The sequence below is a fragment of the Marmota monax genome, unplaced genomic scaffold (assembly GCF_021218885.2).
Source record: "Marmota monax isolate L192 unplaced genomic scaffold, Marmota_monax_Labrador192_F-V1.1 WCK01_AAM20220418_F8-fsc00076, whole genome shotgun sequence".
In the NCBI taxonomy this organism is placed as follows: Eukaryota; Metazoa; Chordata; class Mammalia; order Rodentia; family Sciuridae; genus Marmota; species Marmota monax.
This window is the reverse complement of record NW_026692843.1, coordinates 193,431-471,939: the sequence shown is the minus strand read 5'-3', so window position 1 is coordinate 471,939 and position 278,509 is coordinate 193,431. Positions and strand designations below refer to the sequence as shown.

Here is a 278,509-nt window from a genome sequence, read left to right as displayed (position 1 = left end):
GGCCTGGGCATTTTTTCCCTTTTCAATGAGATCTTTACAAAAATGGAGAGCAAGCATTTAGGGACACTCGTTGCTTTTGTGTGTGTGTGTGTGGGGGGGGCTGGGGATTGAACCCAGGGCCTTGTGCATGGGAGGCAAGCGCTCTATCTACAACATTTTGATGTTGCCATGGGTAAATGCATGATCAGTGAGTCTGTATTTTGGAAGCCTGTTTTTCTGCTCATATTTCATAGAAGTGTCAGTCTGAGATGGATTATGGAGTGAGGATTGGTTACTACCGTGCCCAAGCATTGCTTCTAAAGGCTGCGAGAGGCTCAGAGATCGAGAACCTTGGGGACTCGAAGGACAGGAGGGACAACCTTGTGTAAGGAAGACGGTCTCTGTCTCTCTGCCTCTCCTCCCCACCCTCAGGACTACCAGTTTGGAAGTTCTTGAGTGACTCAGGACACACCATTCTAAGAAAGGTGTTTAGAGGAAAACTTACAGACATGCTAAGATCCTTTGGGGAGATTTTCCCAAGCACTGGGCAACCAGGAGGCTTCACCTGTGTTTAGCATTCCCAGGGCAGAGCGAGGGTGGAGAAGTGCCATCTGTGCAGATGTCACAAGGCAAGGCCAAGTGTGGGAAGGTAGGAAGAGGCCGAAGGGGAGCTCAGCACCCTGGGAGCAGAAGGCTGTCCTCTGGCAGGTGAGCCGGGTGGGTCTCCCACGGCTTCCCAGTGACCCCCTCAGACCACCACAATGAAAAATCCTTTTACAAACTTCCTATGCCGCTTCTTTCCTGTGCCTCTTGGCCAGTTTGGGAGATTTTCCAGCCCCGTGAGCCGTGGACATAGAGATCATCTGCATGTGTCTTTCGAGTCCTGACCCTCCGTCCTCCACCCCCAGTCATCAGGCTGTGGGCAGTGCTGACTATTCGGCGGTCATCGGAGTGCTGGTGCGAGGTCCCCAGGGCAGACTTTCTGCAGGCAAGCAGGAGAGCCCGCTGTGCACGGGAGCCACAGGGGACAAGTCAGCTAGGAGAAAGTCCAATCCAGAGAGTGGCAAGCAGCAGGAGAAAATCGGAGAGGGCAGAGACAGAGTGTAATGGGCAGGCTGGTGGCACCTAGCCCCCCAGCACGGCTCCTCGTGTGACGGCTCTTCAGATGCACACGAAAAATGTGATACAGAGGAAGAGTGTTTAGAACCGGAAAGCGTTCTTCCCAGAGAACCAAACATCGGTGCTTGAGAAAAAGCCATGCTTTGCAAAAGTGTGAGGCATGGTCACATCTGGCCATGACCCCAGGTCATCTGCTAGGAACAGTGTCCTGGAGAAAAACTGGTGGACGCCCAAGGGCAGGCCCAGCCCGAGCCTGAGGGTGCCGAGGCCTCACCAGTGGGCGGGCACCCACGCGTGTTCGTCTGACCGTGTTTACTCTGCTGTGGGAACCCCGTTAGTTCCGGGGCTTCAGGGGAACTTTGTGTCTTTGGCTCAAACCTCTTGGTGATGCCTGCTGCCTGCAGGGTGGCGTTTCTCCATGGCCACTGGGCAGTGACTGAGGGTGAGGTCTGCCAGAGGCCTTGAGATGTAGCCCTCAGGGTGCCAAAATAAGCAGGCAGGGTCTACCAGGCTGTAGCCATGTGATGTTGTGTTCAGGAAGAGGACAAATGCCCCTGCCCACTTCCATGTCCCACCATGTCACCTAGACCCCAAAGCAGCACAGCTTGTACTCCTGAGGTTATCAGAATCCCTTGGAAAACAGTTCCCTCAGCTCCATGGAGCTGCCTCACTGGACTGGGGCTCCAATCTGGTGACAAGGCAGGGTTAGATAGCCAACACCATCCTGTCACACAGCCACTCACAGCCCTTCTTGCGGATGTGTGCATGCAAATCAACACCTGCAGGCTGACACCTCTCTGGCTCAACAGGTACACCCACCCCTTTGTCCTCTCTGTATTACTGGCTCTGGCTATGTGACAGCAAAACCTTCCATTTCACATCAGTTTACAAATCAGCCTGTATTAGTTATCTGCAACTGCTATAACAAATTACCACAAACTTGGTGGCTTAAAACAATACACATGTATCCTCTTACAATTCACAATTTTGGAAGTCAGAAGTGCAAAATCAATTACTTTTTTCTTTTCTTTCTTCTTCTTCTTTTTTTTGTACTGGGGATTAAACCCAGGGCCTCACACATGCTAGGCAAGTGCTCACCACTGAGCTATACCCGAGTCCCCAAATCAGTTTCACTAAGCTAAACTTAAGGTGTCAGAAGGGCTGGTTCCTGCTGAAGACTCTAGGGGAGAATATGTTCCTTGGCTCTTGTACTCCCCAGCTGGTGACCCCATCACTGCAATATGATTCTGCCTCCTCCTGCCTCCCTCTTATAAAGATCTCTGTGTGTACATCAGGCCTGTCTGGTGACCCAAAATAATCTTCCTTTCCCAAGACTCTTGACTTAATCACATCTGCAGTGTCCTGTTGATTGTATGTCACAGGTTCTGGGAATTAGGATTCAGCTACTTTGGGGGCCATTATTCTGCTGACCACATGTCCCCACTCATCCCCTCATTCCATGGCTCCCTGAGGATGAGAAGCTGAGACTCAGAAAGGTTAGGCTATTTGCCAAAAGTCACCTAGCTAGAAAGTGTGTGTGTGTGGGGGGGAGCAGGGTGGGATGCAGAGCTGGGTGGTCCTAACAGAGCAAGAGGAGCCCCAGGTGCCCCTCCCTGCCCTTGCTACCGGCCACTGTGGGAGGCCTTTGTTCCTGCTGCATTCTCCAGGGGTTGGCTCTGAGTGTGTCAGCACAAAAGGAACACCTGCAGGCTGTCCTAGTTCAAGAAGTGACCCACATTAGAAGAAAAGAGCCAGGCAGGCCACAGCTGGGTCCCCTTTTCCCTCCCTGTGCCAGCCTTTATGGCAGGCAGTCCAAGGGTTGCCAACAGCAAGCTCACGTGTGGTTTCGTCAATGATTTTCTCAATTAACCCACAAGTTAATGACCTTCTTGCTACTTCAGGAGGTGTCCCAGATCCCTGGAACCCTCCACCTTGACCCAACAGCCTGAAAAGGGGGAAACAATGGGGACTTATCTCTCTGGCACCAACACCCCCTCCCCCCAAAAACGATCACTATTCCCTAGTTTTAATAAGGCACTGCTGATCCACCTTCAGCCGGCTTTGGAAGGTGCGCAGGGCCTCATGCACTTCCTGGGTGCCTCAAAGGACCCAGGACCAACAGTGCACCTGCCGGGAATAAACCGCTCCTGCCACAGTAAGATCCAAGTGAGTCAGGCAGAGCTTGGGCAGCAGAGCATGAATTAAAGAAAAGGTACTCATGGTGCCCCAGCCTCCCTGCGGCCTTTCTGGAGCACTAAGGACGGCCCCCTGCTCCCAGCTGCCACCCTCTCCAGCACCCTAGGCCTGGCTTCCTGACTGTTCATGACGCTGTACCAGAAGTTTCCCTCTCCCTAAGGAAGCCCAGGAGCAGATCAGGCCCCTCTCGATGGGTGAGAAATGGGTCAGTGGATGGTGTCACCGGCGGCTGAGAAACCAGGAAACCCTGTTGGAATGAAGGTTGAAGCCATTTTGCTTGAACTCAACCCAGAGCTGAGATTGACTTGATTGTCTCAAATGTGGCGGGTGAAGGGCCTTGATCAGTGGAAGGCACCTCACTCCTCACTCTGCAGGTGGGGAGATAAACTGCCCATTTTAGACCCATCGTTTCATATTAAATATATATAAATTTTTTTTTAAGAGAGAGAGAATTTCTTGATATTTATTTTTTAGTTTTTGGTGGACAAAACACCTTTATTTTTTATGTGGTGCTGAGGATCAAACCCAGCGCCCCGCGCATGCCAGGCGAGCGCGCTACCGCTTGAGCCACATCCCCAGCCCCCATATTAAATATATTTTAAACACATATATTTAATGGGATCATTTTATGTACTGTAAAAATTGTTTTCTTCTTCCAATTATTCTAGTGTGGTATACTCTGGAGATAACACCAAGGGTTAACTAGAAATGATTCAACAATAGCTTTTTAATAATTGCCTAGTGAACAGACATACCCCATTCTGTCTAATTCCTGCTGTTAAGCATCTGGATCATTCTGATGTTTTATATTATAAACAACACTACAAGGATATCTTTGTAGCCAAATGGTTGACTTTCTTTGTTTTTATATAAAAACACCCCTAAAGTGAATTTGTTTGATCAAAAGGACGTGAACTTCAGTCATCTCTTGGATCATAAATCACCCCAAAATCCAGTGAGTTAGAATGATGATGAGTTCTCTCTTATGATTCTGGGCATTGGCTTGAGAATCCACTCCAGGGTTTCTCGGGGAATCACTAGGAGGCTTTGTTCCGTGGAGGGGGCTGGCGTGGAAGGTTCCAGATGGCCCTACTCACAGGTGTGGCAGTTGGTGCTGGCAGTCAGTGAGGCCCTTGGTTCTCCTCCATGTGACCTTTCAGCCTCCAGCAGGCACGGTGTTGTCACGGGGCACCCCGAGGACAGGCCCTGAATGCCTGAACGCATGTGCTGATACTTCTGCCCTGTTCTTCTGGCCAAAACAAGCCCCAGGGCCACCCCAGGTTCAAGAAGTAGACTCCATCTGTTTACACGGTGTGGTTCACCTGAGGCCATTACCACCATGATCCACCTCAGAAGTCACCATCCTAAGCCCTTTTCTAAGGTGCTGCCACCCACAATGGCCCCAGAATGGCAGTATTATCTCAGATGCCACCAGCCAGCGTCCTTTGGGCATTTTTACTCTAAAGCAGCTGGTGCAACTACTTCTGGAATCCGTGAGAGCAGAGAGGCTTTCTGTCCCCTGAGTGGTCACAGTCACACCCCTGGGATGAAAGGGTCATTCAGGGAAGTGGAGGGGCAGAGCAGGGGCAGAGCTCCACACCTCTCCTAGACTGACCGTTTCACAGCAGCCCCGCGGCCGCCCCTCCTGCCCGAAGGCCCACCCGTGTCTGGATCCTCACAAAAACCTCCCAGCTGCCTGCTCCCCTCTGCCCTTTCCACTCTTCTTTCCCACATGTCACTTGGAATGACTTCTAAAATGCAAGTTACTTCAGGGCAGATGCAGGCTTAAAGCTCCTGAAGATTCCTCACGGTTCTCAAGAAGGAGGTCAAATCCCTCCTGTAGATAATACCCCCAGCGCCACCTGCACTGCCAGCTGGGCTCCCTGCTCCTGGGCTCTGACCACACAGGCCTCCTTCCACGTGTTCTGTCTCCCCTGAGTAAGCTGTCACCCAGGCTGGCTTCCATGCCTGGGCGCCCAGTTCCCCGCCCTTCCTCTCTCTCCCTTTCTCTCTCTCTCTCTCTCTCTCTTTCTCTCCCTCCCTCTCTCCCTCCCCCCTCTCTCCCTCTCTCCCTCCCTCTCCCTCCCTCTCTCTCTCCCTCTTTCCCTCCCTCCCTCTCTCTCTCCCTCCCTCCCTTCCTCTCTCTCCCCCTCCCTCCCTCTCTCTCTCCCTCCCTCCCTCCCTCCCTCTCTCTCTCCCTCCCTCCCTTCCTCTCTCTCCCCCTCCCTCCCTCTCTCTCTCCCTCTTTCTCTACCTCCCTCCCTCTCTCTCCCTCTCTCCCTCCCTCTCTCCCTCTCTCCCTCCCTCCCTCTCTCTCCCTCTCTCCCTCCCTCCCTCCCTCCCTCCCTCTCTCTCCCTCCCTCCCTCCCTCTCCCTCCCTTTCTCTCCCTCTCTCCCTCCCTCCCTCTCTCTCCCTCTCTCCCTCCCTCCCTCTCTCTCCCTCTCTCCCTCCCTCCCTCTCTCTCCCTCCCTCCCTCCCTCTCCCTCTCTCCCTCCCTCCCTTCCTCTCTCTCTCCCCTCTCCCTCCCTCTCTCTCTCCCTCCCTCTCTCTCTCCCTCCCTCTCTCCCTCTCTCCCCCCTCCCTCCCTCCCTCTCTCTCTTTTTTCAAACAGCTTTACTGAGGCAGAATTCACACATAACGCACCTTGCTCATTCAGGTGGACCCTGCATGGTCATCAGCGCGTTCAGAGCTGGGCCACCGTCACCTGGGTCAGGTTTAGAATGCTTTCATCTCCTCAAACAGAAACCCTGGGCCCTTTAGCTCTGGCCTCCGCTCCCTCTCCTCCCTTCCCCAGCCCAAATCTGCTTTCTGTCTGTAGATTTTCTCCTCTGGGCATTTCCCAGGAATGGAACCACATAATATGTGGTTTGGGGGACTGGCTTCTTTCACGGAGCATATTTTCAGGGTCCATCTATGTAGCATGGGACAATCCTTCTTTTTTTTTTTTTTCCTTTTGGTGCAGGGATCAAACCCAGGGCTTTGCATGAGCTACATTCCCGTCCCGTTCTCTTCCTTTTTAAGGCTGAGTCGTATTCCATCGTGTGGACCGACCACATTCTGTTTATCCATTCATCCACTGAGGAACACTTGGGTTGCTTCCACCTTTTGGCTCTTATAAATAATGCTGCTGTCAACATTTTGTGTACCAGTCTCTGTGTGGACGTATTTTTATTTGTCTTAGATACATATCTAGGTGGGAATTGCTAGGTCACAAGGTACCTCTATGTTTAATTGAGGAACCATTAAATTTCCAAAGCTCTGCACCATTTCCCATTCCTACTAGCTATGCGGACGGATTCTGATTTCTCCATGTCCTCACCTCAGCCTGTTCCAAGACCCGCTCCTACTTTCCTACTTCAGATCTCAGCTTAAGCATCTCCCCCCTCCCCCAGAGGGTCCTTCTTGTGCCTTAAACCCCCTACGGGGGTCTAGGTCCACCTTCTTTGCTTTATGCTCTCAGAGCCACCCTAGCAGGGCACTCGACATCCCTCAGCACAATTACTGTACCACGACTGTCTTTTCCTCACTCTTTGGCTCACCTTTGCAACCTGACTCAAAGCCTGGCCTGCATCAGCAGCTCCCACAGATCTGTGGAATGGAGGCCCAGAAGGGCAGCGCAAAGATTGCATGACTCATGCAAAGTCACGGGGAGGAGCGCCTCTTGTCCCATATCTGCCCTGCCCCTGCGGCCACGTATGGCCACCACCAAGCACTTGAAATGTGCTAGTGTGACTGAAATAAAACTTTAAATTGTATTTCATTTCAGCATGTTTAAATTTAAGTAGTGCAGGTAGGAGCAGGGTAGCAACGGTGTCCCCAGCACAGGTCTGAGTTCCGCTTCCGGGGCCTTGGAATCTTCTTTACCCAGCAGAGTTCCTCCCTAACCCTGGGAGGTGACCTTCACCCTGCAGTCCACCCAGTTTGGGGTGACGACTGGCTGAGTCTCAGGCATGGCTGGCCACAGATGCTCTTCTTGTCCAGACCTGGGGGAGACCAAGAGGCTCTGACCATGGAGAGTCTGCAGAATCAGGAAGCTCTCTTTCCAAGGTGGCCACTGTAGTGACCTGACCCTCAGCTTGCACTATCTATGTGGGTATGGGAAAATGAACCACAACTTAAAACCCTGTTCCTCAGTTGCACTAGCCACCATCTCAAGCCCTGGGTGGCCACACACGGCTAGTGGCTACCATAGGAGCACGGCAGATACAGGTCGTACAAAGTTCTGTTGACCCACCCCCAACTCCCAAGGCTGCAGGACCAGGCACCAACCTCCACCACACCCTGCGCCCCACCCCCTGTGCAAATGGGGCCAGCCTGGGACTCCCCACAGCCTCTGGGAGACCATCCTGCTCCCCAAAGCTCCCAAGTCCTTGCACTTCCCTTCCCTTCCTGGGCTCTCAGGGGTAAGAGTACCCTCCCTTGCATCTGGAGTGTTCTCCAGATGCAAGCCTCAAAGAGGGGGAGAAAAGAGGAGGGCCTCTCTTTCCCTTTCTCAGGCACCTCCTGGTTCACTGGCTCAGCCTCTCACCATCCACTCTTTCACCTACAGATCAGGATCCAGGTTGCAGCTGGAGGCCTGCAGAGAACACCTGATCCAACCTTCTCAATTGCATAAGGGGAAGCAGGCCCAAGGAGGAGGACTGCCCAGTGCAACCTCCATCGAATACCAAATTACTCCAAACAATGAGCAAGGAACAGGAATAAACTGTGTGGAGCACTTACTAGGTGCTTTATAAATGACCTCAACCTATATGATATCACTGGTTTTGTTGCCAGTTTCATATTGGTCTCTCAGGCTCAGAGAGGTTAGCTCACTTGCTGAAGGCCACACAGCTGGTAAGAGCTAGGACTCAAACTCAGGTCAGCCTGAATCTAAAAGCCAAGTATTGCTGCATGGAGAGTGAATCCTGGGCCAACTCAGCTGGAGGGGAGGGCATGGGAGGTGGGCCAGGTGGCATGTGGGGGAGAAGTGAGCAGAGAGAGGTTCTGGATGTGGCACACAATGTTATATTGTCCAGTGCTCTTGTGGATTGCTTGGGCATTGTGACTGTGGCTTTAAAATTCGAGTCTAAGAAGCTCTCACTTGTAAGAAGAGCTTGTAAGATTTTCTTAGGAAATTTTTGTCCCAGGACGCACTCCCTAAGTTCAGAGATTTTTGAGCCGTGCATGCTAGATATGCTCCCTTGCCCAGGTGTACCAATCTCACTTTGAACCTTGAGCTAGGGGGACCCTACTCTGCAACGCAGAGTTGTCAGTTTTCAGGCTGCAAATTTCAGTCACTGTGATTCCCACTTTGGGGATGAACCACGCCCTCTAGTGGAAAGGGGTGGACTCTCAGAATTACACCCCATCCCAAGGTTGTAACAGGAGGGGCCGGGTGGTTGAGGTTCTGCCTATTCCGAATTCTAGGAGATGTGGTTGTTGGCTTCTTTCCTTCTTTTTCAACCATCCAGTGTGATGAAGTGGATCCACAGGTCTGTGTTGCGGTTTGGACTTTTTGGCACTGGGTAGGAAGACGGCCGGGTACAAAACCCCACCTTGGAGTTGATGCCTTCAGATTGGAGTCCTTCCTGTGATCCCCAGACCTCCTGCATTAGGATCCCCCAGAGCGTCTGTGAAGGTGCAGGTTCCTGGGCGTCTCAGAGGGCAGGATCAGTCTCCTGAGGCCTGGTCGGGCTCCACACTTGCCTGGGCTCTCAGGTGGCTCTGACAGGTTCAGTCCAAGAGCCCTGGGGCTGGTGACAGCAGCTCTTGACTGTGTGAATACCACCTGTGTGTCCCTCCCCCATCCCTGTCTGGAAGGACCCAGCCCACCATTCCAGGCCCATTTATGTGCCACTTCCATGGTGAGACCACACCCGTGGTCCATCCAGATCTGACGAGATCCCCACACACAGCATCTGGTCCTGGCCTGGGCAGGTGCTCAGAGCAGACAGCAGGTGTTCACTAAGCACTTGCAGTACACTCCCAGAACTGCTTTACTTCTTCTCAGTGGACCACGCAGGGAATGGGAACAGATGGGCCTGTGGCCAGGCTACTCCAGGTGCCTTGGACAGTGAATGCCCACCCCGCCCTGGGCTCAGCTTCCTTCTTTAGCAGCCCTGAAAACCGCACCTGCCTCCAGGGGAGGGAACTCAGGGAGATGTGCAGGGTTATGTGCCTGGCCAGAATGGCCACCCCAGCTGGCTGTCTTCAGTTTCCCCTCTGTACGATGAGGAGGCAGAATGATGTCAAGAAATGATGCCAAGCTCGAGAATGAGAAGCCTGGTGCCTGGCAGTGATGGACACCTACACAGCCCTGAGGGCTGGAGGGACGCGGGACAAGGGCTGGTATCAGGACAGGAGCAGACCCTTTGCTGGGCCCTGGAACTGTGGCAGGAGGCTGCTTGGGAAGAGCTGGGGTGGCACTGGAGGCGTCAGAGCCAGCTGGAGCCGCAGAGGACACAGCCACTCCAGGAATGGCCTCCACACAGGGTGACAGCTGCCCTGGCCTCCTGGCCTCTCCTCTCCCCTGGCCTCTCCTCTCCCCAGCTCCCACCACCACTTCCCACAGGTGAGGGAGGCTGAGAAGCAGGTTTGCATGAGGGAGGGGACCTGCCAGCCGTTCCCAGCACCCAGTTCCTCAGCTCCCATTCTCCCACCAGGCCAGCTCCCCACCAGCTCATCTCCTTCCCACGCCACCCTGCTTGGGTTCCTGCTGGGAAGAAGCCTCCTTCACTTGGGCCTGACTCTAAGTGATCTTTAGGTTGATTTCAGCCACCTCACTCTCTACAGTGCATTCTTAACTCGCCATCACTGTCCAGAGACAATAGGTGACACACTGGTGTGGACACCCCTTAAGGTGACCTTTGTAGAATCCTCTCTCCTTGGATGTGGTGGAACATGCAGCTTCATTCTAGCCCAGAGACCAGGACAAAGGCAGGGGTGGGTGTTACACCCACAATTAGGGTACATCGTGTAAGACTGTTCTAGAGGGCCAGAGTGAGGGGTTCTCCTGCTGGCCTTCAAGAAGCCAACAGGGTGCCTTGAAATTTCTGTAAATTCCCTCCAGGACCTGGGCGACCTCTCCCAACAGCCAGTAACTACTGGGGCCGTGATCCCACACCTGCAAGAAGATGCATCTGCTGACAACCTGAATGAGCTTGGCACAGGTTGTGTCCTTGCTGGGCACGTTTTTGGATGAGAACACTGCCCGACTGCCACTAAACCATAGTCTTGTAGAGGCCCTGAGCACAGGACCCAGGAAGCTCATCTGGATTCCTCAGCCGTGAAAACCATGGAAGACGTGTGGTTTAGGTGGGGACACTTGGGGTGCTTGGTTACACTACCATAGAAAACTCACCCACAAGGGGGAGAAAGGCTCTTACCCCACTGCCCCAAACCATGCAGTCCCATCTGAAAAGGTGGATGACAGTCAGTCGGCTCCTTCCCTCCTTATTTCTGTCTCTGGCTGAGCCACGGCGTCAGGGACAAGGGTCAGGTGTGTCCTTCCGGGTACAGGTGGAGCTACAGCCAGCAGAAGGGAGATTCTGAGGCCTGTGGATGCAGGTGCTCCCACCACACCCCCGGGAAGTGGAATTTGGGGTGCTCTGGGGCCAAGGATGGCAAGTGGCCTTGTGGCACTTTCTATCCTCAAGTGAGGACAAAAGTTCTAAGGAAACACTGCTAACTAGGACAGTCAGCTGCACACTGGAGTCCCCTTTAATGTCATTTTATTTCCTTTTATGCAGACCCACATGGGGGGGGAATCCCATAGAATCTTCTGGAAACTGTCAAGATAGTGGGAAGATGAATGCAAAACTTGCATAGATCGGGATGCCCACAGTTTGGATTTTCAGGGCCTAAAATATGAAACAGAACAAAGCAAATGGGAATTTTAGGATAAGAACACAACTCATATCCTCCAGGATGGGGACAGGGAGGTCCCTCCACTGTAACAGTGGGCAGTTCCCAGCCCTGCTGCACCTCGTGATCACCTTGGGGGGGGGGGCGGTTAAAGACTCTTAAAATTCTAGGCATACTTTAAATACAGCAAAGTCAACAAGTCTTGAGTGCACTTGGGAGTTTTCGCAAAGCCAGAATGTCTGTGCAGCTCCCGCGTCCCCAAGGTAGGGGATGTCTGCAGGGGCTGGAGACCTGGCTCACAGGTAGTGCCCTTGCCTGGCAGATGCAAGGCCCTGGGTTCCATCCCTAGTGTACACACACACACACACCTGCAGCCCTCAGACGTCTCCTTCATGTTCTCACCCATTAATATCCCACTGCCCAACTTAGTCCACAAAGAAAGTTGCTATCCTGATTTCTAACAGCACAGGAAGTAATCTGGGAAGCATTTATAAAAAACCCCAGGCCTCAGCCAGCCGTGGTGGTGCACACCTGTAAACCCAGTGGCTTGGGAGGCTGAGGCAGGAGGATCGAGAGTTCAAAGCCAGCCTCAGCAGCTTAGTGAGGCCCTGTCTCTAAATAAAATACAAAAAAGGGCTGGGGATGTGGCTCAGTGGTTAAGCGCCCCTGGATTCACTCCCTAATAAATAAAAAAAAACAGGCCTCATTCATGCAGCATGTGGTCTCCTGCTCTGGGGAGGCTTGAGTGTTTCTAGGCCCAGGTGATTCTGACGGGCTGTGGGACTGAGAAGTCTTCTCTGGCTTCTGGGCAGTCCCAGCTGCCCTCCTGTGGATGACTGGAAGCCAGGGGCCCCCAAAATGGGATGGGAGAGAGAAGGAGCAAAAGGAAATCCAAGAGAAATGAGACTAAAAGGAACGCTCACGTGGCTTTTGCAGCAAGGCTGGACGAAGCCGAACTTCTGTGTGATCTGGTTAGTGCTGAACTCCTGCCACCTGCCTTCCACCAGGGTCTGGGCTCGGATCTCATACTTCACCAGACGCTCTGACTTCAGGCTGACAGCACTGTGCTCGCAGATGGTAGAGGGGGAATCCAAGTCTGTGTGCCTTATTCTCTGCAAAGAGAGTGACCCATCCCAGGTGGACCTGTGACTGGGGTGACCAGAGTTGGTGGAACCCCGTTCTGGGCACATAGACCCTTCCCGTGTGCAGACAGCAGGGGGCACTTCCCAAATGGCATCAGCTCCTGAAGGCCACTACTGAGTCTGCCGGCATCTGAGCCCTCACCATGCACAGACCACTGTCAGATGGACCGGGATTCGGCCAACCCAGAAAAACACCCAGTCGAGCTCTGTTGTTGCTTCTGCATGTTCCTGAGAGAGGAGAAACCCTGACCCAGGATTCCTACGGCCTTTAGACTGGTGGTACTCCATGACTCATCTTTTCTATCCAATAAAACCCCTTGTGTAGGGAGATGCCTGAGTGACTGGGGACCAGAATGGAGGCCCAAGGAAGAGACTTGCCCTTCCAGAAGGTGAGAGCACTGGGAATAAAACTCAGAGTCATCATTTGTTCGTTTATCCACCCATTCAGCCAGTCATTCAAAGCTCCCCCTTTTCCAGGTTCAGAGACTGGCAGTGGTGATGGGAAGATTAAGTCAGGAAGCTTGCAAATGGTACAGAAGAGAGACTGCTACGTAGATCCTACGCGGACCACAGCAGCCCTTCATCACAGAGGTCAGTCATAACCATCGTCAGTGCTGACACTCACAGTGTTGGACAGGGATTAGCTCAGAGGGAGAGCACAGGCTTACCATGCAGGAAGCCCCCAGCGCCAAGCAAAACAAAAACACAGAGCGCCTTCCGCGACAGACCCCGTTCCAAGCCCTTTGCACAAATCAGTGCATCAATGCCCATAGCCATCCTGGTGAGGCGGGTCTTGTGACCTTTCCCATCTTAAAGGTGAGGGGTTCAGGGAAATTTCCCAGCTCATCCAGCGCACCAGGCAGTCTGACTACCTCTCTGCTCATTAATGGCTGTCCCCTGCCTCTCGTCAGGGTCCAGCAGGAGCACCGACTCCTCAGCATCCCGCCCACTGCCATGCTGTGGCTCTAAACGGCTGCCCCCTCCCACTGGTAGGCACTCTGCATTGCCTCCATGGAAGAAGGACATCACCCATTGAGTACAAATCAAAGATGAATCAAATCCTAAATGGAAAGGAGGAAGACCGAAATTCAACCCTGGCTTTTCTGCAGAGGACGTACAAACGTGGAGTCACCCAATCTTGAGATCCTCCTCGGCTCACAATACCTATCTCCTGAGGTGGTAGTAAAAATCAAATGATATCAGGTGTATGAGCACTTACAATACAGTCCATGTGAATCACTAATCAATCAACCATTACTGATCAATACAAATTGACAGACTGTAGATTCTTGTATCAGAGACGTAACTGTTCGGTGCTGTCCTTACCTGCATGTAAAAACTGTAAGAGGTGGTGTCATGTTTGATTCCCTTTATCTCAAAGAAGAATCCATATATAGAAATCATCTTTGAATGAGTGGTGTTCTCCTACAGAGGGAGAGAGAAGCAACCAAGTAAAGGAGGGCGATCTTCAGTATTCCAAGGCAAGGGGACGGCAAACTCGAGTGACACCAAAAGCAACTCATTGACAAGGGACCTGAAAGTGGAAATGCAATAGCAATTTCAGCCCCCGAAGCATGGGGAAGCCAAGTGATGACTTTGTTATGACGTAGAGGTGAGGCGTCCTCCAAATGCTCACGTGTGAAACAACACAGGTAAGTTCAAAGGTAAAATGATTTGGTTATTTTGTGAGCGCCTTAACCCAATCAGTGGATTAATCCACTTGAATGGATTAACTGGGTGGTAGCTGTAGGTAGGTAGGGTATGGCTGGAGGACATGGGTCACTGGGGGTGTGCCTTTGGGGTTCATATTTTGCCCTGGGTAAGTGGAGTTCTCTCTGCTTCCTGGTGCCATGTCCCCAGCTGCTTTCTTCCTCCACACTCTTCCGCCGTGATGTTCTGTCTCACCTTAGGTCCAGAGAAATGGAGTCAGCTATCTATGGACTTAGATCTTTGAACCCCAAGCCGCAAATAAACTTTTCGTTCTCTAAAATTTTTTATCAGGTTCTTTGGTCACAGCAATGAAAAAGCTGACTTAGACAGACGTCATCAATTTTTTGGCAGGTTAATATTGATTATTATTACTACTAACAGTACAGTTAGTAGGAGTTAGTAGTTGATACTGAGTAGGGACAATATGTCTACTCTGCATGTTCCTTAATGAGGAAAGGCATGAGTTAGGTATGTTCCTAGGTGACCTGTGCTTTGCAGACCTTTGAGACAAAGTGTTTTGTTCCAATTTGATGGATCTAAGAGGCACTCCCTGCTCAAGGTACTTGCTCCTGCAATCTACACCCACTTAGGTGGGTCTCTGCAATCAGAGGGCTGATCCAGGGGATTCTCTCAGATGAAAGATTTGGGATCCCCAGTCCTTGAAACATTGAATTCTTTGGTGATCCCTCCTGGAATGCCTTTAGCCCATTTTGTGCCATCATCCCAGATGTGGAACACCTATAAAAACTTAAATATAGAATTTAATATGTATAATAATTACCTAATAGAATTATAAAAATAATATAATTATAGTATGATATAATAATTATAATAGTAATTAATATAATGCTAGATATGAGCTCGAGATTATGGTTTCCAACCCATTTCCATGCTCCTGTATCAATTGTGTTGAAATATTTTGCAGAACTGAAAACTTGGGCTTAATAGGTTAGGGAGGAGGAAGGAGAGCGGCAGCCTGTGCCCATCACCGGAAGCACAAGACAACAGACACTGGCTGTAGATGCTCCCCATGCCTGAACGCCAGGATGCCTTCACCCCAGCTCCTTGGCTCCCGATGGGGTTTGTCAAAGTAGCTGCTGGGAATAAGTACACCCTTGCAAGCTTCAACACAGACTTGGAGTGGAGGCTTGTTCAGCCTGTTGGGAGGCGTCCATGTTTGTGAGAAATTGGGAGAATCAACTCCTCATCCGTTTCCCAGGACTTTCCTGGTTTTAGAATGGAAAGACTTGGATCCCAGGAAGACTCTTCTATCCTGGGGAAACCAGGACAGTCTATCCTGGGAAAATCTGGGGTACACAGGTTGGATTCCTGGATGTCCTGTCACAGGCTCCTGTTCTGGGGGCCCCTGACTCTCCTATCAGAGGAGAAAAGATCATGGCCCGCCCTACAGAGGTCCTTGATCAAGTGCAGGGCACGGTTCTTCCCCTTGCTTGAGTCCAGTTCTCAGCACCTGGTCAAAAAGCAGCCCAAATCTCACAGCCTGGGTGGTCAGATCTTTTAGGTGGGCCATGTCACCTCCGCTCTCCACCTGAAAGGGAAACGCACGCGGCTTACCAGCAGTGGAAAGGAGACTGTCGCCCCACCCCCATCTTCCTGGGTCTCCCCACCACCACCACCAGGGTACTGGGAAGAGTTCCATCTCCAGACCCTCTGTCCAGCCATTCATCTGGTCCACAAGAATTTATGGAAAACCTACTATGTGTTGGGCCCTGTGCTCAATATTTTCAGAGAATATAGAGAGAAGAAAAAGATCTCGGTTATGAGGCTGAGAATGGCCACGGTCAGAAAGTCCAGAACAAGTAAGAGCCCCATGACCAACTCCATGGACAGGGCAGCGGGGATGGGGTGGGGTGTCCCCAGCAGGATGACACTGGCAGCTACCAGCAAAGGGAAGGAGGTGGCAGGTCAGAGGGGAGAAGAGAGAGTCTGTGGGGACTTCCTGAGGTGTCAGCCCCAGAGACTGTCCCTGGGGTACTCTGTTACAGCCTCCTTCTGAGTTGTCCCAGAGAAGCACCATCCATGAAGTAATTTCTAATGTGCAAGGAGGGTGGAGCCCGGAGGCTGGTTTGCCATCACAAAAGGCATTTGTAGAGCTGGTTGCATTTTAACTAGTGACTCATGCATCTTCAGACCTTGAACAATGCCCAGCTTCATCTCTACAGATGCTTGATTGGAAACCCATGAGAAATATGGCAGTTTGCATAGATGATTCACAAAGAGGGACATGCTGGCCTGGAAAAATATTCATATTTACTAGTAATAAAGGAAATGCATACTCAAAACTGAGATGCCATTGTCCCCTTCACGGTCAACAAAAGTCATTTGAAATTAAAATGCTCTATATTGTTGAGGATGTACAAAGCCAGGCATATTCATTTATTTCTGAAGAAAGAGTGATTTTTGTCCCAACATTTGTTAATATCTATCAAGAACAAATATGCACATTCCTTTTAGAGCCAGTATTTCTGCTGTTGAAAATCTCCTCTGAGGAAACAATTCAAAGCACAGAAAAATAAATGGTGATGTAAAAATATGTTCCCCATATGATCATTTATAACATTAAACAATTAGAAACACTATACATTTTCTATAATAAGGGAAAGTCCAATAACAGCAGCTCTGGCACATTCTGTGGGTGAAAGGGTTGGCAGCCATTAAGAAAGGTGTTAGGAAGTACATATACTTGAGTACATTATATATTTTAAAAAGGCTTAAAGATAATAAATATCATAAGATGTCAACAGCAGTTGTCTTTGGGTGATGGGTCTAAGGGTATTTATTTTCTATTTCTCTGCATGTTGAAAAATTTTACTTATAAGCACATGACACGTTCATGGCTAGTGGGGGCTCTGGAGGCTGGGGTGACTGGAGCCCCCATGCTGCAGACCATCAGAGCACAGGCCTTGAACACCAGGATTCCCAGGCTGGGCCTCCTCCCTCCTCTCCTTCCCAGGTCCAGCTCTCCCTGATTCCCCTGGAGGAGGATCCAGGCCTCAAAGACCCAGAGGTGGCAAACATGAAACACATCTTCAGAAAAGGCAAAGTCAAAGAGGCAATCAATTCGGGTGATTTTTTTTCCCTTGATGAGCAGACTCACTGCGTGGTAATGGTTGGCTGTAACCCGGATCAGCCAGGACTCGGGAAAGAAGTTAATGTGCCTTAACTCCTCCAGATCCCTGCCTTGAGAGAAGCACAAAGAGAACATGTTTACGGTTTCATTCATAACAGAACCTCCAAAATCTCACAGAAAGAAAAAAGAAGATGTCAGGAGCCAAGGGAAGAAAGGGGCAGGTCTCCTTCAAATTTGGATTGATAAAATGGGAAGAAGACAACTCAGAATCACTGTGGTAGTGTACAGAGTCTGGTTCTTTTATATTCCAAATGAACTTTCTTTTAAAAAATTTATAACAATAAGCAGGGCATAGTGGTGCACACCTGTAATCCCAGAGGCTTAGGAGGCTGAGGCAGGAGGATCACAAGCTCAAAGCTAGCCTCAGCAACTTAGAAAGGCCCCAAGCAACTTACTGAGATCCTGTCCTAAAATAAAAAATAAAAAGGGCTAGGATGTGGCTGGGTGGTTAAAGTGCCCCTGGGCTCAATCCTGGTACCAAAAAGAAAAACAAAATACCAATGAACTTTCAAAGGAATGAATGAATTCACTCCAAATCAGAGAGCAATTTCAACTTCAGCAGGAAATTCTCATTGCTACATATTAATGCTTTAAAAAGCAACTTATGATCTTTTAATAGAAATATATTCCCAACAATCCTACAAAAAGACATCAGTGCCCTGTGATCCTGGAGGGTTCTTGGGGAACTATGTGAAAGGAGAGGCCATCAATGGTCCTCAAAGTGCAGCTTCACCCACATGATGCAAAGAGATTTCTATCCTCACAATGTTACCAAAATATTAAAAGAAGTGGTGAAGAAGATTTTAGGCTGAGTACTGCTGATTCAAATTTGCTTCTGTTTTTATTTTTCTTCCCATATTTTCCCTAGGTCTCCATGGGCATCCATGAGGTGTGCTTCAGTTACAGAATACCCACCCCCACCCCAGCGTTCACAGTGCCCTGGCTGCAATCCTGCCTGGCAAGGGAGGCTTGGAATGAGATTCTCAGTGTTGTTGGAGCATCTAGAAGCAATCTGGACAAGACAACCCGACTCCCTCAGCCATCCCGGGGTTTCAGAGCTACTTGGTACATGTGGACAGATGAAAATGGCTTTGAGGGCTGGGAGGTGGCTCAGTGGTAGAGCTCTCGCCCAGCATGTGTGAGGCACTGGGTTCAATCCTCAGCACCACATAAAAATAAAGATATTGTGTCCACCTACAACTAAAAACTAAATATTTTAAAAAATTTAAAAAAGGAAATGGCTTTGAAAAGTTCTCAAATATCCTCTAAGAGGGCAAAGATCTCATTGGGTGGCTTCCTGTCCTGCCTAGAATATATTCCCCAACTTTCCAAGTCTCACTTGACTCCCCTGTACCCAGAGCATGAGGTCAAGGGAATATAATCTGGCTTTGGGGCACAGACCTAGAGTTTTTAGATCAATTGAACAATTTGTCCTCCGGGTATTCACTTTAAGACTTTATCCCTGAGGGCAGCAGTGGATCACATCTGTAATCCCAGCACCTGGGGAGGCTGAGGCAGGAAAATCGCAAGTTCAAGACCAGCCTGGAAAATGAGTGAGACCCTATCTCAAAATAATAACTTTTTTTAAAGGGCTTGGGATGTAGTGCAGTGGTGGAGTGTCTCTGAGTTCAATCCCCAGTACCACCACCAAAAAAATATAATAAAAATTTGTCCCTGATAGATGCAGTAAAGGGGAATTGAAAGCATTAGGTCCCAGTCTGTAATGCTGCCTAAATTCAGCCAAATATGAACCCAACAAATTTTAGAGCGCTCCTTTCATGGTCTCCTGCTTTGCTGTATGTTTGTTCCAAGAGGACATGCATGCCAAGGGGGGACAGCAAACGGAAGGTGCCATCACGATGCCTAGTCAGGATATTGGAAGCCAAGGCGGCCGTGACCATAGGCAACCTGTGAGTCCTGTGAAAGGCAGAGCCGGGTGAGCTCCGCAGTGCAGAGCGGGCAGCAGCACAGGGGCACAGTGGTCACCAACAGTTTCCAAAGACCCAGCACTTGATCACAAGTGTGGGATCCACAACACCAAGACCCACACTTCCTTCTCCAGAGGACTTGAACTGCTGGACAACTTGTTCAATTGATCCAATTTTTCTCTGGAAATGCCAAACAAGTGACCTAGAAGTCAATCCCTTGCTGAGGCATTTCCCACAATCCTATGGCAAGGAAACGGCCCTGGCAGCTGTGCCCTGCTTCACCATGGAGAACCACCTCTGTCCGTCACCCCATGTCACAGAACCTCTGATTATCCCCATTTTACAGACAAGGAAACTGAGACCAGAGGTTACTTGATGCTCCCAAAGTCACACAGCTCGGAAGTGACAATGCTAGATTCCAGCTGGTTCCTTTGGAAACATCTGGTAGGGCTTCTTAGGAGTGGCTGAGGGGTGGGGCAGGTCCCCAGCTGCTTTCCTGGCACAGGGGTGGCACTTACCGCTAGTGATGCTGTGCAGACGCAAGCAAAGGAACAGCGGCAGCCAGCTCTGTCCTATGTCTCGGTCCAGAAAGCAGCACTTCTTGGGAAAGCTTAGCAGAGGCACAGAGAAGAACAGAAGCCCTTCAGGATGCTTCCTTCTGTAATGGGAGAGCGCTGCCGAGAGCCCAGCCATAGACTAGTGGTTTCAGCAGCAGGGGCAGATGGCACCTGGGTCTCTGGGTGGGGTAGGCGAGGAAGCAGGAGGCAGCTTAGAGAACACTTGTGACTCAAACCCCAGAGAATGTCATTAGACAAGTGGCTACGTCCCGCTTCCTCCCCAAGAGCTCTGCACATACTGTAAACACATGTTAAGTGACTGCTGGGAACACATGGTGACAGAGGGTTTTGATCCACCTTTTGTCCCCCGAGTCTCACTTCCTGTGGTACAGACAGGGCAACGATCATCAGCCCATTTTACAGATGGGGCATCTGACCCCTCCCTACAGATAGTGCCCTTGCAGCAAGTGACCAAATCAGGCCCTTCAAAAGTTTTCTGGGGGCTGAGGATGTAGCTCAGTTGTAGAGTGGTTGCCTCGCATGCACAAGGCCCTGGGTTCAATCCCCAGCACCAAAAAAAAAAAAAAAAAATTTCCAGTAGAATTACAAAGAAAAGAAGGGTGGGCATGAGCATGGCTGGTTTCGGCAGCTGACTTTTTTACTAAAAGTTCTGCAACAGCCAGTTGGTGCTAAATGCCAATTAATTTCCACACAGGCAGAAGGTCAGGGCTGGCTGGAGATGATCAAATTCCCCTTGAGAGGTCATGCACACACAGACACATCCACCACCCCTGTTTTGAAATAATTTGCTTCATAAAATGGTAATTTTTCACAAATAGGGACAATGGGGGATAATTTTTCCAAGTCCCTTTGGAAATGCAAAGTCATTCCCTTGAGACAGATCCTGCACAAAACCAGCAAGGGCACTTTTGGATCATTTTTCCATAAACTGAGAGTCCAAATCACACCCTGTCCCAGCTAGACCGGATGGATGCCTCTTGGCCCATCTCGCCTTGGTTGGGGGTGCCTGCCAACCTGCCCAGAACCACTAGCCTTCATGGGATCCGGGAATTCCTGGGACTTCCCAGCTCCTCTCCATGTCAGTGAGCTCAGCAGATGGGCCTGGGGGTGCCGAGGATTTGTCAGAGGGGGAAGGGTACACAACGAATGCGTTCTGACCCCATTCAATGAGCATTTACTAAAACCTACTAGGTGCCTGTTTCTGCGGGTGATGATGAAGCTAAATAAAGGAAGGTCAATACTTGCAGGACTCTGGGGTTATTGGTTCTGGAACCCTCCCACCATCACTCAGGGTGCCCTAAGAACATAGGTGTCTTAGATAAGTAACACTCAGGTCCCTTCCACCTCCTGACCTGGATGCCACCACCTTGTCTGCCTCCTTCACCATTTAACAGGGGAGCATGGGGAAGGCATGGTGGCTGGCAGCAGAGGTCAAGGAAGAAGAAGGGCAGAAGCTGGCACAGCACTCCCCATGGCAAGGGCTTCCCCAGCCCAGGCTGAGGCTGTGGGTACCAGCCAGAGCTGCAGCTTAAATATAATCAGATGCCACCACAGAAGGGAAACTCCAACCCAGAAGCCGCACACCAGCTCCGCTGCTCTGCTTGGAGAGGAGGCTGCTGGGCGAGAGGAGGACCCAGGCCCTGAACCTCCCTTGAGAGGCACTCAGACCCCAAGGATCACCCAGGATCTCTCTGGACAGCCCTCCTGTCCCAGAGGATATGGGAAGAGCTTTGTGGTTAGGCGACGAGGCTTAATGACCTCTTGGGGAAGCGGCAGGGATGCCCACTGTCATGGCTGAACTGGAGAGGTCACGGGTCGGCTATCATCCAAACAAGCTGGGTTCTGGAGTCAGACAAGCCAAGGTCCCATCCTGGTCCAGCCACCATCGGTCATGTGTCTGAGCCTCTCTGAGCTTCACTGTCCTTCTCTGTCAAGTGGGAACAACAGCCACACGTGCCTCTTTGGGTGGAGGGGGGACATCAAGGTGACAGTGCTTGAGAGGAGCTTGGCACAGCTACCCATCGGGTCCTCAGCACCTTGTTGAGTACCACCATTGTCCTCTCAACCCCAACAATCTGGAGCATGGAATCACTCCTGGTGATCATAATGCCACTAAGTCACCCAAGCCATGGGCCACATCCAAGGAAGTAAACGGTGTACTCAGCTTCTAATTTTCTAAAATCTCAAAGGACCAGAGGGGTGTGCCCACTCCTTGCTCCTGGAGTCTGTGAGGTCAGCTGTCACGGAGCCAGCCCCAGTCCAGCCCGGGGTCTTTCCACCTCACCTGGTGCCTCTTGACTGCCTGGGTGCAGAGGCATCTCCACTCTGGGCCTGGAGGTCAGGGCATTGGCCTCATGTCATACACAGTGGAAGCAGGCGGCTGGCTGCTCAGTCTGGGGACACCTTTGTATGGGTACCTCGGTGGACTCACCTGGGGCTGAGTCCTGTCTGTGCAAAGATCTCCCTTGGTTTAGCACTATGGGGGACAAACTTCAGGCTATGGTGCCTGCTTCCTCAAGTTCACTGAGAAACCCTTAGACATGTCCCTTTTAAGGACACAGTTCTCAGTTCCTTGACATACCCAGGTTGACTCTGGTCCCCTCTCAAGGCAACCCCCCTACAGCCCTCCTGAGAGACAGAGCCTGGGGCAAGGCTCCCCCCAAGGCACAGGCTGGGATTCCAGAGATGCTCTCTCTCAGCTCCTCAGCCCCTCTCCATCCTGCCAGCGGCTGGGGCTGGCGTTCCCTGCCCTCCAGCCCAGGGGAGCCCCACAGACTGCTAGATCCAGCACTTCAAATTTGGGTGATAAAATTCACACTTTGGTATTTTGACACTGCTGCTATGTGAACAAAGCTCGGGGGCATTATGCCAGGTGAAGAAGGCTGACATGAAAGGCAAAGGATTCCTCTCTAGAGCAGGAGGCTAGAGAGACCAAGAGCAGCAGAGGCCGGGAGAGGAGGGAGTCAGCATCAGGCTGGGGATGAAGGCGCTGGAGATCACTCAGTGCCTTTGAACCCACGTAAAAATGCTTCCAATGGTAAGTTTTATGCAATGTATATTTTATCACAATAAAAAGATCTAGAGTTAGCTGGGTGCAGCAGCTCATGCCTATAATCCCAGAGGCTTGGGAGGCTGAGACAGAAGGATCACGAGTTCAAAACCAGCCTCAGCAGTAGTGAGGCACTAAGCAACTCAATGAGACCCTGTTTCTAAATAAAATACAAAAAAAGGCTGAGGATGGGGATGTGGCTCAGTGGTCAACTGTCCAGCTTCGAGTTCAATCTCTGTACCACCTCCCCCAAAAAATTACTTAGCATATTTGAAAAATGTTAAAAATTACTTAGCATATTTGAAAAATGTTTGAAATAACATGCTAAATTTTAAAGTGAATTTTGAAAAAAATTACATATTTTGGGACAATAACTCAAAAAGAGGAGAGGAGATGGCTTTTTGTCAAAAGGTAACCTGTACAGAACACCTGGGCACCTTCTGGAATCTATGAACCAGGAAGTGGCCTGCTGGCTCCCAACTCCAAAATGTGGTAAATGAACTAATCCTGCTGCCACCACACACCTGTCACTTCCAGGTCAGTTCCTCCCATCCAGCAGGCCGGCTGAACTGGCACGGTACAGAAGCCAGAATTCAAAAAAACAGATAGTCAGCATAGAGAGATGAATCGGGGCCAGAAGGAAGAAAACAGACCAAACCAGTTTGGAGATTGAAATGTTAATGTCCCAAAGCCAGCCAATATGGCCCATCCTAAAGAACTGTTAATGAAGCAACTCAGCAGACTGAACAGCAAATTAATCTGCCCTGGGCCCCTACCTGTCTGGATCATCCCCCCCCTCCGCTGCCCCTCCAGCCCCTCTTTCCCACCTTTTGGCCATCCCACCCAGTATCTCCTGGGCCTAGTCACCAACTAAGAAGGAGAGAGATAAGGGGGAGAGAGCAGGAGGACAAGGGAAGCCTAGGACATATAAAAAGGCAGAACCCTCACTTCTGGGGATACCAGGACACCAGCCATGGCCCCCTTCTCCCTCCTGGGAGAAGTCTATGTGACCCCTTTTTAAATAAACCCTGCTCTATATGCCTGCCTCAGCGTGCTCTCTAATGTTCTACTTCAACATGTGGGGAGCAGAACACTGGTAACGGCGTTTCAGTACACCCACCACAGTGGTTAGGTTGCTGACCCCTTTAAGCACGCACTTTGTCCAGACTTGAGCTCTGGGAGATGGGTCTGCATTTTCTCTGCTTCCTGTGTCCACTCAACACCTCTTACAGTGCCAGGCACTTCGCTTATACAGTGTTGGGCGGGTCAACTGGATGGATGATCTGGCGCCTGCCAACTGTCCAGCCTCCACCCCACCTGTCCTTCCCTCCACTCACCCACAATTTATCTCCAAGGAATGCCTTTGCTGACAGCTCTGCTGCTCAGGTGACTCTCTGCCAATGTCCTATGTCCTCTATTGCTATGCTCCTTAGTCAGGCCAAGCCCTAGCAGTCATTCATTGACACTCAGTCCAATGTCACTTGTCCAGCACTCGGGATGGTTCTGACATTTGTTCCAAGGGGAAACCCAGCAGGACTAAAATCATCTTCCGCTTTTCAAGGCTCTGTGGGTCTTGCTAAAGCAGTATTTGTTCCCATTTAACACCAGACAGCTGACCAGAAAGTCACTCTGTTCATCCTTGCAGTATTTATGAGACATTCAATAGAGTAGTTTTCAGAGTTCAAGTGAAATATTTCAGATGTTGCAGTCCCCATTAAAGAGCATTTAAGACATCATTCATCCCAGTCTTAGTGAACATATTAAGTATGTGGACTTGGAGAACAAAGTTAATAAGTCACAGTGCCTGCTGCAACTGTCCAGGGTGAGAGTCACACTTAGGAACAGGTAAACACTCTATATGTTTTAAGTAAACAAGTGATAAATCACACCTTTAGGAATAGACACAAGAAAAGTGCACAAGACCTTTAGTAAAAGGTAAGATGTATAATAAACTATAAATATTAAGATAAATTTAAAAATATAAGTGGAAGCCGGGAGTGGTGGTGCATGCCTGTAATATCAGAGGCTTGGGAGGCTGAGACAGGAGAATTGCAAGTTCAAAGCCAGCCTCACCAACTTCGAGGCACTAAGCAACTCAGTGAGACCTTGTCTCTAAATAAAATACAAAATAGGGTGGGGATGTGGCTCAGTGGTTGAGTGCCCCTGAGTTCAATACCCAGTATCCCTCCCACATACCAAACAATATCTCTCTCTCTCTCTCTCTCTCTCTATATATATATATATATATATATATATATATGGAAATTTTAGCATTTTCATGGATTGTAAAAGCCAATATTTAAAATATGTCAATTTTCCCCAAATTGATCTATAGGTTCTATGTTTTCTTAATGAGAGTTCAGCAAGATGGGGAGGTGGGGGTTGAAATTGACAAACTGAAATTGACAAACTTTATCCAAAGGATAAAGAATGGCCCAGTTAATCTTGCAGAAGAACAAGGCTGGTGGACCTGCATGATTAGATATCAAGATTTATAAAGACCAAGAGACAGAAAGATTGTGGCCTTGATTTAAAGATAGACAACTGTATAGAATTGAGAGTGCAGATATGATCCCCCTCCATGTAGATGGCTGTCTGATATAATGACAAAATTAAAACCACAGAGCAGAGGACAAAGGATGGGCTTTTCAATCAGTGGTGCCGGATTGATTGTGCATCCTGATGGGAGAAAAAGGATCATGATCAGGACCCCTACCTCATACCAATTCTGAAAATGCTTCTGGATGAACTGTGGGTTTAAAAAAAAGTAAACCAGGGCTGGGGATGTGGCTCAAGCGGTAACGTGCTCGCCTGGCATGTGCCAGGTGCTGAGTTCCATCCTTAGCACCACATAAAAATAAAATAAAGATGTTATGTCCACCAAAAACTGAAAAATAAATATTAAAAAAATTATCTCTCTTCTCTCTCTCTTTTTAAAAAGAAAGAAAGAAAGTAAATCAATAAAGTTTCTAGGAAAAAAACAGAAGAATGTCTTCATGGACATGGAATAGGCAAAGATTTCTGGAACATCAGAAGCTGCAAAAGGCAAGCCTGATACATTAGACTGTTTAATTTTGAAATTTTAGTTCATCTCAAAACTGTTAGGAAAGCAAGATAGCTAGCCACAGAGTAAAGATGTTTGCAATTCACATATCCAAGGAGACTTGTAACAGAATATAAGAAATAATAATTACAAATCCTTAAGAAAAAACATCTGACTGCCCAACAGAAAAACATGGGCAAAGGATTAGTCACCTCACCAAGAAGACAACCAACTATAAAGAGGGAGTAAATATCATTAGCTGTGAAATGTAAATTGAAAAAGAGAATAGGCAAATTAGTTCCAATATCTACACACTAGAGAAGCACAGGATTGAAAATACCAAGTATCTCTCAAAAAAACAAAGGCCGAATTCTCTCTGATAAGTGAATGCTCACCCTTAACAAGGGAGGGTGGGGAGGGGAGTACAGAAGTTCATTGGATCAGACAAAGGGGAATGAAGGGAGGGGGAATGGGGATGGGAAAGACAGTAGAATGAATCCGACGTAACTCTCCTATATGCACATATATGAATATACAACCAGTGTAACTCCACATCATGTACAACAACAAGGATGGGGTCAAAATCAGAATGGGTTGCACCCCATGCATGTATAATATGTCAGAATATACCCTACTGTCATGTATATCTAAAATAACTTTTTTTTAAAGAAAATACCAAGTATTAAGCAAAAATACAGAAAACCCCAAATTCTTCTATACTGCTGGTTAGGGAGCAAATTAGCACAATCACTTTACAAAATTGTTTGACAGTGTTTACTAAAATTGAGTTTATTCATGCCCATGATAGTAATTCTAGTTTTATATTCAATAGAAGCACATAATTCTGTGTACAAAAGGACATGTATAATATCACTATTCCTAATAGCCAGCAATATCCATCAACATCAGAATAGATAAATAAATACATTGTGGTGTCTTCATTCATATGATGGAATATTCTGTGAGAATATGCAGGCTCTTGCTACATTCAACCACACGGATGGATTTTTACAGATAACAGTGTTGAGTGAAAAGAACCGGACACTTCAAAAGTGTACACCAGGGGAGGTTGGTGTGGTAGCTCAGCGTTAGAATGCTCGCCTAGCACATATGGGGCCCTGGGTTTGAACCTCAGCACCACATAAAAATAAATAAATAAAATACACAAATTGTGTTCAACTACAACTAAAACATAAATATTTAAAAAAAATGCCTGACCCTTATAAAAAAAAAAAGTGTACACTAGGGGCTGGGGCTGTGGCTCAGTGGTAGAGCTCTTGCCTCGCATGTGTGAGGTACGGGGCTCAATTCTCAGCACCACATAAAAATAAATGAATAAAATAAAGGTTCATTAACATCTAAAAAAAATTTAAGGAAAAAAAAAAGTGCACACTAAGGCATTCTATTTATATAAAGTTCCAAAGCAGACAAGAAGTACGGAGGGGAATAGAAGTCAGGATGTGGTTCCGCTTTGGTGGGAAGTGGTGCCTGAGATAAGGCCCCCAGGGCTGGCCATGCTTTGCTTCTTGACCCGGGGGCTGGTCACACAGGTGCATGCCCTTTGTGGAAACCCGTTGGGCCACTGTTCACTGAAGGTCTGCATTTTTCTGAATGTATTTTATATCTTGATAAAAATGTACATTAGAAAAAGTTTGACATTTGCCTGCTTGGCCCTTCTCCAATCGATGGGTTTTTACCATTTTTGTGAACTCCTCAGACTGCTAAGTGAAGTGAAATGGTGATCTTTCTCCTCCATGAATGAAGGCATCAGCTTCGCTTTTTTTTTTTTCCTCAAGGAGATGCTAGAATTAATTCTGGACAGCCTATTTGTTTTCCTAAAATAGCTGCTGCCAGGAAAACAGGCTGCAGGATGCCAAGGAGTGTGTGTGCAAGTGTGTGTGCATTAGTGTGAGCACGTGTGTGTGTGTGTGTGAGAGAGTGTGTGTGTACACGTGTGCTGGTATGTGCACATTCCCTTCTTATATTGACAGCAATAAAAAGAGGCTGAAGATGTTCTGAAACATCTGGTTCTGAGAGAAACTGCATTAGTGTCCAGGGCGGACAGAACATTCAATTAAAAAAAATCAATGAAGGAGAGAAAATGGAAGCAGAGAAGGCGTGGGCTCTTGTCTTCATTTGCTCCTAGCTTGCCTTAGGATGCCGCTGGGCAGATGAGAAAGGGCTCAGCAAGTCCCTTTGCTCATCCTCTGGGAGGCTGGGCTCACCAGGCAGGTGGCACCGTGGCAGCTCCACTCACTCCTAGCAGACCTGCCAGCCCTTGGTATCTCAGGATCTGAGTGGCTTGTGCCACTATTGTCACATGATGAAGGCCCATTTTGGAGATCTCCTAAAGTGATGGCCTCCAAGTGTCTACTCAGGGGGCTGGGGTTGTGGCTCAGCAGTAGAGCGCTCGCCTCGCACGTGCAAGGTCCTGGGTTTGATCCTCAGCGCCACATAAAAATAAATAAAAATAAAATAAAGTCATTGTAAAAAAAAGTGTCTACTCTGCCTGCTGTTCCTCCTCCCTGGGAGATAGCTATGGAGCACTCTGTCACTTAAATTATGTCACCAAATATTTGCAGCTTTGAAAACTGCCAGGCAGCTTCCATTCTAATTCCTGAACTGGTTTCCTGTCTCCCTAGGGTTCTGCTCCTCTGTCCCATCTTTCCCATGTCTTCTTGGTAGCGGTTCCCTGAAGCTACCTCAGCTAACACCACTGGGGAGCCAGTTCTGGCCAGGTTGACGGTGACTCCACAGCCTCCCTCCTCCAACAGCAGGAGCCGGGGCATCCTGAACCTTCTGGAGACCAGTCTTGCTAAGCCAGTAGCTACGAGGCTCTGCACTACTTCTGGCAACTCTGGGGATCCCTGGGAAGGGAGGAAACACATGGAGCATGGGTGCCACCAACCCCACTCCCATGTCCAGGTAGATGCCGCTAACCTACCCAGACATTCTTCCTCACTGAGTCTGGATACAGCGCTTCTGGCAAGCACCACCCATGCATAAAAACGGGAACTTGCGCACGATCCCTGTTACTTGCAGTTGCTACAGGCCTGATATTCTCTGAGTGAATTTTGCACCAGCAGCATAAGACCCAGTTCTCTGAGGGGGAACTGACCTGCGTAAAAATCTTTGATGGAATCTCATCATTCAGTAAGAAGTCCAGGCAGGTGCCAGGTGAGTTAGGGGTGAGGTAAAGGATGATCTTCTCATGAGTGTGAACCAAGGGGCTCCTGAGGGTCTGCATGGGGAGGCTCCCAGGGGAGGTTCCCAGCAGGAACTGACCTGACCGGAAAAGAGCCAGAGCAGACTGGTGGGGTAGGAGGAGTGTGGGAGCTGAGCCCCGGGGAAGGAGACACCTTTGAGGGTGGCGGCCCATGTCAGGCCTTACCTTAGTGTTGCCACTGCCCCCAGACGAGAACCATCCAGTTTTAAAACAGGCGCCACAGCCCTCCAAGCCAGAGGCCAAGGGCAGAGAGGGCCTGGACGCCTGCAGGCAGAGGAGCCATCCAGCTCCAAGCTGTCCCATCTTTCTCCTTTAGGGACCCGGAGCTTACGGGAGAGGGTGAGGGCAGAGTGGGCAGGGGAGGCGAGGGTGGCACCTGCCCTGCCATGAGGGCACAGGTCCTGGCAGGTAGTTGTCACCGCTGCTTGGGCAGCGATGGGGCAGTGACAACCGGGGTACAAGCAAATGGTTTCCACAAAGAAAGGCAGCGCAGGACCAGGGCTGTGGGGGTGCTGTGCAGAGGTGTTAGGTTTGGGGGCCAGTTTGAGTCAACATGTATTCCTGGGAAAAAGGGAAAGTTCTGACAGTGAGCAATACCCTGGCGTGTGACACTCAGGGGGACCCAGGGGCTACTCGGGAGCGCTGTGGAAGCCCCAGAAAGCCCACCCTCTGTGGAGGGGGCTGCACGCCTCCCCTCCCTCTTCCCCGTGTTCCTCTCACACTGCAAACACAGCTCAGTGAATCACCAGGCTAGCTCACTTCCTAGCTCCCCGCTGACATGAGTCCAGGACCGAGCTGATCGGCAGCCAGGCAGGAGCTTCCCCAGTGGGCGTGACTCACTGGAAAGTGTCTCCTGGGTCATTAAAAGAGGGGAAAGGAGGGACTGAAACATTCAATTCGAAGCAAATTATATAGAAAGGAGACACACTCCATCTAATTCTGACACTGAATCTGCTTTTCCCAAATAAAGAGACCTAAAACATGAGCTTTGAAGGGAACACAGTGCCAAGATGTTCCCAGAAAGGATTAAATCTTCAAAACAATGCAAATGAAACTCGGTAAACAGGTCGATCAGCTGATTAGCATGAAAAGACAGCTGCCGGGCATGGGGACACACCCCTGGAACCCCAGCCACTAGGGAGGCCGGGACAGGAGGATGGCAAATTCCAGGGCAGCGTGGGCAACTCTGCAAGAACCTGTCTCCGAATGAAATAAAGAGGGCTGGGATGTGGCTAGAGGTAAAGCGCCATCCCCTCCCCCAAAAGGGGAAGACTGTTTATCTGCTAAACTCACACGTGCACAAGAAATAGGGTGTCTGTCTCCTTGAACATGCTTCATCATGCTTGAGAAGGATGCCACCAGTGTCCCCTGTCAAGGGCGGGACCCCTAAGGGCCACCTGGGCCTGTCTCTGCTCTGGGATCATGCACTCAGCTGGCTTGACGGTGGAGTGGTATCTCACAGAGTGGATCTGAACTGTCCCTCAAGGGCCCACATTGGGACGCTTCAGGAGGTGGGGACTAGTGGAAGAGAGTCGGGTCATTGGTGGTGTGCCCTTGGAGGGGATATTGGTACTCTGTCCCCTTCTTCTTTCTGTTTCCTGGTTTCCATGAACTGAGCAGCTTTGCTCCACCTTGGATGCCCACTGTGATGTTCTGCTCCACCACAGGTCCAAAAGCAAGGGCGCCAGCCAACCATGGATTGACACCTCTGAAGCGGTAAGCCCAAATAAACTTTTCCTCCTTAAAATTTGATTACCTCAGGTATTTTGTCACAGCAATGACAACCAAAGAGGTTAACACAAGAGGCTGAGACACAAAATGGAGCCTGGCAACTACTGCCCTCCCCCTCAACCCCTCAGCGCCCCTCCTCCGGCTCCCCTCCCCTGGCCATGGCAAACCTTGCTAATGGGGCCTTTTGACCAGATAGAAAACATTCACAGGCAGAGAGGACACAGGCAAGGGAAGAGTCGCCCTCCGGAGCAATTTTAGAAGTCCTTGGCTAACAACAACAAATCTAGGAGCAGCCTCAGGATCTTCCTAAACCCAGTGCCCAGGAAGGAACTGTGTCCACTCCGCTCCCTGGAGTGGACACAAGAGAGGAGCCCTATCTGTTCTTCTAGGAATGTGGGAGGGGCAGAGCACTGTGGGCCTTGGTGGATCAGGGCTCAAGTGAGGTTCTAACCCCCATCATTTACATGATCTCTGCAAGACATTGCATCTCTACTTCAGTTTCCTCATCTGTAAAATAGGAATAATGAAACCAGCCCCTTAGTGTGCAGATACACTGAGAAAATGAAAAGAAAGTGCTTATTGTTACTATACTTAATAAAGCACATCAGAGGGCTGCGGCTGGGGCTCAGTGGTGGAGCGCTCGCCTGGCATGCACGAGGCACTGGGTTCCATCCTCAGCACCACGTAAATGTAAAATAAAGATACCGTGCCACCTAAAACTTAAGAACAAATATTAAAAAAACATAAAGCACATTAGAGGGCCCAATATTATTATTGTAATTTCTATTTCTTACTTAATTGTTGATATCGATACAAACTTCAGGTTAGTTTGGAAAGTATAAGGAACAGTATTAATGCTATGAAACCTTGACACATCTAAATGCCTTTTCATTTGTCCAGAAAATTGAGGATTTTATATCTAATCTAGTAAAATATAAATGAGAACGACCTGGTCTGATTTAGGTACACTAAAAAATAAAGTTTTTAAGGTCAGTGTAGTATGGTAATTTTCCTGAGCAAAAGTACCTTTTGGGTCATGCTATTTCTGGACACGGAGTTCCCAGAAGCACATGATTATCTCATATTATAACACCTACGCACTATTTACTTTTCCAAGTTGTGCAGTGGTTTGAAGGCTTCCTGTGATCTTGGGCCCCATAAGGAAAACTGCATTCTATGCCCTCTGGATGATGCCACAAAAGTTACATCACTGATTCGTCTCCTGTGACCCCAGGAACAGCAACACAACCGGGTCTGCACACTCCATCAATCAACACTAAGCCGTGTCACCTGTTGAAAAACGTCAGCATGGTCTCGTGGATGGGGATTGCCTGGATCTTGCTGTTCAGCTGCAGGTAGGCCCACATGAGTAAAGTTTTCAGAAGATGAAACTCGCTGAAGGTGAACAACCTGGTCAAGGGAAAAGAACAGGGAGAAGTTTCAGGAACAGGAACCATTGCACCATTTGTAAGAAAACAAAGTCAAAAGTGAGGTTAGGAAGGAGACTGAACGCGGCCCAGACTCTGACAGAAGAGGACCACTGGCTCAGGGCAGCTCCTCTGGTGATGCGCAGAGGGTGGTAGGGCGGTGGGGTGGGGGTCGGGGCTGGAACTTCAGCAGCCTGATGCTGGGCCCAGTGCTTCCCCACCCGCCACCCACTGTGCTGCTGCAAATCAGTGCATTCATCTGAGGAGCTCTAAAGAGGTTTTCTGCAGGTTTTATTCATTTATTTATTTAGGATGCTTGCAAGGCAAGTGCTCTCACAGAGCCATACCCCCAGCCCTTCATGGATTTTAAAATTGAATTCTGACCACAAACCTGCAAAATTGGGGTATAGTCCTTACTTTTACAGATGTGGAAATGGAGATGGATCCTAAGTCTATTCAAAATTTTAATGTGTTATTTTCATCATGGATTTTTTTTTGCATTGGTTTTAAAATATTGCACAAAAATAGACTTTATCATCACTGAGTGTTTTTGGTAATTTTTTTTTTTTTTTTTTTGCATCCAAGTGAGTGCCTCATTGACCCTTCCCAAATCCTGGCCCTGATTGAAGGCTGAACATGAGCAACTCATTCAAGGCCACACGGAACTGGGCCTGGGGCAGGAAACTCTTGGATGTTACTAAACTGCAGTTGCCATTTCCTCATCTGTGGAAGAGCAACAGCACCAGCTGAAGACAGGAAGTGGTGACACTCTGTATGAGTTTCCCATTGCTGCTGTAACAAACAGTCACAAACCAAATGGCTTAAAACAACATACATTTATTTTCTTATCATTCTGGAAGTCAGAATTTCAAAAAAGATCTCACTGGGCTCAGGTCAAGGTGTGAGCAGGAATGGCTCTTTCTGGGGGTTCTTGGGAGAGTTGTGTCCTGGCAAATCTCAGCACCCTTGGCTTGTGGCCCATTCCCTGGTCTTCAAGCCAGCAATATAGCATCTTCCAGTCTTCCTTTGATTCTAACCCTTTAGCCTCCGTCTGTATACTTAAGGGATGCTTGAGATGATGTTGGGCCCACCCAGAGAATCCAGGGTAAGCTCAGTTTGAAGTTAACTTTCATTTCATCTATGACTTTAAATCCTCTTTGCTATAAAACCTAAAATATATGCAGGTTCTTGAGATTAGGCCGTGGACATCTTTGGGACCATTATTCCACTGACCATGTATCAACAAAGTGCTTAGCACAGTGATTGGCACATTACTGGGTACTCAGTGAATGGCAGCACTAGATCACAAATGGCAGGGCTGGACCCAGCTCTGGAGCCCAGGCTGCACCTGCAGCAGCAGGAGGCCTGTCCTCAATGACCCTTGATGCCAAAGAGCCGCTGTTGCTCTCCGTCAGTCAGCTCTTAAGCAGGGGCAAACAGTGCCTCGGGCAGCCTCTGCTGACTAGATCATCTAGGAAGTCATTTACATGGTTCTTAAACTCACTGATATTTTCAGTTTCTGATCACGGACATGCGGTGAAATATGTCACAGTCTCTTCATTCACCACTTTGAGGGGTCACGGTGGGTGGAACCCACTCTAAAGGGCAATGGAAAGTCACCCACCCACCTCTTATGCTATCTCTGGACAGAATAGGGCTGTATTGTTTCCCTCATTTGGTTTTCAGATCACCCACAAATGATGGACTTTGATCTGCCTAGACAGGATCAAGCTGGTCACTGATGGAGGGACCAGGAGTAAAGAGGCAGCAAAGGGACCCCACACAGAGCTGCTTGGTGCAAAGTCCCCAACAAGAACTTTGTCAGTGGGGTCAGAAGCGGTGTGACTTTCAGAGCAGACTCCCACTTGAGGCTCTCAAGCCCAGGAGGCTCTTTGACATCTTACCAAAGAGGGGCTAGCAGCAGCTGGGGAGCGAAGGGGGCTCCGGGGCTCGGGATTCTGGTTCTGTTCACGAAGGGCAGTTAGTGAAGTCAAGTGCTCTCCTGAGGCCAGCACGGAACCCAACCCTATCAGCTCTGCAGTGAGTAACCACGTCGAGGGCATTCAAACACATTTCATTCACCCAAGAGCTCTGATGGCCTCAACCCACAGACACTCCAAGCCTCCACACAGGCCAACAACCGGCTGAGCATGATGCTCATGGTGGCCCTTGCAAACTAACTGGTGTCTGTTCTTCAGGAGGAAAAAAAAACTTTTCACAAGACACTGTCTTCTAATTTTATTTCTTAAGAAAATTGTATATAAACAACAAAAGCCCCTTTCTGCGTATGTACCATGGAGAAAGTCAACTGCTCAGGAACAAAGAGGAACAAGGAAACCCTCATGGCATGGTCTGCCCAGGCAAGAAAGAGAACTCAAAAGGCCTTCGGGAGAGTAAGAAAAGACTGCTGTGTGCTCCTTCCCTCGACCCTTCACAAGGAAGGAGAAGAATGCTAAAGAGATGCAATCACAGGGAGAGAGCACAAGGCAGGGTGAGTGTGCACCCCATGTCACTGTCCCTGAGATGTCGGTCTGAAATGTCAACCTCCACAAGACATCATGCACGATTCTTGGGTGCACATGTACATACTAAGAGCTTAATCACATGGATCGTATCCACACAAGCTCCTAACTGTGGTTTAATTGTCTTTAGGAAGGAATGGGACTGGAGGGGACCCAGGTGACCTGCTTTATCAGTGCTGTTTTATTTCTTAACTCATGACGAAATGTTACTCTTTGGTCATTTTGGGAGGTAGCTGCAATTGTTTTGTATAATCCGCCTATCTTTGTAAAGTATTTTTTTTACAACAACAACAAAAAAACACAACAGATTAATTTAGACAACTTTTTGGTCACTGTGAACAAAAGACTAGACAAGAATAATGTCAAGGAGGAAAAGTTATTTGGGGTACACAGTTTCCGAGGTCTCAGTCCATAGATGACTAACTCCATTGCTCTGGGCCCAACATGAGGCAGAACATCTTGGTGGAAGGGTGTGGTGGAGGAAATCAGCTCAGGACATGGCATTAGGAAGCAGAGAGAACTCTGCTCCCCAGGGACCAAATATAAAACCCAAAGTCACACCCCAGTGACATATCTTCTCCAGCCTCATCCCTATAGCTGCCTATAGCTACCACTCAGTTAATCCATTCAAGTGGGTTAATGCACTGATGAGGTTAAGGCTCACAACCAAATCGTTTCATTTCTGAACCTTCCTGCATTGTCTTAGACATGAACTTTTGGAGACACCTCATATTCAAACCATAACAAAGATCAATATACTTGTTGACTCGACTGTCCATAAGGACAAACAAGGCCTCATGCACACACATCAGCTGACTGCTAATGACCACAGCTATGAGACCACTCTGACCTGGGCTCAAATCCCAGTTCTCCTGCAGCATGGGGGGAGATTTGACTGACCTCTTCATTTTCTGGAGTCCCCCTTCCCCAAGTGAGAAATGCAGAAGGCAGCACTCCCCCATCGGGCTGCTGTGGGAACGAGTCGTGGGGATGACCCATTCAGAGCTGCAGTGTACAAGTGCTCCCTAGCCATAGGTACTGTTATTGTTTACCAGAGAAGCAACGGCTTCAGGTTCAACTACTACATTAGATAGGGACACGTTGGTGTTCAAGACGCTGTGGAAACCCTACACCATCCTATCCTGCAGGCATGTCAGGGACCCTGGGACCCTGAGACTCCGTGGCCATAGACAGGAAGCTGGGAGAATTGGAAACAGAGGGGTGTAGGGTCCCCTGTTGCCAGGTAGATTTTTGTGGAGATGGTACTAGAAGGTCCTCTGAAGTCCCCATCCTCCCAGGTCAACAAGGACATTGGCTTCCAGGAAAACAGAACTTGGATGAAGTTTTAATAAACGAGAGTTACAAGAACAAGGTGACCTAGTGGTGACCTCTAAGGAGAAAATTAATTGAAAACTAAGTGCCTAAGCAAATAAATTAAAACCCGAGGCCCAGGAGGTCAGGAAAACCGTGGATATTTGACCCAAGGCTGTTTACAAATGGAAAGTAAAACTCCAAAAAGAGATGAAGTCAAGGGCCTTCAGACAGGAAAGGCGGAAAGGCCCAGAAGTCACAGCATCTGCTAAGAAATGGATGTTGTTCCAAACACCCACAGCCACAAGCTGGGGGTCGGTGACAGCGGGCGGCTGGAGGGACAGCTGAGTGGGGCCAGGGGTGCCCCATCCCTGACCTCAGGTTTGGCATTTCCACACTTCCTGCTCTGGGGCAGGAGACTTCTCGGGTCACCCAGGGTCCTGCTGAGCTCTTCCTAGTGCTAGGCCACCTCTGCCTCCTTAGGAAGGAGCAGAGGTTCAGGGTCAGGGCAGGACGTGGACTCTGGAGCCAGGGGAGGCCTTGTCCAGCCCTTCATTAGCCCTCCCATCTCAGGGATAGCAGTTTTACCTGCCAGGTGGGGTGTGAGGATGGAGAGGGACAGTATTCCTAGCACAGCGCACACGGGAAAGTGCTCCCTAACAGGCTCACTCTTAGGTGCAGGCCGGGGTACAAAATCCACCAGCCAGCACCCTGGACCTCGGCAGGTCCCCTGAGGACCCCAGGTCTGGCTACGTTCCTGGAAGGTACCCCTCTTCTTGCACCCTCTACCTCCACCCACAAGCTGCAAACAGCAGACCCCTGGAGAACTGCACCCATGCTGGGGTGAGTCTGGTCACCCTCCCCTGCCCACTTGGGCACGTGGGCCCATGACGTGACTGAGGCCATGCAAGGCTCTTGCCTCCTTGAGCTGCACGGCCCTGAACTGTCCATGCAAGTGCCTCCTGCGGAGGGCTGGGGGCGCGGGCCGCCGGGTCCCACTCAGTCACGTCTGCCCAGGCTGGCGAGTCTAGACACCGGATGCGTCATGCTCCTGACCTCTTTTCCTGCCCAGTGTGCGTCTTGCCAGGCCTGTGCCATCACCGACGTGCTGATTGTGGTCAGACAGCTTTCCTAATTTTTGGCTAAATGCTTCCAGGGTAGGACAGCTCAGTCTTTCCAAGGGAGGGACCGTGTTATGAAAAGTCTAAGGGATGCCAGGTTTATCTGTTCTTCAATAATTTCAAGAACTTTTCTCCACTGGAGGGTGAGGTGGAGGGTGGGGGACACATGAGTGGGGTACACCAGTGCCCTGGGGGCTGCTCGGGGGCCAGGCTCCTGGGGTCTTCTCTGACAACGTGGTCTCCCTCAACACCAGGACTCTGTCACGTAAGGGGCCCTGCAGGCCCCTGTGTACCCTGAATCCCTGGGATGGGCTGATGATCTAGAATGGGATAGATCTTTCCAGATGTAATTTCTAAAAGTGGGACATTTTCTACCACATAAATGCTAGGAAATACTTATTTTCTAACATGCCACTAAGATTTTGAGTAGACTTTAGTTTTCACTTTTGAAATTTACCCAAAGGGAGCACAACCCTGGAAATTTGGCAATGAATACCAAGGAGCTTTTCAAGAGAGCCCCAGAGAGACTTGACGACTAAATGCAAGATGTGATCCTAGACTGAATCCTGCATTAGAGCGGGAAACGCTATCACGGACAGTGTCGGTCAAGGGGTCTAAGTATCACATCCATGATAAATTTCTTGACATTGATAATTACCCTGGGGTTATATTAAGCAAATTCTTTTTCTGGGGAGATAAACACTGAAGCATTTGGGATAAAGAAGCATAATATATGCAACTTATCCCCAAGTAGTTCAGAAAAAATATGTGGACCTGTGGATATGCACAGAGAAGCAAACGAGAAAGCAAGCAGGGCAGAAACTGACCCATAGGGAGACTCAGGGTAAAGAGTCTAAAAATTGTCTCCACTTTACAATGGTCTGATTTATAAGTTTTCAGCTTTACTATGGTGGGAAAGTTATGTGCATCAGTAGAAATGATACTTTGAATTTTAATCTTTTTCCAGGCCGGGGATATGTCCTTTTTCCTGCTGTTGCGCAGGGGCAGGGCCAGCGCCTCATCACAGCTCCCAGCCAGCTGGCGCCCTCTAGTGGGCGTGTTGCCTGGCTGTGACACTCGGGAGGCGAGGTGCATCCCGTGCAATTTCAGCTTATGCTGGGTTCACTGGATGCAAGGCCGTTGTAAGTTGAGGAGCATCTGTAGAGATATTCTTTATGCTGTTCTTATTTTTCTCTAAGTTCAAAATTCATTTCAAAATATTGTTTAAAAAATGAATTTTAAAAAGCCATTTTGACTTTAATTTCACTTATGGAAAGTCAATGCAGGGAGCTCATGTGAGAGGAAGATAAATGTGCATTAAAGGACATTCATCCATCTGCTACTTATATTGGTAAAACATTGGGAATAGCCTGAAAGTCAAGCACTGAGAATGTTCCCATGAACCACTCAGAGGGATAAGAAGGAACCTGGCAGGGGACAGCTTGCCCAGAGGCCCTGTGTGGGTGAGAAATCAGCAGGGGAGTCTGAGAAAGGTCCCTGTGGCTGCTGCTTGGTGTGTGAGATGCAGGAGCAGAGAGCAGAGCAGAAGGCCCTGGACTGGACAGGGCTGGAAGGGAGTCAAGACCAGAGGCAGGACGCCACCCTAGAGGGTGCTGAGGTGGTCCCTGAGAGACGTGGAGGTTTGGCCTCGGGCTGGGGCTGGGGCTGGGCTCATAGCCATACTGGAGCTCAGTTTGGAAGCAAAGAAGGCCTCATAGTCAAGGAGAGGCCAAAGAGGTATCCAGAGGACTCTCAAGGTTCTACCTTGTGCAGCCGTCAATGGTCCCGGGACCATTGGGGTGGATGGGGTTGCAGTAAAGGGCGGGGGATACTGAAGGTTGACTCTTGGCCTTAATTTTCAGAGAGACCAATAGGCAGTCACGTGTTCAGGTGGAGGACGACTCCGCAAAGGAGTCCGGGCTGGATGGGAGGTTTTATTTTCCTTTTCCCGCCTTTCCCTGTTTTCCAAATTTTCCCACAACAAGTGTGTGACTGTTTGGGAGCAGCAAGTTTGGAATCAAGGAGGACAAGGGTATGTCCTGCAGGGATGTGGGTGCAGCCACCCTGGGGAATCTCCCTTCCCGACAGCCCCCCCACTCTCTTCCATACCCACCCTGGGCAGCACCCCCAGAATTAGCTCTGACCTGGGGGACCTCAGCACCTTTTGGAGCAGCTCCTGAGGGATATGCCGAAGATGGATCTGGGTCGCCATCAGAGGGACCAAGTTCATTTCCAGCCACTTCTCGCAAGCGGTCGTGAGCTGCTCTTCCTTGTACTGAGAAGACAAAACACGGCGCTCGACGGAGGAATTCCTGGCTCTCAGCGCCCTCTGCTGGCCGTCAGTGATACTGCACACATGCTAGAGTCTCGAAAAGCACAGAACGGGCTTACTATGCTCAAGGTATGGCACTCTGACTATTTGAACCAGTCCTCTCTGCCACCCTATGAGGCTAGCCATTTTGACTTTAATTTCACTTATGGAAAGTCAATGCAGGGAGCTCATGTGAGAGGAAGATAAATGTGCATTAAAGGACATTCATCCATCTGCTACTTATATTGGTAAAACATTGGGAATAGCCTGAAAGTCAAGCACTGAGAATGTTAACCCTATTTTTACTTATGGAGAAACTGAGGCTCCAAGGTTTCTGTTCTTCCCATGGGAACACACTAGTAAGTGGCAGAGCCAGGAGCAAACCCAGGTTGTCTGACCTTGGGCCTTGCATGTTCAGACCTCTGGGCTGTCAACTGATCTCCTGAGGGCCCGGGAGGGGCATCCCGTTGGAGTTCTGAGGCACAAACTTTAGAAGCAAGGTTGATAGGACAGGGAAATTGGAAAAGTCTCCCTGGATCCAGGGACCCTGAGAGGGTCTCTGTACATTTAGCATGTTCTCAGGGCTTAGCATCTGTCCAAGCCAAAGATTTTTTTGAGAAATGTCAACTAGAATGTAAAGATGTCACTGAGAGTGACTTTCCAACAGTGTGGGGTGAAGGCAGGGACCACATGGTCTTTGTCAAACAGGTACGTAGGACATTCTTAGAGGTGGTGCTAAGAGCACCTGGCATGGGGCTGTGTGCAAATCCTGCATTGCCTGGAGTAAGTCTGTCTCCTGGTGTGAGTGTCCCTGAGTCAGGGAGGGAGCTGGAATAAGGAAGCCTGAGGTGAGGCCCGCACTGCCCCTCAGCTGCTGGCTACCCTGGGAGTTCGCTCCCTTGGTCAGGTTGCTGTTTTCTCCTCTGGTAATAAGAGCTGGATGACATTATTTGCTTCCAACATGGACACACTGACTGGGCTCAGGTGGGACAAGATCTCATGGCTCCATTCTAGAATGTTCTGAAAAGTCTGTGCTGTTTCATTGAGAAAGGCCACGCTACACCCTGTTTCTCAACCTCTGAGGTTGTAAGTATTCTACTCTTAATGCATATCTTTAAAAAGAACTCTTTAAAAAAAAAAACAAGTGCACTCCTTTAGTAAAATAAAATATTTCTAACCTTAAATCGGTGACTTTGAATAGAATTTTTGGAGCTGGGCCTGGCAAGTGAAATCAGAGTCCAGAGTGCTCTTGAAGGCCACACCCCATAATCCCATGCCCCTGGGTCTATGTGCCCTGCCCAGGTGTTCTCACCCTGAGGCCAGCCAGGTAGAAGTTCTTGATGGTGCTTGGCCTGAGTCCATTCATCATCGTGACCACACATCTGCGGAGAGAAAGCTGTTGATCCTGGAGGCCCCTTCAGGCTGCTTTCAGGGAGGGGACCCCAGAGTTTTTCATTCAATTCCAGGAGGGCAGCAGCAACCTTTCACAAGGAAGGGAGCCTCATTTTAGGGATATGGTATTTGTTCAGGCCTGTGACAAAGCACTCCAGGCTGAGGCAGATACAACTCATGATCAAATCCCTCAGAGGCAACAATGTGGCCTTGACACCAGGGCCAAGGTCATTGCTCGGAGCATACATGTCTCCAGATGCCTAAATGAACTCAAGCTCAGCCAAGAGGGCCAGTTGGTTTTCCTCCTGCCTGGAGTGCTTTCTCCCTGCACTGACTATCATGGCGCTGCTAGTGGGGCCTCAGGTCCTGAGCTGCTCTATGAACAAATGGATTTAGAGAGCCTTTCTGTTAGAAGCCTCAGTCCTCTGTCACGGCCAGGCCTGGTTTACTTGCTCACTCATCCTTCAGGGTCTATTTACTAAGCATGCACCCCGTGCCAGGCACTGGTGAAGACAGAGCTAGTGGCTAGGGGGTGATACACATCGTTAAGTCACCATGTGGACAGATGACCACATTACTACAGTTAAGGGTTCTAAAGTTAAAGCACAATGTGCCCTGGGAATGCAGAAAAGGTGAATCTAACCTAACAGGGTTAAATCAGAAAAGAGGTCAGAAACCAGAAAAGTAACATTAAAAACGGGAAGGAAGCCAGGCGTGGTGGTGCATACCTGGGAATCCCAGCGGCTGAGGAGGCTGAGGCAGGAGGATTGCGAGTTCAAAGCCAGCCTCAGCAAAAGAGAGGTACTAAGCAACTCAGTGAGACCCTTTCTCTAAATAAAGTGCAAAAGAGGGCTGGGGGTGTGGCTCAGTGGTTGACACCTGGTACCAAAAAACAAAAAACCCCTAAAGGAGCAGGACAAAGAATTGTTTAGGATGGGACTGGGAGACCAGCAGCCCAAGAGAACACAGGGGTGTACCGCCACCTGTGAGGCTAACTTCCTGTTAACCCTATTTTACTTATGGAGAAAATCTGGGTTAGCAGACCAGCAGCACAGGGGGTGGGCCACACCAAGTCAGCGAGCTGGCGGGACCGAGGGGTGGACTTGCTGGCCGAATGTGGGGCCACGGAAGACTTGACATTCGGTGACTCAACGTTCATACCTAATATTAGCCCCTTTTCAGCAAAACCGTCTTAAAGCATGCTCACACCTTTTTAAACAGGGCACCTGAGAACAGCTCTGGGGCTCTCATATGAAGCCCGATCCTGGCTCCGTATCACTCAGAGGCCACCCTAAGGTGTACCTAAGCTACAGGATTTCCAGCAACTCTTACACATTTTAAATGTATTCCTCAAGGAAGCCACCACGAACTAAAACCACCATGGGCCCTTGGGGTAGGGCGCAGACGGCATGCGTCCTCTGCAGCCGTGCACCAGGGCTGCAGCCGTGCACCTGGGCTCTGCCTCTCACAGGTGAAATGGACCAGCCCTCTGTGGACAGCTGCTGTCTCTGCCCTCTACAGAGCAGCTGTGTCCCCTCTGGGCTTGGATTCACTCACTCACTCACTTAGATGAAGAAACAGGAGGTGAAACAAGCCAGGCAGGACATCCCCACCCTCCTCGCTCTCTACACTGACTTGCTCAGGGAATTTGAAAAACAAAGAGCTCTCAGAGGGCACCTCTGTCTTCAGGCACTGGGCACGTGTCCTGCGAGAGCCCAGGAGACGAGCCAGATGCCCTAGGAGACGATTCCCACTAAGGCTTTTCCGTTTGGTTCACTGCCCTCTCGTAAGCATGAATGGCACCGAGGGGTACTACAGGATTCCAGAAAGGGGACGCTCTGATGGACGTGTTTTCTTATCGTGAGCACCAGCTGACTTGGAATTAATCATACATAGCACAACATGTTCCATTTGGGAGCCTCCGCCCTTCACTCTGCCTGACCTGACTCATTTCCTGTGTCTTGGGCCTGTTGGACAGGAGGCCTTCGAGGACAGTGACCTGCCTATCTGTCCCTTTCTGTCTCCTTGCATCCTGGAGAGGCCAAGAGCTCCTTCTTGAAGGAGTGGGCTGGAGAATGAAGGCGTGACTGAATACACGACAGGTGAACCACCCTAGGCAGCCCCACCTGGCCGAGTGCTGCTCCAGGGAGGGGGCAGGCCAGCGACAACACGACCACCCAACTGAGCACAGCAGAGTAGTGCCACGTTCGTGGTGTAGGCTTGGGGCTCCTCGACCTCCTTCAGTTCTTGGCTTTCCTACTTAGAACCTGTGTGGCCTTGAAGCCTCAGGCTCCTCGTCTGTAAAATGGGTGTAGTGACAGTACTACCTCCCAGGGGTGCAGAGAAGATGAAAGGAGCCTGTGGAGAATGTGTCTGACTGTAGCAAACGCGCCACCTCAAAGCCCTTTGTGTCCACATCCCTTAAACCCAGGAAAGTTCTGGGAGGCAGATGGCACAAATACTGAGTCACGCTTTACGGTGGAGACGGTTGAGGTACGCGGAGGCTGAGGGGAAGCTTATTGCAGGGCTGAACACAGCCCCTGCAGCTCACGTGCCCGGACTGTGCAAAAAAGTTCAATAAAAACTGGGCGCCTCCGACTCAACCGCCCGAGGTTGGCTGCCTTGCCCCAGCCCCTGGACGTCGCGGGCAGAAGCGGCTCCCTGGGTGTCCGGAGCCCGGTGTCGTCAGGATGGGGAGCTTTCCCAGCGGACGCCAATCCACTCTGAACTCCTGCTGCCCCCTGGCCAGGTCGCTCCTCCTGGGCAGCCTGGGTGGGGCCGCAGGCTCTGAATGTCCAGCAGGGAGGACGCTCCCCACAACCTTGATTTCAATCTTTGCATTTTCTCTGTTCAAAAAGATTTCTAACGTGTAACATTCATAGTAATAAAAATATTGTTATAAAAGAAAAACCAAGACTATCTGATATAAGCAGAAAAGATGAGACCTGAGAGGGATGGGGAATGAGCTTGTCCCCAGTGGCCCGTTTAGGGTATGCACGAGATCTAGAAGTTTTTAACCCCCAAGTGAACACAGGTGACAATGACAAGCACCTGGACCTGGGGCTCCTGGGAATTCACTCTGCATAGCTGCAGCATCTCCCCAGCCACAGAGCCCCTTCCCCAGTCGCATTTCACTCCTGTGAGTCAAGAATCATTTGGCTAAACTGAGCACGCAGCTGGCTCCAGAGAGCAGGCTCAGGCCCATGCTCCGAGCGCCTGGGGGGGGGGGTCGTGCTTTTCTTGGCACACAGGACCCCGGGAGTCAGCCCCGAGAAGAGGACTGTTCCATGCGGTGGGCCCAGGCTGGCCCTGGCCCTCCTCCTCCTCCTCACCTCTTGAACAGGCGGCTGAACTGCAGGACGTGGGCGGAGGCCAGCACGCCCAAGACTTCTTCCACGTTCATCTCCTCATCCTTCAGGTAGAGGTTCTTCAGAGCCGTGGCGAAGGCTGGGGAGGAGCAGACAAGGGAGGCCATCAGCACGAGGCTCTGCACGCCAGGCAGCACCCCAGGGCCTCAGGACTCCTGAGCTGGGTAGGCAGAGACGCCCTTGGAGATAAGGCACAGCTGGACCTGGGGCTGGCACTGCCTGGCCCCTGACGACTCCCCGGGGGGAGTTCAGCATGGAGCCAAAGCAAGCTGAGCTCCTGCTGGAAGGACCTTCTCTGGGTCTGTGCCTTGGGGTCACCATGAGAGTGAGACATCTTGGGGATCTCTCCCAACCCGGGGTCTGTGGCCCTGAGGGATCACGAGTGCCTGGATTTGTGCAGAATGCCATGAGTAGGTGGGTGAACTTTTTTCTCCAGAGACAACATACAGCTTCCCATGGACTCTCCTTGGAGTCTGGGGACTTTGGTAAGGAACAGAGACTCCTGGGAGGAGCCAGGACAGCTTGATTGTTCAAGAACTGGCCGGCCTTGGTGGGGTCAGATGGGCTTGGCCTGTTGTGCTATCGCGGTGGACTCTGAGGATGACTGGCTGACCCATGCTTAAGTGGATCATCTCCTAACCTAGCCATTCATAGCTGTGTTGTCACGTGATGTCACACATGCCACTTTAACACAGCAACCCATGACTGGGAAAGGATGGGGACAAAGGGAGCCCAAGAGAGCACCCTGGGGGAGGCCTCTGCTAATAGAAGCCGGTGGGGGTCCTTGGCTGGAGGAGTGGGTGGGTGCTGCTGGGGAGCAAAGGTGGCCCGCTGGTGTGGGCTCCGGAGGGGCAATGCCACTGTCCCTGGCCTGAGAAGCCGGCTCCCTCCTGCCCCCGGGCTCCTTCCCACGGCAGCACCTCCCTCTCCTACGGTTTCACCGTCTTCGGTTTCTCCCAGGTGCCCTAGCCCCCTTGTCCCTTCTTGCTTGGCACTGTTCGGCACTTTGGACAAGGCCGTGTGTGCCACCTGCATGTTCTGAATCTGGGAATGCTGCCCAGTCAGTGGCACATGGGGACAGAGAAGACAGGGCTGCATTACCAACTCTGGTGACCGCTGGATCGTTGATCTTTAGGGAAATGATCATCCTCTTTACACAGGAGCGTTCTTGGACCTTCCCAGGCAACAGAGCTAGGGAAGGAAGTCAGACAGTGATCTGCAGAGGCCAGCAGCACAGTGGAGGCACAGAAGGAGGCTCCCGCTGCCCTTCACTTGCCTGGGTCTCCACAGGCATCCCATTGCATTAGCTCGGTTAATGGATGCATGTTTAAAATAAGTGCTTTTTAAAAAAATACTTTCAGACTCACAGGAAGTTACAGAAGTAGTGTAGAGAGTCCCGGACCTGGGGCTGGCACTGCTCAGCTTCCAATGACCCTTTATGGCCGATGCACATCACTCCCTACCTCCCTCCCTCTGTCCCTCTCCAGGCGTCTCTGGTTCACCTGGGAGTGCACTTGAGCTCCTCGGGTAGGCAGGTCAGGCATTGAGTGGGAGCAGAGTGGCCATCTGTGGGGGACTGAAATGTCCTTCCAGTGGCTGTTGACACTTTGACCCACAGATCTCCAAACTGCAGATGCCTGCCACCAAGGAGTCCCAGGAGGAAGGACTGGGGTCACCAGTCCATCTCCAGCCAACCCATCAGCTTGGAGCTGCTCTCAGGCAGCTCTGGGGCAGAAGCCAATGTCCTATCCGTGGCCCCGGGACCTTCATGGCCTCCCACCCCTTTCCCTGCACCAGATCCCAAACATGCCCCTCTGGGTTTGTCTCCAGGACAGTATGGCCCCCTCCTTGCTTCTTTCTCTTCGGGGACCTGCCCACACGTGCCGTCTCAGAGACTCCTTCCTGACCCCACACGTGCGGTAGCACCCACTCCTACCACCTGCGGACAGGCCTTTCCTTCTGCATGGACCAACCTGCCCACAACCCGCTGTTCCCCCTCAGGGCTGCTGGGGACGATCCACCGGGCAGGCACATTGATGGTCGGCTGGTGGCTCCGTCCCCAGAAGCCACAGCACTCTTTCACACACCGGGGCTCAGTAGATGTCACTGAGTTGCTGGAATGAAGACTCCATCATCAGTGAGCTCAAGGCTCCAGGTAGTGAAAAACCATTTGAGAGCCAAAATGCAGGTCACACTTCAGGAAAAAAGACCCCAAATGCCCCTTTTCTTCAATGTCCCTTCACTATCCTCTGGCACTTGGCTGTTCAGCTTTCACTCAGCAAACATGTGTCAAGCACTGACTAAGCACCAGGCCTGATCCCACCTCTGGGTCATTTTCCCCTTGGCATTACCGCTCACCCTCCTGCTGCGCGACCCTGCCAACCACTCGGCCTGTGGCGGGTAGTGAGTGAGACGATGCCCGCGGGAGGCGGTGGTCAGGCCCTGGAGGGATCTTATGTTTACTGGGCTTTGCCATCATTTTGGGTTTGCTCAGATGGCGGGGTCCTGGCACAAGGCCTGGCATAAACTGAGCACTTCACCCCTTCGTACCAGCCAGGCCAGAGTGAGCAGAAGACAGGTCAACCTCCCTCCAGGTGAAAAAGCCCCCAGATCAGACGGGGCTCATATGCTCAGGAGTTTCTCAGTGTGTGTTTAGTAAGAGAGCCGTTTCTTTTGGATTTTGACCCGAGAATAAATGTGGCCTGCTCAGGGACAGCTGCACCTCTGTGCTAGATGGAAAGGGACCGAGCAGCAGAGAGGCTGTGCCTCTTCACAGAGCCCAGAAACCTCCTCTGCTGCCGACTCCAGGGTAGCAACGTGGACAACCTCAAGAACATGAAGGTGTGTGGGGTCAAGAACACAGCTGTCCTTGGGAGATAAGCTCTGCTTTTAAAGGCACGGCAGGACTTCACTCCCATGGAACTTCCTGGAGACATGGAGCCCCAGGGATACCTCGGGGGGATCCTGGACAGTTGTGACAGCCAAGGGCAATGGGGTCTCTTCGCTGTGCCTTCCCTGACATCTCCAGTCAGGCCCAGCCTATGGCCTGGGAGTGGGGGTCATATCTGCAGAGCCACCCTGGTCTCGAGCCTCTTCTCTTCAGTGACATCATTCTAGACCCGTTAAGCCATAATGTTAACAGTGACCCTCCTGCTTCCCAGTGTGCTCGCGGTCTAGGTCACCAGAGCCCTCACTGATGGCTTGGTGAGTGCTCTGATCGGGTACAGAGGAGACGGAAGAGGCCGGTCCTGCTCTTGAGGACACCAGGACAGATGCTTAAGAGCAGTAAAAACCATCCCGAGCAGGAGTCACGGCTGCCACAGTCCTACAGGAAAGCCACGAGGGCTCTCACTGCCAGCTCTGCCGGGGAAGAGCTGAGTCAGGGACCCGGTGGCCAGGCGGCTCCCAGGGTGCCCTCTCCAGGCCCAGGAGGGGCGGCGGCCGGGGTCTCTGGCTGCCCATCTGGCTCTGGAATAACAGGGCCCTGCTGCCACATCCTGGAGCCGTAATCCCATCCTGACCACCGCTGGCTGGCTTTGGGGACCGTGAATTTTCCACAGCACCTGCTTGTGAGTCAGCCCTGGTGGTGCCCATCTATTGCCCCAAGAAGTTGGCAATGAAGCTGAGGAAGACATCAAACAGGTAAGAGCAGGCTGAGGTGTCCAGGACTTAAAGGAGGAAAAGAAAAGAAGGAGGGAAGGAAGAAGAGAGAGAGAGAGAGAGAGGTGTGTGACCTAAATTCTTTTTGGAAGGAGAAGTTAAAAAGAAAGAAAAGGAAAAGAGAAAAAAGGGAAAGAAAAGAAAAACCAGAGGCACACAGTAGGCCTCCACCAGCGTAGCCGGGGCAAACAAGCCAAGTCAGCACTAGGACTTCCTGCCTTCCAGAAAGCCCTTCAGGGACTCGACACAGTCCATTTCTCTTCTCTAAGAAGTATCTCGAGTTTCCATATCTCCCCTACCAGACTTGGTGAACCCAAGGATGACCCCTGGCAGGGGGCATGTGCTGAGTGCTCACTGGGACCTGGCATTATTGCAGAACCCCCTCCGGTGACCTCCCTCGGGCTTCAGAGCCAGGGGATAAGAGCCTCCGTCCCTGTTGGACAGCTGAGGGCGTGGAGGTTGAGCACACCTTGAGCTCACACCAGAGCCACACCCATATTTCCTGCAGGGACCCTGGTCTCAAAACAGATAACCTCTCTCCAAGCTGGGGTCTCTCCAGCCCGGGTGTGGGGGGGGCTTGGGGATCCACCCTGGGTCCGTGGGAAATTACCTCGGTGGGGGCTTGAACCGCCCCGGCCCAGGGCTGCCAAGTACAGCTTGGTCAAGGTCTCCGACTGGAACAGCTGGGGCTGGTGGAGTTCCCACTTGAAGCCCAGGCATTCGAGAGTCACGTCTGAGGGGAGAAAATGACACTGAGCAGCGAGGCAGGAAAGTCCCCACACAGAGCCGTGTGACTGCCTCCAGACACTCCTTTCAGTCCCAGCTGTTAAGCAGGACAAGTGGCAAGCAGCTGCCTCAGGTCTCAGTGAGGTGCAGCCCTAAAGGAGCTCAGCGACCTGGGGGACACCAGGGCAGCCTCACTGAGCCAGCGGTGAACCCAGAGAGCTGCCGGCAAAGCTGTGGGGCTTCAGGGGCACACGGGCTGCCCTCCCGTTTTGGGAATTGGAAAAGGTTTCCCAGGAACCTTTCAGGGACACTGGCTGGAACACTCTGGTGGGACCTCATTACAGTGTTTCTCAGTCTCAGCACTGTTGACACTCGGGGCAGGTGACGACTCTGTGAGGACTGTGCTGTGCATTACGGATGCCCAGCAGCATCCTTAGCTTCTACCTACTGGATGCCAGCAGCACTCCCCTCCCCAGCTGTGACAACCAAGAAGGTCAGCAGACATTGCCAGTGCCCTGGGGAGCAAAATCATTCCTGTTCCCTGCTGAGAACTTCTGGATGGTTAGTACCTGAAAGGCCACAGAAAAGTCACAACACAGCGAGAGGCCTGTCAGAGAGGCAGGGTCTGCTGAGTCTCTCTCCTCTAGGGAGTGGAGATGAGCACAGAGTTCATTATTTCACTAGAAAATATGAAATAAAATGGCAATGTGGGCTGGGGCTGGGGCTCAGTGGGAGAGCGCCCGCCTACCACGTGTGAGGCACTGGGATCCATCCTTAGCACCACATAGAAATGAACAAATAAAATAAGGTGCGTGTCCATCTACAACTACCAAAAATAAAAAAATTTAAAAAAAGACAACATGAAGAAGGCCCTTTGCAAATTGCAGAAGGTTTTAAATCATTTTTTTTAATGTCTCAACTTTTCCTTTTTTAATATATATATTTTTAGTGGTAGATGGACACCATTTTATTTATTTGTTTTTATGTGGTGCTGAGGAACAAACCCAGTGCCTCGCACATGCCTGGAGAACACGCTATCACTGAGCCACCACCCCAGCCCCCGCAGAAGGTTTTATAGGGGGAATCTTGCCTATGGATTGCATGGATGATTTAAAAAGAAGAGACTTTCACAGGAGGGCAGGTGGAGTATCCAAGGACACCAGCCAGGTGAGGCGGGGTGAGAGGGCTCTGCACAGCTCAACTCCTGTGTTAGCACAGAGCTGGAGGAAGGGATGACGCAAGGGCTGAGCTCCCCAAACCCTGAATTTCAGTGCTAGATAGGACCTGTAGGGCTAACGAGCCCCACCCAGTTATTTCTTGGCTTTGCCATCAGTGTGACTGTGTGACCTGGGATATCTGTTTCTTCTTCCTGTTTCTATTCTTGCTATTCACCTGGGGATCACACCTTACTTCTTGGATCAGCCCAGGTGGTCTGGTTAGGCTGAATTAGAAAAAAAAAAATCCCACTCTTAGGGTGACCACAGGCAGGAGCATAACTGGATCAAACATGGTCCCTCACTGGACATTGCTTTCCACTTTCAAGGACGGCCGATGCAGGACAGACATCGCCAGTCGATCTTAGAGCTCCTTCTCCCAGTCAGGAGATAGCCTCAAAAGATCGACCTTTTCTGGGTCAATCAGAATTGATGGGTGAGAAGAAATCTATTAGTCTCTCCTTGGAAAGGGGCTCAGCTCTGAACTCAGGCAGCACTACATGGGGTCAGGTTTATCCTTCCCAAAAAAACTTCTTTAAGGGCTGACTTTGGGCTGGGGGAGTAGCTCAGTGGTAGAGCCCATGCCCAGCATCATGAGGCCCTGGGTTCAATCCCCAATATCACAAGAAAGAAGAAAAGGAGGAAAGAAGGGAGGAAAGAAGGGAGGAAGGGGAGAGCTGACTTGTCTAGGTTTCTTGTGGCTCAATGGACCTTTGTTCAGAACTGGATGGTCCAGTTCTGATTCTTGGTTCTATTTCAGGAAAGTTCTCTTGGACAAGCACAGATGTGGATGTCCAAGTCATAACTGGTTAAAGCCCAAAGGGGATAAAGCAGCCCAAAGCAGCTGCCTGGTGCTGAACGTCACTGTTTAGTCTTCCAATCTAAGGGCGACTCGTTAGTCCGTTTTGTCCTCGTGTGTTTACTGAGCTTGGTTTTCATTCATCATGTATTTGACAGATATTTACAGGCCAGTGGACAGGAATGGTTGCTTGAGGTCTAGTGATCTGAACTGTAAAGACCACAGAGTCCCCTAAACTCAGCCACATTCTGATTTCACCCACAGATGGCAAAACTCACCTGCTTCCCCATTTTGGCTGGCCTTGTCCTTCAAAGTCTCAGTGAAAATTTTCTGGATTTTTGGAATACGTAACCTCAAGGAAAAACACAAACCAAAAAAATCCAAGAGTTAATCCTGATATTTTTCTCCAGCTGGGACACACACCACTCCAGTGTGTGCTTCCCTGCAGCCACCAACAACCACCTTGTCACATCATGCCCTTTGGGGGAGCTTCCTCAGGTCACTGTGCGTGGATTTGACCACTGTAGGCTGCCGGCTGGTCCCCAACACTGACTCCCATGTCCAGTCTGTGGGTCGGTCTTACCAGGGAGGTATTGAGGCTGCCCCTGGCTGCCCGAACTACACCTTATTTGGTGAGTCTCTAAAACAATGGCAGATGGTAGGTGCTCAATAAATATCCTTTGGAGAAAACAACAGCATGTTCTACCCACTTTTGGGACTAAATCACCAACAATTTTGTTTGGCAGTTATACAGTCCCCAGTCACAGTGCCTCTAGCCTGCTCCTCCTGCCAGGGTCCAGCCCCTAGGGCCCAGGCTGGCCTGCTGAGTGTCGTCATGTCCAGCTGCTTGCCTCCACCTGATGATATTCTGTTGTATTGGTCCATGGTCTTTGTCTTTATTATCATGACCTTTACCTAAGCTCCTCCTGGTCACTCACTCCTCCACCCCCACCGCCAGCCCTCCTTCACAGGATGCAGGCCTGGTCCTGCAGAGCTAGCTGGTCCTGCCTCTCCTGCTGAGTGTCCCTACCGCCCCCCAGTGCTCCCAAACTCCTTGGCCCAGGCAAGAGCTCCTGCGTCACTCTCTGCCTCATGCCTCATTGGGTGCCCCCCCATCCAGCCCCTTCTGACAGCTTCAACCGTAGGCGGGCTCCTGCTTCCTCTCCCCCACAGGCCCTGCCATGGGGCCCCAGCGCACTCCTGCTCTCCTGCTTGCCTTTTTCCTTGAGGGGCTCCTACACACCTTCAGGATGGACTTTGTCGTTGCCTTGTCCAGTGAAGCTAGGCCAGCGCCCCCCCCACCCCAGGATGAGCACCACTGAAGGCCCTTCTGGGTGACTTGTGGCTGCCCAATTGCTCAGGGTCCTCTGCACCATAGAGCATTGGTTTATAGCTCTGCCCTGTCGTTCAGATCTGCAAGCCATCATGCCGGGGCTCAGTGAGTGTCTCAATGGATGAATGACAAATAGATAAATGCTTTTCCACAAACACTATGTACTCAGCCCACTAAGCAAGGAAATGAAACAAAATTTGAGTCACATATTTATGGTTTGAGGGTGGTCATCCCAAAAAGGCCAGCCAGCCAAGGAGCACTTGATGACCACATCTGGTCCCGGTAGTGTGGTGTCTACTCAGGCATGCTGTTTTCCTGCACTCCCAGAAGCCCTCGCGGGCCAGGGTGCATGGAGGAGCTGTGAATAATACTGCCCGTGCCGCCCTTTCCAGGGCCAGAGAGGGTTGGGAGTGACTCAGTCTCAGGAGGGGCTCAGGGAGCATGAGTTGTTTACCCACCAGGACTGTGGGCAGGACCCAGCCACCCTCACATCCTCCCTCAACCCCCTGGTGGCTTGGGTGGCATGTTTGGGAACATAGAGCTGGACAGGGTCAAGAGTTTGGACCATGTCTTCAAAAGGGAGCCATGAGTTTTGGAAAATATGGGGCAATGCCCATGAGCTCAACCACACTCACAAACATCCCTGTCACCAGCTGAGCCAGGAGATGCCAGAGCAAAGTGAGCACCCTGCCTCGTCCGGGGGTCGAGGTGCCTCTCAAGGTGGGCTCTCCATCATTCCGGCTCTGCAGAACCCAGCGAGTGATGGATGAATGGCATCTCTTTACCCTTTGGGGGACTAAATGGCCTGAGATGAATGACGTGGCAGATGGAGACATGGGGACTGTGCTCTTAGGCTGGGAGCTCCCTCCCCCAAATCATGGCCCATGATGGAGAAAGGAAGGGGATCCTCTAAGTTTCTCAGGGATACATGGCCTCCTTCAGGAGTCTCACAGACCTGGGCTGGGTCCCAGTCCTTCCGTTTTCTGCCATGCAGCCTTGGACCAACCTGTGTCTCAATGCTTTCCTCATAAAATGGAGATGTCTGGGTGGGCAGAGGGCAAATGTCCGGGAGGCCGTGTCCACGTGCACTCAACTGACATTTGCCCTTCCGCTTCTTCTCTGACTCAGACCCTCAGGCTCTCAGCCCACTCTCCTGGAACTGCTCTCTGGTAAACATCTAGGGGTCCCATTTTGACATCTTGCCCCTTGGTGTGACCTCCCTCCGCCCTAGGGATGGGCGTGGTATTGCAGGCCATATGGGAGGAAAACATCAGGCAGGGTCACCAGCTGGGGAGCAGGGAGGGCTCTGGGCCCTGTCCAGCACCATGACCCTTAGAGTCTTAGTGGGGTGGCCCTTCCCTTGGGCCCTGCCTGAGGAGTGCTTCGCCCATGCTGGATTTCTGGGTTCAGGTGACAGTGTGAGTCCACACATGCCACATCTCACCAGGGACCCTGCCTGACATGGGCGTACTTGTGCCAAACGCTGTTCTGAACTCTTTCCTTGGATTACGCCATAATTCTCACTGCAATCCCATAAAACAGCATATCCTGTATGCAGATAAAGAAACTAAGGCACAAAAGGATACGGTTGTTTGAAAGGAAGCCAGCATTTCCTCATCTGTCACCCCTTCCCCCATGTCCCAGGCCCTGAGGAGGAGAGCAACCAGTGGAGCTGCAGCATCTCTGAACACTGGCCTGAGGGCCCGCAGCGTTGTGGACACAGATGCAACCAACTGGCCAGCTGGGCAACACCCAGGCATGGCCCTGCTCAGGACAGGACATAAATGGGAAGTTGGAAGCCCGTGTCCCAGCTTCCTACCCGAGAGCCTTTACCAACCAGAAAACAAGATGGGTCCAGCTCCTGTCCAAGCACACAGCGCCCTCAAGTGGAAGAAGCAACAATTACAGCATCAGCAACAGGAGCAGGGCTTGCTGTGGGCGTTTCAGGGGAGGGATGGATGTCTTGTGGTTCAACCAGGCTCCCCATTGGCCAGGGGACTTGGAAGGGAAGGGAGGGAAGATGTGGCCACTAGCTCAGCAAACAGAGGGCAAGCAGAAATTGTGTGCCAGACTCTTCCCCAGGGGTGCAGCCCCTGCTCATCAGACTTGACCTTCAGCTCATGAGATAGATACTGCCAGCCAGAGTGCATGGAATCCAACCAGTAGAGGCACTAGGGAAGTGAAGAGTTCCTTCTGCAATAGGTCCAGTCTGTTGTGGGGACAGGTATGAGAAAACTCATAGCGTGGAGGAGTGAAAGTCCAGCTGGCTGCTGAGGGGCCATGAGATTGAGGGGGATCAACTGATGGGTAGAAATGGGCATTTGTGAGAGGTGTCCAAACACTCAGCCACCAAGTTTGGTCAAGAAATCATTCAGTTCCTGGATGGTACATTTAGAATCTTGTGGGGGTCTCCAAGTTCCAGGTGCAAAAGAAAAGTCTAGAAAAAATATTGTCAGCCTCTCTCTGCATTTTTGTCACCACCTTGCCAATGTGCCCATGACAGCCCCTCCATCCAATCAGGGTGGCCCAACCACAGGTGCGGATTCCCCCTACCTTTCTGGGTTCTTCAGAGTTTCCTCAATGTCTATGCCCAAAGCCTGGCACATCTGGGGAAGTGCCAGCAGGTCCCCGAAGAAAGGCTCTTGAGGCAAACGCCACCGGTTGGTTGAGCCAACGATCCGGCGCTCCAGCCGTGCTTTGTGTTGCTGGGTGATTAAAGAAAGAGAAAATCTTAACTTCCTGGGCATGCCAGAGTTTCCAAATTGTACAGCAGGAAGAAAATCAAGGCAAACTTTAAATTGCTGGTTAATTTTCAAACATGCTAATGTTTCTCATAGTCTCTTCTCAAGATAAGGATGCTGTCTGTATTCCATAGACCAAGGATCTAAAGCTACAGAGTTATTTGGAATTTAGGATTAAGGACAGGAGGGGCCAGAGGCCAAAGGTCAGGGGGAAAAAATTGGTTTCCTCACAGGTTGCTCTGAAGAGTCCACAAGTCATAGTGTTTGGCTTGAAGTACTGTTCTTTAAGTACCCTAATGTCATTCAGAGAGACTAAACTAAGGAGATCCTGGGCAGGGGCCTTTTTTTTTTTAGCAAAATATACAAAACATAAAATTCATAGTTGAAAAATATGAAACACATTATTCATTTTTAAAGGGTACAATTCAGTGACATTTAGCACATTGATAATGTCACGTGACCACCACCAGTATCGAGTTCCAGAACATTTTCATTGCCCCACAAAAGAAGCCCTATACCCATGAAGCTGTCACTCCTCTCTCCCCTCCCTGCCCTGGTGACCTCTAAGCTGCTTTCCAACTCCTCATATTTGCCTGTTCTGGATATTGCGTGCGCGTGGAACCACATGGTTCAAGGCCTTTGGGGTCTGGCTTCTTTCATTTAGCAGCATTATTTCCACACTGCGTTCCTTTTCGAGGCGGAATAACTGTGCACTATGTAGTATGCGGCATTTTGTTTATCTAGTCAGCAAAGGGACACGGTTGTGCCTCCCCCTAGGGCTATTGTGAAGAGGCTGCTGTGCATATTCCTGGGTGAGCTGTTGCTGATGGCCCGTGTTCTAATTTTTATTTGTTTGTTTGATACCCAGGAGTGGAACTGCAGGGTCACTTGGAATGGGGCCTGACTTAGAAATTTTCTTGAGGCTTCAGAAGAACTTCAGCTATTTCCTTAAGGGAGTGGGAGACCACCTACCATGAAAATAAACCTCAGACTCAAGACTCAAAGAAGCCAAGCAATAAAAAAGCACCACGAAAACCACAATGGACATAATTGGTCCTAAGCCTTCCAGACACCAGGAGGGTAGTGGAGGGACTGTGGACTGTGGAATGGAGGCTCTGAGCATAAATCTTCTTCTTCTTTTTTTTTTTTTTGTGGTGCTGGGGTTTGAACCCAGGGTATTGTGCATTCGAGGCAAGCACTCTACTAACTGAGCTATATCCCCAGCCACTGAGTTCAAATCTTGTTATTGCCACTTACTAGTTGTATGGCATTGGGAAAGTCACTGTACTCTTTTTTGAGCCTCTCTTGCCCTCATGTAAAGTGGAATCAGGTGAAATGGGAAGGATCTATGACAAAGATGATGATAATGACAACATATGATGATTATGACAATGGTACTGATGGTGGTGGTATGATGATGGTGTTGATGGTGGCGATGTTGGCGGTGGTGATGATGATGGTGTTGTAGTGGTAGCAATGGTGAAGTGTGATGGTGGTGATGGTGACCGTGATGGTAATGATGGTAGTGATGTTGATGGTGATAATGGTGACGGTGGTGATGACACCATCTTGCTTTCAGAGTTGTTAAAAGGGATCAAGTAAAGCTTGAGAAATAGGCGTTAGCATAGTGCCTAAAATATGGCGGGAGACTGAAAACTGGCTTGGGGTCCAGATGTAGTCCTGCTGTTGTGTGAGGCATGCACAGGGGTCAGCGCAGACAGTGGGCTGCTCTCTGCTTTCTGGACGGTGCTGCCTGGACATGCTCTTCCCAGCAGAGTCAGCCCGTAGAGCTGGAGGCCCTGGGAGGTGCCAGCCCTTGAGGAAACCTGGCAATCCTGCTGAAACCCGGTGCCTCTCCTCGCCATGACCTCCTCCTTGTGAGGCTGATCTACTCACCGGATTCAACATTTTAATGAATGGCAGTGGAGATACACAGCAGGAAAGAGATGAGCACCTGAAAGGCAAAAGAGCTAAATTTGAAATGTTCAGTAAATTTCCAAAGGGTCCTTCAAAATATTATGGAGGAAGTTGGCCTAAAGAATCTATATTTTGCCACAAAGTAAGGAGTCAGTCTCAAATGTGTGTTATTTGTCAAATCAAGAGGATATCTGGTTTTTAAAGGCACAGGAGTAGACAGACAATTCTCTGCCATTGTGCTGGGAAAGTGACTCAGATATAGCAGCACAGGGACAGCCTAGGATTCTCTGCACTGCAAAGCTGAGGAGGACCAAAGGCCGACAACAAACAGGCTGATTGTAAAATTTACTAAAGGGATAATATCATTATTATTTTAATATTTATTTTTTAGTTGTAGGTGGACACAATACCTTTATTTTATTTTTATGTGGTGCTGAGGATCGAGCCCAGTGCCTCACCCAGGTAGAGTCAGCGCTCTACCTCTGAGCCACAACCCAAGCCCCAGGTAATAGCATTAATAGGCCCAAACAACAGGTGTGGCCAGGGCTGTCCTGGACCCAGGGGACTTATGGCCAACACAGCTTAGAGGGTTTGAAAGGGAATAAACAGAGGATTTTCCAACTGTCTTTCAAGGCAATTTGTTTGCATGCAACAGAAACCAATCTGGCAGGGTGCAGTGGTGCACGCCTGTCATCCCAGGGGCTTGGGAGGCTGAGACAGGAGGATCATGAGTTCAAAGCCAGCCTCAGCAAAAGTGAGGCAATAAACAACTCAGTGAGACCCTATCTCTAAATAAAATACAAAATAGAGGGATGTGGCTCAGTGGTTGAGTGCCCCTGAGTTCCATCCCTGTTACCCCCCCCCCTTCTCCCCAAAACCTTGCCTATCAAGTCAGCCTGGGCTGGGGTGTAGCTCAGTGGTGGAGCAACTGCTTAGCGAGTGTGAGGCCCGAGGTGTGATTCCCAACACCATAAAAAAGATATGTCCTTCATGGCTGGATTTCCACCTTGCCCAGGAGGTTTCTCCTGTCCCCAGGAAATACAAAGCTACTTCTCTCACCCCCTTCCCACCCAGGAGTTAGAATGGCCTGCAACTCGCTACCTGAAAACCCCCCTCCAGCTTCCCATGTCCCTTGATTTCAACCCCAAGACCTCAACGTGGCGGAGAGGAATCGGAGAACAGAGGACACCAGGGCAGACCTAGTCTGCCCAGAATGAGACACGCCACCAGGACTCCAGGATGGCAGGAATCCTTCAGCTTGGAGGAAGGGTTTGGGGATTCGCCTGGAGCTCTCCCAGCCACTGCTTCCCTTGACAGGATACCCGGGAGCCTCACTAGCTGATCTTGAACCAGGGGTACCTCCGTGGCCCAGAACGTGTGTGTTCTTTTCTCATCCCACCAGGCAATATGCCCTTAGTGGCTTCTGAGAGTCAGCTCCTAAGTCCCCCTGAGTAATGGCAGCTGCTCCTGGTGGCCCCTCAGCTCCCAGAGCCCCTGCTCTCCAGCCAGGAATTCCTGAGGTCCCTCTGCCAGCTGAGCCCAGTGTGAGCAGGACCCGGCCCTCCGAGGCCCTCTCGGTCTCTAGACTGGATAGAAGAACCAGTCCTACTTACAGTTGGGAGGCCCTTTCGCCCAGCAGCGGAGTGTTTACTGAGGAGATGTGTCCAGGGGAGGGACCCTCATCGCACTGTCTCTGAATTTCAGGGGGACTGGCGGCTGGTCACTCCTGAGCCTGAATTCCGATAGCTCTGATGACATCTGGAGCTCACCCTTTTCTTCTTAGCTGGGCGCTTGCCTTGGTTTCCTGGGGGCATTGCGGGCACCATGGCGACAGCAGGCAAGGTTCCAAGCACTTCCTGTCCTGGGTTCTGGTTTCAGCGCAGGATGGGGCGTATCCCAGGTTCTCAGAGGGGAACTGAAGTTCTCACTGTGAGCAAGGGCTTCTCACAGGGACTAACTGGGTCCCAGGTACTTCCTCCCCAGCCTCCTCCCAGAGAAGCAGTGCCACCCCGGTTCCCTTAGAGCACCAAGATCTTCCTGGAGCCACCTGGGGCCACCTGGAAGAGTCTTTAAAAAGGCTTCCCTGAGGGTCAAACCCTGAGCATCAGCTGTCAATGAGGTTAGACTGCAGGTTCTCAGATCCCTCCTAGCTCTGACATTCTGGGGGACTCTAGCTTTCTGTATCCAGAAATGTTTGGAGAAAAATATTTCAATAAAAATGGAGTTTTACAATATTAAGAGCTCTGCCTAATGGGTTGCTTTGTTGATGGGTAATTTTTCAATTTATTCTCTCTGGGAACAAGAACTACCTAAAAGTCAAGGGCAAGACCAAGAGCTTTTGTGCCGGGGACCAGGGTGGAACCTTGCCGTGACTTGGCTTGCAAAGCCTCTGCCCGCCACCGAGGAACGCATCAGTCACATCCACCTCGAACCGTGGTCCATCAAGCTTGGACCACTACTCCAGGGTTGCAGAAAGCCCTAGGCATAGTAACAGGAACCTGAAATTGGGCAGATTATGAGATTGGAGGATGGACTGTCTCCCAGGTTTCTTCTCAGCCTCTCCTGAGTTATGGAAATTACAAAGTAGCACAGGAGAGTAGCTACTCTACCTGTAATTGTGTTCAAGAAAATAGGAAGCCCACATAACACACACATACACACACACACACACACAAGAAAATATAAGACACTACATAGTTGGGAGGCAACTCTGAATTTACCTCTCTCCTTATCCTGCAATCCTGCCGGTCCTGATGCCCGAACTCTTTGCAGAGTAGTTGGTTACTCTCTGTCTTCTAGGAACCCAACAACTGAACTTGGCTCTTAGAAAGTGCTTGACAAATCCTCTAGAATTGGTTGATTGAATGTACTACTCAACAACTCTGCTTTTGCATGTGGATGGATGTTGTGTGTGTGTGCATGCCTGTTCATACATGTGTGTATGTGTGGGTACATGTGTCCCTGTAGGTCCTGGTCCTGGTGCTAGTACACAAATGTCATTGTTGGCAATTGCATTCATGTATTCATGAATGGGGTGGACTGGTTTAGAGCAGTGTCTTTGGGTTGTACATTGGATGTGGGGTTTGGGAATAAAATAGGAGGGGGTTTCGTGGTAGGCTATGAGTGACCCTAGCAGCTGCTGCCATCTGGCTGAAGAACAATTGATGCTCAGGGTTTTGTGTTTACTGGCAGCAGCAGCAGCTGGTGCCACAGTCAGACTTGAGGTGGGGTCCAAAGGAACCCACTGTCGCTCTCCTCTTTGACTAGCACTGCCAGAGAGGTCAGGAGGCAGGAGAACAGTGTGGCAAGAGACTGGGGGCAGACACTGCCTTTGTTTTACATTTTAGATCCTGCCTACCCTCCCCTGGGTAGCCAGCCTCCAACCCTGCTGCCCGGCCTGCAGGAGCCAGAGGCAAGAGGCAGAGCCTACCTTCCTGAGACAGGCCCCGGGGCTCTCACACTTGAAAAACAAAGTATTGTGGAATTTTTTTTTTTCCTTTTGCAAATGCAACTCACTTATAGGGACAATTTCAGAGGCAAAATATATTGAAAAGAAAAATAATTCGAATTCCATGGCCAAAGTTAACTGTCAATAGTATATCAATATTTTGTGTGTGTATACATAAATTTTAAAAGATGAGATTGTACTCTATTTACTTTTTTCACCTGAGTTGTTCACGCAAAATATTACAAATGTCTTCCCCCACATTCTTCTTTTAATTCTAATTTGTTATATATGACAGCAGAATGCATTACAATTCATATGACACATATAGAACACAATTTTTTATATCACTGGTTGCATACAAAGTATATTCACCTCATTCGTGTCTTCATACATGTACTTAGGGTAGTGATGTCCATCTCATCCCACCCTCTTTTCTACCCCCATTCCCCTTTCCCTTCCTCTCTCACCCCCTTCCCTATCTAGAGTTTGTCTACTCCTCCCATGTTCCCCACCCCACCCCACTATGAATCACCCTCCTTATATCAGAGAAAACCTTCAGCATTTGGTTTTTTGGGATTGGCTAACTTCACTTAGCATTATCTTCTCCATTTACCTGCAAATGCCATGATTTTATTCTCTTTTATTGCTGAGTAATATTCCATTGTGTATGTATACCACATTTTCTTTATTCATTCATCCACTGAAGGGCATCTAGGCTGGCTCCACAGTTTAGCTATTGTGAATTGTGCTGCAATAAACATTGATGTGGCTGTTTCCCTGTAGTATGCTGTTTTTAAGTCCTTTGGGTATAAAACAAGGAGTGGGATAGCTGGTTCAAATGGTGGTTCCATTCCCAGTTTTCCAAGGAATCTCCATACTGCCTTCCATATTGGCTGCAACAATTTGCAGTCCCACCAGCAATGTTTGCCTTTTCCCCCACATCCTCGCTAACATTCTTGAGCATGACTATTTATGGTGACATTGTTTCCTGGTGTGGAGCAGATGGTGGTTGGTGTAACCAGCCCCCTCTGCTGGACATCAGTGGTGGGTGCAGGCCCTGCAGCCAGGCAGGCTGAGTGTCTGCACAGGGGAACTGCAGCAGCGCACACCGACAGCCACATAGGCACACACACACATCCTGCACCTTTCCTTTTAAAGTTTGGTCTATTGCCCCCATCCTATCCCAATTCCAAGACCATGGTGTGTGTGTGTGTGTGTGTGTGTGTGTGTATGCAGTGTAGGGGTATATCGTAGAAGAAGCCTGCATAAGTGGACAGATCTGCTTTCTCTATGCTGCTTCTTCCTCTTCACCCAAAACTTTTCCCAGATAATTGCCCCCGGACTTTAGGGCCTCATGTAAGTTTTCAATTAAAAAGTCTGATGGAGGGCTGGGGTTGTAGCTCAGTGGTAGAGGGCTTGCCTCGCGTGCATGAGGACCTGGATTCGATCCTCAACGCCACATAAAAACAAGTAAATAAATAAAAATAAATATATTGTGTACATGTACAACTAAAAAAATGTTTAAAAAAAAGAAGAAGAAGTTTGACGGAGCTGGGGTTGTGGCTTAGTGGTAGAGCCCTTGCAAGTCACATGTGAGGCATTGGGTTTGATTCTCAGCATTGCATACAAAAAATAAATAAATAAAATAAAGGTTTATTGGGGCTGGGGATGTGGCTCAAGCGGTAGCGCGCTCACCTGGCATGCGTGCGGCCCGGGTTCGATCCTCAGCACCACATACAAACAAAGATGTTGTGTCCGCCGAGAACTAAAAAATAAATATTAAAAAATTAAAAAAAAAAAAAAAAAAAAATAAAGGTTTATTAACAACTAGAAAAAAATTTGTAAAGTTTGAAATACATTACCCAAGACTTTCTTGACATCCCACCTGCCCTGTGGGGACCACTTCTGGGGCACCCAGCTAAGCAGGTCCTTGGGCTCCCCCTACTGGCCACTGTAGGGAGTGTCTTTCTGCTTAGGGTGCCATAGTCCTGATGGCTTCTACACAGAAAGCCTGGCCTTGGCTGGGTCCATCACTTCCTGCAGCATCTGAGCTCAGGGATCCAGGGCCTTAGTCCCACCCCTAGAGTTCTTAGCACATACATTCTCCACAGAACTTTCAGGAACTGAGCTGTAAATCAAAGACAACAAATAAACATAAATGAAAATAGCTCTAGCATCTTTCTCTGAAAACTATTTACCTGGTGGTGCCCAGCATGCTCAGGATGTGCAATGACCTAGACACCTGAGTCCAGTCCATGGGAGGGAAAGAGAAGAGCATAATGTACATCAGCATTCCAGCCACTGGAGTGGGGGAGGGATGTCCAAACAACTGCTTTCTATCTCACCTGACTTGGAGCATCAATGAGGAACTGGCACACTGGGGTCCCTAGGGGTTAAAAACAAAACAGAACTCAATGTCTTGTAGCACTAAAACACCAGCAGCACTGCAGACAGACACAGGGGAAGAAGAGGCTGCAAAGTCCTAAAAAGAAGCTGACAACAATTCCTGATGAAATGCACAAGCCCAGAAGAGATACACCTCCAGAGAAAGTTTGTGAGGCCCCCAAAATTAGTAGCCAGGCTGTTTGTTTCTTATGAATGTTTTTTTCCTGTTTGAAGATAGTCTATAAAGACTGGAAAAGGTGGTTGTTTGATAAAATAATAAAAAAACAGCAATAAATAAATAAAATAAGAAGGCACATGAAGAAACAGGGAATCATATCTCAGTCAAAAGAATGTTTCAAAAATAGACCGTCAAGAAATGGAGATCCGTGAGTTACCCGACAAGGAATTGAAAATAACTATCTTACAGAAGTTCAATGTGTTATAAAAGAATACAAACAAAATCAGAAAAATGCTATATGAACAAAGTGAAAATATCAACAAAGATAGGAATCATAGAAAAGAACCAAGAAGAAATTCTGGAACTGAAGAATATAATAACTGGTTGAAAAAAATCCCTAAAGGAGTTGACTAACATATGTGATCGAACAGAAGAAAGAGGGACTGTGGTTGTGTCTCAGTGGTAGAGCACTTGCCTAGCATGTGTGAGGCACTGGGTTCAATCCCTGGCATCATATAAAAATAAACAAATAAAATAAAAGGTATTGTGTCCATCTACAACTAAAATTTTTTTAAAAAAATTTAAAAACAGAAGAAAGAATGTGTGAACTTTTAAAAAACAGGGCATTTGAAATTATTGAGTTAGAGGAACAGAAAGAAACAAGAATGAAGAAAAGTGAAAAAATCCTAAGAGACTTATGTAAACCTTCCAGTAGACCAATACACTGGAGGAGAAGACAAACAGCAAGAGACCAAGAGCTCATAGGAGAAATTAATGCCTGAAAGCCCCAAATATAAGGAAGGAAATAGAGATTCAAATTGAAAAGTAGAATAGTGGTTGGTAAGGGGGTAGGTTAGGAGGGACAGGGGATTGTTCAATGGATATGGAGTTTCAGTTTTGCAAGATGAGAAAGTTTTAGAAATCTGTTGCACAACAATTTGGTTATAGTTAATAATACCATACTATACACTTAAAAAGGGTTAATAAGGAAACCTGTTATGTGTTCCTGTACCATAGTAGTAAGAATATGTTAATGTTAGAAGAAACTGTTAAATATTAAAAAGAAAAAGGGAAGAAAAGAAACCTCAGCATCTTACCAGGATCCGGGGAAGGAGCAGTCACCAGCACCATCCGTATTATCTCTTTCAAGTGCCCCATGCAGAGCACTATTTTTCTCTCCTGGAGTCAGCAATCTGAGATGCAGGTGTCTGCAGGGAATGTACCTTGGCTTGGCCTTTGGTCCCTCAGATATCACACCTAAGGGGCTGAGCCCCGAGGTTGAATGGAAAAGAAACCCCCCAGGACCCCTGCCCCCATAAGTCATCAGTGACCCCTTCCATCTTTCCCTCCTGCTCTCATCCACATCTCTAGCCTCAAAAAGTTGTTTTAGTGTCTCAAGCCACCTTTAACTTGAGAGCCCTAGGGGGAGTGCCGAGCTGGAAAGAAATATACTAGAAGCTTCAAATTACGACTGACTTGGCAAGCTGCGGTTCCTGAGGCCCTGCTAATCTCACAGCTGCAGGGGGACTGACCAGCGATCCCATCCAGGAGCACACACAAGTCCACATGCTGACAGAAAATAAGCAGAGGAGAAAAAGTGGCTGATCTCAACCCCGGTGGGCCCTAGAGGCCAGAACTCCTCCCAACTGCGCTTTGGGTAAGCAGAGATACGACACCTGGGTCCAGAGAGGGTCAGTGACCTGCCGTGAGATCACAGCTAGAAGGTGGCAGAGCTGATGCCTTAGAGTCTAGCTCCCCAGGGGCAGAGCTGATGTGAGTTTTCCGCTCCATCTCCCTGCCAAAATGCCTATGAGGGGGCAGAGGAGGAAGAGGGCTGTTGTCTTTCCACGCCCACCTTCTCTTTGGGGTCTCCTGGCCTCATACCTCTGTCTCGCCTTGACACAGCCCTTAAAGGTTTTGAGGGAATCACATTGATGGAAATACTCCATTTAGTATCCCCAGTGAAGCATGTTGACGGACAATGGGGGGGCTGACGTGGCACTTCCTGCAGCATCCCAGAGACAGAGCCACCTCCCAGGGAGGGCCAGGGTGGTGAAGTAGTTGTGCACACCAGTGGGGCTGAGGTCATGCCAGGCTGGCTGACAGGCAGGAGAGCAGCGTGGGGGCCAATCACACTCCCCCCTGAGGGCAGGGGAGCAATTACATATGGGTATAGCCCGAGTGGAAGGCTGTTTGGCAGTGAGTTGCCCAGACTTTAAAAATGAGCACATGCTTAAGGTGTCAGCTGGGCTGCCACCAAAAATATAAAAATATAAAATAAAATAAAAACAAAAATAAAAGTCCTCATCCTGAGAAAGAACAAAGCAGCCTCTGAAACCTGGAGCTGGCCTGGCACTCAATGCTGGGCCTTGACTATAAACAATGTCACAGATCATCAGCATCAGGCCACTCGGACTGTGGTGGGTCCAGAAAAAACAAGATCGACCCCTAGAAGTGTCTGAGCAGAATGTGAGCATCATCCAAATCACAAAAGGGAGCAAAGATCCTGGCTTTTCACCAACGGCAGTTTTAGAGAAGACGCAATGAAACTCATTCTTAGAACTGCCTGTCTCCCTGACAGCATCCAACCAGGAGCACAGCCCACTACCTTACCTCTCCCAAGAATCACCTAATCCCAGGCCAAAGCCTTCCCAAGACCCTCTTCCTGAGCTGCCTCGGGCGCCCCCTGGTGTGCGTCCTGCCTCACTGCAGAAAACCACGAACCCAAGCCGCTCAAGCCCCGTGAGGGGCTCCGGAGTTAAACCTAAAGGAGTAATTCCTGGACTCCTGCGGCTTGCAGGATGAGGGCAAAACACCCAGCACCCTGCAAACGCACGGCCTCCGCAGGGGCTGGATTAAGCACTGGGAATGCTGCGCTGCCCCTCAGCATTTACTGCTGTGAGTTTACCAAAGGGCAGCTCATGAGCTCCAGAGACAGCGAGGGACAAGTCAGAGGCCATGGGCCCTGGAGACTTTGGCTCACTGAAAGAGAATAACTACACGTGGGCTGAAGGAAACCACGAAAGGGACAGGTCTGCAGCTGAGCTGAGGTGAGCTTCACCCACCTTGCAAGTCACAGAAGAGACCCTCACCCTACCCACACCCCCATAGCTGAGGCTGCCAGGGGCCTTCCCTGTTGGGGGGGGGGGCTTTGTGAAGAGAGCAGCCCAGAGCCACTGTGCCTAGGGCAGAAGATGACAGGTAAGCTGAGGGCCACTGGGGTGTCTGGGCCTCACCCCACATCCCACTGACACACATGTTCCCCAACAAGAGACAGCCATCTCCACATCCCTGCTCTGGATGGGACCTTATTTGGAAATAAATATATTGGCAGATAAAGCTGGATCTCAAGATGAGGTCATTTTGAATTTGGAATGGGCTCTAAGTCCAATGCCAGGTGTTGTATAAGAAGGGAGAGGGAAATACAGAAAGGAGAAACCATGTGATGTCAGGGGCAGAGGACAAGTGCAGCTACTGCAAGCCAAAGGACAGCAACCACTGGAAGCTCAGAGAGGCACAGAGCAGATCCTCCTTCAGAGCCCTGGCCTCTGGAACAGTTAGAGTAAGTGTCTGTTGTAAGCTGCTGGACCTAGGAAACAAACACACCCTTTCATCTGAACCCCTCTCCTCCTGTCCTTGACCCTCTGTCCCTGAGCAAGTGGGGAGTAGTGAAGGAGTCTGACAGCTGGCAATTGATTAAATAAGCAGCTTAATTAGCGGCCTCCTGGTCATTGCCTACTCTTTCCTAATCATTTAGAGGGGAATAGATGACGTTTCAGGGTTGATCTTTGCACATCAAGGGCCAGACAGGAAGAGTGACATAGCCCTTTACTTCCTGGACCCAATAAAAGGAAATAGATTTTGCCTCCTAAGCCAGAGGCTTTGTAAAAACAAAAATCTAAGTTAATCCAATGCATCCACTTAATTATTTAAGTAGCAAGTCAATATTTCTCATTAGCTTCATCTTACAAACTCAGCCATGATAATGAATGTGAATCAATGGACAAAGAAATGAGCCCAAAGAAGAGCAAGAGGCCAAATCTGATATTATTTCATGAAGGCAAGAAAGGCTCAACCCCTTCCCAGAAAATAAATCGCAGCCACACTCATTGCCAAGATCCAAAGAAAAAAATTTATTTACAATAGAGAATTTTATTTGAAACATGCATTTTTTTTAAAACAAATCAGCAAGTGCAGATCAAGTTTACACTCCTTAAGGCAAGAGTCCCAATGCACGCTGTACATGTTCATATTAAATCAAACCTGCTCACCTGGGAATTTGTGTACAAAGGGCAAGACCAAGGTCAGCAATGTGTTTATTAGAGAATCAGACAATCTCCCTGATACAGGAACTCTGAGGTCAACTTGCTATGAATTATACTAGGAAAATGCAAACCAATAGCAAGAAATCCTGATAGTCTCCTTAGCACTGCATACAATCAAATCAACTTTATTCAGAAAGGAAATACAGTAGTGCATACGAAAAGTGAAAACAGAGCCTGTCCATGTGGGTGGAAGGACGGCAGTGCGCCCACGGCCATATTGCACGTGATGGTCAAGTTCCAGCATTTGGTTCAAAGTTAGCTTTTCCCCATTTTGGCAATCAGTTCATCACAGATCTTGGTGAGTTCTTCTATCTCTTTATTCTGAAAATGAAGACAAGAATTAAGTTCTTGATGTTTGAAATCAAGCCACTTAGAAGATCACTGGACTCTTTGGGGCAATGGGGTTACCTAAAGCGGCAGGAAAACTCAAAGCCAAACAATCTGAGTATACATCCCAGCTCTGGCTATGTGACCTTGGGCAAGGTACACAACCTCTCTGAACCTCGGTTTCCTTATCTTTAAGAGGTAGGTGATAACATCTCTCTAAAAATTAAAAATGAGGCAAAAAATATAAAGTTCTTCTGGGTGAGCATCCAGCACACAGTGTGGACCTTGCCTCTCTATTTGCCTCTGACGGGTGGTCTGGGCTGAGCTCTTTGGAGGTTTACTTGAGAAATGGCCCAAGGGTGAAGCAATTTTACCTGGATGGAGAACACCAGCCATATGGGGAAGATGCCCAGTAGGCTAAGTCAGTACCATACTCGAATCGCAGGGAATTTCATCTGTGTATTTTATCTCTAGAGCAAAAAGGAGCCTAGCAGCCAAGGGGAAGGACAATGCTTGCCCAGGGCCATTAGATGGCAGAGTAGGGAGGAGCTGAGCATCCTGATTCCCAAGTTCTTTCCCTGACCTCCCCTAGTGAAGTGAGTTGGTACTGCCCAGGGCAGAGGTCACTGCGCCTGACCCACAGGCTGCTCTGGTCAGCCATGCTGCAACCTGGCAGGGTGTGGGCGGATGAGAGGAGCTGACCTCCTGGGGACAGCAGGATGTTTCCACAGGCACATTGGACTCCTGATGCTCACCTGCCTATCAAGACCCCTCACCTCTGCCCAGCAAAGCCCAGCTGCTCGAGAAGTGATGCTGCTCAGACCACTCTCAAATGACCACTGGAGGATCCTAAGGTTGGGTCCTTATCTGGAATGGGCTGGCCACTGCCTAGACTCAGACTCATTGGCCTAAGCACATAAGGCTCCTGGGCCACAGGGGCTCCTCATCTAGGAACCCAGGGAGACGGGCACACCGTGCGCTGAGCAACTCTGGGAAATCCACCTCCATCCATGGAACGCGAGACCACGCGGGCCTTTAGCCTGACACTGCCCATCCTCTGCAGAGCCTGGCAGGCACTGATCACTCTGCAACAAGCACACGGGCTGCAGGCTTCCAGAACCATGCCAGCACATCACAGGTGCTAACAAATATTTGTCACATGAATGATGCTGACAAGGAATGAAAAATGGAAATAAGTCCATAAGCGGTTCTAGGAAGGGCGGAGAGAAAGTCTGTTTCAGGGCTAGCACTGAACCGGGCCTCCCAGAGGCTTCTCAGGAAGCTTGAACTTGTCTGTTGGGCCGGCCCTGCCCGGGAGCCCCCACCTCTGTGTATCTGATGGACTGGCCGGCCGTCAGGGCACCAGCCCCCGCCCAGAGGCCCACCCTCCCCGTCACCTTCTGCTCCAGCGTTCTTTCCAGGGCGTCCACTCGCAGCTGCTCCTTCCGCAAGCTGGCCTGGTAGGCGGCCTGCTCCTGCTGGGCCTTGCCTCGAACCTGGGCGATCTCAGCATTGGCCCTGTGGGAGAGGGGACCCAGAAATTAGACCTCTTCCCATAGGTGGCCGTAGATCACTGCAGACACCTCCCGCCTCCCTCGTCCCTACCCTGGGCAGCGGGAGGGGCCGCTAGAGCGCCCAGCCGAAGGGCTGTGTTACCTGTCCAGCTTCTCCTCCGCGTGCACCTTCAGGGCCTGGTACCTCTGCTCCTCCTTCTTCACGCGGGACAGGTACTCCTGTGCACATTTCTTTAGCACCTCTTCATTCTAGCATGGCAGAGGACAGGGGTCAGAACCCCCAGGAGAAACGCCCCGACTCGGGCGCCCCACCAACTCTCTGATGCAGGTAGAACCCAGGTGGCCAGTCTGACTCCCCAGCCTCCTTCAGACTCCCACCCCGACACAACGGGCCCCCCAACGTCTCCCCCAAACAGGCCAGCCTCCTGCTCTGCCCGCGAGCTCGGACGCACCTTGCGGAAACCTTCCAGGACCTCCTTCATCTTCTCGTATCTCCTGAAAAGGTCGGCCAGAGACTTCTCCACGGAGTTCAGGTCGGCCAGGGCTTGCTCCTTCTCCAGGACCAGCTGCTGCACTGTTTGGTGCGAGACTGACTTCTCCCTCTGTTCATCCTCTGGGGGGAGAGACAAGAAGCCAAACGATGGAGACTGTGGAACCCAAGCTGGGCCTCCGGAGCCAGCAGAAGCTTCAGGTATAACTCAGCCCAATCAGCCCTGGCTGTCCTTGGGATGGGCCGACGCCCCAGATCCCTCCCAGATGGTCTCTGATGGCTCCAGCTTCTTAGGCCTGGGCCCATGCAATAGCACACGGGGTGGAAATTAGCCCTTATTCTTTAACCTGCTCAATGCCTCACTGACAAATCTACACCGGGGAACCCCACCGAGCCTATTTTTCCTGACAACAAACAGGTCTGCTCAGAAAAAAGGAAGACAACACTACTGAATTTTGTGGGGGGCGAGATTAATGGGTGCTGTGGCCTGGGCTTCCCAAGTGCTACCAAGACTGACAGAACGTCATTGGGAGAGACAAAGGTTTCTTGATCCCTAAAATATCCCAGAATCTCAAAGCCCACAAGATAGTTCCCCTGCAACTGTTTCAGGCCAACACTGACACTCCTCTGTGCAGCGAGGACTGGGCTCTAGGAAAACATCATTTCTGCAAAGTGAGTTTCTCAGTGATGCACGAAGAACAAGCCCCGGGGCCCAGTGTGACTGCCAGCCCTGGTGTGAGGAAGAGCACTGCTCTCCAGAGCTCCTCTCTGGCCCTCGACCATCTCTGTGCTGATGCGACAGGCTTCCTCAGACATTCTACATGAGGCCTGTGGCCCAGTGTGACTGCCAGCCCTGGTGTGAGGAAGAGCACTGCTCTCCAGAGCTCCTCTCTGGCCCTCGACCATCTCTGTGCTGATGCGACAGGCTTCCTCAGACATTCTACATGAGGCCTGTGGCTCCCTCCAGCCTCTGCATGCTAAGCCTAGGGGCTTCAGGACTTCCCTGTCCTGGTGACAGCAGAGTGAGGAAGGCAGAGGCCCTAGAGCTCCTGGGGGACACACCCAGCAAACCTGCCAGCCCCAGATCTCCTGGGAAGGGGCTGCCCGGGACTGACTCCTAGTGCTGGCTGCCACCAGGGAGTACATCTGGAATTGGTGAGCAGCCACCAGGTGCAGGGCTCTGCCCCAGCACCCAGCCAGAGCTGAAGGGCCACCCTCACTCTACCCCTGCAGAGCCCCCACAATGGCCGCCCTTGCACTGGGACTAAAATCCAGGTTCCTTCGCCACACACTCCGCCCTTATCCTCCCTGGCATCTCTGCTACAGCCTGATGGCCTCAACACCCAGGTGCCTCCTGCCCCAGGGCTCAGGTGGCTCCAGAGCTTCCCATTCATGAAGGCCTCTGACCCTTGTCACTGGCCAAGGTGTAGGAAAGGCCCTCCCCCACGCTCTAGCCTTTCCTCCCCACGGCAGCAGCTCCCCCCCATATTGTTTTAGCAGCTGTGTGCACACACACAGGGGCCCGTACAGGTGTGTGTGCTGGCTTCCGTCCCCACTGAACCCACTCCAGGCGGGCGCTGGTTGATTTCGTCTACCACTCTGTCCCAGGCACATAGGATGCCACTACACAAGTCCATGCGATGAATGAACAAGTGAAACCTCACAAGGACCCAGGTGCAGGTTTTCTTGTCCCCATTTTACAGAAGGCGAGATGGGGATGTGAACAGCTAAGTCCCTCGGTTACCGAGGAAGCAGCAGAGTCTGTGTCTAAACCCAGAGCCATGATAGGGAGTGTGTTCTACGTGGGCCTCTTGTGGGGCCAGGCCTCGAAGGACGCAGCTCCTGTGATACCAGGGAGGTTGCTTTGGGGTTTTGTCCCTAAGGTTCCTCCTAAGTCTGCATCTGGCTTGAGTTAGGGGACCCTTGGCATGTGGTGTGATGGCGCCACAAGCTGAATTTTTAGCTCCAAACCTGACATCAAGGGTCCTGACCTCTCTGGGTCCCAGGGCCTTACCAAGTCAAGATGCTTCTCACGTGTGAGCTGCATGTGATCAGGTGGAGGGCTGTGCATGGACTTTGAGGCCCACCCTGACTTCCTGGTTTGGTAGTGTCAGTGGGGCTGGGGCTCTGCATCAGTAACAAGATTCCCAGTGATGGAGATGCTCCAGGACCAGGACCACACTGGCCAAGAAGATGCCTAATGCCCCCCTGTCCCTGCCTCTGTGATCACAAGGGTCCTTAGCACTCTTGCTACCGGCAGCTTGGAGCTACACAGGACAGTGGCCAAGGTGCTCCCGAATTTAACTGCCCAGGTTCAAATCCTGATTCTGACACTTCCCAGCTATGTGACCTTTGGCAGTTTTTGACCTTTGTGAGTCTCAGTTACCTCACCTGAAATAGGAAACAATAGCATTTCTATCACACAGCATTGGGGTGGGGGGGGGTTAAATGAGATACTACAGACAAAGCCCTTGACACCTAGGAAGAGTCCAATACCAGTGACTCATTATCAACTACGTCACTGTCCATAACGAATCCTGTAATGGTGTCACTCCTGAATCTGTGTGGCAGTGTCATGGTGACTTCAGAACACACAACAGAATCACCAGCAGCCTGCTTGCTAAGTCTACATTCCTAAAACAAAGGGTGTTTCTAAGTTTCACTAGCAACCCAAAGCTTCTTTTTCTTCTTTGAATTTTAGCTTCTTCCTTAGTTTTCAGCATGGGTTGAGACATCTATTCAGGGCTGATTTGTGGCCACATATGAATCTCACTCTGTGGGGTAAAGGAGTCATTTATCAAATGGAGTCTATCTGATTTCCTGGATCAAGACGTTGCCTGCCTTAGGTTTCCTTTCCTCCCAACCTAACCCTTTCAAAAATAGAATTGCCAGTTCCCAGGAGACCAAGGCGGCAAGAATACTGCACAAAGCTTTTTATATGTGACCAATGCAGTTAGGTTCTTAAAAATCAGGAAATCAGCTTCAGACCAGAAACACCCCGGACCCAACAACAGAACGATGCTTCTGAAGATTTTTTCTGGCTTCTTCAGGCAAAAGGTTATTAAATGCAGCAAATATGCAAAAGCAAAACGAACAAAAATGGAAAAACAAAACACAAACAAGGGTTGCAATGGGTAGGGGACCAGTTAGGGGGAAGCGTCTACTTACCAGGCTTGCCTGTTTGTTTTGCAAGCAAAGGGCAAGAAGCAACAGAAAATGGAAGCAAAACAGATAATCAGGGCAGTTGTTAGAAAAGCAGAAAAAAACAATTGCAACAACCTGGAATGCAGAAAGCACAGAAATCTCCTTTTGTTCTAAATCCCAGATAGCCAATATCTGATTTAATAAGACACATTTTCGTAGTAAGCCGAGGAGGGACAATGGCAGCAGGATGGATGTCACAGCTGGCGAAGGCCGTGCAGAGCCACAGAGCCAGGAAGAGCCAGCCCAGGTGGGCTAAGCTGGAGTCAGCGGCAAAACCCTTTTCCATTCATGCTGGTGCTGGACTGACTGCCCAGCCCTCAGGGGGCCTGTGTCCCCTCCCCTGAGTGGTGCTGTTAGGTGACAGGAATTGGAAGAGAACTATGGAACCCAGATGTGGCTGATGGGCCCGTTACACGCGCCCACGGCGACAGTCAGCCAGTCATGCCTCTGGCTCCTGCTATATTCTACTAGGACACTTGAAACATATGGTGGCCTTAATCAGTGACCTGCAACAGTGACTGGAGGCTGACAACCACAGACAGGCCACTTCTGATGAGAAAGCTCTGGAAAAGCAGATGATGGGGGGGGGGGGGATGAGGACAGGAGTAGACTCAGTGAGATATCACCCTGGTGACAGTGTGTCCCTGGTACGGATGCTGTGGGGGTCCCATAAGCCACCCAGAGAGCTCTCCCAAGAAAAGGAAAATGCCCCAAGAATCCAGCTCTTGGAGACAGAACCTCAGGCCAAACACACCAGGTGGCTGTAATCCCTGGAGTGGGGCGGGGGGTGGGCAGCACCCCCTGCCAAGGGCCACTCTGGAATTAGATCACATCTCAGGGTAAAAATACTGAATGCTCCCACCTGCAGTCTTTCTGCAAGGAAAGCATGAGAGTCAATTAATCTTTCTGTCCCAAGGCCAGGCGGCTTGTGTCAATGAGGAAGGGTCTCATGCTCTGAGTTCTCTAAAGGGAATGCCTGCTTCAATCAGCTTCTCCTGCTGGGCACCCAAGCTGGCCTTCTCTCAGGAGCAAACCTCAAGCCCCTTCACCCCCATTTCTACATGTGCCAAAATGTATGTCCCTGCCAAGGGCAAAATACTCAGGAATGTAGTGGGAAGTTCCGGATGAGCCATGACGGGTCTAAGTGATGCTCCCCTCTTCCCAAGACTGCAGAGGCCAAAGGGTACTCTGAACGTGCAGAGCTGAGGACATAAAGCCTTCACCCTGACTGCTTTTACCAGCATGTCGATTCCAAGAGTTTTGAAGTTTCTATCTCATCCAGATGTGTTCATAAATTCTTACGACAATTGAACACAGAAATTTCATGTGATGGAAAGCACACAGAAGGGGGCAGCCGAGGGGCATCTCCCAGAGGTAGGGGCAAACGGTCTTTATTACAGGACCACAATGAGCGCTCCTCTGATTGGACAGTGCCTCTCCACCATTCCCGAGGCTTCTGTTTTCTTTATCTTGGGACAAGCTACAGGTGGGGTGTGATTGGCAAATCCAAACATTTGAGAGAGAGGGGGCTCATTTGCTAGCTTAGTGTAAAGCTTAAACATATAAACTGTGGTTGGCAGTGACCTGGAGATTTTACATATATCCTTAGGAGAAAAGAGTTTTTTTTTTTCCCCCCCCCAGTTTTTGCAGTTCCTGGGGATTGGACCCATGGGCTCTGCTGCTGAGCTACATCCTTAGATGATTTTATTTTTATTCTGACACAGGGTCTCTCTAAGTTGTCCAGGCTTGTCTCAAACTTGTGACCCTCCTGCCTTAGCCTCCTGATTTGCTAAGATTACAGGCATGTATCACCACACTTGAGAAAAAGATTTTTAAAAAACTGATTGCTATGAACCAAAGGAAATAATAAACTGACAGCTAAACAAACATCATGACCCCAAAGTCAGAATATCATTTCTCAACAGTGATCATCAGTCTGAAAGCTAATCTGTCGGTGCCGGCTGCCAAGGATGCAGCACCCAATCTCCCTGCACAGGGTTAGTTATCAGGGTCTGCCAGAGGTGTGGCAGCAAAGCAGGTGGGCAATGGCCACAGGTTCCTATCAGGCCCTGGACCCTGTGTAAAGGCTGAGCGGCAGATTCAGTCATTTAAGTCTGAACTAATTAGCTGTAGGGATTCTATTCCTATTCTTTCCCATGAGCTTTTTTGCTGCTTTGCAAGCAGAAGCCAGCCCAAATCTCCCTCTCCACCAGGCGAGTGGTTCCTGGCTGGGTCAGAAGGGGCCTGTCAGGCCTCCCACGGGCGCCTTCTGGGGGGCGTTTCCAGGACAGAGCCATGCGCTGGGTGCTCTGGTCCCTCCTGAAGGGCACCAAGTTCTGAGCCTCCACTCTCAAGGCCTCCCCTAACTTGGAAATCTCATGGCAGGCCCGAGCCCCACAGGGTGGTCAGGACACTCACCTATCATCTGTGCGATGGTCTTTTCATACTCAGCCACGATCTTCCTGTAAGACAAGCAAAAGCACGTTGGACCACGGCAGCAGGATGCTCCCACACGGGGGACATTGACAGTGTGACCGTGATCAGTGGGACAAGTCTCACCTGCCAAGGTTGGGCTCCCTTGGGCAGGGCCACCCCAACTCTCAGCCACACACAGCGGTTCATTTTCCCAGTGTGTGACTACACACTGCACGCCCTCTGCAAGCCCTCAACTCCCCACTGACCACTAAGGCTACACCTTCAGCCTGCAGCCACCTGGGCCCACACCCTCAGAAGGCCTGCCTCCTGCCTCCCGCCTCCACCCCCACCCCACCCCCCACACACCAGGCTCTTCGAGGCCCAGGGGGTACTCGTTTGTTGCTTCTTTCTCAAGGTCCAGCTCCAGTGTCTCTTCCCTGGGAGACCTTCTCTGATTTCCCCTGGGAGCCCTCTAACATTTTCTCTGTATGTCAGACATCTGGCCTCCCAGAACACGAGTCCATCTCCTCCACTAGACCAGACTCTCCAAGGCCTGGAGGTGTACTTCTTGGGGAGCCCCGTAAACAGCAGCTGCACCCAAGCACTGAGAACCCTTAGTTAGCCTGCCCGCGGCTCCCCACGAGAGCACTGAGGTGTGAAACAGCACTCCCTCCAAGGAAGCCTCGGGAAAGCCAGTTTCCCTGCATTATTCAGCAATTATTTTCCCCCAAGAGCTGCTAATGGCCAAAGAGACAAGACCCTGAGGACACAGGCCACAAAGGCCCAGGAGTCAGGCGGCCCAGGCCTGGCTGACCTGCCTCTGAGTCATTCTCAGACGCAGGCTCTGCCTGCTCCCTGGTATAAGGGGACCACCCTCGTGCCACCAAGCGGGAAGTCACTCAATTCTTCCCGACTCCCACTCAGAAGCATTTCCATGCTTTCTGATTGACGGCCACCTCCTTGTATCCAGGATCACAAAGATGTGGTGGGGCTGTCTAAAGCTGTCACTGATGATGATGACATGCAGGTGGCCAGGGTCACGTCTTTTTAGACGTGTGGATGGACAGTGGGCCTGAAAGTGCTGTAGCTCACTGCACCTTCATCTTATCCTCAGTGACCCAAGAGACTGGGCTCCTACTGTTCCTAGCACTACTGATGAGGATGCTGGGACACTGCAGACTCAGAAACCTTTCCAGGATTCAAGGGTTCACCTTTACGTCCCACTGCAGCAAGGCACTGGTGGTTACCCCACTATACAGATGGAAGGGAAGGCGGAGTTAAGCAACATGCTTAGAAGCAGCTGGGAAGAGGAGCCTGCTTTCGCCTGGTGAAGCTCCAGAGGCCGACAGGCTGATGATCAGGCCATCAAATGCCAGTGCAGTTGTACCAGCTGGTGGCATGTTGAAATCCTGCCACCTCAGTGAGTGGACAGCACTGTCTAGTATGACCTCCTTGGGAGGCAGGAAATCATGGGCAGACCTTCCAGCCTTCCCAGTAAACCCCGTTCATTTCCAGAGCAGCTAAAAATCTAGAGCCACCCAACCCTCTCAAAAGAAGAAATAAATTTAAAAAATAATGCAGCTGTATGGCTTCAGTGAGCCTGTGGGAGGGCACAGGAGACCAACCACAGGAGGGCATCGGTGCAGAGAAGGCACAAGAGGAGAGTTTCAGGATGAAATTACTGGTACCTAGAAAACAGGTGCAATTCCCAAGAAGTTTGCTTGCTGCTTAAAATGGCAGCCAGGAATGCGACTGATTTCAAGCCAGCTCCCACCACTGCTACTAGGTACACGGTGGCTACTGTGTACTATTACAACACCTGGCAAATGAAAGTAAATGATCAGGAGGAACTGGAAGGGAGACCCTGGGAAAGAGAGGGTTATTACTGTACATATCTTTACTCCATTCTTTTTTAAAATTTTTAATATTTATTTATTTTTTTAGTTCTCGGCGGGCACAACATCTTTGTTTGTATGTGGTGCTGAGGATCGAACCCGGGCTGCACGCATGACAGGCGAGCACGCTACCGCTTGAGCCACATCCCCAGCCCCTTTACTCCATTCTTTAACTAAAAATACTACTTTACACTAAAAATACTCATAAAAGTATGAGCCTTGCACAATAAAGAAAAGAGGACTTCTCCAAGAGACACTACTGGGCTCCACCACTGACCTCATCTCCATCACCTCCCGTCTGCTTTCTTCATATTTCTCTTTCCACTCCGAGACCTCTCTCTCCTTGGTTAGGACCTAGAATCAGGAGGAAGAGGAGGGTTAAGTCCAAATGTGTGGATTTGGATTTGACCAAATCAAAGAGACATCAAATAAATGTGCCATTAACACTTCCTATGCCAAATCATAATTGCAGTCAGAGAACTTCCCCAAACACGAGGGAGAAGTAAGCCAGACACTACTTTCCCAGAGCCCACTGGGAAGCAAAGGAAAGGGGCGTGCTTTCTGTTACAAACAGACAAAGCCCTCCGAGCCCACGGACATGACTTCTAAGGAAGATCAAGGCCCACAGGCCGCCACGCATCTTTGCCAGCAGTGCTCCAAGGAGAAAGGCTGACTCCAAAGACACAGGCTTCCCGGGTGTGCATCTAATTTACAAGACACCACATCCTTCCCAGGGCAACCTGAGTGGCCCTTCTCCTTGCTGTGCCACTGTACCTCTGCTCTGGCCACCTGGAGCGCAGAATCCAGGTCTGGCTGCTGGAACAGAAGGCCCGCCGGTTTCTCCACCTCAGAGGTCCCGATGCGGGAATACAAGGCTGTTTTGGAGATGGAGACATCTGGTGGGTGAGCAGCTTCTCTCTGTGGAACGGTTTTTCATTTGGGGGAAAAAAAAAACACACAAAAAAAACCAACCCAGTTAACATTCATCACAGGACAAAGAAAACGCATCCATCCTCTCGGTTGCATGGTTTTGAAACAAAGAACATCAAAAGTATGAAGAATGCAAAGACTCATGAATGGGGAGACACCAGGCACCACTGATGGAGATCCATCTTTTGGCCTGTGCAGCCAGATGGAGCGCTGATAATGGCAGAAGCCCTGGCAGCCCAGAATGGGGAGTTGAGTGGGTCTGGTGCCGGCCTATCACTGCCACTTATCAGACGCCAAGCCACTTTAGGCACAGTGCATGAGACCAAGGTCATTATCCAGCAGGCTCCAGTTTCAGAATGAAATTTTGCCCATGAATGATACTGAATTCTAATCCACGTTTTCCTGGTTCTGTATAACCGCAGATTTGATCACTTTTGGAAGACTGGCCACATCTGAATTTGGGGGCATCTGTTTAGTTCCGTTTGAAAGGATGCGATTCACACATTTAAGGCTGTAGCAATCAACCATGCCAACTTCAACAAGCTGGAGTCTCTGGGTGTAAGGTTTATGTTGGAGTTAAGTCTGTTGCATCTACAGGAAAACGGGCAACTGGGTCAATGGCAATCTCAACATTTGCTGATATGATCCCCACCCCACCAGATGACACTGGCCTGAGGCTTTCTACCCTTTTCAGGGGAGGTCAGGAGCACCGGGCCATGGTTATTCTTCCCTTGGCACAGAGTGCTTGGCAACCCGCAGCACGGGTGAAATGCAGGGTTAGAAGCATCATCAATCAGCACAGCCAGGTTCGTCAGCCTACTTCTACCACCACAAGAACAGCAAGCCAGCCGCACTCTCAGTCCAATCCATTCACCTCATGGTGCTGTTATGGCTGCCAAGGGGACCTCGACCCTAGTTCTAAGTCCAGTGTGAGCCCATGGTGGTTAAGAGGGTGGAGAGGGGCTGTGTCTTCCCTAGGAAATCATGAGACAGGACTGGGCAGTGAACAGATAGAGCACCGTGGTGTAGGAGGAAGACAGATTTAGGGAAAGAAGGGCGAGGACTATAAAGGGCAGCAGGTAAGATAAAAGGGCCAGCGGTCTCAGGAAGGGGTGGACCTGCAGGCACTCGAGTAGAGTGTCTCTAATCACAGGACAGCCACACTGACCCTACCACAGCACCAGGGCAAATGACCTTGGGGAAAAAAAGAGATAGCTCAGAAAACCCGGGCGGAAGTGTAATGGATAGGACTGGAGATGAGGAGTCAGGGCAGTTAGTTGAACACATGCAGGGTGAACTCAAGAGTTTAGGTTGTCCTGGACGAGACCACCTGTCCTCTGGATCTTACTGCCTCTGCCTGGCCTTGAGCTCTTGGGCTGACCCTGAGGTGAGGGGCCGTGATCAGCTGGTCAGAGTGAGGAGCACACAGCCCTGGCCCAGCAGACCCCAGAAACTCGCTCACAGGTCAAATGGGGGGCCACGATCTTCTCAGGCTCTGATCCTCAAGATGACACCTGACCAGACACGGTGGACAGCCCTGGCAGCAGGCAGGCTGAGCGCCTGCAGGGCGGCACCTCTGCCCAGAGGGCTGCATCCCCGCTGCTGGAAACCGGCTTTTACAGTTCTGCCTGCAAGGGGAAGCTTCTCCAGGCTCAGCACTCATACTTGAAAGTTCACAAACATAAAATTCAAAAGAGGTCTTTAAAAGGAAAAAAAAAAAATGTTCCTAATGTTTTTAACAATTTTTTTTTTTGGTGGGGGGGAGACGCTAGGATTCAAACCCAGGGCTCTGTGTGTACCGGGCAAGTGCCCTCCCACGGAGCTACACCCCAGCCCTCCAATCACTTTTAAATGTGTTCTTTTAAAAAATTAGAACAAAAAAATTTCAAAATGAAAAGAACATTAGAACCGCCACACTCATCCTGGTCCTTCTGAGGATGAAGTAAAATGAGGATTGGAGAGATTTGGTTTAAAAATTTCCCAAAATGACACTCAGCTCTAACCCTCAAATAAACCAGCTCCTCGAAAGGCAGGAGAAAATGAACACAGTGAAAATTAAGTTTATTACACTGAGCAGGAGCTAAATAGGACCAAGGAAGGGATTGATGACCCTAAGCTGCCCAAAGTCCTCTGTGAAACAAAGAGGGGAATGAAAAATACATAACAACACTGAAGACATAATGACCACAGAGTGAGTCCCTGTCACCTTTTTGATGGCACCTGGTCCTCTCAATAAAGGAATAGAGGACTTCAGGACGCGTGTGAATTACTGCCCTGCATCAGCACCTGTCTGTATAGTGAAACTCATCTTCCACACCCTGGCTTCTCCTTACAACTAAGAATTGTTTTCAACTGAAATTCAAAGGTCTGTCTCTCACTGATATTTTAAGATCGGATATTTTTAGATGAAGTTTTGCTTCTCTCACATAATTTCCCACCTGCTACTTTAGAGGGACTAAAGCCACTAGAAATCACAAATTGAGACGTGAAGGGCCAGGACTCAGAAGGCACCAGTCCTTGCAACCAACCTCAGCCATCAATCCACTCCTCAAGTCCGGGGTCCTGTGTGACCCCCCAGGCCACTGTCTCCTGCTACAGACCTACAGGCCTCTTGCCAGGGTCCTTCTGGTCTTGAAGCCAGGGAATAGGGTCCTGCCACTTACCCAGGCTCACGGTCCTCCCTGAGGCCAGTTCCCTGTTGTCAGGCCTCAGGGCTTGGACTGTGGCAGGATCCCTGTCCCCAGAACACTTGGAGGCTGATTGTGGGAGGACAGACAGAAAGCTCAGAGAGCTGTGGTGAGGAGGGCCTGCAGGGGTGAGGACCAGGGGTCAAGGACCTGCAGAGCTAAGGCCATGCAGTGTGGACCCCGCCTGAGTGTTCAGGAGTGTCTGGTCCTATCCAGGCAGGAGAGTGGCCTCAGCTGGGAGCTGTCCCATCCAATACTGATGGCAGACAGTTCCTAAGCCCTGGAGTGGCAAACAGGGCGGACATCATCCCACACCATTGTCCCACTCCACAGACGGCACCATCAGGCACCAGGTGGCCACGCCGGCCACCAAGCCAAGACTCGCCTTCCATCCTTACTGCACCAGGTAGAGGCAGCACCTGCAAGTTCTCTGCTAGCTCCTCCTCAGACTGTTCTCAAGGCTCGGGACACAACTCCCTCCTCAGCCCCCTGCCAAATGGTGGTGGGAGGGGAGGTGTGTGTGCCTCAGAGCAAACAGGCTGCCCACCAGCAATACGGCTGCCCCAGCCCAACTCCTGCTCAGCTCATGGAAAATCCAGGCACCTGTTGGCCTAAGCCATGACTCTGGGAGACGTCAGACACGGCGTGACATCAACAGGCCAATTCCCCTCCCCGTGGGAGCCACTGCTGGCACCTGCTCGCCATTCACGTGACCTTGTTCCTGTGCTACCAGAAGCATCCTTCAGTTTTTATCATGGGTCCCCCTCACTGAAAAAGCCCAGTAGCTCCAGAAATCACAACCAGAATGTCACACAAATGAATTAAATCAATGTGCCCCTGCCTGGCACCCCTTGGAAAGCCACAAAGACAGGACGTGGCAGGTCCCCTCAATCTGTATCCGTTCCCCTCAATGTAGCTCAGTGTTAAGCTTGGAGTTGCTGCATGGCGGATCCAGCCACCTTGGTCAGCTTCAGGGGACAAACTCGATTCGGTCACCAGAAGTGCTGGGAGGAGTCTGATACCGAGGCTGCAGCCTGACACCCCGGCTCCCGTGGACTTTTCCTCATCTGTAACGTTTTCTAACCAGAGAGCATCCCTCGCTGTAGTTCAGAGGGGCAACTCAGCTCTGTCAGTCTAAGAGAAACGTCCCTTGAAGCTGCTCTGAGGAACAACCAGAGCCCTTCCCATTCTTTCCTCTCAACAAGACAGCCTTATTCCACAAGAACTCATCTTTGTGTTGATAGCAGCTCAAGACCATGCTGTAAAACCTCAGGGCCATGTTGCCTGCAGCTGAAGCACAAGGGCAGAAAGAAGAGCTTTTTTGTCTGTCTGCCAGCAGGTTCCAACGCAGAGGACAGCAAGGGGCCATCAAGCTTCTACATGACAAACAGGAGCCTGCAGGGTGTACCTCCTGGAGTCACTGTTTCTACAGGCCACAGTCCCCAGAGGACTGTCCTGACCAAGAGCAATACAAGTTACCCCTGTAGAGAGAAGTGCTCCTTACAGGTAAGACAGTTCCCCTGATAGAATATTCCTTTTAGCACAGGCTTTTGAAACACCTAAGGAGGTGGCTTGGGCGCCTCTCTGGCCCACACTCAGTGGATCTAGGAAACACTATTAAATCAAAATGGAGACACATGTCTGAGAACCGGCTGTAACTGACAGGAAGCTGACCGCTACTTGCCTATTGCCGAGGACTGCCTTCTGCCTGACCAGGAGGAGGGGACCCCACCAGACTCCATGCAGACCTGAACTACTTAGAGGAGCATGCTTGGCTAGGCACCAAACGTCCCCCGAGAGGAATCCACCAGTTAAGCCATTCCTACAGGACACCAAGAAACCAACGCAGTGAAGGAAGAAATCCCTCATTGCTGACAGCTTTCTAAAACTCCGACTTTCATGGACATTCCACCTAAGTTTTTGATTTGGCAACAAGAACAACCACTGATCTCTTTTTACATTCTTGTCTCTGCCCTATGTCCACTGTTCTCAGTCTGGACGCCCACTGTGGGACCACCTCCTGTCTCTGGAAGGGGTTTTCCTCTTGGCTGCAGCCAGAGAGACCCAGGTGGGGTCTGCTGAAATTCCCGTATCACCATGTGACTCAGTTTCCTACTTGTAAAACAAGACCTGGACCTGCTTCCTGAGGAGACGCTGGGAATATCTGATCAGGTAAGAGGCAAAAGTGGGGTGCTGGCCAAAACAGCATCTTCCTTTTCTTGCACACCTACTATGTGCCAGGCAGGGGCTGCTCCCCATACACCATCTGGAGCCCTCACTGCACCAACAAACCTGCCGTGATGAGCCTCGATGCACAGGTGGAAAAACGAGGCCCAGAGAGGTTCACTAACTCATTCAAAGCCACAGAATACAAGTGGGGTCCAGCTCCAGTGTCACACACCATGTCCACCAGGCTGCCCAACTTTGGGTAGTAAAAAGGGGTGGGACGAGGCCAATGCTGAGAGACCACAGCTCGACAGCAACCTGGGGCGACACACTGCCTGTCTGTCATCAGCATTGACTTCTAACCATCAAGAAAACTCACCCCAAGCCTGGAAGCCAGTCTGAAAGATTTCCACATGCCCTGTCGTGGTCACACTCAAAATTAAAATTAAAACAAACAAACAAATAGGTACAGTTCCTTGGCCATCTCTGCACAGGCACTGTCAGGCAGAGGCCGTGTGCGGGCCCTGCAAATCTGCACTATTTCTGCAAGCCCTTTACCAAAAGGACTGCCGCTAACCCCGCGTCAGCACATGGTCCAGCGCCTCCGCACAGGTTTTGCTTTCACTTCCTATGTACTGCTTTTCTCAGTAAGTTTGATGTGAACTTGTAGGAAACAAAACCGTTGCAAATGATTTTTGTTCCATAGAGAAGCATACATTATCTGTAGGGAAAAAAAATGACAATCTCAAAGGTAATGATTTTTTCATCCAAACCAGGATTCTCTGGTTTGATATCAACTCTGCCACTCTTCCAGCCTTCTTCATGCCCCTCCCCTCCCCCCTGCACACACACACACAAACACACACACACATACACACACCACATACTGGCTTCTCTGAGTCTCCCCACCTAGCCAGCACCATCTGCTGGCGAACGCATTCTTGAGTTAAGCAGATCTTAGACATGTGCTCAGGGTGTTTATGCAAGAGTTACACTTTTAGCTTTTTGGAAATCACACTTGGCCAGGCACCCACAATGCCTGCCTGACCGACGGTTAGCAAAGCAGGCGCTGGCCCACGGTGACACACACAGCATTCTCAGAGGGCAGCGCACTGCAGCCGCAAACCAGTACCTTGGTGTCCTGGCGGCTGCGGGAAGCCAAGGCAATCTGCCTGGCCAGCTTCAGGGCTTCTATCCGCATGATGGCAAACTCTAACTCCTCCTGCCCAAGGGGTAGGGTATGAGCAGACCGCAGGGGAAACGTATCAAGACAGATGTAATGTTTTCCGCACCCAAGAAATGAATGTGCCATGTAAATGCGTCATGACAGGTACTCGGGAAAGACACACGCTTGGCTTTCTCACAATAAGCACCTCAGCAGATCATGAAACCATGTTTAATTTCCTTTTTTAAAAATATTGTCCTTTTAAGTCTCTACAGAGAACCTATGCAAACATGAAACGGATCCAAATTTTTACTGTACTATATACAGTCTTTGATTTTTTTTTCCTTTTTAAAGTGAAGTTGGCCAACACTTTCCATGAATGAATGTGCATCTGTCAAATGACTGTGAGCCGTCTCTCTAGATTTCCTTTCAAAGTTCTAGTCTAGGGGATATCAAATTAAGCTGTCAAATGTAAAAGTGCAGAGTAGATAATTGTTTTGGTTCCAGATGCAAGACTGAGTCCAGATGTTATCTCAACAGGATTCTGAGATCGCCTAGTCCACATAAACAACCAGGCTTGATGGTGACCTCATACCTTTGGTTTGGTGAATGAATCACAGACACTGCTGTTGGGGTTATCAATACATCTGAAAAATGACTGTTTCGGTCCATTTTCCAAACTGAAATGGAAATGGTTCCTTCAATATGTAATTGAATAATTTGTATAATTTTGGCATACTGGATAAAGCACACCACATATCAGTGCCTGAGGGGAAGATGTTTCATCTGGAACATTCTCAGCAACTCCTCAGTATATCCGGCCTCAGTTCATCTGGGGCTCGGGGGTTCATTCTCTACTGAGGTTTTGACAAACTTCCAAAAGGTCACACATTGGCTACAAACCTGAAGTTTCTGAGCAAATACTGGGGGGTTCTTTTCTGCTAAGTCGGGTTCCAGATAGTCAAGTGCACCACAGAGAGAGGCGGGGTGGGCCAGCCTGCTGAGAAGGGCGTCAGCAGAGGCAAAGGCAGCCTCAGGAGCTGTCTGAGCGGCGGAGAGGACGAGAAGGAAAAAGGAGGAGAGCAGAGAGTGACACTGATGGACCACACATCTGTCTGCATGACATTTCTGCCTTCAGGCTAAAGGGAGCATCCAGGAGCTGCCAATCCTCACCCACATGCTGACAGTGGACACCTTGACACTGGCAGGCCCACCCCACTCCCCAAAAGCACAGCCTCCTGTACTCTCCCCACCCTTACTCCCTGGCCAGAGGCTGAAGCCAAGTTACCATTTGCTTCTGTGCTTGGAAATCTCGGTGGTGGGAGGCAGAAGCAAGGTGATGGGTTTTCAAAACCTGACCTCACTCAACAAGGAAAGAGCTCCAAGCATAAACACCAGAGAAAGTAAGGTTTTGGTAAAGGCGATTTTCTAAACAATGGAAAGATGATTTCAAAAGGAAAAAAAGTGTCTCCCGGTAGATCAAAAAGCCTTCAAAATCAGAAGCCAACTTTGCAGAAAGTGAATGGTGGACGAGTCCTCCACAGCATTGATCTGAGAGACCGATTAACATCCAGATCTCGTTTTGCCCATTAGTATGTTTCCAATATTCCACCCAGCCTCCAACTGGCACATACACGCATGGTAAGTGCTCAATAAATGTTTGCTATGTGAGATAAATGAAGTCTCCTAAGGCAGACCAAAAATAACACACTACATCAGTGGCTTCAAAAACATTGGGGATTGCTAGGAAGGAAGTAAAGAAAATTTGCCTAGGGGAATGGTCCATGAAGATGCGTGGAGACCATCACACATGCATCACATACTCTAGGGAACCCCAGGGCCCCATGTGCATGTGACATCAGGGAATGGGCTGGGGGAGGGGAAGAGAAATTCCCATCAGCGGGACCCAGGAAAACCACCTGAGCTCCAAAAGGAGGGTGTCCCCTGCTCTGCCACTCTCGGATCTGCCATCAAGCTGCAGAGGCAGAGTACTGGCCAGTGGTGGCCCCAAAGCATAGTCCAGTCCCAAGGGGAGAAAAACGGAAAAAAATAACCCTGGGGCAGATAAAGCACCCAGGTGAGAACTGCGAAGCCATGTAGGAGAGGAGTCCTTCCCTCGGTGTGATGCTGTGGGGTCTCCCAGGCTGGCTTCTGTGGTCTGGGGGTCAGGGTGGGGCCACAGTAGGTGCCAGCTGAGCTTGATGGCACCCAGCAGGCCCTGGCCTGGTCCCCTGAGATCTCACTCTGGGGCCCCTGCCTGTACTTACGATTTCAATCGCCTCTGAGGAAGTGCCCAGGGCCATGGCCTCCAGTTCTGGCTGGGAGGACTTCTCTGGCACCTGTAAGTGTGGCTCTTGGCTGGAGGCTAGCCCTCGTGAGACAGGACGCTGGATTTTTGCTGCAGCATTAACAAGGGCTTCTGTCTCTTCAAAACTTGACCTGTGGAAGCAAACGTCATCTTTAGAGTCTTCTCCTTGGAAATCCCACTGAAATCAGCCAGGATGCCCTGAACCAGGCAACATCCCAAGCCATCTTGGAGCTCCAGAGCTGTGTCTCCAGTAGTACCTGGGACAGAGCCAGATGCCACTGGGGACACAAGGTCTAGGATCAAGTAGATGGCCTGCTGCTTGGCTGTGTACTCTGGGGGAGGTGAAGACACCATATCCCGGCTTCCTTTCCTATAAGCAGAGACAAGTACCTATGTGAGGATGAGATGAGGTACCGTGTGGACCTCCCATGTGGTGCGACCTCTGCTGTATACCATCACCATCTCACCTCCCGGGCAGATTCTGGTCCGTAAGTTTGAGAAATCAAAGAAGAGCAGGCAGACAAATGTGGGACCATCTGAATCTTAAAGCACTCCCACACCTCCCCCATCAAACATGACGCTGTTCAGGACACGAGCCACATCCATGTCGATAACATATGTGTATCCAGCACGTTACGGGGGCCAGACAGCCTGGCAAGAGCTTTCCACACAGCACTGATGGGAATCCAGTGACCCCGTGCCCCTCGCACAGCTTAGGGAGGTGCTGGAGCCTCTCAAGTCTTCCTCTATCCCTGCGTGGTCAGTCTATTACATCACACTCAAGGAAACCGAGGCACACGTGGGATAAGTGAGTCACATCAGGGACTGAGTGCCTTCCACCATTGATTGGATAAATGACAAAGTTGCGTGTGGATTGTGGGGACGGTGGGGGTTCATGCTGTCAGCTGTTGAAGGGTTTCACCTTAGTTCAAAGGGCCCCAGCAACAAGAGCAATGCATCTGTCTGTGCGAACACAGCCTGGAACGTGGGCTGCCTGTGACATCAGGGCCACGGCATGCGGGTGCTTGGGGCTTCAGGCCTGTTGGTAACTGTCACAGTGGAAGTCGTACCCTGAACAAGGCGTCGGGGACTCGGACATCCGGGTCGGAGACTTAACGGGGCTCTCCTGAGACGTGTCGAACATAAGGTACAAGGATTGCTTCTTCGGGGTGTCATCGTCCTGCTGCAGGGATCAAAGTCACACATTAGCTTGGGAAGATGAAAAACCAGAGCGCTCCTCAAGGCAGAGCAAATAACTCAGGGGAGCTCTGACTCACTGGGCCAGGAAGGGAAGGGGAGGAAGAGGGGGGTGCGGGACCCGCGCAAGTGGGAATGTGTGCGAAGGAAGGAAGATCTGGATGGTCCTGCTGGGCCACACTGTGTTCAACTCATTTACTGGCCACCCTCATGCTGACCCCTGAGAATGAACAGAGGGGTAAGGCAAGATCACAGCTGAATGCAGGACACCAGCAATATGACCCAGCGTGATGAGCCCTGCCACTAAGGCACCGGAAAGAGACAGAGCAATGGGTTCAACCTGAAAAGAGGGGGCTCCTCTCGGGGGCAGGGGTGGACAGGGCATGAACAGAGAGCGTGGCGCAGGCTGAGAGACCAGGCACATTCAGGGCCTGTGGAGGGGTTCGGCTGGACTCTTCATGGGGGCGTACAGTGTGGAGCTAAGGGGGAGGAAATGAGAGGCTGGGGGCCATTATCAGACCCCCCAGGCTTTGAATGCCATGTCTAGGAATGGGGACTTGCATCTTTTTGGGATGGGGAGACCTTACATCCTCCCTGCTGGGGTCCCCAAAGAAGCGCAAACAAGGACCAGTGGGCGTGCGCCATCACATCACAGAAACCTCTGGTGGCTCTGATTCCTGGCAGAGCACACGTCTCGTGAACTTCATCCTCGAAGCCTGCCAATGCCCGAGTCAGCAGGCGGTGCACAAGAAGGGACTCTGTGGTTTAGTCCCATTAAATCAATGACATCAAAACACGGGACTGTTCCACTTCAGTGGCCAAGTGTCGTATTATGCATGTGGTGTCAACTATCAGGGACACAGCTGTGGTCTCAGGGGGAAGCGGCCACTCTCTGAGCAATGCATCAAGAGATCACAACAAAGCCCATGATGCGCCATCCTCAGGGAGCCGTGACTTCCCTCTGTGTCCTGACGTTTCCTGCCTGACCTTCTGGTCCGCTGCAGTTTAGAAGCAGTAACCCCAGCATCTGTGAAGGACTCATGGGAAGAACAGATAAGAGCAACCGTCCAGGGCCATTCAGGGCTGTAGCGAGCCCTCCCGCACACGCTGGGGCTCTGAGGACATGGCTGGCCAACAGCAAGGAAAGAGGCCACGGGTAGAACCAACACTTAAGCCGGGAAGACAGCGGCCGACCACAACCAGTCAAAGTGAAAAGGGGGAGGGGGCCTTATAGCCTCTTAAAATAAAAAGGGGGGTTACTTACCATTGTCCCTCAATATCCACTGGGGATTTGTTCAAGAGCCCCTTGGATACCCAAGTCTTTTATATAAAATGGCATGGTATTTGCATGTAGCCACCACATATTCCCATATATTTTAAATCAGCCCTAGATTACTTATAAAAGAAATTATTATACTGTATTATTTAAGGACTAATGACAAGAAAATGAGTCTATATTTGTTCAAAACAGTTGCATTTGGGTGTTTTTGTTTTTGATGGTGCTGGGGGTGAACCAAGGGCCTCATGCATGCCAGGCAAGTGCTCTACCACTGAGCTACATCCCCAGCCTACTGTTTTTAAAGAGCATTTTTGATCTACAGCTGATATGACCCATGGATAGGGAGGGAGGGCCAACTGTAATTTGTAGAAAACCGCTTAGGGCACTTTGCCCACCTTCACCAGCAGCGTGCCCCCAGAATGCTGAGACACAGGGGGCCCCACTTGGGTTCTGAGCTCCAGAGACACTCTGCCCAGGAGAGGTCTCGGCCTGCATGTCCCCAACAAAGGGCAGTGAGGAAGAACTTACGGGTAAGGAGGAGCCAAGTTTTTCCATATATTCGATTTCATAGGAGTTTCTGTAACCCAACTCTGCAAAAGAAACACAAAGTGGATCAGTGCTTCAGACATGACTGGAAAGAACTAGGCCAGCCAGGGTGGGGCATGGAACAAGACCCTGCCTGATTTTGGCAATGCCCAATGACCAGAGACTACTGATACAGCCAACAGGGAGGCGCAGCTCAGCTGCTGGCAGAAATCAGTGTTCTTCTTGCTGGCAGGGATTTTCTCCATTAGGGAATCTGAGGGAACCCCCAAGGAACTGAAATGGTGTGACCAGGCACAGGTTTTTAGCTTTGGGCAGATCTGAACACTGTGCCCTGAGTTTTTAGATGAGAGAGCATGTGCATTTGGGGTGATGGTTTTCTCTGTAACTCTCACATGCAGCACAGGTAACGACATGTCCTAATGACGTCTTGGAACTAAACCTGTACCTGTCCTCTGTGGACCCAACCCCAGCTCCACTCTAGAGCAAGGGAAGGACAGATATCATTGTTCCTCCAGTGTTGCCTACAAGGGAAATTTCCCAAGTCGGTGGAGTGTTTCCCAAGTTCTACAGTGTCTACAGGGCAGGTCCAAACCAGATTTTCAAATACAAAGACTACTGAAGCCCAATTAGGCGGAGAAGTGACTTATTTCAACTGGTGGCTTTTGAGCTGCAAATAAAATTGCAGACAATTACTGGAGACTAGAAACCCCACAGCCTGCCTAAGGTACCTAGGAGGGTCCTCGTGGAAACTCAGTCCTGCTGCTTAACTAAACGCCCTGCCCAGCACTACTGTGTGCCCTGCACTGCCTGGGGCACGGCAGGTATGACAGTGGATGACCTAAAAGGGACCCTGTTCTTGCAGAAACCACAACCTGGAGCTACCTATCGGGTGTCTCTTTACTTGAAAAGAAAACCACAATGTGACATGGACCTCACTATATTAAGCACCAGTGGCAATCCATAAAGCTTAAGGCCTGTTGTAGCTGGATCTAGAATGTCCCCCAAAGGCTGACAGGTTGAAGGCTTGGTTCCCACTGCAGAGGTACCAAGAGACTGGGCTTTAGGGAAATAATTGGATTAGGAGGGCTCAGACTCCAACAGGGGATTAATCCACTTGATGGGTTAATGATTTCAATGGACTATTGGGTGGTAGCTATTGGCAGGTGGAGTGTTCTTAGAGGAAGTAGGTCACTAGGGTGGACTACATCCGTCCAAGGCCTCTTCCTCCTTCTTTCTTTCTCTGCTTCCTGGCTGCCATGGACTTTCTTCCTCCTAGTGCTAAGCCTTAACTCAAGCCTGGAGCAATGAGCCAACTGACTGTGGACTCACACCTCCGACACCATGAGCCAAAAGAAACTTCTCCTCCTTTAAGTTGCCTGTACTAGGTATGTTGGCCAGTGACTGCTGGCCACAGTTGACTAACACAGGTCTCATTTTTTAAGATAAAAGTAAATATATGTAGCAGTTCTGGTGTAAAGCTCCTTTACCTCTGCATATGGCTAAAGGCGTCACTGAAACAGTGATTCTTTAATATGTGCTTTAAGATGGGATTATCCTTGGGGATGGGGTTGTGGCTCAGTGGTCGCCTAGCTAGTGCGAGGCCCTGGGTTCGATCCTCAGCACCACATAAAAATAAATAAAATAAAGGTATTGTGTCCAACTACAACTAAAAAATAAAAATAAAAAATTTTAAAAAGATAGGATTATCCTGGAGACTTTCTTAAAACCTACAGCCCTTTGTGGTTTTAGCTGAATGAACTCAAGAACCTCAGCCTGTGGACAGAATCTCCATCTCCTGGTGGAGATAACATCATTCTGGTGGACACACCTGCTTGTGGGCTTGAAGCCAGATTTAAAGATAGGAAATTAGTGTAGTTAGGTCTAATATCGAGTAAAATCGAGAATGAAGCCCCAGAAAGCAGAACAGCACTTGGGGAAATTGCAATGTTAATGTTCCCAAGGCCCAGAGCCCTTTCTAAAGAAATGTTAATGAAGCAGCTTCCAGCAAACAGGGAGATGCTAATCAGAAGCAACCCCAAAACCCCAAACCCGCTCCAGGCACTTCCTGTCCAGATTACTCCTTCAGCCCACCTGTTTCCCACCTTTTGGGCCTTCCCACCTACATTCCAACACTGCAAGATGGGAAAGCTGAAAGAAGACCTTAGCTATAAAAAAGGGAAGACCTCGCCCTTCCACGGATTCCACCTTTTGGGTCCCCTTCTTCCTTAGGGAGAAGTCCTTTCTGCTGTCCTTTAATAAAGCTTCTACTTTCCACTCTACACTTGCCTGGGCGAGCTTCTCTGGTATAAACAGCGGTAACAATAGCAAGGGCCCTGCATCATGTCACGGAGCACCCGTGGTGCTCTCAACAAGCAAGGGACACCATGAGCCTGTGGCCTCTAACAAGTGACCACACCAGCTCTCCTCAGGGCATCCCACCTGGACACTATGCTCACTCCCTGGCCTCCGAGTCTGGCTGCATTTTGGGTCACCAAGCTCACTTACCTGCCTCCCCTCTACCTGCCAAGAGGGTTCCCCTTCCCACGGCCAGCGTCCCCATTCACCTCTTTAGAGGCAGCATGTGACAGTACGGGTTGATGTATTTTGAGGAAACATCTTAATGAAATTGGCTATAGAAACCTCACTCATCTGCTTTACCTCACAGGGTAGGCATGGGGGTGAGGCCCTGTCCAATTGCAGCCCCCTTTCGGCACCAGGCCACATGCAGGTGACAGGCCAGGAGGGGTTACACCAATGGCCCCAAGTGTGCATCCTCTCAGCAGCTCCAGGCTAAGCCCAGTCGCTGAAGCATGGGGCTGCCTCACGCTGCAGAGGCCCAAAGTGTTCTGAAGGGCCTCTCCTGTCCAAGGGCTGCTTCTGGTAATCACTGTATACTGGGACATGGCACACAGACAGGACTTGACTGCTCTTTTTTTCTGACTCCAATTGCCAGAGCTTTGCTAGAAGACTGGGAAGAGCCCTGGGCAGCAGACAGAAGGAGCTTTGCTCCCAGGACTGAGGAAGTCAGTTCACCTAATTGCTCCATGCCTATCGACTTGACCCTCAAATGGAGCTCAAAGTGCCACGTTGTGCTGGCTAAGATGAAATGTGTGAGACAAAAGCCCTGCAACAGGTAACACGGGTGTAAGGGATCGTGATCTGATGCATTATTACTGCTCACTGCCAGAATTCTGCAACTTTTAACACAAATGATATTGTGTTCAGGGGAAAAGAAGAGAGCCCTTGGGAGAGGGAGGAGGCAGCTGCTCCCAATTTCCTCATCATTTCTCTTCTAAACATCAATCAGTAGGAGAGACTGAAGGATTAAAATCAGATTAGAGCCAGGCACAGTGACGCACACCTGTAACACCCACAGCTCAGGTGGTTAAGAAGGACGCCTTCCCTCTACTGGATGTGGGAAGGAGGGGCTGATGCAGCCGTGTCAAGGGGACAAGGAAACTGGGTGACCACCAAAGGGCCACCTGGACTTGTGAATGTACTCTACTGTCCTAGACTAAAAGCAGGTGAGCTTGTTCTCCCTGGGGACCACATGGATTAGGTGTGCTCCCATGGCAGCAAGCTTGAAAAGACTGTGCAAGCAAGGCAGTCATTGAGGGCGAACATTTGTAACTGTCAATCCAAGTCATTAATCAGCGGGAGATTATCAGAGTCGCCACAGTGAGGTGATGTTTTGCAGCTCCCTCGTGGCACTGCAAGCGCCCGGGCATTGTTCTAAACTAGTATCCACGGAGACACCTGAAGCTTTTCACCACTGCTCTTGTCACCCGGTAGGAAGCACAGTTAGTCCACACCCTCCTTCTGCAGGGAAGGCAGGAAGTATGGTCCATGCCACAGCAGCAGCAGCACCGCTGGGAAGTCGGGCAGACCCTGTTCTCCCTGCATCAGCCGAGACACCAGGCAAGTGCCTTAACAGTTCTTAAAGTGGGGAACTGTAGAAATTCCCCATGGAGTGGGGAGGAGGAAATGAAATCGCACATGCAAAAGACACAGCACAGTACACGCTGAGCCAGTGATGGTCTCCCCTATGGAACTGGTACAGAATTACACTAAGACCAAAGTCTTAGGATTTGAATATTTGTTCAAATAGTAATTATTACTTCTAACCCAACATTTCATTTTCCAGTGGTTGGCACCTTCTGTTTAAGAAAGTCTCAGATCACAGCTGCAGCCCTGCATTGCTCTACTCTGAAACACATCTGCAGTGCCAGGTTATGAGTCTGGCACTGCTGAACTTGACCTTATTAAAGTGCCAGGAGGGCTGATCCTGTAAGAGGGCTCTGCATCTACTTTCCACAGCCAGATGCAGAGGGAGCCACGGTGTATTACACAGGAGGACGCAGGGCCAGCACCTCCTGAAACTGCCCCTTTAAGTTCTCATGTTGGCAATGGTCTTTCAATCACCCACCAGCTAAAATCACAGGTGTGACCTGCCAAGTCCTTTTAATTGTTTTCTAAGGAGACATGTTGGGCAGAGTTTTGTTTTGAATTTACATATTTATCTACTTGCTGAATTTTTGCACAAAGAATCGTCAAGTCACTGAGCTAGTGAGTTGTGTGTTCACCATGTCAGATGAACAAGCAGATGTTACCACTGAATGAGCCACCTCCTAACTTTAGAAGCATTATTAGGATTTTTACATTTTCTAAGAAAAAAAGTGCATGTATTTGGTTTCTGATGGTAAAACCGAACATACCAGAGATCACAGGCTGTTTATTCTTATCCACAATGCCAAGCCCAGGGTGGTTTCTAAATGTGGTTTTTTTTCCTCCCCAGAATTTAGAAGTTTCTTGTCCAGCTTAAGAGCCATGAGCCAGCAGGAAACCACAGGTGCTCTCACAATGGCAGGTCCAATGCTCATGCCCAAATGTCCCTGCAGGTCCTGGGACACAAACCTCGCCCCTGGGGTCCCCTACACTCATGCTGGCAATGCCCACTGCAAAGATCAAATCAACAGCTAACACCAGGCTGTCCACCTGCCGAGCCCCGTATTTCCTTTATCTCTAACCCACCTTTGGCCCCTTTAGTTCAGGGTGCTATGGGGACAAGGAGAAACCCCAGTCAGAGTTCCTGCCTTCAGGAAACAGAGACAAGTGGAGAAGAGAGAAACCCACATGCATCTTCCCTTTGGGTAAGTGCCCCAGGGACCAAGCATTAAAGGCAAGTGGAGTAGGGAGGGGACATCCGGGGAAAGGCTGAGACAGGCAGGGGTGGGAAGTAGGGAAGGGGTGGCAGCCACAGCAGGCGCCACTGCGTGAGGGCATCCCAGGGAGGTGATCGCATTCAGGTGAGGCTCGTGGCTCAGGAGTGGATGCAGAGCACTACCAAGCTACAAGGAGGCTGAGGCCAGGCCCCAGGGCCTGTGGTGTCATGTCTGAACAGAGGGTCACTTAGAAGCTTCCTGCACCCCAAGCCGAGGGCCAACGCAACGGCTAACCAAAAGGCTCTACTTGGCAGAAAATAAGGCCAGAAAGTCCAAATACATATAATTTGGATCATCTTTCCACTGTCAAACAGAGAAAGGCAGCTCTGTGGGGTGAGAGGATGAGCACCCTCAATTCCATTACAAACTAGACCTCAGCACAAACACACGCTGGTAGCGTCTGGAGACCTCACAGGCACCAAGCAACCCACAGAGAGCGGTCAGACCACAGAGAAGCCTCCAGAGAAGCATCCCGAGTTACAGTGAGAACCCCCTGCTCCTCCGTCACTGCCCCACCCAGATGGGCAAGGAGGAGGCTGTTTAATGGAGCTCTCGGTTCCTTAACAGCAGCAAAGAAATGGAGTCGGGCTTTCCTGTATGATCCTCTTTGTAGTAACGCACTGGGCTTAAAAGTTACCAGAAATCAAGATCTTGGAAAATAAAACTCAAAACCATCACAAAAGCCAGAACTGAAATGCTGACCATGACTAGGTTTGCCAGCCTCACAGAGGAGGTCACAGGAGGAAAGGGATGTGAGGTCTGGGGACACTGAGGACGTTGGCCAGGGAAAGTGGACTCCTCCTTCCTGAGAAGGGCTCTCTCACTGGCTGTCCTAAGAAAGAAAGTACGGAAGTCAACCTGTGCGGTCTGCACCCAGCCCGCCTGGGCTTACTTAAGATATGTGAATTTTCAAGTCAAAGAATTAGACAAACTGCACACACAGGATGATACTGAGATAAGAGCCTGGGGACACTTCATAGGAGCCAAGCACTCATGAGCAAGGCTGGGGTGAACCTGTGGCTTGGGGCTTGATTAAAAAGTGTGGCCACACTGTCTGACCATCCTGTAGGTATGAACAATAATGGCACCAAGAGACCCCAAAGTGGGTTGACCAACACTGAAGGTTTGCTGTGACTAATGCTTTTCAAAATCACAGAAGGGACATAAGTCACAAAGCCAAGAAAGCAAGCTCGGTAGGCTCTCAGGACTTGGATTAAGAGGCAGCAGGCTGGTTCTCAGCAGGCACTGTGGGGTCAGGGGACAGCTGGTATCAAGTTTTAAAACACAGCCTTAGCTTTGAGTGCATAGGAGCCTGCAGGCGGTCACAACGGTAGTAGTAACGGTTACCTGGTTGAGAAGTGACTTTCCTGGCCCTTTGCTCCCTAGAGGCAGTATTCTCCAAGGCAGGGTGGGGGTCCGGCTGGCCACTGAGTTGCTTACCCTCTGTGGGCGAATTGAATTTGGTCTCGTTTACAAAGGTAGACAGGTCCGAGGGTTGTGGGAAGTCCTGTTTGTCAGCCTCCAAGTCCACCGTCATGCATGTCCACTTCTGATTGGTGACCGCCAGCTTCTCCTCATCTGTTGCGTGGACCACTGCGGAGATCACTGGTGGTGTCTCTGGTGTCGCAGCTGGAGTAGGGTCCTGCAAGGAAAAGCGAAGCAGTCTCTTCTCTCATTCATTGTCTTGGTCTATAACTGTGCCTGTCCTCGAGTATGGGGCCCCATTACCCAGAACAGGTCCTGGTCAAGTCCCTCCCCCTGCTCCCCCACTGTCTGCTCGGTCTCTGCTCCAAATGACCCCTCAGGGAAACGCATTCTTTCTTCTATAAGTCTCCCTCTCTGATGTTTACTTCAAGGAATGACTGTGGATTTAAAAACACACACACAGGATGCCGTGTCCTGGTTATCTGAGCCACTCTGCGGGTTTTATTCCTACAATGATGTGTTAGCTCCTAGGGGGCTTTAGGCTGCCACAGCAACATCGTCAGTATCTCCCAACAATCCTCAATCCTGGGAGGACAGAAAGGGGGTCATACTGCCATTCTGCAAAAGAGGGTGAGCCGAGCGGTGAGGGAATCCAGAAGTGAGAGCTAAGCTGTTGCAACAGGACCCCAGGCCCAAGCCAGGTTTCTGGTCCCTCCTGCAGCCCCACTCCTCACCAGGACTGGGCTTTTGCTCATCAGGATGTGGAAGGTCAGGAGGTTTGCTTTTTGGGGACTGGGAATGGCAAGGCAAACCTCCCTTGGTCTCTGGTAGGGGGATACTAAGGAAGAAGGGGCTGAGGAAGGAGCCAGCCCCCACATCTGTAGGGCTCCTTCCCCCGCTGCCTTTGGGGGCTTAGCTCAGTGCGCCTGACAGACATCTCAGTGTCTCCTTTTCTTACTCTGCATTCCTTGACCTCAAAGACCTTCCCGGCTTGAGAGGTGCATTAGTTCTCAGCAGGTTAACTGGGCAGAAGGGACCAAAATGGTTCCGCCTACAGAATCCAACTATCGCTTTTCCTGAACTTCTTCCTAGTCTTGGGACACGCTCTGATCTTTGCCAAAATGACAAGATCAAAACCGACACCAAGGGACGGGACGGACCCTCCATGTAGGAGGCATGAGGGTCTTGGAAACCCACAAAGAACAGAAAGGAAAGCTCTGTTGATCAGGGCCATAAAAACACAGCCCCTCACCTCAGCCCCCAGTGAGCAATCGAGTCATGGGGACCAAAGGAGCATCGTACCTGAGAGGGTGGATCAGAGAGAGGACATCGTTTTGGCGACTTTTTCACCCTAAATGTGTCACTGGAAACAGAATGGACAATGTCAACAAACAAACAGAGCTACAGAGCGTCCCAAGCAACTCTGAGCAGGCCGAAGCCACTCTCCCTTGGCCCACTCCAGCATAGCCCATGACATCCATGCTGATAATTCAGTGACTTCTTAACAGATATTATTTTTACCCCCAAGGGAAAGATCCATCAAGCTGCAATTCTTTAAAGAGATGCCATTTTGGAGTATCTGACCCAGAAAATGAAGCTAAATTTAACTAAATGTTCTTATTTTACAAAGCAAATTTTGGGTGAGCAGATTAATTCATCTGGATTCTTCCAGGAATGTCTGAGCCAACTAAGGTTGGGGGAGGGGCCCTAGGCCGGGGACACCAATGAGCGGGATCCGGTTTTCACATGGGCAAGGCCACACAGCAATAAATGAATGGCCACAGGGGCCCACACAGGGACACAAAGCCCTGGGTCCTCGGGAAGAACGTGCAGCATCCTTCCCATGCACGGGGATTTTAAGCTGAAAGGATTCCTGTGCTCCGGAGCAAAGGCAGGGCCAGGGGTCAGATGATTTTTAATGTTTTATTCTAACCGTGGTTGACAGACAAGGTTCATGACTCTTCCCATTCCTTCCCCTTTCTATGGGGGGATAGGCTCAGAATCTGGAAGGGTCAAGGAGGGAGGCAGACCCCAGGAGGATGGGAACACTTTGAGCACAAATAAGTACTATCAGGTCCAAAGGGGCAGTCAGGGGTCATTTCATGGTCAGAGTGGAAGCCCTCTCCACCCTGCAGACTGACCCCCGCCTCCTGGTCTCCGGACCATTCCAGCAAAGCAAGGGTTTTGGTGGGGGAAGGGGTCCCTCTCACCTTAGATTCCATAACCTTCCCCTGCCTTCTGTGTTAACAGGGTGGACAGGAAAATCTGTCACCCAATTTCCTTTCTCATGTTCTCACAAATAAAATGCTCCCACAATGGCATTTAATAATGGAAGGAAAATACTACAAATGGTTACTTACACATTTATGGCATTTGCCATAAAAGCAGTATAATCACCGCTCAAAGCATGTATTTATTCATGCATATACAACTGCATCCTGAAATTGCTATAGCGCTCAGAAATGTTAAAAAGAGCCGAAGAGACCCCCACTCTACTCTGGGGCTGCCAGATCTCGGGTCCAGGCCAGCTTCGCTTGTAAGGTCAGGGAGAAGCCATTGGCTTTGGAGCCCTGGACACTGCTCACAGGATCCCCCTGGTGGGGGTGGGGCGGGGAGCAGCAGAGGCACACAGGTGGTCAGTTGCACTGATGCTTGACTCACGGATGGCAGATGAGGCGTGCTGATACCTGGCTGGGGACCTAAGTGACCCAGGGCATGGCTCAGGGCAGCCTGGTGATGGCTTTCAGCTATGGGGTTCACTCTGAGCTGGCCCCACATTTCAGGGGGCTCCTGGAGGCCTGAATTTGGAATGATCCAAACAGTTATGCTTTGCATATTGGTGAGGACAGTCTCTGCCTAAGCTTTGAGTGAACAGTGAGCATAAAGCTGCAGTGCTATCGAAAGCCATTGCCTGCCAGCCCAATTTAAATCAAAGAATGAAATGAGGAGTTAAAAAAAAAAAGTATGGGTTTCAGATGAAGGCATCCAGTATGCAGGGAGAGAGAAAATTCCATTCCCAACAAGCAGGCATATGTTGGATGATCACATTTCACAGCCAAGCAGTCTCTCTATGCTAATCACTATGATACAGAAAAACCTCTGCTGCCGGGGAGCCCTGGGCCCTGTCATTCCCGGGGCCCACCCCAGAAACACATCTGCAGCAGCATGGAGAGGAACTCAAGAGGGGTCGCAAGCAGAAACAAAGGAGGGGCAAGCACAGGGGGCGAAAGAGACGGATTGCATTAAATTACTTACAACAGAGAACACACAGACATCACATCTTCAACCATCCTAAGACCAGAAGACAAAGAAGAGAGAGACAGACAGAGCAACTGACAAAAGGATATATCTGCAGACAACTGTTCCTGGGGGCTAGATGCCACCGTCACCCTCTGCAGACTCTGCCAGCTTTTTGCGAAGGGGCCCCGGGGAACCGCTACCTCCCTAGGTTCGGATCGTGCCCAGGGCCCTGTCCTGAGACCTTTGTCACGCTGGGGTAGGAGCTTCCAAGCCAACACCCCATCCACCAGGGGTGAGACCACAAGATGTGGGCTCAGCTTCCAGGCCTATTAGCTTCAATGCTCAAAGGACAAAGTGGCTGGGGATGGAAGGTAACCAGGCTGTCAGAGAATGTGGCTACAAGTTCACTCCTATTCCAAAGACCATGCTTTGGAGTAAGCACTTCAGATTCCTATTCCAGCATGGATCCTGTGGCTCATCTAGGAAGAGCCTGGTGGAAGAGATGACCTAAGAAAAATCCACAGCTTTGGCCAGAATGACCTCCCAGCCTCCACCAGGCAGTGGGGTGGTACAAGGCCAAAGCCGGCTACGCAGAACCTCTTCTCAGGAAGCCCCAGCGGTCAGATGCTCAATGCATGAGGGAGCCCAGAACGGAGGTAAGTGGGTCACGTTGTCTAGCTCATCCCAAGCAGACCCGGAGGGACTGCTACCTGTTCTTTTGCACTACCCCTGGGAGACTGGTCTCTGTAGTCTCGATAAATTATAGATGATGCCTCCCAGCACAACAGCAGAGGCTCAGCAGCCAACCACACTGCATGTGGCCCCGAGCCCTAGAATGGCCTGTAGCCAGCCAAGCCGAAGCTGGGGCTTGGAATGAACGCTGGAGCGCAGACACACGGGACTCCAGGGCCATGTACTCGGCCACGTTGGACAAGACTCCATTATTAGAGGCTCCCTGGAGGTGGCAGGGTCTCCCTGCCCTTTGCAGGTTTCTCTGATCTCTTTTGGACTTACAGCCTGGCTGGTCAGGTGTAGGGAGCGGCCCAGGGTACACTCCCCCTCCACCTCCTGGAGTCCACCACCGTGCTGGGTTCTGGGCTGGCCTCGTGACAGGAAGAAACAGATACTCTACATCTGAACAGTGTTTTACAGGGCACAGCTCCTGGCTTTCCCTCAGAAGGCAATACACACGCTCAACAGGCAAAAGGGTCCCGGTCACCAACAAGGAGGTGGTCAGGTCTCTTGCGACTGCTCCCCCTTCTGAAGGGCCTCCCACACTCCCCTAGAGTGGAAGGTCAGGTCTTCTGCTAGAGGCCGCTTGAGATCACTGACTTATTCACATGGAAGATCCAGGACTCCTGACCCCACAGGGCTCTGTGGGGGGGAAAATGCCCCACGGTGGCCTCAGAGAGGAACGGGAACACATATCCTGCTGCCTGGGAAAACGGTGGCAATCAGGGCGAGGTCAGGGCAGCTGAGGGTTACCCAGGACTAAGGGTCACGGCACTACCCCTCCCTGCCTCCGATCCTCACCACCTTCACCCCTGAACTTACGTCTTTAGGGGCGTCTTCTTCTTCTTGGCGGGCTTGTTCAGCCCGTCCCCATCCATTCCATTGGCTTCGATGGCACTGGCTGGGATCTCAAAGGAGGCTGGGGATTTAGAAGGTGAGCTGGGGGTCTTAGAGGAGGTCTTAAAGGGATCAATGGACTCGTCACAGGCGTCTGGGTCAAAGTTATATGACTGTTGGGGCAGTTTGGGAGACTCCTGCATTTTTGAGGTGGAAGAAAAGGGGTTAAAATTGGGGTCATCCCACTTGTCAATATCAAAGGTGTAGGTACCTTTAGCCACAGGGATGTCATTGGGCTCAGCGGGGGACCTGGGAGGTGAGGCAGGAGTGTTGTCGAGTTTCTCGGGTGTCTTTTTCATCTTTGGCCTCCTTAGGGGCATTTTGGCAACTGGCTTTTTGCCTATCTTTTTGGTAGGAGGGGGGTTTTCCTGCTGGTTGTCCCAACCACCCTTGTCCTCAGAATAGTCAAACTCCAGCCTCACTGACAGCCCTCTGACCGGGGAGTCCTCTTGCCCCCCACTATCCAACGGGGTCTCCTCCGCGGCCTCGGGGGCCGTGGTAAGAGGCAACGTTTTCCTCCCAACAGGAGGTGAGTTCTGCACCCTGCCACCTCCAGAAGCCAAGGGGCTGGCGCCCTCGGCACACTCTGGGTCCAGAGGACAGGCGGCTTTGGGTGCAGCGGCAGGCTCCGGGGGCGTCTCTTCCGACGAGGGGGACCCTGAGCCCTCTGCCGCGGCCGGCTCCGTCTTGGTCTCCGACGCCAGATACTCCTCGTTGGGGACCGGACTCTCCTCCGCTGGCTCCTGCTGGGTCTCCTTCACTGGGGGGGTTTCTGTGGGCTTCTTGGTGCTTTGCTTCTTTTTTAGGGACGGTGGCCTGGGTTTTTTAGTTCGCTTGAGGGTACTGGAAGCACTGCACGAGCCTGTGCTGCCTGCGTCCGGGGCGAGGGCCGCGGCCTCGGGGCTGCCTGAGCAGGAAGCACCATCAAAGTCACCGGCCTGCAGGCTCAGGGAGCGGGACAGCGTGGACTTGGCGGGGGGCACGGACTCGGTGGACTTCCTCCGCGCGGTGGCCTTGCACTCTTGGCTCTTACAGTCCGAGGGCCGAGGCTCCAAGCTCTGGAGGTTATCCACCAGCTCGATGCTGTCAAAGTCTAAGTTGTAAGTCCCGCTGCTGGCTATCGGCTTGTCTTCATCAAAGACGGCAGAGGAGGAGTGTGGAGGGCGGAAGGGGCTGCCTTCCACGGAGTCGCTGCGTGGGCCATCAGGGACGGTGACCGTCTCAGAGCCACATCCTGGGGAAATGGAGACAGAGCTGTCACTTGAGAACATGCCTCACCTTGTGCCAGATGGCTGCCCTCCAGACAGAGAGTGACAGACCCCATCCATGGGTGACTAACGCCAGACCCTGGGCAGGTTAACCTCAGTTCCCTCAAATGCATTTACCAAGTGCCTGATTAGGATGGGACCAGGCACGGTGCTGAGGACTCAAAAAGGAAATGGACAAAGTAGATGTGATCCTTGCCTTCTTGGAAGTTGCAGCCTTCGAGAGGATGATGGTGAGGAAACAACTGAATAATAGCCCAGACTGTGAGATGGTGATGTGTGCTGGGAGAAAAGCAGGGCAGGGAAAGGGATCACCATTTTAGGTAAGATCCTTAGGCAAAGTCCCTTTGATCAAAGACCAGACCCGAGGTCCTTCACAACCAGGAGGATGTCCGAGGAAGAAGCATCCCTGGCGGCAGGGGCCTGGGGGCGGGAGCACCCTTGGTCTGTTGGAGGAACGGGACAAGAGGCCAGTGTGGTTGGACAACGGGAGAGGAGCATGACAGGAGAACAGGCAGCACAGCGTAGTCAGCCTTCCACGTTAGCTAGCTCATGGGCATCCTGCTCCTGACAATTCAGAACCATGTGAGGAAGAGCCACAGCTTTTACGTGGAGGACCCCAGGGGATGCAAGCAGGACTGAGCTTGCCCTTTGCCACCTGCCCCTCCAGATGTCGCCTGGAACCTCTCTGAGCAATCCCTCCCGCCTGTCCTTGGCCTTGCCAACTAACTGTTCATTCTCTTCTCTTCATGGTTTCCCTCTCTCCTCGTCGACTGCTGGCCAAGGAGGCTCCTGACTTCCTAACATGCTGTAGATATACCAAATGTTGGCCACATGGCGCTCCGTGACCTCTCCGCCCTGCTGCTCCTGGGGATCCGGCCAGCCCTGGCCTCAGCTTGGCTACTCTGGGCTCTGCTTGCACCAGGGACATTCTCATGCATTTCGGGGCTCCCAGCTGTCTGAGCATCAAAGGATGCTAGGAAATGTTCTTTCAGAAAACTAAAAACATGTCACCGGACGAGAGGGCTCATGTTGTAAAGTCCTCAGTACAGGGAGCATGCAGGACAAGGGACAGGAAAAGTTGGTACAAGTGTGACGTGCGGTGTTGCCCAAGTGTGCTTCCCTTACAGTACCGTGTCCCTCTGAGTCCAGAGGACAGGTGGCTTTGGGCATAGCAGCAGGCTCCAGGGGCGTCTCTTCTGACGAGGCAGACCCTGAGCAGTCTGTCGTGGCCGGTCCCTATCCCCGTGAGAAAACTGCCCCTAAAGTCAGGATGTCTGGCTAAATTTGACTTCAGATGAATGAATACAGGTTTAGTAAGAGGATATCTACATCATAATCATTTATTACCTGAGATTCAAGTTTAACTGGGTACCTTGCACTTTTGTTTGCCATCTGGCAGCCCTACCCGTCGCCCCAATAAACAGGTCTGGGAAATGCCTGCACAGGTGTCTTCCACCGGTGGCTTAGCTGTCCGGGCTCACTCCTGCAGTCCCTGGTGGGGATCACACCTTGCTCACAAGCAGGGCTTGCTCCTGGAGCTGCACCGAGCCCCATCAGGCAGGGGAGACTAGCACACAGGCCTCCCCAACAGGAGCTCGTCTCCTCTACCCGACTCGTCCACTGTCACACTCTGTCTTGCACTCAACAAATGCCTCCTGGATTGAGAGCACCTTCTGGATCCATGATGAGCCAGTCGGGGCCTCAGGCCTTCTCTTCTCTCCTCACCCAGCCCAGCTAGGAGTGCACACCCTGAATACGGAGCACCTGACCGGAGCCTTGGCTCAGCTCTTTCCACCAAATGATTTCTCCACCATCACCTGACCCCACTGCTTCCTGCTCATCTCAAAAGAACAGGTGCCACTCTCCTTTCTGAGATGAACTCCCCTCCTTGTTCCTGGGGGACTTTGTGTCCTTGAGCACCCCGTCTTCCCATCAGCAGTGACCGTGTCGTCCTGCCCTGTGGAGGACCCTGGACACTGGGTACAGAGGGCAGAGGCCCAGAGAGGATGAGGAGGAGCAGGGGAGCCACATGGGCCCCAACAGAGAGAGAGAAGGGGCCTGTCATCTCCAAGCAAGGCCACGTGCCAACCTTCCTTTGCTAAACTGCTGCACGGTCTCCGCAGCCTTCTGAAGTCAGGAGTTCTCCCTGAATCGTGCTGCAATCAGCAGATATGCCGCTTAACCATCTGCTCATTTGCTTTCCCCAGAAGAAAGAGCTCCTCCTGCTTAACACAGCTTCCCGCGTGGAAGTGACACCCCATAATCCAATCACCATGGGCCCCGAGACCTGAGCCTGCTTAGCATTGCTTTCCCTGGGCATGATGGGTATTTGGGGCTGGTCAGATCTCTGTCCTGGGGGCCGGGTGTCCACTGGGCACACTGTACAGCACCCCTTGCCTCGACCCAGTAGATATCGGCAGCATGTCCCACTCCAGCGGAGACCATCAGCAACGTGTTCAGACATTGCCACACGTCCCCTGGGGGGCAAAGCTGTCCCTGGTTGAGAGCTGCTCTGTTGGTGTGTGGTCCCCAAGCAAGCTGCTCCATGGCATTCGTCACAGGGCTGGGAAGCCCTGCAATGTGAGAGGCCACTGCCACGTGCAGGCCTTGATCTTTCCAAAGCAAGTGTGTGTCCACTGGGTTCCCACTGGACTTTTCGATGTCCATGCACATCTGCATGAAGACCACTCATTTCACACTCCGAGGTGCCTCCTACCTGCCAGTCACTAAGAGGTAGGCAAAGCAGGTAAAGGTGAGGAAGGACTAGGCCCCAGGCCAGCCCATCCATCCACACCAACATGCCCTCTGTCCTGTAGCCAGTGCACACCTGGGCACAGCCTGCCCTGGAAACCTATGCCCGGCAACTCCACATTTCTGACTCAGTATGAGGACAGAGTTAGTATCCAGGCTCATCACGTGAAAAAGCTCACTTGGGGTTTCTCAGCTCTGTCACTCAGCTCACGTTGCCATAGCAACTATCACAGACTCGAGGCTTAAACAACAGAAACTCGTTCCTCACGGTTCTGAAGGCTGGAGATCCAAGATCAAGGTGTCAGTGAATTTGGCCTCTCCAGAGGCCCCTCTCCTTAGCTTGAAGAAGGCGCTTCTCACTGTCCTCACACGGCCCTTCCTCTCTTCTCACAGGGCCACCAGTGCTATAGGATCCAGGCCCATCCTCTGACCCACTTAACCTCAGTGCCTCCTAAAAGGCCCATCTCCAAATACAGTCACGTTGAGGGTTGGGGCTCCAATATGACTCCGGGCCGGGCCACGTAACCCACAAGGTAAGGGAAAAGTGGGTGTACTTGGAAACGAGAGGGAATTCCCAGGAAGGGGAGAGGGGGCAGTAAGTGGCCCAGGCACTAGTGCTCTGCCTGGCCAACACCCGCCACCCGCAGCTGACACAACCACACCCACCTAACATGGGGGTCCTCAGGATGGGCTGTGCTTCAGGGCCCCAGCAGCCTCCCTGTTCCAGCCAAGAGGAGAGGAGCCAGCCAAGGGGGGCCTGAGTGCTTGAGGAGCCCCTGGTCTCAAAAGCCCTGCTCCCCCTTGCTGCACCCTACGGCCTGACATCTGCGTCCTCCAGAAATCCCCATACCAATTCTCACTCCCAAGGTGACCGTATCAGGAGGTGAGGTCCTTGGGAGGCGATTACAACTGCCAGAACAGACCAAGGCAAGGCCAACCTGGGGCATGCTGCTGTCCCCTCCAAGCCTCAGCTGTAAACCAGACATTCTTATGGGGACGATGTGGGGGAGCCACCTAAGTACTCATTTCAGGGCACAGCAAGTGCCAGGAAATGACAAGCACAGCCCCCCAAATCCTGCACATGCCTCAGTGACGCTGCTCCCTGTACCCTGCCAAGGCTGGGACGGGCTCTCCCCTCTCTGGTTTCTGGGATGCCCGGCCCAGGAGGCCACCTGTCTCCGGGGTGAGTACCCACATGGATTGCTCCAGTGACAACACACAGGGAACAGGGTCCTCTGTGGAGGGCACAGTGGAAACACAAGCCACTGGGAACTCTGCCGCCAGGCCTGGCATTGGGAACCTTCCTGAGCCAAGATGACAGCAGCAGTCCACAGCTGGAGCCCCGTGGGCCACCACTTTTTGGGGAGAGAGGAAAGCTGAAGGCACTCAGGGTGCAGAGTGGCTCCAGTCACCTCTGAGACCCCAACAGGGCCCTCCCCAGGCTGGGCAATCTCCCAGCAAGAATGAATATACAAGCTTTGTCCCCGGTGGAGGACAATGCTCAACGGAACCCTCCTCGCTGCCCCCACCCCCTGCTACGCGCCCTGCTGTCTGTCTACTTGCTGTCCCCTGACAGTCCTGGGCCCTGCCCTCTGCCTTGGCGCGGCCCAGGCTGCAGCTTGCAGCACGGACTGTCTCACAGTCCTGCACCTGCAGCCGTCTGGGCATCAGCGACCACAGTGACCATGCTCCCAGCACCTCCGCAGAGCCAGCAGCAGGTCAGGGGCTGAGCGCAGCTGCTCACAGCGCCACGTGGACAGCAGCCTGCTTTCCAGCGCAAGGAGCCATCCTGGGAAAGGGGTGTCACGTGCGTGAGGGAGAATTCTCTCACCCGAATGGGAGATGACACACTCAAAAGTCCAAACCCAGGCCCAACACAGGCAGAGGCTTAAGTGGGAAATGTTATGCATCGTGTGATATTTCACTGTGTCCCCAGTGGCCAGATCTGAGTTCTGATAACACAGCCACTGTACCATAGCCAAGCATTCCATTCACAGGGCCCCCAGGTCAGAGGGAAGGGATCTCAGAGGCCCTGCAGGTGGCCCTCCTCATTTACAGGTAAGGAAGCTGGGCTCCAAGGAGTCCTGCCCCACGCCAGACAGGGGCAAAGGCAAGGGCAAACCACGCTGTGTCCACAGCCAAAGATCTGGTCTGTTATTTCATGAGGTTCCTCGGGCAACTTTGGTAACATTCCAGGCGCTGAAGAGGAAAGCCAAACAATAGCTCTTCCTCTCCTGCCCATTCTTTCCCATGGTTCCCAGGACAAGCCTTTCTTCCCTTAGGGCCCCCCACAGCCCCCACAGCCCCCCACGGCACTTCTCAGGCACTTCTCACGCCTCTGCAATGCCCCATGCAGGTCTGCAGAATGGATGAGGGGATGCCACTTCTGGGGGGCGGTCCTCACAAGGGCGGCAAATCAAATGGGCCTTTGTGCAGCCCAAGCAGGGGGGATGTGGGGCAGTGGTGAGTCTAACCTTCCGCTCCTCGCAGGATCCTCCCCTCAGCCTCCCTGCAGTTCTCAGGACGGGTGGAAAGTCTCCATTCTCCCTGCTCCGACTCCAGGGGTATAATCAAAGGCTCTGAGGACTGTGACTCAGTGGCAATCCACATCCCCAGCCCCTTCCCCCGGGGGCCCTCCCATAAGCCTCATCATGTTCACTCTTATAACCGCCACCTAAGGAAGAGGTGGGTGTGGCGTGTGTGTGTGTTTTTAAGAATGGAAATTGTTCTCGGCTTTGGCACAAGGAAGAACAGCAACAAAAAGAAGTGGAAAACTGTTCCTGAGAGCAAGCAGGGAATCGGACAACAGAAGACGAGCCCATGGTCATGAATGACCTTGCCCTGCACGGGCCTTAATCATGTGCCTGACCCAGGGTTCACAAGGTGTTGGTCATTCAGTCACTTATCATCAAAAACTGGGCAATTTGTAAAAACCGTACGGGAAATACATTTTTACATGATTACATAAAATAAAGAAAGGGAAGCAAATGACTCTCTGGGAACTGCAAGCAGCCCTCTGGGTCTTCCCCACCTCAGTCAGATAAATACCATCCTCCGGCTCTCGGAGCCCAGCCTCCGTCCTGACTCAGCAGAGCCCTGACTCTGCTGCTGGCCGAGGAGATGCTGAAGACGGGGGACGTGAAAACACCGGGTCCCACCCCAGCCAAGGCGTCTGCTCTCGTGGAAACGGCCTCTCCCATCTTCCTCTGCCCCGGGCAGCCCACCTGTCAGGGCCAAAGCCCTGGCATTATCCTTTTTCAATCACTGGCCTACTTATAGGGCAGATAAAATCAATTCCACCTTTTACTTTCTAAAATCAACATCAAGGTCAAAATATTATTCTATTGTACAGCCCGGCTGACTCCTGACCCAGGCAGGAGCACAAACGGAGGCCCAGCCTCACCCTGACCCTCTGCCCACTGCCAGCTCCCTCCCTCTTGGCTGCCTTGAGCCAGGCTGTGCACACCAGCCTGCAGGTCCCAGCCTCAGCCCAGTTCCTCCGCAGGCTGGAGGGGAAGATGGCTAGGACTGGGGCTGGGGTGGACCTCCGGTGGCTGCGGGAGGCTTATGAGGTCTGGAGGGAGTCAGCTCCCCATGCTTGTTAGGCGGGGAGGGCGGGGACCCGGGGAGGGTCAGAGTGGGTCCTACAGTGTGGGACCCTGAGCCATCCAGGACCTAGCACAGCACCACCTGGCCTTGACCTGCCCGTGGGGCCACTTCAGGCAGGCTGCGTCTCCTTCCAGGACTCTCTTAAGCTTTCTAAGAAGGGTGTCTCTTTATCCCCACTGGAGAAACCGGGAAAAGCACACAGCACCAGCCACAGGAGCAGTGGGATCACCACATCTAAACAGAATCCAAAGGTGTTGCCACTCACACCAGGGGAGGGAGAGTGTGGAGAAGCAAGAAAAATCAGGTAGCCCCAGGGTGGTGAGGCTGCGGCCAGCATGGGCGGACTCTCTCTCGTCTTACTCCCCAGCCCACGGGGGCTCTGTGCTTGGAACACAAGTGCAAAGTCACATCAGCTGGACAAAGCCTGACACTCTCCCAGGAGCACAGGGTCAAAAAGCAGAATCCAACATTCTGCTGGGAAGTTCCAGGACCCAGCTGCTCCAGCTGCACACCATCTGAGGCTCTGGGTAACAAGCTCCCAGTGCAAAGCACACCCAGCCCAATCCAGCCCAATCCACTGTAGGCGCTCACCCCAGCCCTGACGACAACCTGCAAAACACAGGACACAGCCCAGAGTCAAGGCCTAGTGCTGCGGGCTGTGACGAGTCTGAGGGTCTTGCTCCCTCTGTGCTGGGGTGGGCATCCGCCTCCAGTGTGCACTGCCAGGAGTCACCGCCCATCTCCCAGGGGCCCGGGCCCTGGCCCTGGCCCTGCGTTACCTGGTTCTTCCGGGGCTGGTGGTGCGCTGACCTCAGGCTCTGGGATGACTTCAGGGGGTGGCGGAGGTGGGGCTGGTGGAGCTTTGACAGGGGTCGTTGACTCCGGGGTCTCAAATGCTTCTTCAGAGTCAGAACTCCTGAAGGAGAGAGGAGAGAGACAGGTCAGACGGGGCCAACAGCAATTCTGCACGATGCGCTCCAACACAGCACCAGCCACAGGGGCAGCTAGAGGTGGGCCCTCAATTCAACCACCTGGGGACAGAGGTGAGAAAGTGATGACGTTGATTATGACCAAACCCCTTATTCTTTGAACTCAGCTCTACTCAGATCACATACTTGTCACCTCAGGGGAACTTCGCCCACAGCAGACTCTCCAGAGGAACTCTGGTACCCACTCCTTGGCGTCCATTCAGACCCAGGGCAGTATGCGTGTTGGACCAGGGTGGTTCCTGTCACCTAAATTCCCACCCCATGGAGTTAGGCGTCCGTGCCCCTCTTCCTCCTTCCCAGCGCCCCTCATAAACTGTCAGCAGAGATTTATTCACTTGCTAATAATCATGCCCTCGTTTTCCTCCACGGGGCTGTACATGCCATGCTTGTTCACAGAACCCAGAGCCCCACACCCAGGACAGTGAATGGGCCTCTATGAGTGAGTGAAAGCCAGCGAGCCAGCGAGGACGGGCACCAGGCCAAGCCACAAAGCACTGCCTGACAGCCCGAGGGTGTGGACACGGTTCTTGTGGGCCCTGCAGGACAAGAAAGGTTCTCCACCTGGAGATGTGGACCAAAAGTCCGCCCCGAGAAGCTACTGTCTGTCACATGGGCAGCCAATGGCCAAAGCCTTGCCCTGGGCTAAGACAGCCCAGCAGACAGCCCTGCTCCCTCACCTGCTTCCACATGTGCTCCATCTTAAGCCAGAAGATGACGCTCCCCAGGTCACTGGCCCACATGCTGCCTGGGCCAGAGGGCAGCAGTACACTGGCTCCAGCTGCCCGTGGACAGGCGCCCAACCACAGCTACGTGGACGGTCAGCGTGGAAGCATCAGCAGCGGGCCAGTTCCCATCTCAGAATATGATAAATAAACCTGAACACCAATGGGTTCATTTGCAACAAGGCGGTTAACTACCAAGAGGGTGGGCTCTGAGGACTGCACATTGGCATGAATGACCTTGGCAGGCAGTAATGGGGCAGGTGACGGGGAACACGCTGTGACAGACACACTGGGCTGCACCCGTGCCGCTGAGCCAGGTAGGCCAACACTGTGGGGCAGGCACACTGCTGGCCTCTCCCAGGTCAGAGGACCAGTGACCTAGGTACAGGCCACCATCTTCTAAAGACCAACAGCCAGAGAGCACCAGGAACCAAACCAATCCCTCCACTATCTGCCAGGAGGACAGAAAGGGGCCATTTGGTGAGTTCCCTTGTGAGAGACTCATAGTGCCAGAGGTCACCCCCATCCACCCCCCATAAGGACCTTGACTCCTCTAACCAGCCATGAAGTCCTCCAGGGACCCAAAGAGATGAACAAACCCCAGAGCTGCTTTTGATGGGCTCCACTGGGCCGAAGCCAGCACAGTATTGAATTTCATGAGTAAATACTTATAATTCATGCAAACACAAGAGGGAAACTGACTTTTTAACACACACACATTAATATTAAAGGACTAAGCTTTTGTCCAAGAGGAGAATTTAAGACACATCCCCGCAGGGACGGTGACAGATCTAGGCGCGTGCGATTCTGCAGAGTCTGTTTACAAGTATGAGAACACAGGAGGTCATACCACGCAGCAGCAAAGAGGAAGGAGAGCCTGGATCACCTTGGTGGCCGGGTGGACTCTAGGAACTGGCTTCCCCACCCTGCCCCCAGCATCGGGGCAACACTGACAAGACGCACGAAGCCAACTTGCCTCTCTCCAGAGCCTCCTCGAAGGGCCGGTGGCCCGGGAGCCCGACTGCTGCTCACCACCGACCACATCCACCGGGCCCATTCCACCGGAGACCACATCCGCCAGGAACCAAAAGCCATCTCCACGGAAGAACAGCCTCTGTCCCCCGAATTCCCAGCCCTAATGTCCTCGCTGGTATCTTTGAGATCTAAATCTCTTTCATTATCACCAAAACAGTTAGCCACACCACCAGACACAGATGCCATGAGCTTCTCCGGCATCCGGAGGCCCCAGTGCTGCTCCACCCAAGCTGAGACGAGAAGAGAGGGACTGAGTGTCCGTCCCCCTAGCTTCTGCATCCCTGGGCACTGGTGACATGTGACTCTGGAGCACAAAGAGCCCTGGTCTTTCTCAACAGCACAGCAACAGGGAGGGCCGGATGCTCTTGGGGTCTAGCTGCAGCTGCCCGATGGCACACCTGCTTGGAGGGACCGCCATTCACAGGGCCTATGTGGGAGGCAGCGCCGGGGGTGGGCAGGGCAGGGGCACACCAGGCCCTTTGTGCCCCCTATCCTGTTTATTATTAACTATTTCTGCATCAAAACACTGAGGACCACCGTGGGCCACAGGAATGGCACTCACTTCCGGAGCCATCTGCCTTGTTTTCATATTTCCGCGCCCTCTCCTGGGAGGGGAGAGCAAGTTAATTAGAGGAGGCGGATGGCAGCTTTTTTAATTAGCTCTTTTTTCCCTATTCAGTTTCCCAGGAGCTCGAAACATTTCCAAGAGCAAAAGTTTCTACAGTCCACCCACAAAGAGTCTGTACATAAAAATAAAGCAGCGTTTTGGAGCCCCAAGGCACAAAGGCAATTCCCATAGGCTGTTTTCTTTTTATTTTTCCCCAACCAGAAAAAACTAAAATGTAAGAAATTATTCTGTGATGGCTCCACGCACTTTAAAATTGGGGTGGGGTTGGGGGAGGAAATTAATATGCCACAAGTATGCATCACAGAGAAATGTTGTCATTACAATCTGTTAAAACATCTCTAAATTATAAGTAAATATATTTCCCTAGATGGGCATATGTTATGTTCACCATATAAGTAAGTATGCAAATACGATATGTGTATTTCTATGGTCTGAACAGTTCTTAATAGCCAAACATAAATACAGTGGCTCTGATTCTCAGCATGAGAAGCATAATTACTATAATTTGTTGAACATTTTGTTATGCATCAGGCACTGGACTGAACCCATTTGTGCACTTACTTATAATCTTCAAACAGACCATTTTACAGATGAAACAATCATGGCTTAGAGAGGCAAATTACTCTGCCTTCGGCCATGTAGTTAGTTAGCAAATGATGGAAGCCAGGGTTCAAATCCAAAACTGTCTTTAAAATCCATGCCCTTTTCACGATTTCTGTGGCTTCCAAATGTTTTTCGCAAGCTCAATTTATAGTATGTTCTTATCCTAAAGTCTCTCGTGGATGAACCGAGAGCTGACACCGGGGCTGGGGGTGCCCACTGCAGCATTATCTCTGCTGATTTCCCTCCTGCTCACGCGGTGCTAGGAGAGGTCCTGATCACCAACGAGCTCATCACAAACAGCCCCTGTGTTTGCAGAGCTTGTCCTCTAACCAGGGGACAGTCTTCAACAAGTCAGGCAGGGCCAGAGAGCCACCCACCTGCACAAAACCATCTACCAGCACACGGTGGTACGCTACTGTGTGAGGTGGTGCACAGGGAAGAGGGAAACCTGTTAGGCTTTTTTATCCAGCTATTTTCTCAGATTTCAGAGACGTCCACAGAGCTCTCAAGACTAAATCTCAAAGCCACAGCTGGAGGCTGTCCAACACAATTCTGAGTTCAGCCCTCCTCGGTGATGCGCTGTGTCAAAACAGGTTATGAAACTGTCCCCGAAGCCCGAGTGTGGACTCTCTTTTCCCTTTATTTGTGATTTGGTTTAAATATTTTCATGTTTTTACTTATATATGAACTATGATAGTATCAAATAGTATAAGACCAGCCCACATACACGATATAATAATATACATCCACTTGTACATATAGAAATACAGATCTACCTGTGAATGTCAGTGTGTGCGTTCATAATGAAAACATGGGCGTCTATTAATAAAAAGGTACTATAAATATGGTTTCCCAACACATCACTAAGTGGTTCCATTTTGCTCAATTTTTACTGGAGAAAATTCAAGGTTTGGGGATAATAAGTAGCAGAGACCATACAAGTTTCCAAAAGAAAAGTTAAGGGATCTTTTTATCCCACTTGTGTGGTTTAGATATGAGGTGTCTTCCAAAAGCTCAGGCGGAAGACGATGCAAAGTGTTCAGAGGTGAAATGGTTAGGTCATGCGAGCTGTGGCCTAAGTAGTGCTGGTCTGGGTTAACTGGGCAGGCAGGTGGTCGCTGGAGGAAGCAAGTCACCGGGCTGTGCCTTTGGGGTGTACACTTTGTCCTTGGTGAGAAGAGCTCTGCTTCCTGGTGGCCAGGTTCTACGCTGCTTTCCTAGATACATCCCTCCACCTGGATGCTCTGCCTCACCTCGGGCCCAGAGCTAGAGCTGGCTATGGACTGAGCCCCTGAGACCATGAGTCAAAATAAACTTTTTTCCCTCTGAATTGTTCTTTTCGAGTATTTTGGTCACAATGACAAAAAGCTGATTAAAACACCATCGTCTTTTTTAAACAGGTGAGGAAACTGAGGCCCAGAGACCTGGAGCGACTTGCCCAAGTCTCTGGCCGGTTTGTGGCAGCCTTAGCTGGAAATTCCACAGAACCAGGCCTGACTCCATCAGGGGCTGCCTCCAAATAGGAATCTGTGTTCTGTACCACAACGCCCACCCTGGAAACCCAAAGTCACCCAGTGCTACCTGATGATCAAGATTGGCTGGTAAGGAGTGCTCATGTTCATCTATTTCTAGATCAAGTCCCAACATGAACGTGATCTGGGACGCGATGGAAGTTTTCGGACCACCCACCCAGGGTGAAAGAACATGCTAGACACAGGGCCTTCCCATGACGTAAGCCACACCCTCTGAGCTCCATGCAGAGGTCAGTGCTGCCTGAGGTCAGGCTGCCCCTTTCTTCACCCCGCCCCCCACCTTGCTCTTGAAGATGAAGCCCAGGCAACGGCCACCGATCTGGCCAAAAGCTCTACTTTGGGGAAGATCAGCCAACATCTCTAGGCCAAAAGACCATCTGCTGTCCCTGAAGAGAGGGGCAGCTTCCAGAAACAAAACTGAGCCCTCAGCAGATTAGACAAACTCATTCATCTGCATCTCATGCGGGAGTCTGATGAATTTGTGAGTAAGTGGATATTTTCAAAACTGCTGCATACTAGATTCTATTCAACAAAATACTTCCCTGAATCCCAGCCAACCCCCCCACACACACACACACACAAATGTGCAAGCACACACACTCCTGTCTAAATGACTTGACCTGACTGGTAGATGCTCAGGGGCTGAATGCCAGGGTCTTTTTCTTTAATGCACCATCCTGGTTGGAGAAAGAAATCTGCTCTGATGTATGTCTCTCACGGAGGTGAGGCAAGAACACAATTTCAACAACCAAATGCTGAAACCCCTTGGGACAGGCAGGTAGCTGGGAAGCAGACTTCAGGAGCCGTCTTCCATGAACACAAAGTCAGCTCTGACAAGCCAGGCTGCCAGTTTTCTAGACTAACACCTACGGTCACCTAGGGAAAATCAAGGCAGACACATTTACCCCAGATTCCCAGCACCCAGTGTCTTGGGTTAATAAGATGGCCCTGCTGTCAGAGGCCAAGTGTCTATCACTTGGTGGCTGTGCTGAGAGGTTAGCAGAGCTCGAAGGCCAAGGCCACACCAGTTGCCCCCAGGTTAGAGAGGTGGCAGGCCAAGGGGAAAGAGCCCACACAGATGAAGGGTCTCTCAGACCCAGTTACACCCAGTTGTAAATTAAATGTAACTGAAGTCCTTTCAAGAAGCAGGACTTAACTCTGGATAACTAAGACAAAAGTACAACTTACTATCAGGTTCTGGAGGATTCCGATTAGATAGAGGACTGTGGGTCTCCAGGCATTTTTTGGATCACCCAGCACTCAGCTCATGGTTGAAATTCCTGGGAGGGAGCATCTGACTGACCCTCCTTGGGTTTATGCCCATGTCTTAGCTAGTAGAGGTCAGGGGACCTTCGTAAGGAAGCAATCCAATGGAAGAGGACAGGCAGACTTCCCCAAAAGGCAGTCAGAAGGTGGAGTGAATGGCAAGGAGCCCAAAGAACAAATGTCATGTCACTCACTTGACAAAGACGTGACTTTAGACAAGCTACTTGACCTCCCAGGCCCTTGGATTATTTTGCAAGTTCTGACTCTTCCCCTGGACCCCAGGCATTAGAGAATGGGGGTGTGATCTGCTCGCGTGCTGGCTGGGCCTTCCGTTTTATTTGGTCAAAACAACCGAGTTGGGAGATGAAAGAGGATCTGGAGGCCATGTAGAGTGTGGTCGCCGCCTGGCCAGGGTGTCTGTGGACCGTGTGTGTCCTCAGAACATGGCTGCTCTGAATCACAAGAGCTCTGCCTCGCCCTTCCTGAGCCATGGAATCAATCCTGTCTCCAGGGACAGGCCAGCACCTGCAGAACGCTCAGCATGACACTGTACACAAGTGGGTGTGTACGCGCGTGCCCGCCAGCGAGCGTGATCAAGACTCAAGAAAAATAAAGGGGCACCAGCTGTCCTTGCACGTCCCTACTTCCATGCACTCATGTCCCGGAAACCTCCTCTTGGCAGCAGAGCTCCTTACTGAGTCAGTCCGATTGGAAGCTTTACTTTAAACCAACCAGGACCCCAGAAAGCACAGAAACCTCCCTGTTCCACCAACCCATGCACAGAGCTTGCTCTAAAGTCCTCCAAAAAGCTCTTCTGGGCTTCTCTGGAAACATATTTAGCTCTCATAATTTCATACACGGGTCTGAGAGGCTTAGTATCTGGTTTACGAAACAAAATCAAATTAGTTGTTTTTGTGGCACTGGGAATTGAACCCAGGGGCGCTCTACCAGTGAGTACACCTCCAGCCCTTTTTATTTTAAGTCAGGGTCTCGTTAACTTGCTGAGGCTGGCCTGGAACTTTCGATCCTCCTGCCTCAGCTTCCCTAGTTGCTGGGATTACAGGTGTGTGCACCACCAACCTTGGCTCCAAATCAATTAGAAAGGGCAGGGTATCGAGGTGGGCACCCATGACGGGTGTGTGACTACTGAGCCAAAAAACATAAGGAGGAGAGCAGCACTGTCCAGCCAACCTCGGGGGCTTCCCCAGCACCTGGCAAGTTAACAGGTCCTCTTTGGGCACCATCCGCCTAGAAGGGGTTGGGTTGCAGGAACAGTTAGGAGAGCTCCAAGCTAAATGATGTGTTGAAATAAGCAGGCCAATTAAGAAACGTATGTAAGTATGAGCTTCTTCATAATAAAATGATGACATATAAACATACACAAATGTACATAAATGCTTATGTACTTTCACATTCGTGTCTGCCTCTGTAGGAAGAGAAAGAGTCCCACAGGTAGGCAGCACTTAGGGAAGTTCTGGAATTCAGAACAAGATATTTAAACACAGACACGAGAAACACTCAGGCTGCCGGGGCACAGGGGAGGACTCCGGCCCTATTGGGGCCCGTCACACACTGCTGGGGACTTGGGGACCAGCTCAGATTGTTCAGCAAGTTCTTCCAAATGTCATATGGTTCCCAGACATGACCAAGGGGACCCAGCTGGGATCTGAGCAGCTGGATCATGTTTAGGGCAACAGATTAAAGAAAAGGAGCCAACAGGAGTTTGGCAAAAGCCGAGGGGCTGCAAGAATCTAGGACAGACACAGTCAGCAGGGTCAGTCAGCTCCCCCCAGGCCACCCCGTCTCACCCTCAGGGGTTCCCTGGGGCCATCACCCTGCATCGGGGCTCATGGTCTACACTCCCCGAGTGTTCTGGTTTGAAGTGTGGTCTCCTGAGCAGGTACCCCAGTACCAGGCTGAGGCTGCGAACAGCAAGGAAAGGATCTACCCCACATCCGCTCACCTCAGGGCTTCCTCCTCATTATCAGCCAGTCATCGAAACAGTGAGGGGCAAGACCTACCAGCACTATGCAGCAGAACCTGCCATCCATCACCAGCGGGCACCTGGGCAGGTGAGCCAGCCCCACTCTCAAACAGTCGAGTCCCCAGGTCCTGAGGATGAGCCGAGACAAGGGCACAAATCTCATCCTAAGCCAGGTGCCTGCCCCTGGGTCACAGAAGCTCCTAAGCATGGACCAGGGAGTCTGTCGGCAGGTCAGTCTCTGGTCCATTTGGATGCGTCCAGTTTTCTAGAGCATTTTCACCCACAAGGGAAGGGATCAGGGACACCCCAGAGGGCAGTGAGTCGGGCCAGCAGGTGACTCCTGGTGACTCCTGCCACTCGTCCCTCCTCACCTCTCTCCCCTTTGCTTTGGCCCATTCTTTCATTCAACCAGTGGGAAGGCCCACACCAGGCCACCAGGCCTGCAAAGGCTTGGATTCTCGGCTCCTACAGAGTGCCTGGGGAGCCTGGGCAAAGGGCAATGCCATCCTAGGGTCAAGGGGACACGAAAGGGATGGGTGATCTCAGAGCAGACTCTTCTAAAGACCGGGCCATGGGGGTTCGGCTCTGCAGGGGAAAGGAGCAGCTCTGGTCCAAGGACCCAGGTCCCAGCTCCTTCTGTCTAATGTGTGTCTGTCTGTCTTTCTCCCCCATCCACATACATTTTTGTATCTATCTCTGAATTCTCTGCCTCCACCTGACCCAGCACCATGGCTCTAGGTTTCCCAGGCTTCGACCTCCCCTCCTCTCTTCCCCCTCCAGTCAGGAGGAAGCTGCCATGCTAATGTGAACACTGCACTTCCCATTAATAATTAAAGGCCACGTGTCTTGACTTTATAATTTGTCATTCGTAACTTTCCCTTTAAGCTGGTACTTCAATGCCTGCAAATCACAATGGATAACAGTAATGGGGCGGATCCGTGGCTCTCACTGCGCAGGATGCACCTCCCTGTGCCACCTCCACCTGCTGTTTCACTCCATGTGAACGCGGATCGCTCTGAGGATCACTGTGTTCAACAACATACACACCTTGCACCCACATTCCATCAGGTGGTGGAAATTCCAGAGGCCCAGGAAGCCTGGGGAGCTCCTGGGGAGATCCAAGCAGCATCCTACCTTTGTCCCCACTGGTCACACTCCCTGCTGGACCAGGGAGAGGTCTTCAGAGACTCTGGAGCTTTGCCCAACTCAGTAAAAACACACTTGGTTTTAATTTTGGGTTTTTGTTTGGTGGTTGTTGTTGTGGGGGGGGGGGGGGGCATTACTAGGAATTGAACCCAGGGGTGGCTCTACCACTGAGCCACATCCCCAACCCTTTTTATTTCTCATTTTGAGACAGGGTCTCACTAAGTTGCGGAGGCTGGCCTTGAACTTGTGATCCCTCAGCCTGGTGAGTCACCGGATCACAGGTGTGCACCACTGTGCCCATTTTGGTTTAGTTTTTGTTACATTTCACTTATCTGAAAACTGGTCATTCTCAAGGTCCTGCCAGTAGATGTTCAACAAATTCGTGCCACAGAGATTCCCCACTAGCCAGACAATTCTCCAGAATGCCTCTTTCCTGCTCTGCTAAATACATGATCCTGTGTGTCACAGAGTCTCCATCACAATTTTGTGCATTGAAATAAAAGAAGCACATGGACTAGACATGGTGTGGCCAACGTAACATGGTGTGGCCAATGTGACATGGTGTGGCCAATGTGCTGTGGTAAGAGCCTGAAACTGGGGAAGTTTTAAAAGCTCGTTTGTTACCACATGCCACAGTCTGCAAACTGTGCCTGGGTACAATAAGGAGAGAAAGACTTAAATCCTTTGTCCCTCCCTTCCAGACCTCCTTAAAGACTGCAGCCCGGGCATACTCAGGGCCTGGGAAGCCACTCCCTCTGCTCTCACCCATGACACAGCAATGCCAGCTCAGTCTTTGACCCACTATTACAAATCCAAACCAATGAAAGTCTAAATTCAGGCCCCTACTTTGCCTGGAACACATGAATTACAGGATTCTGAAGACTTGAGCAGACAGCAGAACAATCTCCATCAAAAAGAAAACTGAGCATCAACAGCTCTGGTTCCAGCTTCATGCTCTGCCACCTGTGAGGTGAGCACCTCTGGACAGGTGCCTAACAGCCCTGGGCCTCAGTTTCCTGCACCACGGGCAGCTGGAGAGAGGGGAGGACAGTGCCATGCACGGGTGCTCTGGGAGCTGGGTCTGCATCTGTAGGGCAGATGCCAAGCACCTGTACAGAGCCCAGCACTTAGAAGGCATTTACTCACCAGTCTTCAAAGGGTTAGAACTCTATGACTGCCCGGCTCAGTGGTGCACACCTAAAACCCCAGTGACCTGGGAGACCCTGAGCCACTTAGCAAGACCCTGTCTCAAAACAAAAAAGTAAAATAAAAGGGGGTTGGGGTATAGCTCAGTGGTTAGGCGCCCCTGGGTCTAATCCCCGATGCCAAAAACAAAACAAAACAAAATGAACCACAACAAAAAAAAACTCTACAACTAAAATCACCGAGTCCTTCACGTAACACATCAGAGAAACCTAAAAACAATCATGTTCCCATTTTCTTTAAAGTCCTGTGGCTGAGAGACAGCTGCACCAGTGATTCATGAGTTTACAGAGCAATGAAAAAGGAACGTGACTTTTCTTGCTCTTCCCACACACACACACACACACACACACACAGCTAAAATGGCTGTGGGTGAGGAATTGTAAAATTAAGCAATAAATCTCACTCGAATGTTTACTGAATTAATCCAATCACTCAGAGAGAACCCGTAATCAGCCAGGAGAGCTGAAGCTGTTGGCTGCGGGCTCCAGGAAGCACTGGGGGTCTCCCTCTGGCGTTCCCAAGAAGGGGGGCCTCCGGGAGTTGAGACATGGAGAGCGCGGGAGCCAGTCACCACACAGCTGGGGAGAAGGTTCCAGAGGGCGGCTGGCAAGTGCAGAAGGGGCTGGGGTGTGGCTCAGGGGGACAGGTCCTCCCAGCACACACAAGGGCCTGGGTTCAGCCCTGTGCACCTCAAAAAAATACCCAAGGAGAAAAGGCTTCAGCCACCTGGGAGAATGAAGTAGACAGGGAGGAGAAGGTCTGCCAGGAGGCCTGAGAGAGGGCAGCAGTGACAATGACCCTAGCCCTGTTGGGCATATGCGGAGCTGGGAAGCCATGCAGGGCTTGGCCCTGGGGAAGGACTTGCCCTGGGTCATGTTTCCAGAAGGTCCTTCTGACCGCTGAGACCCACAGCACGGACAGGAATGGCAGGATTTGAGACAGCCCTGGGAGGTTACAGTGACAGGTGTCAAGGAGAACGGCAATTTCAACCTGTGCTCCTTCAAAAAGTCTTGGCTTAAAAGTGCACTTGTTTTTACTTGCACTATAATGAATACAGGGAAGAAACGGTTTTTCTTAACTCCAAGAGATTCTGAATCTCTTGTGTACTGGCTGATTTAATTGCGGCAGAAACATCATAGCCATAATCGTGGTTTAAATATGACAGGGCTGATAAGTAACCCTGGATTTCAATTATACGCTTAACAAAGCTCCAATGGACAGATACAACTTCCCACATCAAACAAGCATTGCTATCTCAAGGTTAAGGGTTCTGTGGCAATGACCCAACTGAGTTAAAAATAGACTCGGAGCGGACCTTCTTGCCAACAAGTTACTCTACCGTTATCGGATAAGCAAAGACACACGGATGCATCTGAGGACGGTCACCTGGCCATTTCTCTTCATCATGCCTCCAGCCTCCGGTGCACACAAAGCTCCTTGCTTTACGTTTACAACAGATGTCAAGGGCCAGCCCTGGGCTTCGTGTCCCAAGCCGCCTGCACAAAGGCTGAAAGCTGCCACTATCTCAAAGAGCCGGCTGTTTAAAAGTCGTCTCCTGGCTTTGCAGGAATTCTAGGGTAAGTTGAGCTACATAATTAGGGGCTGGCTGGGCTACGTAACCAGGGGTTTCGGTTGAACCACATAATTGGGGGTTTGTCTTTTCTTCTTAGTTCATCACAGAACTGTTGACTGATCATCACAATCAAAAGGAAAGAATCGGGGATTCCGGGTGACAGGTGCACGGCACCTGCGCCAGCATGAATGGGGACGCTGTCATTTCCACATCAGGTCCCCTTCCAAAGCCAGCACAGGGGCCAGCTGATAAGAACCAAGAGGACCACTGAGGGGATGGCAGCTCCAGGCCAGAGTCCTTAATGACAATGCCACTGAGTCACCACTCCACGGGCACCTGGAGGCTTAATAGAAACCGTGCAAAAAAGACACCAGTGATGGGGAAGAGCATTTCCAGATAAAGACAAATAATCAGAAACTTAAGTACCATCTTGCAACTGAGGTCCCACAAATCCTCCATGTCCTCTTCAGACACCAACTTCCACCCAAGGACTTGAAGCAAGGAGGAAGAGAGGAGAGGGGAGGAAAGGAGGGAGGAAGGTGCGTGGCTCCAAGGAGACAAACTCCGGGCTCCTCACTGTGACGGACGCTCCATGAGGGTCCCCGACTGTCCCTCCTCTGCCAACTCCATGTGCTGGAATCCTAACCTCCAAGCTGATGCTAGGGGTGGTTAGGTCACCAGGGACTCAGGTCCTTAGGAAAGAGGCCCCGGAGAGAACCCCTCACTCCTACTGCCATGTGAGGACGTGCCCACCTCTATGACCCAGAAAGGGAGCCCTCAATAGACACCAAGCCTGGCTTGGATATTAGTTGTCCTGGCCTCCATGACTGTGAGAAATACATTTCTGTTGTCCATAAGCCACTGGACTCATGGTATTTCGTTACAGCAGCCAGAACAGACGTCCAGAGTGAGCTTGTGCATCCCACTGACGTGTCCCCAGGACGTCCACCTGAGACCTCTGCAGACTTGCTCCTCACATCTGGGCCCTGGCAAGTGCAGGGCCTTATCTCCTCCCCAGCTCCATTCTCCTGCTGCTCTGAAGACCTCTCACCCCCAGGCCACCTATGGACTGAGACCTCCAAAATCGTGAGCCCCCAAATAAACTTTCCTCCTCTTACTGTTCTTCTCAGGTCCTTTAGTCACAGGAGCAAATGAGCCACTGACATAGTCATAACTCTTTAAAGGCGACAAGCCACATGACCCAAGCGCAGCTGCCTCCTCCTGTCCCTTCCTAGAGGAGGATGTGCTCTATCTGAAGTCCTTACACCCTACCTGCCCCTTCCTGTGTACCTAATCTCACACAGATGGGGCTTTCTGAGGTCATTCCAGTGTCTCTGCACCTCCAATCTGATGGCTGGTCACAGAGCGCACAGCTCGCAGGGGAGATCTACTTTTGTCCACACATACCAAGGGACGTTACCTAACGTGATGTTACATGTTCTCCAGGGCTGGGATGAGCTGGTCCCCAAGTAGGGACCAGCAGGGGCGGAACAGCAGGCCCAGCCTCTCTATCCCACGACTCCCCGGTGAGGCAGCCTCTCACCCTGAATCCCTGTCCACATAGGGGTGACAGCTGAACTTCTTCCGAACCAGAAGGACCCCCAGGAATGACCATTTCCAGACAATCCTGAGAGACAGGAACCAGGAGCTGCACTGCCCCACCTCCTACCTGACAAATACACAAACTCCAGATAGAAGAGAGGCCACTCGGGAGACGCTCAGCAAGATGAAGTTGGGCCCTTTTCCCTTTCCTGCCTTGAACACAAACCCGAACCTGATCCGTTGACTCCCTTTAACTCCAAGACTTCCACCACCTTCCAGGCCCAGTCCCGGCCATTTCTGCCCGGTCCTGTGGCCACTCCAGTATCTTGGGCCAAGCCCAGCCTCTGTCTCCACTTAGTCCTCTCGGCCAGCAAGGCCCTGTCCTTGCTCCCTCCGCCCGGCACACCCTTCCTGTCCAGCAGAGATCTTGCCAGGCTCGAGGGAAGTCTCCTCCTCCATGCAGCCCTCCTGTCCCGCTCTCCCCATCCCTTAGAGCCCTGCTGAAGGCTCCCTGGTGCCTCACCCTGTGTGTCTGGTGTCAGCCTCCCCCAGTAGACTGCAAGCTCCCTGCAGGCCAGGCTGTGCACCCCATAAGTCACCCTGCCCCACCCCCCATCCACAGGGCCCAGCCTTGTTCTTCACCTGCAGCCCATCCTGCCACCCGGGCCCTTTCCACTGTACAGTTCAACGGCTCCAATTTCATCTTCTAACATTTCTGACCAATAACATGCTTCCTCGGGGTGTGGCGGAGGGACTTCCCAGGTGGGATTAAAACGGCACCCAGGAAACCACAAGCAGTACTTGCACCTTGACTGGGAAACGCCATATGTGAGCCCTGGAGGTACATGAAGGACAGAAGTGCATGGGGCGGTGGGGCGCATGCTGGTCTGAGCAGCTGGCTCTGAGGTCAGCACCCTCCTCCCACCTCCCAGGCAGGAAGGGTTTCCTCACTGCTACCAACTGTCCAGAACAGTGACACTAGTGTGGCCCTCCCACAAACTATCAGCACTTCAGTGTTTTTTTGTTTTGTTTTGTTTTTTTTTAAGTGGAAAGGTTTCTGACACAGTCCTCATAAAACCCCTAGTGTTGACTTTGACCTTGAGCCCTAGCAGGAAACTCAGAAGGGGGTGGGGTGGGTAGGGATGGGGCAGGGGAGGGGGTAGATTTTTTTTTTAATTTTTTTTTTTTTAAAGAGAGAGACACAGAGAGAGAATCTTTAATATTTATTTTTTTTTAGTTCTCGGCAGACACAACATCTTTGTATGTGGTGCTGAGGATCGAGCCCGGGCCGCACGCATGCCAGGCGAGCGCGCTACCGCTTGAGCCACATCCCCAGCCCACTTCAGTGTTTTTCTTCACGAGGAATTATGCTGTATTTAAAAAAAAAAAAAAACCAACCCTCGATGATCTCACATCCATATAGAGGATAAAACTGAACTCACAGAAGCAGAGGGCAGGATGGTGGGTACTGAGGGTGAAGCAGGCCGCGGGTGGGAAGATGTAGGTTAAGTGGTACAAAACTTCAGCCAGAGCAGAGGAATAAGTTCAAGAGCTCAACCGGATAACTTGGTGACTAGTTAATAACCTCGTGTCGTACACTTGAAAATTCAAGAGAGCCCATTTTAAGTGTTGCCTTTTACACAAAAGGTATGTGAGGTGACACATGTGTTAATTAGCTTGACTCAGGCTCTGCATAATGCATACAGATTCCAAAACATGACACAGTATCTACAATTTTATTTGTCCAAAAAAAAAAAAAAATCCCATGAGCACAATACTTCAGAACATTCTGCACATCATTTCTTCTCCGGGGTCTCCAAACACACATGTCCGCTCTGACTTCTGCCCCCACTGTGCGGAGTTCTGCAGGTCGCAGAAGCTGATCGTCCACAGCGAGTGGGCACTGCCACGTTCCCAGATGGTGAGGGAGGCATGCACTGACCAGCGCCCTGTCCACTGGCTGTGTGGGGTACCTGTCAAAACCTGGCACTGTTCCTACCAGTGTAGGAGGCTGGGCACGCTCTCCCCTCTCTAGGGAAGGAGAGTTGGGTCAGTTTATCACACACACCCTCACCCTGCAGGCTACCTGCCTCATGACCCAGGGAGCACACAGGACTCACAGATATGGATGGACAGGGGCACCAGGTGGGAAAAAAACAAAGAGGAAATGAAAAGCCCCAGTCCAAGGAAAGAACACCGTACTGCCCAGTGGCCCTCAAGCACGACCCCACCACAGGGACAGACAGTCCCACCTGGGAGGGGACCACAGGATAAGGGAGCTCTGCTGGCCAGGGCCCCCACCCAGCCCAAGTCTGCTGTCCACTCTATGGGAGAGGAGGCTGGTGACCTCAGGGCCTTGGAATCCAGGGGCAGCCCAGACCGTGCAGTCTGCGGGAGGGTGAGCGCTGGAGGTGGAGAGGGGTCAGCGCTCCCGGCCCAGGAGCCATACAGCGGGCTCAGACACACCCTCACCTGTGACCAGAGCAGTTGGATGGGAAGGACATGGACAAGGAGTACCTCTCTCCTCTGAAGTCCCTGCAGCAGAGCCCTTTCCCCGCCCATCAGCAGCAAGGCTCCAGGGACACACTGCCAGGAGCGCCCAGTCACACACGCCCACCCTCCTCCTGGCCCTCGGGTCACTTTTCTCAGGCTTTGCCCTGGCACCTGAGGATGCTCACTCCAGGTGCCAAAGCCCAGCAGCTGTCCCAGGAGCAGGTTGCCTTCTGTGGTCCCCCAGTTAGCGTAGCTGTTGAAGGGCATTTGTGACCAAGCCAAGGACCAGGGCCCAGAGCTCCCTCTTCTCAGTGTCCATACCTCCCTACCTGGGCCACGGGTCCAGTGTCCATGCAGCTCAGAAGCTGAGGCAGGAAACCCCACAGCAGCTGCATGCCTGTTAGAGGGCTCAGGAGGGCAAGACCACTCCAGGGAGGTCAGCTCTGGCAGATCCAAGAAGATGATTCCAACACCACACATCCTGATGCTCCAGTGTTTGGATTTTTTTGGACTTTTGGGGTATTTTTTTTTGCGGGGGGGGGGGGGGAATGCAGGTGTCCTTTTCCTAAAGCCATCCTGACAATTACCTCTGTAGGAACCCTACCTGTCAGTCATGGGAGACATGTTCCCTCTTTTTTTTTTCTTCCTACTTGCAACAGAGGGTGTCTAAGGCCACAGGCAAAGCCCTGTGTGAGGAAGGGCCATTCTGGGTGCAGCTCTGTGCAGGACACTCAAGACTCTAGGCTCCTGGTCACCAGACCTGTCCTGCTTAGCGCACATGAACTTGCACAGGAGTTCCAGCTCAGGGCTCTCCACAGGCTGGAAACCAAAGGGTGCTGGAGCCTTAAGCGGCCCCACAACTCCCCTACAGCCCCTGTTGGCTCTCTGTGCACCTCTGCCTTTTCCTGCTCCTGGAGACTGATGCTGAGCAGTGAGCCCCACTCGCCCCGCAGCCCTGCGCCCTAGAAAAGTACCCTAGGGCCGCTGCACGGGACATTCTCACTCCCAGGATCCAGAGAGTTTGGCTCCACCTGCACGTGTGCAGCTGTTTTCCCTGAAGTGAAGCAGCAGCCCCTGCCTTCCTCCTGGAGGGAAAATCCTTCCAGAGCACTCCAGGCTCCCCCCTTTAATACAGAACAAGGAGCAATTAATTAGCAAGCGTCATCAGGGCAAAGGGAAGTGAGTGACTCTCCAGTCGGGAGCCCCCTTGGATTGCTTCTGAAGTTCCAGAGAGATCGAGATCTGACCCACACGCCCTTGCTCAGGACTGGACTGCAACACGAAACAGCTCCTCCAGGTGACAGGCGACAAACAGGCAGACAGGTCCTGTGACCTTCTCCCCCAGCAGAGGACAACATAGCCCAGGCTTTTTCTAAATCAAACTTCAGCCTAGACCTATTAAAACCACGGAGCTAGAACATGAAATTAAGACCCCAGGGAGTCTCTGGCATGTCCCTGGGACTTTGATCGCATCCATTTCGTCTCTGGGCCTCTGTCTGTTGGAGGTTGGGTCATTTTAACTCAGTCTCAACAGGTGTGGTTACCGAAAGGCCATGATTTATCCCAGCACCTCTGGGCTTGCTGGGCCTCAGGAGAGATCAACTCCCTCTTGAAATGTCTGTATCCGTCTCCCTTAGAACTAACCTGCCTAAGGAGCCAGGAGTCAGATCCTACAGGACAAAGACAGGAGCTACAACTCAGGGAGGAGCTGGATCTATGGCCCAAGTTCAGTCATTTTTATCCCTAAACAAACTATCCACTACATCTCCTCCTGGGACAAAGAATTTGCAGTTTCAGCTGTTTCCCCGTCCTGGGAAGATTCCCGTCTTAAGCTTGCTAAGTAACATATGGTCCATCTAAAAATATATATTTTAAGCAAATTGCAAGTTAAAGGGAAATGATTTGAAGTGGCTACTTGACACACTCTGAATCATGACAAGGAGGAGCCGCCTACGAGACATTTACAAGGTTCCTATGAGATTTAAGCAATTTTCACTGAAGAAAAAGCCCTCGGTGACTAAGATTCTGATGCTTCCGTTCCAAAATCCCCAGACTTTGGCACCACAGTCCTGCAGACCATGTGAAGCTGACATGTTGGCGTACACTGGGCCCAGCAGCTGGCCTGAGTCCTCAGCTCATGAGGACACACAGGTGCTGTCCCTGCCTCTGTCCTGCTACCCCAGGCCCCACTGCTTTGCCCGGAGCTATAGGCTGCCTTCGGCACAGCTGCATCCCTGTCCCCTCTCAGGAGGAAGCAGCAACACACAGGAAATGGTCCCTCCTGAACAAGGCAGAACCCTGCGCCAAGTCCACCACCCCGACAGGCGACGTGGTGCCCACCACTGGGGAGTGGGGGCACAGCAGGCCACCTCCCAGGTCCAGGAGCCCCATCCTTTATCAGAGCCAAGAAGGCAGGCACAGAGGGGAGGGGCCGCTCACAGGCCCGCACCAGCCTCCTCACAAGGCTCTGCAGGGCTGGTGATGGGCACCTGGTCCCCCCAACCACGGGACGGAGGTTGGAGGTGGAGGTGGGACAGGGAGAAGATGCCACAGGTGGAAGGAGGTGGAGGCAGAGTGGCGCTGAGCACAGAGGTTTGGGAGAAGACAGCGAGCGTGCAAGAGGAAAGAGACAGACGGGGAGGAGTGGGGCTGGAGGAAGGAGGGAGGGCTCCTGCTGTCACCTGCGCTGTCACCTGCGTGACCTGCCAGTAGCTCTACCCCAGGCTGCAAGCTTCCTGGGGCACTCAGTAGAGAACGTTGAGGCAGGGACTCACTTCCTCTAACAGAGGCACCATGAGGACCCTCTTTTGCCACCATGACGCCAGGCAGGCGGGTGCCGTGCCCACTCAGGTGGCAACAGCAGGCCAGGTCCCCAGAAGCCCACACCCAAGGCACCCAGCCAAGGCCAGCACTGCCCACCGCCCCATGGACAGCAGATGTGGCCGATTTTCCTGGCTAGTAAGACTCCCATCCGTCTGTTCACCTAAGCATCCATTCAACAAATATTTACTCTCTGCCAGGTGCTGGCACGTGCCAGGTGCCGGGGGGAGAAGAATAAGCGGAATGCCCTCACCTCGGGCTGGTGAGAACAGTTAAATACAGCAAATGATCACCAACTGTGCCGGTATCAAGAACCCCAAAGGGGGGATGATGCAGAGCTGCGATCTCCGGTGTAACAGCCACTTGTCAAATGTCACTGTGTTAATTTGAATTAAACAGAATTTAATATTTGATTTCTGGGTTGCACTAGTCACCTTCTGAGGACTACTGCACTGGACAGTGCAGATGACAGGGCCCTTCCATTGCCACAGAGGTTCAACTGGACAGCACTGGAGAAGAATGGCAGGTCAACCCATGGAGAAGCCAAGCTGGGGAAGCAGCTGGCCAGAGCAGCTCAGGGTGGAAGGCCTTCCTGGAGACCCTCGGCATGGAGGCAGGAAAGCACTGCACAGAGAGCTGCCAGGTGACCCATGTTGGGGAATATCAGGCAAGGAAGGGGAGGACCGCAGGCCCTGCAAGGGGGTTGAGGTTTGACTAGACACAACGGAAATGGTCCCAGGGTTTTATCCAGGGAAGGCCCATCACCTGGGCTGTCCTACGAAGAAGGGAAGTGAGGGAAAAGAAGACCAGACTAGACCTCTGGGTTCTGGTTTGGGTACTCGGCTGGATGAGGTCCCATGTGCGGAGATGGGAGACGATGGGGCTGGGTTAGCTGGAATGTGCAACTGGGGGTTTGGGTTTTGGGCATGCTGGGGACGGAGCCCAGGCAGGCCCTCTAACTAGGCTGCATCCCCAACACAGTTTTGTTCTGGGAGAAGGACGGTCATCAGAGTGCTACCTGGGACACATTAAGGCTGAGCTACCAGGAGCAGTCCAAGGATGGGCATGGTGCTCAGAGAAACACGGGAGGCTGCCCAGGTCAACGACAGGAGGGCTCCTGCACTGACAGACAGCCTGCGGCCCTCAGGGCACAGGACCGGTCTGAGCCCTGCGCCTACCATCTGGGTAACCCGCTCACTGCCCGCTCCTGGGAGCAGAGGGCTGCTAGAACATGACCCGTGCTACCTGTGGCTGCCTCTCCACAGCAACTGGAGAGCTGGGGTCCACCCAAGCCCTGGTGTCTACTATCTGACCCTTTACAGAAGGATCCTGCTGACCCCTTGGTTTAAACCATCCAGAGGACTCGGTTTCTTTATCTGTGAAATTCACCCACCTCACAGGGTCAACGGATATAAAATTTCCATAATGAAAAAGTCTGTCACACAGAGACGGGCACAAAAGTCTCTACCGAGTACTGAGCCGAGCCTGCCTAGCAAGACCAAGTGGTACTGACGCCACAGCGTCCAGCTCCATTTCCACACTGGCAACAGCACATGGCCCCCGGGACCTGCCCTCCACACACAACCGTGGATGTGCATTTGTCAATATATACAGAACCAGGGTCCACATCCAGCACAGGACGGGCATGAGCCCAGTTCTGACTCTGTCGCTTCTTTGTGCTGGGTGTCCCCTGACCCCTTAGCCATTTGTAACAAAAGCCCGAGTCCGCGAACCGTTGATTTTCACAGAACAACTGCTTACAATGCCTAAGCCCACATGGTCGACCTTAAGGGGTAAGGACACAATTGTTCAGCATCATTTGGTCACCCTGACACTGCCCTCGCCGGGTGATCCATCTGGCAAGAGCAGCCAATCGTCTACCAGGCTACAGTTGTTTCCTAGGCAACCAACAATCTAGCCACAGAAACAGGCTGGAGACTGTGGAAAGAAACACCTGGACATGGACCAGAGGGTCAATGGCAGGGAGTGACCCAGACTCCCCTGATCTGGCCGCAATGCCCTTCTGCAGAATCACACTCCACGACACCAGGTTTCTAGCTGCCAGCCCAGGCCCAGCAGAAGGGGTGGCAGGATCCCCTGGACTTGCAGGAGCTACCCAGAAGGCCTCAGAATCTGCTTCAGCCCTCTATAGGGAGCCTCAGGAAAGGCCCACAGAGGTGGTGGGGAAGGGCAGAATCCACGGAGTCCCAGGCATTCAGCCACAGGGCCAGACCAGAGATCTAGGACTGGTGCTGGGTGTGGGGGAGGGAGAGGCAGCCGTGGGGAGCTGCTGGGCTCCAGTCCCCAGCCCCCATTCAACAGATAAGGTTGCAGCTTATTCAGTTTGGCAGGGGGAGGGGACTACTAATTGTTTCAACAATAATATAATATCCAAAGTGAAATCTGCTTCCGGGAACTCAGAAACTGGCTGCAGTCCACTTTTGGAACACTGTCACTTGTTTGAAATGACTTAGCCAATAGCTGCCTCAAGAAACAAGGCTTTGAAACAGATCCAGTGAGAGCTGATGAAAGATTCCTGATGGGGCACCAGCAGCCTTTCTGGCCTCCTGAGGCTGTGAGGCTGGAGATTTTCAGGGATGGGTATCTCCTCTGCTTTTGCAGTCATCAGGCATTTTCCTCATCTCAAATCTTTACAGACCCAGCGTCTTGTTTCTGAGAAAGCCCATAAGGGCAGGTGGGCAAGATCATTCCCATGGACCCTCTCAACAGCTCCCAGACTGAGACCCAAAAAAGGTCAAGAGCCACACAAATGATGGAAGAGATCAGAAACCTGCCTCTGGTCTGCAACCACATCGGAAATGCAGAGCTCCAAGCCATTCTGCCTGGGGAGGTAGTGCCTATTTAAGAACTATTTAATGTTTTGAACAACCAACAATAAAAAAATTAAAAAAAAAAAGACAGGTAGTGAGTGTAGTTAGGTAAATGGGTCTAATATGGAGTAAAATGAAGGCCATGTTGATAATGGAGCCTGGGAAGGCAGAGCAGCACTGGGGGAAATTGAGATGTTAATGTCCCCAAGGCCCAGAGCCCTTTCTAAAGAAATGTTAATGGAGCAGCTCCCAGCAAACAGGGTGGGTGCACATCAGAAGCACCCCAGGCCCTTCCTGCCCAGATGACTCCTCAGGCCCATCTGCCCCTTACCTTTTGGGTCTCCCCCTACATTCCATCACTGCAAGACGACAGAACAAAGGGCAGAAATGGGGGAAAGCTGAAAGAAGCTATAAAAAGGGGAAGACAAGGCCCTTCCACGGATTCCACCTCCTGGGTCCTCTTCTTCCTTGGGGAGAAGACCTTTCTGCTGTCCTTAATAAGCCTCTACTTTGCACTCCACACTGGCCTCGTGTGCCTCTCTGGTGTCACACTTCAGCACTGGGGAAGTAACACCTGCACCCTTCCTTCCCTCGCCAGCTCCACAGTCTCCGCGGCATTCAGCTTCCTCCTCTCTCACTGGATCCTCCCGGGACCCACATTTGCAGTTTGCTCCTGGGGACTAAGGCCTGAGTGGTGCACATGCCCAGAAGGCAGAGCTCCTGGCAGAATTGGCTCTTTGGCTCTCAGATGGTAATGGCTCTCCGTGGCTGAGATGCTGGGGCCTGGAGGAAGCTGGGAGAGACCCTGGGATGGAGTCGCCAACTACCCGAAGGACAAAGTACTTAATGCTGCCTCACTAGAGTCGCTCATCACTAGAGAAAGACCACTCCACACCAGTGCTTCTGCCCAATGCCTGCCCCCCAGCCAGGGTGCTGAGAACAGTTTCCATGTGGAGTCTCCCTCTCCTTGTTACCCAATTTCTCCATGGACATGGCCACTGTTGCCTTCAGAAGGTCTTTCCCAGTAAGGAAAGGAGCAGCAGCGGTGGCCATGGGTGGCTGGAGGACTTGGAAGGAGAGGAGCTGTACCTAGCTCCAGGCTTCTCCAACTCCGACCTGCCCCAAATCACCTGGCATCCTTACAAACTTGGGGTGAAAAGGGAAGTTCTGATTCAACCGCCTGGGGCAGGGCCTGAGACGCTGCAGTTCTAACAGGCCCTGGGATGCCGATGCTGCAAGTTTGTGGGCCACACAGGGCGGAGCAAGGGACCAGCCACCTTGAGCCTTCACCTGCTGCTCCATTCTCCAATCCCACAGGCCCTCCTGCCCCTCCAGCCTCCTCCTTCCCCATGCCCCCTCTCTCCTGTACAGGACAATTCTGTCAGCTAGGGCTACAAAAGCTGCCCAATGGCACCCAAACCTGCAATCTGAAAGAAAGAATTCCTGGGGGGTGGGGGGATGCTTCAGTCACTTCCAAATCCTCTCTTGGCTTCACTCTTATACTTGGCCCTCTGCAGACCTACCTATCATTGGAGGGGGAAAAAAAAAACCGATTCCAGTTGTCACAGGCTGCAGCTGGCGGCAGGTGAGCACCCCAGGTTGTCTCATTCCTGCACCCCCAATAGCAGCATCTTACAACAGAAGCTCTTTTCTGTGCGGACCCATGGCGCTGTCTCGTGTATTATTCACGTGCATGCATTTTTAGGGACAGGGAAATACATAGGATCACGAAAGACTTGTGCCTGGGTAGGAAAGAGGTGCACTCAATACATTTTTTTAGAGCCCTCTAGATTGCAGTGGGTGCATCTGGAGTAGAAAGGTAAGCCCCAGCTACACGTACAGCAGAGATGGGTTTTGAAGAAGGACAGGTGCTAGGAATGGCATTGTCCCCAAACATTTCCTCTTTCGTTTTTTAGAACAAAAATGTTAGGGGACAGAGCGTGGGATTTGGCGAAAGAGTAAATACACTATCTTCAAATTGTATTCAGAGAAATTTCAGAAGCATCAGCTCCGGGGAGAGAAGCCTCCGGCAGGTACATATAGACCAACTTGACCACAAAAATATTTGATAAGCAGTTTCTGTTACAATGTGGCCATTCAGCCTGAAGTTTTACTTAAAACCCCCTATCCCCACAGTGCAGAGCCTTAGAGGACCTTATCCAGAAAGGCGACCTAACAGAATCTTTCCAGACTCAGCCTTCAGCCAACAGAACACAGGTCATTTATTAATTCAACTGGGAAAGAGGGCGGGGATGTCAGAGACTGGTGAGCTGAATTTCCAGTGGCTGAGGAGCACATTTTCCCAAACACAGGGTCACATTATCCTTCCCGAGTCTCTGAAGCACTTTGGTAGGTATGAGCTGTAACAGCCGGCCAGCTGGTGCCCATCCTGGACTAGCTCATTCCTACTTCAGAGACTCCTAATAAATAGGCTCGAATTGTTCTTTTCCTCATGCTCGACAGCGTGCGTTTCCAAGCAAACAATACTGCACCAGAATGAGAACCTGGGCAGCACAGAGCAAGGTTCCCGGCATAAAACAAAAACAATCCTCCACACCAAGCGCCTCCATTGTCAGATGATGCGGTCTCAAGTTACAGGAAGGAAGACAAATGATGGGTGCACACCTGCCCCAGAACTGGAGCCTGTAAAACCGAGAGGCTCAGCCCAGCATGACATCACCACACGGGGCCAGTTTCTCTCAAGTCCTTGCTGGGGCTGGGGAGGAAGCCCCCACCCCCGTGTGGGGCCCCATCCCTACTACAACACACAGACCACTCCCTGCTATCTCTAAATCTCCACATTGAGGGCTCCCAAGAACCCACTGCTTTGCCACCCCCACCCAAGTCTCCAGAAATCTTCTTCTCTGAAACAGACCTTTCTTTGGGAAAGGAAAGCAGTCCTCAGAGTGGACTCCGAGGCCCACTTTGGACGCCAGCCTGACTTGCTGAAATGCGACCCAGCAGGCAGACCTAGTCAATAAGCCCCATCCTCCAAACACGCCTGGGTAGGCGACAGAGAGGACCATAACAGAAGGGCAATTCTAATAAACACTCATCAAGGAAAGAGGCCACTTCTGGGCACATTAGCTCTGTGGTTTACAGAAAAGATCGGATTCCTGGATCGATGCACAGTCAAGTACTGCCTCAACCAATGACAAGGCTGTTCGCTGTCTTTACTAATAATAGCAGCGGCCTTGTCTTCCAGTGTTCACCAGAGTACATGGGCGATCCTTAGGCTACCTGCACTACTGTCCACCAGCGAGCTCTAGCCATCGGCCAGCCAAGTGAGGGGCTGCCCGGTGTGCCAGTGTGTCTCCACCGGCACGGGGCTGCCACCATCGAGGGCTCTTCCTTAAGAGAAGGCCTTCCCACACTCTGGTTGTTCCCATGCAGGAAATACCACTGTGTGGGGGGTGCAGAGGAAAAGATGCTGATAGAGCCAGAAGCCCCCAACCATGCACCCTGCTGCTGAACAATCAAAACCGAATTCCAAAGGGTCGTTTCTGCTCCCAGTAGTATCTTGGGGCTGCCAGATGCTCATAACTGACCGGGCATGAAATGCTACATGCCGCAGCCACCAGGTAAAGCCTTACAAGGCTGCCGAGAACCCCAGGCCAGCCGCGGCTCCAGGCTGCACGGGCTAGGAGAGGCACACTAACAAAGCGGGGCAGCCTCTCCTCCCCCTGGGGGGCTCTGGGCAGCCGGACGCAGCACTTACATGGCCTCGGAAACCTCCTGGTTCAGGTCGCTGGCTGGGGCTAGCTGCAGGGACTGCGACCCTCCCATCCTCGCTGCGCCCTGGCGTGCAGGCTAGCCGCGAGCAGGGCCAGCGTCCTGGCGCGGTTCCTCCAGCCGGGGGCCCGGGGCGGGCCGGCCGGTGGCCGGGGCTGCTGCACTGCAGATGGCAGCAGCCGCTGGCATCCGTAGTAGAGATGGCAGAGAGCTGCGGCTCGCGGCCGGAGCCGGGGCCCTGGGGGCGAGCGCCAAGGCAGTGTGTGCGCGAGTACGGCTGGAGCGCGCCTAGGTGTGCGCGCAGAAGAGCCGGCGCGCACGGCTCTGCCGGGAGCGCGCTGGTGTGAGCGTGAGCGCAGGGGTGGTCCGAATAGATCTTCCCCTCTTAAAGCCCCCGGCAGCCCAGCTCCTGTGTGACGATGATGTCATCACCACCAAGCGGCCCAACGCCAGCATCTTTACAAAGCTCCAGCGCTGGCTGGCTCCGGAAATGGGGCGGGGGAGAAGGCGAGGACCCTCCCTCTGCGCCCACGTCAAGCCCCAGCCTCTCCAGCCTCTCCCAGGCTGCCCGCATTGTGTGGCTTTGAGATGTAAATATACTGCAGGGTGGGGAGCCAGGGGCCCCAGGAGGGAGGAGTGTGGTGGTCCCCAACCACTGACCACAAGAGTGTAGAAGGTCTCCGTGCAGCGGGCTCATCCCTCCAGGAAAAATGAAATGGTCTCTCCCGCCCCAGAGGTAGGGGCACAGCTGTAGGAACAGGTAAACAGGCGGCAGTGGGAATTGAGAACTGCCCACCTCTTCCTCCTTCAGGGTTTTGGAGGGGCTAAGCCCTGTCCCAGTGGGAGCCTCCGGGCCTGATCCCCCCTTACTGCCTCCAAGGATACCACCTTTGTTCTGTTAAGTTTTCTGCAGGGGTTGAGACAAGCCTGAGAGTAACAGGCTCAGGGCCAGCTCAGGGCTAGGTCTGCAACCCCATCTTTGGCCACTAGATGAGTTTTCCACAAAGACAACCCTGTGCAAAAGCTCACCCTACACAAACAGGCCAGGTAAGCTGCACTGAGGGGCGGGAGTCAGGCCCCATATGCAACAAGAGTACTGGGGAAGACATAGCTCTGTAGCTTGACCTTCAATGGCAATATCTTTGACATCCAGTGTGCAACCCCATTCTCCTGCTGGGAAGCAGCCAGATCTTGGCTCCTGGTTCTGAAACTTGCAGGTGTGAGCTCTGAGGCCTTCATGGTGGAGGCTATCAGACAAGGACTCCATCTCCTCACAAGTGCAGTAGGCTTAGGGGTAACCCTGGAATCAGATTGTCCCCTTGTACTTTGCATGCAAAGCAACCACCTTCTGAGCTCTAGACTCACAACTGAACTTAAGTGGAATCACCCATGGGGAAGTTGAAGGCTCTTCTACATTTCCCCATGATTTCTTAACCCACAGGGCAGTCAGCCTAAATTGTATCTAAATTGTGACCAAAAGAAAAATAAAAATTAAGCTAAAAATGTCCAAAGCATTCAAAAACTTTCCCCAGTATACTGATTGAATACTTTCTAAAACTGTGGCCAAGGATGTCTGAATGGGCACGTTTAGGATTGCCATGCAAGGTGTTAGGATGGCTGGAGAGCTTCCTGGTGAGCAGACTTGCTGCATCTGGCATTTCGTATCCATGTCAAACTAAACACCAGACCATCAAAACTGCTTCCCAAGCCTCAACACCATGAAATTCCCAGGAAACATTGAGAAGGTTCACTTCTGCATTTACATGAAAATAACTAATGATTCTGTCAATCTCCAAGGGAAGGTAACTGTCAGAGGGTGGCCTGATGAGGTCTGCTCTGGAAAGCACCTCCGGGAAGCTGTCACTCACTGTCAACACTAGGTATCATTTGGTGGCAAGGATCCTGTAACCTGGTTTATCCAATCAGGATCCTTAGCACTGGAGGGTTTGCTTCTCTATTAGTAAACAGATCTCTTGGGCTCCAGCTGTAGTTGGGGGTCCAAAGAACCTTACCATGAGGAACCGAAAAGCTCATAAACAACAATCTAGACTGTTAATATTTTGAGGAGGGCTGGGGCTATGGCTCAGAGGTAGTGACTTGACTGGCATGTGTGAGGCACTGGGTTTGATTCTCAGTACCACTTATAATCAGCACCACTTATAAATAAATAAAATAAAGTCCAGCAACAACTAAAAAAAATTTTTTTAAAATATTTTGAAGAAAGGGACCCTTTTCCTGGGCACCTAGGGAAAGGCCTTCGGCCAAGTTGGTTCTGGGGAAATGCATGGGGGGAAATGAGGAAACCCAACTAGAACCTGTCAAATAACTTTCATTTTGTATTTTGCATAACGTGCAAAATGACAGAGCCGTCAAAGTGTCCCTACCCTTAGTAGGTAGAGGTTTTGCAGCAATAACGAGAGGACTTTGAAAGGAGACCAGAGTTCAAATCCTGACTTCCCCCTCATGAGCTGTGTGGTCTCAAGCCAACTGCTTAACCGTACTGAGTCTCCACCTCCTCAGCTGGCCAAGGAGAAAGAGCAACCACTTTGCAAAGGTTTTGGGAAAATTAAACACCATCTATGAAAGCCCAGGACCAGGACCCTTTTTTGTAATAAAATTGTATTCCCTAAGTATAATAATATAAAGATAGTATAAAGGAAATAAGTCACAGTGCTTTTACTTAGAATCCAGCAACAACAAAACAATTATAATCCCAACAATCAAAAAGATACGACATAGCAACATATTACTTAGTGGATCACTGATGTTGAAAACATGGCCAAGAACCAGGGCTAAAACAAATAGAATGGGGGCACCTCTGAGGTCCATGCAACCCAGACCCATGTGTCACAAGTCTGTGTGACTTTCTTACAAAACCTCTCAGACCCTCCATTAGACTTTTTGGTGCTTAAATTACTTTTTTTTTTTTTTTTTTTTTGGTGCTGGAGATTAAACCCAGGGGTGCCTAACCCCTGAGTCACATCCCCTGTGCTTTTTATTTTGAGACAGGGCCTCACTAAGTTGCCTAGCTAAATTGCTGAAGCTGGCCTTAAACTTGTGATCCTCCTGCCTCAGCCTCTGGAGTCTGGGGAATTATAGACATACTCCACTATGGCTGCCTTTTACCCACAATTTAGAACAAACGTGGCTATTTAGTAATTTAGCCTACAGAAAATACAAAGCTGAAGAAAACAGGGAGGGTAAAGGTTGTACCATTACTTGAATGTTTGTGCCCCCACCCCACTTATCTGTTGAAGCCCTGATCCCCCAGGGGATATATTGGAGGAAGAATCTGGGAGGAGACTGGGGTTAGATGGGGTGATGAGGTCCCCTCATAATGGGATTAATGCTCTTATAAAAAGAGAGTCAGGGGACCCCACCCCAACCTGATAAAAACATAGAAAAAAGGTGGCCACTTGCAAACCAGGAGGAGGGCAGCCCCCAAGAACCTGACTGGGCTGGCATCTTGACCTTGGACTTCCAATTTCCTGAACCATAGGAACAGCTGTTTTAGACAGCCAGGCTACAGCGATTTTGTTACAGCAGCCCAAACTAAGACACACTGCTTAGGATACATCACAGTAGCAAGAAGAACAGCTAACAAAATAGCAAAAGACAGAAAAACAATTGAATCAGACTAAGGAAATGCCAAACAGTAGCAATTCAGGCATCTGGGGCCCCTGCAGAGACACAGCCGCCCTGCCCTGGGCTATACACTTCCCACAACAAATGCTTTTACCACCAGTCTGTTTTGCTGTGTGTGTTGGGGGGGGGGGGGGCACCAACCTCATCCCCAAATTCATTCCATAAGGGTTAAATCAGCGATTTGTACAATAGGAAGCAATTAGCATTCCAAAACTCACCCCCTTGTTCAAATGCATTAAGCCTCCACTTGGGCCAGGTTCTGACCAGGGCCAAGGCCATAGTCACGGTCCTGGCCCCACAGACCCACAAGATCATTTATCTGGAAAATCCACACAGGTGGCTCTTTGCCCTCTGTTTCTCCCTGACCTTCACATGCCACTGCTCCTCCCTTCCTCACTACCCCACATCCAGCAAGGCCTCTACCCTGGTCACTCTGTGAAGGCTTCTCCAGCAGACCATGTCCTCTCCAGATCCGACAGGAGTGCCCACCACTTCTAAGCATGGACCTAATGAGACCATTCCAAACAGCCCCTCTGCCAGCCTTGGGGCCACGGTGCACATGGTCTAGGGCCCTGAGGGTAGACCAAGGCCACACAGGGTTCCATGACAACTGTCCTGTTGTGTCCTGAGACAGCTAGAAACCTTGATAAACTAAGGGACGCCTCCCTCATTTCTGCAGCAATTAGTTGTTCAAGGTCTATTATGACACCTTCTCTGTGCCTGGCCTGTCTGCTCTGCTACTTACTGGCACACACCAGACACAGCAGCAAGCCCGGCAATCTCCTGTACCCATGAGATGAGCCTGGAAGGACTGCAAGGGACTGAGACACAAGAAAGAAACACTCGTGGTTTGAAACACAAATTTGCAGGGTCCACCTTGGCCTCTAGCCTCAGGTAAGGCTCCCGTTGCCATGACAGCCAGACTCTCCTAACACTATCAGGGGCCCCCAAGCTGCTAATTATCCCGAGTGCGTGCTAAAGGAAAATAGGTCAGATCGCAGACCCATCTGGAGGATGCCAGGATGTCAATACAGCTGGAGAGCGGGACTGGGCACAGTGCAGTTCCTCCAAGCCCTTGGCCTTCACCACTCAGCACAGCAAGGTGGGCAGCACAGTGCAGCTGGTCCTGGAGATGCGAAGGTTGCCCACTTCCAACTCTTCCCTGCACCTGCAGCCCCACAGGTCCAGCCCATGTCTCGCCACTGTGCCCAGCACTTTCCAAACAGCCATGCACTGCATTCCGCACGCTAAATTCAAGAGCTGGAAGCTGTGTGGCTGTAGGCTAGCCCACATGGACGGTGAGCAGGAGACCAGCACAGCAGCACAGCCATCAGGGAGAGAGCACCCAGCTGCCATCCAGAGCGCACTGCTGGCCTTTCCCGCCCAGGTTTTGCAGACCTCCCCTGCAAAAAGGGATACCTGCTCCTCTGACCTTCAGGATACTTGCTCTCATGTCACTCAGGCTTGCTCCAAAAGTTCCAAAAGCTGTCCACCACCCAGTTCTACCTCCTGGCCGTGGTCACTTGCCTCCTCCTGTGTTCCAGCAAGGCAAAGGTGCTCACAGCTCCCCACTGAGCGGCTCCTCAACCCGGTGGCCCAGCTCCTGGCCAGCTCCATGCCCCTTCAGCAGACTGCTCTTCTCCCAGCTCCCTATATTTATGCTGGGGGGCTTCCTTGCCTTGTCAGTCACAGTTACCCGTGTGTCTGCATCCAGTGCTCCCCCCCTCCAGCCAAGCAGGCTGCCCTCCCATGAGCAGAGCTCTGTGGCTACACCCTGCAGAGGGCCGGGGCCAAATCTTCAGTCCTACCCTGAGAAAGGGTGGAGGACCCGCGGGTTCCTCCATTACCAGGGCCACTGGTATTCTCTTCATCACTCACACACCAGCATGACACCTCACGCCACCCCAGGGAGTCTCGGGGGTTTTCTAGGGCTGAACACAAACTCAGGCGAAACTTATCCAGAAGGTTCTCTGGTTCCCTCCTTAAAAGGGCTGATTTACCATCTGTTTCCCTTACCGCCTGCTCCAGACTCCCACTAGAGACCTTTCAGAGTCCTTCACAGGCAAGGACAGCTCCACAGGCTGCTCCTCAGGGGAAACAACCTCTAATTCAGTTATGATAGAAGCTGAGCTCTGAGGATTCCACTGTTAGACCCAAAATGTGCCAGGAAAGAAATCAGTACAGATGAGACTCACTTTCCCTCTAAAATGAAGATAGTGTTCAGGACACAATCTTGATAGCTATAGGAAGGGAGGGAGGAGGGAAGAGAGGGAGGGAGGGAGGGAGGGAGGGAGGAAGGTTGGCTGGCCCTGAGAATCCCAGGGCTATGCAAAAAGGAGTGGAGAAGTCACATCACATAAAAAAAAAGCAGCAACACTAACACTCAGAAGAGGAGTCTCAGAACCCTCCTTTTGTTACCCAATTCCTTCAGCTCTTTTGAGATGGAAATGGTAGGTGGCACTCTGAGATAACTTTGTAGAAAATAGACCCTGCCTCATGTCAAAAAGGATATAACCTTGCCATCCAGGAGAGCAAAAAAAAATGGGGGTAGAAAAGATGGGGGAGGCTAGTCCAGCAGGGCTTACCTGAGTTAGCCCTTGGAGTAGTCTGCAAGTCTGGTTCTGAGTTTCCCAACAGCCAGGCAAAAAGGGCAATAATCATGATCAATTATGCCATCCATAAAGTCCAGCAGGTTAACAAAAAAAAAAAAGGAACATTCCACCAGTAGCAGCTTTTCTTGTCACTGACATTCTTAATATGCTGCTTTACAGGTCCTCTGTCAGGGGCTGCGTGCATGCATGGATGATGCCTTCAACAATATCCTTCCCCAAGCCAGTACTCAATTTCATATGGATACCTCGGTGTGCACATCAGAAGCTCCTCAGCTCCCCCGACAATCAACATCAGAAAACTAGGAAGTTACTGGGGACGTATGTCCTGCACTGAGGGACCCCGCCATGCATGTCTCCATGGTAACAAGGTCACAGGTGGGGAAGCAAAGGGCAGCCTTTGGACAACGTCTGTCAACACACAGCTTCCTGAGTCTTCCCAGTCAGTCTCCGGCCGGCAGGACAAATGCACTATGCCACCAGCCACAGGGCCAAGCCGCAGCCTGACAGAAGACGTAGCATGTCATGAGTTCACCATGACAGATGGCTCAAAACCCATCTGGAGCCTGGAGAAATGGCAACCAGCTGAGGTGGACCAGGCAACAACTGAGGAAGAGAAGCCCCGCCCAGGGGTGGACTGCAGGTGGCCTCAAAGAGAAGAGTGAACACCCAAGGATGGACCCTCGGAGCTGCTCAGAGCCTCTGTGTGAGCAGCCAAGTCAAGGATGACGTGAGGAGAGGGCCACCCCGAGACTCCAGCAGGCAAGCACGAGCGGACCCCTCGCTCCCCCCAGCACAGCCCCAGCACTAACGCGGCTCAGGCCGACGTCTGTTCAACATAAAGTCAAATCACGCTCATTTCCTTTGTCAAGGTCAAGTCTCATTTTCTCCACAATTAACCATAAAATGTGGACCCACGAAGCAGGCTCATTTGAGGCCGTCTTTCTCAGGTAACAGTTTTCTTCAGGTTTTGCCAGCCCTCCCTCCACCTTTTGGTCCCTAACTTCATAAACCAGGTCTAAGGTCATACGCAGAAACAAACAGGGTGGCCCAGAGCGGGCACTGGCCCAGAACAGCCCAACCTCCAAGTCAGGCTTCTGCTTAGAAATGAAGTCAAGCTCCACCCTAAACCTCTGAAGGCAGAACCAGTGGACTCACCTGCGCCAGGTAAGGGCTTCTGTCTAGGATCAAAAACGTAACCAGGGGGAGCCATGTCTCTTCTCGGGGCACTCTTTCCAGGAAGAACAACAGATAATCCCATAAACAATACAAGAAAAGGTTTTGGTTCTTGTTAAAAGAGCTTTAATATTGCGCTGGGATTGCAATGAATGTTGACGTGTTAGTCGACCGAGTTCCTCTAGAAGCTTAAGTTGACTGGTTTTAGAGGCTACTTTGTACTAGGAATAAAGGAGAACTCTTGGGGTGTAAACAGAGATGGGGTCTCCCAGCTGCCAAAATGGACGGCAAACTCGTTCCTCTGGCTGGACTGGAGGAGCGGGTGGAGAGCAGCCAGCCGGCCCATCTGTAGGAGCAGGAGTTCTCAGCGGCCCAGTGAGGTGCCACAGAGACGGAAGTGCTTCCCACAAGCACACGAACACAGCACAACCAGAAGCTCTGAACATCTTGGTCTCCCCTGTGGCAAGCGGCCAGCAGGACGGCATGTACCTGGGGCTGCCCCTGCCGCAGGGTGGCAGCTGTTCATTTCGGCCATCCCTGTCAGCTGCTCTGGGGCAAATTTCTTCCTAGGCCTGGTGAGCTACGACACAGCCTGACACCAGCTGCCCTACTTGTGAGCAGGGCCATGAAAACCAGGCCCCGAGGCCCAAACTGCTGACTCCAGGCTTCACACAAATCCAGAGCGCCAGGCTGGAAAGAGCCGCCATGAGCATCTATTACAGCAGCCTGTCCCATCTGCAGGCAGAGGAGTGAATGAGTGGGTCGGGGGTGGGGGTGGGTGGGTGCACGCCTGCGCGTGTCTGCAGCCAAGCCCTAAAAATACCTCCCTCTTTCCATAACCTTCCCAGAGGCCCTGTCTGTGATTCCCTCTGCACCCTGCCCACTCATGACTGCTGCAAGGAGCATCCGACTGTCTGAGGACAAGGGATTTTCCCCTGAATACTTGGATCTTTGCAAACTGACTTGTACACATGAAGACGATCTTTCTGTCTTCAGAGCAACTCAAGTCCTGCATCACCTTGCAGATCTAATGGAAATGTTGTGAGGGACACCCCAACACAGGCAAGAGCAGGTGGCCCATCAGCTTGCAGAAGCTGGCTCCATACAGAAGTTTGACCAAAAAAAAAAGCACAGTATATTTATGTAACGTTTGTGTCTCTTTAAGTCATTAATCCAGGAAGACAAGAGGGATTCCTGCTTTAAGTGAACTTTCCACCAGGGAACAGACCCCAGCGTGGTGCAGCCCTTCATGCAGGAAGCAAGCAGTAAGCTCAGCTCCAGAAGGAAGTGTGGCCAGCAGTGGGCACATGGGAAGCCTCCAGGAACTGCCTGCCTGTGTGGATGGACAGATGGGCAGACAGACTGTACTCAGACACACAGGAAAGGCAGAGAGCAAACCCTTTACAGCTGAGACTAGAGCTGAAGGAAACTCAATGAAGTAAATCCTAGGATGAGGCCTGACCCAGCCTCCAGAGCTCTAAGGAGACCCCTGCCATCACTCACCACGCCCAGACCCACACTCTGGCTCTGACCTCCACCTCCCCCAGGGCTTGGTTTGGTTTTGTGATGTTGGGGGAGGAAGGCAGGCTGGATACTCAGCAGCAAGGTCTGCATGGACTCTCTTCTTCAGACACCCCAGTCAAAAAGATGAGTAGACAATAGGGAAAATGCTTCACTCAGCTCCTTAGACTGGCCCCAAGAAGATCCTCCGGGCCCTTGGGGCCTCGGTGTTCTCATCTGTGCAGAAGGGCTGATGATGACAGTACCTCCTCCACAACGGAGGTTGTCAAGTTTAAATGAGATAACACACGAACAACTTTTAGCACAGCAGGGCTAGACATACGGCAAGTGCTTGATACATGTTAGCCCCAGCTGCTTTGTGAAAAAGCAAGAAATCACACCGGACTGGGGAGGACACCACGTCCCTGCTTTGCTGACTCTCATGGCATCTCTGGGGCACCAAGCCCAGAGCTCCTCAGTCAGGCAGGAGAGTTCAAGGCTGGTAGGCTTCCTGGAGGAGGCACTGAGTGGCCCAACCAGAAGTTCTTTTACCACTGCTGTGCCCTCAGAGCTTGTGAGCTCAGCCAAGGGCCTGACCTCACGGGGCCTCAGTTTCCCCACCTATAAAATGGATACAATAAAAGACCTGCCTGTCAGCTGTTATGGACATTAAAAGAGTGAAGCACAAACTGAAGCCTCTCTCTCAGTGCCTGGCACACAGACGGCGCTCCACGAAGGCCGACCACTGCGCCATGATACTCCAGGGCCAGGTGCCCACTCCCAGTCAGAGCCCATGAGGCCATCCCTGCCTGGCCCTTCCTTTCCCCACCCTTTTCTCCCAAAGGGCCACAGTTCCTATCCCAAGTCTCACCAAACAGCACCGCAACAACCAGCGTTCTGATCAGAGAGGAGGGCGGAGGGTGGCCCGGCCCACACAACCAACCGCGTCCACCCAGACAGATGTCTCAGCCTCTGCTGGCAGAAGTCCCGCAGGTACCACCTGCCAACCCAGGGACAAGGCTCTCCTGGAGATGAGGCAGTCAGTGCACTCGGAATGCTGCCAGGGACTGAGTGATGCCGTTGCAGAACAGACTAGAACAGCCCAGAGCAGAAGAGCAGCACAGGAAACAACGGAAAAGTCACGCGTCCCACCTAGAAAGGGGGGCCAGCCAATCGCGTCCACGTGCGAGCAGCCCACGTGGACGGCCACAGTGCAGAACTCCCCGGGCTTGAGCAACGCGCCCTGGGCAGGCTGTGGGTCCTCTGATCCGGAAGACTTCCCTTTTCACTTGTTTTGTTTGCTTGTGTCTCTGTTTGTTTTAATGCCTCAAGATCAAAGCTGGGGTCTTCCGTGCCTTAAAAAAAAAAAAATCACTCTGTTTTTGCTCACTGGCTTTCTGAGAAAGGCAAGAAGGCCCGTGGTTCTGCACAGCCCCCAGGCGACCATGCTGGGTGGATCTGGACAAAGACTGGGAAGGCACTTGCGGGGGTGACACGAGGTGGCATGACATCCCCAAAGAGACGGCGTCCTTTGCCTCTCAGCCCTGAAGAATGCACAGGGTCCCCATGCTGGGGGAGCACGTGGGGAATCCTCCCTGGGCAGCAAGGGGGGTGAATGCTAGCGCCAAGCTGAAGGCTTTGGTGACATGTCCCAGCAACCTCTGCCCAGAAACACAGCCCAACCTGGGAGTCATTGTCCTGCAGAGTCTCTGTGATAGACAGCGTGGCCCATGTCTGCAGCGTCACCCCTGCCTCACCAGCACCGGCTGCAGGCCTGCACAGAGCAGGTGCTCCACGTGGCCCTCTGACCTCCAGCCTCCCCTCCAATCTACTGTCCTCCTTGCCACCAGAAACATTCCCCAAGGCTAAATTCCATGCTGCTTGAAAAGTGCAGATGAGTTTCCTTTAATTTCTTGGGACCCAGCAAATCTCCCAGCCTGGCTTCAAATCCCCCCAAATCTGAAGACCACCTGCCACTCTGGTGCTAAGCTGCTGTTCTGCCCAGGAACTTGGTGCCCGCCTCCAGTCCCCCAGCTTCTCCCTGACCTGCTGCCTGCATCTGCTGGGCACTCCATAACCCAAGACCTGGCATATGCAGCTCCCTCCCTAAAGAACCTCTGCCCTTCTCCCTCAGCAAAGGGCTATTCATGCTGCAAAACCCAGTGGAGAGGCTGCTGCCTCTCCAGGCAGAGACAGGTGCTCTCTTATCTTGGGTCTTTTGTCTTCAGCTCTGTTGGAGAGTGTACCCTGTCACAGTTATGCTCAAAACAGCTGTCTTCATCTCCTTTCCCCCAGTCTGTGATCAAATGTCTCTTCCTTTGCAAGCCGGGCGCTACTTGCTTCATAGACCTTTACTCTTCACAATGACCCTAGGAAATGGCTACTACTAGCCTCATTTTAAAGATGGATATGCTAAGGCTCAGAGTGATCAAATAAGCTTGAAGGCCAAGGCAGGAGATCAAAAGATCAAGACCAGCTTCAGCCATTTATCGAGGCCTCAGCGATTTAGCAACATCCTGTCTCAAAATAAAACATAAAGAAAAGGGGCTGGGGGGATGTGGCTCAGTGGTTAAGCGCCCCTGGGTTCAACCCTTGGGGTAAATAAATAAATAGGCCAAAATGGGTCCAGCAGCCTGTTTCTCCATCTCTGTTCCTTCCCCTATGCCACGACACACACAGGGTGTGGCACAGGATCAACCAGGATGAATCTACCAAGTGGGTGGACAGATGAACCAAAAATGCAAACAAAGCATGAGAGAGCCAGGGAGCACTGCAGGTCGCCACTCACCCTTCCTGCACCCCGGGGCTTCCCCTCCTGCACCAGCAAAAGGCAGCAGCACTTAGGCAGGAGGGGCCTGGGCCAAGCACACTCTGGCCTGAAAGCCCACCCTCCCACCTCCCGGGAGCACCTCTGTTCCGCTCCTCCTGTGAGGAGAGGGCCTGTTTCTCCATTCCCGTTGGGCCATCTAGGACAGGGCCTGCCCCTGGCAGCTGGCATGTACTTGACTTGGAAGAAAAGCATCCCCCAAGGTGCATAAATAACATGCGGCCAGGGCTAACACTGGGCAGCTGTGCTGGACACAGAGTGGGCTTTTGGCCTCAGCTCCTCCCTTCAGGGTGCAAAGGGGCCCTACCCTCCCTGACTGCTCCAACCCCAGCACATCATCTGCTTCTCACTCAGCCACTCAGAGTCAGCTTCCCTTCCAGGCTGTTCCAGGGCCTCGGACTCCAAGAAGTGCTGCCAGCCCCAATTTTAGTCTCCTCCTGGGAGGTGGAAGAGTTGCAGGGCTGGCATCCTGAGCCCTGCTCTCTCCCATGCCTGTTCCCACCCAGATGAAGGAGGCACCTTCTATTTGACTCCTGGAGAGTGAGGCAGGTGCAGGACTTAATCCCAGAGACCCTCAGCCCCAGCAACCCAACCCCTTTTCCCTGGCAAGACAGGGAGAATCACCCAGACCCACGATGATTTGACTAGGATTTGCCCTGCTCCCAAACTCATGCAGAAGTTTAATTCCCAAAGCCATACATCAATGAATGAAGACAGTGGAAACTTAATACCACTATGATATTTAGAAGTGGGGTCTTTAGCCAGTGATTAGATTTAGATAACATCTCTAGAGCAGAGCCCCATGATTAAATTCTGGTGGCTTTACAAGAACAGGGACAGAGGACAAACACAGACTTGGACATGCACCTCCTTGACTCTTGCCAGACAATGCACTGTGGCTAGCTGCCATGAAGTGATGCTGTCAGGGGGACCCTTGCCAGAACCTGTACCATGCTGTTCGGACTTTCAGCCTCCAAACTGTAAGCTAAACAAGCCTCTTTATAAAGCTGGTCTGCCTCGGGTATTTCATTACAGTAACGAAAAGCAAACTAATAGAAGATTCCACCTATAAAATGAACTGCCGAGGCGGGAGCCAGCTGAGGAACTGCTGAATGTGAAGATGTGCGTTGTTTTTCAAGAGGTTCCTGTCGGTTCTCCCTCTCCCACCTGGGAAAAACTCTCAAATCTTGGAGGAGTACTGTCAGAGAGATGGAAGCAATTTGGGGCAGGCTGCTCAAGGCAGGCAGGGACACTTACAGGAAGGCTGGCCAGCCAAGCCACAACCCCATCCACCCCCACAGGCTGCAGTTCGGGGCAGCATTTCTCAAGGGGTGCCATGCCCTGGGCCTCCTGCATCCGTAACAGGGAGCTGGCCTCCCCCTTCAGGGAGCTCGGCTGCCTCTCCCGGCTCATTTCTTCCAAGTCTGTCCAGGTAGCCTCAGGCCAGGTTCCTAATTCCTAAGGGACCCTCCCCGTTCCCCACCAGGAAGAGTGGGAGGTCAGCTCTGAACTAGGATGGTGTCTTCTTGGATCGCGTGCCAGCACAAAAGGCTCTTTGCCACAAGCCCCTGAGGTCAGCTGTGGCCGTCTTGGTGTGAGCAAAACCTCTCACTTGTGTTCCTGGAAGTTCTTCAGATCATCAGACTCCCTGGCCTCAGCCTCTCTCACCCGCCAAACAGCGATGGGTGGGCACTGGAGGAGACAGAAGGCCTGTTGGAAGCTCAGTCTCAGCAATCGATGTTCTCCTCCCTCCTCCCAGGACAGGCCCATTGCTTCAGGCAGGTTTGGGCTGCAGAAAGCAAAGCCCTCTCCTACTCTTCCCTTTCTCTCCCCCCAAGTCACATCTGTTCTCCCCAAGGCATGGGGCCTAATGACACTGATGGGTGTGTGAGGAAGGGGACTGTGAGAGCTCCTGGAGAAAAGCTCTTTGCTCTGGGATTGCGTCAGTATTTCCAAGGCAGCCATGAGAAGCAGCAGGCGGCAGGAAGTGGCCCAGCAAGAACAAAGCATCTGTCCATCAGTAATAAGACTGCCCTGGGCGTTCTCTGTCAAGACACCGGGTCTCACTGCCATGGTGCTCTCCTCCAAGCCAAAGAGGGAAGACAAAGCCACAGATGTGTGTGCGGGGGTGTGGGGGAGGAGACAGGAGGCAGCCTGTCCAGCAAGAGAAGCTGCAGGGAAACGGGAACCCAGGGACGGATCTCCACGTCACGCAATGCAGGACCTCTGACGCTGGGCCAGGTGGGTGAAGAACAACTTCCGTCTCCATGCAAGGAAATGCTCATCTGCTCACTGTTGAAAACGGCCCTGAAAACCTCCAGGGATGGGTCAGAGAGGAAGGGACATGATTTACTTGGACCCCTGGATCCAGGCCACAGTCCCCATGACCTAAAAACAATGCCAAATGGAGTTGGAAGGCATGCTTTACTAGAGGTGACGGAGACACAGCTGTCCCGCGTCCTGCCCAGCCAGGCCAGGGCATGGAGCCTCAAGGCTTGGGGGCCTCTCAGTGCTGCAACCTCTCTGCCTTGGCAGGCAGCTTGTGAAGGTTTTAAAAATGCAAATCTGATCCCATCACTGTCCTGCCCGGGGCTTCTAGACACTCAAAAGAAAACCAACGGAGCCAACAGCCAAAGCTCAGCAATCTGCACAATAAAAGATGACAGTATTGGATTACAGCCCAAAGTATTAAATAAATACCCCAGAGTCCGCACTGATAAATAAATTATTGAATAAATTAATAAATGGGAGAGAAGAGACAAATCTGTGCAGAAGAATTCTAAATAATTCATGTAAATGTAACAGAGGTGGAGGGTAGCTGAAGCCCCAAGCCAAAGTAGGGGCTGCACCGTGACTCCCTCCAAAGACTGCAGATGGAAGGGAAGCTGGTGGAGACCCTGCAACACCACAGCACAGCCAAGGACACAGTCCCGTGATGGCAGGGTCCCTCGATGGGAGCGAAGAAAATGGCATTTTATCTCTGTAGTCTTTCTCTCCCAAAATCCATGTCCCCAGTCTAATCATGAGGAAAACATCAAGCAAGTTCCAATCAAGGGGCATCCTACCAAATGCCTAACTAGAACACCCCAAAACTACCAAGGTCACCAGAACCAAGGGGAGTCTGAGAAGGGGATGTGCCATCTTGGAACAGAAAAAGAACGTGGTGGGAGGGGGATGCGGGAAGACTAAAATAAAAACTTAATAAACTAAGGAATTTGGTTAAAAATAAGGCATCAGTATTGGTTCATAAATTATATCAAATTACCATACTATTATTACAGTGTTATCAGAGGAAGCTGTAGACATGGATAAATGGGAGCTTTCCATACCATCTTCTCGACTCTTCCATAAATTTAAATTGTACTTTCAAAAAAATTTTATTAACAAAAAATTCTACCAAAGAGAACAAAAGATAAATCCCAATCCCCAGCTGACCCTCTGCGCTGGCCCTCGGGGCCTGGCTTCCAGACCACCCTCCGCTTCCCCCAGTCTTAGGCTCCAGCCTCACCCTGCATCTGTAGTGAGGGTCCCCTGGCCTGTCTTCTGTGTCCTCACTCATGCTGACAGTATCCGTTCTCTCCCCAGCATCCTCAGCTCATGTGTAGTTAAGCCCGCTCAGCCGACGTGTCCCCTGGAAGCCCTCCCCAGCACCTGGAATAAGTGCAGAGCCAGGTCCGTCCTCCAGCGAGACACACTTGTGCGTCCCACTCTAGCTGCTCACGCCATTCCTGTCCTCTCCAGTGGGTCGGGTGCCCCACAAGGGCAGGGTGGCGTGTGCCTTCTGATCTCTGTGTCCTGTCCCAAGCAGTGTCTGGCCCAGAATAGCCCGAGCTCCTGCGGCTACGCACTCATGTGTGTAAATGAACAGGACCCAGAGGCGGCCTGAGCAGAGCTGACTTGGCAAACCAACACCCAGGGTGCGACCACCGTGTCACCCTGTGTGAGAGGCAGGGAGCCTCAGCAGGTGACCTCAGCAAATGAGGACCTGGAGCAAGCAGGAACCACTCACATCCACTGGCTCCAGGGACGCGCTCTGCCCGACCGACTATCTGCATCAGGGAAAGTTCTGGAGGGCTGAATTCCTTTAGATTTCACCCAAAATCTATGCTAACCCATGGATAAGTTTTTTCTTTTTTCTTTTAATTGAGGTATAACTTATAGTAAAATAGTAAAAGTCACTCTTTTTAGTCATAGTTGCCAAAATTTTGACAGTGATATAACCACCCCCACGATCAAGAGAGGATCTTTCCATCACTCTGAGATCCCTCTTCCCAGCCCTACCCTGGCCACCCTAATAGGGTTTCCATTCCTCAGAGCTTGGCCCTTTCCAGAACACGGTGTAACTGGAATTCTACAGAAGGAACGTCACGCACACACTACTGGTCCTGCCTCTGCAGTCCCCTGACTCACACGGCGCCTCCCACGGTCACATAAAGAGCTGGCCTGAGATCAGCTGCGGCCCAGAAGACCAAAGACACAGGCTCACAGGGCCCAACCACCGCTCTTGCTGATATGGCCTGACCCATGCCCAGGGCCGAGCTCCAGGACCCTGGCCTCCAGGACGGCTGCTGCGAAGGGGTTTTGCACGGTACCTGCTTGCGTTCTTGGCCAGATCCTGGCAGGAGGAAACTTCTACCCCATGGCCAGCTGAGGCAGAAGGCAAAACTGCGTGGTCTGAGGCCGGGGGAGCAAGACCCGCATGGGCAGCAGCTGGGGAGGTGCTGGGGACACAATGGAAGGATTATTCCAAATGGAACTTGGCTCATTAACGGCACATTCATCAGGCCCCACTCACCCCACCCAAGCCACCCCACACACTGCATGGACTATTTAAAGACCCAGTGCACTGCTTCCCTGGTCTCCCCACCAGGGCCTCCACATACATGGTAGAGGCTGTGACCTCCAGTGCCAGGCCAGGGCCTCAAGTTCCCCCCTCCTCAGGCTCCAGGAAAACCGGGGCCTCACTAACAGCTCAGGTGTTCGGACCCTCTGTGTGAGTTTTCTTGTTTGACTTTTCTTTGGAGGAGAGGATTTTTTTGTGTGATAATTTATCATAATTGTGTACAGGCAATAAAACTCTGAATTGAGAACTACAACATAACTTTGCAAACTCTCCAGGATTTGCCCCCCAAAATCTGAGGCTGAGAAAAGTACAGCTGAAAAGGCTGACAAAAGGACTCAGGGCTCCCTCCCTGGCTCCTCAGCGGAGATGGCCACAGCCAGGGCCTTGTGTGTTGGGTCAGCGCCCTCTCCTGGACGTCCAAGGGAACTCCAGCATGCCGGGGCCTCCTTGGGAAACTCTGGGAAGACAATCCCCAAAACCAAGAGGCAGAGTCCTGGAGCTCAAAACAGGTGCTGATCTTCCCCTTTGGCATAAGCAGGAGTAGCACTGCCATTTGCAGCCCGGGAACAGACTTCAGCGATGCCTCCCCAGTCTCCGCAGACCTCCAGGGCTCTGTCCCGAGAGAGCTGGCCTACAGGGCCTCTCAGCGGGGGCCGGGCTGAAATTCCGTGACTCAGTTCTGAGGTCTTGAAACCAAACCCAGCCTGAGGTGGCAGCTGGGGTTTGAGGTTTCACAGCCCTTGTGGGGCAGGGTCATTTCTTCCCCCAGGGGCAGATACCCACAGGAGCATGGGTTTCTGTGTCACCAAGTCCTGCTCATTCCCAGCTTCTCGGGCTCCACTGAGGCTGGCACCTTGGCCTGGAGGACAACATCCACAGGCACCTACCCCTCACACCCTGGAGGAGACTTCTCAGTCTCGCCCAGTCCCTGCCAGGCTCAGCAGGTAGGATCAGCCCCTCACTGCCCTCACCCCTGGGTGTGCCTGAAGTGATGGGCCCAGCCGTGTCACGTCCAACGTGCCTACTTTCTAAAGAGTCTGCCCCGGTCATGAGCCCACAATCCTCCTCAGGGACAGGTCCTTATGTCTGTCCTACCCTGGGGAGACCAACCTGTGAGCTCTGGGTACACAGGGGCCATGTCTCTTATCCTCCCCATCCAGCTGGGCCACCCACAGGGAGCACCAGCACAGACAGCCTGGGAGTATCCCACTGGCTGTGCCCAAGGGTCACGAGTACAGACTGAGCTCGAGTCCACCCTGTTGGCTCCTCGGGGGCCCCATGGCAATGGACAGAAAAACAAGAGTCAGACAATAGAGATCTCTGGAGGCCAGAGTGCCAGGCCACAGTGGAGAGAAGTGACAAGGAGTGTTGGAAAGACACAGGCGAAGTCATAACATGGGTTTATAGGTGGAGCAACACCAGGGTCATCCAATTCTTATTTGTCTACCACGTGGACAGGGATTAAAATAATTTTGTAAAAAAAAGACACAAAATGAATAATATGGACTCCTTGAGCTGTTTAAACTCTTAAGAGAGACACCTTCACACTCAGGAAGCCCCTTTATGATATTCCCTCAACCCACGTTCCTAGTCGGTGAAGAGGCCACTTACAAACACAAAGCGCGCGTCTAAGACACAGGCTCTCAAGGACGTTCAGCTGCTTCCTCCGCACAACACATCCCACTAAGAGGTAATTTAATACACACCGAGGAAAGGTATACTGCTTGCAGTTCTGTCATTAAAAGTGTGTGTGTGTGTGTGTGTGTTTATTGGGACTGAACCCGGGGCGCTCTATCACTGAGCTACACCTCCAGCCCCTTTAATTATTGAGACAGGGTCTCGTAAGTCGCCCAGGCTGGCCTTGGATTTGCAAGCCTCCTGCTTCACCCTCCAGAGTCGCTGGGATTACAGGCGTGCATCACGGCTCCTGGTTATCAAACTGTAAGGAAAAATCTATTTTGGAAATGCTCCAGCTGGGTGGCCCCAGGACAGTCCACAGCCTGGGACCCCCCGGGGATGCCCCCAAACTACAGTCCACTGCAGCCAACCTGAGAAGGCCCCGGGGCAGCACCATGGAGGCTCACTCGGCACCCAGCTCAGTGTCCCGGAGCTCCTGGCTGTCCTCAAAGCCAGTTCTGTTCCCCAGGCCCACCCCAAGCTCACTCCTCCCTTCCCTCGGTTGGCTCTGAACCACCAGGCCACACCCTTCCTGCCCTGGCCTGGTCCCATCAGCCAAAGGCACCAAACAAGTGACTCAACAGCTTGATTAAGAACGGTGCCTCCCTCCACCTTCCCTTCCAGCTCATCCCCACCAGCCAGGAGGTCGGGCCCCCTTAGGAAAATGAGCAATCACCACCCAGCCTAGCACAGACACCCAGGCCGCCTCCAGGTCCCAACAGGGACCCTCCTCCTCCAATCTTCCCATTTCCTGGAAATCAGGATGGTCAGCCTCCTCCGCTTTCTCTTGCCCCAGGCCCCTTCATCGCCTCTTCCTGCTGACTCACCTCCTTTTTCCGGGATCTGCCTCTCTGGCCGGCCACCTCTGCTGCCCCAGATCCTCACCCTCTGGGAGCAGAACTCCTGGGACATCCTGCTATGCCCGCCTCCAGTTCTGTCCCCTCAGATCCATGTCCCCACAGCACAGAACGACCCAACTCAAGCAGGTCCTCTCCCTGCATAAAACCTTCCCCAACTTTCAAGGCCTTTGAACTGCAGAAGCAGACCCCAGCCAGCAGTGGGCTCCCCAGGTGGCTCTGAACCACCCCCAGGCCCAGAGCCACCACCCCCTGCTCCAACCTAGCCAAGCAGTGAGGCCCCTGGACACTCTGAGCAGGGCCTTGGCTCCACAGACCCTCCACCTAGAAGGCGTCTGCCTCCCTCCTCAGGCGCCTCCCAAACACGGACTCTCTCCCCTGACAGGGGAACAGCATCCACCAGGCACACCAGGCCAGGTGGCCCCAAACCTCTGGGCATCCATGGGTGTCCCATGAAGGTGTCCTTTCTTCTGCTAGACTAGGAGCAGGAACAAGCCCAGTTCTGCCCATAGGTCTCCAGCCCCCAGGAGGGAGCCTGGCCCCAATACAGTGCTCCAAACCTGAGGCCTTCCCTCCCTCCCTCCCTCCCAGGCTCCCCAACCTTGGGGCAACTGACTGTCCTCTGGGAATGTCAGAGTCAAGTGCAGAGGCTGGGCCAGCAACCTGCTTTCCAGGCAAAATGGTTGCAGGTGAAAACCAAGGGAAAATGCTGGGCTCATCTTCTAAAGGCACCAAGATTTCAAGAGAGAAACGGCAGAGGGTTGAACCAGGAGCAGGGCCCTTCTGAGAGCAGCACACTGGGCAGCCCCAGGCTACACATCCAGGAAGCCAGCCTAGACCTGGACCAAAGAAGAGGGGAAATGGGTCCCTCTCACTGCCCTGAGCTGCCAGAGGGCTCAGCTTCCCTGCAGAGACAGGAAGGTGGTAACGTTCTTGTCACTGATTCTGGTCACCTCCTGTCTCTGCCTTCGTCCCCATGACCGGCAGTGACTGTCTTGAAGACACTGTTCTCAGGAAGGTGAGGCCTTCATGTCTTAAACACAATGTCCTCTGTAGAACTTCCAGGACCCTTGCCACATCCAGCACCAAGCACAAGAGGTGGGGTCCTCACCCTCTGCATCCCATGTCACCTCTACAAATGGTCCTCCTGTCCTCTGAAAATGGGCCTGTCTAGTTGTGAGTGTCCTGATCCCCTGTCCCATTTGAGGGTCTCACCAACACTTTTCAATTCTCCTGGAACAAGTCAAAGCTGAATTCAAATTCATGTAGAATGTTTGCGTGTTTGGGAGGTGAAGGGGATGCGAATTTCATTCCAACTTTCCCCCTTTTTTCGCGACACAGATGACAAACAGAGACCACCCAAAGCGCCATCCTTTCAGCAGACAGGCATGATCTGTCCATCAGGGTCTTCTTTCCGGTTAAGCCCAGCTGGACCAGACTCCGGAATCCTTCTCCGCATGCATTGCTGCAGAGCCACTGTGCTGTCCCTGAATCATGCCTTGCCATGGTCCTCACGAACAACGACTGGTCCCAACGGCCATTCAGCCACAGTCCCCACCCACAGAAAACAGAGACTGACTTCCAGGGCTTGCACCGAGTCCAGCTACACTGAGACGCTGTCAGCAACGCGTGTGCCTTGAGTCCCTATTCAGGGTGTTTAAGTCCTTGGCAGAATGCCCACTGAACTGATAGCAAATTTGATTTCACAGATCAGCTGGAGTTGCCAAATTAAGCCCCTGTCCAAGAACAAATACCAGAGCGGCCCAGGCTGTCACAGGAGGGTGATAACAGCCCCCCAGGTGCGAGCTGAATGTATCGCGTCCTGCCAGGCCAGGCCAGCCTGGCGCAGCATCTTATCTCCAGCTCACAGCACCATCTGGAAGGCATTGAGCACAACAGCCCTGCCTCACAGCCCTCTTGACTTCTTGTTCTTCAATCCCCACATGTGCAGATCACATAACGGGCAGGCATCAGCGCCCAAGTCAACCAGACTGAAAGGGAGAGCAGCCTGGAAGGAGGGATGGGCTCTGGAATGGCTGGTTTGGAGAGCACTGGACAGTCGTTCTGAGGCCCGAGATTTGATTACGCAAGTCCCAGCAACTGGAGACAGGGCAAGCACCTCTGAGCCACGCTACCAGAATGCTCCAGAGCCCTACTCAGAGGGTGCTGAGAGAGGCCTGTCAATTGGCTGGAAGCTCAGAGGCAAGCACATCCAGATATTTCCAGTCACCAGCTAGATGCACCAGCATGTGAGCACCAGCAGCCCCCAGAGCATGGGAACAGCCCCAAATAGACTGAACTGCTAATCTCCAGCTCAGAGGGTGGGGGGTGGGGGGGCGTGGCTCCTGCACAGTTAACCCTGAACTGGCTGGTCAGTTCTTCCCTGGTACTTTCCTTATCCTCTTTCCCTTCCCAGACTGAGTCTGTGTTCAGAGGAGAAAAATTATTATTATTATTTTTTTTAAGTTTGGCCCAAGTGGGACTTGGCAGGAAGGAAAATATTAACTAGGGGAAGAGTCATAAACACCATCCCAAAACTATAGCAGAGGCTTTGGTCTGGGTTGGAACATCTGGGTCACAAATTCCCACTATCCCCTCATCGCTAGCAGCTCCTGAGGCGCTCAGCCCAGGTGCAAAATCTCCTCACGTGCTCTGAGCACCCCAGGGTAACAGGCCCAGGTTACAGATGGTGGAGGCATGAGATAAAGAGAAGGAAAGAAGCTGAGCTCAGAGATACCAGGCCATGTTCTCATAGAGCCAAAACCCACCTGCACAGATAACGCAGGCCAAGAACCAGGAGAAGGACAAAACCCTGCGTTCATCTGAATGATGTGAAACTGTCAAAATCTGACAACTGCCAGATTTTGCATTTCCAGCGTTTGGCTGCTATCAGGCAGAACCGTGTGAATTGCCACAGGTTCTGAATGAATCTACAGATCACCCCATTTACTAGGCACACTGTGCGCTGCTTGTGTAGATCTGACTCATGAACATCAAAGTAGCTTTGAAATAGCACAAAGGAGCCATTTGGTGGTGCATGCCTGCAGTCCCAGAGGCTTGGGAGGCTGAGGCAGGAGGATCAAGAGTTCAAAGCCAGCTTTAGCAACTCACCGAGGCCCTAAGCAACTCAGCAAGACCCTGTCCCTGAATAAAATATTAAAAAAGGACTAGGGATGTGGCTCAGCGGCTGAGAGCCCCTCTGTTCAATCCCTGATTACCCCCCGCAAAAAAAAAAAACAAAAAAACAAAAAACTACAAAGAAATTCTGTTAACAGAATTGGGTAATCCCTCTTCTAAATTAAAAAAAAAAAAAGAAAGAAAGAAATTCTCCATTTTATGCTTCCGTTTTCAATCTAGTGTCTGCTTAAATAAAAATTCCACAAAGCTTCATGGTGGCGGAGCCCCTTAGGCAACAGCTTGCTGGGGAGGTGGCTCAGCGGTAGAGCACAAGGCTAGAGCTCAAAGACAAAAAAAAATCCTGTGCAAACAGCAAAATGATTTAGGAACAAAAGGAAAAACAGAAGCTTTACGTCTTGCACCTTCTAAAAGTGTGAAGCTCTGCTTCTGTGTTTGGAAATGCTCGAGTAAGTCAGTCGAGGATGCTGAGCAGGAGCTCGAGGCTCCCTGGCTGTGGCTGCTTCGTTTGAAATCAGAGAGCAGGAGCATCTGCCACCAACTGCTGATGCAGCCGCCTGGAGTCCTGCCAGCTGTGAACAGGGTGAGATGGCTTCCCCCCCCCCCCCCCCCCCCCCCCCCCCCCCCCCCCCGCAGTGGAGCTCTGCTGGGGGTGCGAGACCAGCAGCACAGACGTCCCTAGGAACTGTCAGCAATGCAGAGACCTGGGCAGCTCCCCAGGCTCTGCAGCAGAGGCTCAGCTCAGGGTGGGGTAGCAATCTGGTTGTCCCCAGGTCATTCTGATGCACACTAAAGCTGGACCCACGGACATGAGTGGTGAGTAGGCAAACAGTTTTCCAGCTGTGTCGATGGGAATCCTCAAGGTCACCTGGGTCTCTGACAATGGGGAAGAGCATGGGAGATTTCTGGATGTGACCAGAGCTCCCATTTCAATCTGTCTGATCAACAGTGGTACAGCTGGAAGGTTTCATTCCGAAATTCATTCTGGTTTTCATAATAGACGAGAGTACAAATGCCCAAGGGCAAGCTAGTCATTAGTAGAATGTTCTAGAATACCTGGGCCCCAGGGATGCCAAAGCAAAATGGAAGCACAACTAGCCCAGGCCCTGCAGGGGCCCTTCCTAGGTGCGAGCAGGTGGGAGTTCTCCAGAGGCTTTAATAAGAGAAACACCCCAGACAGAGGTGACTTCTCCCTTTTTTACTATTTAGAGAGAAAAGCTCTAAGGAATGTAGAATGAGCAGGACAGAGGCCTGCTCTGTTTTTCTCTTAGTTGGCTTAAAGCAAAAGCTTCTGCCCCATCTTTTACATAACTTTTTAAGAACACATTGAAAGATTTTTAATTAGCCAGGTATGGTGGTGCACGCCTGTAATCCCAGCAGCTCCAGGAGGCTAAGGCAGGAGGATCTCAAGTTCAAACCCAGCCTCAGCAACTTAGCAAGGCCCTAAGCAACTCCGTGAGACCCTGTCTCTGAATAAAATACAAAACAGGGCTGGGGATGTGGCTCAGTGGTTAAGTGCTCCTGAGTTCAATCCCTGGCACCAAAAAAACCAAAAGTTTTTAATTAAACTTTCTAATTTGAAGTACCGACCCTGTTCTGTGAAGACAAAGGATTGTGACAGTCCAGTTTTCCTCCCCTCCCCTCCCCATCCCATCCTCTCCCAAGTCCTACTCTCAGCAGGAGAGGGAGGAGGGGTCCTTGGGTGGGGGAGGCAGGGACACTTCTGAGGTGAAAACTGTCACCACTGCACCCCCAGAATGTCCCCTCCTCCACTCTGACAGATCCGCAGGAGTCTGTTGCTTCTTGCTGTACTTGATAAAGTCTGTGAACCTGAATCTGCCAACACTAAACCTTGGCTCTCGGGGCTCCTCGTCCTCAAGGACAAGGTTGGTCCCCGAGAGCCTCTGACGCAACACTTGAGTCAGCCAACCTATCAACAGTGAGCTTGTGTGTGCATTTCCCTTTCAAGGTGTCCTAGGGTCGGTAACCTGGAGCTCACGCCAACTGCACCCCGACTAGGCCAGAGCGGAGCTTGCCTATCATGCGTCTTCTCCCACGGGCACGTCACCCACGGCCTTCTTGCACGTAGGACAGCACTGGGACACCGAAACAAACAGCAACACCACCAACAATAGCACAGGAACTGCCAGCGACCTGTGAAAAGGACTCTTGCTCACAGAAAGGCCAAATGTGGTGAAGACAGCCAGCGGGGCCTCGTCCGACCTCGGCTGAGAACGCGTGTGCCATGCGACCCCGATTTTCACCACTCGGCAGGTGTCTGCACGAGACTGAGGAAGAGCCACGAGTTCTGACTCTGGGGTTAGAAGCAAATCTCTGCGAGCCAGTTCACAAATGTGGAACTGAATGAGGAGGATGGATTTCGTGGAGCCCTGGGGGGACCCAAGTGAGACCGGCCAAGCCCTGCTCCTACCAGAACTGCCTCTTTCCCACTGACCCACTGAGAACAGCCGGACGATCTGATTGGATAAATGCTTGCTTCTCTGTCCTCCCCAGGTTTTGTAGCGGTCACCTCCTATTTTACTCACACTTCACCCCGCCTAGGGTTCTCCCCAGCCTCCCCTCTGGGAGAGACAGTGGGGGAGCTGCTGAGTTCCCAGCAGCACCGAGAGAATCTATGCTTTGTCACCTGCCCCCTCCTGCACTCTGCGGTCAACCGACAGGGCTATAGATGGACATGGTCATCTGCCAGGGAGGGGCTCTACCCCCACCCCAGCTTCAACCCAGCTCTGCCACTTAGGAACCAAGTGAGCCAAGTCTGCACGTGGGTGACACACAGCGGGAATGGTACCTCCACCTCCTACACTGCTGCGAGGACTCAGAGACCTCAGGGTGGCACATAGACAGGAGGTATCCGGGCAAAGGGGCCTGGGACAGCTATTAAAACACAGTCCCAGGGAACAAGAGGGACTTCAGAAGCGCCTGTCACCACCCTCATCCCCTCGCTGGACTTGGTTCTCCCAAGAGCCATCCAGCCAGATCCTCCTCCAGCCTCTGCTCTGGGGTCCTTGTGCCCCTGTGCGCCCTGACTGTAAGATGAAGCTTCAGAGGGGCCCTTCCAGGGTTCCTCAAGCCTCCCCTCAGACTCAGCCCAGGGCCCCTTCCTAACACTGGGGGTTAACTGGGAGCACTGTGGAGGAAGGAGGAAGCAGGAAAGAGGTAGCAGGGTCCCCGACTTCCAGCTTTCCTGTACTCCTGACCGCTGTGAGCCTAGTTCCCGGCCATGATCTCTCCTTTAAAAAGTTAGACTCACAGTTAAGAACTATGGCTGACCTCCACCTGGACGGGGAACATTCAGAATTCCACGTCCACATAATGCTGCTTTGGAATCTGCTTCTGGCCGGCACCTTCCTGCTGCTTCACCCCCTTGTATCTCTTCCACAGGCAGATACCCCAGTGTATGAAGAGGCCACTCCATGCTGTTGGCCACCCGCCTGTCTGCACCCACCTGTCCCAAGAGAGGCGACTAGGGAGGGGGTAGCACACACCTTTCCCCTCTAATCTGGTTCAAGTCATAACATTCCCACACTCTGGGCCATGTTTTAGAAGCACAGTTTACTTTCTTTTTAGGTACTGGAAACTGAACCCAGAGGCCCTTTACCACTGAGTCACATCTCCAGCTTTTCAAATGTTTTTATTTTGAAACTGAGTCTTGCTAAGTTGCTTAAGGCCTTGCTAAATTGCCAAGGCTGGCCTTGAACTGCAGCCCTCCTGCCACAGCCTCCGGAGCCTCTGTTTCCACAGAGACCCCTGTTTCAATAGACACCCCTAAATGTTACAAGACAACAAACCTCTAAAATGGGCTGTGTGAGTGTAGTGGCAGGGGGGTCTCCCCAGAGTCCCCTCAGATCGTCCCCAAGGCCATGAGAAGAGGCCAAGCCCTGACATGAACCTGTGGGGGACAGGTATGCAGACCCTGCGTGGGGACAGGGAGCAGAACTGCAGATAAGAGGGGAGGGAGGGAGGCAGCCTCAGGGAGTGTCCTGGGGTCCCAGCACCAGCCCCATCTCAGCCCCCACTGTACCTCTGGGCTGTCAGACCCGTGGAGACCTGGCCGATGGCGTCATCATGGCGGGAAGAGGCCACTAGGGGCAGGTTTCTCAGGCCTGCAGCTGGCTGGATGACATCATCTGTGGCAGGGGTGCTGGGGAGAGAGAGAAAGACCTCAGAAATGCCCTGGAAGTTTCACGTGTGTTAACAGCACCTTCTAGCCAACCCTGAGCAGCCTGTTTCCCCCTCTATGAAGTAGGGTCTGAGCTGCTCACAGGATGGCTGCACATGGCCAGGTCCAGGAAGGGTCGGTCATTGGCCTGTGATAAGTTGTATTCAGAAACCCAGGGGAAGGGCTTAGAAACCTTTATAGCAATCTGAGAGAGGAAGTTGATGTCTGCTGAATCTAATCACAGAACATCAGGGCTTATGTTTTGCAAGTCTTCATTAGTGGTTCTCAGTCGGAGATGACGTTTGCCTCCAGGGGACACTAGCAATGTCTGGAGACATTTTTGGCCGTCACAGCTTGGGGTTGAGGTGCTACAGGCAACTAGTGGGTACAGGCCAAGGCTGCTAGGCACCCTACAACACAGGGGACAGACCTCTGTGTCAAAGGATTACCTAGCCCTGAAAATCAAGTGTCAATGTTGGGAAACCCTGGGCTGGAGTCACGTTCCATTTTTCTAGTAATTTATTTCATTATATTCTCAAAAGTTCTGATGTGACAAGTTAGAAATTTAAAAACTGCACTAGTCCCTCACTGAGAAACACACACAGAAGACCCCAAGAGCAGGCTGGCCCAAGACACAGGCCTGACACACGGGGGATCCTACAGGGAGCCCTCTGGCCATGGCTGCAGCCAGGGCTGCCACGAGCAGCTTGCTCTACCTCCGGGAGGAGTGGCTGCTCCACTCACAGGCACAGTAATGGGACTGTCACTATCATTCCCTGAGCAGGTGCTTATTGAACCCGAGTCCTGTGCCGTGAGCTAGAGATAGGTCCCTTGTGCAGCTTATAGTCTCAGGCAATAGGTAGACATCTTCAAAATGCTTATGTATGTAGTAACAATTGCTGTCACTGCTAAAAAGGAAGGTACACATGGCCGTGAGAGCATAAATAGGAGTTCCTGGCCCAGACTCGGAGTCAGGAAAATCTTCTTTGTGAGGGGTGAGTAAGCGGAGGCCAGCTGGCCGGCCCTGGACAGCAAGTGTTTGCTGATGCTTACTGTGTGCCAGGATTTCTTCTGAGTGCTTATATATATATTGCCATATTTGGTCCTCAAACAACCCCATGAGGTGGTTACTATTATTATCCCCCTTACTAAGGTTCAGAGAGGCTGAGTAACTTGTCCAAAGTGGCATAGCTGCTGTATGGCAGATCCAGGGTACAAACCCCAGCCTGACCATAGGAGCCTTGTTCTTTGTCACAGCGATTGGCTGCATCCCAAATGTGGAAGAGTAAGAAAAAGGTGAGTGTCCGCCAGCATAGGGAGCCACGCGCTATATGAAAGAGTCACGATCTGGAAGGAGTTTGGCATGGTGGAGGATCAGCTGAAGGTCGTGGAATGGGAGTGTAGCTAGAGAAGGGAAGACTACAAAGGCAGAGTAGACGGGGCAGATCGCGAGGCCAGGTAGGGCAACTGGGACTCGGTCCTAAGCCAGGATCAGCCAGAAGCGTCTGTAGAATGTTCAGCCACCAAGCGCGGCCCTTGGCATCGAGATGAACGAGGATGAGGAGGCCCAGGGTAACTTCCCCAGCTACACTCTAAATACCACTGGACCCGCGCACTCATGTGCCCACACATCACTGTCGGCGCTCCGTGTTCCCAGCATCGTGCCGATTCCCCAGGGACAAGACTCTGGAGCCTGGTGCCCACCCAGTCAGAGAGAAGTCTGTGCAAGGAGAGGGAGGAGGGTGGAACCCAGCGGGGGGATACGGCAGGAATTTGGGATGTCTTCTGGGCATCACAATTTGGACAATACTAAACTACGGGCAAGATGGACTTCCCAGCATCATGAAGTCAGAGCAGAAAATCAGTCTGGGAGTTTTGGCAACACACTCTGAACACCAGAGAAGCCTTTCTTTCCTCTGACACAGCCATGGACTTCCAAGAGTTTATTTTAAGGAGATAATGGAGGGGGAGGCAGATCTCAGCCACAATCACTAATGCAAAAGAACTGTCACAACCAAAATGTCCAACAGCAAGGGACTGCTAACCAAATCAAGGCACAGTGTCACATATGTGTAATCCCAGCCACTCAGGAGGCTGAGACAGGAGGATCGAAAGTTCAAGGTCAACCTCAGCATCTTAGCAAGATCCTGTCTCAAAATGAAATAAAGAGGGTTGGGAGTGTAATTTAGTGGTAAGGTGCCCCTGGCTTCAATCCATAGGACCACAGAAATAAATAAATAAGGTAGATCTTCACGCATCTAGAGATAGACATGTTCATCACCAACTGGAAGTAGGGTCAATGCTATTTTAGCACAGTCAGATCTCAGGTGCCTGCGTGCACGGAAGAGTATATTCCATGAAGGCACACAGAGGATGTGGCAGCAAACCACGCAGGATAAATGCCTCCGTGTTGACAGCACTTCCTTCTCAGAAGTGAAAGGATGAGTGTTCTTCTTTCTTCATGGAATTTGTTTCCCTTTTCTGGCTCTATGCTGAATGCATTTTGCTCTTGCAATCAAAATAAATAAGAAAACATGTTTAAGAGACTCTTAAACTCAGCTCAGGGAAAGCTGGACTTGATGGAGATGACCAGAACAACGGCGGCTCCCCAGCTCTGGAGTCCCAAGCGTGCCCAGCCTCATTCCAGGGCAGAAACCCACCCACGGTGCGCTCAGGAGGCATCACTGAGGAAAACGAAGGAGAATTTTCAGAATACACTTATCTGCCCACACGGGCTTCAGGATGGCATTTCTGACTCTTTGGGATGAAATTATTTTTCAAAGCATATTGGACACTTCCCTGACTTCTTCTGAATGGAGAATCCTCAACATAATTAAATAGTTTCTCGATGACATCTGATCAGCATCCTGCCCAGCCGCCAGGGCACTAAAACAACACTCGTGTGTGAAGTCAGGAGCTGGCTCCCAGGCCACCCCGCCCTGGGCTCTCCGCCAGGCACCCTCCCTGGCTCCAGCCTCTCCCTCTGTGAGAATGGAGGCTCCAGGCCACGTGACCAGGGACTCCTGACCCAGTCTCGACCCTCCTGCTCTCAGGCTGTCGGCTTCCCTTCTGCTTCCCAGGCCCGCTCCATCTCCTGCCTGAGCCCTCAAGTTCTCTGCTCTGACTCTCCACAGACTAAAACACAGCCAGGGTGTCAGAACAGGGCACAGATGGAGAGTTAATAAGCGCTAAGTAAAGGGCTAGCCGCCTCCCAGACACGGACAGCAGGCCGAACTTCAGGACATTCATACGCTATCAAATTCACACTGGACCACCAGCTCTGGGGCTTCTCTGTCTTATTTCCTGGTGACCCAGGTATGCTTCAGATGGCTGACATCTGACATCTCAGGCTATGGAGGGATTCAAATAAAACTCCTCTTCTCAGACCAACCGGCAGAGGTTACAAAAGGTACAACCTAAGTTGTACTGTGGTGGCACTAGTCTAGAGTGTCTGAAATAGTTTTCAGAGAGTTCAGCCGCCAGCTGCTGGGTCAGCCCACGGTGAACATGGGCCAGCGCAGGGTTGCTCTGCCACTAGAATGTCAGGAAGGGAAGCTCCGATCAACACGTGTCTTCCTGCAGGCCATGGGGCACAGCTTCAGAGCTGGAGATAGAGGGTTCTGCTCAGAGAGGAAGCCATTCCCCCTGGTCTAAATGGCTGCTGCCTTCAGTTCTACACGTGCTATCCGACCCCAGGAAGAGCCCATGCAAGGACCAGCACGAGTGACATGGACGGCATTCTCCAGGGCTGAAGACTCAAGAGCAAGACAAGTTCAACATCTAGCGTGGGAACTATGAAGGGAGATGTCTGAGTCCCTTAGGGCAGCTGCAACAAACTCCAGAGACCGGTGCCTCATCAGCAATAGACATGTATTTCCCACCTTTCTGGAGGCTGAGAAGTCTGAGATGAGGCGCCGCAGGCCTGGCGTCTGGTGAAGGCTCACAGATGGCAGCTTCCCGCTGCACCTCACGTGGTGGAGGAGGCCAGGAGCCTCTCGGGCTCCTGATGCCATCACCTCGGGGTTAGGGTTCCAACATATGAATGTTGGGGGGACAGACCATAGCAGGTGGTGACAGAGGGACAAGCTGCCATGGAAACACAGGACTCTTCCAGGCCAACAAAGATTGCATGGAAGGTGAAGGGCACAGGGGCTGATGGGCGCCAAGAGCTTCTAGCCTAGAAACCGCCTCTCAGGCTGGAGGAATGCTCAGTGGTCAAGTGCCTGTGAGAGGCCACAAAGTGAAACTAGCTTCTGCCTCCTTGTGGCCTGGCTGGAAAGCCATAGGCTTCCCTTCCCTCCCACAGAGGTGGGGAGGGGAGTGCACAGGAAGGGGCTGGGGAAGCACTGGCCTGGAGGAGGACAGTGTCCTCAGGAGGTCATTACCCACAGGGAGGGTAGCCAAAATACCACAACCATACCAAAGATAACAGGAGCCAGGCTCAGAGTCCGGGAAGGATTTGCATGTGCAAAAAGTAACAGGCCAGGCTATTCCCGGGCTGACTGCAATCAGGGAGAGCAGACCCATGTGCGTACACATGTGCAGGCATGCACACACAAGCCTCTCTTCCCCCATGAGGAGGGCCGGGTCAAAAAGACAAGACCACCTCAAACAGGCTGCCACTGGCCAAATCTGGGACTGTTTGGACCTCAAAAAGATAAACAACATGGACAGAGATGGATCTTAACCTACGAATAAAATAACCCACGAGATCAAATAGATATAAATGAAGACAAACAAATGGGGAGAGGGAAGGACCCTCCCTGCTGGCAGCATAGAGCAAAGGTCTGCAGGCAGCAGCACCCAGACCCCCCAGCTCAGTCCGGCTCTGGAGGACCGTGTGGCCTGCAGTCTGGCTAGTACCTGCCTGGTTAGCGTATCAGGCAGTGGCCATGGGACCTGCAGCTGGACAGCTGGGGCCAAGGCCAGCTTGGAGAGACCTCAGAATAACAGAAGGTCAGCTGGGAACCTGCAATCCCAGGGACGACAAGGAGCATCAGAAAACCATGAGGGGCGCACAGGAGAAGAAGCGGAAACCAACGCATGCTCGTGTTAGTTGTCAGCATGGAGGAGAGGGGCCCACAGGTGAGCTCTGGAGCAGTTCAGGCACTGAGCTACACTGTGGGTCTCAGGACACTGCAGAGCGGGGGTTAGTCATGGACAGCCGTGATGCCCACCTGGAGGGCGGGAACCGGAGGAATCAGAGGCAACTTGGGTTTTGAGCAGCTAAGGGATCAGAAGACCACATTATTAACTGCATGCTCCACACATAAAACCTCAGGCCTCCTTATTCTTATTTACTCATCTTTAACGAGGATTAAAGATTATTGTCTTATCCTAAAAGGGAGTCAGCGTTCAATTTAATAAATTTACATCATTCTGAGTAATGACATGGACGAGTCCCTGGTTTTAAGTGTTCCTTCTCCTTTTTTTCTAGCATGTGTGATAGACTGACAGATAAAGGGGTTTTTTGTTGTTGTTGATTTTAGTCAGAGTCTTACTAGGTCGCCCAGGACTCTCTTGCCTTGGCCTCCTGAGTAGTGAGGACTACAGGTGTGCGCTACCACATCTGGCTAATACGTAACTCTTCAAATGACCACACAGCCCCAAACTCAGGGCCGAGCTCCCCAGAAACTACGTGCCACATGGCAGAAAACACCGGGGGAGTTCTCACCCTCGCAGCAGACGGCGCCAGCGCTGCTCACATCAGGGCCTCCTCGCACACGCTGGGCAAGGGCTCTACCACCGAACTGCGTCCCAGCCCCTTGTGGCCTCCTTTCTTGAAAGCTGATCATAAATCAGCAAAAGGAAACCTTCTGAGCTGTTGGCAGGTTCTGGGCTGGGCAGGACCCAGCTGGCGAAGGCTTAAGTCAGAGCACAGTCCCAGTAACGCAGTGACAGCCTCTGCAGGGTCCCCATCGGCATCCCGGCATCCCGAAACTAAGCCTTCCACCTCCAGGTGTGGAGCAGCCGCCCTGATCTGCTCTGCAGGTGTGTCCCCAGGTGCGCAGCTCTGTGGACAGAGGAGCCACGCTGTACTTTATTACCCACAATGGAGAACAATTCAGCTTCTCAGGATCTGGCAGATAAGATGGGACAGGTGTGGCTTGCCATCATGCAGGGGTGGGGCTGGGTGACAGAAACATTCCTAAGACCAGAGTAGGCCAGCTCTCCCAGGAGCAGGCAGGGCACTCCAGATCCTGAGGATTGAGGGACCTGACCAGGTGTAAGTGTGCTGGTTTTATTATTGATGACAATATTTTAATATATACAAAACACTGTTACAAATTGAAATAATTATAATAAAGCGTTAATCATAGCAGCAATGATAAGAGCAGCTAACACAGCTGAGCTCTGGTATTTGCCAGGCCTGTGGGAAGTATTTCACAGCACTCACCCACCGAGTTCCTCTCCTGGGAAAGGGTGAAGAACAGAATCAAGATTTGGACCCAGGTCCAAGGGCACAGGGGCCAGGAAGTCCCGCAGCAGGCTTGAGGCCTGGCTCCAGCTAGGGAACAGGAAGACACCCCCTGCAGGACTCTGGGGAAAGCAGCTCTTGGAAGTGACCCTGGAGCCCTGGTCAGGGAGAACAGGGAGAGGTTTGCCACTCCCAAATAAGGAAGTTCCGCAATTTAAAGATTTAGTCTTTTAAAAAAAGAATTCTTTAAACTACTAGAGAGCTACTTAAGTTTGTGCAGGATGTTAGAGTTTTGTCAAAAGCTGCCTTTAGTAATTCACCAGGACCCCTGTGTAGAAGGCAGCCAGTTACTTTATAGAACAGGAGACAGAGAAAGAGACTTGGTAAAGAAGCACATGGCCCAATCCCTCTTGAGAGGCTGGACAGGGCAGGTGACAGGAGACCAGGACTGGGGCCAGACTGTCCAAGCTGGGACCCTCTCCAGCAAGGCAGAGCTGTGCAGCCTTGGGGCAGGTCCACTGAGAGCCTCGGTTTCCCCATCTGTCGAAGAGGGCAGCGGCAGGCCCTGCCTGGAAAGGGGGGAAGAGGTCTGTAAGACTAAACATGCAAATATTTCTCCAGCAAGCGCCTGGCACCTGGGAGCCACTCCAGAGGTGAAAAGGCCACCAATCCCAATATAGGCGTGAGAGCCACACCACGCTTGCCCAGGTCCATGAGCCCCTCTCTTCTGCCTCTCCTGCCCAGGTGTGCAACCTCAGGAGCTCACGGTTCCTTCACGCATCCTGGAGCTAGAACACCAGCCAGGCGTGGATGAAGAAGGAATACAGAAACCGGGCACCGTGGCACATGCCTGTAATCCCAGCGGCTCGGGAGGTTGAGGCAGGAGGATCATGAGTTCAAAGCTAACCTCAGCAATTTAGTGAGATCCTGTCTCTAAATAAAATATATTTTTAAAAAGGGCTGGAGATATGGCTCAGAGGTTAAGCAACCCTGGGTTCAACTCCCTGTAATAAAGGAAAAAAAAAATGAACACAAATGATAGGTGAAGGGAAGCAATGTTTATGAGCCCCTTATATGTGCCAGGTCCTTTCTGAGCAAGGTGACAGCACTTCACAAAAAGACAAAGGCAGCCTCCTGGGTATGGCTTGGGTATGGTTAATTCCCCCCGCCACCCCCCCCCCAAAAAAACCCTCATATGGAAATTCAGCCCCTACCATGAGACGCTAAGAGGTGGGACCAGGTGGGACTGAGAGAGGTAATCAGGGCTCTGCTGATTGAGCCGATTCTTGCACTCACGTGATCACTGATTAGCAGGTGGTCTCAGTGGTGGTCTGATATAGAAGCAGTCTGGCCAGGCCTCTCCTGCTCCCAGACTCCTGACACCATGCCTGAGCTGTCTCAGGACTCCACCAGCAAGGCCTCCCCCAGATGCGGCCCCTCCATCTTGGACAAGAACTAGGAGTCAAAATAAGCCTTTTTCCTTTCTCACATGTCCAATCTTGTGGCACCGTGTCATTAGCCAACAGGAAACGGACCAAGACATCCCTTTACCACAGGAGGCCGAGCCCCCTCAGGCTGCTCAGACTCCAGACCTCAGACCCCCGGACCTGATGGCAAACCCTGCCCCTCTCACGGTACAGGAGCCTCCACAAAATGAGGGTTTGGACTGTTGGTCTTCTGGGGCCCCTTCTGACCTGAAGATATGCTCATGTGATTCATACCCCAGGCTCCAGAAGTACTGTCCCCTGGCCTGGCTGGAAAAGGACAGCTTGGGGAGGTCACAGGGAGAGCCTGTTTGGCCCAACCCCAGGGGTTAGGACTTGAGGCTGGGAAGCAGGGGGTGACCTGCCGCATGAGCTCCAGATCCCTGGGGGCTCCACTGGGAAGCAGGAGGAAGGGAACCCTTCCTCACATACGACTTAGCCACAGCTTGATGTGGCTACTGTTGTCCCCATATCCACCAGGGCTAATGAGTCCAAGAACCAGAGCAGGGTTTCACAACATCCCAGGAGAGGAATGTACTCCAGGAAGACAAGCCTCAAGGAGGCAGCCCCTGTTCTTCCCCAAAGACCAAAAAGTAAACCCTTCTAGGTGCTGGGAAAAGCCACATGGTCAGGTGAGTAACAGTGCAGTTGTGCCCCTCATCAAAGCCACACAAAACCAAGGGACACTCTGAATGGGCCAGTACTCCAGGTTGCGATCCTAGCCCAGGATCCTCCCCCCGCCAAAGCATCAAGCCCACAAGTTCACTGCCACTTCCAGAACTGTCACAGAAACCAACTGAGGAGTCGGGGCAGGGGGCAGGACAGCAAGTACCTCACAAAGAGCACAGGCCCGGGACACAAGTCGGAGCCGGAATCGAGCTCTGCACTTACTTGCTATTTATAAGCCCTAACTAGGTTCATTAAACTCTCAGTTTCTAAATGTGTAAAATGGGAATAAAATACATTACTCGAAATTTTATTCAAAGAAATAAGAGCAAAAATGTGTAAAACTCGTAGAAATAAAAGTAGAATGGTTGGTACCAGGCCTGGACGAGGCAGAAAAAGATTTGTTGTATAATGGATTCAGAGCTTCGGGCTGACAAGATGAATAAGTTCTGGAGATCTCTCTCTCAAGTGAATATACTTAACACTACTGAACTCTACACTTAACAATGGTTCAAATGATAAATTTTATGTTACATCTGGTTTGCTGAGTCACAATTTTTTTTTTTTAAACATAGGTAAAGCACAGTGTCCATCTCACTATTGGTCCTCGATGAACAGCAGGTGTTCAATAAATATTGCTTGGTTACAAGGAAAGTAACAATAACAGACCAATACTAACAGCTGCTCTCACTAGGTCTGCCTGGCTGCCACTACATTCAGGCCAGAAATCAGTTTCCCCCTGAATTTTCCAGGTTGAAAACGGGCTCCCAGTAGTCAATAAGCCAAACTTCAACAAATACCTCCAGGGTTTTCACATGGACACCACAAAATTTAGAAACAAGGGCTGAGGATGTGGCTCAGTGATAGAGTATCTGCCTGGCATGCACCAGGCCCTGAGTTCGATCCCTAAACAAAACAACACCAACAACAGAACTGAAAAAATAGCCTCATCCATCCAGTTCTGTGTGTCTTTGATCAGAGTCAGATTTTCCCTGATTCCAAAACCACACAAGCAGCAAAATTACCTCCACATGTCCACCCCACCATGACAAAGTCTTGACCTTGAGCAAAGCCTTCAGTCTCACAGTTCAAGAGAGGAGACATTTATTTGTTAGTCCAACAAGAAACTGCTGGAAAGATGTTCTGCCCTGCAAAGCCCTGGACACGGAAGGTGTACACAGAAATGAGCAGGGTCTCGCAGCCCTCATGTGGCTGACAACAGAATTCCTGGGGACTAGAGAGAGCAGAGGTGACAGTTAAACTTTTCCTGTTTTTCTGAAGCATGGAGCCACCTGCAGGAGTCTCCAGAAAGTTCCAGGATTGGAAGGTATGGATGGGAAAGGATGCCACCAAGGCTGGTGGCCCCGACTCCCTGCTATCCCTTCCCAAGCTGGCATATCTCTCCCAGAGGGAACTGTCACCATGTGAAAGCAGGCCCATGCCATCAAGGGGCTTAAATGGTTCCATATTCTTTTATTTCCACTTGCTTTTCAGGGAAGGGAAGGGAAGATTGATGGCCAGCCTAGCAAGGCCAGGCAGGAGGAGCCCAAGGGGGGCCCAGGTAACCAGCTCCCAGGCAGTAGGGTCAAGAAGTGGCTTTGAAACAAAAGAGAACTACATTCATTAGTACTGATCCCTTGTTTATGTTTACCAAGAAAAATAATACAAACAGACTCCAGGAGGTGTTAGGAAATCCAACTCTCTAAATTACAATGAGGTGGAAAATCCCAGCACCACGGATCTTTCCTTTGCACGGTACTTAATATTTTACCAAGTACGGTCCCAGGGACTTCACAGGGACTTCACTCGCCTCAGCTCTGCGATGGGCATGCGAGGGGTGGGGGTGGGGGGGTCACTATCCTCCCACTAAAGAAAAGTGACTCAGAAGGCTCACAACTTGTTCAAGGTCACACAGCTGGTGAGGGGTGGGTCAGGGCCTCTTTAGAGAATCTCTGTCTCCAAATTCTGAGCTTTCTCTACCCTGCCCCTCCCCACCCCAGGGGAAATGAGTCTTGGGAACCTTGCTTTCTCTAAATTGGCAGCCCTGGATACATTTCTAAGTGAGAGGCTGAAACCCTATAAGGGTGGAGAGGGGAGGGGGAAGGGGCTGAGAGCCGATCTTCCACAGGCCTGAAATGCAGCCTCACTGTGGCCCTGGTCTCATCCCCTGGAGAATTCCTCTGCCCCCTGCCCTATTTTTAGAGGCAAAGCCTTGCAGAGGTTAGTTCCCCAGGTCTTTGTTTTCATGCTTTCGTTTCTCTTGAATGATTTCATAATCCTTGGGATGTTTTGTCATCACAGGGAGTTGCTGTGGAAATGACAGTGGAAGCCGTAAAAAAAGGACCGTGACCTCGATGGCAGAGAGACAGAGAAAGTTCAAACAAAGATAGATTTCACAGACTTTGGTCACTGGGGAGAGACAGGGGACCCAGCCGGTGGCCTTCTCTACCTTAGACTTGCTCCTCTTGCCAAGCTCTGGTCACTGGCTCTATCACCAACTTCCCAAACCTCCTCCAGATCATCTGTGCAAAGGTGCAAGGCCCTGCCACACCCAAATCACAATGATCTAAGGACCATTTGCTTTTGGCTCTGGAACCAGGTCCCAGGAGAGTACACACCCGCATGTGTACACAGGTCAGCCTGGGGACTGGCAGGCCAGAGACCCATTTAGCTCATCCTCCCAACTACATCTCTCTGATTCCACCAACTTTGCAGAGTCCTCTAAGCAGGATGCTATTGGCATTTGAAGTGAGGCAATTCCTGATTGTGCAGGACTGTGTGTCCCACGTGTAGTGTCCCTGACTCTCAGCCACTAGATGCCTATCATATGCTCCTGGTTGCTTGGAGTGTTACCCCTACTACAGGCTGTCCAATGGGCACATACCTGGGTAGCCCCCCCCCCTCCACACACACATAAGCACACCTCCTTGGAGGTAGGGCCTGCATCTTATTCAATTCAACCACCATCTACCCCTAGGCCCTGTGTCACTGGTACAGTGCTACTGCGAGCTAGACATGTCCTCCCTCGAGCAGTGTCTGTCTCCATAGAAGCAACAAACAAACGACTGTGATACAAAGCTAAATAAAACCAAAGAGGTCGCCTGTGGACCTAGCACAGAGAACCAGGCCAGGTATCTGGGGTCCTGGGTTGGAGTCTCACAGTGAGGAGCAATCCTAGCCAAGACCCTGGAATTCTTTGAATCTCTCTTTTCGTATCTTTAACGAAACCAGTTTCCTAATAGTTAAAATATTCTATGGGCTGGGGATGTGGCCCAAGCGGTAACACGCTAGCCTGGCATGCGCAGGGCGCTGGGTTCGATCCTCAGCACCACGTAAAATAAAGACGTTAGATGTTGTGTCCACCGAAAACTGAAAAATAAATATTAAAGAAAAATATTCTAAGGGCTCAAGCTTGAGAGAGACAATGGGATGGGGACAGGAGGCTAATTTGATCTAGGTTTCAGAGAAGTGTGACATTTGACTGGCAGATTTCCACAAGCAGTAATGCCTGTATGTGAATAAGTGTGACTTGAAGCAGGCCACTCCGCATGGTCTACCCTGAGGCTAGGATGTCCCTTCTGATGAGGGACCAGTGACAGTGTAAGAGCCCAGGAAGAGGCACGAGTGGCTCAGCCACCCATGCCTCTGCCCAAGGAGGGCGGTCACTGGCCTATTTCCTGTTCCAGCTCTCCTCAGAGGAAAATGCCCTGGGAGGACAGGCTGAGAGATGCAGTCCCGTGGGAATCCACTCCTTTTCACTGCAGCCAGTACAACCCGCCTGATCTCAGGAGGCCCTCCCACCTGGCCTGGGAACAGGCCAGACACCCTAGGAGGTAACTCTCTAAGACTCCCTGTGGGACGCCCAACAAAACCCTTGTTAGGAGTTCACCAACTGCCAACCCTGAAAATGCTGGACAAGAGTCACCATGGAAATCTACAATCTGAATGGATGAAAACCACAGACGAACCACACCCTCAGGCCATAGCCTCCACCAGTCCTTTCCAAATATAATGGAACCAGCTTTTGAAATGTGACTTCAATAAGGCATCAGTGAAATACGGTTGGTGAGAGTTCTCTGCCTGATAACAGAACTGAAACTTTACTCTGGCTTAAGACTGATAAGAGACAGCCCTAGGGTCCTAGATTTTCCAAGTGCTGTGACAGAAGGGCTGGGACTGTCACAGGTGCACATGCACACCCCCGATGGGCAGCTGGGCAGCAACTAAGCCCCGGCTTCCTCTCCTCCCGCCTCCACAGGCTCCTTCTACTTCCTCTCCACAATGTATTTCAGCGTTATTTCACCCAGCTACCACATATTCCTGTCTTCGCATCCGATGGAGCCAGGAGCTAACAACAATAATGATAATGATGATAAAGCCATTTTAAAACAAGTATAGAGTACAGCAAAGTTGCAGGAACAGCATGCAAACGGATGGTGCATGGAGCGCTCTGGGCCTGGGCGGCCAATCACAGCACTTCTGAAGCTGCATTTGCAGGACGCCCAAAGTCAGAGGAACACCCGGCAGTGGGAGCCAAGGACGCCAAGGGAAGCTCGGCCGGGTCACGTGCTGCACCAGAGCCTCGAAGTGCGCCCACTGACGTAACTAGTCGAGAATTTAAAAGTCCCAAACTCGGAGGAAATCCAGTGCAGAGTTTTATGGCTAATCCACGCACCGCTGTGGCCACTGGGGGTGTCCCCACGAGAACTGGTGGACCACACAAACTCAGAAGGAGCCCAGGGGCATGGCGCCGACGCCACCCATGGGTGGGGATCTCAACCCGGGCTGAGACCCCAAACTTAGGCAGGGACTCCAACCACGGGTGGGGATCCCAGCCACTGGTGTACATCCTGCCATGGATGCTCACCCGGGACAGCACAGACCCACCCGAGGAGACCAGCCCGCAGGTCCCCTCAGCCCCCCACCCCCCTGCAGACACACTCCACTGCCAGCAGGAGACACAAATATGTATTTAGATACTTTTCCATCCTTTACCAATTCCTGTCAAGGAAAGCCAAAATAAGCTTCTAGCACGCCTTTGTCTGGCGGCCAAGGTCCTGGGGACGCCTGTCTCCTCCCTGACCCCGGCCGCCCGCCTCCTTGTGGCTGCGGCACACTTACCCGCCCGGGGCGATCCAGGATGGCCCTCACCGAGCTGCCTTCCTCCGGGGACGCAGCGGCCAAAGAACCGCCGAGCGGCTGCGTTTTTTCAAGCAAAGCCACAGCGTTGCGTGTGGAGTCTCCAAGGCCGGGTCCAGCCACGGACACAAACTTTCCCCGGGCAACGGCACTGGGACTGCGCGGCTCGGTGAAGGGCTCGGGAAAGTTGCAGCACAAAAGGCCAATGAGTGGGAGAGCGGCGGCGGCCCGGCCAGGCTCCTCCCCCAGCTCTGGCGCTCCGAGCCCGGCCAGCGCGCAGCCAGCTGCTCGCGAGGGCGCCCGCCGCGCTCTCCTCCCCGGCCAGGAATGCACGGGGCGGCCCGCGGCGCGCCCAGGCGCACCGAGCACCCACTTGCCCTGCGACGACAGAGCCAGAGGCCAAGACGGACACAGACACTCTTGCCACCCGCCCGCCACTCCTCAATGACCCATAGGCTTCTTCCAGGAGGCTTTGAGTCATGATAACTTGTTACAGTTCTTAGTTTTTCCACGGCGCTTTCCACTGATCATGGCAACGCGGGGAAGGCATCAGCGTTTGAAATGACCACCAAGGCCAAGTGCAGGCCCGATAGCCCAACCCTGCAGTCCGCGAGCAGGGCGTGCCGGATTGCCTGCATGCTACCCGGGGAAACTTCAGAAAGAAGCTGGGGCAGAGGGAGCTTGGCTTGTTCCTTGAACCAAATTCTGGTTCTTATCTCCACCTGGGTGTCCTGAGGGTGCTTAGCCGCTGGTTCTAAGCCAGACTGTGCTACAGTTTGCACAACTGTTAACCTGCTTCTCTTTGGCTGTGGCACCCTCTGAAATAGGCAGAGGCTACTTCACACCACTTCCGGCCTCCTTATTCCAAGGAACACGTGTGTTTCTATTGGTTTGTGAATAACACCCCCCCCACAAGAGCCTGAAGTTAACCCCTTCCTTCACTAACATCCACTGCACCCAGAAGTGTGCTTACCTGTCCACACCATTGCAGATCACCTTTTCTCTAGAAATTTCTTCAGCTAGACCCCAGCTGAGAAGAGTGGGTAACTATTTGTGTGTGCCAGGCTTCCTGTTAAGTTCAGTGTCAAAGAAAGCACTGCTATATTTTATACACTCAGGGATCAAAGGGCAAGACACTCACAAGTGACTCAGTGCTTCCTTTCCTTCTCTTAAAGAAACAGATGCCCAAGGACTGAGGGCCCCCAAAGGAAAATTCTCTGTAGAATTCATGGAATTTATTTCCACAAAAATATTGTTTGTTTTAATTCCATGATTCTAAAAGTCACATTTCTGAGGGAAATGTAAACAGATTCTTTGTTCACATGTTTATTATGAGCTTACTGGAATATATTATCGTGCCCATTTCACAAATGCAACAACTAAGACCCAAATAGGGTAAGTTGTTCAAAAGTATACCATCAGCCATTGGTGAGTAAGGACTGGAAGGTGCAGTCAGTCTCGTGGGTTCCTGTGCCCCACTCCCAGGCCAGATCTATTTATTGTAAAAACGTACCCACTCACCCCCTTGTAAGCTCAAGCACTCCAACTGGGCTAAACACAAAGGTGAACTTGAGGTGCCACCCCTGTTAGGAGAATCAGGCCCTCCCTGTTGATAGCTGCACAAGCTTCATGGCATAGGAAGGAACTGCTATGCTTTGAAACCTACTAGTGGATGTGATCACCAGAATGAAGGCCCCAGGGACATCGAAGTCTCAGTCCCAGGAGCCTGTGAATGTGTTAAGTGAATACAGCAAAAGGGAATTAAGAGTGTGGAGGGAATTAAAGTTGCCAATCATCTGATCTTAAAATAGGGACATGATCCTGGATTATCTGGAGGGCCCAAGGTGATCACAAAAGTCCTTCCAAGTACAAGAGGAGGAAGCAGAGAAAGAGGAGAAAGAAGAGGAGAGAAGCCGGGATAGAGAGATGGGATGGCGGAAGCACAGAGGGCTGGAGATGCTGGTTGGAAGATGGAGAAAGGAGACATGAGCCAAGGAAAGTGGGCAGGCTCTAGAAGCTGGAGAGACAAGGAAATTGATTTTTCCCAAGAGCTTCCAGAAACAACACAGCCCTGAGTGATTTTAGCCCACTGAGACCCATGTTAGATGGTTCACTTACACAGCTGTAAGAAAATAAATCTGTGTTGTCTTAAGCCATAATTTTGTGGCAATTTATTAGAGCAGCAATAGGAAATTAATACAGTAGGAACCAGTTATTACTGTGATGTCCTCTTTGAAGGATTTTAAGACGGCAACTAGGAATTCATCAACATCTCTAGAGTCTCACCCAATTCATTCATTGCTGGGTAAACACTCTGGCTGAGGAAGGTTGACCCAGCACTTCTCTGAGGTGTCCCCAAGATCAGGCAGTGTAGTGACCATGGACAGCCAGTGTGAGTATGTCCCATGTAGGGCATACTCATTAGAAGAAGAATTCAAGGACTCCCAACATCAAAAGGGATTGAGAGTTGAATCCTGCTACACATCAGAGATGTATCCACACCAGAACCTCACTGCCAACCCACAGAACCCTGGTCAGCCAGAAATGAGGCCGGGAGACACCTGAAGTGATGGGAAGGGTGCACTGTGGTCTCCTCCAGCTCCTGGCCAGGGCAACAGCACAATACCAATTTGCAAGAGAGAGGTGAATGCATGTGAGTCTGTCTTGGTGTACCTGGAATTTATAGAAGACTGAATCACAGGCAGAAGGAATGCACTTACAAACTGCATCTATGACTCTATCTTTTTTGTTCTAAGGATTCCCTGGATCTGCACACAGGGCTATGGCCTCTGAAGCAGCATGACCTGCATAGGTATGTACAGCTGCCCTCATGTGGTAGGTGCTGGGCTATCTTCTCCAGAGTCCTGGGGTTGCTGGAGATTTTTTGTGGTAATGGGGATTGAACCCAAGGTCAATCTACCAGTGAGCTCCACCTCCAGGCCTTTTTATATCAAGACAGGTTCTCACTAAGTTGAACAGGCTGACCTAGAACTTGTCATCCTCCTGCCTCAGCCTCCTGAGTACACTACCAAGCCCAGCTTCTAGAGTGATTTTAAAGGCTGGCTGGGAGGCACTCACTGCATCTGCAACTAGAGTTTGTCCACTTTAATCTGTTATTTCTTTTTTTTCTTTTTTATTTATTATTTTTTATTATTTTATTATTTATTTTATTATTTTATTATTTTTTATTTATTTTCTTTTTTTTTTGCATAAGATTTTGTGGAGAGAAAAGTTACATTAGGAGGAAAGGAAAAAATTTAAAAGAGGACATAGGAAAACACCAATTTATAGAGAACTTTTGCTATGTAATCCTAGAACCCAAGGAGACACCTGAAGAAAGAGTGTGACTTACCCAAGGTCAAAGGCAGCCCAGCCACAGAGCAGATGTCTTGATTGCAGACTTTAAAAAGGTAAGTGGAAAGGACAATATAATGAGCCCTACATATATTACCCAGCCCCCACGTTATCAAATCCTGGCTAAGGCTGTTTTACCCACATGCCCACTTCTCCACTGCTTCCCAGATTATTTTGAAGTAAATGTCAGGTAGCATCATTGCATCATTAACATTTCTGTTTGAATCTCTAAAAGACAAGAACTAGAAAAGGAACTTCTATAGGCTAAATCTTTATTTGTCCTACTCTTTTCTAAAGAATCAGCACTGCCAAACCAGAAAATATAAATAGGAAATAACCAAACATATCAGGTCCCTGGGCTGAACTTTACTGAAAACCTAGTGCAAACAACAACTAGGTGGTTGTTCAAAAGCAGATTCCTGGACCCAGGCCCTACAGGAGGTTGGAGAAGGGGCTCAGAAATGTGCATTTTAACAAAAACATTCTGGATCATCCTGATGGAGATTCTTTTCAATCCCCACTTGCAGAATACTAAATTGGAACTTTTGTGGCAGGTGGCACTGGTGCCTCCAAAACTTGGGTTCCCTTCCTCATCTTCTTCCTGGTTTGTTCAAATGATTGGTTGAGGCCTGGTCCTGTGACAGCCTGGGTCAGTGAAACAAGAGGAGAAGTCAGCTAGGCCTTCTGGAGACATTTTCCTTGCTTTTCTTTTTTTTTTTGGCGGGGAGGTACCTGGGATCGAGTTCAGAGGTATTCACCCGCTGAGCCACAACTTCAGCCCTATTTTGTATTTTATTTAGAGACAGGGTCTCACTGAGTTGCTTAGTACCTCACTATTGCTGAGGCTGGCTTTGAACTTGAACTGCCTCTGCCTCTGCTTTCAACTGTCTCTGCCTCCCAAGCCACTGGGATTACAGGCAGGTGCCACCACTCCTGGCTATTCCTTGCTTTTTAGGGGACACAAGATGCCATAGCTCCTGCCCTTCATATGTCTTCCTGTCTATCAACATTGTCATGGGAGGGCACAATGCCTTAGAGCAACCACCATCAGCTTGCAATGGTGCAGCAGGACATGAACCCACATGCTAAATGTGGATGGCAAGGAGAGGAAAGGAGGTGGGCGCTCAGAGCCACCACTGAGCTAACGAATCCCTCCACCTCAAGTGCTCTGCCTCTGCACTTCCTGCTGGGTGAGGTGATGAGCCTCCCAGTGCCAAGGCTTTCTGGAATTGAGTTGTCTGCTATTTGCAGCCAAAAGCACCTTCAAAGACTCACAGAATGTAAGGCCAAGAAGTGCTTGCTTGGTAGAGATCAGACATCAGGCACAGAAAGAAATGATGAACCACAAAGCAAATGGTCGTGTGCCAAGGAAGTCTTCTGGAATATAAAAGGCCAACCGATGCCTACGCCAGTCCTGCCTGTCCACCACACAGCGCCCTGCTCAGCATCGGCAGCTCTCTGCTGTGGCAGCCAGATTTTGCTCAGGCTGTGAAGCAACAAGATACAAGGTTATGAAGCCAGGGGGGGAAACCTGTACAATCAGCGTTCCAAGTACCCACGTGGGTATAAGAATGCACAAGGCAGGCCCTGCCTAGGAAGATGGGCTCTGGTTAAAGAGACAAGAAGCAGGAACGTGGAACCAAGAAGCCCAGCAACACGGTGCAGTAGGCACTGGAGCTGAAGAGCTGGAGGCCCGAGCAGCAGGAGAGCCCTCGCCACCCCCGCCCTGGCCTAGTGACGTCCCAACTTCATGCAAACATGTGACGGCTGGGTGGTTAACAGGGAACCTGTGATGCAGAGGGACAGAGGCCAAACCTCCCTAGATGAAGGATTTACTAGCTCCTTGTTGGGAGTTGGGTGTCTACATCCAAGTTCCTATGTGGGATTTGTTGACATGCACCCAGGTGGAAGCGTGGGAATGCGGGGTCCTGACTTACAGCATGTTACTCTCAGAGAATTACAGGGCGCCTAGTTGGGGCACCCACTCTGCCAGGCAGCATAAGCCTCCATCAACTAAAGGGGATTCATTCACTATTCAAACAACTTATTGAATACTACATGATCTCAGGCCGGTGCAAAGCACTAGGGTTAAAACATCAGACGCAAATGGCCCCTGTGCCTGCTCCTACAGTTGGGGGAAGGAATGACTGCCTCATAGCAGAGACCAAAATGAACACTAAAGCCAGCCTTGTGAGAGGTATGGGGAGGTTTTCCAAAAAGGAATAGTTAGGCTGGGTTTCAGAGGATAAGAGGGTGTTACTATGTTAGGATTTCTCAGATTAGAGTATTTTAATAGCAACACATTTAAAGAATGTTAGGGGGCTGGGGCTGTAGCTCAGTGGCAGAGCGCTTGCCTAGCATGCGTGAGGCACTGGGTTCAATCCTCAGCACCATATAAACAGAAACAAATAAAATAAAGGCATTCTGTCCATCTACAACTACAAAAACAACAAAAAAAATTAAAGCATGTTAGGGAAATCAAGACAATTAGCACACCAACCCTGAACTTTACAGATACTGCTGGGGACAAAAATAAAATAATACATTGAAATAAATAGGAAGCAATTTGAAGAAAGATAGTAAGTCGATACTTGAAGTGGCTACAAAAATAGTGAGCACCAGGAAGGTACTGTGAGTGAGTGGCCCTGGACCAACACTGAGCAAGAAACAAAGGGCCGTGGACTGGGAAGAACGGAACACTCTAGGCAGTGGGAGTTACAGCTCCTCAGTGTACCTTGTGACTGTAAGACGGGGTGAAGGACAGGTGGTCAGGGTAGGTAGTAAATGATCAGGTTGGAAAGATGAGGGCTAACTGGGCTGATTACAAAGAAAAGGAAATGGGTTGCTAATACCTCTGGGGAATCCCTACTCCCAACACAAGCAGTGGCTAATGATCACCCCAGGCTGCTCTTCTCCTGCTTGGTACAGTCACAGGGTGCGGAGGAAGGAAACCTGGGATCTCACCCACTCCCTCAGATACCCAGCTCTGCGTCCCCTTCTCTTGGTCTCTTTTTAAATAAAACTTTTCTGCACTTGCCTCAGTGGGTGATTCTTGGTGTTTAACCACTGGGGGAATGAAGACCAGATGCCGACTTCCAAGGCAGTATCAACTTGGGATAAGGCAGTATTTCATCAGTCATCCCACAAAGACTTCCTGAGCACATATACAGAAAAGGAGTTTCTGAAAGCAGAGACTTCTCCCCACTGGGGCTATTTCTATGTCCCATTTTTACAGAATCCTCCTCACCAAAGATAAAACATGAACTAAACAAGAGGTTTAAACATCAGTCTCACAGGGAACCTGGTGGTTTCTAATAAAATTTCCACCTTCAGGCATAACTCAATTCTGCATTTTGTCAGGTGCCAAAAACTTACACTGGAGAAAAGACAGCCTCTTTAACAAATGGTGCTGGGAAAACTTGAAGTCCATATGTAAAGAGATTGGAACTAGATGCCTAGCTGGCTGCAGTGGTGTGTGCCTGTAATCCCAGTGACTTGGGAGGCTGAGGCAGGAGGATTGCAAGTTTGAGATCAGCCTCCCAACTTACAGGAACCATAGCAACTTGGCAAGACCCTGTCTCAAAATAAAAAGCAAAAACAGCTGGGATGTAGCTAAGTGGTTAAGCGCCCCTGGGTTCAGTCCCCAATACCAAAAGAAAATAGATCCCTATCTCTCACCCTGCACAAAAGTCAACTTGAAGTGGATCAAAGACCTTGGAATAAGACCAGAAACTTTGCAACTTCTAGAAGAAAGCACAGAGAAATGCTCCAACCCATTGGCCCAGGTAGTGATTTCCTGATAGGACACTGTAGCTCAGGAAATAATGCCAAGAATCAATAAATGGGATGGCGTCGAACCAAGAAGCTTTTGCACTGCAAACAGCTAAGAGCATGAAGAAAGAACCTATAGAATGGGAGAAAATGTTTACCAGCTACTTTTCTAATGGAGGATTATTATCTAGAATATATAAAGAACTTAAAACTCAACACCAAAAAAAAAAAAATCCATTCAACAAATAGACAAATGAACTAAACACACTTCTCAGAAGAAAGACACATGGCTAAGAATTATATGAAAAAAAATTAAAGTTGCTCAACATCTCAAGGCACCAGGAAAGTGCAAATCAAACCTTCACTGAGATTCAGTCTCTCTCCAGTGAGAATGGCAATCATCAATGACACAAATAATTATAAACACTAGTGAGGATGGGAGTGGAGGGACTACACGCTGTTGGTGGGAATGTAAATTAGCACATCCACTGTGGAAATCAGTATGGAGGTTTCTCAGAAGACTAGGAACAGAAACACCATATGATCCAGTTACTTATCCAGAAGAATTAAAGTCCACATACTATAGCGATACAAGTATATCCATGTTTATAGCAGCAGATTTCACAAAGGCAAGCTGTGGAACCAGCCTAGGTGTCTGTCAAAAGAAGAACAGAAAAAGAAAATGTGGTATATGTACACAAGGGAGTTTTATTCGGCAACAAGGAAGAAGGAAACTATGCTGTTTGCAGGAAAATGAATAGAATTGGAGAACGTCATGTTAAGTGAAATAAGCCAGACTCAGAGAGACAAGGGTCATAATACGTTTTCTCTCTTGTCTGGATGCTAGAAAGGAGAAAGGGGACAAAAGGGGATCTCAAGAAAACAGAAGAGAGACCACTAGGGTAGAGGAAGGGGGCCAGGGAAGAGCGGGGACAAAGGGAGACACTGGGGGGTAAACTGGTGGAAGTATGCTGTATGCACATACAAAATGCCACAATGGAACCCACTGTTCTTCATAATTAGTATACACCAGTAAAAAGGAAAAGCATTTTCTCTCCCAAGGATTCATGGCCCAACTGTTTGCAAAGAAACTTGAACCAGACCATGGTGTCTTCTGAGGGTTTGCTCAGGAGAGGACTCCCACAGACACATGGGCAGGAGCAGGCAGAGCTCGAGTTTCAGCAGGACCTTCCCCTGTGGGAGAAAGCCCAGGTGGTGCTCCCGCTCTGCACCCCTGCATCCCCATGAGCTGGAGAACCTGGGAGCACTTTTCGTGGTGCTTTCCTGCAATCCCCCTGCAAGGCCCTCAGACACAGCAAAGGAAGGCCAGCCACACAACACAGAGGCTGCAGCCTGGCTTGTTTTGCCAAAAAGCGGGAGCAAGCCTGCAGAGGCAGCTTCCTCAGACACAACCCAAGCTCAAGATTATGTTAAACCACCACTGCTTCCAGAAAACAATCTAGAACAACAAACTTACAGACTTGCTCTAGGGATGTTTCCTGAAACTGGCAACAATGTCACTTGTGCACTAGTGTGTCAGTGGGTTGAGAAAAAGAACACTGATCTTGAAACCAGAGAAACATATTCAATGATTTGGATCAGTGGCCCTCACAGGCTGTGTGGCTTTGGGGGAGACACATACCCTCTCCAGGTCTTAGGTCCCTCATTTGTAAATTGAGGAGGCAGAAGATCCTGAAGGCCCTTCCGGGTCTGACATTTCACGACTGTGAATGCCTGAGCCAGGCGTGGTGTGGCTCTGGTTTCCAAGGCCAGCATCCTTGCTACCCAGCATCAGGAGCCAGAGGCTCATCTGCCCAGACATCCTTCCTACATGGCCCAGAAAGGCAGTCTGGCCCAGGGCTGAGACCTCAAGCCCAGGGTTGGCACTCCCACCCTTTCCAGATTCTCACTGCCTGCCAGCTCTGGCCATGTGCACTTAAATACCAGCTGCTTGGTCACTTGCCAGAAAGGGTCTCTTCCTCCAGGACTGGGCTGTGGCATCCAGCAGGCGGGCAGGGCCAGGCAGCTCTCCATGCTGCCCCTCCCTCTAGAAGCTTGGGATAGGCTGGCAGCTCCAAACTTCATGGCCAGACAGTCAAGGCAGTCTGTCCCGGGAGATGCGCTCAGCACTTGCTTCCCAAGTGGTGTGCCCGCTCACCCACACGGGCACTTCCTCGCTCCTGCTAATGTTAGCATTCAGCCTTCTGCAGCCACTCTTGGCAAGAGGCTAACCCCAAAGCCAGACTGCATTCACGGCGAGTGCCAGACGGTTTGACCTTGCATCCGATACAATATTGCAACACTGAGGCCACCCTTGTCGGAGGTGGCCACAGGATGGGAGGGCATTAGAGGGCCCTAGCACATTCCAAAGAAACCAGCAAGAAAGAAACTTCAGCAAGTTCCAATTAGCCACTGGGTAAAAACACAAGTCCTTACCACGCATCTACCCTGATAATAGTATTAAGATTCAAATGGTGATGATAATGATAGTAATGATAAAACAATAAGTCCTGGTGTTTAAGTGCTTACCGCAGGCCTGCAGGCAGGCTGATAGGCTTTTCACATGTTATTTTTATATAATCTCCTTAGTAATTCTAAGGGGTGGACCCTAGTATTATATTTTTCACGTGAGGAAACTGAGACTTTGAGTAGCTGAGGAACTTGCTTGAGGTTGAAGAGTCTAATAGCAAACCGGAAGTTAGACTCAGCCTTCTGCCTCCAAAGTCCTGTCTGACCTCATTTTCTAGGACAGGAACCTTCAAACACACCTGATAGCTGGCTGCATTCAATTATTCAATGGACACTTATAGCATCATGCAGAGTATCAGGTGCTGGGTAACCAAGAGCCATGCCCTGGGAGTCTAATGTTCCCCAAGAAAGAAGAGCGTAGCTTATCCTCCTGGCCAGAGGCCGAAATGACTCTACATCCAAATGACCACAAACACTTCTAGACCAAGAACTTAGGCCTTGAGGCCCTTCCTGATCCTGTGTTGGAGGTGCGAGGTCCAGCCAGGTGAAGGTACTGGGCTTTAAAGAAGGCACAGAGGAGTAGACTGGCACCCCGAACGCCCGACTTCTCAGGCTAAGCCCTGGGTGTGGAGTCAGCAGCCTTGTGGTCACTCCACCACATCACATCGACATGCCTGCCCCCTGACCGTGCACCCCAGAGCTCTTCCCGTTGGAGGAGCCAGTGCCCCATGCTGCCGGGTGCCATCCCAGCCCTTCCCCCACAGGTGAGACCCCAGCTTCCCTTCTGAGCACCTGCCTGCGAGCACATTCACTGGGTGACTGCTGATCCGCTGTGCGGATGGAGCTGCCTGGAAATTCCCCCAGCTCAGAGCCTCGTCCATGGAGTGCACAGTCACAGTCAAGGAGTGCTATCTTGCCTCATCTACTTCCATTTCCACTCTCCTTCACCCCCAGACACATCAGCCCATTCACCTGCCGAGGCTTGGTACGGTCCTGTGCCTCCCCCAACAGAGTGGGAGCAGGACTTGAACCTCGGCCTGCAGCCTGATCTCCTCAAGCCCAGGCCCTCCTCCCCCAGATCTCCCCACTCACCAGGGGCAGCTTCAGGGCCCTGCTCTCCTCCCGCCATGGTGGCTCAGCACTGGGCTGAGCCTCTGCATCCTGGGATCCTCTCTCGGCCCATCCTCCCACTTCGTGAGGCCTGGATGTGTCCTTCCCCTGAGGTTTTTATTGCCTAACCTCTTGGTGCCAGCCTTGCAGAAGGAAAGGGCACTAAGGGTATCGGTAATCAGGCCTGTTGCAGGGCCTTCTCTGGAAACAGAAACTCTTCCACAGTCTTTGTCGGAATCACAGGCTGCTAAAATATTTAACATTGCAGACAACTTAAGAGGCATTAAGAAAGAAGAAAGGAAAGTCGGGCCCAGGTGCTGTGAGCTGGGGCCTATTGACACTGCATGCTAAGCCTCTTTCTCACCCTGCCGGTTTCTTAGGACAAGAATAGTACAGAGAAGTCAACTGGAAGATGGCAACTCTGTTCAACTTGGCTCCCTCCCAGGAACCCTAGTGGGTGGGGCTGCTGGGGGGAGTGCAGGCAGGTAGGGGTCCCCAGCAGCTGGGAGCCAGCTGACCTTGCAACACCATCTGCTCCAGGACAGGCCATTCTGCAGGCCTGGGAGTGAGGCCACTGGCGGGCCAGGAGTGCGCCTCCTTGGCCCAGTGCCAAGGTGGTGCCTCCTGCGGGTCCTTATTGCTGCACAGTTGTGCCATGAACACACCTCAGACTCCACCACTCTAAGGACACAATCAGCTGGGGGCTGGGGTGTGGCTCCGTGGTAAAGGGCTTGCCTGGCATGCAGGAGGCCCTGGGTTCCATCCCCAGCACCACAAAGACTCCACCACCTGATTTTCCCAGGCACAGGGCCAGGAAGCTGAGGGGGAGGGAATCGAATGCTCTGTGAGCACCAACAGGTGCCTAGGAAACTTCCAGGGCTTTACACACAGAACCTATGCAGTAGGTGAGGGTTACTCTCCTCTGCTTTCCTCCAGCCCCACGCGGCTAATTCAGTTTCAATTTTAGCTTGTTTAGTTAAAACCAAACGAGATCAGCCATTCAGTTCCCCAGCACCAGCCTCACTTCAAGTGCTCAATAGCCACAGGAGGCTAGCGGCCATTATACTGGACAGAGGAAATACAGAACATGTCCATGGCTGTAGGAAGCTTTCGTGGACGGTGTTGTTTCTGAGAACAACCTCCCCAAGGGTCCACCCAGCGGGCAGGTTGATGATCAGGGTTCTAAACATGGCCTTGAGGTCCAAGGAGCTTTCCAGAAGAGAGGGTCCAGTCCTTGCTCTTACTCTTTGTTGGCTCTCTGACCATGTCACCTGTTGGACCCTCCATTTTCTCAACTGCAAAAAGGGGACACAAACAGAACATCCCTAAGGGTTGAGGTGTTGCTGGATATAAAAGCGACAGGGAGAACTAAGTGAAAGGGAACTTCTACCAAGTCCGTGTGCGAGGTGCTCTTAACAAAATGGCTCACTTAATCCTAACCACATTGTATAGGAAAGATTGGGACCCATTTTATAGGAGAGTAAACAGATTCAGAGAGGGCAATAGCAGCTCCCAGGTCACAGAGCAAGAACCTGAGTTGGAACTTTTTTGGGGAGAGAGTACTGGGGATTAAACTCAGGGGCATTTCACCACTGAAGCATCCCCAGCCCTATTTTGTATTTTATTTAGAGACAGGGTCTCACGGAGTTGCTAAGCGCCTCACTGTTGCTGAGGCTGGATTTGAACTTGTGATCCTCCTGCCTCTCCTGAGCAGCTGGGATTACAGGCATGTGCTACCGTGCCTGGCTCTGAGTTGGAACTTGAGCTCTGCCAACACCCAGGCTTGTGTTTGTCCTGCTCTAGTCCCGAGTGAGGCCGTCTCCTTGAAAGCCTAGAAGCACAGTTGGGGTGGCTGGGGTTGGCAGTGTGGACACACAGGGAAAGCACGATGTCAACTGCCAGGGGCCAGAGTCCTGTTCTAACTCTGCAGCCAGTCAGTTCCCTAGTCCTCCCTATCTGAAGCCTCAGTTTCCTCCTCCATAGAGTGTGGAGCCTAATAAGAATGCCCCCAACTTTCTTTCTAGCTCTACCCAGGAGAGTGTCCAAGGTCCACTTCTCAAACATTACTCCTGGAACAAGCCCCAACCCATGTCTGATGCCGTTGCTCCTACGGGTGACCCTAATGACAGGCTGCAGGAAGGACAGCTGGGTCAGTTTGGACACAAGCAATTTGGAAAATCATCACCTTGCCCTAAAACTGTCCTGGATTTCCCAGGAGCAGGAGTGGCTCTTTGCTCCCCTGGGCCCAGGTGCACTGTAACAGGGGCCCCAGGGCAGAGGAGCTGGAGAGCCACGGTGGTGGCTACCCTCTCCCAGCCACCTGCAGAGAATCTAGCCCTTGCCTCCGAGGAGACGGGCACCTTCTGTGTAGGTGCCTCATAAACTGACTTTCCAAGGAGACTTGGCACTTGCCCAAATGCCAGATCTACCTTTTGGGAAATTCACTTTAATTATAAAACACAAAAGCTTCAGGACTTAAAGGCTACATGTCAAAGGGCCCTTTGGTTTTATACAGGATGGTTCACAATGATTGAAGTTGTGCGCAGTTATGCAAATCTACCTTGTTTGCCGTCTTTTGAATCTGTGATCTCATTCCATGCAGGAGCTCCTTGTGGGCCAAGCTGGGTAAGCGAAGGAACCCCACTGGACAGACAGCCACCAAGACACAAAGATGCAGATTGGCTGGAGACCAACCTCGGTTCCCGGGGCTCCCTACTTCTGTAGGGACAGTAACAATGACCATCTTTATCATGTTCTGACTGTACACCAGGCACTTTCCTGAGGCTTTGGAAACACTGTTGTATCATCAACATCACCACCAGGGAGATGGCTGAAATGCAGGGGAATCCGTCTTCCTCAACAGCCCCCCAGAGGGAAGAAGGTTGCTACAAGATCAGACCCAGGGACCGAGATCTGCTGTCCTGGCTGTAGCTGAGGGAACTATGTTGGAAGAGACTTTTTTCCTTTTGCTTAATTTACACAGTTGTAGTCATCCTCTAGTCTTATTCTTAAACTTGAAAACATGGTGTCACAGCTGGTAATTTTAGGAGTGATGAGAGAAGGAAGAAACAGAGACCAAGTGGGAAGGTGGCGTGGGAGGACGGGAGAGGAGCGGTTCCCGTGTGGCTTTCAGGTTCTGCCAGCGCTTCCTCGGCAAGAGGCCAACCATCCCTCTCTGTTCTTTCCTCAACTTTTCAACCCAGCCGCCCTTTGTGATTCAGCCTAGATCTGAACAAAGACGCTAGGCAATCTGGGAACAATTTAATTCTCTTAAAATGCACTAATAATTGAACACAATACCTTTCTCCAAGTGGGAAAAAAAAAAAACCCTTTAAATAAATGCTCAGCAAACATAGCAGGGTGGTATCTAAGATCGATCTAGAACCACATGTGAACATTAGTGATATATAACCAAGATGCCAAATTCTAACCGACCCTTCCACCAACATAGAAGGTGGTCTATAAAGGTGAGACCAGTTCAAGCACTTTCAATGAGGCCGTCTCTGGGTCCCAGACTCTTCCACGGGGAGGACCACATGATGTACAGACATGCACCCTGAGCCATCTGTCCATCTATACCTACTGGTGAGGCAGTGGCTGCTAGGACTTAAAGCCACAGGCTACCCCTGGCACATCACCAGCAGTACCCACTGCAGTATCTAAGTTGGTAAGTAAAGCAGGAAACATCTTGATGCTGCCTGTGCATATGATATTGGGTTATCCAGCCATCCTGTCACCAAGACGGCCAAAGAGACCTCTGGGTGCAGAATTTGACATGGGCTATAGGTTCTACTCAAGTCAGCAGGCTCTTCAAAAATTCAATAGGAGGGAGTCACCTGGTATCAAATAAGAGGGTAGAAATTTGGGGTGTGATTTGCTTTGCCCCTCTCCTAGTGACTTAAAACATTATTTCAATGGCAAAAAAAAAAAAAAAAAAAAAACAATATAATAGGGCACACAAAGAAAGACACACAATGTATCACAGTAAAAGCAATCTCAAAAATTTTTAACTTGCAGATTATTGTGGGCTACACTGTAGGAGAGAGGAAAGCATCCTCTCCTTCCAAAGCAAGATATTTCAGCAGGCAAAGAATTCTGTGCGAGAAAGGAAAAATAGCCAACTTGTGCTCCTCAGTCTCAGGAGCATTGACTGATCTCCCAGAAACAGTTCCACACCGGAGACGTGGTCACTCAACTCTCTGAACTAGGAAAATGATGACAGGGAACCTAACACCACTGAGCACCAGAAAATGCCAGTGTAACATGTTAACCAATGATCTCTCTCAACTTCCTGGCAATCTGAGGAGGCAGGTACTGGTGCTGTTGTCCCCATTCTACGGGCGAATGAACTGAGGCTGGGTGTGTAGCTAGTAAAGCAGAGCTGGGTTAGGAATTCAGGGCCCTGGCCTTGAACTTCCTCCTCACTGCAGCGCCTGGCAGTGTCCCCGGAAGCCTGACCATCCAGCCTCCCACGGACTGCTGCTGGATTTGACCTTCAAGTGCAACACCTCTGCTCCTAGCCCCTGCACCTTCTGGCCTTGGCAGGACCTTTTCTTTTCTTTTTTAATTTATTTTTTAGTTTTAGGTAGACACAATATCTTTATTTTATTTTTAAGTGGTGCTGAGGATTGAACCCAGTGCCTCACGCATGCCAGGCGAGCGTTCTAACACTGAGCCGCAACCCCAGTCCTGGTAGGACCTTTTCTGAGACCTGCTCAGTCGACACTCACAACTCTTTTGTGGTAAGTGGGTTCATTAGAAAGAAGTACTGAGTCTCCTCCCCAAGGAAAAGAAACATTCTCGCCATTTGTGTCAGACCAGTAGGAATCAGCCCCCTGGGCAGACCAGGATCTTGTGGGGTCCTGTGGGACAATATGGCCTTCTGGATCAATTGCCAAAGCCCTTAGGTCTCCATAGCTAGAGTATCCAAGAGAGGAGCCACTAGCCACCTTTGGCTGTGGAGTGCTAGGAATGGGGTCAGTCCAAATCCAGATGTGCTGTGAGTATAACACATGGTACAGCACTTGCCTAGCACATGTGAGGCCTGAGTTCAATCCTTAGCACCACATAAAAATAAAAAAATAAAGGTGTTGTGTCCATCTACAACATATATATTTAAAAAATAAGAATGCAGCTTATTGCCTTAATAATTTTTACATTAATTTTATGTTGACAAGGTAATATTTTTTGCATACTAGGTTCAATAAAATATATTGAAGTTAATGCTCCCAGTTTCTGATTAGGTTTTTTAGTGTGGCTGCTAGAGGATTCAAGGGTACTTCCGTGACTGTGTCACATTCCTATTGGACAGAGCTGGTCTGTGCATTTCCAGAGAACTGCAGTTGCCTCCTAAGGATAAGAGGAGATCCCACTGCCTATTTGCTCAGGGTTTACCTCCCCTGTCACTGCATCTGGCAGATGAGAGGGAAAGAATAATCACAATTCTTTCCAGAAGGCCTCAACCAATAGGGGACAGAGAAAAGGCCTCTCCCCCAAGAGCCTCAAGCACAGGGAAGCCTGAACTTCTACCATGCCTGGGTCTCCACGGACCAGAGAAAAGAAAGTCCTGGAGCCAAATAATCTACAGAGAATGCAAGTTATGTATGCAAAGGCCACATGTGTAATTTTTAAAAATTGAGGGAGCCACATTAAAAACAAAAAAGAAGTAAGTGAATTTAATTTCAAAAATACATTTTAACCCAGTACATGATATAATCAGTATACAAATGATCAATAATGAATTTTTTATATTCTTTTCTTCATACTAAGTCTTCAATATCTGGTGTGTATTTCGTGCTCACTCCTCACACATCCCCACTCACACTTGGCCAGTGCCTGCCATATTGGACCCCGTGGCTCCGGGAGTGTATGAAAAGTCTCAACAGAAGCAAAGTGAACAGAACCACCGCAGGAACCTAAGACTCATGGCTAGGGGCCCAGGACCAGCCTTGCAACCTAGCCACCGAGAAATGTCTGTACAGAGTTTGATGACAGAGGAAAAAAATGACTCTGTAAACAGTTAAGCTAAAATAACAATGGGTGAAGTGACATTAAGACACTGAAACAGTAATCGTCAGGTGGTACCGTGATGGTGGAGTTCTCTCTTTCCTTTATACACCTTACAAATAGGCCAGAAATTTTACAACATCTAAGGCACACTGAGATGTGATAATTTACGATTTTTAAAGTGATAAAAACAATGAGCCATGAAATATTTATTGGGCTGCTCTATCTCTGGCTAATTCTCCAAGAGGGAGATAAAGTGTGTATGTCTTTGAACCCAAAGGCACTGATGGAGTCCCTTGTTGGGCGGAGGAGAGGCTTTCCTAGCTAGTCCAACATCCTTCCTGTGCCTTCACTGGGAATGTAAGGCACATACTAGCAAGAGCTGCAGGAAGTTTTTTGCTGGTCAGCAGCAGAAACAGGCGTCAAATGCAGCTTAGCCTGCATCTGTTTGGGCGGCACAGGCCTCCACACTGGCCCAGAGTTCTGAGTGTCACTATTGTGGGCAGCAGAGGCAGCTGGGAATCGGAGGAAGCGCTCAGACTTGAAAAACAGGTGACCATGCATTCTTTCCGCATGTGCAAAATATGAATCAAATCATTTATAAAATGCCTGCAGCTGTTGGTGGAGACACAGGTACTAATTTAGACTCCGACCCTACCGCACATGTTTACAAATGTGCACATGTGCGCATGCGCAACACACACACACACACACACACACACACACACACACACTCGATAGCCTGAGATCTTGGGATACTGCAGAGCTTTTCTGGAGTGTGCCTGTCCACATGTTTCCTTACCCCCAAAGGATGAAACTTAAGCAGCAGCTCCGGCAGAATTACAGGTAACATTTCACTTAGGAAAGAACAGGCAGTCCCCTGCAAGTGTGAGGATCTGGCCGTCACACACATCTGAAACCCGTGCTCCTAATCTCAAGATCTCTGGGCAAGGTAGGCTGCTGTTGATGAGCCACACCTGCTTCAGAGATTAAACCAGTGCTGACCCATTTGCCTCAAAAGGCAATTAGCTAGATTAATGGGTGCCTGTGGCTGAGATCACGAGGGGTTGAGGTATGATGTGCAGGTGGTGCAGGATATGTTCTGAAATTGATCGTAGCCATGGTTGCACAGCTCTACGTACACTAAAAGTTACCGAATCGTACACTGTATATTCTTTCTTTCTCTTTCTCTTTCGAAGTGCTGGAGATGGAATCCAGAGCCTCCTGCATGCTAGACAAGCACTCCACCATGGAGCTGCATCCCCAGCCTCATTTATACACTTTAAATGAGTGGATTCTATGGTATGTGGCTAGTATCTCAATAAAGTCATTCTGATTTTTAAAGGTATTAAGCACAAATATGAAAGGGACTCGGCTCATCTCACAACAGTGGCGCTTTGAGTCATCTCAGCACCACTTCACCTGCATGCAGGAGGGGACTGGCTCTCTGCCTCTCTTGTGTAAGACTCGTGTATAAAGACTACCCTCTTTAGTGAAACTCCCAGTGTTTCTGTGCCTGAGGAAGGTGCCGGTGAACTTCACTGACCTTTCTGGTCCTCCCACACAGCTGGTCTCATCTGAAGGGAATCTCGGAGCATCCTTCTCAGGAACTGTAGGTAAGGTAGCTGGGCCAGGCCCCAGGCTCTTTCTGGGACAATGAAAGGAAGCAATAGATAAGATAATGTTGATGGTAAGAGAAACATCAATCTCCTAGTCATTTTTGAAAAACATATTTCCCAATGGAAGCTTTAAGTGGCTACTACATCAAAATCCTTCAGGCAGGGTGGGGTGTGAGGGAAACAAAGGTCATACAACTAATGGCTTAGAGATGCTTCCGAATCATCTAAGCCCCCTCTGAACATATCTAGACTCAAAAGCGGATATATCTGCATCTCCAGAAAAACGTCCGACTGATTTCAGCTTACACCCACCCAAGCACTGCCAGCCAGTGAACACATGACGCTTTTGCAGCGGTTTAAGTTAGAGGAACTAAAGAACAATAGAAAAGCAGCGAGGCATGTAAACAGACAGTCCTCACTCCTCCAACCATTGCTCACATATTGCAGAATCTTAGCACATCCAGAGAGGGCAAGCGGGCATATCAGCCATTAGATATGTAAAACTTAGTCTTTGGGAAAACCACCCATCTATTGGATTGACTTTTAAAAAATCAGGCTGGCATTCACCCTTGAAGCTGAACCCACAAGAATTCAATTGAAGTACCTGTCAGTGTGTTGCTCTTCCGGAGCCAGGGGTTGCAGCTTTGAGTCTCCAGTGTCATCAGGCTCTGGGGGTGAAACACGCACCTCCCCATTCCCAGCTGGAGTAGGGAGCTCAGGTCCCAGCTGCTCCTTGGCCGGCTGGTGCCCACTTGGGCTGTCCCCTCGCAGGGCAGCTGTGTCCTCCATCGCCTGACGGCTCCCTGGCAGCACTGAATCATGAGCTACGCCGGCGATCATCCTTGCAGCACCTGTTTCTGGCAGGTCACCAGATGTGTGTGCCCATGCCTCGGCTGTGCTCAACGTGATGTCACCCTTCACTTCCCCAGCAGCTCCTGCCTTCTCGCTGGGCTCCTGGGGAGTGTCCAGCACTTCTCTAGCCAGTGGTTCAGGGATGCTCCGGTGGCCAGGGGCGTTTTGCATTTCCAGGATGCTGGCATCAGCTTCAGGCTTCCTTTCACCCCCAAGCAGGTCACTATTAGCCTCGGGCTCAATTAAAACATCCCCACGGGGAGGAGAGGATTCTAGAGCACAGGTAGATTCTGGCACATCACCTGCACCCACCGTGTGAGCCAAGTCCTGGGTACCATCTTCTCTAGGGTGACTGTCAGAGACCAGTGTTCCCTGGCACTTTTTTCCAGAAAGAATTCTGTCACCTTGAACGGAGGCCTCTTCTCCAAGGCTCTGGGGAGCCACCTGGATGTCAGCAGCTCTCTCCAAAGATGTCCCCTGAGCAGCCACTGGTGAGGAAAGGCCTGAAGCTAGTTCCTGCCCACCCCTCACCTGCTGTGAGTGAACCTTGGCTCCCAGGTCTGGCCTCTCGCTTCTCCTTGCTATGAGTGGTACACCAGTCACCTCCTCCTCAACACTGGCACCAGGCTGGTTTTGCTCCAAGGCTCGCCCCCCGAGACCTGGCAGCTTGTCTAGAGCTGTATCCTGGGAAACCAGATGGGAAATCTTAGCCTCCACAGCCAACTCTGGCTTCTTCTCCACCCAGAGTCCAGCAGGAGGTACAGGGAGAGTGGTAGCAGCCATTCCTTGAGTTCCATCTAGAAGCTTCTCTGGGCTTAGTAGCGTGGTGAGGTCCTTGCCCACCACACTCCTCCCAGCTCCTGCCTTTTCACTCGGTGCATTCTGGGGCTGGTCAGCAGTCAGGGCTCCAAGCACTGATTGCTCAAAGATTCTGGTGATGTGCTCCCTGAAGTCATGGAGCCCTACAATGGGGCTAGGCTGCTTGGAGCTTGCTTCTATACCACCTGGTGCACCTCTCCTTGGATCTGGAGGTGTCTCTACCACCCTGTCCCTGCTGCCCTCTGTCTGTCTTGCTGCATCACCCACCATGCTGTCCTCGCTGCCAGAGCAGGCTGGAGTCCCACAGGGCCTGGTTTCTGGAGCTATGGCCTCTTTGTCCTCCTCTGTCATCTGCTTACTCTTGGCCAGAAGAGGCATCCTGTCCAGGTAGGGCATGGAGTCCACAGGTTCCTCAGTGGTTCCAGCTTTGGAGCTTCCAGAGATGGCAGGCACAGCAGAGCCCTCCCCACCTGCAGCTCCTGGTTGCAAGAGGAGGCTGGCCGGCAGCTTCACAGAGGCAGCCTTTTCTAGGGCAAGCAGGGACTCCTCTATGGGACAGGGACTTTCACCCGGAGCTGTGGGGCCCTCCGAGGAAACAACTCTCAGACCACTGTCTTCTGCTCCTTTCCTGGCGGCACCATTGATATGCAGGTAAGGGGTGTCAGGAGCAGCGTCTTTCCCAGCTGGCAGGGGCCTCTCTGGGTCAGGGCCAGCCTGATGTGCAGAAATGCCCTCCATGCCTCTGGGCATCCCATCCAGCTCTCTGGCCCGTAGCAAGGCATCCTGGCAGCTGGGCACGAGCTGCTCAGTCTCGCAGGACTCACCAGGGACGGAGGTAGAAGGTCCTTTCCTGGAGGTGGGGCAGTGCTCAGTCTGAGCAAAGGTGTCACTTGGAGTGGTTTGTGGCTCCTCTGGAGCTTGCCGCGTCCCTGGGCCTCCTTCACCGGCACTCTCACCAGCTGTAGCAGCCCCTCCTTCATCACCCTGCTCCCCAGCCAGCGGGAACTTCTCGAGAAGCTTGTGGGTCTCTGTATCTGTGGTGGCCGAGGTGGCAGGGCACTCCATTTCTTGCTGTAGGGCCGGCCCTGGTTGCTGCCTCTCTTCCTGGGCTTGATCACATGTCTGTCTCTCTGGAGCATCCTGGGTGGGTGTGACTCTGAGGCTGGCCAGTGCTGGGGCTGCCAGACCATGAGCTGTATCCAGGAGGGCCACTGAGTCAGGTGGATGAGGCGGGGCCCCCACTGTGTCTCTACTTGCCATCTCTGCCTTGCACAGGCCCGAGGGTGGGAGCTGTGCGTCAGCTACCCCCGCATCCCAGCAACATGCCCCTTCACGCAGGCTGCCTGCTTCCACAGCATCACCCAGCTCCTGTTGGGACTTGTTTGGCCCCTGCCCAGCACAGCAGCTTCCCTCCCCGCCCAAGCTCCCTGCAACAGAAGAGTCTTTTAAAGTGTCTCCTGCGTTAAGCAAGACCCCTGAAAGATGGCCACGGCTGCCTGCTCCCTCTTGCCCATTCTCCCCTAATGCAGGCAACTTCTGTCCTGTTGGAGTTGGCAATTCTGACTCTTCTGATGGAGAACTCTCTAGAACCAAACTTGGAGCATCACACAGACTGTCTTTGGGGAGCACACTTTGACGTTCTGATCCAGATGCCTGCTCCTGTCCTTCATAAGTGGGCAAGCACATGTCCTCCCGAGGCCCCGTGGGTACGTGGGCTGGGGAAGGACCTGCACCCTGGTTCTTCACACCTGGGTTGCTTGGATAAGCCTCTTTCCCATTTGCAGGAGGTTGAGTCATCTCCCTGAGCTTATCAATGATGGGTGCCCCTGTGTCTGACTGTGATGGCAGGAGGCAGTTCTCAGAAGATAGTGGGGGCCTCTCGGATGCAGCTTCTCTTGCCCCACTGTCCTCCAGGTGGGACAGGTTTCCCTGAAAATCTTGCTTCGGACTGAGCATCGTATCCACTGCTGGGGTCTCCTCACAGGGAGTGTTTGGCACATCAGCATGAACTTCCTGTCCATCTATATTGTGCCCTGGCCCAGAGGATTGGCCTGGGGATGTCAGCAAGTTCTCCCCATCACAGCTGCGGGGCCTCTGTGGGGACAGGCGGCCCTCTGTCTTTTTTTCCAATGTGTTCTCTACCTCTTGGGCTTTGGATACAACCTCTGCAGCAGGAGTCGACAGGAAATCTGGTTTCTCTGATTCTAAAGCAGGAAGAGACTCCATTCTTCCCAAACCCCACATGTCCTGAAGGGTATCAGGGCATCTGGACTGCAACCCCGGAACAACATCCTCATCAGTTTCATCTGGTGCTGGGGGCAGGACCGGCTTCTCCTCAGGGAGGAGCAGTGAGGTGGCTGCAGTGGTCACATTGGCACCAGCCGTCGCCTGCCACGCTACCTGCATTGACTGAGGGTTGGGCCCGCCTATGTGTCCAGCACTGTTCTTCCTGGGTGGCTGTGTTGAGTCTAAGCTGGGAAGGATTCTGCTTTGTTCGTTGCCACTTTGTTTCGAAACCTCATCTTTGTCCTCCTCAGCATTGGGCTTGCCACCAAGAGCCTGAGACTCCTCTGCCCTCAGGTTTCCAGGATCTGTACCACCAGGTGTCTCTGGGGTGGCATCCTGGCTCCTGGGGTTGTCTCCAGCTGATCTGATCTCGTCTCTAGCCACGGCAGGACCCTCATCATTCTCGAGGGCCTTGGCTCCATCCTTTGGCCCCTCTGACCTTCCAATACTTTCACTCGAAGTCCCAGGAGGAGGAGGGGACAGCGGCATCCCTAGTGCGACCCCCTGGCTTTGCTCCCTGTTCCAGAACTCCGCTCTCTCCTGAGGTGAGGGGGCAGGAAACTCCCCAGCGCTCCCTTTTGGGTGCTCTCTCTCTCTTTCAAGATCTGATGCCCCCTCCTCCAATCCTCCCAACCCTGTATTCACCAGCTCTTTGGCTGCTTCTGCAGAAACTGGTTTCTCCGCCTTGGAAATCGTCTCCCTGGCCAACCGGCTGGATCCTCCTTCGGCAACAGGGATCTGAGCATCTGTATGTGCAATGGGGCTTGAAGCTGGAGTGAGTGGAGAGGGCTGGGCACTCACCAGCAAACCCCCAGCTGGCTGGCCACCTGCGGCCACACCGATGACTTGACGGGGTTCAGCCCTTTCTGTCTCTATCTGTGAGTGACCCTGAGCGTCACTGGTGTCCAGAGGCTTCTTGCAGGAACTGCCGATTGCTGCAGCCAGAGCAGGACTGTGCGGGTCCCTGGGCAGCTGTGTGTGTGGCAGAGGTGGTCCCATTTGCTGCCAGCAGCTTTCCCGGGAGGCAGAATTCGCTTCAGCTTCATAGGCGGGGCCTGAATTGCTGGGAGGCAGGCCGCAGGCCCCGAGGATTTCCAAGCTACCGGCTGAATGCGGAGGCGTCACCTCCACTCGGCCTGGATATTGTGGTTCCCTGGTCTCAGGTATTGGGGGCCACTCCTCCAGGCCAGCTGAGCTCTCCTTGCCCAGCTGGACAGCAGCTGGGGCCTTGGTGGCCACTTGTACAGAAGCTGATCCTTGCCTGGACTCGGCAGGGGAGCCTGCAGCGTCTTTCTCTTGGGCCTCGAAGCCACCAGAGTGGGCCCCCTCTCCACACGGCAGCTCCTTCCTCGGCCCTGCGGGCTGTGCTGGTGAGATTCCAGTCAACTGGCCGATGTGGCTGGAGGAAGAGGAGTCCTGTGCCTCTTCCCTCGGCTCCTCGTCACATCCAGTACTGGGGACGATGGCAATTCCACTATGATGAGTAGAGCTGTCCCCCTCAGGGGTAAATGCCGCCATGACATCTCCCGGGGCACTTGGGGACGTTTCTGGTGCGGCTGTGGGGCTTGCCAAGCAAGCCTCTGGGGGGCACTCGGTGAAGGGCATGGAGGTCCTGGGCCACTCCTGCTCCCAGGGCGGCGGTAGGCCAGGCAGTGAAGAACCTCCCGGCCCCCTGGCTTCCTGTGGGAACTTCCTTGGCTCCGTCACCTCTGGGGACACGATGGTCGGATCCCAGCTGGCAGCACTCTCAGAAGTGGAGGGGGGGCTGCCGAGCCCAGCGCTGCCAACAGTGAAAACACTCAATGTTTCATTGGTTCTCAAAGGTGCCAAGGACAGAGCCACATCACAGCAGGTCACGCCAACCCGCCCCCACTCCACGCCACCAGCAGCCTCCACCACAAACGTATGGGCCCCCATGCAGCAGGCTGCTCCCCCTGGGAAGCCCTCCAGCCCCTCCCTTTCTCCAAGTCAGACATTCAGCTGGGGGCTTCTGTGCTGGTCAGCAGCAAGCAGGGAAAGATGGAGACTCATTCATAATAATCTAAAACACAGGACACCCAGGAGGACCTAAAATGGGGGTTTGAACCAGTTCTCTGTAGACTATAAGGAGGTCTTGAGTGCTTCTGGGAATCCTTTGATGTTCAGGAAAAAAGCCCAAGCTGGCCAGGCCAGGCTTTGAAATGGAGAGCTATTCTTGAACACAGTTAACTTGATTCTCCACCATTTGACAGGTGGTAAGAGAGACACAACCCAAAAGTCATTTCTGGTTAGCATGGAATTTCTGTACCCAACCAACATGTACCACTTGGAATCTGAAATACCTTCCTACCCCTATCTGTCCTGACTTGAACACTTATCTGGGCAATGCACAGAAAAAGCAAAACAAAGCACGTAAGAAAGTCAGAGGAACCGGTTCAGAGTCAAGGAGCTGCTGTAGATAGCCGACTATCGCTATCATAAAAGAACTCGTCACATGCTCTGCTTGATTGTTGCCCAATCCCATATAGTTTGAAGTAAAAATATTATTTTAAAAATAATTATTAATAATTTTAAGGCCGCCTGTGGTGGCACATGCCTGTAATCCCAGCAGCTCGGGAGGCTGAGGCAGGAGGATCTTGAGTTCAAAGTCAGCTTTGGTAACTTAGGGAGGCACTAAGCAACTCAGTGAGACCCTATCTCTAAATAAAATACAAAATGGGGCTGAGGATGTGTTCAGTGGTTAAGCGCCCTGGGTTCAATCACGAGTAACTAATTATAATAACAATAATAATTTTAAAATAATTATTTTATAAATAACATACACACAATACAAAATTTGGAAAACAGGAAAAAATATCCAATGTGCTTGGCATTTTCAGTGTTCTAGGGATGTTTTTCCTTTCTATTTTTTTTTCCTGTACAGCCTCTTAGGGGTATAATTTTTATTATTTGTACATAGCTGTGACTCTATACACTTGCTATGATTAAATATTTTCTGGTTTCAGGAGAAATTGCTCAATGCATAACTAATAGTGTTTCTAAAGCCATTATTCTTTTCCTTCAAGTTTTCATAAGGAGGAAAATAGTGAAGGAACGGCATGGAATCTTTTTGTAACCATCTGTTACACACACGCACATTCACACACACCTGGACCTGCAGTGTTCTGGACAAGGCCAGAGGAAGGAGTCTATTCTCTGTGTTCACTGCCCAAATTCCAGGTTTCCATGCAAGACAGCACACGTGCATTCATATGTGAGGGAGGCACAGAAAGGGAGGGTGAAGTACGATCCTATTAAAATGTAAAAATATGTTCTATGGACTGAACTGTCTGTCCCTCAATACCCACATGTTGATATCCTAGTCCCCCACGTGACTGCAATGTGACAGGGCTTTAGGAGGCAAAAATTAAACTAGGTCCTAGAGTTGGGGACCTAATCCAATGAGAATGGTGTCCTTATAAGACGGAAGACACTGGAAGGTGCTGGGCACAGAGGGAAGGCTGTGTGAGCCAGGAAGCGCCTCCCTAGCTGGCAGAGCTCTCTCCAGAATCCAGCCCTGCTGGAACCCTGACTGTTAAAGTCACCCAGACTGTGGTGTTTTGTGATGACAGCCCAAGCAGACTAATAAAACAGGGGCATATGGACATTTATTGTCCTATCCTTTCAACATTTTGGAGATTTCAAATTTTCCAAAATAAAAAATTGAGGAAACAATAATGAACGAAATAACATCAGTGCTTGGCAAGGATCAGCTCATTAAACCGTGCTGACAGCTGGGTGGGGTGGGCAGCGCTGCTGCCATTTGCAGATGAGAACACTGGGGAACAGAGAGGTTAAGCTTGGCTTTCAACTCGGGCATCTTCCTACTCTCTGCCACCAAGAATAAGAACTTCCAAGGAGGGCAGGAGGCTCTTTACCTGGCCCCAATCCAGCCTCTCAGCCAGGCCCATCACTTCCAAACATGCCATCATTCAACATTCTTCCAGAAGGTGTGTGCCCATAATCACCATGGCAGTCACCATAGTGACTATGCTAATACCCATGCCTGCATAAGGACACAAGACAGATGCCTGAGAACCCGGGGAAGCTGGCTCTGGTCTCCACCTGATTTTTCTGACTCCAAAGCAGGGTTGACAAGGGCAAAGAGAAAGCTCCAAGGGTGAGATATCCAAGCCCCAAGGATGCTCAGAGTTCACCAAGATGGCCCGGTCAATGGAGAGCCCTGGCCCAGTGCTGCCAGCATATGCAAAACAAAACCACCCTGGGACTTGGGTAAAGCCCATGGCCTGGCCTCCTGGAAAGCCCCAGGCCGAGGAGGGGCCAGAATGACAGGGCTCTTGGCTCACCTTTGCTATTTCCTCCTGGCAGAGCCTTTTTTTTTTCCTTTATTTGTACCGGGATTGAACTCAGGGACATTCAACCACTGAGCCACACCCCCAGCCCTGTTTTGTATTTTATTTAGAGACAGGGCCTCACTGAGTTGCTTAGCACCTCGCCATTGCTGAGGCTGGCTTTGAACTCGCCATTCTCCAATCTCAGCCTGAGAGGTGTGCGCCACCGAGCCCAGCAGGAGCCTCCTTTTAACAAGCATTTTACATCTCATTTTGGGGTGTCCCAGCCACTAACTGAGGTCAAACAGTTTAGCAGGCTATAAAATTAATGGAGTGCTCCTTTTTATTTTATTTTATTTTTCTTTCTCTTAGTAGTGTGGATGGAATCTTGGCACATTCTGACACTGAACTATAACCCCCCAAGCTTATTTTATTTTATTTATTTATTTAAGACTGGATCTTCCCAAGTTGCTCAGGCTGGTCTGGAACTTGCCATCCGGCTTCAGCCACCGCCTGCCCCCAGCTGGGATTACTGACGTGCCGCCACACCTGGCTGGGGGTTCCTATAGATGTTGCCTGCTCGGGAACCTGGAGCACAGCCCCTTCCTGTCCCCATTATTGTAACCGTGGTCCACTTTCTGCTTTGAATATAGATAGGCCTTTGCTGCTCCACCACTGAAATTTTTTTAAATGGACATGTTTCTTTCTCTTCCTCTCTCCCTGCTCCTCCCTAATCTCTCCCCCTCCCTAAATCTCAGGGGAAACAGAATTACTTTTCTTTCCCATCCAATGCAGAATCATCTGTCCTGAGTACCCATCCACCATAAGAATGAGGTAATCCAGACTTTGGGGATGGTACCAGAAGATCTCAGGAATGACCATCCCACTGAAAATAAAATAAACAAAGCCACTTCCTTGCCCATGCCTCTGACAGCAGCTGCCATTTAGGAAGGGTACAGTTTCCCTTAGGCTGACTGAAATCATTACTAACTGGGACAAGATGATAAAAGTTGACTGTACTGGGGGCTGGGGTTGTGGCTCAGTGGTAAAAGTGCTTGATTAACATGTGCGAGGCCCTGGGTTCGATCCTCAGCACCACATATAAATAAATAAAATAAAGGTATTGTGTCCAACTACAACTAAAAAAAAATTTTTTTTTAAAAAGGTGACTGTGTTTTGGCATCTTGCAAACTTTTGTGTTCTTATCAGAGAGCAAACAAAAGTGAATTTTCCTCAGAGTACGGGACCCCCAGCAACTAACTGGTCCCCAAAAGTAACCCAGACATTGGTTTATTTACAGTAAATCGAGCATCAGCAATCTCTTTGATTACCCATCAGAAGCAATTTTAAAAGCCAGATTAAAGCCACTCCCCAGGAACTGATTTGCCTAAGGGCAGGAAAAATTCTAAGAACCGGTCTGTTGAGGAATCTGCATTAATTAAGCTTACATAACAACCTTTTATACTTCAAGATTGAGTCCAAATGTGTGGGTACAAGGCTGTGCTCAGAATCGAGGGGGGTGCTTTTCACTGGCTGGGCAGCAGGCGAGCTCAAAGGAAGTCTTTCAGTTTTGGTGTCAGTATCAAGGTCACGGCCAGGGAAGGAACAAGGACCACAGCGTCCCAGTGCAGATCTTTGCCCATAGTGCCCTCATGAAGCTGCTGAGCAGATGATGGGGACAGAGAAGGCCCTCCCCACTACCCTGGTGAAGACATAGTTCTGAAATACATAGTTCTGAACACACTGGGGTGGGGTACTTAAAGGGAAGAAGTTGGCTGGCTGTGGAAAACAAAGGTCCTGCACCCTGGGCTTTAAGGAGACCATCGAACTGAGGCAAAACTCTTTATGGTGAAGAATTGCTCCACACTATGTCCTTACTAAGGCAGAGCCCCTGGTAAGCAGTTGTGGTCGCACAGCAGCCTTGCAGAGGGGATGCTCCCGGGCACACATGAAGAAATCTGTCAGGGAGGTCCAAGTCTGGCCTGGAGGACAAGAGCTGCTGCTCAAAACAGGACCAAGGCCTCGGGGCTGCCTGGGCAGAGTCTGTTTCTGTACATGCTGCCAATTCCAGCCTCTTACTGGACAGGTGTGCTGCCCCTTCTCCCAGCCACTCTGGCCCCTTCGTTCTGCTCTCCAGGCTGCAGCCAGAGCATTGGCTTGGAAGTGAGAGTCTGCTCCCGTCTCCCCTGAGGGAAAGCTGTGGCTTGGCTTTGCTATCAGCTCTGGTGCAGCCCCCTGGCCTCCCCTGGCCTCCCCTGGCCCACATCTCCTGGAGCTCACCAGCCCTGCATCTGCCTGAGACCTGGAGCCCTCCTGCTCCTCCTCAGCTCTCTGCACTGGTCCTTACTTCTCGGAGTGGCCTCCCTGGTCTTGGTTCCCAAATCAGATCTACTTTCACAGGTCCGCCTAGTGCTAGTCTCAGTGGCTATCAACCTGGTCAATGACCACTTCCCTCAGGGAAGACTGGGTCCTTCTCTCTTCCCAACACTATTGGAGGTGCCTGGCACAAAATGAACACTCAGTAAGTGCTGTTGAATATATAAGTGTATAATGAAAAGATGCACAGACAGGTGGGTGGTGGATGGACAGACACAACTGAAGCCAAATCAAGGACCCCAAATATGCAGCAAGGCTCTCAAATTATGGTTGTTTTACCTGAAGATTAGGAAAGTTCTTTTCTTCCATACCACTATAGCATTTCAGGATGAAAAAATATATATCTTATTTTTCAGATTAAGGCAACTGAGACCCAGCCAGGAGTGGTAGTGCACACCTGTAATCCCAGTGGCTCTGGAGGCTGAGGCAGGAGGATCCCAAGTTCAAAGACAGCCTTGGCAACTTTGCAAAGCCCTAAGAAACTTAGCAAGACTCTGCCTCAAAATAAAAAATACAAAGGTGGACTGGGAATGTGGCTCAGTGATTGAATGGTACTGGGTTCAATCCTGGTACTGAAAAAGGAGGGAAGGGAAGAAGGAAGGAAGGAACAAATGAATGAACAAACAGAGACCCAGAAAAGGCAAAGCACTTTTCCTGAAGTGAGTCTGTAAAACCACACACAGTCCCTGCGCTCCCTGCGGGTCTAATGAGTGACGGTGACATGGCAAGCAATTTGTTACTACTAATTACACAGGACAGGTTTCTGGGAATCATTTGTTATTTTTACAAATCACTCTGATTCAAAAGGTAAGATTGCTGGGTGCCGTGGCGTGTGCCTGTAATTCTCACTACTCCAGAAACTCGGGCAGGAGAATCACAGATTCTAGAAACCTACTGAGCAACCTAGTGAGACCCTGTCTCAAAATAAAACGAAATGAGCTGGAGAGGCAGCTCCAGGCTAGTGCGCTTTCCTGGCACGTGAGAAGCTCTGGGTTCGACCCCAGCACCACAAACATTAAGAGCTTCCCCTCGTGCCACCACCCCTGCTGCCCACTGCCTCCCACTCGCTGTCTGGAAAAGGAAAGGGCAGAGTTGGCGATGAGTTAGCGTGGCGGGATGCATGCCAACAGAGCAGGTGGCTGGGGTGGAGAAGAGGGTGTTCCCCAGGTCCCTGCATTCCTACCTTGGCCATCAAATGAGGGACTTTCTCAACACTGCTCAGTCTCCGCCCCGTTACAGCCACCCTAAGGAGGTGAGATGTTCTGAGTGGCGAGAGGAGGAGAGCACCCAGGGTCCAGTTTCCCCATGGGTGGGGCTGAGTCTGCCCACAGTGCAGCTGTCTGCCTTGTGACAAGTGGACTGTGCCAGCTCCCTGTCCTTCCTGGCACCTCCACAGTCCTGGACAGGAAAGGTTAGCTCAGGGGCAACAGCCTGTCATGGATCACACTGGGTTTCTTTGACTCTAGATCACAGCCGATATGCAATCTGCTGGGAAGGGTGGGGTTTATCGGTCTCCTCAACCCCGAACACTGGGGGTTCCTTCTCCCCACACGTTGCAGGGTGGTCAAAATCTGAATGGGCCTTGTTGTGTGGAGGAAGAGGCTGTTCCTTTCTTTTTAGGTGGGGGAGACGTTACCTAGGGCCTCTCCCATGCTAGGTGTTATGGTTTAGAGGTGGTATCCCCCAAAAGTTCACTGTGAGGCGATGTCCCCCAAAAGTTCACATGTGAGGGGATGCAAGAAGGTTCAGGAGAAATTATTGGGTTCCAAGACTCTTAACCCAATCAGTGAATTAATCCCCTGGTAGGGATTACTGAGTGGTAACTGAAGTGGTGGGGTGTGGCTGGAGGAGGTGGGAAAGGGGGTGTGGCTTTGGGGTGTATACTTGTATCTCACAAGTGGAGTCTCTCTCTGCTTCCCGATCCTCATGTGAACTGGCTCCCCCTGCCACACTCTTCTACCATGATGCCCTGCCTTACCTGAGCCCTGAGGAATGCAGCCTGCTATCTATGGATTGAGACCTCTGAAACTGTGAGCCCCTAAGTAAACCTTTCCTCCAGTGCACTTGTTCTGGTCGGGTCCTTTAGACACAGCAGAGAAAAAGCTGCCTAAAACACTAGGCAAGTCCTTCACTGAGCTACATCTGCGGTCGGTGGTCTCTTATTTAGTTGTTTATTAATGTCCTTTCCCCCTGGGTGCGACCTCCTGTAGCTTCCAGAGCTCATCTGGCCTAGCACTGCCTAACGAATGAGTGAAGGATGGAATGAACCAAGAAATGAAGGAAGACCTCTTTTAGCCACAGGGGTACAGTCATAAAACCTCTCAATTCCATTGACACCTGCACGGTCAGATTAGCACCTATTCCAGAGACTTTGGAAAAACAATTTTCACTTCAAGTGATCAGGCCAGGGACAGAATTCTCGTGCTCCTGGGAGAGGAGATGTTCCACGCCTTAACTAAGGTGACATGGTATTTCGTGCACAAGGCACCTCCTTGGGGCCATTTCCAATCCTTGCCCATTAGGTCCAGTCTACACACAGCACTAATTAGTTCAGACTGTCCCTGCACAGGTGCCTGAGAGCTCACCGACCCTGGCAGCATGCCCAGACTTGGCTTTGTATTTTTAATCCAGTTTTATCTTCCTCTGCACATTCTATAAAGTAGAGAGGGGAAAGGAAAGTTATTGGAGGGCCTATGGAATTATTGGGGAAATGGTGTGTGTGTAATGGATTAAAACCAAAAGTACTCTTACCATTCATCTGTACTTTATATGACTCCAAGGTCAAGGTGTTATTCAACTCACAAGAATCCATTATCCAGCTTAGTACAGGGGATGGAGATAAAGAAAATTCAAAAACTGCTTTTTAACCAATTTTTTCAGCAACTCTCTCTGGAGTCCTAAAGAGCAGTAGGTGATCCAATTTGTGAATCCCAGACTGGCTGCTGGAGGAGGCTGGATAGTTGCACCTAAGAGACCCCCACAGCCAGAGCGAGCTCCAGGTTTCTCACATGTACGGTCCCTTCAAATGTATCCAGATCCCGACATTTCTTAATGACCAGATACAAAAAAAACAAAATCAACTATCCCAATAGAAAATCATTCTTCTTTTATTCACAATAAATAAGAATTTTTAAGACTTTAATAAGCTCAAATCAAGAAATTTGGTGGAGCACTTACCTAAATATGAATAGTGCCATAATTTTAAGTTCAATCCCCATTGGTTATTCGTGGAAAAGTACAAATGACAATTTTGCTTATATAGTTGGATTCTGGTGACATTTTTATTTTGACACTCCAAGGGTATTTGGAACAATAATGATAAAAGTATTTTTTTTTTTGTTACATTCCTTCTTTTTTTTTTTTTTTTAAAGAATTTTTTTTAATATTTATTTTTTAGTTTTTGGCGACACAACATCTTTGTTTGTATGTGGTGCTGAGGATCAAACCCGGGCCGCACGCATGCCAGGCGAGCGCGCTACCGCTTGAGCCACATCCCCAGCCCTACATTCCTTCTTATATTTTCGCCATAGCAAATGCAGTACCAACCAGGCAACATGATAGAATCGTCCTTGGGTGACTGAATATCTTTCAGAGGATTTGAAGAACCCTCTAAACAATAAGATGTCACCAGTGTCACTTATCGGAGATTGAGCTCATGTGTACCGAGCTCAAAAATGTGATTAGGGGCTGGGGTGGTGGCTCAGTGGAAGACCCTTGCCAAGCAGGTATGAGGCACGGTATTCGATTCTCAGCACTTCGTAAGATAAATAAATAAAATAAAGGTCCATTGACAACTAAAAAAAAAGTGTTCTTTTAAAATATGTGATTAAAGGTTCCTTTTTAGGCTACACCCCAGTCTCCAGGCCATTTAGTTGAGAGTTGTCCCTCTGTGATCCCACAGACCTCTATGGGGGGTGCAAGGTTGATGAGTCATCATTACTGGGAATCAAGCTGGTTGAAGGTCAAAGACAAAAGGCCTTCACAGCCTCCTTCCCAGCACTAGCACAGCTACCTTGATAAGCTTGAGAAGATCAACTTCCATCAAAGCTGGCATCCGAGGCTATGAAGGGACACAGGAGACCACCAGTGGCTGGGGTAGGAAGAGAAAAGCAGAATTCTGCCCCAGAAAGGCTCTTATTCTTTTTTTCCTATACAGCCTCCCCTCGTCTTCCAAAACAAATGCCAGGTGTTTTGCTGCGTTTCCATTTAAACCCAGGAAAGCATCCGTATTGCAGCTTCAATGTTTTCAGAGAACTGAGGATGGAGAACAGCTGGCTCAGAAAGACTTGTTAATTACAAGAGGCTTGGCCTCAGGGGGCCAGGGGACTACTAAAGGAGACACAGAGAGAAGGGTGGCGATCCCTGGAGGTGGCGAGCAGCAAGGTGAGCCCTGCCGTTGCCCAGCCTGAGGCCTGGAGAGGTGGGGTGGGCAGCTTGGGGCCAGGCCTGGTTGACATCCTCCCTGACACGGAGAGCTGGGGCCTGGCATCTGGGGAGGGAAGAGAGCTGAAGCCCCAGGGCAGAGCCCCGGAGAAGAGAGTCTGGGAACTCCAGAAAAGAACAAGGTACCCTCAGTATGTGCTGAGACCATGACACGAGGTACAGACAAGCGAAAGGTTTAGAGGGAAAAAATCCCCTCAGCCACAGAGCTGGGAATAGCTCCTGTTCCTTCCCAGCAGGAGCAGAAACTCATATTTCATGGGGTTTCTGTTAAAGTTCTCAGAAGGCTCTTGCCTCAGTCCTGGGGAAAAAACATTCCTCACCCACACACTTCTCTTGTCCCATCTACCAAAGCAAGACCCCAAAGGATTAAGCTGTTCCAAATAACTGCATCCCAGAGCAAAGTTCAAGAATATTTATAGGATCACAAAAATATCCAGACCCTGAATAAAAGCTCAAAGTCCACAATGTCTGGCATGCAGAGCAGCAGGGAAACATGATCCATCCCGAGGAGAACAATCAAGTCATCAAAATTGACCCCGAAATGTCACCGTCAAATCAGACACTTTAAAAAAGTATTATAGGGGGTGCTAGGGATATAGCTCAGTTGGCAGAGCACTGGCCCAGCAGAAATAAGGTCCTAGCACCTCAAAAGTAAATAAATAAACTGTAACTGCATTCCATACGTTAAGGAGACTCGAGGAAAGATTGAGCCTGTTGGGCTGGGGTTGTGGCTCAGCGGTAGAGCGCTCACCTAGCACGTGCGAGGCACTGGGTTTGATGCTCAGCACCACATAAAAATAAATGTCCAACTACAACTAAAAAATGTATATATTTTTTCTTTTTTTATTATTATTAGTTGTTACATAGCTCTTGACATATCATATTTCATACATTTGATTCGAGTGGGTTATGAACTCCCATTTTTACCCCGTATTAAAAAATGTATATTAAATACAGACACGGAAGACATAAAAAGACCCCCATCAAACTTCTGGAGATGAAACTACAATGTTTAAAGTGAAAAGCACACTGTGAGAGAATATGACAGATTAACCACCGCAGAGAAAAAACTCAGTGGACTTGAAGACACAGCGATAGAAAGGTACCAAACGACACAGAAATGAACAGGGCGTCACCGAGCTGTCGGATGGCTTCCAGGAGCCGAACACATGTGTGATATTGGAGTCCCCAAGAGAGGGGAAGTAAGAAACTATTTGAAGAAATATTTGAAAAGTTTCCAAACGCAATGTAAACTAGAAACCTACACACCAGGAATCTCAGCTGACTCCGTCGTGCACAAGGAGCAGGGAAAACTCCGCACCAAGGCGTGTGGTGACCAAATCGATTAAAATCAGGGGAAAAGGAAAGAATATTGGAGGTAGCTAGGGGAAGAAAAAAAAAAAAAGATAAAGGATGGCACCAAATATGTCCCTGGAAATAACACAAGTCAAATACAGCCGGGTGGTGTCATTAAAGTTCTAAAGGAGAAGGATTCTTTACTCATAGAAAATATCTTTCTAAATTCAGGTGAAATATTTTTTTTTTCAGACACACAAATGCTTAAAGAATTAACCACCAACAAACCTACATTTCAAGAAATGTTAAAGGAAGTCCTTTAAGCCATAGAAAAGACCAGGTGGTAACCTGATGATCAAGACCTACACAAAAGAATAAACACTTTACTTACTATTTAAATTTCTCTTAAAAGATAAGTAGGTGGGGGCTGGGGTTGTGGCTCAGCGGTAGAGCGCTCACCTCGTACATGTGAGACCCTGGGTTCGATCCTCACCACCACATAAAAATAAATAAGTGAAATGAAGGTATTGTATCCAACTACAACTAAAAAATAAATATTTTTAAAAAAAGATAAGTAGGTGGAGTTTTATTTGTTGTTGTTTGGCAATGCTGGGGATTGAACCCAGGGCCTTGTGCATGCAAGGCAGGCAGGCACTCTACCAACGGAGCTATAACCCCAGCCCCCAATAAGTAGGTGTTTAAAATAAAAACATGTGCTATGGGATTTGTAACTTACATAGAAGTAAAGTGTCTGACAAAATTAGCATAAGGCTAAAAGAGGAAAAACAGATTTACAGTTAAGAGTCTTCTAAAATGTTAAATGACATAAATGTCACTTAAAAGCTGATTGTGGTAAATTAAAGAGGTATAGCATAGTTCCTAAAGCAACCACTAAAATAGCATATATACTTGTAGATAATAAGTCAAAGGGGAGAAAAATAGAATTATAAAAATAACAAATTACATGTGTAATCCCAGCAGCTTGGGAGGCTGAGGCAGGAGGATGGAGAGTTCAAAGCCAGCCTCAGCAAGGGTGAGGTGCTAAGTAACTCAGTGAGACCCTGTTTCTAAATAAAATACAAAATAAGGCTGGGGATATGGCTAAGTGGTCAGGGTACCCCTGAGTTTAATCCCTAGTACCAAAAAATCAAAAATAAAAATAACAAATTAATCAAAAAAGAAAAAAGAAAGGATATGGATAGATAGAAAATATAATTGTAGACTGTAGAACTAAACCAACTGTGTTAATAATGTCATTAAATATAAATGTAATAAATATTTACATATTTACTCCAACTAAAAAGCATAGATTTTCAGAGCAGATTAATAAAACAAAATCCTATGTTGCCTACAATAAAGGCACAAATAAATTAAAATAAAAAGAATGGGATGGGATATACCATGCAATCAAAACAAAATCATTGTTTGTATTATATCAGACAACATAGATTTTGGAGAAAAGAATATTACAGGCACGAAGAAGATCATTTCATAATGCCTAAGGGTTCAATTCACCAAAAAGATGTAAAAATTCTAAAATTTTTTTTATGTATCTAATAATCACAGAACTTCAAAATATGAGGTAAAAACTGATAGACTCAAAAGGAGAAATAGATAAATCTACAATTATGTTCTGATGTTTCCACGCCCCCTTCAATATTTGATGGAACAAGTAGATGGAAAATCAGTTTGCATGTAGAAGACCTGAACAATATGATCAACCATCTTTAGCTAGTAAACACGTGTTGAACACCATCCAATAGCAGCAAAATAATTTTCAAGTACAGGCAGAACATTTACAAGACAGACCATACGTATCCTCTGCATTAAAACAGGTCTCAGGGCTGGGGTTGTGGCTCAGTGGCAAAGTGCTTGCCTAGCACATGTGAAGCACGAGTTCAATTCTCAGCACCATAAATAAATAAATGAATAAATAAATAAATAAAATAAAGGTCCATAGACAACTAAAAAAAATCTTTTAAAAATCAGGTTTCAATAAAATTAAGATAATTCAAACTATCCAATGTATTTTATCTGACTATGATGGAATCAAATTAGAAAGCAAAAACAGAAAAATATCCAGAAAATCTCCAACTATTTGGAAACTAAAAAACATAATTCTAAAGGAGTCAAAGGAAAATCAGAAAGTATTTAAATTGAATGAAAATGAAAACACAAATACCAGAATTTGTAGTCTACAGTTAAAAAAGGACCCAAGAGGCACATAGAACACTGAAACCCCTATATTTAAAAAGGCCTGAAATTAATGACCTCAAAACTGGAGACACTGGTTACACAACAATGTGAACATACTTACTACCACCGAATTGCACACTTAGCAATGATTAAGATGGTAAATTTCACATTCTGCATTTTTTTTTAAGAGAGAATTTCAATATTTATTTTTTACTTCTTGGCGGACACAACAGCTTTGTTTGTATGTGGTGCTGAGGATCGAACCCGGGCCGCACGCATGCCATGCGAGCGCGCTACCACTTGAGCCACATCCCCAGCCCCACATTCTGCATTTTTACCACAATAAAATATTTAAAAAAAAAAAAAATCAACAAGTAGCAACATGTAAAAGAAACCAGTTACTAAACAGAACTCACTTTTTAATCCCATTTGGGTGAAATTCAAGAATTTGCAAAACTAATCAATGGTGACAACATCAGAATGGTTACTCTCTTGGGCAGAGAGATCAGGAAGGAGCATGAGAGAACACTCTGAAGTCTAGATTTGGGTGTGAATACAGAAGCACACAGGTGTGGCAGAACCTCACCAGGCTCTCAGATTTAGAGGCCTCTCAGTATGCATTTCATGCCAACTTGTTAAAATAATAGGAAAAGAAAGAAACTATAGAGACGGCTTTTAAAAAGGTAGAAAAGAATCAGTGATGGTCAGGGGATGAAGGGAGACCGATAGGTGGAGCAAAGGACGTTTAAATCAATGAAGCTCGATTCTATGGTCTTGTGATGGAGGACACTATGCATCTGTCAACCCAGAGCCGGAACAGCACCGTGATCCTAACGTAAAGGCCAGACGCAAGCATAAGGCATTGATATCGACTCATGAATTGTAAAAAATGCATCATGTTAATATACGATATTGATAACTGAAGAAATGTATGAAGGAGAGGGCAAATGAGAACTCACCATACTATCTGTTTAATTTTTCTGCAAACCTAAAATTGCTCTTAGAATAGCTGATTACACACACACACACACACACACAGAAAGTGTGTGTGTATATACATAGAATGAACATCCTATATATCTACATATACACACACATATGATGTGGCTTGGATAGGCGGCATCCCCCAAGCTCCTGTGTCAATGCAGGAATATTGGGAGCTAAAGTGACTGGATTACAAGAGCTGGAACCTAATCAGTCCGTCCTGGTTTGAATGCACTGACGGGTGGTAACGGTAGGAGACGGGCCATGGCTGGAGGAGATGGGTTGCTGGGGGCGTGCCCTGGAAGGGCACATCGTCCCTCTGTCCCCTTCCCCCTTCTCTCTGCTTCCGGACTCTGCCATGAGCTGGGCAGTCTCCTCTGCTGGGCCCTTCTGCCCCCTCGTGCTGCCCCACCGTGGGCCCAGGGCAGTGGAGTCGCTGTCTAGGTCTAAGACCTCAGAGTCGCAAATGAATTCTCTCTCCTCCAAGTTGTTCTTCTTGGGTATTTTGGTCACAGTGACACAAAAGTTGACTAAAATAACAAATGTATATATCGAAAATATAGCTCTCCCACACCCGAGAAAAGAATTAGAAAACAAACCCGGAAAAGTGTGAGGGAGGCACTAGTATTTTAAGAGCAGCTGTCTACATGGCAGGGGCCTTGGTGACGTTTCCCCTCGGCTTTCCACTTTTTCCTTGGTTCCAAGCTGTTACAGTTAATGGGGATGATCTCACGAGGGAAAAATATTCCTCTTCCCCTCATCTGAAAACTTAAAATGCCTGTTGAAACCAGAGGAGCAGGAAGCAGCAGACACCACCTACTCAGCCCAGATGTCCCTTCACCAGTGTCAAAAGTCAGGGCTCACTCCTTCCCCCTCTGCCGTTCTGCTCTGAGTTTACTTCCGGCCAGAGGTAAATAATGAGTCAGGAGCAGGACAAGGACACTCCCTGGCTGGGCAGAGCAAGCAGCAGATCTGGGCCTTCAGGACACTCTGGAAGAACAGAGCTCGGCCACCCAGGCTGTGTGGCTGGGAGCTGGTCCCACTGCTGCTCCAACAGACTGGACCTTCCCGAGTTTTACTTATCTCTAAGAACCGAATTTGTTTACCGGGAAATTAAAATTTAAGGATTGACTGAGGTTTGCTTCCTTAATTATGAAGGCCACAACATAAATACATTCAGACTCCTGCGAGCCAGTTTATGGTTGTAACTCTGGGTTTTGGTGGCATCAGACCAAGCTGGAGTCTGGTAGCCCTCGTGCCCCTCATGTCTATGTGGCCCAGGGCAAGTTCCTTCATTTTTCTGGGCCTTGGTCTCCTCCTGTGGCCCCTCAGGTCCTCTGCATGCACCCATGCAGAGCAGGTGGATGGGATGAGCTTCACCTGGCCCAGTGTGCAGGCGGCAGACGATTCCCGCTCATGATGGGGGTGGGCGGTGACAGCTGACACTCTTGCCTTGCTTTTGAAACCAGTTATTTCACTTTCCAAGCCACGGTGTCTACTCTTCCAAGCCGCTACTCCACAAACACCAAGGAATTTTTTTATTCTAAAGAGGAGTTTGTCTTCTGAAAAAGCCAAAAATTAGGCCATTCTGGTCAGGTGGGCCTGGCAAGAGCTCACAGTTTCACAAACTTCCCTGCTCACAAGAATCACCTGCTAGAAACAGCTTACTCCCCAGTGAGGAGCCCTGCTTCAGGGCCCTGCTGGGGCCTAGGAAATGAAGTATTTACCCCACACCCAGGTGAATCCCATCATCCAGGGGGATGGGAGTCACGGCCCGCATGGTTCCATTTACTGTGGTCCACCCCAACGCTGATCTCTCCTGCCATCTCCAACACAGCATAAAGGCACACAAAGACGGGGACTGGAAGGGGTCCATAGCCGAGTAACTTGCATAAGTGACTGAAACTGCCCTGAGGATCTCTTAGGATTTGGGGCCACCGTCACCCCATTAAACTCACTCTCCCCATTGTCAGGGGCCTGCTTTAATAAAGCCAGGCCAACAGAGTCCCTGCAGATAACCTCAGGCATTCCGTAAACAGCCTAAGCTCCAGTTTCCCCAGATAGCTTTCTGGGGTGGAATACTCTGTTTCCCAGTTTCCAGTGTGGGTCTTTCTTCTGGGATCTTGGTGCAAGGCCTTAGCATCATCTTCAACTCCAACCTTCTGCCCATACCCAGGTAAGCAGGTGTCCTAAATTCTACCTTGGGATTGGGTTCAGGCCACCATCCCAACCACAGGACATCCCTGATGGCCCTTTCAGATTCCACCCTCCTGAGCACTGATCAAGGGTCTCTAACTTCATCTTCTGAACCTTTCCTGGAATGCCTAAGCCCTGGTTTAAAAAAAAAAAAAAATCACAGAGCTTTTCCCTGGCTGCCTGTTACCTGCAGGATAAAACTCCACCCAGTCTGCTTACTTCCTGCTCCGCCTCCAGAGGTCTGACTCAAGAATTCTGCCCCCACCTGCCTTGGCTTCAGAAAGGTGCCCCTTAAGCTCAAGTTCCCCCACCATCTGCTCATCTGAACCCCAACAGCACCAAGCCCCGGCTCCACACAAGGGCATAGCACATGCTGCAATCTTCAGCGCACAGCCTGGATCTTCAGCACCAGTGTCACCTGGTGTTTTTGGCAGCTTTGTCATTGCTGTGACAAACAGATGTGGCCAGAACAATTTTAAGGAGGAAAAGTTAATTTGGGGGCTCACAGTTTCAGAGGTCTCAATCCATAGATAGTAGACTCCATTCCTCGGGGCTCAAGGTGAGGCAGAACATCATGGCGGATGAGTGTAGTGGAGGGAAGCGACTCATGTGATGATCAGGAAGCAGAGTAAGACTCCACTCATCAGATACAAATATATACCCCAAAGGCACACCCCTAATGCCCCACCTCCTCTGGCCACACCTCACTGCCATCAGTTACTACTCAGTTGATCCCTATCAGGGTGTTAATTCGATGAGTTTAGGGTCTCATAACCCAATCATTTCTCCTCTAAGCCTTCTTGCAATCTCCACGTGAGCTTTTGGGGGACACCTCCCATTCAAGCCACAGCACCTTTAATCTGTTAGGAATACTGGTTCCCAGGCCTCACCCTGGACCTACCCAGACCAGACTCCCTGGAGGAGAAGCCCAGCAGTTTGCATCGGCACCAGCCTTGCAGGTGATCCTGATGCCCGTTCAAGTTTGAGAACTACTGGATAATATTGAGGCTCTAGGCAAGTGAGTTTCCATTTCTTAGTGACATAGGTGCCAGAAATTCCCCAAGGGATCACCCAGAGTCATCCTTGGAAAAAAGCCAGTCATCTTTCAAGTTGGCTTGGAGCCTTCCTTGGAAAGATAAGCAAGTGTGATTTGGAACACAGGAAATGGCAGATATCCAACAATTTTTCACCTACAGAAATAGTAATTTCCTGTGATGCAATCTAATGGTTCTGTTATGGGGAAGCTTGTGTTTTGCAGGTTTAAAGGAAAGGGCTACCCCATCCCTGGTTGCTGGTACCCAAGGAGGGAAGGGTTCCAAGACACAGCAGGCCTAGAAGCACTCTAGACACAGGTACCCAGGTGGCTGTGCTTAGGCGTCTTTGCTGGGCAGTATGAAGTGTTACCTGGGGCTAAGCTTCACCTGGGAGGGCAGGAGCATCCTCCCTCCAAAATGCAAGGCTGGTCAGAGATGGCAGGGAGCACCACCCAGCATCTTCAGGGTTTGGACTATACAGGGCCAAGTTACCACAGCGACACCACGTGGCAACCAAGAAGCAAAGCAGTTGAGCTGAAGGGACCCCAAGCTCCTTCTATTTGAGTGGAGAACGTACCCCCTTTGGGGAAGTGTAAACCCTGACTTCTAGTATAATTCAAAGACAGAGAGAACCCTCGGGGCCAAGCAATGGACTTCCTGCTGCCAAGACAGATTATGTGATGGTCTAAACCTGTTTCCTCATCTGTGGAGTGAAGATGGGCTGAGAGACAAGCCTTGGAAACACCAACATGCGCCTCTCTGCACAGCTGTCCCTCCATATCTGCTGGGGATTGGTTCCAGAACCCCTCAGACACCAAAATCCAGTGAAGCCTGATTCCATTACACGCATCGACAGGGTACATCCTCCTGAACACTTGCAGTCACCTCTAGACTACTTATCATACCTAACATGGCAAATGTTCAGGACAAATGCAGATTTTTCTGGGATATTTTTGACCCACGGGGCTGGGGACAGTGTGGCCAGACCAACGGGCATCTCATTGGTGATGGTGATGGTCCCTTTACCAGGCCTCAGTGGAGGGGTGTCCCAGTGCCAGCTGCCCTGGGTATGCTCACCAGCCTGCTGAGCAAGGCCGTGTCACAAGGGAACTAGTTCACAGAAGGCAAACTTTAATTTTGTACACAGAGCCCGTGACATAGCGTCTGGCACACAAATGCAATATGAGCATTAAATACGACGGCTATCCTGCTGGTGGCCAAGGCTCCTGTGACTCAGGAGCTGGTGCCCATCTCTCCTCCTCAGGCATCCTGACTTCACATGGGACAGACTCATGGTCAATTCCTGGGGAAGTCAGAGGCCAGCTGCTGGAAATGAAGCCATTTATTGAGGATAATCCTGATTTTGTTCTGCAGCGCACAGGGCCTTGCTCCCTCTAGGTAAGCCCTCTACTACTGAGCTGCACCCCAGTCCCAGCAGTCCTGTTTTCTACCCTGAACAGGAAGCTGCTGCTCTGGGCTTGGTCTTGGAAGGCAGCTCTTTTATGCTCAATCTGCCCGCCAATGAGAGGCAGTTCTTCTTCAAGCAGAAATAGTTGACTAATAATTGTCTAAAGCTGAAGACCTTTGTGCACATCTTGCTCTTCAGTCCTGCTGTGACACAGGCCCCAGAAAGATGGGGAGGGGAGAAAACTGGACACTTGGTCTTAGCCAGTAGTGCTTCCCTTGCACTGGATTCCAGAAAAGATAATACCATTCACTGGTTTCATGATCCTTGGAGCCAGTTTAGAGGTCTAATTAGAACTGAACATTAAAATTGAGGCTGAGGCAAAAGGATCACAAGTTCAAGGCCAGCCTCAGCAACTTAGCAAGACTCTTTCTCAAAATAAATAAAAAGGGCTGGGGGTATAGCTCAGTGGTAAAGTGCCCCTGGGTTCAATCTCCAGTACCAATAAAAATCCTATGTCCTAATACCCTGATAAACAGACTGAACAGGTAACAGCCTCTGGGATTTGGAGAGGCAAGGAGGCACCACTGTTGGCAGAGGGCAGGGGTCAAAGGTGCCTGCTGTTCAAGGCATCATTCCGAGGCCCTCAACAAAGAATAATGTGCCACCACATTGATCATCATTTGCCTAAAGAAATCTAAGGCTGGGGCCCGGGCTGTGGCTCAGTGGTAGAGCACTTGCTTTGCACATGTGAGGCTCTGGGTTCGATGCTCAGCACCGCATATAAATAAATAAAATAAAGGTCCATTGAAAACTAAAAATTACTAAAAGAAAGAAGGAAATCTAAGGCTGATGCTGAGAGGTTCCAAGTATTTCCTGTGGAAACCACACAGCCCAAGCCACCCAGGAAGGAATACCCCCAGGTGTGGCAATTCCTGCCACCAGGGGTCACTCTTAGGTACCCAAAGCACACAATGTCGCCTTGGTCTTCAGGTTTTGAGGAGCTATTACAAAGCATGTTGCCACCTCCAGTTCCGAGGTCTGTGACGGGCTCATGGCTGGACTTCTGCATTGTGTTCCGTGAGCTCCTGTTCATTTGTGCCTTCAGGGCTGTATGATCAGGAGTCTTGGAAGTTCAACTCTGACTGTTCAAGGGGGCTATTCTCTTCTGGGAGTTGAACCCACAAGTAGTTACTAATTAGCTCCAGGGTTTCTGGCCTGTTTTGCTGGGGACTGAGTCTGCTGCCCTGGGCTTGTGAATACCCCCAAAACTATAGGTTCAGAATGTGATGTGGGGAAAGGTCCAGGAGGGAGCCACGGCAGGGAAACCAGGGCCTGGCTGAGAGTCATAACGAGGAGCCACTGACCAATGGCCCGGGGCTCACTGGCCATGTCCCCCTGCCACAGGGTGACCTCGTGGGCTTCTGGAATTCGGCTTCCCGCCTCCCTGGGTGGCTTTAGGAGTTGCTCCCTGAAGCCCCTGTTCCAAGGTCGGGTGCCTACACAGCCTCCAGCCTGGAGCACAGGCCACGTGGTCTCCGGTGTCCTCCTGGAAGCCCTGATCTTTCCCATGTTCAGGTCTGACCGTACAGCTAACTAACCTGGAGTGTCAATTACTAATTCCGGGGAGTGTGTAAATACTAATTTCACCTGCAGCAGAGAAACCATTACTTCTCTAATCAGTGCTGGTGTGGCCAGCCCAGGGCGGTCTAGGAGCCATGGCCTCACCACGGGGACCTCTCACAGGTGTACAGGCAAATTTCCCAAAGCCACCAGAGCAAAGCAAATGCTGGAGGGGCAGCAAGCTGGCCATGCCTCGCTGTGTCCACCCCAGGGCGGGCTCCCTACCTGGACAAGTCCCTGTGGTCAGGGCTTCCGGGTGGGTCCCCCTGCTTCCCTTTTGTATCCTGACCGTCCTCAGGTGGTTGCGCGGATCTTGGGTTCACAGCTGAAGTCCTCTGAGAAAGAAGAAAGAGAAATCAGGAAGGACCCAGATAAGCATCTACAAAGCAAGCGCTGGAACTCTTCCAGTGACCACGACATTGTCACCCAGCGGAGCCCCACCGTGCACTGGGCACAGAGTTAGGCTTTGAGGATATGTGGTGAGCAGAGCAAGGCGGCCTTCTCCCGTCTAAGGAGAAGAAACACAGGTAGACGTGCCATCCCAGCTGGGCAGCAGGACTGGTATGGCAGGACACCAAGAGCAGTGTCATCTGCTCCCAGTGAAAGTGGAGAGGGTTCATCTAGGACCTGAAAGTGTTCTCACACCTGTGGATCCACTCTGGATGGTTCCACAAAACATGACTCAGCTGGAAACCGGCGGGGGGTGGGGTGACAGAGAAATGGGGCCTTGCAATGCTGGGTCAGCCCCACCGGGCTGCTACCCAACCGCTCACAGACCAGGTCACCTTTTCTTTCACTCCTTCAATAAGCATGTCCCCTGCTGGTTTTTAAGACCAAGATGCAAAAATAAGGCTTGGTTAAAACTTCAAATCTCAGGACAAAAAGAGAATGAGATCTTTTAAATACTCGATTTATTTTTTTATTTTTATTTTTTTTTAAATATTTATTTATTTTTCGGTGGACACAACATCTTTGTTTGTATGTGGTGCTGAGGATCGAACCCGGGCCGCACGCATGCCAGGCAAGCGCGCTACCACTTGAGCCACATCCCCAGCCCCTAAATACTCGATTTAAATGAAGTTCACTGAAACACAGTACAAAATTCAGGAGAGGGAGAAGGTTTTTTCTCTATTTTTAAACCCAAACCATATTTTAAAAGGCAGTGGTTGACTTTTATTTTGTCTTCCCCGCAGTGTCCTGAGCCCCCTCTCTTTTCCCCCACCAAACAACCCACACCCCTTACTCTGGGACTGTCTGCCTTCAAAGAACTCTTCTACCTGTCTTCTGACCCAAGGTCTCATGAAAAATGCCATCCCAGAGCCCCCACCCGCACCCACTGGAATGTGGACAAGACTCAGGTCAGTCCCCCAGGACTCCCTGGAGAATCAGGACCATGGGGATCTGGCCCTGGGCTCTGTAGAAGCAAATGCAGGTGTTACTGCCTCCCCTGCTCCTGGTCGCCACGGAAGAAGGTGGCAGAAGAGCCAGGAGAGCTGGCAGGTAGGGGGAGCCTAGTGGAGAGGCCGGGAAGAGGGTCCTGCTGGTGCCGAGGCCTTGTTTTGTGGGGCCCTGGGGTTCAGCCTCGTTCTGCCCCTTCTGTCGGAGGTCATGGGATGAGGCCCTGCACTCTCCTTTTGACCCCAGCGAGCGCGGGTTGGATCTGTCACTTACAATCCAAAGAGTGCATCTATAGATCACAGAGGAGTTGTGAGGGGAGGAAGGTGCCACATTGCAGAGCCCTCTTAAGAAAGTCACCGTTGTGCATTAACACATTCAAAGTTCTGAGAGGTGAAACAGCTGGTTAGATTTTAACTCCCCGTTTCTTGGCAGGGGACCCTTTGTTTATGTCCCACCTGTTAAGGACTCTCGGGAGCTTGGGTTGCCTGGGACACACCATGAAGGCAGTGAGCACCAGACCTCACTTCTTACTTCCTTGCTTAAGTCTGGCTACTGATCCAACTTGCAGAACAGGACATTTCCTCACCTGTGGGTGCCCTTGTGAAACTAGACGGTGGCACTCTCCTGAGAGCATGGCTTGGGAGCCCACAGTACCTCTGTGTGTGCTAGAAGCAGCTTTCCCTGCCCCCAGGGGCTGCAGCTCAGGCCTGGGCACTTGGCTTATGGGGTACCCGGGCAAAACAAATCAGAGTCCCAGCGCCTGGCGGAGAATGTGGTGGTGGAGGCAAGAAGAGCTCCTCCGGCTCTGTGGGGCTCCTTCCTCCTTGTGGCTGGAAATCTCCCTCCACCGAGAGGTTCTGTTCCCCAACGTGACCCAGAGAGAGGCCCACTCGGGCCACTGGGGCATCTAGAGATCCTCGTGAGCTAATCAACTCACCCATTGGCCTGATGCAGTGGTCATTTAATGACCATCTCTTTCGTTGATTTTGACGGCTTCAATCATCCAGGGAACATTCATCCAAAGCCTACCATGTGCTCGGCGTGGGGGCCATAGAGGTGACTAAGCCTCCACCCCGCCTTTGTTTGCCCACAGTTGAGGGTGGCAGACCCAGTACCACCACCACCAGGGCTGACCACAGAGGACAGCCCCAGAGGTCACAGCTGTGCCTCCTGCCTGGAGAGTGGCTCCCAGCCTCTTGGGCCCCCAGAAGGGGGGACCCCCAACCTCTGTAACCTCTAGGTGGAATTCTGTGAATTAATTTTGGAGTTTCTGTGGGACCCCAGAGTGCAACTCTTGCCCCAGCCTGTGCCTGGGGCTCTTTCTGGGATCCTGACTCTCCTGTTGGATGGACCTGACCTTCAGGTGCCGGCCTGAAGAGCCGGCTGGGTTTGCCTGTGTCTCCTCCCTGCCTGGCCCATTTTTCTGAGAGGTGGGCCAGGTTCCTGCGATTGTGACCAAAGGTAAAAGGATAAAGGATATCCCAGCCTTGGGAGGCTCACAGGGTCCAGTGCTAATGTGAGCACTCCAGCGGGAAAATCTCCCTCACTGTAGCGGAAGGCGGGCGGCAGAGAAAACAGCAGCAGCAATGATAACGAGAGCTTCTGTCCTTGAGCAACTGCTAGGGGCCAGTATCTCTTCATGAACTGTCACCTGGAATCTTCACATTCTAGAAGGAAGATGGAGTTTGTGTCCCTGTTTACAGTGGAGCTTCGGAGTTTCAATCCCTTGGCTGAGATCACCCAGCAGCGGTCTGAGTGGACAGAGTCTCTGAGTGCAGAGCCAGGACGGGTTCTCTCTCTTCCTGACCTCCTGGGTCAGGAGGGGAGGAGGAGGTCGAGAGAGCCGGGCGGATTCCTCGCCCCAGTGGGGCTGCTGACCCCGGCCTGGTGTGACCTCTCTGCTGGCTGAACCATTCCCCGCCCTGCAGGGCCTCAGCCCCTGTCTGTGTGTCCAGGAGGGCATTTGCCCCGGAGCACAGTATCAAGACAGTGCACGTGGAAATCACCGTAAATCCAAGCTCCCCCCTGGACGCTTCAGAGGTAGGTCCTCAACTAGAGAACACCACGGCCTTTGGGTGCGTGGTTTTCATGTTATATTATAACTCAAGAATCACAGACAGAGTGAATCTGGGTAAGCGTTGTCTTACCCGGCTGATTGTCTGTCAGGCAAACCTCGGCTCCTAACACCTTCAGCTGCCTCCCTTCTAATCACCACGTGATTGTCACTGAATAATGTACAAATAATTTAAAAGATAAATGTCCTGCCCAGCATTCCACAACCAAAGTTTCTTTCTTTTTTTTTTTTTGTATCAGGGGCACTTAACCACCAAGCCATATCCCAAGCCCTTTTTTATATTTTATTTAGTGACAGGGTCTCCCTAAGTTGCTTAGGATCTTGCTAAATGGCTTAAATTACTGACGCTGGCCTTGAGCTTGCAATCCTCCTGCCTCAGCCTCCTCCGTTGGGATTACAGGCATGTGCCACTGAGCCTGGCCAATCAGTTTCTTTAAATTCTGGAAAGATGTCAACATATCCAGCGGCCTGACAGACACAAAGGACAGATGGAAAGAGGAGGTGGAGGGGGAACACAGTGAGGGCTGCAACCTGACCTGTCTCTAAAGAAAACAGGGAGCATCTATGCTTTTTCAGCGTGTCCCATCTTGCTGCTAGAAAGCTAAGCGGCAGGAACAACACCAGCTATCTCCAGCAGAAACAGATTGGGACAGAGTTAAAAGCAACAGGGCAGAGGATGTGGCCCAGGGCAGAGGATGTGGCCCAGGGCAGAGGATGTGGCCCAGGGCAGAGTACGTGCTTAGCATGCGCAAGACCCTGGACTCCATCCCCAGCACCAAAAATAAATCAACCAGTGGCACACAGCTCTTTTCTTTTAACTCTTTTTTTTTTTTTTTAGAATTTTAATATTTATTTTTTAATTATTGGCGGACACAACATCTTTGTTTGTATGTGGTGCTGAGGTTCGAGCCCGGGCCGCACGCATGCCAGGCAAGCGTGCTACCGCTTGAGCCACATCCCCAGCCCTGCTCTTTTCTTTTAGATATCTATTTCTTTTAGTTGTATACAATGCCTTTATTTTTGATTGATTTATTTTTATGTGGTGCTGAGGATCGAACCCAGGGCCTCGCATGCACCAGGCAAGCGCTCTACCGCTGAGCCACAACCCCAGCCCATGCTGCTCTTTTCAAAGTGCTTTGAATCCCCTCTGATTCTTACAAAATCCTTGCTGACTAAACAGGTTGGTAAAAGAGTATTTTCCATTTATCAGATGAGATACAACTGACTTGCCCAGGTGTTCTGCCTTGAAATCTTCCTCAATAACACTCAACACTTAGCTAATATGTGTCTGCTGTAACAGCAAATGTATTACTGTAAACTCAGTGTGCAAGTACTGTTCTTTTAAGTGCTTTACATCTTTTTTAAAAAAATATTTTGTTAGTTGTCAATGGACCTTTATTTTATTTATTTATTTGTGGTGCTGAAAATCAAACCCAGTGCATTACACATTCTAGGCAAGTGTTCTACCACTGAGCCACAACTCCAGCCCTGCTTTACATCTTTTTAAAAAAATATTTTTTAGTTGTAGATGGACATAATACCTTTATTTTATTTATTTACTTTTACGTGGTGCTGAGGATCAAACCTAGTTCCTCATACATCCTAGGCAAGGGCTTTACCAGTGTGCTACAACCCCAGCTCCAGTGCTTTACATCTTTAAACTCATTTAACTCTTAAAACCCCACTTTGCAGATAAGAACATGCATCAGAGCACAGAGAGGTTAAGCACTTGCCCAAGGTCACACAGCTGGAAAATGGTGGAGCCAGGATTTGAACCTGAATGGGTTGACATCCAATTTATGCTGCTTTACCATACAGTGGAAATGCTGGCTTTATGGTCTCTGCCATCTTGTTGCTGTGCTCCAAGTAACTAAAACAAGTGGACATTTATGAATAATGTGGCACAACTGCCTAGATTTGATGCCTAAAATAGTACCTGGCACAGAAAAGGCAGTCCATAAATATTGGTTGAATTTATGAAAAAAAGATTCTCATTTGGCCTGGCAGCCACTTCTGAGCCAAGGGGAGCACATGCAGCCCTCAGGTGCTCAGTTTTGTCCCACCTCCTGCGGTGTCTTCAAATCCCCTCCCGTTTCCCCAGCCTCCCCACAGTGCTAAGCCTCAGTGCTCAGTGCTCGCTGGACCCTGTGGTGCCAACAGGCATCCCCACACACCAGCACGCCTTTCTAAAGTGCCTCTTCCACACTCCACACAGCAGGCAGCAAACCCATCAGCAGTGCCCACGTGACAAACGCACTTGCCCAGTTGCTTCTTCACATCTTTGCTGCCACTGCTTGAGTAAACAAATGCCTTTCTTTGGCTCTGGAATACTCCAGAGCCCTGAGCAGATTTTAAAGCAATCTTTATCCAGTTACAGCAACATTCTAGTCTTGAAAAATACCCTGTGAAAAGCCAATGTATTTCAACATTAAAAAAAAAAAAATTCACCAACCTTACTTACCTCTTAAATATGCTCCATCTCTCTGGCTCATGCCAATAAGACTAATTAAAGCATGCCTCATTAGCATAGCTAGGGCTCCCCACCTCCTCCAGGCTGAAGGAGCTCCTTGGGGCAGCCTGAGCTCAGGTGCATGCTGGGAAGTAGAGCAAAGGTCATCCCCATGGCGCTGGAGTCGGGTTTCAGAAACAACTGCCAGGCTGGCCAAATATGGAGGGAGAACACATGCTCCGTGCTCCAGCCAGCAGGCCGCCCAGCTTCCCTGTCAAGGGCAGCAACTGCTCACCAGGTCTGCGAGGTCATCCCAGATCTTTCCTCACCTCCAAGAGAACAGGACGGACAGACCTACGCAGGCCGAGAGGACACCCAGCCATGGCCAGTGGGCACTTCCTTTGTCAGGCCAGCAAAGAGGAGCCCACACAGTTGGGATTTCAGCCCTCAGACTGGACACTGCCTGATCAGCGGACGAGATGAACTCGCTCTGGAGTGAGAGCGAGCTGGGTTGAGTCCTCACCCTTCCCTTAAAAGATGGAGAGCACAATGACGTGGAGTCTGCAGGCTGAGCTGATGGTGCCCGTGTGTAAGGGCTGAGCAGGTTCTGGGTCGACACCCAGAATTAAATAGGCCACTTTCAGTGGGAAGCCGGGGAGCCTCTGCAGGGGAGTCTGGACTATCTTTGCAACTTGTCTATCAATCTAGAAATATTCTGAATAAAAAGTTTATTTTTTTAAAAAAGGATTTGGTGGGGCTGGAGTTGTGGCTCAGTGGGAGAGCGCTTGCCTAGGATGTGCAAGGCACTGGGTTTGATTCTCAGCACCACATAAAAATAAATAAAATAAAGGTCCATCAACAACTAATAAAATATTTTTTTAAAAAAAAGGATGTGGTTCCTACCCTCACAGAACTTTAATGAGTGGATGCGTTCTGACTGCTTTGTCTGTAGGGGAAAGGAAACTCTGGGACTTCAAGACCATGCCCGGTACTGACATCTGGAATGTGTTTGCTATATTAGAAGCAGCCGGGTTCAAAGAGGGCTAGCTGAGGGCAGAAAACCCTGCTCCATACGCCCTAGGACAGATCCGCTCACCTCTTGGAGCCTCTTTCCCATCTGTAAAATCCCTGCCTTCCCTCCCTCCGTGGTGGCAGGAGCACCTCCTAAACCTGGCAAAGATGTGCACACACAGGAGGGAGCTGCTGCCGAGTGGCCGGCAGTGCACTGCTAGGTCTTCTCCAGTACACTGGACACCAGACCGAAAGCTCCGTTCTGCCCTCTGGAATTCCTACATCCCCTCCTTCTCAAGCTACGGCAGTAGAAGGCTTGACTCAAGGTCAAGGGGCAGGAAGCCCAGGGAGGTGCTCCCACAGCTCAAGGTGGACTGCTGATGTGCATGTGGGCTGACACCTCCCGGGCCGCACTTGTAAGAGGGGATCAGTCACAGGGCTGTTTTCAAGGTCAAATAAAATACAACTTGCACATCACTTGGCACAGGGCTAAGCCGTGGTGGAAATCAGACATGCTAGTGATTATTACTATAGGAAGAAACAGACCCAAGGCTCCTTTACTGAGAGCCCCAGTGGCTACTCCAACGAAGGACAAAGTAGTCAATCAGGCCCTCAGAAGAGGCACCTGGCCTGAGCCTGGACCCAGGCTATTTAGGTGAGTTGGTGACTGTGCCAGGGACAGTGATCCTGCCTCTGGACAGGTGTGATGCCTCTACTGAGAGATTCTCCATTGTTATGAATATGGAATCGGTGCTAACTGTCTTCTCACTGGATTTCTTTCCCATTACTGTCCTACCTGCTGTCAGTACCTGGGAGAAAAGGCTGCCTATTCCGCTGCTAGCCCAGGGCTGTGGTAATGTGGATCTCCTGGGTCCCCCAGGCACGAAAGAAGGCCCTTCTGCTGACTCAGCAGGAGGCATTTGCAGCTGTTGGCGACACACCCACAGTCACAGGCCCTCTATCCCTCAAACAGAACAGCACACAGCCTGAGGGGCGAAGGCCGTCCTCAGGCTGCAGACCCCATTTCCTCCCCATGGCTTTCTTTCTGTCTCCAAGCACAGGTGTGAGGGAGGCAAGGCCCCAGGGAGAGTGGCCTGGGCCAGGCTGCGCTGTATCTGAGGCTGCTGGGCGTGTCTGGGAGCAGCCTGAGTGTCAGTCACTGAGGGACAGGCAGGACTGGGCGGGCAGCAGAGGCAGCCCAGGGGTGGGCAGAGAGCAGCGTTGGCTGACCTGGTAGAGCAGGCTGCAGGCTCAGTATGGAGCTCTCCCCTGCCACTGGCCTCCCTCCCAACACAGAGCAGAGACCAAAGCTAGGATCTCAACAGCGTGTGGCTGATGAAACAAGGAATAATTGTGACCGGTCAATGGGTCCCGAGGTGGAGCTACTAAAATTGGCTTTGGGCTGGGGATGTGGCTCAAGCGGTAGCGCGCTCGCCTGGCATGCGTGCGGCCCAGGTTCCATCCTCAGCACCACATACAAACAAAGATGTTGTGTCCGCTGAAAATAAATATTAAAAAATTCTCTCTCTCTCTCTCTCTCTCTCTCTCTCTCTCTCTCTCTCTCTCTCTTTAAAAAAAAAGTAAATAAATAAAAAATAAAATTGGCTTTAAGTGGCACCCCTTTCTCCAAGAAAAGTCTTAACTGAGCTTCTCCAAAAATCTTCCCCATGGCTGATTTGAGGACTATCAGCAAAAGAGTCTCTGCAAAAGAATTCAATAAACTTCCTATTTTCGTGTTGCCCTGTTTACTTGGCCACTGGCCAGGAAGATACCAGCAGTTCAGGTGCTGGACACCCCCTTACTAGTTTTCACAAAGGAATCTAGTATAGTACTTTGAAGAAATGTGCAAACAAGGCCTCTGGCCTTGAGCTGGGCTTCACAGAGATGTCTACATTTTTAAGATAAGTTACCAACTGGGCTCCATGGTACCAGCTGGCAGGGGGAGAATAGAAAGGGGAGAAGAAGCTCTCCCTTCTCAGGTGTTGTCCCTGAAGGGTTAACTTGCCCAGAACAGTGAAAGAAAAAGCTGCTTTTATGTGAACTTCTGCAGACTGTGAACTTCTGAGCCCCTCCCCTTGCATGCTGGGTACAAAACTCTGAAACTCCCTGAACTCGGGGTTCAGGGGATTAATTGATTACAGCAAAAGCTGGGCCCTCTGAACCTGGCTGCAGCCAAATAAAATTGTTTCCTGCTGTCTTCCGTGCCTTGCCTCGTTTCTCGAGGAACCAAACTGTCAGTAACTCACCCAACCAATGAGCTGTTGCCAAAGAATTGCAAAAGCAAAAATCATCAAAATAATCAGCTGGCCTGCTGCCAAGAGGCTCAGAAGAGAGGTCCTCTCATTCTGACATCCCCTCTCCCCTCCACGGCTGCCTGAAGGCCCCACTGGGGCCCCTTCCAAAACCCGAGCTGCTCCATCCTCCATCTGACTGTCTCTTCTGACCTTGTCTCTGCCCCCAGATGGGCCATCCTCCCCCCCTCCTAATCCCTCAAGTTCTTCCCACCTTTCCGGGTGCCTGGCTGACCTCAGAGCCCACTCACTGAGGCCCTTTCAGATATGCTGATTTTTCTTCCACATTCCAGAATTTCAGGGTTTGGAAAGTGAACCAGAGACCCTGCTGTCCCTGATGTTATCACCAAACTGTCTTGTGTCTTCCCCCCTGAGGAGCCCAGAGCCCCTCTACTGCCCCAACACCAGGGCCCGCTGCCTTTCATTGCCTTCATGGGGGTGCCACCCGCCAGTTCCCTGTCACACCTGCTGTGGCTTCTCAGGCTTCTACTCTCTACTATCCCAGGACCTCCACTGCCACCTAGAACAAGGGACTACAGACTGCATGCTTAAAAACAGAGAAAATGTCCCACTTTATGTTATGCATTAGCAAAAATCTTGTAAAAATCCCCAAACAGAGGAAAAAGCAGCAGTCCCACCCCCAGCTCATGTAGGAAATGCAGTGATGCTTGCCTATGAACTCACTGTCTGCTCTCCCCTACGGAAGGGAAGCTGTGGCTGGGGAGATGGTAGCTGAACCATTCAGGTGCTAGAATAGAGACTGATAAGCAAATTTTTATTAATTTAACTCATTCTTAACTGATGCATAAAACCAAAAACCACACATACTAATGGAATATTATATGATGTTTTAATTTATGTATATTTTGACAGAGCATTGTAGCACATGCCTGTAATCCCAGCAACCCGGGAGGTTGAGGCAGGAGAATTGCAAATTTGAGGCCAGGCTCCGCAACTTAGCAAGACCCTGTCTCAAAATAAAAAATAAAAATGTGGCTCAGTGGTTCAGCAACTGGGTTTAGTATACATATTGCTGTTTGAATCAGGGTAAATGTATCTATCTCCATTTTTATATGAAAGCATTCTAGCTCTTGGAGAGGTGGAGCTTCTTCCTCCCATGTAAGTGTGACTCAGTCCCCACTGATCAACCTCACCCACCCAGCCCCAGCCTCCAGCAGCCGCCTTCCATTCTCAACTTCTATGAGATCATCTTCTTTAGATTCCTCGGGGGAGCTCACGGGCACTCGTCTTTCTGTGCCTGGCTCACTTCACTTAACACAATGATCTTCAGTTCTCTTCATGTTGAATTAAAACAGCTTATTAACTTGCTGGCTTATTCGCCAGCAAGTCCAGCTTGTCTGGCTCCCTGGCTGGACATAAGTTCCACGAGGCAGGGACCTTGACTGTCCTGCTCCCCTTTGGAACCTCAACACCTAAACCAGCACCTGCACTCCAGGAGCAGGAGCTTGTGGCCGAGCCCTTGAGCTCTGCTGCAAAGTGCTGTGTGGTCCTGAGCCAGCCCGTGCCCCTCCCCTGGCAGGGAGCCTTGGATCAGGAGTCCCCAAGACAGCCTCTTGTCCTGAGGCAGTGGGCAAGTTGACCTCCTGACTGACACTCAAGACAGAACAATGACGAGGATGGCCTGATCAGGGCTTATATCCACCCTGATTCCAAAGGTTTTCTTCCAAATGTCTTATGACACACGGCCACATAAGGCAAACTGGGCTGCTGACCCGAAGTCTCCCCTTCCAACAGCCCTGTCGAGACTGGGCCAGTCCTTGAAGCAATGTGGGAGGCCACCAGATTGCCCAGAATCCAGTTTGAACACCACTGGCCTGGGGGCTGGAGTTATGGCTCAGTGAGTTATAGCATCTGTGAGGCACTGGGTTCGGTTGTTAGCACACATTTATACTTATATTCTTACCACATATAAATAAGTGAATAAAGTAAATGTCCATCAATATCTAAAAAAAAATATTTAAAAAAACCCTCTGGCCTGGCCGTGACCCCTGAGGACCAGGGTTCTAATTCTCACTCCTCCACTCACTCAGGGGAGCAGGATGATTGGCGCCCGAGCCTCTTTCTTCACCTACAAATAGATAGTGACCAGCCTGGGCCTGCCCATCTCAAGGGATTGGGGGAGGCCAAATCAGGCTGGACCCTCACATGTGTTCAAAGGTATCACCAGACTTCGTCATTTCACAACCTCAAATGTCACTCCCTGCTGGAATAGGCAGAGACTCGAATCCATCAAGCACCCCACCTGGCACTGGCTTCAGGGTGGAGCACCTCTTAAAGCAAAGAGCACATCACCTTGATGACTAAGCCAGACGCACAACGGCATGACAGGGACTTCAGAGCAGGCAAACAAGGAGCCGGGGTCTCACTGCCTCCCCGGCCACACCCACAGGCACACGCTGACCCCAACAGCCTCTTCAGGAAAACCACTGTGACATGGAGAGCTATTCATCTGGTGGATGGCAAGGACCTTGGGCAAAGCCAAAGCGGTGAGCTCAGCTAGCTGCATGCCTGCATCATGACGCTGAGGGTGGATTTTCAATTTAATCTTTTTAATGACTAATTCGTTTTGCCCATTGGAGGCAAAGATGGGGCCACTACCTTATTCCGGGCCTCACTCCAGGATGACAGATATCAAAGCAGAAGAGCGTGAAGCATTGGTAATGGCTCCCAGGTCTGCGTCCCAATCCTCTAACAACAGCAGCCTCGTTCCTCAACTCAGAGCACATCAGCCAAGCCAGGTTGGGAATTCGCACACCAAAATGTTATTTCTAAAAACCTAAACATGTATTGCTCATTTCTACTGCTTTACAACTTACTAGGGGTCTATGGGATGGCAGGGAGAAGGAGAAACCTAAGTATTCAAATGCACACGCACACCAGATGTCTGCAGCCACAGATGTTAGCAGGGCTGAAAGCCACATGCAGGGCACCATATATCCCATACCTGCACAGCGTCAGGGTTCGGAGGCCACAGGACAACGTTACGCAAGTTGGCGTCCTCCTGCTGAAAGCCAAGGGTCCCAGGTTAAGACAGGTGAGAGGAACAGAGACCTGCAGGGCCTCTGGCTTCCACTCCAAGGCCCCAGGTGGGCAATGCACTCCTGCGTAGCCTGTTCCCGCCCACCCTGCCCATGGGCACCCAGGTGGAATCAGACAACAGAAGGAGAAGAAGCCCAGTACTGGGCTGGCTTGTCCCTCATCTTCTGCCCTGGTGACACAGCTGGCCTGCAAACCTGCTCCTTAACCTACAGACAGGAGATTCCTCATCTCACGTCTTTCCTCCCAAGTTCCCTTGTAAGCAGGCTGTAGGGACCCCCAGGTGCATCTTCACAGATGAAGAGCCTGCTGGGAGGAATGGGGCCTGGGTGGACCCTCACTGCACATGGAGCCAGAGAAACCAGCACAGAGGCTATAGTGACCGTCCAGGTGAGAGGGGAGAGGTTGTGGGAAGGACGAGGGGAAACCTTAGATAAGACGATGTACTGAATCAGTGTCACCTCTGTCCTCTGAGAAACTGCTCCAAACTCTACAGGTGAGCGGGCCTCCCTGTGCCCTCCAGGGCTTGGTGCATGACTTGGGCTATTAGAGGGTCCACATTCTGGGCACAGTGTTTGATCCCAGGGAAGGCACACGACACAATCAGGGCTGGTCTAATTCCTTAGGGAGGCCAAATCAGGCTGGACCCTTAGTGGGCAGAAGCATGGGGACCTGGAGTTGGGAAGGGCACATTTTCTCTTCCTCCAGGCCCTTGAACACTGAGGAATCACAGAGGCAAATAAAGCAAGACCCAGAGAGGAGGGAGCTCAGGTCATCTTTGGAAGCTGTGGACTAAGCCAATGCGTGGCTGAAGCTGTGGACTCCCCATTTCTACCAGCCAATGTCGCCTGTCTCTGCCCACCATCACTGGGGGTGGGCTTCTGTCTCCTGTAGCCCCCCAAAGTCCTAATCACACAAAATTCAGAAGGCTAAATACCCAGGCCATCAATTAATCACAGGGTGACACAGCAGATGTGGGGGTGGCAGCATGCAGTGTCAGGGTGGCCTCCAGATTCTGGTCTTAGATGGCAGACCAGATCCTGGTGCCCAGGAGGGAGAGCACAGGAGGAGAAGCAGGATGGGGGAGGGGGACGCTGAGTGGGGTCTGAGGAACTCGGGTGGCTGCAGAGACCCGCTGGGTGTGCAATGCTCATGACGGGAGAGGCTGGAGATGAAATTCTGCAGAGCCAGGAAGGCAACCCTGACACTCAACAGGGCCCACATAGCGGGGAGGCTGGGGTGGGGAGCTGGCAGGCCTGGGGAGCAAGGGGTCAGCAGAGCGGGATGAGGGCATCTAAACCCACACATGTTTACCTTTCTGATTTGTAAGGTCCTGAGGCATTAAAACAGTCATAGCTTGCAAGGCCATGGTGAGATGGGCCCTCACACCCTGAGGAGAGCGTGGGAGGTGGGATCCCCTTTATGGAAAGCATTTTGGCAAATGTGCACACAGCAAGAGCCTTGCGAGAGTCCTCACCCTTCACCTGACAGTGTCCCACTCTGTGAGTCTCTGCCAGGTGACAAAAGCCACCCATTCTAGTCAATGGGGAGAGAGCTAAGGCATCTTCACTTTGCCTGAATTCAGGTCAGAATGTTGGAGGATATATATATATATATATATATATATATATATATATATATATATATATAAATATATATATATATAAATTATGGTTCGTTTGAGCCATTAAGGCAGAGACCACTCCTCTGGGAACTCCTGGAATGAAGTTCCCCAGGTCGAGAATGCCTGGATCATGCTCCCCAGAGATGGGGGTAGCCTGCCAAAGGCCAGTCAACCTGTTTATGCATACCCCTGCCACACAGAGAAGCAAGCACCGAACAAGACCCCTCCCACTGAACCTTACCCCCACCTTTGATGCATTCCCCCTTAAACACAGAATTGGGGCCCTCTTCAGTTGTTCAGTTCCAGTTCTATCAGGGCTGGAAGACCCAACAGATGCTCCGCTTTTTAAATATAATCTTTGTCTTTGTCTTATTTCTTACTGATGATTTCAGACTTTTTATTTTCCCGGGCGGCTCACACCTCCTGAGCAGGAACCTGCTCTGTCGGGGTGCTGGCCATCCCATCATATCAAAATTCATCTCCACTTAGGGAAGTTTACCCACCCCCCGAAGGAGTTCTGTTAAAGCAGTTAAGAAGGCAAACGCTCCTCTGTTCTTGGCACTGTTGGGGCTCTGTGCCAGACAAATCCATCCGTGCTGGGGGAGACGATTCTGATCATTGTTGGATATTTTGCAACAGCCCTGACCTCTGTCACCTAGATGCTAGTAGCCCCTTACATCTCAGACGTTATCACCAAATTGTCTCCAGACGTTGCTAAAGGTCCCTGAAGAATGAAAGTCCCTCCTTGGGTCAGTACTGCTGCTCTGTCTAGCTGTGGGGACTTGAGGGAACTTGAACCTTAAGTGGAGTCTAGGGGAACCCAGGGAGGGCTGAAGCCAAGCCCCTTGGTTTGTTAGTGAGGGGTGAAGGCCATGCTCAGGACGTGCCCTGTGCCTCATCTACCCTTGGAGGGCTCTCTGTGGGTGGCTGTGCCTGCTCCACACCAACACAGCAGGGAACAATCTTTCAGGCGGAGACTACAAGGAGGGGACCTGAGCTGACCCAGCCAGCAGCACCCTTGCCAGGTCCACAGTGTCCAAAAATAACCGAAACTGCTTGCCAACTTTTTTTTTTTTAATGTAAGATTTATTTTACACAATGTTTTAGAAAACAGGAGTAAGCACTTTTCAGCTCATTTGGTGGGGCTAGCGTTACTCTGACACCAAAACCAGACCCCAAAAGAAATCGACTCAGCAACACTTCTTATGAATTTAGGTACAAGTTCTCCACAAAACATTAGCAAGTTGATGCTAGCACGTGTCAAAATAATTATGGACCACAACCAGGTGGGACTTATTCCAGGTGTGCAAGGCAGGTTCCACATTTGAAAATCAGCCAATGTCATCCATCATATCAACAGTCCAAAGAAGAAAGACACTATGATTATTTCAATTGATGCAGAGAAAGCATTTGATAAAAACCAACACCTGTTCATGATTTTAAAAAATCATAAGCAAACTAGAATAGAGAGGAACTTCCTCAACTCTGACAAGGGTGTTTATTAAAAAACCCTGCAAGCTGGGTACAATGGCACAAGCCTGTCATCCCCGTGTCTCAGGAGGCTGAGACTGAAGGATCATGAGTTCAAAGCTAGCCTCGACAAGGGCGAGGCGCTAAGCAACTCAGTGAGACCCTGTCTCTAAATAAAATGCAAAACAGGGCTGGGGATGTGGCTCAGTGGTCCAGTGCCCCTGAGTTCAATCCCCAGTACCAAAAAAAAAAAAAAAAAAACAAACCCAAAAAAACCACCTTGCAGCTTAACCTTGCTTAATAGTAAAGACTGAATGCTTTCCCCTTGGCAGTGGAAATAAGGGAAGAGAAGGATTCCTCTCTCGCTGCTCTTAATTAACATAGCACTGGGAGTCCTAGTCGCTGTATTAAAGAAAAAGAGAAAAGAAATGAAAATCATGGAAATGGAAGAAAAGAGACAATATAGTCTCTATTTGCAAATGACATGATTGTCTACATAGAAAATCTGAAGGAATCAACAATGCTAACAAAATAGCCCCTGGAACTGGTAACTGAGCTCCTCAGCTGTAGAATACAACATCAGCACACTAAATCAAGGCACTCACCATAAATGTGTGGACACCAAAGTGACAAACACGAAGTCATCTATAGTCACTCCAAAGAAAATGTTCTACTTAAGTAAAACTTATCAAGTCGTGTGTGGGCCTGTTCACTGAAGATTACAAAATGATGGTGATGAAAAGAAATAAAGATGACCTGAAGAAACGGACAGTCCATTGTTCCTGGACTAGAAGATTCGGCCCAGGAAAGAAGTCAGTTTTTCTCCACTTGATCTAGAGATATAGTATAATTCCTATCAAAGCCTCAGAAATCTTTTTTTTTTTTTAAGAGAAAGAGAGAGAGAGAGAGAGAGAGAGAGAGAGAGAGAATTTTTTTTAATATTTATTTTCTAGTTTTCGTCAGACACAACATCTTTGTTTGTATGTGGTGCTGAGGATCGAACCCAGGCCGCACGCATGCCAGGTGAGCGCGCTACCGCTTGAGCCACATCCCCAGCCCAGCAATCTTTTTTTGTATACATAGATCTATTCTAAAATTTATATTAAAAACCATAGGTTCCAGAATACTGAGAACAACTTCAAAAAAGAATAGAGTGGGAAGAATCACTGCATCTGACTTCGAGACATGTTCAATAGCTAGAGTAATTAAGACAATCAATGAAGTAGAGCTGAGAACCCAGAAGCAACCCACACAAATATGCTTAACTAATTTTTTTTTTTTTTTTTTTTTTGGCACTGAGCCACATCCCCAGCCCATTTTACTTTTTATTTAGAGACAGAGTTTCACTAAGTTGCTGAAGCTGGCCTTGAACTTGCAATCCTCCTGCCTCAGCCTCCCAAGTTGCTGGGACTACAGGCAGGCATCACCACGACCAGCAGTTTAGCTGATCTTTCACAAAGATACAAAAGTAACTCAGTAGAGGAAGAATGGTCTTTTCAACAAATGGGGCTGGAGAGACAGACAGTAATGGGCAAAACTACAACAAACACCAAGAAATGAACCTCAACCTCGAGAGAGCAAGATAAGCCCCAAGAGAAAATATTTACAAAAGACACATCTAAAAGAGAACTGCTATCTAAAATATACAAAACCTCTCAAAATTCAGCAATAAAAATGCCAATGACCTGATTAAAATACACCAAAGACTTTAACAGACGCCTCACCAAAGAAGATAGAGAGAAGGCAAGTGGCCCATGTGGAAAGATTCTCCACGTCATCAGGCATCGGGGAAATAAAGCAATAATGAGATACCACGACACACCTACAAGAATGACCCAAATCCAGAATGCTGGTGAGAATTTGGAAGAATCCTGTGTCAGAAAATGTGTCACAGCTTTCTATTGCTATGACAAAATGCCTGAGAAAAAGAACTGGAAAAGAAGAAAGATTTATTTTAGCCTGGTTTCTGAGGGTTCAGTTCATGATCAGTTGGTTCTCTTGCTTTGGGCAAAACATCACTGTAAGGAGCAAAAACTACTCACCTCATGGCAGCTGGACAGGAGAGAGAGAGAGAGAGAGAGAGAGAGAGAGAGCACTTTTATAACAAAACCCTTCCCCACATCATTAAGCTCCAAAGTCATAAGTGGATTAATCTACCCATGAGGTCAGAACCCTCATGATTGAACCCCCTCTCAAAGACTCCACCTCTGGGGAACATGGAGCCTTGGGGACTAACCCTTCAACACAGGAACATGGGGGACATTTAAGATCCAGACCATAACAAGAGCCCTCATTCACAGGCTGGGGGGATGCAAAGTGGCACAGCCACCATGGCCTGCCTTTGGCAGGTTCTTACAGAACCAGACACCCTCACTATAGGACCCAGCAGCCCACTCCTTGCTATCTACCCAAAGAAGTTAAAACTTACGTCTCCACAAAAACCCGCACATGGATGTTACTGCATCTTTATTCAAAATTTGGAAGCAACCAAGATGTTCTTCAGTAGACAAGTAAACTCTAGCACATCCAGCGCTCAGAAGACACCAGCACCCAAGCCATGAAAAGACACAGAGAAATCTCAACCATATATTGCTAAATGAAAGAAACCCATCTTAAAAAAATACTGCATGATTCTGACCATAGGACATTCTGGAGAAGGCAAAAACTATAGAGATGATAAAGAGCACAGAGACCCTGGGGCAGTGAAAATACTCAGTGTGATACTATAAGGGTAGATACGTGTCACACATTTGTCAAAATTCATAGACGGTTCAACATCCAGCCTGAACCGTCATGTCATCTGTGACCTCTGGGTAATAAGATGCCAGCATAGGTTCATCAGTCATAATAAATGTACCCCACTGGTACAGGATGTTGACAACGGGGGGGCTATGTTTGCGTGGGGACAGGGTGTACATGGGAAATCTCTGCACCTTCTGCTCAATTTTGTTATGAACCTAAAACTGCTCTAAAAAAGAGGGGGGCTGGGGATTGAACCCAGGGCCTCACACATGCTAGGCAAGTGCTCTATCACTGAGCTACATCCCAAGCCCAATTTATTAAAGAAAATAAGCTTCAACCTAAATTTAGCACCTTACACAAAAATTCACTCAAAATGGATCATAAACTTGAACATAAATGTAAAATTTATGTAAAAATTTTTAGAAAAAAAATAGGAGAAAATCTTCAGGATGTAAGGCTAAGCAAAGAACATTTAGACTTGATATCAACAGCACTATTCATGAAAGAAAAAACTGATAAATTGTACCACTTTAAGATTTAAACTTTTGCTTTGTAAAAGACCCTGATCAAAGGATGGTAAGTTCCAGAATAAGAGAAAATAATTACCAAACCATAATCTAACAAAAGACTAATATCTCATCTGTATAAAGGATTCTTAAAACCTAATGCTAAAATAACAACAATAATACTGATAATCAAAATAGAAAATGAGCAAAAGACATGGACAGAATGTATCCAATGGATATATTCTAAGACCACAGTGAATGCCTGTAACCACGGTAATACTGAAATCTATATTTACTATGCTTCTCCTATACATATATACCTATGACCAAGTTTGATTTACAAATTAACCATATTAAGAGATTAATAGCAATAACTAATAATAAAATACAATTATACAATAAATCATAATGTTATGTAACTGTGGTCTCTTTTTCACTCTCTTCTTTGTGATGTGAGATGATGTAATTTTCTACATGATGAGAGCAAGTAAAATGAACAACATAGGCATTGTGAAATATCATTAGGATACCATGTAAGGGTTATTTGAATACAAGCACCAGAGTACTATGACAGTTAATCTGATAAACAAAGACACCACTAAATGACTAACGGGTGGATAGCATATACAGCATGGATACACTGGACCAAAGGATGATATACATCCTGCACCAGATGGTGTGAAATTTTATCACACTACTCAGAACAGCACAAGGTTTAAGACTTATAAATTATTATTTCTGGAATTTGTCCATTTAATGTCTTTAGGTCATAGTTGATCACAGATAACTGAAACTTTGGAAAAAGAAACCATGTCTAGGTCTGGGGATATAGCTTGGTTGGTAGAGTGATTGCCTCGCATGCACAAGGCCCTGGATTCAATCCCCAGCACCACACACACACAAAAAGAATCATGTCTACATATGGCAAATAAGCAAATTTTTTCAACATCATTATCCATCATTGCAATGCAAATTAAAACCATCATGAGATCACACAACACATCTAAGAGACTGGCAGCATCAAATAGGGATAACACCCAATGATGGTCAAGATGCAGGGAAACTGGATTGCTCATAAGTTGGTGGTGAGACTGTAAAATGGTACAGTGACTGGGAGAAAGCCCAGCAGTACCTTATAAAACTAAGCTTGCACCCATCATGTGACCCAGCAATTGCTCTCTTGGGTATTTATCTCAGAGAAATGAAAACAGCAACTTTATGAGAAGTGACCCAGTTTTGCTTCAATGGATGAATGATTCAAGGAACTACAGCACCTCCATACAGTGGAATACTATTCAGCAATACATACAACTTGGATGACTCTCAAGAGAATTATGCTGAATAACCTAAAAGGTCACACATTGTATAATTCTATTTATATAACATTATTGAAATGACAAAATAATAGAAGTAGAGAACAGATTAGTGGTTGCCAGGGTCTAGAATGGGAGACAAGAGGGAAACTGGTGTGGCTATAAAAGGGCTTTCAGAGGAATCATGTTATAATACTGTGTAGTAGTCTTGCAAGATGTTATATTTAAGGGAAACTGCGTAAAGGGTACATGGGATCTCTCTGTATTTTTGCTTAAAATTGCACGTAAATCTACCATTATCTCAAAGTTTAATTTAAAAAAAATTTAAGACTTCATAGAAAAATAGGGGCTTCTGGCTTATTTTAAAGAAACAGCCCTGCACAAGGAGGAGTCATCCCACATGGTAACCATCAGCTGGAATTGACAAGAACTCATTTCAGCTGCTTTGGACAAGAACTCGCCTGTTTGCCATAGTGCCCACCTCTCCCTATTGTCTCACACCCACACCAATCGTTTCTTGCCTAACCATAAAATCCCTGGACTTTGCCACCTTTTCTTTTGATAGTTTCTGTTTTCCTGCTTGAGAAAAGAAAATTGTAGGGAAGAAGGTGGCAGAGGGAAAACAAATTGCAGTAGGTTGGCTTTGGGATCCAATTTTCTCATTCAAAGAACTCAACACCATTAATCCAAAATTTCCACTCCATGTAAGCGGAATGGGAAAGCGTGTCTCCCTGATTTTTCTCACCAGGACATTGTTAATATTCTCAGACTTAAAATGGATCATGATAGAATTTGGATAGATTCTATTCCCAGCCTTAGGCAACATCCGGCAGTTAAAAAGCCCATTCCTCAATTGTGGAAACCTTGCCTGCTATGAGAACAAGAGTTTGCATTTCATCTGCTCAATGCAGATCGATTTTAAAATCATGTTTAATGGCCATGGCTCTATTTAAGGGAAGATTGGGAAGATTTTAACCTCCTCCACTAAATCCATGTTAAGTTGTTGAGTGGGCACAGTCTGGGCAGTAGTGTGCCAAATTCTCATTATGTCAATTTTAGAAGCTCAGAATAAAACGGAAAACTAAAGTTCATGGCTTATAAAATGAGAGAATTTGAAAATGCCATCAACAAGCCTCCACGGTGCGTCTAGGCATGAGCCGGGGCTTTGCTTGGCCCTTCCTGGGCACAGAGGAGGCGCTGGGGAGCAGGGAGGAGTGTGGTCAAGGTCAAGAGAGCCGTGCGACTCCAGGGAGGAGCTTCCCCATACCCACCTGGCGCTCCGAGGTGCTGTTCTCGTTGCCCATGGTCACTTGGGGAGTCCAGATGTCTTATTTCCAATGAACGTCCCTCAGAATTTTGTCAGGGGCGACTGGAAGAAATGAGAGGGTGTCAACAGGTGCAGAATGGAAGGAGCGCTGAGGCTTTCTGTGTCTGCACCTCTCCCCGAACTCCAAAGCCAGACGATGTGAAAGGCTTATCTCTGTAGTCACATCATGGAAAATTACTTTTGAAGGTTTGCTTTTGCAGTATGCCACCCAAGCTCCTTTCCCAGTCGGGGCTGCTGTTCCCTCCCCGCCCTGGGGTTGGCAGACCTGCTGGGAGGCGGGTGGGCGCGGTCTGTCTGGCCCATGCCAAGCGCACACGCAGACGTCTATACACAAACAGCCAGCCACACAGGGCCTGTGGGCCGAGGGCTGGAGAAGCATTGCTCATGGAGTGTTTGCTGTTTCCAACTGTGTTCAGCTGGGGAATTCAGCATGACGGGTTCTCACTGCTAGTGACAGCAGAGCTGGGTGCCCAACATTAGCAGGTGTGAAACCCACTGCTCTCAACAACATATGGTCTTCGTAGATTTTACTCTAAACACTTGTTTCACCAAATCAGTTTCACTTCTACACACATTTTTACGAAAGCAGAATGGTTTCCTCGCTGAGGAAAATAAGTAGTTGGGAAATCATCACGGAAAATTGCCAAGACAGCTGGAGTCCTTCCCGGTGCTCACTCACATGGTGAGCCGGTTTGTTTATTCAGGATCATTGTGATGCTGACGCTTCCCACACACTGAGGTCATGCACCCAAGTCCTGATACCCTGTCACACAGGCAGGAAAAGCCCTCATCTCCACTTTTCTCAGGTGGAGAAACCTAATTTACGAAGACTTAGACACCAGAGACCTTTAGAGCTAGTGTCTTAGAGACATCTGTCTAACCCAGTAGGGACACTGAGGCTGGAAAAGGCAAGGGGCCTGCCAAAGACCCAGGTTGGGGAGGAGAAGAGCTGGAAATTGAACTCAGCCTCTTGCCTTCTAATTCAAGATTTCTCCCCCCACAGGAATAGGGCTTTTATGGTATTATTTTGCCCATTGGTTTTCTTATTCATTCAACCAACACCAAGAGAGTAGTTAACATGAGCTATATAGAGTAAACATTCACTGGAAATAAGACATCAGTGTTGTGAGTAGGCCCAAGTAAAATGCCTCCAACAGAAAATCCCAACCGATGTCACCCCAGTCCTCAAATCCCCTCACCCCTAACTCATTGAAATGGTATGATCCCTTATGAAATTCATGCCATTTGCTGTGAACACACACACACACACACACAAAAATTCAGGCTCACTTATAGAATGTAAAAATCTTCAATTACTTAAATTCAATCTCTAGACACAGTGGCACATGCCACTGCAATTCTAGCAACTCGGGAGGCTGAGGCAGGAGGCTCACAAGTTTGAGGTGGCCTCAGCAATCTAGCAAGGCTCTAAGCAATTTAGTGAGACCCTGTCTTAAAATGAAAGATAAAAGGGACTGGGGATGTAGCTCTGTGGTAAAGTATCTCTGGGTTCAATCCCCAGAACCCCCCCCAAAAAAAGATTAAAATTGATCACTTCAGTGTATTTCTTCCATTCATTTGGAAGATGATTCTTCCAAATGTTGAGTGTTACTGTTATTAACTTCCCTGCATCCATCAAGTTGAACTGTCCAAAACGATAGTTTCATATAATCCAAAGTGATATTAATTTTGACATTGATTCACCAGATAAATTTAAAAATTTTATTAAAAACTGGGTATCGGAACTAGGTTTTTTGTTTGTTTTCCTTTTCTTTTTGGTACCAGGGATTGAACCCAGGGTCCCTCAACCACTGAACCACATCCCCAGCCCTTTTGTATTTTATTTAGAGAAAAGTTTTTACTAAATTGCTGAGGCTGGCTTTGAACTCCCAATCCTCCTGCCTCAGCCTCCCCACAAGCTGGGATTATGAACTAGGTTTCTGAACAGACTGGAAAGAATGGCCAACAACTGGTGAAGTGTAAGCTTCAGATCCGCAGAGGGAAGGCCAGGCTGCATCTGGAATCTCTGCACCTAGCAGGGCTCCCAGCCAGGAAGCGGGTGGCAACCCTCTGCCTTCTCACTTACCTTTGGGGCCGGCCTGGAATTTGGACGCTACCTCCAGAATCTGCTTTCCAGCACCTGGGCTTTCTCCTCTTCGACTCAGGGGCCGAGGCCCTGAGCCACCCCAACCAGCCGGGCAAACAACCTGTCTCCACCCCTGCACCGGCACCAACCAGCTGAGCCTCCTACCTGGGCCTCGCCCGGGAGATTAGACAAGCCTTCCTGCCCACATGGAATCTGGCTCCGCAGCCCTTCCCTCCGGCCTTTCACACAGGATTTTCCCGGTGATTACATCAGCGGGGCTCCTTTCAGAAGAGGCTTATCTACCTAAAGCAGCCCCTGCATCTGATTGGCTGCACTCAACAGCCGGACGGTCCTGGCCCTTACGCTCTCGGCGGGATCGGCCTCTCTTTCTAGGAAGGAGTCAAAGGCTCAGCGGGCTTCTGCTGTGCACCTGGGGAAACTCCACTCGAGTTCCGCGGAGAGCCAGGAAACTTGTGGGAAGGCGCTGACGCGGCAGCCTGGCACCTGTAGACGGGGCGGGTGGACCGTGCGCACCCAGGTGTGGCTGGAGTTTCTGGAGGGAAGCTGTAAAAGGCAGCAGGCAGCCCGCCCACTGGGACCCCCGCAGGCACCCACCCACGACCCTCCCTGCACCCCCTGCCTGCTTCCCTGGATTCCTCCCCCCATTGCCCACCGGGGGGGGGGGGCGTGGCAGAGCTTTTAAAGGAAAGTTCTGTGGAAGCCTGGACTTCGCCTCCAGGTAGGAGCACTCCAAGGGAAACAAATTAGCATTTCAGGGAGCCTCCTTGGAAGTATTTGAGGCCCCACCAGAGAAAAGCTGAACGCAGGGGAGGAGCTTAGCACCCTCTGTGGATTGTGAAAGCAGAAGCGTGTTCATTTCAATAGACGAATGGGTAAGTGCAACCCTGTCTAGCCACACCATGGAATACTACTAGACACAGAACACAGTGAGGAATCGATCCAGGCTCCGGCTCTGATGAACCTACAAACTGTTATGTCCAGGAAAGATGCTCCATCTGAAGCCACAGGGTGCATGATTCTGTTCACATGCGACATTGAGAATAAGAAAATCTAGAGAGGAGAAGCCAGAGTGGCCAGGGACAGAGGGAAGGAGAGTGACTGCCTAAGGGGAACCTGTGCAGGTCCTGTTGTGCTGTGATGAAAGTGTTCTAGAACTAGCTGGAGAGGGCGGCTGCCCAGGGTTGCAAGGGCACTAAATGCCACTCAGTTGCTCACTTCAGAATGGCTGATTTCATGTTATGTAAATTTCATCTTGATTTTTAAAAGCATGTTTCACATCTTGGGGTTCTGCATAAGATATTGTTTGGAAAAAAGATTCCACCACTAGACGAAAAAAGTTTGGAAAACATTTCTTCTGTGTTTATCAACATGAGGTTTCTGTATGGTTAAGGTTTGGAGGGATGAGAAAAAAGAATGTTTGCTTCCACCCCTAAAAATCACAAGAGAATTTTTCTAAATTAGAGAATCCAATGAAGCAAAGGATCTTGGGTGAGCCAGTTGGGAATGAAGAGGCAAGTCTTCAAGGGGACAAACAGGGACTAAAGAGAGAAAGCCCTGAAAAACAGAAGGGGCAGATTGGGGGTTTGCTTCTGAAAAGGGTTTGGGGGAGAAGCTGGCCAGCCAGAGGCACACCTGGACTCAGAAGGTGGGGCACACGCAGGGTCCAGCCCTCAGGTGTGCATATTTTTGTGATGTCCGTTTGCTCCACAGTCCACCCTGAAGGTTCTCATGGTCAGCTCTGCAGCCAGCACAAATCCCTCAAGTGATTGGGGTTTATAGAGGCAGGAGGGCTGCGTTCTGGGCCTGGGTCAGATCTGGGATCCCTCCCGCATGCTGGCTTCCAGAACCTCCTCAGTTCTACCGAAAATGAGAGGCCTCTGCTCCTTACCAGCAGCATTTATTATCATTACTGTCACTGCCTCTGGGCTGCTCTTTTGTGAGCAGCCAGCATTTCTTGAGGATTCACATGCACCTGGTACTGTGCTCCATTTTACATGGAATCCTTGTAGCAAAGCAATGAGGGCAATGAGGTCAGACCTATGGTCACGCTCTAGCAAATGAGGGTCAGAACCAGATCGTGGCCAAAGGACACACATCCCACCAAGGGGGTGGGACTTTCTGTTCCTAGCCCCTACCCCTTTCTCCCATCACACGAGGGCTTGTTTCCCAGGTAAATTTGTGTGTGTGTGTGTGTGTATGCATGTGTGTGTAGTGCTGGGGATTGAACCCAGGGCCTTATGCATGCAAGGCAAGCACTCTACCAACTGAGCTATATCCCCAGCCTTCCCAGGTAAATCTTGCTGCACACACAAGCTAGTCGCCCAAAGAAGGCATCTACCTCTGAGGATTCAAGTCAAAACCTTATTTATTGACATCCTCAGGGAAGACCTGCACTGAAAACTCACATTAACCCAACACATAGGCGGCCGCACACGGGGCTATTCTCTCAACCAGGCTGCTTGTTTATCGGCATGGAAAAAGGAACCTGGATGGCAAGCCGACCAGGACACTCAAGTTGCCAGAACTGCAGTTGGTCCCCTAAACAGGATATACAGTTACAGGATCCTGAGGAGGACGGTGGGTGTGGAATCAGAGACGGGTGTCAGCTGCAGGCAGAATCAGCTCTCAGCTAAGGTGTCTGAAGGCACCACCACCCTTCCATCACGGCTCTTGAGCACAAACAACTGAAATTCCTCTGGCCAACTCAAACAGAAAAGAAGCTCAGGGGCGGAAATCGGGCAGTCTCTGTCGCTGAGGGAAGCCTGAAGCACCAGGCTCAAACCAGGCGGGGACAGAGGCCTCCGGGCAGCTGAATCCACTGCCAAGGCCTTGCCAACGAGGGGCCTGCCTGGGCAGCTCCCACAGCTGCCCCAGTGGCAGCTGCTAGGATCACTGGTGGTGCCTCCCACCCCTGGACACAGCGCTAGTGCCACCATGACTGCTGGACCCTGGGCATTGCCTTCAACCTCTGTCCTACCACTGCTGTGTTGTCCCCCACCAGGCACCAGAGACTGTCACTGCCAATGGGAAGAGCAAAGGAATACACAGACTTCTTGGTTCCCATGCAGGGCTGGGGCTGTGTCTTAGAGGGATATGCTGACCAGGCACAGGGGACAGGTCCAAATGCAGGGCATCAGAGATTCCTGAGTGCTCACAACCCCCTTTCCAATGGCGACTCGTGGACTGGACCCCAACATCAATCTCTGCCACGTGCCATGGTCTGCAGGTATCTCCATGGCAGACCTGCTCCCCCTCTCCAAGCTGGCTTCCTCTGACCTCGACATCATGCAGCTGGCCAGCTCCCCACGTGGATGTGGGTTGGCTTGTCTATTTCTGGGACAGCCCACTTCAGTGGCTATAGAGGGCTATGAAGAGAACCGGACCCCGTGGCCAGAGGGTGCAGTGTGAATGTCAACGCCTGCTCCCTTGGTGGACAAACTCTGGCAAATAACTACACTTCTCTGTGTTTGGTTTTGTTATTTCTGAAATGGGAATCATAATAATCCCTACCTCACTTGGCTACCATGAGTTAATTTCCATAAAGTTCTTAGGCTAGATTCAGTGCTCAGTAAACTGTGGACTGTTACATTATTGACAGTGGGTGTCTTTGGAGCCTCCAAGAGATTAGTCTCTCCCTAAAACAAAGCTTCTGTTGCTCTCTCTTTATTTCTGCAGTAAAATCCTGCATCCAGACACTAGTAATTAGAAATGGGTCTCATCTGCAATAAAAGCACAGCTGACTGATTTGTGAACTGGCAGAAAAAAATGTTTGACTAAGAAAATTTATAGCGTAGGCCCAAAGAGGGGAAAGTCTGTGGCTTCAGGAACTTTTTTGGGGGGGAGATGGGGGTATTGGGGATTGAACTCCGAAGCACTTGACCACTGAGCCCCAGCCCCAGCCCATTTTGTATTTTATTAAGAGGCAGGGTCTCACTGAGTTGCTTAGCACCTTACTTTTGCTGAGGCTGGCTTTGAATTCACAATCCTCCGATCCTCTGATCCTCCTTCCTCAGCCTCCAGAGCCACTGGGATTACAGGTGTGCACCACCATGTAGGAACTTTAGGAACTTTTGACCTGGCCATTTACACTGAAATACTTGCTGCCTCCAATACCTCCTCCCAGTCTGCTGTTGGGCAGCAGATGTTAACTTAGCTGGTCACTCTGTGTCCCTGGGGGAAAAATGACTCTTTAAAAAGAATCCAGGATGTAGGCTTTTAATTAATTCAAGGTGGTTGGCCACAAATAAGGATGGACTCCCCAAGATTTCTTCTACCTAGTTATTCCCTGGACACTGCCTGGACAGTCAGGTCAAATGGAACTCTTTCCTCCAATCAATTTTAAGCTAATCTTAATATAATTTAAAAATACAAACATAAAATTTATTTGTTCCATATTTTAGAAGACAGTTGTGGGCTGGGGCTGGGGCTCACTGGTAGAGCACTTGTCCAACATGATCAAGGCCTAGGTTTGGTCTTCAGCATGGCAAAAAGAAAGTTGTTTGAGAGTAATTTTATTTATTTTCCACTGGTGTGTTGGTGTCACATCATCAAGACAGGTGGCTCTGACGTGGACTGGAGATGAGGTAGTGCAGGTGCCTTCTCATAGATGAAAAAACAGGCTGGGGTTGGGGGTGGGTTGCAATTTGCCCGGTTTCTGTCCCCCACACTGTCCTGTGAGAGCAGCCTAGTGATGATCTGTGGGGACTTGTTGATATGTTAGGTAATCAATCATGGTTTCTATTTGAATTTTATTCTCTATAGAAAAAGAAATCCCTCCCTCATTTTGTGATGTGCTAAAAATGTGTCTGTTTCAAGATTTGATGACTTCTGATATTTCTTCTGCATAGAATAATAGAGATCATTTAGTGTCAGGGGAAGAAACCTTGAAGGTTTTAGAAGGAGATCCTTCCAAACTTCCTTTCACAGAGGAGGAGCCCAGGAGGAGAGGGTGGCAAGGACTCACCCAGCATCTCAGGGGCAAGGGGGATGGGCCAGAATTAGCTTCCACAGCTGGGCCAGTTCCAGCAGGCAGCCTCGCTGGCCCAGCCCTGCAGCCCTAAGGGCAGAGCCGCTCAGATCAGAAGCATCTGTCCACCCCTGCCTTGGCCCCGGGGGGTGGGGCCAAGGTTCCATGTTGGGGGCAGGTTCATTGCTACCCCTGGCCAGCCTCTCTGGGGCTGCTTGACCTACCCTACACCCAAGCCAGCTGCGATTGCCACAGAGGCCACCCCTTCCCAGCAGGCAGGGGACCTTGGCTTCTCCCTCTGGGGACCGGAGCTCCAGCACCCTACCTTGCAGGGTTGAGCAAGGAGCTACTTATAGCTCTGTTATCATGTTCCTGTTTTAATACAAACAAACAGCTGTAGCCTGGGGAAGAGATTTATTAAGAGCCCTTGCTTGCTTTCTGCTCTGGCAAGAGTCCATCATAAGCACCAAAGACCAGGCTGCTCTTCGGGGTTTGAGTGAAGTGACAGCTCTTCCCTCATCCTCTCCCCTTGCCTTCTGCTTTCTTCTCTCCCTCCATCTCTGAGGCCCCTGGACATTTTGAATTCCTGTTCTGTGGAACATTTGGGCTGGGACGACCTTGGAGACTCCCTGCTCTTAGGACCTGGTGGTCAGAGACCAGTCCGACGGACCACCCTCTGCTGGAAAGGGCTGGAGCCAGAGCCAGCCCCCCACAGACTTGCTCCCCACACAGGGCCTCAGCCCCCCAGCCCCTGAAGGCCCTGAGGGGCTTCTCAGAGAACACAGCCAGCTCCAATGAGAAGCAGGTGTCCTATCATGCTGAGGCCCTGAGCCACACACCAAAAGGCCTCAGGCCATTCTGTCTGCGTTGGTGAGGAGAACTGGGCAGGTAGCTTTCTCAGCTCCCAACCTCCTACATGCCCTATGGTCACTTTGTCCATCTTGCTTTGTTTCTGGCAGGGACTGGGCCTAGGGTTGAAGCTGGAGGTCCAAGCTGAGCTTTACTCATGTCTGGGTCCATGGAGTAGAGACCAGAGACTGAAGGAGCAAGCAAAGCCCGAAGGTACAGAGACCAGCTAGGATACACCCTGGGGATTCCGAGAAGCCTTGGGGTGGGCTTCAGGGGCAGGGAGACCCCAACTGATGTTTGGGTAATCATATTTACAAAGTTAAAACCTACAAAAGCAAAGCTGGGATCATACATACATGCGTACTCTTGTTGAACTTGTTTTTTAAAAAAAATTAACAGTAACATATCAAGAACATGTCCCATGACTCTCTGTCATATTTAATAGCTGCAGTAGGCACCAAGTTGTCTTCCAGTTTTACAAATGTACGCCTTATGTTCTATAGTTTGTTTCTGTCTGGATGGTTGTGGGCATTGTAGGGTGAAGTGGGCAGGGTCACCCTAGCCTGCCATTGGTTAATGAAGCAGGAATTGAGAATGAGAAATGGACTCAGGGGCAAGCTCAGACTGGCAGGATCAGATATGGGCAAGGACTGAGTTAGCACAAGCAGTTGGGGCAGGGAGCAGGCAGAGGGCTGGTGAACAGGCTCACAGAGGGCTTGGGGGTCAGGGGGCAGAGAGGCCTCTGGTGGCAGGGCATCTCAGCTCAGAAGTCCTGTACTGCCTTTTAGTGGGAGACCTGAGCAACCAGGTCCGAGGAGGTTTGAGACAGGCCTCAACGCTTAGCTCATCAGCTGGAATCTGGTTCTTTGCAGAAAGACACTGTGTACCATCAGCAGTGTTGCTTGCCGAGTCGTAAGCCTCTAAAGTAGAACCTGGGATGGTAGTGGAATCTCTAGGTCTACTTGAATACTTTCTGGTGGTAGGAAACTCACTACCTCCTGGTGAGGTAGGCATCCCATCTGGAGAGGGTTCTACTGGATAACTTCAAAGCTTTTTCTAATGCTTCATACACTAGATCCTGGAGGCTGGGGGTATAGCTCAGTTGGTAGAGTGCTTGCCTGGCATGCACAAGGCCCTGGGTTCACACCCCAGCACCAAAACCAGAAAACACATACACTAGATCCCACCCACGATTCTGTGTTATTCCCCCAGGCTCTGAACAATGATGATACCACCTGGGCATGTGCTGGGGCATGTGGTGAAGCTTGAAAACCAACAAGGGACAATCTGCTTGCATTTATGATCCATAACCTTTGAATAGGCCCAGGCCCAACATGAATTTGCCTTGTTCTGGGACTACACCGAGTCAGCAGAATCCCTCCTCTTCATGGCTGATTAGTGGTGGCTGACAGCTAGTACCCCACAGCTGGCCACAGACACATGAGGGTTCCCAGCTCAGACCAACAGAACCACCCAGAGGAGTAGCTGAGCCCAGCTCAAAGTGCCAACCCACAGAATCCAAGCTAAGTAAATGGTTCTTATTTAAACCACCACGTTTTGGGGTAGTTTGTTATGTAGCAAAAGCTAACTGCTCAGAATTCCCCAGAGGGCCCATTTCACTTCCCTTCACACCAGGCTGCATCCAACACTGGCTGGCCACCGGGAAGAGGGAATAAAGGATGACAAGTGAACCGGAGAACCTGTCAACCCCCTCCCCACTGTTCCCATGGCAGTTGACAAGCAAGACCCTTGGCTGATGGCACCAGTGTCATCTTAGCATGTGCCAGACTGAAACCTCTGAGGACAGATCCCTGAGCGTCTGTCTGGGAGAGCCAAATGTGTCCTAAGCCACGCAGAGCCCCTAGCCCCAAACCGAAACGTGAAACCACATCTTGATTTTCAGTAAAGGGCCTTTTTTTCTCCTGCTAAAACAGATACTCGATACCTTCAAGTATATAGTTCCCTTACTCACAGTTTCCACACCGCCCTTCTCTGCAGATGAGATTAGCAGAAACCATATTTCTTATGAAAACAAGCTGTTGTAACCCACAAAAAAATCCAGACATTGATTAGAATCCTGAGGCTGAACTGTGCTGTCATTTTTAGAAATCAAATACAGGATCAACATCATTGGGCACCGCGGGCTAAACACAGGGTGGCAGTAGCATGGAGTGAGGGTGAGGCTGCTTCAGCACAGGTGACAAGTGGGCACCTGAGAGTGAGGGTCACAGCAGGGCCAGCGACTCTGGAGCCGAGTCGCGGCTACCAACGAGACCACCCTAGAGCCAATCTGGGAAGCTGAAGGTATTTGCTCTCTACATGATGTCCTAGGACTCGGCAAGTCCTAGGCTTTGGGTGTTTTTTATTAACTTTGGTGTTTAAAAAGGAAAAAAGTTTTAAAACCTCTAATCCTCTTATAAGTTTATTGTAAATTTATCCTTACAAGTGATGCTAATACTTATAAGTCCTTGTTTAGCACCTGGATGGCCACCTTAAGTGACAGCTGCCATCTTAAGAAAAAAATTTCACTTTTCTGCTCAAGGGCATTTCTGAGAAGGGCTCCCCACTCCCTTATACCAACCCCACCCTTAACCACCCCATTAGGACCTGCCAGGCTCTAATCCCTGAGCCTCCCCATAAAAGTCCAGAGCCCCAAGCCTGTATTGCCTCTCTCGCCATCTGTGGAGAGATGGCCTTTATTTGTCAGCTCTGACAACAAACTCTGGTCTCTGCCTACTGTCCCATCTCCTGGTGCCTCGTTTTCCTTTCAATACTGGTTATTATGTAATTTAAAAGTCCTAATAAGCAGGACTTTTGTTAAACAGGACTTTGGCTCGTCTGTACTTCACCCCAGAAAGAATAAGAACAACATCATTTGGTGGGGGAGGCTGGGGGATAAACCTAGAAGTGCTTCACTACTGGGTCACACCCCCACCCTTTTCATTTTCTATTTTGTGACAGGCCTCTCTGAGTTGCTGAGCCTGGCCTCGAACTTGTGATCCTCCTGCCTCATCTTCCCGAGGCACTGGGGTGACGGGTGTGCACCACTGCGCCCAGCAAGAACAATATCCTCATCATATTTGCATGTTTTAAAGTTAGCTGAATAATAGAGGCATCCTAATTATCCTTCTCTCGATATTTCCTCCCAACTTTTCTCCCAACGTGATATAAAATAATGAGAAAATAAATAGACACAAACTTTTTCATCATCATTAAATAAAAAAGAGCAAAGTCAGAAAATCCCCCCCCACCCCGCACCATTCCTAATACCTGGCTCCCACCCATTGCAGATATTTATATCTGCAGCTCCTGGGAAGACCTGTGGATGGAGCCGCTGCATGGAGTCTGGCTTGAAGGAGTTAGGGTCAGAACAAGCCCACCCTAAATCAGAAAAGCCCCCAAAAGGTGCCTGAGCAGGTCTGAGCAAGACCTGGGCGGAAGGGATTCCACAGCACAGGGGAATTCAAGGGACAGGCACAATTCAAGGGCATGGTCTTCAAAATGTGTGGATTCTGAGGGAGAAAAAAGGCAAAAATCAGCAGAAGCACCCTAGAGCAGCAGGGTATTCACCGGGGAAGGGAAAAACCCAGAAAATTTAGTCCTTAACAAGGAAAGAAAGCCGTGAAGTGAAACTCTCCTGATACCTGGGCACACAAACAGGACCCCGGCTGCAAAGACAGAAGGAGTGCTATTGAACCAGGATCCTAGGAGACGTCCAGGACTGCAGAAGTAGACAAGAGGAAGGCTGGCTATCGGCACAGAGAGGCAACAGCATGTCACACACATCACCCAGGGAAACCTTCCTCACAGCCCTGTGCCCGCTGGAAAGCACAGCGAGATCTTAAGTCAGCTCTCCTGTCAGAATTCAGGATCCTCACTTGGGCACAGAGAAGCACCTTGAATCAGAAATTAAAAATGCACATAGAGATGGACCCAAATCAGGGAGGGATGAGAAGGTTGTTGGTGGAACTCAGGAAAGAAATAGGAGAAAAAGACAAACCTATCTCAGAGGTAAACCCATCACAAGGCACCCGGGGAGGAACAGACTCAAGTGAAAGTTTAATAGAAGGCACTGAATGAAATCAGGGAAACGGGGAAAGGAACGAGAAACAACATTCGGAAGTAACTGGAAAGTATAAAAACAAGAGAGGCAGGAAAAGAAGGAATCAAGGAATCATATTCCCACTGTTGGAGAGCCTGAGGTGAAGACAAGGCAGCAGGATAGCTAGAGCTTCAGCTGAAGGAACTTTCCAGAAACAGACAAATACAGCACCTGAACCTACCCAGTGAATCTCACTGGGTGCCTAGGGAAAGGAACCCAGGACAAGGAATTCTAAGACACATCCCAGCAAAAGTATTGGATTTCAAAGTTGGAAGATAAAAGATCTCTAGATAAATAGATCAAATAACTTACAAAGTCAAAAGAATCAAACTGGCATCATATTTTTTAAAAAATGCATGAAGTAAGATATCAGTGGAAACACTTTTAAGTTTTAAGGGAATGGGGGTGTAGCTCAGTGATCAAGTGCATGCCTAGCCCCCGAGAGGTCTGGGTTTAATCCCCAGGCTGCAAAACAAACAAACACAAACCTCTTTACATGGGTGCATTCCTGTAATTCCAGATGCCTGAAAGGTGAAGCAGGAGGATCACAAGTTAGAGGCCAGCCTAGGCAAACATAGCAACCCCATCTCAACACACAAACAAAACCTGAAAATATCCAGTCGAGCTGTTCTTCATATATAAAATCTAGAGAAAACAATTTTCAACATAACTTGCTGAATTCTGCACCTATATGAAAAATCTACTAGATATATTTCATCCAATCAAGTGAAGACTGCAAAATCTTTAGCAAAACGACTGATGTTGAGGATTTTTAAATATGTAAATACACAATTAAGACTAAATCAAAGATGAGAGGGGAAGGATGGAAGTTCAATGTACAAACATTATTTGGTATAACAAAGTTAAAAATGCATCTAGGGTGCACGCCTGTAACCCCAGTGGCTCAGGAGGCTGAGGCAGGAGGATCACAAGTTCAAAGCCTCAGCAACTTAGTGAGGCTGTAAACAACTCAGCAAGATCCTGTCTCTAAATAAAATACAAAAAAGGGCTGGGGGTGTGGCTCAGTGGTTGAGTACCTCTGGGTTCAAACCCCAGTACCCCCAAAATAAAAATAAATAAAATAGATTGCTCATATGTAGATCATGGTTGAAACCAGTAATGGGTACATGAGGATGTTTATAATGTTCTCTCTACTTTTGTGTATGCTTGCAAAGTTCATAATGAAAATTTTAAGAAGAAAAGAAAGAGGGTAGAAGGGTGGAAAAGAAGTCCTTCCCTAATTTGTGACGAGGACCCCCCCCACCCCGAGTCACTTCTGGCCATGTCAGTCTCTGCCCCATCAAAGTAGGATTTGGAATTAGGTCATCCCTTCCTAAGCAGACATCAAGACAATCTTTCAGGGGGCTGGGGATGTGGCTCAAGCGGTAGCGCGGTCTCCTGGCATGCGTGCGGCCCGGGTTCGATCCTCAGAACCACATACAAACAAAGATGTTGTGTCCGCCGAAAACTAAAAAATAAATATTAAAAAAATTCTCTCTCTCTCTCTCTCTCTCTCTTTAAAAAAAAAAGACAATCTTTCAATGATTCAAGCTACTAAAGTAAGCTAGTTTTGTTTTTGTTTTAGTTGTAGATGGACACAATACTTTAATTTTATTTATTTACTTTCATGTGGTGCTGAGGATGGAACCCAGTGCCTCACACCTGTTAGGCCAGCGCTCTGCCACTGAGCCACAACCCCAGTCCCAAGTAAGCTAGTTTCGATTTGCATTTTCCAAACTGAATTTACCTGTTGGGTGTGAAACTTGGGGCCCAAGAGTCTCCAACAGATCACTCAAGTTCAAGTGCTGCCTTCCAATCCTAGCTCCACCCTTTCTTTCCATCCATGTTGGTTTGGTTCCTAGTACCGTGTGTTTGATCACTACTCCTCATTTCTAGAACTTGGGCCTAAGGGCTTTTCTTGCCATATGTGAACACAGTTCCTAAAGGAAAACTCAGTTCCAGACTGCTGGGATCTGTCCACCCAACAGAAACTCTGGCAGTAAGGACTGGTCACCCCCAAGCTTTGTTCCTTCTCTAACTGCTTCTCCAAGGTTGACATCTGTTGATCAAGAGCACCAACTGAAATCTCTTTGTTTATGCTAAGTGAAGATAAGACATTTGCAAAATGTTGACATCCCTTGGGGCAGTAAAGCAAGCTGGCATTGGGAAGGCAGGGCACTCTGACAAATGCCAGACAGTGAGCCTTCCACCGGGCAGTGCAGAGAATAATGTCACCAGGTGCTCTTCAGAGAACACATGAGATAATGATCTTGTGACAAACCAGTGTTCAAGGATTGGTTGTCTCATCTGTTTGCTATGAAATATGAGACACAAAATCACTGCGTCAGATTCTACCTAGAATCTCATTACCAGTTTCAGCAGAAGTCTAGTCCCAGGAACAGTTTTCTGAACAACCAAAAGTGAACACAGAGCCATGTTTCTTAAGTTCCCAGAGATTTAACTGCAAAATTAAGTGCCCTCAAAATGAAAATCTTGGTCCCACTTAGAAATGGCCTACCCAGCTTCACAGACATCCTTACTTTTCAAAACTCATATATATATGAGCACACCCAGAAGAAATGCAGATTTCATGGCCCAGTCTTGCAACTCAATAGTAAATAGCAAAGGAACCACTCTTAAAAGGGCCAGTCCTTGGTAGAGCCCTGATATTTCTTTGGAGCCCCTGAATACTGGGACACAAGCAGTATCAGTTGCTCCTGAACTTTGTGCAGACGTAGGTGGTTTGGCTCCAGAGAACCGACTCTCTTTGCTTGGACAACAGCAGCCGAGTTGCTAGGTTTAATCTTGCGGTTCTTTGGCACCAATTCTGGCACAGAGCTCTGCTGAGGCTGTTCCCTGACTTGAGTGCAGAGAGAATTTCCCCTTTTTAGGTCACAAACTCAGAGTCTTCACTCACCACAGCCACTCTCTCCACTGTGTCAGTTTTAAACACCATTATTAATAACATCTCTGAAGCATTGGCAAGGGGCGACTGTTTTGTGTTTTTCCAGCTATACACAGGCAATTCAGCAGACAAAAACAGGAGCAAATTTGCCTCTGCAGACTAGGATAATCAAGCCACATTGTTCACCACCTCTTCTAAACACAGATGAATTAAGAACTCAAGAACGAGGGCACAGTGGATTGTCCAGTGACCCGCTAAGGATGCAGACGAGCCCACAAAGAGTGGTCTCCCTGTTACTCCTCCCTGGGCAGCATCTAGTTGCTCTCCTGCTGCCTCACCACCCCCTGTCTTGGTCTCCAGGCCCTACATTTGGGGTTGGGTTGGACCTCCTGTGCTGAAATGGACGAATATCTCCTGGGCTTGTGGCCTCTTTGGGGAATCAGAGCACTGGACCCTGGTCAGCATCAGAATAAGTTTGGTCTCCTGCTGGCCAGTACACTTGCAGTCTGGGTGATTCTATTTTCTCTGGCGCTCTCCCTTCCCCAGTAGCCTCTAGGTGGCATGCTGTCCCCCACAGGGCCATGGGGCACATGTAATTAGGGGCACCCACCACTGCAACCCAGCTTTCAGCTCTCTGCTCCCATAAAACCACATGCTTGGGCAGCAATTTCTGAAGGCCTGCCTTGGTTCTTGACTCCAAAAACTGCTCATCCCTCACCCCTTCCACCTCCCCCCTCCCTCCATCACCCCCTGTTGACCATGGCTTGGCTTACCATGCAAACCCACTCTGGAGACTGCTAATTGGACTAGGTCTGGATTCCGGCTTAAGCTAGGCTGATCAGATTTTCTCTCTTGATATTTGATAGAGATCCTGAAACTCAATCAGGGAGGACCCTCCTCACAAAGCCATGCAGAATGGGGTGAAGATCGGTGGCAGAGAAGCCTGTGCCCATGCACACGAAATTTAGGGGTGGACAGGACAAGGAGACCAGCAGAGGAGGCCAGTCCATCCTCAGATCAGAAGGAGGCGAGTGGCTGCTGGGAGCCAGGGCGAAAGAGCTGGTGCAGCCCAGGACTGCATCTGTTCAACAACCGTCCTCTCCCTTTTCTGAGTGGGTTTCTGTTTCTTGTGACCAAATTGTCATTGAGTGAAACCACACTCAAAAGTTGTCCATGACCCTAGATCCTGGCTTTGTCTCCGTCCTTGTCCTCTCTCAGGCACTCAGCAGGATCCATCACTGTCATCCCACCCCCTCCTCTGGTCCCCTCTGCTAAGGGCTTTCTGAACAAGGTGCCCCGAGTCCTGCTCTCCCTCCTACTCCCATGGCTCCTCCCTCCCTCTCAAGGCAGCCACCTTCTGAGGTCAGGGCTTGGTCTCCTAGCCTGCTCTTCTCCTTGGAACGTCCACAGGTTCTCATAGACTCCTTACTGCTATCCCAGGAGGGGACAGGAGTCCCTCTCCAGGAGATGGCTCTGCTTTCAGGACTCACACGACTCGACCTCTTGAAATATAAACTGCCACTTTCCCCACAAGCAGACCCTTCTCTTTCCTTTCCCTTTTCTTTCTTTCTTATTTTTTGGGGGGTGGGGGAGGGGTGGGTGGGTACCAGGGATTCACCTCAAAGGCACTCGGCCACTGAGCCACATCCCAGCCCTATTTTGTCTTTTATTTAGAGACAGGGTCTCACTGAGTTGCTTAGCGCCTCAGGCTGGCTTTGAACTCACGATCCTCCTGCATCAGCCTATTGAGCTGCTGGAATTACAGGCGTGCGCCACTGTGCCCGGCTCTCGGCCTTTCCCATTTCTGTTTAGAGGACCTGGTCCTTTCAGTCCTATGGCCAGGCACCATCATGGTGATTCTATACCTCATGGTGGCTGCCTGTGTGTATCTGCCTCCCACTGGACCAGGAACTCCACGAGGGCAGGAGCTGTGTCCATGTGGAGCATAAGCACCCCCTTTGTCCTGGGACCTGGGACGTTAAGTGCGTAAAGTCATGTAGTGTTTCCCAATTAGGTAAAGTGATGGTTACCTGGGGTTCTCCTTGATTTTCTTTTTTCTTTTCTTTTCTTTTTTTTTTTTGGTGCATGGTTCGAACCCAGGGGCACTTGGCCACTGAGCCACACCCCAGCCCTATTTTGTATTTTATGTATAGACAGCATCTCACTGAGTTGCTTAGTGCCTCGCCATTGCTGATACTGGCTTTGAGCTCGAGATCCTCCTGTCTTAGCCTCCTGAGCTGCTGGGATTATAGGCATGCGCCACTGCGCCCAGCCTTGATTTTCCATCCACATTCACCAAGACCTTTAGATTCCTTGTTCTCAAAGTCTCCTTTATTGTCCCCTTCCTGGCCATCCCTTTGTTTGGGCCAGACCCCCATCTCCCCCTCAGAGTCACCCTGTGGAAGCAAGTTGCTCTCCCTGTGCACAGCATGGAGCTCAACAAATGGAATTCTGGGGAGGTAGCAGCAACAGTTTTTAGAATTTTCCAAGTTCCCTCAGATAAACAGAGCCACTAGACAGAAAACCTGAAAGTCTGTGTACAACATTTACCAAAAAAACAGGTAAGAAGGTATCTCCTGAGCTTGCCCGTGCACAAGGAAGCTGAGGGAAGCAGGGGGCACTGTCAGCTAGAGACCTGAGAACAGGAGAACCCCGAAATAGCCGACAGGTGTTCACTGGAAGGGACTGTGGACTGATTTGGAAGCAGAAGCTGAGCTGGGAGCTTTAGCTCTGCACACACTGTGCTGATGTTACACAGCAGACTATAGTGATGTAAGTGGGCCGGCAATTTCAGTTCACGAACTTATGAGACATGGTAAAAAACAGAGTGAAGGTGCACACACACACAAACACACACACACACCATGCATACACATGCTCCACTGTGTTTAACTGAACCACAGGACTTTGTCCTGAAGCTCAGAATCCTGCCTAATTTCAGCTTTCACCTGATGACTCAGTTATAACGGACTCCGTTATAAATGGAGTCCGTTATAAACAGTCCTACTGAGATCACAAGGCAGCTCAAATTGGTAGCCACACGTCAGACACGGTTCTGAAAAGATGCCTGTGAGAGTCTAGAGAAATACATGTGCAAACAGCTCAAGATCAACACAATCATGTGTGTAAATATATGTGCAGAGTCTTGGCCTATTAGGGTCTTAAGAACTCTCTTGAATTTTCATTTTGCAAAAATCACAAACACTTGAAAATACAACTGAGAATGAACAGAATCATCACAGAGTCCAGATGAGATTTCAGTAATCATCCAGGCCAGCCCCTCATTTTACAATGAAGAGATCAAGGCTGAGATTAATGGGGCCCTGTTCTGCTAGTAATGTATTAGGAAAGAGCAACTAATAGTGTATTTGGGGAAAAAAAAGTAGTTCATTTGGCTTAGGAGGTGATGAGGTGATGGGAAGGAGAGAAGCACAGATGTGCCTTTAATTTCGCTTTACAAGGGAAAATAGAAAGAAATGTGTGTGTCTTTCTACTCCCGGAGCCAACACAGTCTAAAGCCACACACTGCCCAAAGGAATGAAGCCATCGACCTGAGACCGACTTACCCAGTATCCTCTTAGCCCGGAGAGCAGCAAGCGGGAGAGGCCTCTGTCCTGAGGTCACCACTTTTCAGCACTGCCCTCTGCCCACTGTCCCTTCCCCAGGATCACATGCGATTGTTCTATAAATGTGCATTGGCTTAAGGTTGGGAACACTGGCCTGCGAGGCAGTGGCGTGTAAGCAATGTGACCCAGGCCAGGAGGCAGCTTTCCAGGAGGCTCTGTGGCCTGCTGGTGGGGGAGGCCTGCAGCAGGAGGCAGGCAGTGTGCAGGTACCACCAGCCCCAGCTCTCTGCTTTGCTCCCCCTGAGCACACATGGGTGAGGAAGCCAGGATCAGCTACCTTGGGCTAGAATGCAATATACTCACAGCAGTTCTCTCTTGAGGCTGGGACAAAGCAAAGCAGTTCTCTCTTTTGATTGGGGCAAAGCAAAGCAGTCTTAAAAAAAAAAAAAAAAAAGAATTAAATTAAAAGTGCTTTGATGAGACAGGTAGGGCATTGTCATCTACAGTGGACCTCATAATATCAAATTGTTGTTTTTGACAATGTCAATATACTTCCTTGCCAAAGGCACAGTGAGTAGAGAGTGCTAGACCAGTCCTAAATAGCAAGTTCTCCAAATTCCCTCAGTCTTCAGTGAATTAAAGGTGTGGCCATACAATGACCGACAAACTAAGCAACTATTAGAAAGGTTATGAGGTCTTCGAGTACCAACATGAAAACTCTCCAAAAGCAGGGCATGGTGACACACGCTCACCTGTAATCACAAGTTCAAGGCCAGCCTCAGCAATTTTAGGAAGGCCCTCAGCAACTTAGCAAGACCCTGTGTCAAAATAAAAAATAAAAAGGGCTGGGGATGTGGCTTGGGGGTAAAGTGCTCCTGGGTTCAATCCCTGGTACCAACCAAACAAAACAAAAACACTCTAAAATATTCTCCAAGACACGTCATTAAGTGAAAAAACAACTAAGGCACAGGATAGACTGTATAATATGCCATCATACTTTAAAAAAGGAGGGTATAAACTGATGTGCACATGCTTCCTCACATTGGGTGTATAAGTCTGTGATCTAAACCATAAAATATACTGTCCTATGATATATAAGGGATCCTGGAAATTCCCTCAAGAAACTAGTGGCAGCCGCAGCACTGGGGCAGGGAAAGAAGATCGCCTCCTCTCACATTTCCCTTTCTAGTCTAGGAATTTTATCACATGTAAATGTTAATAATTTTTCAAAGAAAATTTAAAAAGTAATCTCATTTTCATTAGATACATTCAGTTTTGAAAATGATCCCAATATTCAGAGTGTTGAAGTCAACCAACCATGACTTCATTTTTCCCCACTATTTAAGAGTTTTGGCTGAGTAATCTTCTTTAAGAGTTTTGCAATAATTAAAGCCCTGTGGTTCCGAAGGCCCTGAGAATGTTGAAGGAGGAGTCTGAAGGCCACCCTTTTATTCCTGATTGTCTACCTTCTAGCAGTGATTTAGCATACCTGCTAAGCACCTCAAGTTCATGAGGATAAAGTGAGAATTACCCCACACCCTGCCTACGTCACAGGCTCAAGATGAGCTGAACATGATGTTTTTAAAAACCCTCTGAAAACAGAAAGTCTTTATCAACAAGAGAATCATGCAAGCTCTGCATGGTGGCACATGCCTGTAATCCCAGTGGCTCAGGAGACTAAGACAGGAGGATCGTGAGTTCAAAGCCAGCCTCAGTAAAAACGAGGCACTAAGCAACTTAGTGAGACCCTGTCCCTAAATAAAATACAAAATGTGGTTCAGTGGTTGAGTACCCCTGAGTTCAATCCCCAGCACCCCCTGCTCCCCTCCCAAAAGAGAGAGAGAGAGAGAGAGAGAGAGAGAGAGAGAGAGAGAGACATGCAGAGTGATCCCAATTTGTAACTTTTTTCTTCCGAAGTTTTTGTGTCATTCAGCATTCACACAAATGAAGTCCGGGTTTCCCTAGAAGCAAGCACAGAGGTTAAGGGAGTGCCTGTCGGGGGGCCTGTGTCTGCGGCCATTGCGTAGGCCTCACCTTTGCAGCCCCCTCTTTTTGTACAGGCTTTTTTCCCACAGTGTGTTGGAGTCACCTGGTGCAGCAGTCTGGGCCTTTGGGCTTCCTCCACAGCCCCCAAGCACATCTAACTTCTGTTCCCAATTTATTTATCCAGGATCATTCCCCCCCCCCTCCCAGTCATCCCCTAGGACCAACACATAACACTGGGAGGAAATTGCTTTAAGACATAAACAAAATTTTAGCTACATTAGAATCACCAGCCTGTGTTCCAAAGCCCATCAGCAATGGTGCGGTTCCCCAGTGCTCATGGAAACCCACAGGAGACTCTGTTTACCTGGCAAAGCGCTGACCCCACATGGCCGTGGCCTAAGTGCAGCTTTGATCCTTCATTTGCCTGCAAGTTTGATGACTCCTGACCTATACATTAATTAAGTAATCACATTAATTTTTAAAACCCTTTTTAAATTTGGGAAGATAATAAATACTTCCAAGTTTGCTCATAAAATGAGATTGAATTAAATTTCTTATTTCATATCTGTCCAATTCAAACTCACATAAACCCAACTTTGCTGAAAATTACTAGCATATGTAGGAGGACACAGAGAAAGGAAAAACATTTCCAGGCAAAGCAAAGGACTCTGACTATTATTTTAAAGTCCTGGGAGGAAAACAAATTCAAAGCAATGTTTGGTATGACAGTAAGCAGGTGGATTTATTAAAAAAATAATAATAATGTTGAAAGGTCGTTATTTCCATACATAATGCTGGAGAGGATGTGGAGAGAAAGGAGCACTTTTACACTGTTGGTGGGACTGTGAATTAGTATAACCACTATGGAAATCAGTATGGAGCTTCCTCAAAAGACCAAGCATGGAACCACCATAGGACCCAGCTGTACCACTCCTTGGTATTTACCCTGAAGAACTAAAGTCATCTTACTCCAGTGACACCTGCATACCCATGTTTACAGCAGCACAATTCACAACAGCCAAACTATGGAACCAGCTTAGGTGTCCATCAACAGATGAATAGATGAAGAAAATGCGGCATATGTTCACAATGGAGTTTTATTCAGTCATAAAGAAAGGTGAAATTATGTCATTTGCAGGGAAATGGATGAAACTGGAGACCATCACATGAAGTGAAATCAGTCAAACTCAGAAGGTGAAGGGTCGTATGTTTTCTCTCATATGTGGAAATTAGAGAGGAAAAGGGAAACGAAAGGTGGGGAGATCTCATGAAAATCAAAGGGAGAGCAATAAAGGAAAGAGACCAAGGGGTGGGAGGTGGGGAGTGCTAGGGAGTGACACTGGCCAAATTATATCACTATATTGTGTGCATGCACAAATATGTGACAACAAATCCCACCTTTGAGTACAACTACAATGTACCAATAAAAAACGTGGAAAAAAAAATAAAAGTAGGGGTCAAACCTGAACTTTGAGGAAACGGAAGTATTGAAAGGACTATAAAGATGGCTGGTCCAACAAAGCGTCCAAACAAATTTAAATGCCAAATATGAGCTGGAAAATGTTGACTCCTTCTGCAAATTGCAGTACTGGAATGAAGCTCAGTCTTTAATCCAGCACAATCATTTCACAGACGGGGAACCTGAAGTCTGGAAGCCTTCTCAAAGCTCGCACAGTAGGGTCAGAGTGCAAGAACCACCTCCTCACTCCTGCCCCCTTCCCAACCTTGAAGCTGTGGTAGATCCAGAGGTGTGGGAGGACCTAAGACCACCTGATAGAGTTTCCTGCTGTTCTCATCCAGGACGTTTCTGGGAGGCTTGCGCCATATTGGCAGATGTTGCTACTTGTGTAGGTAAAGTTAGGCCTCCAGAGAGGGGGGGGGTCACTTTAACTAGGTTTCTTTCCCTCTTCTTGTAGGTTGTTTCTCCTGGTAAGCCAAGATGTCTTCTCTGATTCTCTGCTCTGATCTCAATTTAGAGCCAAAGATCAGTGTGATCAGGTCAGGGAGAGGCATTAACAAGCCTTTAGAATCCATGACAATGACATTGTGACTGATTTCTGGGTGAGAAAATAATGGGGGCTGGGGTTGTGGCTCAGTGGTAGAGCACTTGCCTAACATATTTGAGGCACTGGGTTCAATTCTCAGCGCCGCATATAAATAAAGATCCATTGGCAATCAAAAATATTTTTAAAAATAATGGTACTTGTCATGCATTTCTTTTTTAAAAAAATATTTTATTTGTAGATGGACACAATACTTTGCAAATGTCATTATTTGCATAAACAATAAAAAATAAATCAAAGCAGACGGAAGACATACATTTTACTTTTTTCCTTCAAGAGAGTTCATTAAAGTGGTAGCAAAGGAAATTTTTCAAAAGCATGTGGAGACAAACTGGAGAGGGCACATCTGCTGATGAGAAGTTTCTGGAGGTGTGGACCATGTGGGTGGATGGTGGCCTGGTAATGAAGGAAGAGGGACAGAGGAACCTAGCCTGGGGTCAGGTGAGAGAGGTGGAAGGAGCTGCAGACCCAGAAACAAGGAGGGAGCAAATTCACCAACAGACAGCGAGCAGGTGCGGCCAATCTCTTCGGTCCAGACACAGGCCCAGTGGCACTCCCTCCGTGTGTACTTGGTCAGCCAGTCCAGGGCCTGGGTTAGAAGGGAGGAAGAAAGATGCCAAATCTCATGAGGAAGAGTGTCTCTGGCCACCACTTCTCCCAAGTGTCTCCAGAAAATAAAACAGGTCACTTTCCTAAAGGGATCCGGAGTGAACCAGAGTGGCATAAAGATGATTCTGACCTGAAGACATTGGAGAAGCAACAAAAAACGGAAATGACTTTCTCTGAATTCCCCTTATCTACTGAAAAGCAGAGCCTCCAAAATAGAACTCACCTGTCATAAATCCCCTTCTGGGGACTTTGGCCAACAGGGAAGACTGACTTTTGTCATAGGAGAGGAGACAGGAAGCCTGCACCCAGACAGACCTTTCACAAACCCTGCTTCTCCCATGGATTTTCCTGAGGCCCATTTATCTTTCCTGAAATTCACTGGTTCCCCGCAAGTGGCTTTCTCCCTGTCCCTTTCCTCTAGTAGGATGGCAGGTAAGTCTCAATCCCAGTGCTCTTTGGGGTATTGACTTATTTCTTTGATGTCTCTGTGTGTGAAATTAAAAATTCATAAAATCAGAACCTCTTTTCCTGTTCAGCTTTTATCAGTCTAATTCACAGGCCCCCACCCACTGCACCTAAAGGTAGAGGGAAAGTTTTTCCTCCACACTTAACAAAATACTGGGAATCAGAAGCAGATTTATTCCCCCCAACAATTCTTGTTATGTACCATACTCCAGTCACATGAGCCTTCCTGAAGTTTCCTGGTTGTGCCAGACTCTTTTTTAACCTTAAAGACTTCTCTTTGTATTGCTTTTGATTAGAATGTGATTTCCCTGCATCTCTGCATGACTCACTCCTCCTCACAAATCAAGCCTCATCTCAAATGTTACCTCTTCGAAAAAGGGGTCTTTGCCCATCAGGTCAAAAACAGCAACTCCCGGTCAGCACCTATCCACTTAGCCTTATTTAAATCCTTCACTGCACTTATAATTATCCACTCATATGTTCCTGAGGGTTTTCTTAAAATATTTTTTAGTTGTCAATGGACCTTTATTTATTTATTTTTATGTGGTGCTGAGAATCGAACCCAGAGCCTTGCACCTGCTAGGCAGGTGCTCTACCACTGAGCCACCACCCCAGCCCTGAGTTTTCTCTCTCTTGTTCATTATCTGTTTTCTTGTGAGAGTGGAGACCCTCTCTTATTCACCATTGTATCCATTGCTTCAGGTGCTCCTGGACTATCTGCTGAGTGAATGTTGAATCAGATGTTGTTTCAGGTAGACCTGGGAGCAATGTCTTTAAATTTCTGTATTTTCGACTTGAAATTCTGTATCCGATGAAATGGCCAACCAAATGGAGTAGAATCAAGACATTCTTCAAATGTCTTTAAAGACTTTAAAAAGTGGCCTCCTTTATATTTCCTCTAAGAAAGAAACTTAGCAAAGCTGGGTCAGGAAAGAAGCCAGGTGGAATCCGCATCTCCGCATGAGCACAAGCAGTCAGTTTAGCAGAGGGAGGCAGAACAGGGCAGCCCGCGGGTGACAACTGTGCAGCGAGGCTGGGGTGGCATCTGAGCTGAAGTGGGCAGGGAGTGGCCCTGAGTTGCTGATCTCCCAAACAAAAAGGGGGGTTCAGCAGAATAGTGGGTTGGATGAAGAGGTTGGAAAAGTTGACGATGGATTTCTTTAAACCATGAAATGAAAGCTACACAAAAGTGTAGGAAAAAGCAAGAGTGTGAGAGAGAAAACCTACTTTGTACTCATGTTGATTATTATTTCCACATTAAACAACACTCACAGGAACTCATTAGAAATCCATTCCTCATTGATTCTCAGATCTGAGCATGGAGAACTCAGATGATTCACCTTTGGTCACACACCCATCTTCACCGTGTTGTGGTGGAGCCTGTGACACACTGTCCAGGTAAGAAAGAGCTCATCCTCCAGCTGCAGGAAATGCCACCAGACAATGGTGTCCTTTGGGGGTTGACTCCACTGAAGAAAAATGTGTGGTGTGAAGCCCAACTTCCTCCCCTGCCCAATCCTGCTCCCTTTTCTTCTGCGGCAGCAAATCCTAAGGAAACTCCTGCATATCAACCTGTTTCAGAGTCCAGAGTCCACCTGCAATGGCTGGTACAGAGGTGGTCTCAAACAAAAACAAAAAAGAAGTTGGGTGGGATTTTGGAGCTGGATCCCCTGTCATCTGGCTGAGGATGAGGATATCATTACTAGTCATTGCTGCAACAGATTTTCCTGGTACAGGGTGTCTAGTACAACTGTTAAACATTTCACTGGGGCTGGGCTGCAGCTCAGTGGTGGACTTCTTACCTGGAGTACCAGTGAGCTCTCTAGCACTGTGATAAAACGCCTGAGGAAGTCAGCATAGAGGAGGAAAGGTTTATTTTAGCTCACAGTTTTAGCAGTTTCAATCCATGGTCACTTGGCTCTGCTAATTCTGGGTTCTATGTTGGAACAGAACATCATGGTGCTGAGGGTATGGTGGAACAAAGTGGCTTGCTTCATGGCAGCCAGGAAGGGGTGGGGAGAGGGAGAGGCAGGGAGGGAGGGAGAGAGATGGATGTGGGGGCTGGGGGAGATGTGCACCAGGGACAAGGCACACCCTCAGTGACCCACTTCTTACAGTTTCTACCACTTCCCAAATAATGTCATCACATTAATGTGAGTCTGTCAATACATTAATCCCCTGATGAGATCAGAGCCCTCATGATCTGATCATGAGGTCTTCTCCAAAGACCCACTTCTGAACACTGCTGCATTGGGGACAAAGCCTTTGGGGGACATTCCAGATCAAACTATAATACCTAGCATGCTTGAGGCTCTGGTTTGATGCCTAGCTTGCACATGTATGCACAAGTGTACACACACACACACACACACACACACACAGAGAGAGAGAGAGAGAGAGAGAGAGAGAGAGAGAGAGAGAGAGAGAGAACAAAAGAAAAAGAATCTTTCACTGGTGGTCAGCTCAGACGGTAATTCAGTGAAGGAGATGTGTTAGCATTAAGGTATTAGATGTTAGAGACACAAAGGAAATGCTAAGAGTGATTCATCAGCAATTGCAGCTGAGTGAAAGCCCAGGGCCCAGCCTGCAGGGAAGACTGTTTACATACAGGGGGATTAGGCAGATAAGGAACTACATCACACTGATGCTAACGGAAACCAGGCTTCCCACTGTTGAAAAAGATGTTAGAAACATGGAAAGAGAATGCATTCGTCAGAGTTTTCCAGAGAAACAGAATCAATGGGATATCTCTCTGTGTCTGTGTTATAAACTTAGTATGCACTTTGGCTTATCAGTTATGAGGCTGAGCAGTACCACAGTATGTGGTCTGGAGAACAAATTCGGTATGAGCTGAAGCCCTTAGAGCCAGGGAAACTGATGGTGTAACTCCTAGTTCAAGGTCAGAGGCCTGAGAACTGGGAGGTGGTGGGGAGAGGAAGGGGCATAAGGCCTTCAGTGTCTAAGGGCAGATGTCCCAGCTCAAGATGAAAGAGAAGATTCTCCATTTCTCTGCTTTTTTGTCCAATTTGACAGGCTCTCAATGATGTCCACCCGCTTGGTGAAGGCGGATCTTTATTCAGTTCTCTGATTCAAATACTAGTCTAGAAACACCATCAAGACACACCCAGAAATAATGTTTTCACTGACTTCCTGACCCAGTAAAGTCAGCACTTTAGAAAAAACTAACCATAAATACATTTATTGACAATAAAATTAGCCATTACAGAGAAGAAAAAACCCAAAGGTACTGGATTAGAATTGGAAATGTTGGGGTGAACTTGTGTTTTAAAGTCATCTATCAATATAAAAATATAAAACAAGCACATGGGTGTTTATATGCGTGTAAGTATGTCTTACTCATGATTTCCCTGTTTCCTGGGAAAGGTTTAGAAGTAATAATATCCCAGAATTAAGGAGCTCATGGGGCCTCAGATCTTGGTTTCAAAATCCACTCTCCTCTCAAAGAAATGAGCATTCTTGGAGATATGACTGATCCGAGGCGAGGCAAGGAAAGCACAAGTGTCCATGTGCAGAAATAAGAGGTGCTGCGAGAAATCAAACGCGTGCTCTAAAGTAGGTGGGAGGGACATGCTACAGGTACCAGGCTAGCAAGGGGGCCTGGGTGGCAACCTCCTGCTTATATCTCCAACCTAACAGCAGCACTGCCCTTCACTCTGATTGGAGGAGTTGGAGTTATAATCTATGGAGATTGGCTAATTTTAGATTTAGGGTGGGCAAAAGGGAAGGGCTATAATTGTATTCAAAAAAGGCTGAGAATACTAGGTTGTGAAAATGAACCACCAGACTTTCTATTTCTCACACAGAAAAGTAAGGAAGTGGTCAAAAGGTGAAAAGTCTATGTTAAAAGGACAGAGTGAACCCTTGGAAGGGATCCCACTAATCAAATCTAGAGCAATTTAGGCATCACTTTAAATCATTAAAGTAACAAATCAGGCCTCTGCCACACACGCCGCTGGTGCAGAAGCTGCTGCGGTGCCCGGAGGTCTCTTCTCAGATCTCTGAACCAGAAATCTCCTGTCAATCAACTGCCGCATGCACTGCTGCCACCATTGCTGCTGCCTCTGATTCTGCTGCTGCCACAGGAGAAACCGCTGCCCCGATGCAACTGAAGCCAGCACTGCCGCTGACCCCCGGAGATCTCCTGGTGACGCTGCCCCCACAGCTGCAGCCACCACTACTGCTGACCCGCTGCCTGCTGCCAACAACCACGGCCACTTCTGCTGCTACCACGGCCTAGAGGACTGCTTCCAGGGAGATTCCAAGTTTGGTTGCACGTGCCAGGGCTGGGGCCTGGGTGCCAGCAGGTTGACCACCACAAGAGCCTCTGTCTGGGGACTCCAGCTGGGACCTGCAGGTCCAGTGTGGGAGTGCCTGAGGGTTTGGAGGAGCCTGTGGTCTTCCTGCTGAAAGGGCTGGTGGCCTTTGACTGGCTGTTGCATCTTGGGGTTGCTCTTTTGCATAAGTGTATCCCTGGTGGTCTCTCTGCAAGTAGGAGCAGCACTGAGATCTTGGGACTGCAGCGTGGCCAAGCCTGAGATATCAGAAGCCCAGGTCATTGGGATAGAGACTGGGTTTGCAAGGGCTGACCTGGGTCAGGTGATCCTGAGAGATGTCAGAGACAGGGCTGAGAAACTGTTGAACACTCACAGAGACAGTTTGACTTTCCAGCAAGATTTATTTTATTTTATTTTTTGATTTACTGATCTCCCTACCATATTTAGAACAGGATTTCTTATGCACCAGTGTGTGGAGGAGAATGATATATGAATAGTGTTTTGTATTTTTGTTGTATTCTGATGTCTTTAACTTTTTCTTTTTGGTCATATTCTTCTGCTCTCTTGTCTATTTTCTTGAATTTTCTTTGGCTCCTCTTCCACTCTTCCTGTGAATTTTTACTTCTAGCTTCTCTCCTCCTCCCTCATGAATATTGCATACTACACTACCTCTGTTCTTTCTTCCACCACTTGAAATTGTAAATCATTTTAACAAATATTCTGTTTGTACTATAGATGGTTATTGAACTCATCATTTTGGTTTAAAGTGAGAAAGCAATAGATGCCTTAGTGGGAGCTATTGTGCTGTTGATATTGGTCTCACCAGTAAAGGTGAAGCACCAGGAACCTTCAGGGACACTATAGGTCTACAGGGTAGAATTTATCCTGCCTTAGATCCATACTTTTAGTTGGGAAAACACACTAACAACATGAAAAAACAAGGGAATAAAGTACCCCAGACAAACCAAGATGCTTCAACAACAGAAGCCACTGATAACACAGTAGAAGAAATGTCCAGGAAGGAGCTCAGATTGTAAACAGTTAAAATGATATGTAAAGTAAAGGATAGTAGAAGGAGTGAAATCAAAGAAAAAATACAGGGAGTGAAAGATCACTTCAATAAAGTGTTAGAGATTGTAGAATAAAAAAACAAACAGAGATCCTCAAAATGAAGGAATCAGTAAACCAAATTATACATTCAACAGAAAGACTAGACCAACAAACTAGACCACTTGGAAGACAGAACCTCAGACAATGAAGACAATATATATAATCTGCAAAGTAGAGTTGAACACGTGGAGAAGATGGTAAGAAACCATGAACAGAACATGCAAGAATTATGGGATAACAGGAAAAGACCAAATTTAAAAGTTATCAGATTAGATGAAGGAACAGAAATATAAACCAAAGGAATGCATAATCTTTTTAATGATATAATAGCAAAAAATTTCCCAAACCTAAAGAATGGAATGGAAAATCAAATACAAGAGGCTTACAGAACCCCAAATGTACAAAATTGCAGCAGACCCACACCAAGACATGTTATAATGAGAATGACTAACACAGAGAATAAAGATAAAATCTTAAAGGCTGTGAGAGAAAAAAATTAAATTACGTATAGGGGAAAACAATTCGGATCTCAATTGATTTCTCAACCCAGACCCTAAAATCTAGGAGGTCCTAGAATAATATATTTCAAACTTTGAAAGAAAACTGATGCCAACCAAGAATTTTATATCCAGCAAAATTAAGTCTCAGATTTGAAGATGAAATAAAATATTCCATGATAAACAAAAATTAAAAGAATTCACAACTAGAAAGCTGACACTACAGAGCATTCTCAAAAAAATACTCCATGAGGATAAAGTGAAAAAAAGTGAAAACCAGAAATGGGAGGATCTACACTAAAGGGACATTCAACTAAATGAGAAACTAAGATAAATTAAAAAAACCAGAAATAAATCAAAGTGACAGGAAATTCAAATCATATCTCAACAATAACCTTGAATGTTAACAGCCTAAACTCATCAATCAAAAGATAGACTGGCAGATTGGATTAAAAAGCAAGACCCAACAATATGGTGTCTTCAAGAGACTCACCTCATGGGCAAAGACATCCACAGGCTGAAGGTGAAAGGATGGGAAAAAACATTACTCATATGGATGCATAAACAAGCAAGGGGTTTCCATCCTCATCTCAGAAAAAGTAGACTTCAAACCAAAGTTAATCAGAAGAGATAAAGAAGGACATTTCATACTTCTTAAGGGAAGTAATATATAAGGAGGATATAACAATTATAAATATTTATGCCCCAAACAATGGAGCACCTTTGTACATCAAACAAACCCTTCTCAATTTCAAGAGTCAAATAGGCCACAATACAATAATACTGGGTGACTTTAACACACCTCTCCCACTACTGGACAGATCTTCCAAACAAGAACTAAATAAGAAAACTATAGAACTAATAATGCAATCAATAATTTAGACTTAACAGACATATATAGAATATTTCATCCATCAACGAACAAATATACTTTCTTCTCAGTAGCACATGGCTCCTTCTCTAAAATAGACCATATCTTATGCCACAAAGCGACTCTTAGTAAATACAAAAAAACCCAAAAAACCATAAACAAACAACAACAACAGAGATAATACCCTGCATTCTATCAGACCACAATGGAAGAAAATTAGAAATCAATGATACAATAAAAAATAGAAGTTACTATAACAAAAGGGGACTAAATAATACACAATTGAATGATGAATGGATAATAGAAGAAATCAAGGATGAAATAAAAACAATTCTTAGAGGTAAATGAGAACACTGATGCAACATATCAAAATCTCTGGGACACTATGAAGGCAGTACTAAGAGGAATTTATTGCATTGAGTGCATTCATTAAAAGAATAAAAAGTCAACAGATAAGTTACCCAACCCTACATCTCAAAGCCCTAGAAAAAGAAGAACAAATCAACACCAAAAGCAGTAGAAGAGAGGAAATAATTAAAATCAGAGCTGAAATTAATGAAATAAAAACAAAAGGAACAAATGAAAAAATTGACAAAACAAAAAGTTGGTTCTTTGAAAAAAATAAATAAAATAGATAAACCCCTAACCATGCTAATGAAACGAATTAGAGAGAAAACTCAAATTACTAAAATAGAAGATGAAAAGGATATATCACATTGGACATATCTGAAATACAGAAGATAATTAGAAACTATTTTGAAAATTTATACTCTAATAAAATTGAAAATATCAAAGACATTGACAAATTTCTAGAGACATATGATCTACCCAAACTGAATGAGGAGGTCATACATGATTTAAACAGATCAATTCCAAGTAATGAAATAGAAAATGCCATCAAAAGCCTACCAGCTAAGAAAAGCCCAGGACCAGATGGATTCTCAGCCAAGTTCTACAAGACTTTCAAAGAGGAATTAACACCAATACTCCTCAAAGTATCCATGAAATAGAAAAGGAAGAAACCCTTCCAAACTTATTCTATAAGGCTAATATCACCCTGATACCAAAAGCAGACACACACAAAGGAAAGAAAACTTCAGACCAATATCCCTGATGAACATAGATGCAAAAATTCTCAATAAAATCCTGGAAAATTGCATTAAAAACATATTAAAAAGATAGTGCACCAAGATCAAGTGGGATTTATCCCAGGGATGCAGGGTTGGTTCAACATACGGAAATCAACAAATGTAATGCATCATATTAACAGTCTTAAAAACAAAAATCATATAACCATTTCAATAGATGCAAGAAAAAGCATTTAACAAAATATAGTACACTTTCATGTTCAAACACTAAGAAAACTAGGAATAGTAGGAACATACTTCAACATTGTAAAAGCTATCTATGCTAAACCCAAGGCCAGCATTATTCTAAATGGAGAAAAATTGAAAGCATTCTCACTAAAAACTGGAACAAGACAAGGATGTCCTCTTTCACCACTTCCATCTAATATTATCCTTGAAACTCTAGCCAGAGCAATTAGACAAAAGAAAGAAATTAAAGTGATACAAATAAGTAAAGGAGAACTCAAACTATCACTATTTGCTGATGACATGGTTCTATATCTAGAAGATCCACAAAATTCCACCAGAAAACTTCTAGAACTAATAAATGAATTCAACCAAGTAGCAGGATATAAAATCAACACCCATAAATAAATGCATTCCTATACATCAGTGATGAATCCACTGAAAGAGAAATTAGGAAAACTACTCCATTCACAATAGCCTCAAAAAATAAAATAAAATAAAATACCTGGGAACCAATCTAACAAAAGAGGTGAAAGACCTCTAAAATGAAAACTACAGAACAGTAATGAAAGAAATTGAAGAAAACCTCAGAAGTTGGAAAGGTCTCCCATGCTCCTGGATAGGCAGAATTAATATTGTCAAAATGCCCATACTACCAAAATCATTATACAGATTTAATGCAATTCCTATTAAAATCTCAGTGGCTTTCTTCATAGAAATCAAAAAAGCAAACATGAAACTTATTTGGAAAAATAAGAGACCCAGAATAGCTAAAGCAATCCTTAGTAAGAAAAGTGAAGCAGGAGGCATCACAACACTAGACCTTTCCATATGTAGCAAAATGAAATTAAACCTCTCTCACCCTGCACAAAAATCAACTCAAAGGGGATCAAAGACTTAGGCACTAGAACAGAGACCCTGTGCCTAACAGAAGAAAACAATAGGCCCAAATCTCCCCCATGTCGGCCTAGGATCTGACTTCCTTCACAAGACTCCTAAAGTGCAAGAAGTAAAATCAAGAATCAATAAACAGGATGGATTCAAATTTAAAAGCTTCTTCTCAGCAAAGGAAACAATTTACGTGAGGAGAGAGCCTACAGATTGGGAGAAACCTTTACCACATGCACCTCCAATAAAGCATTAATCTCTAGGACATGAAAAGAAATAAAAAAAAAACTTAACACCAAAAAACAATTAACCCAATCAATAAATGGGCTAAGGAACTGAACAGACACTTCACAGAAGAAGAAATACAATTGATCAACAAATATATGAAAAACTGTTCAACATTTCTAGCAATTAGAGAAATGCAAATCAAAACTGCTCTAAGATTTCATCTCACTACTGTCAGAATGGCAATCAAGAATACAGGCAACAATAAATGTTGGTGAGGATGTGGTGAAAAGGTACACTCATACATTGCTGGTGGGACTGCAAATTAGTGCAACCACTATGGAAAGAAGTATAGAGATTCCTCAGAAAACTGGGAATGGAACCACCATTTGACCCAGTTATCCCACTCCTTGGTTTATACCCAAAGGACTTAAAATCAGCATACCATAGAGATGCAGCCACATCAGTGTTTATAGCAGCTCAATTCACAATTGAATCAACCTACATGTCCCTCAATAGATGAATGGATAAAGAAAATGTGGATATATATATACTCAATGGGCTATTACTCAGATTTAAAGAAGAGTGAAATTATGGGATTTTCCAGTAAATGGTTGGAGTGAAGTAAGTGAAATAAGCTGATCCCACAAAACCAAAGGCCGAATGTTTTCTCTAATATGTGGATACTAATTCACTGTAAGGCAGTGTGGGTGGGGAACTAGGGAAGAATAGCATTATCTTAGACTAGGTAGAGGGAAGTGATGGGAGAGGAGGGGAGGGGATGTGAGGATAGGAAAGAGAGTAGAATGAAACAGACATTATTACTATATGTGTATATGTGACCACATGACCAATATGATTCTGCAACATGTACACTCAGAAAAATGAGAAATTATATCCCATCTATCTATGATATACCAAAGTGCATAAATGCATGCTACTGTCATGTATAACTAGTTAAAACAAACAAACAAAATTTTAAAAAGTAACAAATCAAATGAGTGAATAAATAATTGAATGAGGCTAAGTAAATTGGGAAGCTCTTACTTGCAGCACAGTGTCAATAGATGTATGAGAAATGGCGGAGAAAACACCACTTAGCAATCATCGTAATGGAAGGTAATTTGTGACCGAATATTAATAGATGCTAAGTAAAGATTTAAAAAGGTAGAAGATACTGGAATAAATTTGGTGTATTTTCCCCATAGAATACTTACCAATTACAAGGGAAAATGACTACATTATGGTGGAGCAACCTGGCAGACACCAGCATGACCCATGGTAGATGTCATCTGCCCCCTGCTGAGAAGCACTGAGACCAGGCTTGGTCTCTGTAGTATCCCTGCTAGCAACTAGCAACGTAGGGTCCAAGTCCGGACATGATGAAGTTTTGCACTGACCTAGGTTGAGGAAGAACCTACAAGATGGGTTTTCATGGTACTCTAATACCATCAAGGTTGTGAAAGACGAGAGAGTCAGGAAACACTCCAGGTGAAGGAGATGAAAGAGAAGGCTCTGCAACGTGTGATCCAGGAGGGAAATTTGACCAGAAACGAGGGGACGTCCTAGGGGTGGCTGTGGACCCTTGGGGTCTGAGGACTGGATGGTAGTGTTGAGAGTGTGATTTCCTGACAGGGACAGTTGTCTGGTGGTTGTACAGGGAGCAGTCCTTGTTTGGGAGGAACTTACAGTGAGGAGAGAGGGCGTCAGAGGGACAGCTTGATCCCACATAAGGAATGATACCACAGGAATCTAGGGAGAGGAGGAGGGCACCATGAGCCCTTCACAACCGGGTTACTGGAGTTCTTTGTATTCTCCCTGCAACTTCTGTAAATCTGAAATTATTTCAAAATAAATGATTTTCTAAGAGGTGGTATTAGTACTTTTATACTACATGACCAAATTGCATCATAACTAAGTGTGGTGAGGAATTAGAAATCTGAATTATTGAGAAAAATGTATCCCCTAAGGCTGATGGCTCACTAGGGCAATACAGCCACTTCTCAGACACGGATCCCCTTCCCTTCCTCTGCCAGGATCAGGTTGAGTCTGCTCCACAGCAGCTCTTTTTTTTTTTTTTTCCAAATGTACCAAACACATTCACATTTCTTTTCTTTCTTTTTTTTCTTTTTAAGCAAATGGCAAAGACCCAGTTTACCAGATTTTTAAACCTAAGCTTAACATTCATATTTAAACAATTGTCAAAACTTTACTAAGTTGCCAGCATTCATGCACAACTAGAAAACATCCTTAAATTTATATTAAACCAGAAATGTATTACCATTAATGCATTAATATCTTTCATTACTAAATACTGAAAAAACAAAACAAAACAGATTACTTCTACAGGAGCCTCATCCCGGCAATGTTAGCTCCCAGCAGGCTGACACGACTTGGCTCACACGTCCAACACAATGGGAAGCAGATCCATGCTGGTGTTAGAACACAATCTTGACCTAGTACTACTCAAAGTCAAGGCTCACCTTGGATTAAGTTTAATAAAAAAGCAAAGTGCACACAGAGATTACAACAATTTTAAAGACAAAAAAAAAATGGTCCTATTGTGTGGTCCCAATAATAAACTCAAAAGTCTATGACAAATAGGATCTCCGATGAGCTGTTTGTAAATACTTTAGATTAGGTACAATTATACTGAAAGTTGAGTTCATCTGAAATCTGAAAAAAAAAGTTCCTGTTAATCCTCAAATGGTTAACATTTCTGTTAAATGCATGCGTTGGATTGTTTGTTATCCAAGCGTAGCAGCTGCTTCTTACCATTTATCATTAAGGACTTTAACTGGCCGTCTACTCTTTCTTGACCATTCTCGATAATTCTTTTTGTAGTGATTTTTCTCCCATTTACTATTTTGGTAGAAATTGATATAGATTTGAAGTTACGCATCCTGCTGCCACCAAATGATGTAGAAGAGAATGAAGTAAGGCCACCGTGACCTAGTGACCCAAATGAAGTAAATCCTGTATCAAATGCAGGAAATCCACCTCCAAATGATGGAAATCCACTGAAAGTGGAGAAAAAAGAGCCTGTACCTCGGTTTCTGCTTCCTCGGGGACCTCTTTGGTTTCCAAAAAAGTCTTCAAATGGGTCTTCAAAGAAGTCAAAGGAAAATGGGTCCCTTCCACCAAAAAATTCCCTGAAGACATCATCTGTGTTCCGGAATGTGAGGCCAAATTCAAACGGACTGTTAAAATGACTTCCACCTCCACCTCCACCATTTAAGCCTTCTTTGCCATACTTGTCATAGATGTCCCGTAACTCCAGTGAACAAGTGATTGGGACACATGAGTAGGGAGGGGCCCTCTGCACTCTTGAATAATGTTGACTATTAACCCTCATAGCAAAAATTAAAAAATAACCCAAATGCCCATCACTAATGGATGGATAAACAAAAGGCATTATTGCTGGGTTTCTGTTCTCGCAACTAAAAGGCTCAGGGGTCACTCCAGTTGAATTGGGCTAACTGGGTTGCGCAAAATAACCACACAAGACACAAATACCTTTTTCTTTGGGGTCACTGTGATGGCTCCTCTGACCTTAAGGGTCTGCAGGAAGAGAGAGAGAGAGCACACGCATGCACACACACACAAACACAGACACACACACACACAGAGTGTGTATGCTGACCCCTTTTATTGAGGAGAAGCTATTCAAATGAGGCAAGGGGTCAGGTTTCAGGGGGCTGATTCTTATCTTTTCTCATCTTCATGATGTCCATTGTCAGCAGGTTGACTGACATACTAGGCAAGCACTCCTACCTGAGCTGCTTACATCCCTTGCTCCAATTCATGCTTTAAATTACACACCATTCTGAATAGCTGCCTGGCTTGCAAATTATCACTTAGCCCAGTGTTTGCACTCCGTACATGCTACCTTCCCATTAGTCACAGAGTCGCCATCTCAATTATCAGATCCACTGTCATGGTTTCAGTGCTCACCTTCAAGTAAAACTTATTTTACTTTATTAAGGCCTCAAAACACAAGGCGTAGGGATTCTGCCAATTGGGACATGCAAGGAGAAGCCATAAAATGATTTCTCAAAGTGAAAAGATAAAACTTCTTGACTTAATAAGAGAAAAAAAAAATCATATGCTGAGGTTGCAAATATCTATGGTAAGAATGAATCTTCTCCACTGAAATTGTGAAGAAAAAAGAAATTGATGCTTGTTTTGCTGTCACATCTCAAACTGCAAAAGATATGGCCACATGCTTAGCGAAGATGGAAGAGACACAAAGTTGGTATGTGTTCATATACGGAGGAAAAAAAAAGGAGGTCTAGCCATGGTTTCAGGTATCCACTGGGGGGCCTGGAATGTATCCCCCTTGAGGAAGGGGGACACTGCTAAATTAGCTATTATGTTTATCTCCAGTTCATTTGAATTATTTTTTGCATACGGTATGAGAGTACAACTTCATTTTTTGCCTGTGGATATCCAATTGTCCCACTACCATGTATTGAAAAGACTATTCTTTCTTTATTGAGTTGTCTTGGCACCCTTGCTCAAAATCAATTGGTCATGAATCAATTTATAGAGTTTGAATTCTATTCCACGATCTCTATGTCCTTTTTTATGCCAGTACCACAGCTACTAGTTTTGTAGTAGGTTTGATTTGGATAAGTGTAAGTCCTTCTAATTTTGTCCATATTCAAGACTGGGTTTTTTTTTTTAAAGAATTTATTATTAAGTTGTAGTTGGACACAATATCTTTATTTTTATGTGGTTGGGGATCCAACCCAGGGCCTCGCCTGTGCTAGGCGAGCACTCTACCACTGAGCCACAACCCAAGCCCTCAAGATTATTTTGATGGTTTTGGGTTCTATGCATTTCCATATGAATTTTAAGATCAGTTTCATATCTGTCCAATGTTGAGAGCCACAGCCGAAGGGGCCCCAGCAAACTTCCAGCTGCCAGCAAACTTACTGTTTCCCTGCCCTTTCAGACCACGGAGCTGCTCATTGGGGGACTTTTTTGGCTCCGCCCACGTGACCCAGCCAATCGGCCTCAAGAGCAGGAGGATTGTGGGAGGTGGAGAGAAGCTTGGGTGGGAGAGAGAGGCTTGGGGAAAGCCGGTGGTGGCAGTTGAGGCTCTGAGGGTTTTTCCTGAGAGGCTATTTTGTTTGTCGTGTGTGGTTCTAAAAATAAAGTTAGTTTCTTTTGACAAGTGGCTCCTGATTGTGCCCAGCCAGACTGCGGCAGTCCATGGTAATAACCTAGAAGGCAAAGGCCACCTGAGCCATCTTTGTGGTCTGCTGTGTTTTGTAGCTTGTCTTGCTCGTTCGTATACATCAAAAGCTTGTTAGCAGATTTCAAGGCCTGGGTTCAATTCCCAGTACAGTAATGACAAGGACAACAACAACAACAACAACTTATTGAATTGAATGAAAATGTTGTACGGATTTTGATCTAGAGCTTGGAATGAATTTCCACTGGGAGAACTCTAAGTATTTGTTTTGGTCATTGTACATTGAGCTGCAAGTAACAATTAGTGGTGTCTTAAACCATAGGATGTTTATAGTTTACTGTATACCAAGGAGTATGGAGGGTAGGCAGCACATCTTGCATTTCAGCCAAGTCAGTCCTTCCTCTCCACTATTCTCAGAATTCTGGTCTTTCCTCGGGCTTGTCACCTCCTGAGTAGCAGATAGCTGCCAACCTGCCAGGCAGCATGTTCTTGGAATAGAATTCAAACTCTATAAATTGATCCATGACCAGTTGATTTTGAGCAAGGGTGCCAAGACAACTCAATAAAGAAAGAATAGTCTTTTCAATACATGGTGGTGGGACAATTGCATCTCAGAGGAGTGAAGGCTTGCATTTCTCATATCTCACCAACAAGGACCCAATCACATGTCCATCCCTAGA

The 278,509-nt window shown here is 49.8% G+C and overlaps 3 protein-coding genes across 26 annotated transcripts; all 3 read right to left on the bottom strand.

Annotated features, from left to right (window-relative positions):
• Positions 1 to 10,990: 10,990 nt before the first annotated feature.
• On the bottom strand, positions 10,991 to 58,366 carry Btbd16 (BTB domain containing 16). Its single transcript, XM_058580776.1, has 17 exons — positions 58,310 to 58,366; positions 58,154 to 58,233; positions 56,520 to 56,577; positions 54,436 to 54,587; positions 50,828 to 50,901; positions 48,400 to 48,543; positions 45,252 to 45,341; positions 44,115 to 44,229; positions 40,703 to 40,772; positions 39,224 to 39,354; positions 31,989 to 32,108; positions 19,586 to 19,681; positions 17,111 to 17,189; positions 15,464 to 15,541; positions 13,609 to 13,707; positions 12,064 to 12,252; positions 10,991 to 11,136 (listed from the first exon to the last, which is right to left on the bottom strand). Exons 1-17 carry the CDS (start codon positions 58,364 to 58,366, stop codon positions 11,068 to 11,070), a joined length of 1,701 nt encoding a protein of 566 aa, XP_058436759.1. The 3' UTR covers positions 10,991 to 11,067.
• Positions 58,367 to 66,664: 8,298 nt separating this feature from the next.
• On the bottom strand, positions 66,665 to 258,407 carry Tacc2 (transforming acidic coiled-coil containing protein 2). Of its 24 annotated transcripts, XM_046448749.2 has the most exons (24): positions 241,899 to 242,055; positions 239,757 to 239,854; positions 230,739 to 230,798; positions 218,776 to 218,885; positions 193,335 to 198,467; positions 192,658 to 192,759; positions 160,557 to 160,676; positions 150,595 to 150,723; positions 108,923 to 109,059; positions 100,441 to 101,749; positions 96,949 to 97,009; positions 95,662 to 95,863; positions 88,982 to 89,043; positions 87,048 to 87,160; positions 85,937 to 86,108; positions 84,573 to 84,713; positions 83,637 to 83,726; positions 77,496 to 77,639; positions 76,999 to 77,075; positions 74,830 to 74,873; positions 69,170 to 69,330; positions 68,860 to 68,966; positions 68,601 to 68,721; positions 66,665 to 67,197 (listed from the first exon to the last, which is right to left on the bottom strand). In XM_046448749.2, the coding sequence occupies exons 2-24, from the start codon at positions 239,787 to 239,789 to the stop codon at positions 67,132 to 67,134; spliced, it is 8,694 nt and encodes a 2,897-aa protein (XP_046304705.1). In that variant the 5' UTR covers positions 239,790 to 239,854; positions 241,899 to 242,055; the 3' UTR covers positions 66,665 to 67,131. The 24 variants fall into 24 exon arrangements, with proteins under 24 accessions (XP_046304705.1, XP_046304692.1, XP_058436699.1 ...); XM_046448736.2 differs by lacking the exons at positions 150,595 to 150,723; positions 241,899 to 242,055 and adding an exon at positions 258,308 to 258,407 and having other exon boundaries at positions 95,569 to 95,863; XM_058580716.1 differs by lacking the exons at positions 150,595 to 150,723; positions 241,899 to 242,055 and adding an exon at positions 258,308 to 258,407 and having other exon boundaries at positions 95,569 to 95,863; positions 230,739 to 230,795.
• A 16,587-nt stretch (positions 258,408 to 274,994) lies between these two features.
• LOC124095569 (dnaJ homolog subfamily B member 6-like) lies at positions 274,995 to 275,984 on the bottom strand. Its single transcript, XM_046448761.2, has one exon. The coding sequence runs from the start codon at positions 275,982 to 275,984 to the stop codon at positions 275,352 to 275,354; it is 633 nt and encodes a 210-aa protein (XP_046304717.1). The 3' UTR covers positions 274,995 to 275,351.
• Between the last annotated feature and the right edge of the window lie 2,525 nt (positions 275,985 to 278,509).

Coding starts and splice junctions, on each gene's coding strand:
- Btbd16 (XM_058580776.1), bottom strand. CDS start 58,366: ATGGTGCCCGCAATGCCCCCAGGAAACCAAGGCAAGCGCCCAGCTAAG. Junction 56,578..58,153: donor GGCGAAAGGGCCTCCCAACT/GTAAGTAGGACT, acceptor TTTGCCTTTCAG/GTGCTCATCTCTTTCCTGCT. Junction 11,137..12,063: donor AGCCTTGCTGCAAAAGCCAC/GTGAGCGTTCCT, acceptor TTCATATTTTAG/GCCCTGAAAATCCAAACTGT.
- Tacc2 (XM_046448749.2), bottom strand. CDS start 239,789: ATGGGCAACGAGAACAGCACCTCGGAGCGCCAG. Junction 160,677..192,657: donor TGTGTGGGAGGACCAGAAAG/GTCAGTGAAGTT, acceptor CTCTCTCCCCAG/CACCCCTGCCACAGATGATG. Junction 97,010..100,440: donor AAGAAGACGCCCCTAAAGAC/GTAAGTTCAGGG, acceptor TTCTGTTTCCAG/TGACACATTTAGGGTGAAAA.
- LOC124095569 (XM_046448761.2), bottom strand. CDS start 275,984: ATGAGGGTTAATAGTCAACATTATTCAAGAGTGCAGAGGGCCCCTCCC.